This window comes from Scyliorhinus canicula, chromosome 3, assembly GCF_902713615.1.
Source record: "Scyliorhinus canicula chromosome 3, sScyCan1.1, whole genome shotgun sequence".
Taxonomy (NCBI): domain Eukaryota; kingdom Metazoa; phylum Chordata; class Chondrichthyes; order Carcharhiniformes; family Scyliorhinidae; genus Scyliorhinus; species Scyliorhinus canicula.
Window position 1 is genome coordinate 254,048,331 of NC_052148.1, and position 288,358 is coordinate 254,336,688.

At 45.8% G+C, this 288,358-nt stretch overlaps 3 protein-coding genes and 1 pseudogene across 4 annotated transcripts; 3 read left to right on the forward strand and 1 right to left on the reverse strand.

Annotated features, from left to right (window-relative positions):
* Positions 1-35,438: 35,438 nt before the first annotated feature.
* On the forward strand, positions 35,439-226,072 carry stx18 (syntaxin 18). Of its 2 annotated transcripts, XM_038792583.1 has the most exons (11): positions 35,439-35,637; positions 111,863-111,930; positions 178,081-178,196; positions 180,277-180,354; positions 187,585-187,651; positions 190,226-190,341; positions 198,167-198,252; positions 208,530-208,588; positions 217,266-217,335; positions 218,519-218,599; positions 225,484-226,072. In XM_038792583.1, exons 1-11 carry the CDS (start codon positions 35,485-35,487, stop codon positions 225,577-225,579), a joined length of 990 nt encoding a protein of 329 aa, XP_038648511.1. In that variant the 5' UTR covers positions 35,439-35,484; the 3' UTR covers positions 225,580-226,072. The 2 variants fall into 2 exon arrangements, with proteins under 2 accessions (XP_038648511.1, XP_038648512.1); XM_038792584.1 differs by lacking the exon at positions 217,266-217,335 and having other exon boundaries at positions 35,485-35,637.
* LOC119963448 (transmembrane protein 258-like) lies at positions 52,740-53,145 on the forward strand. The gene is given in 3 exon segments (XM_038792586.1): positions 52,740-52,839; positions 53,004-53,090; positions 53,093-53,145. Coding segments are annotated over 3 exon segments (240 nt in total).
* On the forward strand, positions 114,674-115,656 carry LOC119963447 (annotated as a pseudogene).
* A 1,730-nt stretch (positions 226,073-227,802) lies between the features above and the next one.
* Positions 227,803-282,668, reverse strand: LOC119963446 (neuronal vesicle trafficking-associated protein 1-like). The gene is made up of 5 exons (XM_038792585.1): positions 282,387-282,668; positions 280,925-281,140; positions 260,657-260,773; positions 243,423-243,533; positions 227,803-229,857 (listed from the first exon to the last, which is right to left on the reverse strand). The coding sequence occupies exons 2-5, from the start codon at positions 281,054-281,056 to the stop codon at positions 229,654-229,656; spliced, it is 564 nt and encodes a 187-aa protein (XP_038648513.1). The 5' UTR covers positions 281,057-281,140; positions 282,387-282,668; the 3' UTR covers positions 227,803-229,653.
* Between the last annotated feature and the right edge of the window lie 5,690 nt (positions 282,669-288,358).

Below are 288,358 nucleotides of genomic sequence, written 5' to 3' on the forward strand. Positions count from 1 at the left end.
CCTCAGAGGAAGCCCATAATGAGAAGTGGGTCCTGAAAAGATTGTCCCACGCTTGGGAGCAATCAGTTCAGGGCAGAGGCAAAGTGAAATCCCCAGAAGAAGCTCAGGCTGCAGCAGACATACAGGCAGTGAGAGCGCACCAAAACCCCGCGTGGGTGAATGAAGGAAAGAACAGCCCTCCACAGAAGTCGCAGGAATGCTACAACTGTGGACAGTTAGGACATTGGGCAAAAGAATGTAACGCACCCCAGAGATCACAGAGAGGCCAGCAGACAGGCACTCTGAACAGGAATAAAACAAAACCAATCCATAGTATAGGGATCCAGTCAGGACCCACCAATGTGGACGGAACGAACTGACGGTGTTCGGGCTCCCCCACTTGGGTCTGTGACACACTATGGGATCCATCCGGAAGACCGGTAGTCACGGCAAAGTTAAGAGGGAAGCCCATAGAGTTACTTTGGGACACAGGAGGGTCCCGCACCACAATTAACTCCACCACCACGGCACAGGCAGACACGTGGCTGACCACCTCCACCATCACACTTAGCGGGTTCACAGGACACTCGCAGCAGGGACATATCACAGCACCCGTAGCAATCCAGCTAGGGAACATTTCCACCAGACACCCAGTAGTATTAGTAAATCTTCCCCGGACAACAGAACACATCCTAGGGATAGATTTAATGAATGCACATAGCCTGTCGTTCAACCCAGTGAACCAGTGTGTCTGGCGAATGGCAAGATCGGACAGAGCACCCGCTACCCTCACAGTAGGAGACTACGCTAATAGGATTAGCGCAGTAGGAGACTACTCATTTGACTTGACTACACTAAACACGGACAGACAAGTTAAGGCAGTATTAAACAAACATAGGACAGCATTTGCCAGTCACCGGCACGACTGTGGCAGAATGACTGGACAAATTCACGTTACCGGACCTGACCCCAGGCCACAGAAACAGTACAGATTTCCCCTAGAAGCAGAGGGAGAAATAGAGAAAGTGATAGGTAGCTTATTGGAGCAAGGTGTGCTTAGAACAGTAGTCTCGACCAATAATGCCCCTATTTGGCCAGTGAGAAAGCCCGACGGATCATGGCGTCTGACCATTGATTATCGGGAAATCAATAAAGTAACCCCAGCAGTAGCCCCCACGGTAGCTACAAGTCCCGAGACCATGCTCAAGCAGGGACTCAACTCCAAATATTTCACGGTATTGGACATTAGCAATGGCTTCTGGTCAATACCATTGGCAAAAGCGTGCCAGTACAAATTTGCCTTCACTTTCAAATCACAACAGTATACGTGGACATGCCTTCCACAAGGATTCCACAATTCCCCCTCCATTTTCCACCGACAGCTGGCGAATGGTTTAGAAAAAGTTTCCCGCCCCGAATGTCTGGTACAGTATGTGGACGACCTACTACTGCAGACAGACACAAAGGCAGAGCACATTACGCTTCTGGCCGAACTCCTGGAACTTTTTTTTTTTTTTTTTATAAATTTAGAGTAGCCAATTATTTTTTTCCAATTAAGTGGCAATTTAGCATGGCCAATCCACCTAACCTGCACATCTTTGGGTTGTGGGGGTGAAACCCACGCAGACATGGGGAGAATGTGCAAACTCCACACGGACAGTGACCCAGGGCCGGGATTCGAACCCGGGTCCTCAGCGCCGCAGTCCCAGTGCTAACCACTGCGCCACATGCTGCCCTACTCCTGGAACTTTTAACCTCAATTGGCTGTAAAGTTAACCCAAGAAAGGCCCAGATTTTGGAAAATAAAGTGATGTATTTGGGAACAGTCATCACACACGGCAAACGCGAGATCGAATTCAAAAGAATTGATTCGATTGTCAAATTGCCCCTTCCCCAGAATGTTTCAGCCCTCCGGTCGTTCTTAGGACTGGTTGGTTATTGTCGGAACCACATCGACGGATTCGCGACAAAAGCCGCCCCACTCTCAGACCTCCTTAAGAAAGGAGCCCCCTGGGAATGGCTTCCGCAGCATACAGAGGCTGTGGAAGAGTTAAAGAAAGCCCTTAGCGCAGCACCCGCGCTACAAGTCCCAGACCAACTATCCCCCTATGCAATAGAGGTAGCGAGCACAGATCTGACCCTCTCGGCCGTGTTACTTCAGGAACGGCACGAGCAGCTAAGACCAGTGGCTTATGCCTCCCGACTGTTAGACCCAGTGGAACAAGGATTTTCAGCCTGCGAGAGGCACCTCCTTGCTGTCTTCTGGGCGGTACAATACTTTTCTTACATTACCGGACTCAACCCCATCACCATTTTGACCGAGCACACCCCCACACAGTTACTCCTAGACGGTCGACTGAAGGACGGTTCAGTTAGCCAGATTAGGGCAGCTAGGTGGACACTACTCTTACAAGGACGGGACATTACAGTAAAACGGACCCGCACACACACATTTTAGCCGACAACCTCCAATACCCAGGACAGCCCCATGATTGTGATATTGTAGCACCCCTACACAACACAGGACCCTTCATAGCGAAGACACCCCCCAGGAAGATAGGGAACCCCAGACAAAGCCCCCAACACACAGACACGTGTGGACCACTACGGATATACGTGGACGGTTCATCCACGGTTTAAATGGTGAGCGTATCACAGGATGCGGCATCTATGTCGAGGACGCGCAGGGGCGCGCTCTCGAAGAGATAGCATTAAAATTACCAGGACACTTAGGCGCGCAGGCAGCAGAGCTCGCGGCCATAGCATATATAGTGGACCACCCCGATTCTTTCCCCAGCCCAGCGGACATATATTCGGACAGTCTATATGTCTGCAATAGTTTAACCGATTTTCTGCCCCTGTGGAGGACACGAGGTTTTGTCTCCGCAGATGGGAAACCCCTTCCATCAGCCCCTTTACTCCAACACATTTTAGAGAAAGCGAAGGACAGGACCTTCGGCATTATCAAAGTGAGAAGCCACCATAGGTCATCCCCCCCTGGGAATGTAAAAGCTGACGCACTGGCTAAGGCAGGTTCCAGGCGAGGACACTTGTGGACACCCCCAGCTAGCGCACCAGCTAGCGCCCCTGTGAGCGCAGTTCAAGTCTCACAAACAGATATCAGGGATTTAGCTGAAGCACAGAAGCAGGATGAGGATCTCAGGGAGATTTTCAAAGGCAACTTTGTGCCTCAGTACGACAAGTTCAGACACGCACTGACCACACATGAGGGTGTGATCATAAAGGATCAGCTTTATGTGGTCCCGCAGCAGGACAGGAATGAAATGATTGCTTTGTTCCATGATGGGCACGGGCATCAAGGGATCGACGCAACCACGAGGCACCTCAGGCAGCTCTGTTGGTGGCCTAACCTAAGGACAGATGTAAGTCACTACATCGAGAATTGCCTTATTTGCGCCCAGAATAACCCGGAGAGATATTCTAAAAAGGCACAACTTCGGCATACTCGACCAGTTAATGGCCCCTGGACAAACCTCCAGATCGACTTTATAGGACCATTGCCCCCTTGTAGGAATGGCTATAAATACGTTCTGGTGGTAATCGATACCTTTACCAAATGGGTAGAGGCATTCCCCTCTAGAACGAATACAGCTAAGACAGCTGCAAAGATCCTGACCCACCACATCTCCACGAGATGGGGTTTACCCCTAAGTATTGATTCGGACTAGGGATCTCACTTCACAGGACGGGTCATGAAGAACATCCTGACAATATTTGGCATAAAACAAAACTTTCATATTGCGTATCACCCACAGTCCAGCGGGATTGTAGAGCGCATGAATCGGACCCTAAAATCCACACTTAGAAAAATGGTACAAGAAAACAACTCCACATGGGATTCAGTGCTCCCATTTGCACTCATGTTCATCAGAAATACGGTTTCAACTTCCACAGGATACACACCACACACACTCATGACCGGACGCCCTATGAAAGGTACAGAATTCCTTTTAGGACTGGACATGACTAGCCCCGAAGTGACGGCCCTCACACATGAAAAGGCAGTTAAAGACCTGGTTGAGACTGTGAGGTCTGCACAGATCGCAGCCGCAGTTCAACTAGGGAAACGGCGTAGACAACGCACAGCATGCTTTAACAAGACCGTACACCCCACAGAATTCCAGGTTGGGCAACAGGTAATGCTATCTGTATATAACCCCAGCAGTTTTTTGGCACCAAAATATTCCGGCCCATACTCAATTTCGGATAAAATTAGCCCATCAGTTTATAGGATAAAATATCCTAATGGTAAGACCGCGTGGTTCCATATCAACCAGTTAAAGGCATATGGAACACAGGCCAACCATGCACACCATGTCCTGCTAGACGCAGCAGAACACCTCACCCCACCCACTAGAGACACGTTTCCACCATCCCCCTCACAGACCAGTTCTTCCTCGGACTCGCCCACGACTCCGCCCACTGACCACGACAGACCACGCCCCGAAACGCCCACAAGCTGCTGCAGCAGAGACAGCGATACTGACACTGACTTTGAGGACAGCCACAACACACCACACTACAGCCCACATTGCAGCGACTATGACCCCGACTCCAGTGACCCCATGGAAGTCACTTACATTAAAAACCCAGACCCACCACCCGACCCCGACGACCCCGACAATACCCATTCACTTTTAGACCCAACACTCTGGCACAGGGACAATTCGTACCGACTTGTCCGCAACGACGAAAGTGACCCCCGGTCACATAATTCAAAGATTTCATGCCTGATCCACACAAGGGTGTGGGATCCGGGAGAGCAGGACGACACGGTGTCTGAATCCCGATACGGCAACCCCTTTGTGACCCTGTTCACAGAGACAGAGGAAAAGTGAGGTGTCCAGATGATGTAAAATAGGAACCGCTTGAGGGAAGCGATGTCCTTTCTGATGGAACCTGCACGTATGTTTTTGTTTGTCAGTTTATGTTGTTTGTATTGAATATTATTGGTTCAGTTGGAGGCTGGACACCTTCTTTTCAGCTGAAAAGATTGTGACCACCTCGCACGCACTTTAGTTTGTCCGCAGATACCTCTGAGAACTTTCTATGGTGAGCAGCTCACCTTATCGTCTAAAATGTCTGAAGCCCAGCTCATTTTTCAAAAGGAGCATCTTGGCTCCTCCCTTGGTTTTTAGGTGCCCCTCTATTCGGCGAATAGAGGCTGCAAATCCACGGTAAACACATTCTTGCCCGTTTACTCCAGGTTACTCAGGCAGTGGACAAACGGCACTGAGGACCCGCCCTGTCTGAGGACCCACTTTGGTCAGCCAAGCTCGGGTGTGGCACAGCACGCCCTACCCGGGGATCCCATTCAAATCATACCCGTAGCGGCCCATGCGCAACCCATTCGACCTTTTCTTTCAAATTTGTTTTCATTTTTCGTTCGGCAGCCCTTAGGCCGCCATCCCACATGCTATTTACATCCAGGAACATTCGGATGGTAAATGAGCAAAGCCTGCGAGATGGCTCGCAGGAGGAAAGTTGTTAGGTGTATTGTGTTCATTAAATTCGCTTTTGAAAAAAAAAAAATGAGGGGAGTCACAGGGTGTGACTTGGCCAGTCGTTTTAATGGGTCAATTGGAATTAAAGGACAGATACACTAACAAGTACGGATATTAAACTGTATTGACAGATACTGTGCTTGATCCCATAGCTTTCGAAGGACAAAAAAGGGTTCACAGCAAGGATCAGCCATACAGGAGGAAGAGAAAAAGAACGAAGAGAAGATGATGGAAGCCTACCTATTGCTCTTAAATGTTGTATTTGTTAATGTCAAAGCAAGACACGTTTCCCCCACAACCCCCGCCGTAAATGTTTCACTCACAGCAACTCCCCCGTGCTCAGCTCTGATCAGTGAGGTTCAGACCTGGTGCACAAAATTTATGACATGGTACTCCATGTCATATGTGATTGAATCACTGCTAGTGATTGCAATCCTCTGCATACTCGTACAGACCCTCAGGTTGAGGAAGTGGAAGAGGAGAGCCTCCCGTTCCTGCTCTGATCTGACTAACACTTTAGATCAAAAGTAAGGTATTTTTCTCACAGTAGGATAGTTAAAAAAGAGTAATAGTATTTAAAGCAGAGCAGTCTTGTCTGAGGACAAGAGGGAAGCTGAAACAAACCAATTGAAACTTTGATTATGAAGACATCCAGCCAGAGTCTACATGGGTTCAAACAGGAGCCAAATCTGTTCTGGAAAGCAAGTATTTCTCTGTGCCATTGGATGGATTGAGAGCTGTATGTTTTTCCTTTCTTGTTGTTTCATTGGGAATAGAGATAGCACTTAAGGGTATTGTATTTGTTGTATTGAGTAGTATTGCTTAAGGGGCAATTGTAAGCTATTTCCAGGTGTGTTGTTTAGAGTTTAATATTGTGTAAAGAATAAAGTTTTGCTTTACACTACCAAATCCCTATTTCTTCGTACAATCAATCCTGGAGTGATGTATTCTTTCCGCAGTCTTACAAAATAAAATAAAATAATGGGGTTTCGGTCCTATTATCCTAGCCACTGTTGAGGTCTGGTCTGGGCCCATAGTAAACAATAGATGCTCAACACCAAATACAGCACCACAGAAGGCCAATTTCCTACCTAATGTCCAGACCTTCCACTACACTCCTATTGCAAGTTTGGCATGAGTGCAATGAAAGGCTTGCATGGGCAGGGCAAGTGAGTTGGGTGCCTAAAATGGGTTGTCACTATTATTTTTGCTGAAGCTCATGTAAGTAGATTTGTAAGTGGTTCAACTTGACCATATTTATGCTATATTCACTGTGATAACTAACAAGGTCAAGAAAGCCATTTTAACACTAACATGTGGCTGATTAAGCTACTTTGTATCCTGCATTAACCGCATGTATTATTCAACTACATGTATTAAGCAAAGTGGCACAGTGGCAAAGTGGTTAGCACTGTTGTCTCACAGCGCCAGGGACCCGGGTTCAATTCCAGTCTGGTGTGGTGAACTCAGCCCAACGCATCACACAAGCTTGCCACCTGCACATTGATTCTGTACACACCTCCTACTGCCTCAGGAAGGCAGACAGCATTATCAGAGAGCCCTCCCACCCAGGCTTTGACTTCTCGCAGATCCTTCCATCAGGCAGAAGATACAGAAGTCTGAAGACCCGCACATTCAGAAACAGGAACTGCTTCTTCCCCACAGCTACTGGACTCCTCAACGACTCTCCCTCGGACTGATCTTTTCCCTGGCTCATGTATATGCTTTGTTTGGCCCCTTGTTCTGCACTGTAACCAATCACTGTTTGTCGATGTACCATTTGTCAATGTACTCTGTCGATTATTTTTTTGTCTACTATATACGTACTGTGTACGTTCCCTTGGCTGCAGAAAAATACTTTTCACTGTACTTCGGTACATGTGACAATAAATCAATTCAAATCTTGGGTGACTGTGTGGCATAAGCATATTCTCCCTGTGTCTGCGTGGGTTTCCTCTGAGTGCTCCAGTTTCCTCCCATAGATGTGAAGGTTAGGTGGATTGGCCATGTTAAAATTGCCCCCTAGTGATAAGGGATGTGCAGGTTAGGTGTATTGGTGTAGCCACCTAAGATGGACACTGGGCTAACAAGATGGAGAACTGCTAAGACTGCAGGGAAAAAGCAGTTTAGCCAAGACAAGCAGTCTGCAAAGACTGATTAGCATTTTGCAAGCAGCAAAACTAGTTTCTGACCAGGTGGAAGATCTCAAACCAAAGGTGTTAATAGCAAAACACTTTGCATATTAATGAGGCAATCCAGATCTGGGCACACACAATGGCAACATTTGGGTTTGAATCGATACTTTAAGTGGATGTCCAGACAGAGCGGCACCAGACGTATCCACCATAGAGACCGCCCCTCCATCGAGGAGAGACCCTCACATTGGGGGAATTCAAAAGATATCGATTGAGAATCGATCCAATCAATGCATGGAAGGTGGTGCTATGTCTTTTCGTCCGACGTCATTTCGTCCAACGACACTTCGTCCACGTCTTTTGGTCCAACGTCTTTTTGTCCGCCCGTCTTTTGGTCCAACGTCACTTCGTCCAATTATCCAATTACAAAAAGTTTAATTTAGTTTTTCAATGTTACTGCTCAAGGATCCTCTCCACCTATTTCGCCTCTTGATGTTGAGTTCTGCATTTGTGCTGCTTGATCTCCAGACATTATTAAGAAAAGCTGCAGGATATTCACCCATGTAAGCTCCAGCGTGATGAGAGCCATTGTATCTGATGGAATATTTGATCATTTCAGACCTGTAATGTCAGAACCCACTGCCAACCAGAGGTTTTAATCACTCGACGAAAATCGAGAAATAAATCTGCTTCTTTCAGAACTGCACTCATTGTCTAAATCCAATTAGACTCCCACTTATATCTGTGTCTGTCGGAATTGTAGAATATCAAATCATCTTGTCCTCTCCCCATTATTCTCTCTCGGGTACAGTTCTGGAAATCTAACTTTTAGGGAATTTCGGGAATTTACAATTTACATCAATTTTAAGTAATTTCGGGAATTTTATGTAATTAGTAAACTTTTAGATTTTTTAACTGCACTTTTAGATTTTTTAACTGCACTTTTAGATTTTTTAACTTTTTAACTGCATTTTTCAACTTGCATTTTACTTGCATTTTATCAATTACTTGCATTTTAACAATTAAATTCACTTGCTGTATTGTACTTGCATTTTATCAATTAAATGGTTTTATACGGAGTTAATTTGTAATTGGATAATTGGACGAAGTGACGTTGGACCAAAAGACGGGCGGACAAAAAGACGTTGGACCAAAAGACGTGGACGAAGTGTCGTTGGACGAAGTGACGTCGGACGAAAAGACGCGACACGATGGAAGGTAAAGCCCGCCCCGAAAAGGCACGGACATTGGGGCCCACTATAAAGATAGACCCCCACACATGGTCCGGTCTGTTGTTTTTGTGCTCCGGCTTTGACTTCGACCCAGAACTTCGACTTGTATCCTGACTCCAGCCGTTGAGCAACAGCCGCCGAACCGTAAATGACAATACGACGCTCGCTACGCGAACCAGCCCCACTAGACCCCCAGCGACCAGCACACCCTCTGAAGGTTACAGACCAAGATCGAAACGAAGGCCTCGCTCCCTGACCTTGCCTGTTCCTGTTTAGTTAAGTATTCTGATCGCTTAGTTTAGTTGTAGCTTAGTCCCTTAGCGTGTGCATGCGTATTTATTATATTTGTAATAATAAATACTAATCGTTTGGAACTTACTAATCGGTGTATCGTTTTATTACTTTGAACCTGACCTTGGAATATTTGTGAGGTGTCTAGATACGGCACCTGGCGACTCCTGAGCTGAAAATACATACATAGAGCCTAGCAGTGTTAAGCACACGGCCTTTAAACGGAGGCGTGTTAATACACTCCAATAAACGCGAATTACACTCAAGTAAAACGTGCAACTTTGGCCATGTTGAAATTGCCCCTTAGTGATAAGGGATGTGCAGGTTAGGTGCATTGGCCATGTTAAAATTGCCCCTTAGTGATAAGGGATGTGCAGGTTAGGTGGGGTTACAGGGTTAAGGTGGGGGAATGAGCCTAGGTTGAGTGCTCTTTCAGAGAGTCGATGCAGATCAAATGGCCTCCTTCTGCACTGTAGGGATTCTATGATAATGTACTGTATTAACTACAAGAACAGAAGACACTGGAAAAGCTCAGCATGTCTGCCAGCAACAATCAGGAGAGAAACAGAGTTAACAGCGATGGACCAAGTACTTGTAAATTGGATTAGGTAAGTATTTCTGGTGATTTTCATGTGTCGGTGCAGACTCAATAGTCCCCTTCTGCACCGTGTGATTCTGAGTCCATAGACTCTTCATCAAAACTTTGTCAGTGAGTCTAAGGACTCATGATGTTAACTCCATTTCTCTGCTGATAGATGTTGGCAGATCTGTTGGCAGAGTTTTCCGGCATCCTCTGTGCTTGTTCCATATTCCAGCATCTGCAGTATTTTGCTTATCTTAATGTGTTAACTCGTTAGCCAGTCATAGCAACCATAGAACCCTACAGTGCCGGAGGCCATTTGGCCCATCAAGGCTGCACCGACCCTCTGAAAAATCACTCTACCTAGGTACACAGCCCCACCCGATCCCTGAAACCCCACCTTACACATCCCTGGACACTAAGGGGCAATACAGCATTGGCAATTGACCTAATTGCAACATCTTTGGAATGTGGGAGGAAACTGGAGCACTCGGTGGAGACCCACACAGACATGGGTGTCATGATATGCAAACATGCAACCAATGAACACTCAGAATAGGACACAACCAATGAGCAGTCAGGACACTCAGAGGTGGCATCACCACAAGGGGGCATGACATAAACACTATGAAAGGGATGAGGTACTCACACCCTGCCTCTTTCCACAGACAGACATCTAGAGAATTAGACAGGGTTGATCAGCAGCATCACACCCCAGCACGTGGCTTAGAGCAAGCTGGTACAGTTAGACTGAGTTACTACAGTTAGATTAGCAGAGAGTCAAACTCATTTGAGAACTGTGTTAATAGTTCAATCAACGCGTTGAACTCATTTCAGAGTCTGGAGCATCCTTTAGTTAAGACTGCATCAAGTAGCAGCCTGTGTTATCCGAAGCAGCATAACACAACAATGGGGAGAAAGTGCAAACTCCACACAGACCGTCACCCAAGACCGGATTTAAACCCGGATCCCTGGTGCAGTGAGGCAGCTGTGCCACCATGCAACAGATGATTGTAAAAGTCATGAATTCTAATTATTGTAATGATGAGTCATAATTAATGAATCAATGTATTAAATAATCATAGTCGAAAGGCTGGGTTTTAATTTAGGTTGTATAAGTCCAAGTCTGCCTTTCCCTCTCCTGGGAAAGTGCCTAGAGGGCAATGGGACCAATCTTCTCGAACAAACCAAGGATTAAATATAGGACTTGCTGATCCCTGTGGAGTAGCTTCACATTGCCTTTGGCCAACTGAAGAGCTGACACTACTTTTTTTACATTAGGTATCAAAATTCTGTTTTAAAATTTATGCAGGTTGACCACCCTTTCTCCGAAAATCAAAAACTTCCAAAATCCTGACTTTTTTGAGCGCCGGTATGATGTTATGAGTGGGAAATTCCAGACGGCTCCCTGGTGATGTGCAGTTCCCAGCATGCGGCACACATGCACAGTTCCCAACTTACTCCACATATGCAAAGTATATTCCAGAATCTGAAAAATTCCGAAATCCGATACACACTCGGCCCCAAGCATTTTGGATAAGGGATTTTCAACCTGCATTCCCCTCCTCCTCTTATTCTGTCAATTTTTTATCCTTCCCTCTCTCCTCAATATATTAAGGAGACACAATCTCAGACTAAAAGGGCGATCCTTTACAACAGAGATGAGGAGGAATTTCTTCAACCAGAGGGTGGTGAATCTGTGGAACTCTTTGCCGCAGAAGGCTGTGGAGGCTAAATCACTGAGTGTCTTTAAGACAGCGATAGATAGGTTCTTGATTAATAAGGGGATCAGGGGTTATCGGGAGAAGGCAGGAGAATGTGAATGAGAAACGTATCAGCCATGATTGAATGGCGGAGCAGACTCGATGGGCTGAGTGGCCTAATTCTGCTCCTATGTCTTATGGCCTTATTGCTGGGGTTAGGAGCCACAGCTGCCCAAGTAGCCATTCTTCAAGGATGAGGTTAGTCAAAGTGTCATAAAAAATGATTGAACAATGAGGAGACAGCTCGTGCAAACCTCAGCCTTCCCTCAGCCAATGATCACACATGCACCATTTTAGCCTGGGGCAGGTATTGTATAGTAATCTGCAGCAAGAATATTGCTGACTTTGCTTTCGCTACCAGGAGCATTGGCACCAACTGAAGCAACCTAAATACTTCCCCAGCTGTGATCAGTGCACTCTGCACAATTCAGGGATTGAGTAAGGGACCTTTTTGGACAGTGTGACTCAACTACTCACCGTCTTAACCTACTAGGTCCCTGGGGAGTCCTAATGCTTATTTTCCACAGGAGTTAGTCAGTATATAATTTTTCAGATACTCAATATTCATTTTACATGTTAAAATGGGGGAGCTGACAATGGCAAACTGTCTTGTCTCAATTGCATCTTTCAGGGGATTAAGATGAAAGATTAAGGTAAGAACAATTGCCCTTTATACTTTAACAACTTATTGGCATGCTCAAAATTTGGCTCTTGGTCAAACTATTTTCAAGGTAATGATGTTCACTCCAGTATTAGGCTAATTTTGCCAGTTTAATGTGCTAGCTTGAAAATGTTCCATCATCAAAATTGTTTCCTACATATGAAAGGCATTGAACTGCGCAATGGAGTGGCTATGTTGCTTTTGGAGGCCAGCAGATCTTTCTACTGTTGTCATTGGCATTACTAGATTTATTATATTTGTTCATGTAATATAGAGTGGATGATATGCTCTGCCCACTGATACCGGCCAGAAAGTACTCAGATTATTTTTGGACTGTGCTGAATTAGGTAGTCACAGTCAAAGGCATGTGTTGTATTTGCTCTCAGCACCTCTAGGCTAAATAGAGGTACAAAAGCAGCTAGAATTTTAAAAGAAAGGGCAGCATGGTGGCCTAGTGGTTAGCACAACCGCCTCACGGCGCTGAGGTCCCAGGTTCGATCCCGGCTCTGGGTCACTGTCCGTGTGGAGTTTGCACATTCTCCCCGTGTCTGTGTGGGTTTCGCCCCCACAACCCAAAAATGTGCAGAGTAGGTGGATTGGCCACGCTAAATTGGCTCTTAATTGGAAAAAATAATTGGGTAATCTAAATTTATAAAAAAAAAAAGAATTTAAAAAGAATTCTCAGGATGCAAGCAATGCTGGCAAGGCTGCATTTATTCCAAAATGTTTAATGACTTAATCCAGGTCCGGGGGTTTAAAGAGTGAACAATGTGTGTAGCGCTGAATCAGGTGTAAACCAGAATGGGATTGCACATGATCCCTTGCCCAACCCATCCCATGCATGATATTCCGCCCCCCCCCCCCCCCCTTATTATACCAGCTGGGTTTTTAGAAAAAGGGAATTATTGTACTTCTGGTCAACCCAATTCCATCTTGTCACTCCTGCTATGAAGTACATGTGTAGACAGTATAAGGATTCTCCTGTTGATCCTTTTTTGTCCCTTGTTTTTTCCCTTTTAATTTCTGTAATTTTGGTATTTCAATTTTTGAACATGGACAATTAATATGCCTATGCTTTTATGATGGACTTCACCTTTATTTCGAGTGGCTGGCAAACTGAGGATTGACGTATTACCTAAGGCAATGCAGGTTGCAAGGGGCTGTTAAATTTCAGATGAGCAGATTCCAGGGAGATCAGTGCTCACACATCTTGATCGACTTGGCTGTCGGCCAATGGGCTGTTTCGAATTGCCGGGCCTTGTCAATGTGTCGAGTTGTTTGCTCGGGTTTTTCTCTGGAATGTCCCTTCCTCTGTGATACTGTGTTTTCACTTTCAGTTTTATTTCTGGGATTAGAGTTGGGAGCAGTTATTCTGATTTTCTCTCTAAGTTGTTTAAACCTCTTTGAAAATCTCGTGTGTGAGGAATTCTGTTCTTTCCTCAGTAAAGCTGGAGGACATTCAGGTGAGACTGGAAACTAAGGCTGAGACCTGAGTTTGAGGAGAGACAAAGAAAATCTTAAGAACAACAGGCATTAGGCTGATCCTTTGAATGAAGGCTCAGTTTAATAAAGTTAAAGTGCCTCTCCAGAGGAAATCCTATTGTCTGGGAGTATTGGCTAAATGCACCCGCCAGAAGATCATCTCTAACAGTACGCTGATGGCTTTGATCCCTATGCGTCCTGGGAGGAAAGTCTGCTGCAATGATTTAAACATCGGAAGAAAGGACAGTCATCTTTCTTTTCACCTTAAGTCCTCTTATTTTACCCCATCCCCCTGTGTTTGTCTGTCTTCGTTGTGTTTCGACCGAGGGTGGGACGATAGAAGGGGAGTAGTAGATTAGTTGGTAGTTATTCTGTTACAATTATTGCATATTTCAACATTGTTCCTGTTATTAAGTTATTGTGCTCAATTTACAAATCTGGTGGCTATAACTTATTAAGCAGTCAAAGGACCAAAGATTCCGGGAATTTTATACAAATTATTGGTTACACTTGTGTTGGAATGGCAGGATGGTGGCGTAGTGGTTAGCACGGGCTACTCTTCTTATTTCTTTCTGTTCTTGTTGGTAAAAATTTGTGAAACCTTGAATAAAAATTCTTTCTAAAGAAAAGAGGGACAAGGACCCGACCAACTGCGGTTCATACCGATCCAGCTCACTTTTAAACGCGGATGGTAAGCTGCTCGCTAAAGTTCTGGTGCTCTGGACAGAGCCTTGTCTTCCAAGTATAATTTTGGAAGATCAAACAGGTTTTACAAAGAGCCGTCAATTATCTGTGAATATAGGTAGTATTTTAAATGTTATTCTTTCCCCTGCCCCCGTATCTGAGCCAGAGGTGATAGCATCTCCCGATGCTGAGAAAGCATTCAACAGGGTGGAATTGGACTATTTATTTCAGATTCTCGGGAAATTTGGATTCACCATAAATTTGCCTCTTGGGTCTGCTTGTTATACAATGTCCCTGCGGCAGCGTTCACATGAACACCTTACACTCAGACCACTTTCCTTTGAATAGGGGCACTAGACAGGGCTGCCCACTTTCTCCATTTTTATTCGCCCTGGCAAAAGAGATGCTCTCTATAGCCTTGAGGGTTTAATAATAATATTAGTTTATTGTCACGAGTAGGCTTCAATGAAGTTACTCTGAAATGCCCCTAGTCGCCACATTCCATTGCCTGTTCGGGGAGGCCGGTACGGGACTTGAACCTGGAACCCGCGCTGCTCGCATTGTTCTGCATTACAAGCCAGCTATCTAGTCCACTGTGCTAAACCAGCCCCCGTTTCTGATCAATGGAGGGGTATTAATCGAGATGGGGTGGTACATTGTGTATGTATTAATGGGGATGATGTACTTTTATATATTACAGACCCAGGGCAGCATGGTGGAGCAGTGGGTTCGCCCTTCTGTCTCACGTCGCCAAGGTCCAGGTTCGATCCTGGCTCTGGGTCACTGCCCGTGTGGAGTTTGCACATTCTCCCCGTGTTTGCGTGGGTTTCGCCTCCACAACCCAAAAAAGATGCGCAGGGTAGGTGGATTGGACATGCTAAATTGCGCAATTATTGAAAAAAATGAATTGGGTACTCTAAATTTATTTTTTTAAAAATATAGATATTACAGACCCAATTCCCTCCATCGATGGCATAATGAGAATAATTAACACCTTTGGCTCCTTCTCTAGGTAAGAGTGAATATTTTCCAGTGAACCCCGCTGGAAGGTGAGCTGCTTTAGGCATATTCCGCCTCTCTAGTACAAGCTTTTGTTACTTGGGGGTCAGGATGGCCCACAATTGGGCCTCACTTCACAAGTGAATTATTCAGCCTGATCAATAGTACAAAAACGGACGCAGTGGGTTAGCACTGCGGCCTCACGGCGCCGAGGTCCCAGGTTCGATCCCAACTCTGGGTCCCTGTCCGTGTGGAGTTTGCACATTCTCCCCGTGTTTGCGTGGGTTTCACTCCCACAACCCAAAAAGATGTGCAGGGTAGGTGGATTGGCCATGCTAAATTGCCCCTTAATTGGAAAAAAATTAATTGAGTACACTAAATTTATTTTTTTTAAAGTACAAAAACGGACTTACAGAGCTGGAACAATCTTCCTCTACCTTTGGCGGGCAGGATTCAATCACCCCTGGTCACTGCCGGTGGGAACTCTGCGCGAACGGTCGGGGGCGGCCTGTGGGGGGGTGAAGGGGGGGCTCCGTCCCCGGGGGGGGGGGCCTCTGATGGGGTCTGGCCCGCGATCGGGGCCCACCAATCGGCAGGCCAGCCTCTCCTCCCCCGGGCCTACTTTCTGGCGCGGCCGGCCCCTGAACACCGACGCCATGTTGAGTCGGGGCCGGCGCACTAAAGAAGTCCCCCGCGTATGCGCAGGTTGGCGCAGCCCAACTGCGCATGCGCGGGGGCGGCGCCCATTTGGCGCCGGGAAGGCAGGCTGGAGCAGCGTGAAACACTCCAGCGCCGTTCTGGCGCCCTCTGGGGGACAGAATCGGTCGTCCCCGGGCCCGTTTTGCACCGTCGTGAAACGCGACCTCGCGAACACATGGTCTCCATTTGGGAGAATTGCCCCCCTTGTGTCTGCGTATGTTTCCTCCGGGTGCTCCGGTTTCATCCCATCGTCCAAAGATGTGCAGATTAGGTGGATTCGCCATGTTAAATTGTCCTCAGTGTCCAAAAAAAAGGTTAGATGGGGTTACTGGGATAGGGTGGAGGTGTGGGCTTAAGTGGGGTGCTCTTTCCAAAGGCTCGTGCAGACTCAATGGGACAAATGGCCTCCTTCTGCACTGTAAATTCTATAATTTTATGAGTGGATTTTTTATTAGTGTTGAGAATAGATGAGATTACTGTTCGCTTGCCAGCAACAGATTATTTGCATATGTTTTGGTCCTGCCCCAAACACATTACTTTCTGGGCTTCCCATTTTAGCACCATGTTGGAGATGCTCCAATTGGATTTACCCGTTGGTAGCCATATTTGTGCTTTCAGATTCACCGGTTATTCACCCTGGGGTAGAGGCGGATGTTGTTATGTTTGCCTCACCAATGGCTCAAAGGTGGATACTGCTCGGTTGGAGGTCTTCCGTTCTGCTCAGTGCCTCTGACTTAATGTCCTTCTTGTACATGGAGAAAATTAAATTCACCATCAGGGGTTCAGTGGAGAGATTCTACCCGAGATGGCAACTGTCCATTTCCTTTTTCAAATATCTAGACACTGCCAGCTGTTGGGGGTTTTAGGTATAGTGTTTAATGTTAGTCATTTTTCTTTGTTTGCAATATTTGCACTCTTGTGTTTTTGTTCATTGTTTGTCAATATGAAAAACTTTAATAAGCATACTTTTGAAAAAAAAATTTTTAAATGGAAAAAAAGATTAAATCAAAAGATTCATGTTAAAATTGAAAAGTCCCATGAGATTAAAAAATAAACTAGATTGTTACTGACAAAGCATTACATTTAAAAACTGCCCAAATCAAATTCTGCAAAATAAAGTCAACCAAACCTTAAGCTCATAGTGGCTGCAGAATAGATAACGGGGTGGACTTTAATCAATTGGCACCTTGCAGACGTGAAGGTTGGCTGCTCTGCAGTGATAGTATAATGGGGGCAGCCTTAAGTAGAGCAGATTCGGACTTCTGGCCCTCAGAAACAGGACGTCCGGCCTTAAAGAGCTGATCAGCCAGCAGCTCTGCAGTCCCAGCAGCGCCAAAAGGCAGTAGTGGCCACTGCTGGGACTACAATGGGTCCCCACGAAGATCCAAAGACGTTGGGCGCAATTCTCCGACCCCCACGCGGGTGGGAGAATCGCGGGAGTGCAGGACGATTCCCGCCACACCGCCCTGGCACCCGCACGCGATTCTCCCACCCTCCCCAAAACGGCTTGCCGCGTTTCACGACAGGCCGCTCGGAGAATTGCCGCTCGCCGTTTCTAACAGGCGAGCGGCGATTCTCCGGCCCGGATGGGCCGAGCGACCTGCCCAATCCGACGGGTTCACGCCGACGCCAACCACACCTGGTCGCTGCCGGCGTGAACAGCACGCGAACGCTGCATGTGCGGCCTGTGGGGGGGGGGGTGGATCGAGCACCAGGGGGGTGCTCAGTAGGGGTCTGGCCCGCGATCGGTACCCACCGATCGGCGAGCCGGCGTCTCTAAAGGACGCACTCTTTTCCTCCGCCGCCCCGCAAGATCAATCATCCATGTCTTGCGGGGCTCCCGCGGGGAGGACGGCAACCACACATGCGCGGGTGACGTCATTTAAGCGCCGCTGGCCGCGTCATTTACGCGGCGCCGCTTTGACGTGGCTCCAAGGCCCGGCGCGCGTAATTGAACCGGCGACGCTCCTAGCCCCCTGGGGGTGAGAGAATAGGGAGCGAGGAGCAGCCTCCGACACCGGAGTGAAACACTCCGGTTTTCACTCCGGCGTCGGCACTTAGTCTCCCGTTGGGAGAATTGCGCCCGTTGTCTCGACTTCCGATAAGTCTAGGATTTTTGGCAGGCAGAGCTGGGAGAATAGCGGGGAGGCAGAGTGGTGGGGGTAGGGTTAAAGAGGCCAGGAGGAGAGACAAAGCTAGAGCACCATCTTATTGGTGCATCCTCAATGGACACAGCGGACCCCCCCCCCCCCCTTAACTTTTGAAACTTAAAGCAGCTGCCAGGTTGGCTTACATGGTAATATTTTCATCCATGGTAAGAGGATTGTGAGCTCATGAAATTGCACTGAAATGTCAGATTATTAGCAGGAATTATGTTCTTTAGATTAAATGTTAACTCGGGATCTTTTTAGCCAATGCTTGTTGAAGATTTCATAGTGATATTCAATTAAGAGCTGTTGCTCGTTTTGCTAAGTGTGCTTTACACTTAATTGCCCTGTTTAATAACCTTTGCTCTAGAGTCACCAGGTATCTTTATGATACCACCACGAGGTTCAAGTTCAACTGCTGATCAAGAACTCAATACACCAGTTAGTAAGGTTCAAATCAAAACACATTTATTATATACACAGTCAATCGCTACTCATGCATAAAATACTATTCACTGGGCTATTTCTAACACTAACAGGCCAATACTTAGCTTTGGAAAAGGTACCCACTAGGTCAGGGGAACAATTGGCCTCTCGTTCGATCCTGAGTCTGCAGACTTCCAGCTGGTATGGACTAATGGTTAGGAGCGCCTATCTCGTAGCGTGCGTTGACTGGACACTTACTTGGTTGGTGCAGCTGCTAGGCAAGTCTCGCCGAGTTGAGAGTCACGGTCAAGTTCTTTGAGAGCTGCCAAGAAGGACGAATTGAACTTGGGGACTCTACTTTATAGTCCCCAGGGGCTTCGCGCCCTTTTGGGCGGACCCCGTACCTGGTTCCAAGTGATTGGACTGAGTTCTGATCACTTGGACCGATTTCTCCAATACTGGAGCTGTTCCCTGATCGCTGGGCGGTTCCTAAGTGTCCGTTGGCCTTCCTTTGTCTTGGCTCCTGCTGCCGAGGAGTCTGGTTTGGTCTTGATTACTCTTAATGTTACCAATTGTTCCCGGGGATTGCTCATTACTATGCAGATGGTTTTTGGTTTCGAGTCTGTCTGGGTTCTGCAAGTCCTAATATACAGGAAACTTTGCACCTGCTTGTTTTTCTGTCCTTGGCTGAATTTCCCTGCATTCTTAGCGAATCTCCATTTTAAAGTCGGGAAGTGGCCAACCCAGGTGGCTGCAGAGCAGAAATCATTCCTAACTTTGTAGCTAATGTTCCTTCGGATAAGGTATTTGCCATTTTGGTTTGGATCGAGGACAAATTTATTCACTCGGTTGTGAATCTAGAAATTCCCATTGGAGAGTATGGGAAGGATTATGGGCCTGTTGGGGAGGTTTGGAGGGTTCTCAGGATACAAGCTGAATGTAGGGAAAAGTGAGGTATTTCCGGTGAATGAGCTGCACAGTGGGCTAATTTAGAGGGGGGGGGGGGGTTGCCATTTACGGTAGCGAGGGTTGTATTTGCTTAAAAACCCTTCCAGTTCTTTTTTAAAAAATTTAGAGTGCCCAATTCATTTTTCCAATTAAGGGACAATTTAGCATGGCCAATCCACCTAGCCTGCACATCTTTGGGTTGTGGGGGCGAAACCCACACAAACACGTGGAGAATGTGCAAACTCCACACGGACAGTGACCCAGAGCCGGGTATCGAACCTGGGACCTCGGCGTCGTGAGGCAGCAGGGCTAACCCACTGCGCCACCGTTCTGCCCCAAACCCTTCCAGTTCTGATACAAGGTTACCAACTTTACCCAAATCTTTTATTTTTCCCAATTAAGGGGCAATTCAGCATGGCCAATCCAACCACCCTGCAGTGTTGTGGGGGTGAGTCCCACCCAGACACGGGGAGAATATGCAAACTCCACACGGACAGTGACCCCGGGCCAGGATCGAACTTGGGGCTTCAGCGCCGTGAGGCAACAGTGTTAACCACTGTGCTACCGTGAGGAAAAATTGTTCAATGTAAGAACAGGTGAGCCCATGGAGGAGGGTGGTGGTGCGTGTGGACTGGTCGAGCCTCTGTTTAAGGAAGGAAAGAAGAACCCTCAGACTGTCATAGTAATGGATGGTCTTGCAGTGAGATTGGATATCTATTGTGAAGGAGATGGTTAGTGCCACGAAACGCTTAAAATGATGGAGAGTATTGAATGAGTTGCAGGTGTAGGTGAGAAGAAACTGGAGATGGGAAGAGTCAAATGTGAAGAAATCAGTTCTTTGGGTCAAGAATGGGCTGAAAAGATATGTCTACCAGGGCAGTCGATTTGCTGATCTTGGGAAGGAGGTAGAAATCGGCAGTGTGTGTTTGGGGGACAATGAAGTTGGAGGTGGGAGAAGAGATATCCAAAGGCAACCTTGGACTGCTGCTTTGAGTAGTGGTGGGATCATTGTCCAGTGGGAGGTAGGAGGAAGTTTGCAAGTGTTGGCTTTCAGTCTCCACTAGGTTGAAGTCAGTTCATGGATCTGAGAGAACAGCGATGCTACAAATTCAATGAGAGGGTGAGCGAGGGGAGTCTGGAAATTGAAATGGCTGATGTCAAGCTGGCAGTTAATGAAAAGACCTGAAGGGAATAAGAAATGAAAGGGAGCGGTCCAGGTGTAATCCGAATTCTAAAGAAGGGAGAGAAAACCCACTATATTTGAGAGATGACTGGCCACGGAAGTGGGTACTTATGCGAAGGGGCAGAAGAAAAACTGAGTGGCATGGCGAGCTAAAAACCCATGAGGTGGGGGTATAAGGAGATGAAGCTGTGTCCTTTGCTGAAGACTGATCATTGGGGATCAGAGGGCATAGTAAAACCAAGGCAATAGTTGAGATTAGAAGATGGAATAGGATCAGTTGAAAGTGAAGAAGAAGACGAAGACAGTTCCAGAAGGGCATTGGCTTACATCAGTTGTTGAAGCTTGTGATCCTTGACACGTGAAAAGAAGCAGAAGTATTTTTGTTGAAATGTCAGACGAGGCAAGGTTTGAAACAGAACAGCAGAGCGGGAGAGCTTTAAGATAAAGTTGGTGCTGCTGAAGTGAGGGGTCGAGTGATTACATGTGATGGCGCATGGATCTCAGAATGCAGTGAGAGCAGCGGTGTGAGGAATGCTGAATATGTAGATCTCTGATTATGGGCTCTGAAAAGGTGAAAGATGAAATTACAGTTTGAATCCACGTATGATTTTAACTCTTCATCCCACTCCTACTAAGTCCTTGGCCAACTACACTAATCGAATGAAGCTAAACTTAAGCTTGAGGAACAGAATCTTGTGTTTTGGATAATCCAGGAAATTGTAGGTCGGTAGTAGGTAAATTATTGGAGAGAATTCTCAGGGATATTTGGAAACAAATGGACTCACTAGCGATAGACAGCATGGTTTTCTGAAGGGGAGGTCGTGACTCAGTAACTTGATTGAGTTTTTTTGAGGATGACACCAAGGTTGGTGGAGTGGCAGATAGTGTTGAGGATTGTCAGAGGATACAGCAGGATATAGATAGGTTGGAGACTTGGGCAGAGAAATGGCAAATGGAGTTTAATCCAGACAAATGAGCTGGTTTAGCTCACTGGGCTAAATCACTGGCTCTGAAAGAAGACCAAGCAGGCCAGCAGCACAGTTCGATTCCCGTACCAGCCTCCCCGGACAGGCACCGGAATGTGGCAACTAGGGGCTTTTCACAGTAACTTCATTGAAGCCTACTCGTGACAATAAGTGATTTTTATTTTTACTTAAAACTCTTCAGAATATAGACAGTTAGAGCGGTTTGGGCGTGCAAGTCCACAGATCTTTGAAAGTGGCAGCGCAAGTGGACAAGGTAGTCAAGAAAACATACAGAATGCTTGCCTTCATTGAATTGGACATCGAGTATAAAAACAGGCAAGTGATGCTACAGTTGTATAGAAGCAGCATGGTAGCACAGTGGCTTCATAGCGCCAGGGTACAGGTTCGATTCCCCGCTGGGTCACTATCTGTGCTGAGTCTGCACGTTCTCCCCATGTTTGCGTAGGTTTCCTCCGGGTGCTCTGGTTTCCTCCCACAGTCCAAAGATGTGCAAGTTAAGTGGATATGCTAGATTACCCTCAGTGTGCAAAAAGGTTAGGAGGGGTTATTGGGTTACAGGGATAGGGTGGAAGTGAGGGCTTAAGTGGGTTGGTGCAGACTCGATGGGCCAAATGGCCTCCTTCTGCACTGCTTGCTCTATGTTCTAACCTTGGTAAGGCCGCACTTGGAATATTGCGCACAATTCTGGTCACCACACTACCAGAAAGATGTGGAGGCTTTGGAGAGGGTGCCGAGGAGCTTTACCAGGATGTTGTCTGGTCTGGTCATTTGGCACTTGGAGCCAATTTATTATGGTGTTAGCTATGCGGAGAGGCTGAATAGACTCGGATTGTTTTCATTAGAACAACGGAGGCTGACGGGTGACCCAATAGAGGTCTATAGGATTATGAGGGGCATGGATAGAGTGGATGGGCAGGCACTCTTTCCCAGGGTGGAGGGGTCAGACACCAGGGGGATAGGTTTAAAGTCCATGGGCAAAGTTTAGAGGAGATGTGCGAGGCAGGTTTTTTTAAACAGAGGGTGGTGAGTGACAGAAAAACGTTGCCAGGGGAGGTTGTGGAAGCAGATACATTAACGGCGTTCAAAAGGCATCTCGAAAAATACATGGATAGGATGGCACAAGGAAATGCTGAGGGTTTTGGCCAAGGTTGGTATCATGACTGCTACAGGCTTGGAGGGCCGACGGTCCTGCTCCTGTGCTGTATTGTTCTTTTGATTTGGCACTTTACATAATTCTGGACACTAAATTGAGTTCAACAATTTCAGATAACAGTCAGTTGCACCCTTGTTCTGGATTGTAACTGTTGGTAATGATTCTACATTTCCTATTTGCCCCTCTCCTAGATTCATCTTTCATTACTTCACTTCTCTCACTACCTTTCACCATCATCCATTTAATTTCCCTTGCTCTCCACCTTATCACTGACCTATCCTTTGTTTTATTCCCCCCTCACCCACTTTCCCTGCCTCTATACTTCCTTTACACCTATTATCTTTACTTTTTTTTCCAGTCCTGACGAGAGGTCATCAGACTTATATGACATTTGCTGAGTATTTCCAGTTTTTATTCATATTCTGAATTTCATCTTACTTTATTATATTCAAGTTAAAATTTAAAATTAAAAAAAAATCATTCAAAACATAAATGTTATCAATATTTGTAGTAAAATTTTGTTTGCAACTAAAACCAGAAAATGCTGGTAACCCCAGACGATCAGCATCTGTGGAGAGAGTTAATCTTTAAAGTTGGTGACCGGGCGGCACGGTGGCGCAGTGGTTAGCACTGCCGCATCACCGGAGCAAGAGTAGATCAAAGAATGTGGGCAGCACGGTAGCATGGTGGTTAGCATAAATGCTTCACAGCTCCAGGGTCCCAGGTTCGATTCCCGGCTGGGTCACTGTCTGTGCGGAGTCTGCACGTCCTCCCCGTGTGTGCGTGGGTTTCCTCCGGGTGCTCCGGTTTCCTCCCACAGTCCAAAGATGTGCGGGTTAGGTGGATTGGCCATGCTAAATTGCCCGTAGTGTCCTAATAAAGTAAGGTTAAGGGGGGGTTATTGGGTTACGGGTATAGGGTGGTTACGTGGGTTTGAGTAGGGTGATCATGGCTCGGCACAACATCGAGGGCCGAAGGGCCTGTTCTGTGCTGTACTGTTCTATGTCTAATGTTCCACATATTCCATGAAAAGGCAGGCACAATCAGGGCCCATACAGGTTCATAGAAAATAGGAGCAGGAGATGCCCATTTGGCCCTTCGAGCCAATTAATTATGATCATGGCTGATCATCCAACTCGACAGCCTGATCCTGCCTCTTCCCCCTTCCCAATATCGTTTGTTCCCCTTCGCCCTAATTGCTGTATCTCAATGCAACACCATTTATAATAATAATAATCTTTAGTAGTGTCACAAGTAGGCTTACATTAACACTGCAATGAAGTTACTGTGAAAATCCCCTAGTTGCCATGCTCCGGCACCTGTTCAGGTACACTGAGGCAGAATTCAGAATGTCCAATTCACCTAACAAGCACGTCTTTCGGGACTTGTGGGAGGAAACCGGAGCACCTGGAGGAAACCCACGCAGAGACGGGGAGAACGTGCAGACTCCGCACAGACAGTGACCCAAGCCGGGAACCGAACCCGGGTCCCTGGCGCTGTGAAGCAACAGTGCTAACCACTGTGCCACCATCATCAGATCAGCCATGATCTTTTTGAATGGTGGAGCAGGCTCAAGGGACTGAAGGCCTGCTCCTGGTTATTATTATCTTATGTACGCGGAAATGCAGCTCAAAATATGCAGAGCAAATCAGGAAGAAAAAGGAATACCCAAAATTATATTAACTTTTTCACGAACAGGGAATTTCTATCCCAATCCATTTATATTAAAACTGGAAACATATTGAAAACTAAGAATCAATTGTAGAAATAGAAAAATTAAAATAATTGAAATATATTTAAAAAGCAAATCAAAGGTGATTGAATAGTGATATAGAAAATTCTCCTGAGGGTCACCTAGACAGCGCAACTGACCATGACAAAAAACCTACTTGTAGCTTCCAGAACCGCAGGTCCCAGTGGGAGGATTGGAGTTGCAGGCCTTTAAACGGAGCAGCAACTGCACTTTGGCGGTGATTCCCGGCGTGGCAAAGGCCGCTGGAGAGGTTCCCCTCAATGCTGCATGGAGGGAACCAGGAGCGGGGCCGTTAAAAGAGCAATTGCGGGGAAGCAAGCGGAACGGGTCGGGGAGGACAAAATGGCGGCTGGCGCGGACCAAGCAGCGTGGACCCAGTGGTTGAGAGAGCAGCAAGAGTTTTTGAGAAGCTGCTTCGCAGAGCTGAAGACGGAGATGCTGGCCCCTATGAAGGGCTCCATGGAAAACATGGTGGAGATTCAGAAGGTCCAGGAGAAGGCGATTAAAGAGGTGGAGAGGAAGGTATCTGATAATGAGGATGAGATCCTGGGTCTGGCGGTCAGAGTGGAGGCACACAAGGCCCTACACAAGAGATGGCAGGAGAGGCTGGATGACCTCGAGTATAGGTCCAGAAGTCACAACCTGCGGATTCTGGGCCTCCCTGAAGGTGTGGAGGGGGCGGACGTGAGCACGTATGTAACTACAATGCTGGGGATGCTGATGGGCGCGGGGGTCTTCCCGCCCCCATTGGAACTGGACGGGACGCGAGGAAGCCTAGGGTGAATGAACCGCCGAGGGCAATGGTGATAAGGTTCCATCACTTCACAGACAGGGAGCGTATCTTGCGTTGGGCAAAGAAGGAGCGGAGCAGTAAATGGGAGAACGGCGAGATTTGCATATAACAGGACTTGGGAGCTGAACTGGCTAAGAGGTGTGCGGGATTCAACCGGGCTAAGGCGGTCCTTCACAGCAAAGGGGTGAAGTTCGGGCTCCTGCATCCGGCGAGGCTTTGGGTAACGTACCAGGACAGGCACCATTAATTTGATACGCCGGACGAGGTGTGGACATTTATTAAACATGAAAAGCTGGACTCAAACTAAGGGGCAGCTGCACGTGGGTGAAACACTCTGGCGGGGATGTGTAATCGGTTGTTGGCCTGATGTAAGATTCACAGTAGAATTTAAGTTGTTCGCTTTTCTTTTTCTGGGTTTTTTCCCCTTTTTTCTTTATTCTGTGTTTCTCTTAGGGCGCAGGGTAACGCCCGGGTTGTGTTTTTCGTTGCACGGGAAGAATCTGGATGGCTCTTGCCCTCTTACCCTGTGGGGGAGGGGGGGTTGAGGGCCCGAAGGAGGAGACAATAGTAAGATTGGAGATAGAGGTGGGAGCGGCCGGGGTCAGCACAGGTCAGCTGATTTACGAAAGGGGGGGGGGGAAATCAGTGCTGAGCGGGTGCTTGGCACGTGGGATTGGGACTGGGGGGGGGGGGGGGGGGGATGCTGCTTTGCTGACTGACGGGGAGCCAACTGTTGGGGATGGATGGAGAGTCGGGTTGGGGGGCCTCCGGCGGGGGGGCTGGAGCGAGCGGGGCCGCGGGCACGTGGCTCACCAAAAAAGGAAGATGGCTAGTCGGCAGGGGGGGTTAACCCCCCCCGTCCAGGCTGATCACGTGGAATGTAAGGGGTCTGAACGGGCCGGTCGAAAGGGCCCGTGTGTTCTCGCATTTAAAGGGATTAAAGGCGGGCGTGGCCACGCTATAGGAGACGCACTTAAAACTCGCTGACCAAACGAGGTTAAGGAGGGGATGGGTGGGCCAGGTGTTCCACTCGGGGCTCGACTCTAAGACCAGAGGGGTGGCAATTCTGGTTAGTAAATGGGTGGCATTCGAAGCAGGGAGTATTGTGGCGGAGAAGGGGGGCAGGTACATAATGGTGAGTGGCAAGCTGCAGGGGGCCTGGGGTGGTGTTAGTGAACGTCTGTGCCCCGAACTGGGATGACGTGGAATTCATGAGGCGCATGTTGGGTAAAATCCCGGACTTGGAGTCAAGTAACTTGATCATGGTGGGGGATTTTAACACTGTCCTGGATCCGGCACTGGATCGGTCTAAGTTCAGGTCGGGAAAGAGACCGGCAGCGGCCAGGGCCCTGTGGGAGTTCATGGATCCGATGGGGGGGGGGCATGGACCCATGGAGATTCGCACGGCCAAGGGCGAAGAAGTTCTCTTTTTTCTCCCACATCCACAAAGTCTACTCGCGGATTGACTTTTTTGTGTTGAGCAGGGTGTTAATCCCGAGGGTGGAGGGGGCCGAGTATTCGGCCATTGCGGTCTCAGACCATGCCCCACACTGGGTGGACTTCCGACTGGGGGGGCGGAGCGGGGGCAGCGTCCTCTCTGGAGACTGGATGTGGGACTGCTCGCGGATGAGGAGGTGTGTGGGCGGATAAGAGGAGCATCCAGAACTACGTGACAACAAATGACACTGGGGAGGTAACAGCAACAACGGTCTGGGAGGCGATGAAGGCAGTTATTAGAGGGGAGTTAATTTCTATTAGGTCCCACAGAGAGAAGAGGGAGAGGCTGGTGGGAGAGATACTTAGAGGAAGTACGTGGAGACCCCTGAGGAAGGGCTGCTAAAGGAGCGCCGGAGATTGCAGGCGGAGTTCGATTTTCTGACCACTGGGAAGGCGGAGGCACAGCTGAGGATGGTGAAGGGGGCAGTCTACGAGTATGGGGAGAAAGCAAGTAGGATGCTGGCGCACCAACTTCGGAAGAGAGAGGCAGCCAGGGAGATCAGGGGAGTGAGGGATAAGGAAGGCAATACGGTATTGAGCCCAGTGAGGATCAATGAAGTCTTCAAGGAGTTTTATTGTAAACTGTACGAGTCAGAACCCCTGAGGGGAGGGGAAGGGATAAAGCAATTTATGGATCAATTGAGGTTCCCAAGGGTGGACGAAGCTCTGGTGGAGGGAGTGGAGGCCCCCGATTGAGTTGGAGGAGAGAGTTAAGGGCCTAGCAAGTATGCAGTCGGGCAAGGCCCCGGGTCCGGACAGATTCCCTGTAGAATTCTATAAGAAATTCTCGGAGCTACTGATCCTACTCCTGCTAAGAACCTTTAACGAGGGGAGTTGGAGGAGAAATTTGGGCTCCCCCGGGGAACATGTTCAGGTATCTGCAGGTAAAGGCATTTGCTAGGCGGCAGGTGGAGGGATTCCCTTCGCTTCCCGCGAGGGGGGTGAGCGACAGGGTGCTTTCGGGGGTCTGGGTCGGAGAGGGGAAGATATCTGATATCTACAAGGTTATGCAGGAGGCGGAGGAGGCGTCAGTAGAGGAGCTGAAAACGAAGTGGGAGGGGGAACTGGGGGAACAGATCGAAGACGGGACATGGGCTGATGCCCTGGAGAGGGTTAATTCTTCCTCCTCATGTGCGCGGCTTAGCCTCATCCAATTCAAGGTGCTGCACCGGGCCCACATGACTGGGACGAGGATGAGTAGGTTCTTTGGGGGTGAGGACAGGTGTGTCATGTGCTCGGGGAGTCCAGCGAACCATGCCCATATGTTCTGGGCATGCCCGGCACTGGAGGAGTTCTGGAAGGGGGTGGCGAGGACGGTGTCGAGGGTGGTGGGATCCAGGGTCAAGCCAGGATGGGGACTCGCGATTTTTGGGGTTGGGGTGGAGCCGGGAGTGCAGGAGGCGAAAGAGGCCGGTGTGCTGGCCTTTGCGTCCCTAGTAGCCCGGCGAAGGATCTGGCTACAATGGAAGGATGCGAGGCCCCCAAGCGTGGAGACATGGATCAATGACATGGCGGGTTTCATTAAGCTAGAGAAGGTCAAATTCGCCCTGAGAGGGTCGGTACAAGGGTTCTTTAGGCGGTGGCAGCCTTTTCTCGACTTTCTGGCTCAACGATAGGGTACGGGGACAGCAGCAGCAGCAACCCGGGGAGGGAAAAGGGGAGGGAAAAGGGGGGGGGCCGACAATGACTATGTTTGTTTATTTAATTTTAATATTTTTAAAGTTCTTTTGTTGTTCATTTTGAAGAGGGAGAAGGATTGGCTTCACTGTGGGTCCTACAGGCCGATATCGCTCCTGAATGTGGATGCCAAACTGCTGGCAAAAATTTTGGCTACCAGAATAGAGGACTGCGTCCCAGGAGTGATTGAGGAGGGCCAGACGGGTTTCGTCAAGGCAGCCAATTGAACACAAATGTGAGCAGGCTCCTGAATATCATTATGATGCCCTCAGAAGGAGGAGACGCTGAAGTAGTGGCTGCAAAGGATGCAGAGAATACCTTTGACAGGGTGGAAAGGGAGTACCTATGGGAAGCACTAGGTAGGTTTGGATTTGGTGAGGGATTCATAGGGTGGGTCAAGCTACTGTATCAGGCCCCCGTAGCAAGTGTATCCACGAACCGGCTGAGGTTGGAGTATTTTAGACTGCATCGAGGGACGAGGCAGGGGTGCCCCCTTTCCCCGCTACTATTTGCCCTGGCAATCGAGCCGTTGGCCATAGCGCTGAGGACTTCAAGGAACTGGAGGGGGCTGGTCGGGGGGGGGGGGGGACCGGGTTTTTCTCTACGCAGATTTTGGACCCGATAGAGGGGATGGGGGAGGTCATGCGGATCCTAAGGGACTTTGGGAGCTTTTCGGGATACAAGTTGAACGCGGGGAAAAGTGAGCTATTTGTAATCCACGCTAGGGGTCAGGAGGAGAGACTGGGGGAGCTCCTGCTCAAGATGGTGCAGAGAAGTTTTCGTCACCTAGGTATACAGGTGGCTAGGAACTGGGGTGCCCAACACAGGCTCAATCTATCGCGGCTTGTAGAGCAGATGGAGGGAGACTTTAAAAGGTGGGACATGGTCCCGCTTTCCCTGGCAGGAAGGGTGCAGACTGTAAAGATGACGGTTCTCCCCAGATTGCTGTTCGTTTTTCAGTGCCTTCCCATCTTCATCCCCAAATCCTTCTTCAAACGGGTGAACAGGATTATTACGGGATTTGTGTGGGCAAACAAGACCCCGCGAGTTAAAAGGCTGTTTTTAGAGCGTAGTCCGCCCGGGGGGGGGGGGGGGGGTTTGGCACTGCCGAACTTCAGTAGCTACTATTGGGCGGCTAATGTGGCCATAATTAGGAAATGGGTAATGGAGGAGAGGTCGGCGTGCGGGCCGCTAGAGGCGGCGTCATGTAAGGGCACCAGCCTAGGGGCACTAGTAACGGCACTGCTGCCGTTCTCGTCAGCACAGGAAGGAGGGGGCCTCAGTTTGGACCTTGATACGGAACAACCATAGACTTTTTTTTTATAAATTTAGATTAGCCAATTATTTTTTCCAATTAAGGGGCAATTTAACATGGTCAATCCACCTGCTCTGCACATTTTTGGGTTGTGGGGGCGAAACCCACGCAGACACGGGGAGAATGTGCAAACTCCACACGGACAGTGACCCAGAGCCTGGATCGAACCTGGGACCTCAGCGCCGTGAGGCGGATGTGCTAACCACTAGGCCACCGTGCTGCCCGAACAGCCATAGACTTGCTCCGGGCAGGATCGATGGGGGGTTTCAAGCCTGGCATAGGGCAGGCATTAGGATGGGAGACATGTTTATAGATGGGTATTTCCCTAGCTTGAAGGCGCTAGAGAAGTTCAGCCTGCCCCCTGGAAATGCCTTCAGATGCCTCCAAGTCCGTTACTTTCTCAAAAAACTGATGGGGACATTTCCGTTGCTATCCCTCGAAGGATACAAGGCAGGGTGGTGTCTGGCATCTGGGTAGGAGAGGGGAAGGTGTCGGACATCTACCAAGAGCTGCAGGAGGCGGAGGAAGCCTCAGTGGAGGAACTGAAGGGCAAGTGGGAGGAGGAGCTGGGTGAGGGCCTGTGGGCTGATGCACTGGGCAGGGTGAATTCTTCCTCATCATGTGCCAGGCTCAGCTTAATTCAGTTTAAGGTGGTACACCACGGTGGCTCTCATGACGACGGCGAGAATGAGCAAGTTATTTGGGGTGGATGATAGGTGTGCGAGGTGTTCAGCAAGCCTGACGAACCATGTCCATATGTTCTGGGCATGCCCGGCGCTTAAAGAATTCTGGCAGGGCTTTGCGAGGGCTATGTCCAAGATCTTGGGACACGTGGGTGAAGCCGAGTCCAACAATAGCGATCTTTGGGGTGTTAGAGGATCCGGGAGTGCAGGAAGCGAAAGAGGCCAAGGTGTTGGCCTTTGCCACCCTGGTAGCCCAGAGATGGATCTTGTTAATGTGGAGAGACTCGAAATCCTAGAGTGTGGAGGCCTGGATCAATGACATAGCTGGGTTCCTCAGCATGGAGCAAATAAAGTTTGCCTTGAGAGGGTCCTTGATGGGGTTCTCCCGGCGGTGGCAACCGTTCCTTGACTTTTTAGGGGAGCGGTAAAATGTCATCAGCAGCAGCAATGGGGGGGGGGGGGGGGGGGGGGGGGGGGGGGGTTTAAGGAGGGGGAACTGTCTATTTAATGTATATTTTCTTTTTGTATGACAACAGCCACCTAGTTTTGTTAAATATTTTTACGTTTATTTTTCTGTTATTAGTGATGTAAAAATTCTGTTTGAACAAGTTTTAATAAAAACATTAAAAAAAAAACATGATGACAGCCAGGCAGATAGGCTTGGTGGCCATTGCTCGTTTCCCTAAAGTGCAAGCGGGTAATTGACTGCACTCACGTTCATGTTGGAACAGCCAACTGCATGTATGAACTGGAAGCATTCCAATTATGGTTATATTCACATCCAACTGGCTTGCGGCTACAGCTGAAGAATTGTGCAGGTCTGCGCTCATTTCGTAGGGAGCTCACTTGAATCATATATCTTGCATAACTCTCAGCTCCTGAGCTTTTCAAGGCCCCTGTCCAGGCTAACAGCCGAGACTTGGATGACAAGAGCTATCCCATCCAGGCCTGATTAATGACACAAGTGAGACATCACCATCGTGCAGAGGAGCACTACAAAGCAGCCTACACTCGACTAAAGCCATCATAAAACAGACCACTGGCATGTTGAAAATGGGCTTCTACTCCTTTGATAGGTATAGAGGAGCTCTCAAGTATGCACCACACAGGATTTCACAGATAATCGTGCCATGCTGTGCACTGCACAATGTGGCCTTGCAATGTGGTGAACGCTTGCATCAGGATGACTAGTACTCCTCCTTAGATGAGGATAAATTCCGAACAACATGAATATGCATGAGTCTTTAATGGATGGCAGGGCCATGGAGAGCGTCCCAGGGAAACTATGGACAATCTCATATGCACAAGATTCACCCAAGATTAATGGATTTACATGACCATTGTCTCATTGCTGGTACAGGTTTTCCTGCTCTGGATGTTTATCAACTCCTGCTAGCCTGTCCTCAGGAACGGCACTGTGGTTAGTACTGCTGCCTCACAGAGCTAGGGACTCGGGTACAATTCTGGCTTTGGGTGACTGTCAGTGTGGAGTTTGCACATTCTCGCAGTGTCTGCATGGGTTTCCTCCAGGTGCTCCGGTTTTCTCCCACAGTCCAAAAATGTGCATGTTATAGAGTTATACAGTCCTACAGCACAGTAAAGGGCTTTTGGCCAATTGCATCTGCACTGGTCAAAAACAACCACCTAACTATTCTCATCCCATTTTCCAGTACTTGGCACATAGCACTGTAGGAAGGAAGATGTTTTGGGCGTTTTGAAAAACTTGAGGATAGACAAGTCCCCCAGGCCTGACGGGGTATATCCAAGGATTCTATGGGAAGCAAGAGATGAAATTGCAGAGCCATTGGCAATGATCTTTTCGTCCTCACGGTCAACAGGGGTGGTACCAGGGGATTGGAGAGTGGCGAATGTCGTGCCCCTGTTCAAAAAAGGGAATAGGGATAACCCTGGGAATTACAGGCCAGTTAGTCTTACTTCGGTGGTAGGCAAAGTAATGGAAAGGGGACTGAGGGATAGAATTTCTGAGCATCTGGAAAGACACTGCTTGATTAGGAATAGTCAGCACGGATTTGTGAGGGGTAGGTCTTGCCTCACAAGTCTTATTGAATTCTTTGAGGAGGTGACCAAGCACGTGGATAAAGGTAAAGCAGTGAATGTGGTGTACATGGATTTTAGTAAAGCATTTGATAAGGTTTCCCATGGTAGGCTTATGCAGAAAGTAAGGAGGCATGGGATAGTGGGAAATTTGGCCAGTTGGATAACGAACTGGCTAACCGATAGAAGTCAGAGAGTGGTGGTGGATGGCAAATATTCAGCCTGGAGCCAGTTACCAGTGGCGTACCACAGTGATCAGTTCTGGGTCCTCTGCTGTTTGTGATTTTCATTAATGACTTGGATGAGGGAGTTGAAGGGTGGGTCAGTAAATCTGCAGACGATACGAAGATTGGTGGAGTTGTGGATAATGAGGAGGGCTGTTGTCAGCTGCAAAGAGACATAGATAGGATGCAGAGCTGGGCTGAGAAGTGGCAGATGGAATTTAACCCTGAAAAGTGTGAGGTTATCCATTTTGGAAGGACAAATATGAATGCGGAATACAGGGTTAACAGTAGGGTTCTTGGCAATGTGGAGGAGCAGAGATCTTGGGCTCTACATTCATAGATCTTTGAAAGTTGCCACTCAAGTGGATAGAGCTGTGAAGAAGGCCGATGGTGTGCTAGCGTTCATTAGCAGAGGGATTGAATTTAAGAGCCGTGAAGTGATGATGCAGCTGTACAAAACTTTGGTAAGGCCACATTTGGAGTACTGTGTGCAGTTCTGGTCGCCTCATTTTAGGAAGGATGTGGAAGCTTTGGAAAAGGTGGAAAGGAGATTTACCAGGATGTTGCCTGGAATGGAGAGTAGGTCTTATGAAGAAAGGTTGAGGGTGCTAGGCCTTTTCTCATTAGAACGGAGAAGGATGAGGGGCGACTTGATAGAGGTTTATAAGATGATCAGGGGAATAGATAGACAGTCAGAGACTTTTTCCCCAGGTAGAACAAACCATTACAAGGGAACATAAATTTAAGGTGAATGGTGGAAGATATAGGGGGGAACGTCAGTTCTTTACCCAGAGAGTAGTGGGGGCATGGAATGCATTGCCTGTGGAAGTAGTTGAGTCGGAAACATTAGGAACCTTCAAGCGGCTATTGGATAGGTACATGGATTACGGTAGAATGATGGGGTGTAGATTAATTTGTTTTTAATCTAGGACAAAAGTTCGGCACAACATCGTGGGGTGAAGGGCCTGTTCTCCCACCAACCTCTGAGTGAAAAAGCTTTTCCTCACATCCCCTCTAAACATCCTGCCCTTATCTTAAATCTATACCCTCCTGCTCATTGATTCCTTCACCAAGGGGAAAAGTTTATTCCTGTCTACTTTATCTATGACCCTCGTAATTTTATACATATGAATCATATCCCCCCTCAGTCGCCTCTGCTCCAAGGAAAACAACTCAAATCTATCCGATCTTTCTTCATAGCCAAAACTCTTTCAGAGGGTTGGTGCGGACTCGACGGGCCAAATGACCTCCTTCTGCATTGTAGGGATTCTATTAAAAAAACGACTTTAAAACCTGGAACCTCCACCACCTAGAATACCAAGGGAAGTGGACCAATGTCATACACACACCCGTTACGGGACAGTTACCCAGCACAACTTTTGCGCCAGTCCGCATACGTCACGCAGCCTATCATGACCAAGATCTCAGAACCTGCTCCATCGTCACAAGTGCCAGGCTTCACAAACAGCAGTTCAATTGTTCCTTTGGAACATAATAAGCAATCTCTATGATGCTGCATATAATAGAGTATCTCCAAAGCTTGTAGGCTCCTCTATGTCCCATAGATTGGAAAACATCAAAATAGACAAACATGAACAATAAATACTGAATGCAACACAATGCCATAGTCTCTGACACATTAAAGGAGATATCTAACATTCCCCTGCAGGCATCAATGAGTGAAACCTTTGAGGCATGTCAGTGTAGTTAGGTATCTGACGGGTCAAGTCCAAAAAAATTATAATGATGCACACAAATAAAGTGAAGACCCATTATGATAGCACCAGGTTGGATCCATTCTCACTCTGCTGCCTTACCACTTCAGCCTCGCTGTCAGCCATGGATCAGCTCCCCTGCAATCTAGAGAGCTCCTTCCTCAGCAGGGAAGAGGATCCTGGGATTGAGCACATCTCTGCCCATTTTCACCATTGGTTCCTGATTATGGCCCTGGAGAGCAATTTACAAACTTAGAATTCAACTGATGAATTTACAGGCATTTACAATTGCCCGAATTTCAAGAGACAGAGCGAAAGAGGTATTCCACGTCCAATGAATTCACAGCAAGGTGGGAGATGCACAAATACAGGGAGGTAGTCGTGGAAACACAATAAACTACTCCAGAAGTAGAATACAACGTAGGTATAATATGATAGATGAGGAACTAGTCGTGGCGCGGTTTCGATGCGCTGAATGGCCTCCTCCTATGCTGTAGCTTCTCTGTCAGAAACAATGAAACCCAACTCATGTGGGGGGAGGGGAGGAAGGTTGTGTGTACTGGTCTCCATGGGAACCCCGGGCTTCTCCAGTAACATCTTGGGAATAAAGTTTCCTCAGAAACCATAACATGGGCCATCATGAGACGTATTCTTTTCCACCCGACCACACGCACAAATCCAGAGAAGCCCGACTGTATCTCCTGGTCTCGCCGCCAGTTTTCATTTCCAACTTCGTTCCCAAAACAGGAAACCTCCCGACGCACAATAAGGACGTCACCGACTAACTGCGTAGACTCGGGCCCATGATGATGACGTTTCGCCGTTCTCGGCGCGCGGCAGCTGAGGGAGGGTCGCGCTGTGATGATCTGTCGGCTGGTGACGTGTCACACCACGGGAAAATGGCGGCCGATATCACGCTGCTGTTCAGGGCGAGCGTGAAAACGGTCAAAACTCGGAACAGGGCGATCGGGGTCAATGGCGAACCGGTGAAAGAGGAGATCCTGAGGAAGGGGAGGAGCAGGGCCGAATTCACAGCCCGGGCTAGAGAAGTGGTGAGTGTTAAAGAGAGAAGAGAGAAATGTAAACACTGGAGGAGGATAGGAAGGCATTGTACAGAAAGCAGGAAAAAAGAATTTTCATCTTTGTAGAGCCATTGGATGCCCCAACTGTTTTACAGCTAATTAATCACTCTTGAAGTGTGTTCACTGTTGTAATGTAGAAAACTGCTGCCAATTTGCACATAGCAAGCACCCACAAACAGCAATATGATAAAATGGTAGCCTTCCATCGGGTTGTGCCATGGTGGTTGGGTTGTGCCATGGTGGTCAGCTCTGTGTTAAGCATTGCCCGGTGTGGTTCCAGCATCGCATTGTTGATGATGCTGATAGATGGCGGTATGGCACCATCCTGGATCCTGATGGTTCAATCAAGCTCCTTGCAGGTGTGAGAGAGTCTGTCCTTTTCCTACTGTTGGTGTTCCTCATTATGGAATGTGAGTGCGGCATCATAGTACATTGTCTTGGATCATAGGCGAGCAAGGCTGAATAGGTTTCATCAGTTGTGGAATGTAAATAGGTGCTGTTTGTAGGGACCCTGAAGATATATGACAGCAAGAAAGAGAAGAATATGCCAAAGTATACACAATCCTGTTTGATCCCACTGCAGATCTCAAAGGGTTCTGAAGTTGCTCCATTATAGCTGACCTTACCCAGCATGTTGTCATGGAAAAAGATCAAACTGAGGAATTTCGGTGGGCCATTATTCTCAAGCAGCTTAAATAGACTTGCTTTCACAACAAGACAGGAGCAGAATTAGACCATTCGGCCCATTGATTCTACTTCACCATTCAATCATGGTTGATATGTTTCTCATCCCCATTCTCCTGCCTTCTCCCCATAACCCCTATGTGAGATTGCTGAAGACAATATATAGCGGTCTCCTTTGTTAACTGGATTTCTCTTGCAGCTGCCGGATTTAGAAGATATGTCAATTAGAGATCTTCCGGTTCTGAAAACACGAAAGAATCTGGATTGGATACATTTAGCCAGGTTCTGCAGTTTGACAAGGGCAAAACAGGAAAATAGTTTTCCCACGATACTCAGCAGGGTGATGCCTCAATAGTTATTGCAATCACTATGGTCAGCTTTGTTTTTCTACAATCTCTGCATTACGCACATCCTGGGACACTGCCCTCTCCCACTAGCAGAGACAGAGGAGATGCTGCAAGAGTGCTGATTTCCCATGTTTGATGAGTTCAGGCACTATCATAGAACAGTACAGCATAAAACAGGCCCTTCGGCCCTCGATGTTGTGCCGAGCATTGTCCGAAACCAAGATCAAGCTATCTTGTTCCTCTTGACAAGACATTCAACCTCTTTTGTGAACCATGGTTCCCTCACACGGCCATTTCCTCCCTGCCTGACAGGGACATACCTATCAAGGGCATGCAGTATTTGTTCCTTGAACAAGCTCCACTTTTCATTTGTGCCTTTCCCTGACAGTTTCTGTTCCCATCTTATGCTCCCTAATTCTTGCCTAATTGCATCATAATTACCCCTCCCCCAATTATAAACCTTGCCCTGCTGTACGGCCCTATCCCTCTCCATTGCAATAGTGAAAGACACCGAATTGTGGTCACTAAGGTCATCCAGGAATAAATCTTCACCTTAAACAACTGTCAAATCATGTCCCTCTCCCACCAACTTCACAAGTGGAGGATGGATTTAAAAACAGTGGCTCTCTCTCCCTCCACCCTCTCTTTCTCTCTCTCTCTCTCTCTCTCTCTCTCTCTCTCTCTCTCTCTCTCTCTCCTCTCTCTCTCTCTCTCTCTCTCTCTCTCCTCTCTCTCTCTCTCCTCTCTCTCTCTCTCTCTCTCTCTCTCTCTCTCTCTCTCTCTCCACCCTCTCTCTTTGTGTGTGTGTGTCTCTCTCTCTCTCCAGTATACAGATTTAGGAACTTTTAATTCAAAAATTCTACAGTACATTACTGACCTTGAACCATTTCTTTGGTCACTGTTGCAATTACAGTTTGTTGCATGCACAGCAAGATTCCAGGAGGCTCTCTCTCTCTCTTCCCGTTTCCCTCATTCTCCCTCTTTTCCTACAGCTCTCCCTATTTCTCCCTACAACAGCCCAGCACCCCCAGCCTCCCAGTTACACAATCTCTTAGCAACATCCACGCACACAAATATCACCATTATAAACCAGACTAGAACAGATTGAGAGACTGACCCCTTCTCTTGAGTTTCTCTCTGTCTCTCTCTATCCCTCATTCTGTCTCTCGTCCCTACCTCATTCACATCTCCAAACCCATCCCTCCATCACTCATGCTCTCTTTGTCCGTCAGATATTGAAATCAAACCTTGATCTATGTCATCAGCACCAGGAGTTTTGCCCAGTGAGACAATAGCTATGCTAAGCTCCTCGTCTGTGGGTTCGTTACCCAGCTCTGCCATGACAGACAGGCTTTCTATGTGTCTAGAGCAGGGGTGGGCAAACTTTTCCGTGCAAGGGCCACATTCAGAAATTCACAATTTTAAAGGGCCGCATAGTATATTAAGTAAAATAATTACTTCACCCGGTTATGATTCTGGGCGCCTCATATAGAACATAGAACAGTACAGCACAGAACAGGCCCTTCGGCCCTCGACGTTGTGCCAAGCAATGATCACCCTACTCAAGTCAATGTATCCACCCTATACCAGTAAGTAACCCAACAGCCCCCCCCCCATTAACCTTAAAAAAAAATTTAAAATTTAAAAAAAAATTAAAAAAAATTTATTTTTTTATTTTTTTAATGACTTTTAATGACTCGAGGGTAACGAACCCTCGAGTACAGCTCATCCCAGGTTCGATTCCCGGCTGGGTCACTGTCTGTGTGGAGTCTGCACGTCCTCCCCCTGTGTGCGTGGGTTTCCTCCGGGTGCTCCGGTTTCCTCCCACACTCCAAAGATGTGCGGGTTAGGTGGATTGGCCATGCTAAATTGCCCGTAGTGTCCTAATAAAAGTAAGGTTAAGGGGGGGGGCTGTTGGGTTACAGGTATAGGGTGGATACGTGGGTTTGAGTAGGGTGATCATGGCTCGGCACAACATTGAGGGCCGAAGGGCCTGTTCTGTGCTGTACTGCTCTATGTTCTATGTTCTATGACTTGGTGGGCCGCATAAAGACCTATGCGGCCCGCGGGCCGTAGTTTGCCCACCCCTGGTCTAGAGCTTCCTCAGAACTGTGTGCTCCCTCGAGTACAGCTCAAGGTAGCATTCCACTCATCTCTCCAACTGTTCATTGCAGTCAGTGATGATCTCTCTTGTTTTTACTTTCAATGGAGCTGTTTTCTTTGCTGATTTCCGTGTTGTCTTTTTGATCCCTTCATACATAACCCTGACATTCCCTTCATCAACAGGCATCTGGGTATTGTGGTAGATTTGTAACCAGTAGTCATGGGCACACTTCTAACAACCTGTTGAAATTTATTGAGAATAGCTTTTATAGCTTATTCAGTGTTTTTTTGCTTGGACTCTCTTGTAATTAATGAGATAGTGGTAGTTGTGGTAAAGGCACCGTAATAAGAAAATCTTGCATTTATATAGTGCCTTATCATGCCTGACATTGCATCACAACCAGTGGTTTCTGTCGTTGACTTATTGTTAAAGTGCAGTCAGTTGTGTTGACAAACATGCCAGCCAGTGTGTGCACAACAAAGTCAAACAAGTGCAAACAACTGAATAACTATGTAATCTATTTTGGGTGGTATTGGGTGGGGGAGGAATGTTGACCAGGATGCTGAGAGCACCACTATACCATTAGTACCATGGGATTTTTGTGCTGAACTGCGTAGGCAGATGGGGCCTCAGAGTAACGCCTCATCGAAATTGACAAGTGCAACACACTTTCAGCACTGCACTTGAGTGTCAGGCTAATTTAAGTGTTTAAGTTGAGTCTGGCTTAAACCTACAGTATTCTGATTCGCATAAGAGTGCTACTAGCTGAGCTAAGTTTTTTTTAAATTTTAGAGTGCCCAATTCATTTTTTCCAATTCAGGGGCGATTTAGCGTGGCCAAACCACCTACCCTGCACATCTTTGGGTTGTGGGGGCGAAACCCACGCAAACACGGGGAGAATGTGCAAACTCCACACGGACAGTGACCCAGAGCCGGGATTGAACCTGGGACCTTGGCGCTGTGAGGCAGCAGTGCTAACCACTGCGCCACTGTGCTGCCCCTAGCTGAGCTAAGTTAAACGGTGTTGTACATATTGGTGGTTGGGATAAGGTGCAATAAAAATGAGAGTGAGTTGTAAAAAGCTCCTCTCTTCCTCTCTTTGCCTTTTAGCTTATTTTCACCAGAGCAAGAGATCTGTTCCTTTCTATTCTGATATAATTTGAATATTCTCAAACAATTAATGGATGAATAACTGAGTGGGAACAGGACTTTGTGATTTCAATCAGTACAGGAAGAGAAAGGCAAGTGATTAGCAGAACTTAACTTTGAGGGGATATAACAATGATTTTTGTAGATTGTTTGGATCAACGCCACTTGTCACATTAACATGCTTTACCTTAAAATGGTCTTTCATTTACCTTTTACCTGCAGTTTAATACCATGGATATTTCAGTAGGATTGTCTCTCAATTGTTTTCTTTAAACCCCAAAGAGACACGTTTATCCCATTTTTCCTTCCAATTAATTCCTCTAACAATAGGCATCAGTCACGTGTTGCACTGTACCAGGAGTTTAGTTCTCTTGTGCTTAGAGCGAAACTGGATACAGCAGTTAAGGTACCGGTTAGCCAATGAACAAAATTGTTTAACCATGACTTTCTCTGCCTTGTATTTTGTTGTTTTAGCAAATTTGTTCAGTTCTGTTGATTGTTGTCCCAAAATGATTGGGCAAGTTGAATTTTAAGGATACAAATAGCCCTATTTCTCTTTCATATCATAATATTTCATTATCATTGTTACATGGTCATGTTTCTTTAATTGTCAAACACTTTATAGCTTTTGGACAATACGGGCGCGATTCAGCAGATGTTCAGAGGGGTGTTTCTATCAGCTGCACCCCATTATTCAACGGCACTTTGCTGTTTTATTTGGCCTCAGTGAGTTTCTCTCTACTGAGGGCGCATTTAGAGGCCAGCAGCAGCGGCTGTTCGCATGTCAGGTTGCCATTTTGATCTGTAACCCTGATTTTCCCCCCACTCTTCACCTCTGATTGGCAAGGCCCCCTGGTGCTGACCTGCCACCTGGGTACCCTGGCACTACCCAGGTGGCACTGTCAGGGTGCCTGGGCTGGCAGTGCCAAGGTGCCTGGGTGCAGGGGAGTGCCAGTCAGCTGCACTGTCCACGTTTGTATGGACTAGTACTAAACGGGGCGGGGTGGAAGACCACCAAACGTGGACTGGGTGAATCTGGCATCCACATATTTAAATGAGCCATTAGCCAGTGAGGCCGAGATCCAGATCACGTTAGGCAGAACAAGTCGGGTGACCAGTGATCCTCCTGGAAAGGAGCCCGATTTGGGACTCTCGCAGGATTCACCCCTGTGCAGTGGGGTTGATGAATTATGCCCTAAATCTCCTTTTTAAAAAAAATAAAATATTTTTATTAAAACATTTTCATTTGTAACAAACAAGACATTAACATCAAACAGCCCAGAAAACGAAAATCAAATAGTACAATATCGTACAAAAGGGCACAAAAAAGAAAAACGCACCCAACTAAACTTATAAATCCCACCCAAAGAAAGATCAAAATAGCCCAGCCCAATAATAATAATAACTACCCCCCCCCCCCAGACAGCTGATGGTGATTAATTCTTTAATGTAGGAATGAATGGCTGCCACCTCAGGTAGAACCTTCCCCAGATATAACATTTCCATGAGGTCATCCAAACAGGCCGAGCTACTGGGCGGAGTGGAAGATTTCCATCCCAGCAGAACTCTCCTCTGGCAATCAACGAGGCAAAGCCAACAAGAACATCCGCCTTCACCCTGGATACGGGGAGAATGTGGAAACTCCACACGGACAGTGACCCGGGGCCGGGATTGATCCCGGGTCCTCGGTGCCGTGAGGCAGCAGTGCTAACCACTGCGCCACTGTGCTGCCCCAGATCAGTTTTAAGATTCGCTGATATGGTGCTAAAGAAGGAGACCCAATAGCTTACCATCCTTGGACCTGACCAGAACATATGGGTGTGGTTAGTGGGCCCACAAGAGCACCACTCACACTTGTCCTGCGAAGAACCCACTCATTCTAGTCTTAGTTTGCCAAGCCCTATGTACCACCTTAAGCTGAATCAGGCTGAACCGTGCACAGGAGTAAATGGAGTTCACCCTATGAAGAACATCACCGCACATGTCCTTATCAAAATTAGGTCCCAGCTCCCCCTCCCACTTCTCCCTCACCTGGTCCAGGAGGACAGCTTTCATTGACATATTCTTCCCATAAATGTTTGAAATGCTATTCCCCAGATCCAGCAAGCAATAGCATTTTCCTCAGCTTGGGAGGGTTGCAGCTAAGGGAAATGTAGGACAGGCCTTCCGGACAAAATTGGGTAACTGGAAGTAGTGGAACAAGTGCATCCTTGACAATTGAAATTTCACCTAAAGCTCCTCCCAACTAGCAAACCGTCCCTCCATGAACAAATCTCCAACATGCTCCAGGCCCTTTCCTTCCCACAGTTTAAATATTACATCCAGACCCGAACACAAACAACCAAATGGTTGCTGAAGATAGGGGCCAACAATGACATGGCACTCAGCTTGCAATGCTGCCTAACCTGCTTCCATATCTTTAAAGTAGAGATCCATCACCGGATTCGAGGAATACCTCACTGGGGAAAGCGGGAGCAAAGCTGTTACCAAAGTCCGTACACTCGATCTCCCTACACAAACTCGCTTCCATCTGACCCATATAGAATTTGACTCCCCCAACAGAATCTGACTCCCCCAACCACCCCAGCACCATCTCAATATTCGCCACCCAGTGCCAGGCAACCGACTGCCGGTCCCTCTGAAGAAATACCCTATGAATTCTCGGTGATTTACCCACCCAAAAAAAAAGAGGTGATTAACTTGTTAACCTTGGCTAAGAAAAATTTGGCAAGGAAAACAGGAAGACATTGAAACAAAAATAAAAACCTTGGGAGAATGCTCATCTCAACAGTCTGGACTCTGCCCGTCAAGCATATTGGGCGGTTATCCAACTCTGTAAGTTGGATATCACCCTACTCACCAAACGTATATAGTTTAACCTATGAAGCAGGGGCCAATCATGGGCTGCTCGGATATCCAGATACCAAAAGCTCCCTCTGGCAAGCCGAAAAGGCAATACCCTGGATTGGCTCCCCCCTGGAGGATTAACCAGAAAATATTCACTCTTCTCCAGGTTCAATTTATACCCCCGAAAAGGAGCCAATGCTCCTCAGTAGCTTCATTATTTTGTCCATAGAAGAGACTGGATCCGTAACATACAAGAGCAGGTCATGGCCAAAGGTCTCTAAATCTCACTCATAATATCATAGAATTTACAGTGCAGGAGTCAAGTTTGCACTGGCACTTGGAAAGAGCACCCTACCTAAGCCCACACCTCCACCATATCCCCACACCTCAGCCCTATCCCCGTAACCCCACCTAAACATTTTGGACACTAAGGGCAATTTAGCATTGTCAATCCACCTAACCTGCACATCTTTAGACTGTGAAAGGAAACCAGAGCTCCCGGAGGAAACCCACACAAACACAGGGAGAACGTTTAGACTCTGCACAGACAGTGACCCAAGCCGGGAATCAAACCTGGGATCCTGGAGCTGTGAAGTAACTGTGCTAACCACTGTGCTATCGTGCTGCCCTTGTTTCTTTTTTTAAAATATAGATTTAGAGTACCCAATTCATTTTTTACAATTAAGTGGCAATTTAGCATAACCAATCCTGGTCACCTACCCTGCACATCTTTGGGTTGTGGGGGTGAAACCCACTCTAAACACAAGGAGAATGTGCAAACTGCACACGGACAGTGTTCCAGAGCCGGGATCGAACCTGGGACCTTGGCGCCGTGAGGCAGCAATTCTTACCACTATGCCACCGTGCTGCCCTCGCGTTTCTTGTTCAAGTTCTTTCTACCTCATTTTGCACTTCCTTGGCTGGTTTTACAGATGCAACAGAAGAACATAAAAAATAAAGACTTCAATGTGTTTCTTGCAACCGCAGAACGTCCCAAAACACTTCACAGCTAATGAAGTAAGTTTAAAAAAAAAAATAACTTGAGTTTCCAATTAAGGGGCAATTTAGCGTGGCCAATCCACCTACCCTGCACATCTTTGGGTTGTGGGGGCGAAACTCACGCAAAAACGGGGTGAATATGCAAAGTGCACATAGACAGTGACCTATTGAAGTAACTTTGAAGTGTAGTCACAGAAATGTAACATGGGAGAGACAGCAGCAAATTTACACATAACCAGCTCCCAGGAATAGCAATGTAATAATGACCTATTTCTTTCTTCAAAAGCTTCACCAAAACATGTGTGCTTGACTATGCCCACCTCATCCTTCATTGAAGTATCTTCCCCTTTCAGTTTCTTTTAAAATTCGAGCTGTGATTTGGCCTTAAGTCTGAATGGTAGATTTCTTGTACGTTCCTGTTGACGTACTGCAGACTTCACTGAAGTTAGGGGCTTATGTAACTGAAGTGCAGAATCTGTTCTCTAAAAGCTACTGAGTAAATCATTGCACAGATGGAACCATTGACCTATTCGATCATTTTATCATAATTTTACCACAGTTACGTTCTCTCACAGCATTGCAATAGTTTACTCCGCAGTAAATAGTTACTTAGTTGCTTATTTCAACCCGTAAGGTTGACTTCAGCTTTTTCCACATACACTGCAGGTAAAAACTATGCTGATGTATGGGTCGATGAAGAATTCGTCGACAGATGATACTGTTGAAGCTGAACAAGACCGTTGAAACAAAAAAAAATTAAAAGCAGAGTGTCAGTTTTACCTACCCCCACAATGAACATTATTTTCAGGCAAGCAGCTTATATTTGTGTTGCATCTGCTAATCTTTAGCAGTGACATCGTGATGGAGTGTCTCACATTCATTTATCGTTCACTATTGTTTGATCTTGCAGCTTCAGAGCAAGCCCTGATATCAGAGACTTAGGCCAACAGTCTTGATGTGGTGGGAGTGGAAACCATCTGGAAATAATAGTACAAATATTGTAGGAGGGAAGAAGCAGTTGTGAGTCGATCAGTAGAGATGTTGATAAGGTGGCAGGCCAGACAATCAAGCAGTTACTTGTAAATGCTTCCAATACCCCTGATGGCAGGCGGTAAGAGTGGGAGAGTTTCCTGGTCACCCATCCTGCAGAAAGCAATGACAAACCACTGCAGTATTTGCCAAGTGTAATTGTGGACTCCTCTAATGGAAGCCCATGGTTTCTAACACCCTCTTGGGGCATGGTACTTGAAAGAGGAGGAATTTGTCAGGGAGCACTTATTTTTAGGGGCTGATAATCTTATGCACTGTACATTCTATGATTCTATGATAATGAGAGCAAAGAGCTTTGGGCAGGCTGACTAACATGGAAGAGGAGACATAACGGGAGCTCCACCAGCAAAAGACTTTGTGTGACCTGAAAACATGAGAAGATTGGATGGTTGGCCCTGTGTGCGTGCGTTTTGCAGGGTGAAATTGATGGAAGTTATACTACCTCTGTTGAGTCTGGAAGCTGGCAGGTTGGTGCCACTTTGAGATATTAGGCGCAATTCTTCGGAAACATTTCTAAGTGTGATAGCTAGTGGGAATTGCCGCGAGCTTCCCGCTGCTTGGCCCAGCGCGTGGCCAGCAACGCAGTTCACTTAACTGGGCCTCATGGGCTTCTCGCCGCAAGTGAAGGCTTGCCAGCTGATTCACCGGGATTGTACTCGCCGGCACCCCACTAACATAATCGGGCAACACTTGAGCTGTACTTGCTCAGCCAACCCCAGCCAGCTTGCAACAATGGCACCCAGGAGACCAGCCCCAACTCTCCAAGCAATCCCCAGCTGTCTCTCCACCCTCCCAACCCTACCTTCACACCTCCTCTCCCACCACTGTGAACCACACGTGTGGCTACCGATGCCGTCTTCCTAATTCCTCAGGAAAAGCTCTCCCATAATCATCGGGAGAGGGCCCAGACTGGTGGAGAGGTGTCAGACATAAGAATCCTCGGGCCCTGGAGGTGACCGGTGGGGCCGAGGACAGATCAGTCACTCACGTGGAGGCTGGTGGACGCCACAGAGGTGAGGAACCACTGGGCTCCACCCAGAGGTCCTGTCAAACAAGAGTAGTGATTGCCTTACTGACTGACCCAGCCCTCCCACTGACCACATGTCCATTCTCCTGCAAGTCCTCCAGCCGACGGTGCCAGGCGACACCCTCTCCTGACTCCGAGGAGAATACCTCAGAGGAGAGCTCCGAGGATGCAACCGTAGTCTGGGCACAGCTGTCATTCCCACTCCCCACCAGTGCAGATACACACACCTCGATGGGACATGCTACTGGCCAGGCTTTTGGGGCACAATTTGGTGATCACCACACCGCTGATGATGCACATCAGGTGGAGGCAGGAACCCACAGGCGAGACAGCAGCCGGAGCTCTGCTGGATCCTAGAACCTATCTGGGTCCCAGTCTGATGCTGAGCTTGTGGTACAGAGGTACCCAGACCTAATGGAGACGATGGGGCCCAGCCTGAGTGTTCGGAGGGAGATGTCAGCTTCACTCCAGCAGATCCATAGCCGCTTGGAGGAGTCCCAGAGGCTAGAGTAGCCGGGTATGTTGCCAGCAATGCGTGGCACCGAGGCCAACACTGCTAAAATGGTGACTGCATTGGAAAACCTGGTGAAGGTGTCCAAGGCGTTGCATAGTGGGTGACGGCCATGGCTGAGGGTCTTGGCAGAATGTCCGACGCTCTGGGGGTTGTCACCCAGTACCAGGCCTACCTTGAAGAAGATCTGTTGGACACGTTCCGCTCTCAGATGGCATGACTGAGGCTCAGCGGAGCTTGTCCAGTCACAGGTGGCCATGGCTGTGGGCACTGCAGAGCATGTCTCAGTCACTGAGGAACATCGCTGAGGGCGTCGACACCATGGTGCAGACCACGGGGAACCGTCAGGGCTTGCAGAGCCAGGTGATGCTGCGGCTCCAACCAGCTGCTCCTCCATCCCAAGGTGAACCCCAGGGCCCTAAGGGCACCGGCTGGGTGGAGGGGGTGCCGGGTGACAAGCCAGACCTGTCTCAAAGGTAAGGGATGGGACATCATCGAAAGTGGGGTTTGTAAAACATGTTAAACACCTTTTTGCAAAACCATTATGATGCCTCTGTCACTTCCTTCCTGCTGCAATATAGGCTGACTCCCTGACCCTTTGCCCATCTCACCAGGGCAGGTCCCACCCCTGTGGAGGGTCCGCCACCTCCAGCCGAAGGTCCCCGACCGAGCACTGGGGTGGCAAGCCCAGCACCCCTAGGCTCTTTGCCTGTGAAGAAAGATGGCTATTCACTTCCCTGTCTACCCACAGAAGCCCTTCCGCCAGGTTCATGGTTTTCAAAAGGAGTACTAACTGGTGCCAACATGACCACTTGCTGGGGAGGCCGCTGATTGACGGGAGGCCGTTGGATATGGAGTCACTCTCGTTAATTGTATAGAAATGATGCTTAAGTGGTGATGAATTGGTTTCTCGCCACACTGCGGCGAGAACCTGATATCGCCCGTGGGAGCGGGCAGGTTGCTTTGTGTGATTTTCGTTTTTGGCCGCGAGGGGGAAGGGATATAAAGTGCCTGAGATAGCTGCTCCCGTAGTTGCTCACTTCCCTTGCTGGAAATATTTGTGCCTATTCCTGGATCGAGTGACGAGGCAGGATTGAGAATTGCACTGATGCTCTCCAGAGATAAATAACCTGCCAGCACTCATGTTTTGGATCAGGCATGAATTATGTCTCTTGTTTGAGGTCCTAGAGGGCCGCCAGCCTCATGGACTGCGTGTCAGTTTGAATCTCTTGTTATCAGAAGCGGTGGAGCAAGAGAAGATTTAGGACAGAAGAAAAGATCGTCATTGCAGCACGACAGATGGATTTTATTTTTATATAAATATTTTTGTTGCAGTTTGAGTAACTAAATAGCCATTTTTCTTTTTTTTTCCCAACTCTAGAAAAAGGAGATTCCTATGGTAGTATAGTTTCCAAGGTACAGGACTTTTTTAGTGTTCCAATTTTTTTTGTGTGCAGGCTGTGGAACCATCACAACTTTAATTCTGCTCTTTTGCAGGTATTTGGCAAGTATCAGTATCAGGAGCAATCATTCAGACTCAAAATATTAACACCCTTCTCTCACAGATGCTGTCAGACCTGCTAAGATTGTCCAGTATTTTCTGTTTTTGTTTCAGTATCAGGTGCACAGGTTGTTTTTTTTTGCACCCTTCTCTCTGTTCTTCTCCCTTTCCTTGAGCTTAAAGGTACAGAGACTTAGGGCCAGATTCTCACAGAGTTGGGACTTTTAAAAATGGGGGGCAGAAGTCCCCATTTTTGACACATCTAATTTTTGCCATCAGAAAGGGGGCGGCACATGAATCACACAGGTGGGATATCTGAACTCAGTAGAACCATTTGAACTTAGGGACTCCATTTTGGCTTTTGCAAGGACTTTAACCTGCTGTATCGGGATCACAAATTGATGGAGTAGACATAAAACACTCTTGAAGGGTGAATAATGTCTGTATAACTGTATGATCTAAAGTTTGTTTGAATCTGCTACTCTTTAAATTTAAAATAAAAACAAACTACAAGTGTCCCCGGAAGTAAAAACAGTACCCTCTGCTGAACTAGTTTGAGAAACGGGCCATCTGTTGGAGATTAGAAAAAATAGCATCTGATTGAGCAGTTTCAAGAGAGTTCTTTGTTGATATTTCTCCATGGGCTTTTATTATCTCATTATGAATGTTGGCCTAGTTTCAAAAGCTACAATTATTTCAGCAGGGACTTCTGGGATCACAGTTTGATTGACAGCTTAAATAGGTTATTGAAGGATTAGCTGTCCTTGTGGGGTCAGATTAGAAGTTTGTTTTTATAAGAGATAACCACTTGACATTTACAAATTTGAATGGGTTTTGTGAATGGCAGTTCTTTTTTTCAAGTGTGCAGAGTGAGAGCTATATAACTTGGTAGCAGTTTATTTTGTTTCATCTCCACATTGCCCCTGAAGTCTGTCCATGATAGATACTGGTTGAATAGCTATGAAGTTGGCACAGCAGAGTATGTGACACCTCGTGGGGTAGGCGGCGATATGAAATTGGCATGGGCTGTGAGGGGCCATGGGAGACGGATGGGGGCATGAATTGGCATGTTGATGGCATGAGCATTATGAAGGGCCATAGGGAAGGGGGTGAGGTGGTGAAGGAGTGTGAGGGGTGAGGACTATAGGGGCAAACACCTTCTGAAACAACTGTGTCCTGGAAAAACGAGGCAGACCCTCTAACCAGCCTGCCTGGGCACCCCCCCCCCCCCCCCCCCCCCCCCGGGCCTATGCTTTTTCTTAGCTGTCAGCAGTGTGCTTACCGTGTTCCTGCCCCGCCCTCTCAGAGCAAAAATCACACAGCAGCATGCTTGACTCGTTCCTACCCTGCCCTCTCAGAGCAAAAATCACACAAAGTGGGACACTTTCTACTTGCCCATTTTGGAGCTGGGTCCAGCAATTCATAAAATTTCCAGACTCGACCTCTCCACCTCAGCAGCAAAAACGTGGCCACTATCCTGCTGCTGCCCCTAACAGCCCAGGCTGAGATCAGCTAAATTAGCCTGGCTTGAAATTTTCCTAGTCTATGCCCATGTCTAAAATTTCACATTAAATTTGCCTATGGGATGTTTAAACTTTACAGATTGCTTCAGCATATCTGAAATGACTGTAGGAAGTTTGTTTTCGGGTCTGGTTTCTTGAGAATCAGCTCTTTATGATTGTGTGAGGTTTGCCATAATTATTGTACGGATTGCTGTTTCACTGCCAAAACAGATGCTCCTTCACCGCATAACAATCCACATACATTTGTTGTAGCGCGCTGTATATTCTGGAAGCAACCTGAGATATTTTCCCTAGGTGTGCAACAGATACCCTTCAGAAATTCCCACTGTGATCCCTGGATACTGCCTACCAATTTGTGGTGCCAATGGGCTATTAAGATAGCTGGAGGAGTATGATTCCAATTAATTTTCATGACTCTTGATCCCTTGTATCCATTTGCTGCATGAAACTGAGCTGTATGTTTTCAGAATTGCACATCAGGTTTTAATGTTTTGTATAGTTTCCATCTTTGTATTTATTCAATAATGAATGCAGAGATGCCTGTTTAGCCGCAGTTTTGTTTTTGTACCACTAATTGCATTGGTAATGGTGGAAACATTTTAGAAGTGTTTATAACCCAATGTGGGCACATTCTATAGCTCACTTCTTTTAAACTTGTTTGTGTTTTGGTTTTGGAAGGCAATTGGATTTGCTCAGCAGCAGTCGTATACTGTGTACAACAGCAGTAAATAAGTGTTATCTTGCCTGTAATTTAATCAGCTCAACATTTTCACAATGTAGTTCAGATGGAAAGTTACCCCAGAAATTTTAACCAATCACTGTCTTTTCATTTGTTGTGCATTTCTAGCCTTTTCTTTGTTTATTTTTCTCTATTTAGTTTTTGCCCTGCTACTGGTAAAACTGACGTGGAGATGCCGGTTTGGACTGGGGTGGGCACAGTAAGAAGTCTTACAACACCAAGTTGAAGTCCAACAGGTTTGTTTGGAATCACGAGCTTTCAGAGCGTAGCTCCTTCATCAGGTGAGTGAAGAGATAGCGTGAGTGAAGAGGTAGATTACATGCTGTGTTTGTGTAACCTACCTGTTCACTCACCTGATGAAGGAATTATGCTCCGAAAGCTCGTCTTTCCAAATAAACCTGTTGGACTTTAACCTGGTGTAAAACTGTGGGTAATATGTGCCAATTCCTGAAAAGAAAGGAAGAAAGTCGTAACCAAAAAGCATTGCCATGATGGCTGACCCTATTCGTATAATAACATAAATTGTATTTATGTAGTACTTTTGGTGTGACAAAAAATATCCCAAGGCGCTTCACTGGATGCAACCCGTACCCCTTCATGACCTTTCTGTTCTAATTGTCTTAGTTTAAATATTGGGAAGTTTGGTGCCTCAAAAAAATGTCAGTATGTTTTTTATTTAAATGGACGCTGGGCCAGGCAGGAATAGAGGCATAGAAAGACATTGTAGCAGTTAGATTGTGTATGCATAATCTGCGAAATGACTGAGCTAAGTGGGGTAACTGCAGGAAGAGGGCAGAACTGAAATACTTAGCATCTGACAACAGATAGGCCTCTGGGGAAAATAATTATTGGTTAGATTTTAGACAGCTGACGGATAGTTTTGAGGGTAAATTGGAAAACGTTTATGCATTATTTCCAATTTTTCTGTCTGCATAAATGGTGATTCTTCGGTTTATAATGGCAGTTGGCCCAAGAAACAAAATGTTGCTGAAAGAGTTTGGATGGCGTTTGTGACATTTCTGTTTGTGAATTGTATCCTTTTTTAAAATTTAAAGTACCCAATCCATTTGTTTTTCAATTAAGGGGCAATTTAGCGTGCCCAATTCACCTACCCTGCACATCTCTGGGTTGTTGGGGTGAGATGCACGCAAACACTGGGAGGATGTGTAAACTCCACACGAACAGTGACCCGGGTCCAGGATTAAACCCGGGTTCTCGCGGTGTGAGGTAGCAATGCTAACCACTCCGCTACCTTGCCGCCCCTATGAGTTGAGAGCTGATTAGAAAATAGACTTTCAGAAAGCTAGAGAAACCAGAGATTGGAAAAAGAAACAATTCTAGTGCATTCTGGCATAAAAAGATGATTTAATCTGCTTCAAAGGACAGATGAGGGAGTTGGGGGTTATTGGGGACCAGGCAGGAAAGTGGGATTGAGACCACAACTAGATCAGCCATGGTCTTATCGAATGAGGGAGCAGGCTTAAAGGGTCAAATGGTCTATTCCTGCTCCTACGGATGGATTTTTAAAAGGTTTGGGATCTGCACCTCCGCCAAAGCAGTAGTTGCGATCTGGATCGGAGGTAGGCGCATGCACAATGTAGCACCATCGGCCTCCACGCTAGTGTGTCGCAATGCTCCTTCGCCACATGAATGAGAGCGACTCGGTGAGGGATCATCTGCCTGCCACTAATGATGCCAATTATTGCTAACTAAGAGACAATAAATGTGAGGTCAAGAAAAATGTGAGAAACAAGAAAATGTGAGGTCTTGCACTTTGGAAAAAAGAATCCAAGCATAGACTACTTTCTAAACGGTGAGAAAATTCATAAAGCCAAAGTACAAAGGGATCTGGGAGTGCTAGTCGAGGATTCCCTAAAGGTAAACATGCAGGTTGAATCTGTGATTAAGAAAGCGAATGCAATGTTGTCATTTATATCAAGAGGGTTGGAATATAAAAGCAGCGATGTGCTACTGAGCCTTTATAAGGCTCTGGTTAGGCCCCATTTGGAGTACTGTATCCAGTTTTGGGCCCCACATCTCAGGAAGGACATACTGGCACTGGAGCGTGTCCAGCGGAGATTCACACGGATGATCCCTGGAATGGCGGGTCTAACATATGATGAACGGCTGAGGATCCTGGGATTGTATTCATTGGAGTTTAGAAGGTTAAGGGGAGATCTAATAGAAACTTACAAGATAATACATGGCTTAGAAAGGGTGGACGCAAAGAAACTGTTTCCGTTAGGCGAGGAGACGAGGACCCGTGGGCACAGCCTTAGAATTAGATGGGGTAAATTCAGAACAGAAATGCGGAGACATTTCTTCAGCCAGAGAGTGGTGGGCCTGTGGAATTCATTGCCGCGGAGTGCAGTGGAGGCCGGGACGCTAAATGGCTTCAAGGCAGAGATAGATAAATTCTTGATGTCGCGAGGAATTAAGGGCTACGGGGAGAATGCCCATCAGCCATGATTGAATGGCGGAGTGGACTCGATGGGCTGAATGGCCTTACTTCCACTCCTATGTCTTATGGTCTTAATAAGACTCTGCCGTGGAAACATAGCCTGCAGCTCCATTTTTTCTCTTTTTAGGTCATGACCAGATATATAAGCCCAGTCAATCCTGCCATCTTCCCGCACTTCACAATGGTTGTTCTTGCAACTGGCATGTTCTTCATTGCACGATTCTTTGTATGCAAGGTAACATTTGGATTGGATTGGATTGGATTTGTTTATTGTCACGTGTACTGAGGTACAGTGAAGAGTATTTTTCTGCAAGCAGCTCAACAGATCATTCAGTACGTGGAAGAAAAGGGAATTAAACAAAATTCATGAGAATACATAATAGGGCAACACAAGATATACAAATATATACAAGATATACAAGGTTTGCCAAATACACAGGGGATATCTACAAAGAGCTGCTGATTTCCCTCGTGGCTTCTCTTTAGTATGATTTGAAGTACTTTTCCTCTTCCTATGGGTTCGAATCTACGTATGAGGGCAGCTGGGAGTGTGCGGAGAAGAAATACGAGGCATCATTCCATCAGGAAGTGCTGTTCCACACCGCTGTAATGTACATATATCACCAGCTCTTCGAGAAGCAGCAGCTCTTCAAAAGACGCTGAGCAGGACCTGGGCTTTGTACAGGATATGTTCTTATAAAAACCAAAGATAAAAACTTTTTTTTTTAAAAAAAGGATCTGTTCCCATGTTAACTGAATTCTAGTCGATAATGAGGTGGGGGAAAAAAGTTTTTTCTGACTTTTCCGGTGGCACTGCCCTCCTCGTTGTTGGAGGGGGTGCTGTCGGTGATGGGGCTGGAGGGGGAGGTTATCTCGGCAATCTATGGGAGGATTTTGGGGGAGGATATGGCATCTCTGGAGGAGGTTAAGGCCAAGTTGGAGGAGGAGTTGGGGATGGCGCTGGAGCAGGGGCTGTATTGTGATGTGTTGCGGAGGGCAAATGCGTCAATAACGCGCATGAGGCTGTGGTTGATACAGCTAAAGTTAGTGCATAGGGCGCATTTGCCGAAGTTGAGGTGGGGGGGGGGGGGGGGGGGGGGGGGGTTAGTTATTTAGTTATTTGTGTGGGAGTGACCCAGCTAATCACATACATATTATGTTATACGTGTTATGGGCCTGCCCGAAGTTGGAGACATTTTGGAGGTCGTTCTTCAGCACCATGTCAGCGATCCTGCATTTTGGATTTAGAGCCCAGTCCCCTAGGGGCCATAAGACATAGGAGCGGAAGTAAGGCCATTCGGCCCATCGAGTCCACTCCACCATTCAATCATGGTTGATTTCAACTCCATTTACCCGCTTTCTCCCCATAGCCCTTAATTCCTCGAGAAATCAAGAATTTATCAATTTCTGTCTTAAAGACACTCAACGTCCCGGCCTCCACCGCCCTCTGTGGCAATGAATTCCACAGACCTACCACTCTCTGGCTGAAGAAATTTCTCCTCATCTCTGTTCTAAAGTGACTCCCTTTTATTCTAAGGCTGTGCCCCCGCGTCCTAGTCTGCCCTGCTAATGGAAACAACTTCCCTACGTCCATCCTATCCAAGCCATTCATTATCTTGTAAGTTTCTATTAGATCTCCCCTCAACCTCCTAAACTCCAATGAATATAATCCCACGATCCTCAGACGTTCATCGTATGTTAGGCCTACCATTCCTGGGATCATCCGTGTGAATCTCTGCTGGACCCGCTCCAGTGCCAGTATGTCCTTCCTGAGGTGTGGGGCCCAAAATTGCTCACAGTATTCTAAATGGGGCCTAACTAGTGCTTTATAAAGCCTCAGAAGTACATCCCTGCTTTTATATTCCAAGCCTCTTGAGATAAATGACAACATTACATTTGCTTTCTTAATTACAGACTCAACCTGCAAGTTTACCTTTAGAGAATCCTGGACTAGGACTCCCAAGTCCCTTTGCACTTTAGCATTATGAATTTTGTCACCGTTTAGAAAATAGTCCATGCCTCTATTCTTTTTTCCAAAGTGCAAGACCTCGCACTTGCCCACGTTGAATTTCATCAGCCACTTCTTGGACCATTCTCCTAAACTGTCTAAATCTTTCTGCAGCCTCCCCACCTCCTCAATACTACCTGCCCCTCCACCTATCTTTGTATCATCGGCAAACTTGGCCAGAATGCCCCCAGTCCCGTCATCTAGATCGTTAATATATAAAGAGAACAGCTGTGGCCCCAACACTGAACCCTGTGGGACACCACTTGTCACCGGTTGCCATTCCGAAAAAGAACCTTTTCGGGGTGTCAGACTTGCTGGAGTTGCAGACGGGAGCGGGGCGGATGCTTTTTTAAGCGCGTCTCATTCATCGCTCGCAGGCAGGTCCAGTTGGGGTGGAGGTCAGTTTTTCCACCCGTAAAATGGTGTGACTGGGGGATTTAATGGCGTTCTTGCACTTGGAAAAGGTGAAATTTGCTCCGCGGGGGGGGGGGGGGGGGGGCGCGGCGGCGAGGGGCGAGTGAGGGGTTTCATAAGAGATAGGGTTTGTTTATACTACATTTCAAGGAGCTGGTTACCGTCAGCAGCTAGGAGGGAAGGTGGGGTGGTTGGTTTGGGTGGTGGGGGCAGGGTGCGAGTTGGGGGTTTTGTGTTGGTTTTACTTTGTAAAATGTTGACAAATTTTGAATAAAAATAGTTTTTAAAAAGAAAATGAGGGTGGGCTCAGGATGGGTCATGGAGAGTACATTGTTGTATTCCCTTTAAATGCAGTCTTGTGTCGTGCATGGTTAATTTTCTTTCGTGAGCCTTTCTTGTTACAGTTGGTTTGGCTCCCCATCCCTTTAAAGATGACAGTCTGAGGCTCCTTCTGACCTTGGGACAGAGAGTAACAAGCTAAATTTGATGAGTGGATCTAAAATCAAATGGTTGCCAAAGGCAGAGCTACTAATTTCATTGACATTGATATAAAAAGTCTGTAAATAATTTGGGATTTTGCAGTCTATTTGATTGTAAAATCTTCTTAGTGTGCACTTATATTCATAGAAGGAGGCCATTTGGCCCATCGAATCTGCATTGACCCTCTGAAAGAGCACTCCACCCAAGCCCACTTCCCCGCCCTATCCCTATAACTCCTTAATCTAACCTACACATCCCTGGACACTATGGGACACTTTAGCATAGCCAATCCACCAAACCTGCACATCTTTGGAGTGTGGGAGGAAAGCAGAGTACCGGAGGAAACCCACACAGACACGGGGAGAATGTGCAAACTCCACTCAGACAGTGACCCGAGGCCGGAATTGAACCCGGGGTCCCTGGCGCTGTGAGACAGCAGTGCTAACCAGTGTGCCACCGTGCCGCCCTGTGTATGCTTCTTAGCTTTTATGAATTCTAGGTGTTTTGTGCAAACAAGCTTAGATTTGGATTCTCAGGTTCTCCCAAAGAGATTTTGTACTCACTATATAGAAGCCCTTGCACTGTTCTTGAGCCTAACATTGTGTGAAGTTTGTGAGCTATTCTCCCTTTCATTCCCTCTGAGTAAATTCCTGGTTTCCACGTGCTTAATATATCCCAGCTAACACAAGGAAGCTCAATAATTCAATTGGGCATAGATTTACAGTGCAGAAGGAGGCCATTCGGCCCATCAAGTCTGCACCAGCTCTTGGAAAGAGCACCCTCCCCAAGCCCACACCACACTATCCCCATAACCCAGTCACCCCACGGGGGATAGGATCATAGAATCCTCCAGATGGAAGCCATTCAGCACAGCTTTCTTGTGCTGTCTCTTTGCAAGAGCTGCCCAATTGGTTTCACTCCCCTGCTGAACAGAAACATGAGCATATGTAGCTCATTGTTTTATACCAGCACCCTGTTTCCGAATTACTGATGGGATAATTTGAAGGTGGTTTGCAATCTTAAAAACAGAAATTTTGCATTAACACATTCTCAGTTTTTTCTGTGCGGATCTGACACACTTCAATCTGGTAAAATGTCCACATCACTAATTTTGTTAATACTCCTGTAGGATATTTGCAATGTTATTCTAGGTTTAAATTAACTTTCCGCCACAGTTTTTGCTTGCTTTAATTCATTGAAAAAATAACATCACGTTAATTTTTTAAGAAGAGATATTCTCCAGCTATATGGCAAATGATTGGGAAATAATGGAACTGCTCCAAAGTCAATAGCTAATTTTCTCTAACGGTGGCCGTTCACCAAGTTAAACAACTCTGACATATACCCAGAAATTTAGCACAACCACAGACTACGGAAATGTTTAAAAGGAGTGCTGCTGGAGTGCTGACAACTTCCTAGAAGTACTGTAATGCTACAAACAAAAAAAACATGATGCCATAGTGCCTGCAGATTACAGTACACTGGTAATAATAGTGGCTGTGTCAATTTGCTCACATGTTTATGGCCATTAATGAGCACCTCAGGACCAGCAATGGTTGTAAATGCTGGTCATAATGATGCAACTGGTAAATTTTAAATGCTCACATTTACAGAAAACTCACTTGCTTTTTGTTCTGCTGTACTGTTGATTAGCTTTCTGAAAATGTCTGCAAGTGTGCCTTCAAACTGTGAAGACAATAGGATAAAAAGAAATGAAGTTACTATTTGCTGTTTAACAGTTTTTCTCTTAATGTTGTTTAAAAAAAAGTGTTAACACACCATGGATGGTTTATTGTAAGAAGTTTTTGTTCAGTCATTCATCTTGCACAAAACGTCATTGCACTTGAAGAACTTTCATTTCAATGTAAACTTCTTTGTTCTGTATTGTAATCACAGAAGAAATTGGTATTTCATTGTATAGGCTGCCGTGCATGAACATACAATGTGCAGTGTGTTCCTGAACAGCAATATTTTAGCCCAGATCTCCCGTTCTCTTGAATGGTCGTACCCCAGTAGATGCGCTGGGGGCCCCTTCGGACGTCTCCATGCACTGACTACATGAGAACTGTCCAGGAAGTTTCAACTTCCATTGGGCAATTACCCTGAGTCTGAAACCCTCCAAAACTCTGATTTAGTTACTTAGCAGAATAGTTACCCAGAAAAAGTTAGAAGGATTAAAAATAGTTCCAACTCCTGAGCAACTATAGTAGTAATCCCCACGGGCGTCCTGACCATCCCGACTACACCCCTGACCTCCATGACCACATGGCTACCCTCATCTGGAGCTCCAATCAGGTAATTAAAAAAGAGCAGAATGGCAATGCAAAGGTGGTTGCTACACCATGGAAGATTCGGTCCATTAAGTTGAAAGGACATCATAAACTGCAAAAGTATAATTTGATTAATTTACCAAACTTTCAGCCTAAGGTTACCAAGCAAATTACACCTCAGCCTCTGATTTCGCTACAATAATACAAAAATCACTTTTATTTCTTTGTTTCTTGTAGCGTCATGGTAATACTTGGCTATTTCTATTTGTCATGTCTTTTGGCAAAACATGTTGTACCCTCTGATTGATTAGAAGTGATATTCAGGTTTGTTTTATTAGTTATTGGAGGAGATACTGCACTGTATCACAATAGAGTCACTATATGTATCATTATATATAGGAATCATGCACTTGGTTTTCACGTGTTCTGTCTTGGGAGAATGAAAAGTCAGGTGTATCTGCCAGGTGATGTTATATACCTTCAGGTTCTACTGTACTATCAAACTTATGATCTGTTGACTATATTGTTTCCCTTCACCCCTTCCTTTTCTGAAGGGGTTGACCATTTGTTGAGGCATGTACTGTGGGTGGTGGTCACCATCTACTGCTTTACTGGAGTGGTCATTCCTATCTGATCTAAAAGTATCAGCAGACTTTCAATTGTGATTGCCAACCCAGCATAGCCTGATACTGTCCATGCGCAATCAGAAATTAGCCCTAACCATCAGGCTTTTTCCCCTTCCCACCTCTAACTGAGGTACAATGAAGCTAACTGTTAGTACACACACTGCTGCCCTGGCTAACAAAGTACAGACCAGAAATGAAACCGCGGCTGTTCTGTGCCTTAGTAGCCGTGTGATTATGTATTTACTGACCAAATCTTTGCATAAGCTTAATTGTGTAAACTCCATTCATGATTTTAAAATTGTGCATTGAGTAAAAATTCAACACATAAAGTCAAGAAATAATTTAGAGTTAATGTTCAAGACTTTTTGTTCCCAAATTGACACTTCAAATAGCTAATGTGTATAGGATTGTACTGTTATCCTACAAAAACAGTACTGAAAGGATTATTAACTATGAACAGTGTAGTCACATTTTTATGCATGTTTATTAGAAGCTCTGAAATGAATAACTGTTGGCTGGTACCAAAAGTTTCAGAGTAATACTGAGGGTCTACTTACTTCAGAAATATTGCGAGAATCTTGGCAATGTTGCTGTGCCCTTTAAGTCTTTAGGTAACCTTTCCACTCTGACATACAATGTGCTATAATGGCGTGCAGTCTTTATTTCTTCCCACTAATGTCTAAAACGTGAATAAATAATAGATGAGTTGTATCTGCAAAAAAACAATGATGATCCAGACTCTCTTTTTGCAGTGAAGTCGCATGGTTTCAGTAGGATCGTCCTTTTACAATTTTCCCAAATTTGTCTGCATGTTGACATTGCACAGGCACTCGGCACTGGGCCAGCAGCACTAGCCCCTGCAATGCCTTGTAAGACCTGAAAATTAATGCGTTTTTAAATGATTTTTGTACAGTTTAAGGATAAAACTTTAAATGTGCCAAATTTGCTTGCTCAATTATAAACTACTTGCAACCTTCATAGTAGTTCACTAAGTCCAGCTGAGTCTTCCTGCAGAGGAAGGGGGGGGTGCTAAATCCAGCATTTTTCTTTCTAATTAAATCAATTCTTAAAAAAAAAATTAGTGTACCCAATTCATTTTTCCAATTAAAGGACAATTTAACGTGGTCAATCCACCTAGCCTGCACATCTTTGGGTTGTGGGAGCGAAACCCAAGCAAACACGGGGAGCATATGCAAACTCCATACGGACAGTGACCCAGGGCCGGAATCGAACGTGGGACCTCGGCACCATGAGGCAGCAGTGCTAACTAGTGCGCCACCGTGTTGCCCCTAATTATATTAATTCTAAACCAGTAATGTGTTATGCACCTATATTATAAATGTGAGTTTTATTACTGGCTTCTTGTTGCACTTCTAAGTTAACAAATGAAACACACATATATTACATGCAGAAAAATCTACATTATACTTCATCCTCAGTGACATTCAGGCAGTTTTCCTGTGTGTGTGTTTTTCCCCTATGTCCCTTGCCTCTGATACTATCACTCTAATCAATTAATATATGTTCCCATTTCATTTCCTGCATTTACTGAACACCATCCTCATACAATGCAGTCTTTCATCGTATCCACCATTCCAATTAAAATTATGTTTCCTTTAAACTTGTGATGCTTTCACAAATATTTGAAAGATTATGTAATACTTTTAATTAACAAGATCAACAGTCAGTTTCTCCACCTTCCCCTTCTCCCGTTCCTCATTTGTTAAAAATCCGATCCCATATTTTGGAAATGGTGACTGCAGTTTATGATTCTGTATGTTTGAAACACGACTCAATGTAGCATGGTGTAGAATTGGCAAGGAATGGCCTGCAATCAATTAAAATGTGGTCTGATTTTTACTCAAGTAAAATCTCCCTAGCTATGATTTTAGACACACTCAGCAATAACATTTTCTTAATATTTAACAGTTTCTGTTAGAAAACTGATACTCTCATGAGGCTGTGATTAAAAGAACCGCCCCAGAAGAAGTAAACATTAAATTAAAAGTGAAGTTATAATAGTTTGCTTATAATATTAAACAGATGTGCCCTTTTTTGAGATCGTATTTCTTATTCCATGCTCTGCCGTGCACTGTTTCAGGGACAGCTACAAATTTTTTGACAATTAAAAAGACTTAAAAGCCTCTATTCACAATTTCCTTGATTCTGAAGTTACTCTGTCAAAAACATTTTAGACAACTGTCCGGAAAATGGAAAAACATTGAAGTTTGGAACTAATAGCATCAGGGTCAAGCTCAACTCAACACTTCACTGCTTTGTGTAGGTTACACTGACACTCTGGCATTATAATGTACCTGTGATTTGCAGGCTACTCATTTTTTCCAGTTATCTTGAGTCCTGTTCTGTTTGACACTTAAGACAGGAAGGAAAATCTAAGGGGTGAACTTTAAAAGAAAATATATATAGACTATCAGCTCTTTTAACATCTGAAACAAGACCACATCCATTCCAAATTTGCACCCCCTTGCTTTCAGTATGGCTGTATCCAAACAACATCCTGTTTTTGCTTCTGTGGGGTTACCACACCATTGAAAAGTGTCAAATTAATGGTGACATTTTAGTGTCTTACTTTTAGGAATTGTATCTTTTTCCAGTGTAAAATAATTATGCAAACTCATCCTCACTAATATTCTCCCTTTCTCTTTTTGAAGTCCTGTTTCATGTTGGAATGCAGTTCAGTGGGCACTCGTGGCCCATCTTGTCCAGTGTTACGATCTCCGTAGATCAAGAAGAAAGTCATTCTTCTTACCAAAAGAAAGTAATTCCCCGATGCTACTGAAAAGAAAACTGCTGGACAAGATTTCACTTTTTAAACTATGACTGCAACAAACAAGCAAAGTCAACATAATTCAAACATTAATTTAACAGATTAAGAATATTGAAAAAGGGTAATTTTCATTTTTACTAGTCAATCCAACAGAGAAACACCGTATGTGATTACAAGCATTCACATTACTTGCGGCACACATGTCGGACTATCTCAATCTTTCCAGCTCAGCCTCAGTTTTATAGGATTTCTCAATTCTTATCTGATTGTTTTGGCTCTTGAGTCACATTCACCAGCAGCCTTATTCCATTTGATATCCCCAGACATGGTTAACACCAAAAAAGAATATGAACTCCCCTCCCTCCCGGGCTACAACAACGCTGATGGCAAAGAATCCTTAGGGATTCTCCTTCTCTGATTCCTTTAAATGGTCTGATGTTCACTGGCACTGCTTCAGTAATAGCAAAGTGTATTTTCCAATCCATAGCCCCTTGCTCTTCCTGTATTCAGTGTTCTGTCCTTTCAAACTGTATTAACAGACAGTAACACCGTCTCTGTTGTATTCTCAAAAACCCGCTTCAGGATCTGTTTTTTGAAGACTGCTAAACAGAAAACTGTTCAATTCCGTGATGGATATCTAGTTTGTGATTCAAGTTTAATACCTTAGATGTAATCTTTAATTCTGGGAAGATGAAAGTTCAACTGTAGAAAATAAGATAATTGCAACTAAAGTAGCTTGTAGTCTATTATCCTTAAAAGGTTGAGGCCATGTTGATTTAAGGGATTAACAATTGGAAAATAAGATCCTAAAGCAGCAGGTGGGCTTACTTGGCTGAAGTATGATGTTCATACTGTTTGCAATGATATGCAGTCCAGGGTTAAAGTAGTTTAAAAGCATTAAGTGAACCCCAAAAGGCTACATTGTCATGGAGATGGGTGGAGCTTAATTTTCAATTAGTCTGAGTGTTCGACAGCAGGAGAAAAGGATACCAAAAAGATCCTGCCATTTGCAATCTCCATGCAGCTAGGGGCTCAGGGAAATCCTGGGGAGCTGAGAAGCTGGTGGAAGGTTGCTGGTTCTGCACTGGAGGCAAGGCTTTGAGAAGCCATGTGAGCAATTTAAGCTTGGTGTAGCTGAGCAACTAGAATTTGGAGAAGCTTAGTGAAGTTAGCGTTTTGAGATAGAGTTGGAAGTGTGTCAATAATTAGAGGCAGGCGTGCAGCTTTGTGAATTATGTGGAATGCAGTTTCTGGAGAAGAGAATGAACCATCGGGAAGTGAGCAGTCATTGAGGCAGTCAGAATTGGAACAGCTTTGGAAGTAATGCAGAGGCTAGATCTTCAAAGGTGAAGAGTTTAACTCTTCTGAGAGAGAGAGACAGAGTTTTACTGAGATTTTGTGACTCTCCGTGGTCGGTGTGATCTGGGTGGGCTGCTAAGAAATCCATGGTATCTGTCTCAGTTGCATCTGCCATTTAATGTGCGGTTGCATCTGCCATTTAATGTTCAGTGTAGTTTGACCACAGTTTGCCTGCTAATTCATATTTATCTCCTGTTCATTCTGAATGTAAGAGCATAAGATTGCATATATTGTAGGTTGTTTAACTCTGCTGACTTTGTACATTAAAGTTTTGTTGTTTGTTTAAAAACTGTGGAATCTTGCAGCTTTATTCTCTTAGCCCTGTATTCTCTTATGTTTTTTAAAATTGCTTTCTCAACTTGTCCTGCCACTTTCAGTAATTTGTGCACGTATATGGCCAGATCTCTGTTCCTGCATTCTCTGTGGAATTGCACCCTTGGTCTATATCAACTCTCCAGTTCTAATGAAAAGTAGTCTTGCCCTTTATTATTTTAGAGAAGAAGGAGGGTGCTATAACTACCCTCTCTGTCAGTGACATCTCATTAATGAATAAATCAAGCTAATTGTATCACAAATTGTTGACTGTGTGAATGGCTAACTTTGTGCACATTGGGAATAAAACCTAGACTGTATAGCTTTGTACTATAATGTGGTGCCCCTACTCACCCAGACACAGGGGCACCATGGAGGAATATTTCCAACTGAAAATATTCTCCTTAACTTTCCTAAAGTTTTTAAGATCTTTTAGTTCCCTGGTTTTTCAACTGTGACATACTTCCACTTGAGTTTAATTGCTGGCACTGTCAATTGTAGATGCCCAATGCACTGATTTTATTTCCACTTAGTTGGTATGGTGATGGCACTCTCTCTCTTTGAGGTAATGGGGCATATGTTCAAGCTCTGCTTCAAGACTTTACTGGGCTAACAGAGCAATACTGAGGGAGTGTGTCATTGTCAGTACTGTCAGGGTTCCATGGCTGAAAAGTTTGGGAAACTACCCGATAGACCAAAACCATTGTCTTTGGTTGTTTGCTAGCCTGATTCCTTCCCTATCCCTAGCAACTGCCTTAGTCTGAATCAGACTGTTCACAACCTTAGATTTATATTTCCACCGTGTCAGGAAGACTCTGTGGATCTTTAAAAATGGGCAGGATCCAGATGTGGAAGTTCTGCTCCCATTTCTGACATCCCATTTTTGCCAGCAGCGGGAAGGAGAATTGAGAAAAAAGGATGTAGCTGTCAGTGTTTTTAAAAAAGTAATAATAATTATCAGCTGAAGTGCTTTGATTGACAAGGTATCGAGTGGGAGCATCTGGACAACAAGGATTCCCACACCTGACTCCTATTTATTGACTACAGCTCCGCTTTCAACACCATAATCCCAGCCAAGCTCGCATCAAAGCTCCAAAACCTAGGACTTGGCTCCTCATTCTCGACTTACTGACCCATAGACCACAATCAGTAAGAGTAAACAACAACACCTTCTCCACAATAGTCCTCAATACTGGGGCCCCGTAAGGATGCATACTTAGCCCCCTACTATACTCCCTGTACACACATGACTGCGTGGCAATATTTGGTTCCAACTCCATCTTCAAGTTTGCTGACGATACAACCATAGTGGGCCGAATCTCGAATAACGACGAATCAGAATACAGGAGGGAAATAGAGAATTTAGAATTTAGAACAGTACAGCACAGAACAGGCCCTTCGGCCCTCGATGTTGTGCCGAGCAATGATCACCCTACTCAAACTCACATATCCAACCTATACCCGCAACCCAACAACTTCCCCCTTAACCTTACTTTTTTTTAGGACACTACGGGCAATTTAGCATTGCCAATCCACCTAACCCGCACTGCTAACCACTATGCTACCGTGCTGCCCCGAATAGTACATAGTAGAGTGGTGCAGAGACAACAATCTCTCCCTCAATGCCAGCAAAACTAAAGGGCTGGTCATTGACTTCAGGAAGCAAAGTACTGTACACACTCCTGTCAGCATCAACGGGGCCGAGGTGGAGATGGATAGCCGCTTCAAATTCCCAGGGGTACACAACTCCAAAAATCTGTCCTGGTCCACCCACGCTACCACCAAGAAAGCAGAACAGCGCCTATACTTCCTTAGGAAACTAAGGACGTTTGACATGTCCACATTAACACTTAACAACTTTTTTTTTTAATATAACTTTTATTGGAATTTTTTACAAAAAATATAAAACATAACGACAAACAATGAAATGCAACAAAATAACCCATAATAACTGTAACACCCCCAGACCGTATCGACGCATGTATCACATCCCCCACCCCCCCAACCCCAATGAACAACAAAAGAACTTAAAAATAAATTTAAATTAAATAAACAAACATAGTCATCGTTCCCCCCCCCCCCCCCCCCCCCCCCCCCCACTTTTTCCCTCCCCCTCCCCCCCGGGTTGCTGCTGCTACTGTCCCCGTACCCTATCGTTGAGCCAGAAAGTCGAGAAAAGGTTGCCACTGCCTAAAGAACCCTTGTACCGACCTTCTCAGGGCGAATTTGACCTTCTCTAGCTTAATGAAACCCGCCATGTCATTGATCTAGGTCTCCACGCTTGGGGGCCTCGCATCCTTCCATTGTAGCAAGATCCTTCGCCGGGCTACTAGGGACGCAATGGCCAGCACACCGGCCTCTTTCGCCTCCTGCACTCCCGGCTCCACCCCAACCCCAAAAATCGTGAGTCCCCATCCTGGCTTGACCCTGGATCCCACCACCCTCGACACCGTCCTCGCCACCCCCTTCCAGAACTCCTCCAGTGCCGGGCATGCCCAGAACATATGGGAATGGTTCGCTGGACTCCCCGAGCACCTGTCACACCTGTCTTCACCCCCAAAGAACCTACTCATCCTCGTCCCAGTCATGTGGGCCCGGTGCAGCACCTTGAATTGGATGAGGCTAAGCCGCGCACATGAGGAGGAAGAATTAACCCTCTCCAGGGCATCAGCCCATGTCCCGTCTTCGATCTGTTCCCCCAGTTCCCCCTCCCACTTAGCTTTCAGCTCCTCTACTGACGACTCCTCCGCCTCCTGCATAACCTTGTAGATATCAGATATCTTCCCCTCTCCGACCCAGACCCCCGAAAGCACCCTGTCGCTCACCCCCCTCGCAGGAAGCGAAGGGAATCCCTCCACCTGCCGCCTAGCAAATGCCTTTACCTGCAGATACCTGAACATGTTCCCCGGGGGAGCCCAAATTTCTCCTCCAACTCCCCCAGGCTCGCAAACCTCCCATCAATAAACAGGTCCCTCAGCTGTCTGATGCCCACTCTGTGCCAACCCTGAAATCCCCTATCAATATTCCCCGGGACGAACCTATGGTTCCCCCTTAACGGAGCCTCCATCGAGCCCCCCACTTCTCCCCTATGTCGCCTCCACTGCCCCCAAATCTTGAGGGTAGCCGCCACCACCGGACTCGTGGTATACCTCGTAGGAGGGAGCGGCCACGGCGCCGTTACCAGGGCCCCCAGGCTTGTATCTCCACAGGATGCCCTCTCCATCCGTTTCCATGCTGCCCCCTCCCCCTCCATTACCCACCTGCGCACCATTGACACATTGGCCGCACAATAATACCCTGAGAGATTGGGTAACGCCAGCCCCCCCCCCCCCCCATCTCTACCCCGCTCCAAGAAGACTCTCTTCACCCTCGGGGTCCCATGCGCCCAAAAAAAGCTCATGATGCTGCTAGTTACCCTTCTAAAAAAGGCCCTAGGGATAAAGATGGGCAAACACTGAAAAAGGAACAAGAACCTCAGGAGAACTGTCATTTTGACGGACTGCACTCTACCCGCCAACGATAGCGGCACCATGTCCCACCTTTTAAATTCCTCCTCCACCTGCTCCACCAGCCTGGTAAAATTAAGCTTATGGAGAGTCCCCCAACTCCTGGCCACCTGCACCCCCAGGTATCTGAAACTCTTCACTGCCCTCTTAAATGGGAGTCTCCCAATTCCCTCCTCCTGATCACCCGGGTGTACTACAAATACCTCACTCTTGCCTAAATTTAACTTATAGCCCGAAAAGCCCCCAAATTCCGCTAACAGCTCCATCACCCCCGGCATTCCCCCTTCTGGATCCGCCACATACAACAGCAGGTCGTCCGCATACAGCGATACACGATGTTCCTCCCCACCCCGCACCAGACCTCTCCATCTCCCTGACTCCCTCAACGCCATAGACAAAGGTTCAATCGCCAGTGCAAAGAGCAAGGGGGACAGGGGGCACCCCTGCCTGGTCCCACGGTAGAGCCTAAAGTACTCCGATCTCCTTCCATTGGTAACTACACTTGCCATCGGAGCCGCGTAGAGCAGCCTCACCCATTTGATGAATCCCTCCCCAAATCCGAACCGCTCCAGCACCTCCCACAGGTACCCCCACTCAACTCTCAAACGCTTTCTCCGCATCCAGCGCCACCACTATCTCCGCCTCCCCCTCCACTGCCGGCATCATAATAACATTTAGCAGTCTCCGCACATTCGTGTTGAGCTGCCGTCCCTTGCAAATCCTGTCTGATCCTCGTGTATCACCCCTGACAAACAGTCCTCTATCCTGGTGGCCAGGATCTTCGCCAGCAACTTAGCGTCAACATTGAGGAGCGAGATAGGCCTGTATGATCCACACTGCAAGGTGTCCTTATCCCGCTTCAGGATCAGAGAGATCAGTGCCCGCGACATCGTCGGAGGCAAAGCCCCCCCCTCCCATGCCTCATTGAAGGCTCGCACCAACACGGGGCCCACCAGATCCGCATACTTTTTATAAAATTCCACCGGGAACCCGTCTGGCCCCGGCGCCTTACCTGACTGCATTTGTCCAATCCCCCTGACTAGCTCCTCCAACTCTATCGGCGCCCCCAGCCCCTCTACCAGCTCCTCTTGAACCCTTGGGAACCATAGCCTGTTCATGAAGCTCTCCATTTCCCCTCTCCCCATCGGAGGTTCTGACCGGTACAGTTCCTTGTAGAAGTCCCTAAATACCCCATTTACTTCTGTCCCCTTCTGCACTACATTCCCACCCCTATCCGTCACTCCACCAATTTCCCTAGCCGCATCTCGCCTGCGGAGCTGATGCGCCAACATCCTGCTCGCCTTCTCCCCATACTCGTATACCGCGCCCTGCGACCTCCTCCACTTTGTCTCCGCCTTTCTGGTGGTCAACAAGTCAAATTTGGCCTGCAAACTACGCCGTTCCCCCAGCAACCCCTCCTCCGGTGCCTCCGCGTATCTCCTGTCCACATCCAGGAGCTCCCCCACCAGTCTCTCCCTCTCCTTCCTCTCCCTCCTTTCCCTATGGGCCCGGATGGAGATCAGCTCCCCCCCGGATCACTGCTTTCAGAGCCTCCCAGACCATCCCCACCCGGACCTCCCCCATGTCGTTGGTATCAAGATACCCCTCAATACTTCCCCGGACCCTCCTACACACCTCCTCATCAGCCAGCATCCCCACATCCAGGCGCCAGAGCGGGCGCTGGTCCCGCGCCTCCCCCATCTCCAGATCAACCCAGTGCGGAGCATGGTCTGAAATCGCTATGGCCGAATACTCTGCATCCTGCACCTTCGGGATCAATCCCCTGCTTAGGATGAAAAAATCTATTCGGGAATAGACCCTATGGACATGGGAGAAAAAGGAATACTCCCGCGCTCTCGGCCTCCCAAACCTCCAGGGATCCACCCCTCCCATCTGGTCCATAAACCCCCTCAGCACTTTGGCCGCCACCGGTCTCCTACCCGTCCTTGAACTGGACCGGTCCAGTGGGGGATCCAGCACTGTGTTAAAGTCTCCCCCCATGATCAGGCCCCCTGCCTCCAGGTCCGGAATGCGGCCCAACAATCGCCTCATGAAGCCGGCATCATCCCAATTCGGGGCATATACATTAACCAGCACCACCTTCTCTCCCTGCAGCCTACCCTTCACCATAATATATCTGCCCTCCTTGTCCGACACCACCTCAGCCGCCTCGAACGCCACCCTCTTCCCCACCAGAATCGCCACCCCCCGGTTCATCGCGTCCAATCCTGAGTGAAAAACCTGCCCCACCCACCCCTTCCTCAGACGAACCTGGTCCGCCACCTTCAAGTGGGTCTCCTGGAGCATAGCCACGTCCGCCTTCAGCACCTTCAGATGAGAAAATACCCTAGTTCTCTTAACCGGCCCATTCAGCCCCCTCAAGTTCCAGGTAATCAGCCGGATCAGAGGGCAACCTGCCCCTCTCCCCCGCCGGCTAGCCATAGCTTATTGACTGCTCGCCCCAGGCCAGCTCGCCCCGCCTGACCCGTTCCCCATGGCGATAACGTCTCTCCTCTACCCCCCCGGCCCACACCAGCTCCTTCCTGGCCATTCCAGCAGCAACCCGGTATCCCCCCCCACTCCCCCAGGCTAGGACCCCTCCTAGCCGCGACGCACCCTCCATGGTACTTCGGTGAGTCAGCTGACTTCTGCTGACCCGGCAGCTCCTGCCAAAACCCATCTCCTCCCGGCATGGGGTCATCCCCCTCTTGCCACACCTCCTTGGCACAGCTTCAGCGCGGGAAAGAAAACCAGTAGAGGCCACGCCCCCACCTCTAGCTCCGCCCCCCCGTCCCGCAGCGCGGACAACCAGAGGAAAGCCCGCGCTTTCACACTGCCACACCCCACCCTTCTGACGCAGCTCCTCAAAATCCAGTTTCACCCCAACCCCCAGCCCCGTACAGAAGAGAACATATAAAGCACATACCCCCAACGTTCCCCACATACCCCACACCCATACCCAACAGACAAACCCACCCGGAAACAGAGCAAAAAGAAAACCAGCATAAAAATAACACGTGTCAAAATTGAAGAACAGCAACAGAGAAAACAGCAACGGCCGTAGTGTCTCCCCAGACCCTAGTTCGAGTCCAGCTTCTCCGCCTGTACAGAGGCCCACGCCTCCTCCGGGGTCTCGAAGTAGTGGTGCCGGTCCTTGTATGTTACCCACAGACGCGCAGGCTGCAGCATTCCAAATCTGACCTGCTTGGCATGCAGCACCGCCTTCGTCCGGTTGAACCCAGCCCGCCGCTTTGCCACCTCCGCACTCCAGTCCTGGTAGATTCGCACTACCGAATTCTCCCACTTGCTGCTCCTCTCTTTCTTGGCCCAGCGTAGCACACACTCCCGGTCACTAAATCGATGGAACCGCACCAGCACTGCCCGCGGGGGTTCATTTGCCTTAAGCCTCCTGGCCAGCACTCTGTGAGCTCCCTCAAGCTCCAGGGGCAAATGGAAGGACCCCGCTCCCATCAACGAGCTCAACATCGTGGTCACGTACGACGGGAGATCCGACCCCTCCAGCCTCTCCGCCAGGCCCAGGATCCTCAAATTCTTTCGCCTCGTGCGAACGTCCAGCTCCTCCAAGCGGTCTTGGCACTTTTTGTGAAGTGCCTCGTGCAACTCCACTTTCCCCATGAGGACCACGGCGTCCTTCTCCTGCTCAGCAGCCTGCTGCTGCAACTCCCGAATGGACACCGCCTGGGCCCCAAGCAGCTTGTTGGTAGTCGCATTCAGGGAGTCCAGCAACTCAGCCTTCAGCTCCGCAAAACAGCGCAGAAGAGAGGCCTGCTGCTCCTGCGCCCACTTCTACCAGTCCTCGGGTGTTCCACCGGCTGCCATTTTGTCCTTCTTCCCCCGCTTTTCTTGGGGAGCTGCTGCAGCTTTTTCCTTTGCCCCACCCCGGGTGAGCACCATAAATTATGGGGAATGCTCCTCTAGACACCTTCCCCCACCGGGATTCGTCGAGACAGCGCCGTTTGGGGCCCTCAAATCGGCCCAAAAGTCCTTAAGTAGCGGGAGCTGCAGTGCGGCTTAGCTCCGCATAGCCGCAACTGGAAGTCTCCAAAGCCGATTTTCTGAACGCTCCACTTCTAGTCCAGGCCATCCACCGGTGGAGAATCTGAGAAGGAGTGTTCCCACACGGGGAAAAGTCCAAACAGCACCACTACGAGCCCTTAAAAAAGCCCCAAAGTCCGAAAATAGTGGGAGCCACTGAACGTGTGGCTTAGCTCCGCATCACCGCTACCGGAAGTCCGTCTCCGCTTCTTCAATGGCCTTGGTGAGTTCTTTTCACAGTTCTTCCCTCTGCTGCTAGAATTCAGCTTTCATAAAGGCCCTCAAGTCAGCTTGAGACCTCTAAACTGGCCCTTCCCCCGCTTGCATGCTTGCAGAGGCTTTTGTTTGCTGCTGCTTCAGACAAATCTTGCACTGTTTCTGAGGGTCTGATAACCAAGAAACATACTATTCCTAGGGGAAAGTACTCCTCGAACATTCACCTACGCCTTTTCATCGAAATTCCAACCCGTGTTGCTTAAAAAAGAGCTCTTTTCTGTAACCTTAGGCAGGAGCTGCCTCTGGGTGATCACTCACTCCATGATGCACACCGGAAGTCCACACTTAACAACTTTTACAGATACACCATAGAAAGCATCCTATCTGGCTGCATCACCGTCTGGTGATGGCAACTGCTCGGCCCAAGACCGCAAGAAACTTCAGAAAGTCGTGAACACAGCCCAGTCCATCACACGAACCTGACTCTCATCCATTGACTCCACCTATACCTCCCGCTGCCTGGGAAAAGCGGGCAGCATAATCAAAGACCCCTCCCACCCGGCTTACTCACTCTTTCAACGTCTTCCGTCGGGCAAAAGTCTGAGAAAAGGCACGAACAGACTCAAAAGCGGCTTCTTACCCGCTGTTACCAGATTCCTAAACGACCCTCTTATGGGCTGACCTTATTAACACAACACCCCTGTATGCTTCACCCGATGCCGGTGTTTATGTAGTTACATTGTGTACCTGGTGTTGCCCTATTATGTATTTTCTTTTATTCCCTTTACTTCCCATGTGCTTAATGATCTGTTGAGCTGCTCGCAGAAAAATACTTTTCGCTGTACCTTGGTACATGTGATCATAAACAAATCCAAATCTGACGCTTGATCTTAGCCAAAAGGCTGAGAAGTGATGACATTGGTACGCTTAATGTATTTTGTGACAGTGTGACAAAAGTGTATTATATTTTTTTTAAATGACCATCGTTGCCTTTGGGGAAATAGAACATGCCACTTTGATCTGTGTATCTGTTGCTGCAGCCAGAAATGTTCAGAAGTTTGAAACCTCTAACCCAGATATTGCTGAGCCTTAGTGGATTTTTCTGTTGACAGTGTGTTTTTTGCCCATAAGGAGAACTCATATCACGTGAGACCATTATTAGTTGTTTTCCTGAGCTAGGAATTTAAGCCAAACCTTAGCAGAAAAACTCAGATTAAGGAGTTAATAAAAGATTCTGTTTTAGATTTTTTTTTAAATTGTGTGCGTTGACCTGGATTATTTCACAGATAAATACAAGCTAGAAATTACAAAGTATACAACCAACCGTTCACAAATTGATAGTTGTAAGATAAACAAAATGGAATAAAACAGAATAGTATGCCATGTTTTGTCATCAACCATTTGAGGAAGGGTCAAATTGCTTCCTCCTTTTCCTTCTCGTTTAAAAAAAAAAATGTTTTTATTGGTGTTTCAAGTAACAGTTACAGAACGGAAAAGAAAAAGAGTTGGGTTTCTCACGTAGTGTTATTGTACAACGACCAAAAAGAATACCGTACATAGGTCAGAACAACTAGCCTTGAGCCGCTCGCCCTCATGACTGGGGCTCTGATGCCGGATAATATTTCCATTTTTACATCCGTGTTTGATTTTTACACTGGTTTGTCGTGTTCCACTGGATCCCTGTGGCTAGGCGGTAGGGGTTGCCCCCAGTTTCCCCCTTCTGTGTCTTGGTGTAGTTGTGGGGTTCCTCGCCTTGCTTATCTGGAGTCTTCTTTCTGCTGGGGGAGTGGGGCAGAGGGTGGTGAGGCGGTCCACCTCCCCACCTTGGTCTTCAAGTCTTTGAGATAGGGTGGGTCTGCTTGTTATCCCGGTTTCTTCCCTTGCAGGGGAGCCCTGTGCTTCCTCCAGTAACTGGCCTTCCTGCTCATTCCTTCACTGTTCACCTCTCTGGGTGGCTATCCATATCCCCCCCCCCCATTCCCAGTTGCCTCCCTCCCTCCCCTTTCACCCTGCCCCACCCTCCACCTCCCGTAGACATTCAGAAGCAGAACGTCATATCTGCACGTCACAGTAGATCAATCTGTCATGCAACTACCTGCGCTACCTGTTGGAATGAGATTTGGAGCTCAACATTGGGGCAAGCGTTGCTGTGGAGGAGAGGGGGATACCTTGCAGTATGCTATTGTGCATAATCTTCGGCTATAGTTGGCAGCAACAAAAGTGTGCTTTCCCTTTAAGAGGGGCAAGCTGTTAGAATGTGCATTATTGATGCTCTCCATTGGGTGAACTGCCAATGAATATGCTGGAAGCCCACCTATTTTCATTCATTGGAGGACTGCTTTGAACCCTTCCTTGTAATGGTCTGCATGCCTGGAACATAGTGCCGATTCTGCACTCAAATGCGTTTATGCCAATATCTACCCCAATAATCCTTTGAGGAGAGCTCACTGTGTGTTGCTTTAAGAAAACTTTTCTTTTTGTTTCCCTCACCTTTTCTGATTCTTTGTCCCCTCTCCCAATCATTCCAGGACAAGCAGATTTCCTCTGACTTTATGCAAATATTACTTTGCTGCTGGTTGGCTTGTGAAAGCAGTGAAAATGGCATGGATTCACATGCTCTCTGGCCTTCTATGTACTCCCTTTGATTGCACTGTTGTGAAAGGCTCAGAATGGATAACGAGAAATTGGAGGAAGAGTTTAGCTTAGATTACTCTTCTGCAGCTAGTGGCATTTAGGATGAAATTGGTGCAGGCTGGATTGGGACATAGCCTTGAGAGACCACAGGAAAAAGAGAAAATCGCATCTTGGTCTTTTGGTTCAGATCAAGTATCAGATCAAGCCTAAAATGAGGTGCAATGCTTTTTCTTGCCAGCTTGTATCTTGTATGTCTCTCTTGTGAAGACCATGAACTGGATTCAATTTGAATTGATTTTTGGAGCAGGCAATGAGATGGATTAAAGACTTGCCCTGTGCACTCTGCGCATTGGCTTTGTAACTTTAAGAATGGAGTAAATGTTTTTCTAAATTGAGTGCTGTTGTATCCAGTTTAGGCGTGGTGTGAAGTTGTTTGCCCTGCAGAAATTCTGTACTGTGTATCATACTCTGATGCCATGACTGCGAGATTCTGTTAGTCTCTGCTGAACATTTTGTGACGAATTTCAGTGTGTGTATGCAGCAAACTGAAAGTTAAAATTTTAGCAGTACCATTAATTCAATGGGAAAATCTCTATGTAGATGCTGAGATATAACACCTTCCTGATCACTTCGGTATCGTCTGTCATCAGTTATACGAAACAAGACAAAACCACTTCAGGCACAACTTTTAAGACCATTTTTATTTCAAAATTGTTTTTGGACATTTGCAATCTTCATTTCTCATTGTTTGCTTTTTTCATTAAGTGTGCTGTCATGATACCTCTTTCAATTAGCAAAAATACAATGTTTACAGAAGAGCTCTGACAGATTATTCATTTGATGGCAAATTTTAAGACAGCAACAAAATGAAAAATGGGGGAAGGGGTTGCTGAGTATTCTATGTTGTTTATGTGAGAAAGCCTTTAATTGTAGTGTTTGACAACATAATTAAATCTGTACCTTTTTTGAGTTGAATGACTTAAGTTACGCAGAAACATTACACCGGCCAAATTCATGGTTTCAATGGGAAGAACTGCCTTAATTTAGCAGAGGTCCTGGTTCATAATGAGATAGGACGTAGCAGGTGCTACCCAAACTGTCCATTGGCTCTGGTGTTGTGGCTGGAAGGATAGGATACATAAAGCAAAACATCAATTTATGGCTTAAATTGAATGGGATGCAACACTTCAGAAGGTTTACAAAATGTAAACATCCATACAGATGCTTGGAAGGCAAGAAAATAAAGTATGCTAGGAATATTTTATACTGAATACCCACAAATGTTATTTTTGCAGTTTTTTTTTCTCCAAAATATTCTCGGTCACATGTGCACTTTTCATGTGCATATTTAAACTAAGGGAAGAAATAAAGCTATGGGTATAGAGTATTCAATAATTTCCTTGTGTATATATAAGCTGTCCCGCAGAGTACAGACAATGTATTTCCACAGGAATACCTGACTGAAGTGTGCACAAATGATCTGAGTTGGCTCCATTTATGGAACAAACTTTGCTCCACTGCACAGTATTTGGTTTCTGTTGGAATGCAGCCTCTTGTACTTTGCATGCAATCTAGTGCATAGGATATACATAGCCCACTAAAAGAGTAAGTAGAATTTTGAGCTTTAAGGATGTATATGATAAATCGTTGGGTTCACAGAGCTCCCTCACAACAGTGACTACATTAAAAAAAACTTCATTGAATATGAAGTACTTTGGAGCATCCCGAGGTCACAAGAAGTGCTGTACAGATGCAAGTCTTTTAACACATTGCCCAGTGCACCATGCATAATCAGCAAAAGAAACATCTGTCTGTGGACTTCTTAGAAGTATCCCAGATTTCCTTGTCTAGAATCCCTACTGTGCAGAAGGAGGCCATTCAGCCCATCAAGTCTGCACCGACCCTGTGAAAGACCGCCCTACCTAAGCCCAATCCCCCTCCCTTTCCCATAACCACACCTAACCTTTGGACACTTAGGGGCAATTTAGCATGGCCAGTCCACCTAACCTGCACATCTTTAGTCTGTTCTTAGTTAATTTACCTCGTGGGATTACCATTTGCTGCTCTATTGTTGGGAAATATGTGTGTACTGATGTTGGATGAGGACACGATTGGTCTTGGTTAAAATGTCCTGCACGTTCAATAGCTTGTCAGTAACCACTGACACGTACTTGAGGAACTGGGAGACAAGCTGGTTTCTTTGCCATTGAATGCCAGTGAGGAAGTCATAACTTTCAGGAGAGCGAGGGGGTAAAACTGAGGAGAAGGAAAAACTACCAGAATCCCAAGCAATATTTTAGCAGCAATATTAAACCATTGTGTAAACTTTGCAATTCATTGGTCTATGATATCTGGATTCAGGTAAGTCGCGTGTGTCATTTAGAATGCGAGAGATGCACCATCCATACCAGGTAAAAGAAACGTCAGTGTCTGGATTTCTCAGCAATTTGGATTGGACACTCTTATGCATGGTTTTCATGTAATACTACCATTCTTCTTTGTTTGTGATTGGAATATCACCAAATTTCAGACCTTCTCTACACCTCCAACTTCTCTCCACTGGCTGCCAGTCCCAATGGTACTGCACCCTGACATATAAGCCAGTGCTTTCAAGTGAAAATTGGGGTGATGGAGGAAGTGATGTTGATTCTTAATACAGCATGGCATACCCAAGGTTATGTTCACCGTTGATATTTAAGTACAATGCCATTTGCACCTAATCCTGTGGTGGTGGCATAGACTTTAGTAACTATTGGCTAGCCAGCTGTGGCTCTAGGGTAGAGCTGTTACTGGGATCTAGAAAATTTCCCAATCTTCCCTTGATAATCCTATAAACCAGTGCCCTCTGCATTCAGCTGATCAAATCTGGACAAGTAGTGAAAACTTGCCAGTTCCCTCTAGGTCAGCTGAATAATTGTACCTAGCTAAATTCCAACTGAACCCCTACACTCACTAAGGGTTTTATAAACTATTGTTCCTTATCTATTTAAGTTAGAACCATAAAATTCTTACAGTGCAGAAGGAGGCCATTTAGCCCATCGAGTCTGTACTGACCCTCTGAAAGAGCCTATCCCCGTTACCCCACCTAATCTGCACATCTTTGGACACTTGTGGCAATTTAGCATGGCCAATCCAGCTCACCTGCACATCGTTCGACTATGGGAGGAAACCGGAGCACCCAGAGGAACCCCATGTTGATACGGGGAGAACGTAAAAATGCCACACAGTCACCCAAGGCCAGAGTTGAACCCGGGTCCCCGATGCTGTGATGCAGCAGTGCTAACCACTGTGCCACCGTACCGCCCTTTCTGGATTTAAGTAAGCAAGATGTGCCCTTTATTTGGAGAGACTTCATTCCACACCAGGCAAGACTGCAGATTTCTCAGTAGCTTGGATTGGAAACTCTTAAGCACTGTTTTCATGTGCGTTTGACAGCTAACTGATCAAAAGAGAAAAGCTGCCATCGCCACAGTTTGTGGTGTTGGGAATTGCTAACTTTATTCAGTTTGAAATAACATTTTGTCCTGGTTACAATCTAAATTTCCCTAAACGTGCTGTAATAGAAGTGTGATAACACCAGATTTGAGCAGGATTAATTTTTAAAAAATAAAACTTTGATTTCCTTTGCAGGATTCTGATCCTCTGTTAAGAGTTGTTTCCAAAGGGGTGTACAGGTTGATGAAAAAACTGTTATTTTGGCCAGTGGCCCCTTTGGGCTCCAATTATTACAATAAAAATGCATTAAATCTGAGCCTGTGGTAAAGGAAAAGAGAGTTGACAGCCGACATTTCCTGATGTGAGTTATATTGCAGATAAAAATAATAAATGTATGAGGCATCAGAGCTACTAATCTCACATATTATCGGCGCTACTGCTTAGATGACCAACACTTTCTAGTTTAGCCTTGGAAGACCTTTGAAGTTGGCCTCCTTTTAAATGAAGTGGCATTTTTTCATGGCCTCTCCCTCCTCCCCCTCCTCCCCCCCGCCTTGTTTTTAGTGAATACAACTTGGAGGGGAATTTCATTACCATAGAACCGTGGCATATAAATTGACCCAGCATATAAGATCCTGATTTTTGTGGTGCCGAAAATCTTACTTATTAGGTCTATTCCTGGTGGATAAGTTGACCCCTCTCTCTCTGTCTCTTTCTCTCCACAACACCCCCCCCCCCCCCCCCCCTCCCCCACACACACACACACACCACACACACACACACATTTCTACTAGGAAATACTGTACTCACATGAAGAGTCGGTCTCAATTTTTCACCCCTCCTTTATCAGTTGGTGCACTCAATCAAACAGGTAATATAACCCATGTTGCCAAGAAAATACACCAGAATTTAATGCCTGCCCACACAGACATGGCGAATAACAAACCAAAATGAGTCCTCTGGCAAAAGAATGAAAGATTTCAGAGCAACAACTAATTAGTTTAGCCATTTTATGGAACAAAATGTCTAGTGTTGCAACAAGATCAGGTCGTTCAGACATCACCCAAAAACCTTGATGTCAAAATGGCAAATTTCCAATGATTAATTGTCAGACAGTAGCAAAAACATGAGTACATTATATCACATTGGCAATTAAATGCTCACGAATTTCAATATGCCTAGCAACCGAACTGTAGAGTGAAAAGGTTTGCAAACTGTTCTAATGAAAACCACACAAAAGACTTGAGAAGACCAAATTCATCATGGTACTAACTTGCATGACAGTGGGAAGAAAATTAAAGCTATGGTAATCTTCAAATATAAAAACGCACCAAAATCAAGTTCCCTGCAGGAGATTTTGTGCACATCCATCATATCAGTGACAATGGAATGAAACTATGGATCGATAATAGGTGGAATAAACTACCTGTTGTTCTATGCAAGAACACAATTTATTATTGGGGAACATATTCAGATCCCATATAACATAAGAACTAGGAGCAGAAGTAGACCGTCCTGCCCTTCGAGCCTGCTCCGCCATTCTATAAGATCATGGCTGATCTTTTCGTGGTCTCAGAACCACTTACCCGCATTCTCGCCATATCCTGTAATTCCTTTATTTTTCAAAAAAACATCTACCCTATCTTTAAATATATTCAACGAAGTAGCGTCTACTACTTCCGGTAGGGAATTCCATACTTTAACCACCCTCTGAGTGAAGAAGTTCCTCCTTGATTCAGTCCTAAATCTGCTCCCCCTAATCTTGAGGCTATGCCCTCTTGTCCTACTTTCACCTACCAGTGGAAACACCCTTTCTACTTCTATTTTATCCATTCCCTTCAAAATTTTATATGTTTCTATTAGATCCCCCCTCAACCTTCTGAATTCCAGTGAATATAATCCCAATCTACTCAGCCTCTCCTCATATGATAACCCCCTCAACTCCGGAATCAGCCTAGTGAACCTCCTCTGCACTCCCTCTAGTGCTAGCACATCCTTTCTCAAGTGTGGAGACCAAAACTGCACACAGTACTCCAGGTGTGGCCTCACCAGCACCTTGTACAACTGCAACATTACCTCTCTACTTTTAAACTCAATCCCCTTCGCAATGAAGGACAAAATTCCATTTGCCTTCCTAATTACTTGATGCACCTGCAGACCAACCTTCTGTGACTCATGCACAAGTACACCCAGGTCCCTCTGCATAGCAGCATGCTGCAGCTTTTTACCATTTAAGTAATAATCCGTTCTATTGTTACTCCTACCAAAATGCATGACTTCACACTTATTGACATTATACTCCATCTGCCAGACCTTCGCCCACTCACTCAATGTGTCAATGTTCCTCTGTAAGGTTTTTACAGTCCTCAGTGCACTTTGCTCTGCCACACACCTTTGTGTCATCTGCAAACTTGGATACCTTACACATAGTTCTCAACTCCAAATCGTCTATATAAATTGTAAATAATTGTGGTCCCAACACCGATCCCTGAGGCACACCACTCGTCACTGATTGCCAGCCAGAATAGCACTCATTTATTCCCACTCTCTGTTTCCTGTTAGACAACCAATCCTCTATCTACCAATGAAATCAAGAGATACTGCAGCTATACCAGAGGTTCTGATGTCCATTAATCAACCATTGGATATGTGCTTCAGCAGGTTATTCAGGTGTTCGTGTCAAATGGAATCAGTGGATGGTTGATGGAGAAAAGTTAATGTTTTCTGTGATTTCATCATCAAATGAACATCTTGTGATGTTGTTAATGCACAACTTGCCATAAAGTCATTCAAAAAAACTGTAGAATATCCAATTTACTAGATGGAGAGGAAAATGATTTATCGTGCAGGGATGATTCTGGAACTGAAAGTGCCAAATCAGATCCAGATGGATCCATACGATGATACCATAGCCACAGTGACTCAGCCAATTCAATGAACTCTGCATCAGGTGCCTAAGACAATGAATTTGAAGGTTATTAAAACATTTTGATTGTGGTTGAAGGTGTACTTGTATAATTAATTCATTCATTACTGATTTAATTTGAATTAGCAGTCTTATTTATTTTCAAATTTAAAAATGATGACCACCAACACCATCACTGGTAGTTAACATTTGATAGTCTGTGTGCGTAATTCGATCCCTGGTTTTGAAAGAATAATTTGAGACTTCAGAAGTTGATCTATGTATGTGATCTACCCTGTGATCTATGTATGTATTTCTTTCTGTCACTTGTTTCATATGTGGCTCTACATGGCGCACTGTCTGCCTATATTGGGTGGCAACCCTAAGGAAATTGCTTAAAGTGTTAATAGAATCCTTGGCTTAAGGGATGCAAGTCACTTGCTAACTTTGACTGATGTGCTGTCTCAATATCTGTCTTTGCATTCTGAAAGAGGTGGCACTGAACATATTGGACTAGATATACGGTGTGGCAACTCTGTCCAAATAACTGGGTTAATAATTGGATGTATATGATGCAAGCTAAAATGGTTCAAACTATCATTCAAGGTGTACCGCTAGGAGCTGCAAACCTATCTAGCAGATGAAAGTAAATTATGAAAAAGTCTGACCTTCCGTGCAATCTCCAAAATGAATCAAAACAGCTCCTTTTGTGAAGTGCACACAGCCCATCTGTGTCTAATCCAGTAATTACAGACCAAGTTCAATTACTTTTTCAGCATTAGAGTAGACCGGAGACTGGGCAGTACACGGAGTTAAGGTTTCGTCTAGACCGCAAATAGACCACAGTCTAAAGTTTTAATTTATTTCTAATTCTGTTTTTGTATCCAGTTCTTGGTTTGTTAGTTTTTCAAAGTATACAATTTTGCTTTTGTTGGAAACAATTTATAGTACAGCTGAATTCTGATAAAAGGAACAAACGGTTTGCCAGCTTTTTTATTGCTTGGATGGGAATTTAGATAAAACAATTGGTAGTTTACAAATTCCAATGTCACAGCCCACAAATTTATTAATTGGACCATTCAATCTACTGATAAACATAAAAATGTGCAACAGAAACACATTTTAGACACAGATGTTTACACTTTTAAAACATATTACTTGCTGATGCTCTTGAGTAAAGTCCAGTCGTAAATTGACTGTTCATTGTGCAGGCCCATTTTAGAAAAAGCTCCCCGGTCTGCGCTGGGTTAGTAGATCTCAGCTTGGGCAATTGTGTAGGGCAGTCTAAAAGTTTTCTGTATCCCTGGGCAATGGAGAGATGAAGTATAAGCCTAGGTCCGTGCTCCTGATTGAGTGATAGCTGCTGAAAATAGTCTTTGTGCAGTTATCAGATCAAATCAGGTTTGGCTGTGATATCCAACCATTTTCGAATATTCTGCCAATGTCTAGAGTCTCCTATACAGTAACCATTTGGGTCAAGTAACAGAGAACAAGTGCCTGTGAGGGAAAAGTAGTGACCTTGAGTCACTATCTAATGGCTGCAGAGATTTGAGGAAAAACTTGAGTATGGCTACAATATTCATAATTGCACAGTACATAACAGGTACTGGTTAAAGGTTGAGAGGGGAAGTACTGAGTGGAGTGCCCCAGGGCTAACCATGGGACTCCTGCTGTTTCTAATTTGTATCCATGACTTGGATTCCACAACTCATGGCAATGTGGTCAAGTTTTCAGGTGGTAACAAACTCAAGAGGGACAATGACATGAAATGAAAATCGCTTATTGTCACAAGTAGGTTTCAAATGAAGTAACTGTGAAAAGCCCCTAGCCGCCACATTCCGGCGCCTGTTCGGGGAGGCTGGTACGGGAATTGAACCGTGCTACTGGCCCGCCTTGGTCTGCTTTCAAAGCCAGTTATTTAGCAATTGTTTAAAATATTTAAAGGGAGGCAACTCATAAATGGGCAAAACAAAATACTGTATATGACTGGACCAAACAATGGCACAAAAAGGTGAGTCCCAGTAAACTCAGGACTCAACATGTCTAACCGTTGTGAAGCTGCAATCATCAAGGCCAAAAGAACCTTTTGACAAGGAGCCATTCAAACTCGAAACTTTAGCTTCCTTCTCTCTCCACAGATGCTGTCAGACCTGCTGCGATTATCCAGTATTTTCTGTTTTCGTTTCAGATTCCAGCATCCGCTTAATTTGCTTTTATTTATGTAGGCCAAAAGAATGTTGGGAAACAATAGCCAAAATAATAAAATGTGTCAGGTGTTTGTGGTCAGGTTGCACTATGATCCCTGGTCTCACTGCACCTTGAGTATTGTGTCCAGCCTGGTTGCCTAGAAACAACACAGACATTCAAGCATTGGAAGCAGTGCAGAGAAGAACCAAGAGGCTGATCCTCAGTGTCGGGGCTTGAATTACAAAAACAGATTGAAGAGACTTGGACTTTTCATCTTGAATAGGATATCTCTGAGTGCTGACCTTTTGTAGAAGTAAATAAAAGGCAAATATTATGGATATAGAGCCATATAATCACTGCCGCGCAGAAGGAGGCCATTCGGCCCATTGTGTCTGCACTGGCCCTCTGGGAGAACACCCTACCTCGGCCCACCAAAGAGTTCATCCCTTAACTTCCTTATGCTATATAGATGTGAGAGGACCATTGCACTCATGCTAAATTTGTTATCATTCAACATTAAAAAAGGTATGTCTTTGTCTGCTAAATTCATCAAGTGCAGAAACAATATGGAATGCTAAACAGTTCAAATTGCCTTCGGGCAATGAATTACTCAAAGCCACCTTAGACTGTGGTCTAAGTTGGAGAAGTCCAAAATATTAATTAGTGGAAGAATAGGTGGACCCTGCTCCCAGATACCATATTCCTGAAAGAGATAATTGACTCTTTCTGCCAACCGGTCCATTGGTCTCTTCCCCCCCCCCCCCCCCCCCCCGTTACATTGATCATTGCCTTGGACAGATTCAGAAAATTGTTAGTGCCTTTGTTTTTTTGAAATGTCATATTTTCCTTATTGCAGTTTATCAATAAGAACAAATTTGTTTCTAATAGATTTTACCTCTGCAGCAGAATATTCCAAAGCACTTTAGTATTATTAGTATAGTTATCCTGATATCAGTAATAGGGAAGAAGCTCTTATTAGGGACATGGTAACAGGGCACTTAGAAAATCGTAGCATAATTGAGAAGAGTGAACACCGATTTATGTAAGAGAAATCATGTTTGACATATCTGTTACAGTTTTTTGAGGATGTAACTAACATGGTAGAAAAGGGGGAACCGTTGTGGATTTGTTTTTTCAAAAAGCATTTGGTAACATGCAAACCTTTGGGCCTGAATTTTCAGGATGGTGGGCGCTTGGGTTCCGTCATCATGAGAATAAGCGGGAAATGCATCCCTGCCTGCTCCAACAGGCCAGCTGCTTTTTCACGCTCAATTGAGTGTTGATTGACAGCAGGTGGGAGTTCTGTCCGCGCTTGGACGGACGTCCTGACTCGGAAAGCTGTCAGCTGGAACAGAACCACAGCATGGTGCTGGAAGAGGAACTGCAGCATGGTGCCTGAGGCCTAAGCCCCAGAACCGCTCTTCAGGGAAATACCAAGAGGTCCTGGGGAGGGTAGGGGATGCCCTGAGGTACCGGGGTGTACAATCTCTGTTTTGGGGGATAGGTTGGGGGGTGGGGGGGGTGGAAATAAGGGGGGGGGGTGGAAATAGGGGGGGGGGGGGCGCGAGGGGGCCGGGGCCTGTCATTCGCTGTGGTCTGAAGGGACCTTTTGATAGAAACCCCCATCCACGATCGAGGATGAGAATCCTTTCACTTTCCCACCCTCAGTCACGGAGCCCACCAACTTAAAAATTGTGGCTGCGCTGGAACAGATTAAGGACCTTAATAGGATCAAGCACGAACCTCCAGTCCACTCCATTTAAAATCGCATCTTGGTTGGTGAGGGCGGGATTGCCAAGGAAATCCTGTCCATGCTATTTTACGCTCCTCTCCCTCCACCACTTTAGAGTCCATTAGGCGGGGAGTGTAAAATTCTGGCTCTGAATTAGGAACAGGAGAAGGACACTCGCACCCGTGAGCCTGCTCCACCATTCATTAAGGTCATGGCTGACCAGATTCTGACCTCAACTCCTCATTCCTGCCCATCCCCGATAACCCTTCACTCCCTTGCTTATCAAGAAGCAAAAGAGTTCGAATGACTCATGGCTCTGAGGGAAAAAAATTATTCTCACCTCTGTCTTAAATGAGTGATCCACTTATCTTTAAACAGTGACCCCCTAGTCCTAGATTTTCCCACAAGTGGAAACATCCTCTCCACTTCCACCCATAGGTCATTCAGGATCTTTTATGTTTCAATTGTGTTGCTTCTGACTGTTTTACATTCCAACGCATGTAAAGTTAACCTGCCCAATCTTTCGGCAGTGTGACCATTCCAGGTATTAGTCTAGAAAACCTTTCACTCAACTACTACCAACCTATTTGCATCTTTCTTTAAATAAGACCAGTACTGTATGTACACAGCACTTCAGATGTGGTTGCAGCAAGGGCCTATATAACTGAAGCATGACCTCTCTACTTTAGTATTCTATTACCCTTGAAATGAATGATAACATTCTATTAGCTTTCCTAATTACTTGCTATTCTTGCTTTGTAATAGTTTGAAATTCGTGCAATGGGACTACCCAGACCCCTCTGAATCTGAGTGCTGAAATCTCCCACCATTTAGATAATATGCTTTTTTATTCTTGCTGACAAAATGGACCATTTCATATTTGCCCACATTATAATCCATTTGCCAGAGCTTTGCCCACTCATTTAAACTGTCGGTGTCCTTGTGTAGCCTCCTTATGTCCTAACTATGCGTCATCAGAAAATTTAGCAGCCAAACATTCAGCCCTATTTATCTAAGTCATTCACATAAATTGTAAACAGCTGAGGCCCTAGCACTGACCCTGTGGCAAACCACCCGTTACATCTTGCCAACCAGAAAATAACCCATTTATGCATACACTCTGTTTCCTGTTAGCTTGCCAACTTCTATCTATGCCAACATGCTACCCTCCTACACGATGTGCTTTTATTTTCAATAAGCTCTGATGTGACACCTTATCAAATGCCATCTGTGTTACATCCTCTGACCTAATAAGTAATTAGGTCCTGAAGATGAAGAACTGAGGTCTTCTGAAAGTTTGGTCAGTGTGTCAGAATACCACAGAAAAAGAAAACCTCCTACCTTGTCATCAATCATACTTGTGTAAATCAATGATTACCAAATGACATCCTGTCTAATTTATAACATTGTTCAGGGAGTAAATATCGACGCCAGACAGGAAACTGTTCAGCGGGGGGGGGCGGGGGGAAGAAGAAATCATAGCTTTGTCCAGTTGTACATTTGCCAGACTCTCAACTGGACACCACTGTCACCTCCACTACCGGTCACTTTATAACCCTCCAGGTAAAGGAACCAAAGCAAATTTCCTCTCCAGCTTTGAGCCAATGTGGCCAATTATAACATTTCTCCATCACTCTGGATAAAATCCACTAGGTCAGATTTTCATTCTGTTCGGTCTGAGCTGAATTGAAACACATACCTCCAGAGTTAAAATGGTAGTGTACCAACCCACTCCATGATCTAGTCTTCCACAGCCAAAAACTTGGAAACAGATTTTTGCAAGTGCAGTACTCAGGAAGTGCACTTTGTGGGGCAACTTCCCTTCGGGAGCAGAAATTAATATCTGAACAGTAACTTGTGGTATGATACCTGCAGAGCGATCAACTAGCGGCTGGTATTCTCCGAAACAGCGCTAAGCGTTGACGCCAGCGTAAACACTGGAGCATTTCATGTTGGGTCAATGGGCCCATTGGCCCAGCGATTCACTTACCTGAAGGGGGCCAGCAGGTGTGCTCCGCGCAGCTTTGGTGCCGATACGGGGCCCTGCACTTCCGGCTGTGGGTCCGCGAATGTGCGCGGCAGCTGCCGCCGTGCAGCATGGCGGACCCACACTGCGGACCGGCCCCCACAAAATAGGCCACCCCCCCCAGAGATCGCGCGCCCCCGCCGATCGGGATCCCTGATCGGTACCGTGGCTGCCCTGGAGGACCCACCCCCGGTGACAGATCCCTCCGCCCCCCACCAGGGCAGCCGCCACTCCGCCGGGTGAAACCATTCTCCGCCCCCGCGCCGAGCTTGATTTCGGTGTGGAGGTTTGAAGAATCCCGGCCAACATGCCCCACAGAGTTTATTTTGTTGTGCCATCTAAGGGAGGCAGAAAGCAAATGGTCTCCTAAAGAGGAGGAAGAATATATCAGTACTCTGGATTTCTCTCCCAACCAGAATGAGACTGTGTATAGCACAAGTCTACAGACCTTTTTGTTTGCAACTGTGGAACTCCGCCTATGCCACAAGATGAATGGATGTACGGCTTCCTTCACTTACAACTGGTGTTAATCGGGAACAATTGGTTTTGGATCACATCCACAATTTCTAAACCACAGTCATGCATTCTAATCGATTGGAGAAAATCCAATGTTACTTTCGAATCAAATCATTTTCATTTATGAGATTAATTGGATAACTTTACCACAGATGCACAGTAGGCTGAATGACCTCCTGCTGTGCTGTCTAATTTCTCTGACTATAATTGACATCTACAAAAGGCATCTTTAATTGTCCCATCATGCTCTTAGCATTGTAGATTTCTAACGAGAAAAACAAAGGGTAGCATTTTGTGTAGCAATTAAAAGCAAAGAATTTATAGCATTATTTAGCTGACATAACTACTAAAAATTTATATTTTGATATTGTTCATTTGCTAACACCATCGTAGTGTGCCACAAAAATAAATAACTTCTCTGGCTGCAGTACATGGGGTAAGGCATTTGATGCCACATTGTAGTAATGTTTTGGGTAATCACAAGCCAGAAGAAGGACAGTTTATAAATGTGTATTGACGGCTGGTTGTGAAGAGTTAGAAGAACATTAATTACCATCTACCAATTGGCACAAGCATTTTCATGCCTGTCCCTGGGGTGTTTCTGTAATACAGTATACAGTAATTCTATTGTAATACTACAAAGGGCATAATCAAGACTACTGATGCAGAGGCAGCCTTAGCTGGGACTTTGGAAGGCAACAATACAGTTGGTTGTCTAAGCAATGGCACCAATTTAAGGGCACCTTGTACAGGCAAAACGATTGCCTTTTGAGCCCTTGTCTCAAGTTCCAAATATGGCAGCACAGTAGCGTGGTGGTTAGCACAATTGCTTCACAGCTCCAGGGTCCCAGGTTCGATTCCCGCTTGGTTCACTGTCTGTGCGGAGTCTGCACGTTCTCCTCGTGTGTGCGTGGGCTTCCTCCGGGTGGTCCGGTTTCCTCCCACAGTCCAATGATGTGCTGTTAGGTGGATTGACCAGGCTAAATTGCCCTTAGTGTTCAAAATTGCCCTTAGTGTTGGGTGAGGTTACTAGGTTATGGGGATAGGGCGGAGATGTGGGCTTGAGTAGGGTGCTATCTCGGGGAGTCGGTGCAAACTCGATGGGCTGAATACCCTCCTTCTGCGCTGTAAATTCTATGATGCTATGTCTACATTTCTCAACCGCCATGATGCTAGCTAGCTACTGAACTATAGTGGTAACACTAAACCAGGGTAAATTAGCACTGCAATTCAGTGTGTTTTTAAAAATTGGAGAGAACTGTGGTATGAGTATAGCACTCATTATAATTCGACGGAAAAGTGTTATAGCTTTAATTTGCACTTACAAAAAATAAATTTAGAGCACCCAATTCATTTTTCCTAATTAAGGGGCAATTTAGTGTGGCTAATCCACCTAGCCTGCTCATCTTTGGGTTGTGGGGGCGAAACGCACACAAACACGGGGAGAATGTGCAAACTCTACACGGACAGTGACCCAGAGCTGGGATTGAACCTGGGACCTCGGTGCCATGAAGCAGCAGTGCTAACTACTGCGCCACCGCACTGCCCATTAATTTATACTTATGAATGCTAGGAATAAGCCACTCAGTCCATTGACACTCCTTTGCCATTCAATAAGATCAGGGATGATCTTCCCGCACTTACTCTTAGCCATTGATTCCCATAGTAAACAAAAATTGAGCGATCTGTGTATTGAACACATATCCTGCGGCAAAAAATTATAAAGATTCACAGTACTTTTGAGTGAAGAAATTTCTAATTTTAGACTTAAGTGGAAAAATCTTTACTCTGAGATTGTCATGCCTACTTCCAGAGAGAAACATCCTCTTGACCTAGAAAGCCCTTTAATTAATTACATGTTGCTGCAATGAGATTGCCTCTCATTCTCCTAATTCTAGGGAATACAGGCCTGGTTTGCTCAATGTCTCTTCACAATCTCTCCGGTCAATCCCAGGAATCGATCTGCTGGAACTTTGTAGCAGTCCCTCCAAGGCAAGTCTGTTCTTTTTGAGGTAAGAAGACAGAAATTGTATACCATAAGAAATAAGGATGGTCCCTTGAGCCACCTCCGCCAATCAGTAGAATCATGGCTGATCCGACAATCCATAGAACCATAGAATTCCTACAGTGCAGAAGGGGGCCATTCGGCCCATTGATTCTGCACCGACCCTCTGAAAGAACACCCTACCCAGGCTCACACCCCCGTCCCATCCCCGCAATCTCACCTAACCTGCACATCTTTGGATACTAAGGGGTGCTTTAGCAAGGCCAATCAACCTAACCTTCACATCTTTGGACTGTGGGAAGAAACCGGAGCACCTAGAGGAAACCCTTGCAGACACTGAGAGAAAGTGCAAACTCTACACAGATGGTCACTGAAGGCTGGAATTGTACCCGGGTCCCTGGTGCTGTGAGGCAGAGTGCTAACCACTGTGCCAATGTTCCTCAATGCACTTTCTTGTCCTTTCCCCATAACTTTTATTCCCTTACTGATCCAAGAATCTATCAATCGCAGCCTTAAACATACACAAGGACTCTGCCCCCACAGCTGTCTGTGTGCAAGGAGTTCCAAAGACATACAACCCTCAGAGAGAAGCAACTTCTCTTCATCTCAGTCTTAAATTAGCACGCCATTATTCTGAGACTAGGCCCTCTGGTCCTAGACTCTCCCATGAAGGGAAATATCCTCTCAGCATTTACCCTGTCAAGCCCCTTAATAATCCTACAAGTTTCAATGAGATCACCTTTTTAAAATTCATTTATGGGATGTGGACATTGCTGGTTCCGCCAGCATTTCTTGCCCATCCTTAATTGCCCTTCAGAAGGTAGTGGTGAGTTGCCTTCTTGAACCACTGCAGTCCTTAAGGTGTAAGATTGCTGTTAGGGAGGGTGTTCTGGAATGTTGCCCCAGCGACAGTGAAGGAGTGGTGATTTATTTCCAAGTCACGGTGGTGAGTGACTTGGAGGGGAACCCCCAGGTGGTGGGGTTCCCGGGTATCTGCTACTCTTGTGCTTTTCAATGGTAGTGATCGTGGGTTTGGAAGGTGTTGTTTAAGGAACCTTAGTGAGGTACTGCAGTGTATCTTGTAGATATACATATGGCTGCCACTGTTTGTCGGTGGTGGAGGGTTTGAATGTTTGTGGAAGGGGTATTAATCAAGCGGGCTGCTTTGTCCTGGATGGTGTTGCGTTGAGTATTGTTGGAGCTGCACTCATCCAGGCAAGTGGATTACACTCCTGACTTGTGCCTTGTAGATGGTGGACAAGCTTTGGGGGGTCAGGAGGTGAGTAACTTGCCGTAGGGTTCCTAGTCTTTGACCTGTCCTGGTAGCCACAGTATTAATGTGGCTAGTCCAGTTCGGTTTCTGATCAATGGTAACCCGCTGGATGTTGATTGAGGGGGATTCAACAATGGTAATGCCATTGAATGTCAAGGGGTGGTGGTTAGATCCTCTCTTGTAAGAGCTGGTCATTGCTTGGCACTTGTGTGGCACAAATATAACTTGCCAGATCTTGCTGCATTTGGATGTGATCTGCTTCATTATCTGAGGAGTCATGAATGGTGCTGAATATTGTGTAGTCATCCACAAACATCCCCACTTCTGACTTTATGATGGAAGGAAGGTCATTGATGAAGTAGCTGAAGATAGTTGGGTCTAGTTGACTCTATCCTGAGAAACTCCTGCAGTGATTGGCCTCAAACCACCACACCATCTTCCTTTGTGCCAGTTATGACTCTAAACAGCGGAGAGTTTTCCATGATTCCCATTGACTCCAATTTTACTTAGGCTCCTTGATGCCATACTCTGTCAGGTGCTATCTTGATGTCAAGGGCAGTCACTCTAACCTCACCTTTGGCATTCAGATCTTTTGTCCATGTTTGAACCAAGGCTATAATGAGGTCAGGGGCTGGTGGAACCCAAACTAAACGTCCGTGAGCAGGTTATTGCTGAGTAAGTGCTGCCTGATAGCACTGTGAATGACTCCTTCCATCACTTTGATGATGGAGAGTAGACTGATCTGGCAGTAATTGACTGGGTTGGATTTGTCCTGTTTCTTGTGTACAGGACACACCTGGGCAACTTTCCAAATTGCCAGGTAGATGCCAGTGCTGTTCTTTTTTAAAAATTAATTTAGAGTACCCAATTCATTTTTTCCAATTAAGGGGCAATTTAGCGTGGCCAATCCACCTACCCTGCACATCTTTGGGTTGTGGGGGCGAAACCCACGCAAACAAAGGGAGAATGTGCAAACTCCACACGGACAGTGACCCAGAGCCGAAATCGAACCTGGGACCTCAGCGCTGTGAGGCATCAGGGCTAACCCACTGCGCCACCGTGCTGCCCTCGATGCCAGTCATGTAGCTGTACCGTTCTTCTAAATTCCAATGTGTATAGTTCTAACCTGTTTAACCTTTGCTGATAAGACAATCCCTCCGTATCGGGTTTATCCAAATGAACCTTCTCTGAACCACCTCCAATGTAATAATATATTTCCTTCGATAAGGGGACCAAAACTGCTCTCAGTATTCCAGATGTGTTCTCCCCAGTATCTTCTACATTTGCAGCAAGACTTCCCTACTCTTATACTCCAACCCCCTTGAAATAAGGGCCAACGCAGCCTGCTACCCTGTGTGCTAGCTTTGTGTTTTGTGCACAAGTACCTCCAAGTCCCTTTGCGCTGCAGCTTTCTTCAGTTTTTTCCCCATTTAAATGACACTTTTCTTCCAAAATGAACAATTTCACATTTTCCCATATTATATCCATTTTGCCATCTTTTGCCCACTTACTTAACCTATCAATATAATCTTGCAAACTGTTTGTATCCCTGCCGCAAATTGGGCTACAGCAAATTCGCTTCCTTCCTTCCTCCAAGTCATTAATATATATTGTAAACAGTTGCGCTCCCAGCACTGATTCCTGTAGAACCCCACCGGTTGCGGGTTGGCCAACCTGAAAAAGAACCCCTTATCCTCTCTCTCTCTCTCTCTCTCTCTCTCCTCTCTCTCTCTCTCTCTCTCTCTCTCCTCTCTCTCTCTCTCTCTCTCTCTCTCTCTCCTCTCTCTCTCTCTCTCTCTCTCTCTCTCTCTTCCCCCCCCCCCCCCCCCCCCCCCCCCCCGTTTCGTGTCCATTAGCTAATTCTCTATCCGTACCAATATGCTCTAATCTTCAACGTTTTGTGAGGTACCTTGTCAAATGTCTTGTCGAAAACATCTACTGCTTTCCCTCTATCCACTACATGGGACTTCCTTCAAAAACTCTTAATAAATTATGATTTCCTTTTCATGAAGCCATGCTGACTCTGCTTGATTAGATTATGATTTTCTAAATGTGCTGCTATTACTTTTTCAACAATAGATGTTCGGCTAATCAGCCTATAGTTACCCACTTTTTGCCTCCCTTCCTTTTTGAATAGAGTTGTCACATTGGCATTTTCGATCCTTCAATACTTCTTCAGAATAAAAGGATTTTTGGAAGATTATAACCAATGCATCCACTATCTCTGTAGCTTTTATTTTGGATCCTAATATGCAAGCCATCAGGGCCAGAGGACTTATCTGCCTTCCGCCCTTCGGTATCCCAGATGTTGCCTTCCAAGGCCCAGTGTAATTTCAGTAAGACTTATTTATTCCTATACTCTAATTCCTTTATAATGAACCCGCAGCCGGGTGCCATCATTGGGATCATAAGATCCCGCAGGCATGAGCAGCCGGAAGATCTCACCCAAGATTACAAAAACAATAAAAGGACATAAGTAAAATGATCTGTATCTGAATGTATGTGGCAATGAAAACAAAACCAATGAAGTGATAGTGCAAATAGAAATAAATGCGCACAATCTGATACATATTAGAGACATGGCTGCAGGATGACATAGACTGGGACCTGAATATTGAAGGGTACATGACATTTAAAAAGGAGAGGAAGTTAGGAAAAGGTGGAGGGGTGGCTCTGTTATTTAATGATGGTATGAGCACAATAGAGAGGGATGACCTAAGATCAGGAAACCAGGATGTGGAAGCAGTTTGGGTGGAGATGAGAAATGATAAGTCACTTGTGGAAGTGGTGTACATGCCTCCGAATATTAACAACGCGGTAGGTTGGGGTATAAAGGCAAAAACTAATGGGAGCTTGTTAGAAAGGGGTGACTATAGTCAGGGGATTTTAATCTACATATAGATTGGAAAAATCAGGTGGAAAAAGATGGCGTACTCAATCTTTGCAGGACTGTTTATTAGAACAGCATGTTCTGGCGAACCAAATGACAGGCTATATTAGATCTGGTATTGTGTAACAGGATAGGATTAATTAATGCCCTCATAGCGAAGGCATAACTTCCACCCAGCAGCGGAAAATCATGGCCTGCTGGAATTACAATAGTGCAAAGCGCATTTACTTGCTCCGAAAAACTTGGGTGAAATTTCCGCTTGGTGCCTGCAGCGAAAGCGTCTCCAGCGGCCATAGCATGATGTAACACCAGAAAACTTGGAGAGATCGGCAGCACGGTGGCACAGTGGTTAGCATTGCTGCCTACAGCGCTGAGGACCTGGGTTCGAATCCCGGCCCTGGGTCACTGTCCGTGTGGAGTTTACACATTCTCCCCGTGTTTCCATGGGTTTCACCCCCACAACCCAAAGATGTGCAGGATAGGTGGATTGGCCACGCTAAATTGCCCCTTAATTGGAAAAACGAATTAGGCACTCTAAAATTTTTTAAAAAAGGGAAAAAAAACTTGGAGAGATCACACCCTCTTTTTACTACACTGGCTGCTGGAAAGTAGGTTGGTTTAAAGGGCCCAGTGAACCTGATAGGGGTCAGGGAATGGGGAAGAAGGCTCAAAGGACCAAGTGTGCTACTCCTCTTAATTTGTATGTTCACATAATTTTATAAATAAACAGATCCCTCCACTATTAGTGGAATCATTTTTAAAAGTATGGTTCCTTCTGTCCCATGGTACTATTTTCATGTCTGTTTGCAGCTTTTTCCAAAACCTGTTACAGCAACATCTTTCTGCTTGGATTGCTTGCATTGCTAGTGTTATATCATTTGAATTTTTAGGTGAATAATCTGCAAATGTATGTAGTTCAAGATAATGAAAATCAGAGTAAGTGTGCAGCTTTTTAATCCAGGATGTTTTAAACCGAGTTGATAGCAGTAGCGCACAATGTCTGCAAAATACATTGTAGTTAGCTCATTTAAAAAAAACTGCAGAAAGATTTTTATTCATTCTGGGCATGTGGGCTTTGCTGGCTAGACCAGAATTCATTGCCCATTTCTAATTGCCCGTGAGAAGGCGAGTTGCCTTGACAGCTGCAGTCCACATGGTGTAGGTACACCTAGTGCTGTTAGAGAAGGAGTTCCGGGATTTTGACCCAGTGACAGTGAAGGAGTAACAATATATTTCCAAGTGAAATCAAAATGGTGAATAGCTTGGGGGGACCTTCCCTGTGTCTGTTGCACAAGTCCTTCTAGATGACAGCGGTTGTGGGTTTGGAAAGTGCTGTCTAAGGAGCCTTGCTGAGTTCCTGCTGTGCATTTTGTAGATGGTACACTGCTACCACTGTGCGTCAGTGGTAGAGGGACTGAATGTTTGTGGAAGGGGGAGCAATCAAGCCGGCTACTTTGCCCTGGGTGGTGTCTTGCTTTTTGAGTGTTGTTGGAGCTGTACTCGTCCAGGCAATTATTCTATCACACTCCTGACATGTTGTGCTATCTAGATTGTGGACAGGATTTGGGGAGTTAGGAGATGAGTTACTCACTGCCTAGCCTTTGACCTCCACTTGTAGCAACAGTATTTGGCTAGTCCTGTTGAGTTTCTGGTCTATGGTAACCCCTGGATATTGACAGTGGGGAATTCAGTGATGGCAATGACAATGAATGTCATGGGGCAATGTAAAGGTTCCCTTTTATTGGAGATAGTCCTCCCCTGAGACGTCCCTGCAGTGATGTCCTGGAAATCAGATGACTGACTCCCTACAACCGTAGAGGAAAGGATTGCAAAGATGATTCTGGATAGGAGTGAAAGTAACAGGGTAGTTGTTATGGAGGACTCTAACTTTCTAAGTATTGACTGGAAACGCTCTAGTTTGAGTACTTTAGATGGGTCAGTTTTTGTCCAATGTGTGCAGAAGGGTTTCCTAACACAGTATGTAGATATACCAATAAGAGGCGAGGCCCCATTGGATTTGGTACTGGGTAATGAACCAGACACGTGTTAGATTTGGCCCAAGAGTTTGCGCTGTCGTGAACGCCATTGCGTTTTATAATGGCACTAACCGGGCCCGGTTACGTATGATTCTGGCCCCCTGCACATGCGCAGGGGACTTCTTTTGCGCGCTGGCCCCGACCAAAATGTGTTCAGGGGCCGGCCGCGCCAGGAGGTAGGCCCAGAGGAGGAGAGGCCGGCCTGCCGATCGGTGGGCCCCGATCACGGGCCAGACACCATCGGAGGACCCCTCCCCCGACCGTTCCCGCCGGCAGCAACCAGGGATGAACGGCGCCGGCGGAACTCTGTCGTATCGGAGTGGCGGCTAGGCCCATCCGGGCCGGAGAACCAGCAGCCCCACCGATTCCGGCGGCCCGCGGCCGGCACCGCGCCAAATTGTGCCGCTTCTCCGCACCTCAAAGAATCGCACGCCGGCATCGTGGCGCGGTTGCCCGATATTCCGGTCCGGCGCGGGGCTTGGAGAATCGCCCCCTGTGTCTTCATGATACGTTGCAATCTGAAAAAGCTATTTTGCTATTGGAATTGAAAGACTAAGAAGGAAACACATGGTGAACATACCTGTGCTTCCCCAAATCAAAGCAAGGTGGAGCAGGGGGCAGATGGTGAATAGGGATAGGGTGCTCCCCTTTGCATCCAGCAGGAATTGTAGCTACTGGCCTCTAGTGATTGTCCTATTGCGTTGCACCACAATTTATACTGTTTACTTCAGTCTAAACTCTGACTTCCAAAATGATTGTGTAATCAGCACACATTAAATATATTGTTGCAACTGTAACTATTTTTTCAGCTCTGAAGGAAAGTTGGTGAATGTGTGGAGAAATTCTTTAAACTAACATAAAATGTAAAATGCCTTTTTGTTGGAGTTGTTTTTATGTCGAACAGATACTTGATATGAAAGTAATTCAGTATTTTCACTTGTATTAGTCAGCTCTTGCTGTTCAAATAGTTGGTGTTATGCAGATAACAGTCCAGTTGTCACGTCACAGCATCGGCACATCTGCAAGTATTTAAGCAGGAAAGAGTACCGAAAGGTGGTGTTGGTCTTCCAGAGAGTCTGGGAATTAATAATAGAAAGCACCTTGCCCGAGAGTGGCAGTCTTCGGGGTATCGGACCAGCCAGAACTGCATATGGGGAAGAGCCCTTTCTTTTGCTTCTTTAATCGCCCACCGGAGAATCCTGCTCGGCTGGCGATCAGCAGCACTGCCCACGGCCGTGGACTGGCTGGCAGAGCTGTCGGAATTTCTCCACCTGGGGAAGGTCAAATACCATCCAAGGGTCGCACGAGGGCTTCCACAAAGCACGGGAGCTATTCATTAGCCAGTTCCAAGACCTGTTCGAGGCCAATAGCAGATAGAAAGAAAGGGGAGCAAAGGGGCCAATGAAGCCACACAGAAGCAGATAGGAGCAATGGGGATTGGGGGGGGGGGGGGGGGGGGGGGGGGGGGGGGGGGGGCGGGGGGGGGGGGGGCGGCAGCAAGGAAGGAACCCAGGGAAACATCAGGAAGGAACGTGGGAAAAGACCGAAGAGGGGGCCAGAGGGCTCCCCTTGCCAACAAAGCCATTGGGGGCAACAGTAGCAAATTGTACCTACGAACTGTCTCGCTCAGCTATTGTACCGTGTACAGTTATAAAAATTCAACAAAAATATTTTAAAGTAAAATAAAAAGGACGGGGAAGGGGGAGGGGGAACTCGGAGGTTACCTCCAATGTTTAGCTTTCTAAAATTGTATTTGATCTTCAGAGACGTGTTTATTTTGTATTGTATAAAATGAAAACCTGAAAAACATTATCAAAAAATGAATAGAAAACAAGGAAATGGTGGAAACGTTGAACAAGTATTTTGTGTCTCTTTACTTTGAGTCTGTCTTCACTGTGGAACATTTGGAAAACTTCTCAAGGGGGGAAAATCAGGAGGTGAAAGGAATGGAGGAATTTATAACAATCACCATCCCCACGGGAAAATGGCTGACATGTCCTCATAACCCGGTGGTCTTCAAAGAAGCGGCTGCAGAGACAGTGGATGCAGTAATTATAATCTTCCAAAATTTGTTAGATTCTGGAACGGTCCGAACAGTTGGAAAATAACAAATGTAATATTTTTATTCAAGAAAAGAGGCAGGCAGAAAGCCGGAAACTATAGCCCAATAAGCCTAACATCTGTCATAGGAAAATTGCTAGAATCCAGGGATACGTAGATACTTAGAAAATAATAATGGGATCAGACAGATTCAGTATGATTTTGTGAAAGGGAAAATATGTTTAACTAACTTATTAACATTCTTTGAGGACGTGGCGAACAACATGGATGAAGGAGAACCTTTAGATGTGGTGTACTTGGATTTCCAAAAGACATTTGATAGGCTACCATACAAAATAAGTCCTCCATAGTGTAGGGGGTAACAGCATAGCATAGTTAGAAGACAGGTAACTAACAGATAGCAGAAATTAGGGGTAAATAGGTCACTTTTGGGTTGGCAAGCTGCAACTACATCAATGTGTACAGTTGTTGGTCTCCATATTTGAAAAAAACATATCATTACATTTGAAGCAGTTCAGAGAAAGTTTGTTCAACTCGTTCCTGGGATGAAGGACTTATCATAAAGAAAGGTTGAATAGGTTGGGCCTATACTCATTGGAATTCAGAAGAATGAACAGTGATCTATTGAATCACATAAGATCCTGAAGGGACTTGATAAGCTGGGTAGTAGGAGGGTGTTTTCTCTTGTTGGTAAGACAAGAACCAGAGGTCACAGTTTAAGATGAAGAAGTCTCTCCAGACGGAGATCAGGAGAATTATTTTTCTTTCAGAGGGTGGTTAGTCTGTGGAATTCTCGTTGCCAGAGAGCAGAAGAGACTGCATCATTGAATTTATTCAAGACGGAGTTAGATTTCTGATAGACAAGGGAGTGCATGGTTAGGGGGCACACCGGAAAATGGATTTGAGAGCCACAGTCAGACCAGTCACAATCCTATTGAATGACAGGGCAGGCCGGAATGGTCCACTCTGCTTCTAAATTCCCATGCATGCTATAAACATGTGCATTCTTGTTTGGCTTGTGTTCCTGCGTATGATTTGTGGAATTATGTAACATATATCCATATGGACTTTAGTGAATTAAAGTAATTTAAACTAATTTAATTTTCACTGTATATCTCTTCAAGGTTTAGGAGACTAAAAGGGGAAACTTGAGTTTCTGGGATCAGTAAAGTAGTACTGTGTAGAAAAACAAAATAGTTTGACATCACAACAGTATGGCTCCATTGATATCCTAAGAGCTCTCATGTCAGCATACTCATGCAGATAGTGCTAACGTTGATCCACAATAATAAGGGCCTGTCATGAAACCCGTAATAGAGCCCCACACCATCAAATATTGATGACCGGGCAGCATCAGAACAGTCAGGACTTGTGTTCTTGATGATTAGGCCACTGCAGATCAAACCGGAGTGCAACAGATCTTTTCTTAAATCTGTGGATATTATTTCAGCTTGGATTTTCTAAATTAGAGCCAGCTTTCATGCAGTTCTCGGAGAGACTAGTTTAAGCATCAAAATACTTGGAAGAAGTTGTAAAAGTGTAGGATGGCCAGCATCGCACAGCTCCAGGAGCTGTAGTTTGTGCTGATGCAAGAGAATGCAGCTGAAGTGACAGGATTTAGAACGGGTTTAAAAATATAGGTAAAATCTTCACTTTTCCCCTTTTTTTCATGATCCGCTTCAATGTAAGCCATGTTTCCCGCCTGTACTGATGTAAAGCAGAAACAGAGTATAGTTTCAGTGATGAGATTAGATGCAGCCAGGCTGACTGTCTACTGGGTCTCCATTTCCCTAAAGCTTGGGCCACCCCTACTTCATTGTTTGGGTATTAGTTGCTCTTTAGGGTCTTGAATTACAAGAGCAATTGATCCCTGTGACCTAGTGTAAAGCCTTCATCATAGCAGTGGGAATCTGAGCTTAAACGTATACATGCAGAAGACCAATCAACCACAAAGGCAGCAGTTGTCCTATGAGAGGCTAGTCTTGGAATGTAAGATTAAATGCCCTCTAGCAGGGTACATAAGTACTGCAGCAGTTTCTTTTTGAATTGAAGGAACTCTCAGAAGATAACTAACTAAAATCATAAATTGTCAATGCTGTAAGTTCTGTAGCAATTATAAGGTTAATCTATTGAATTAAAAAGGTATCATCAACTGTAGTAAATCAGTAATTGATTTTCAGTGAGTCAAAAGAGTTACTTCAGACGATTGTAGCAAACTCTCCTGTGAAATGACCTTGTGGTTAGAATATACTACGCACGCGGGCAGCACGGGTGGTGCAGTGATTAGCACTGCTGCCTCACGGCGCCGAGTTCCCGGGTTCAACCCCGACTCTGGGTCACTGTCCGTGTGGAGTTTGCACATTTTCCCCGTGTTGGCGTGGGTTTCGCCTCCACAATCCAAAAGATGTGCAGGGTAGGTGGATTGGACACGCTAAATTGCCCCTTAATTGGAAAAAATTAATTAGGTACTCTAATTTTTTTTTTAAAGAATGTATTACGCACAGCGCTTATTATTTCTTTGCTTATTTCTTTATCTTGGGAAACTGTTCATCCTCAAAGTTAATATTTCTATTTAAAGCCTTCTAGGCATTAAATATTTTTGAACAAAGGTCAATAAGCAGAAAATTAAGCATTTTTTATAATGATTTTTGAATGATGTCTTCCAAGTGAACAAATATTTGCCTCGTCTACCTAAACACACAGTCCTAATGCAATCCAATATCTTACTTTAAGATTATTTAGTGACTTAAATCAATTGACGCAGCCTTGCTGTGTATACATTTGTGTTATTGTATCCTGGGTAACTTCTGTTTCTATTTTATTCCAATTAATTGGAAATTAAGCATGGCTAGTCCACCTGCCCTGCACCTCTGGGTTGTGGGGGTGAGGCCTATGCAGACACAGAGGGAATGTGCAAACCTAATAAGGAGAGTGACCAGGGGCTGGGATCGAACCCGGGTCCTCAGCATCATGAAGCAGCAGTGCTAACCACTGTGCCACGTGTCGCCCCTACTTCTTTTTCAACTATTTGATTAACTTGTTATTTTTACTATCTAAAAGACATGCTTTTAAAGGATATTTTTCTTTGCATTGCTAACTACCTGTTAAAGGCCCCTGTGCAGTTTGCAGCATTGCAAATAGTTATGCACTGCATGGCGTGAGGGAGATTTTCTTTAACGCAGACTTTGTTTGGATGCAGGAGTATACTTCTGACGAAAGAGCTGCTTGTTGGTAAGTTAATGTAGATGTCAAATGATTTAAGTGTTTTTGTTCTTTCTAAGATCACTCTACTGTGTAATATAGCCATTTGGTTAATGATTATATTAATTTAATTAACCAAATGGATATATTACACAGTAGAACGATCTTAACAAGAAATAGAATGGGAGCATTTGATGGAATGCAGACCTCCTGCAGGGCTAGGATTTGTGTTCCTAACTCTTGCATCATGCCAAAAAAGCCAGTTATCTCAACAGTTTCCAAAGTGAAAATACTTGTATTCAAACAAATTGATCGATTTAAATAGTTCATCTTCTTGCATGGTTCTCTTTTTCTGGGTCACTTTTTTTGTTTCCTGTTTTAGTTTGCTATTGAGTTAGCGCTCTCATTAATTTTTTCATTGAGTTGACCGTCTTCCTGTTTCGCCTCTCCTCCACTTCACTCTGTATCTAACCTCTCTCTTCTTGCACATTTCTTGTTTATCTATTAATAGGGTTGGTGGGGTGTTGATTTCTGACAACCAAGGGATAGAACTGGTTCAAACGGTTGCAACACTGAGGGAGCAGGCTGGGTCTATAAGCAGCGAGATAGACGTGGCCACGCCTGTTATCATTGACCTGGAACGAGCTGGGTCTGTTTGCAGTGAGATGGAGCAGTTTGGATCTGTCTACAATGCGATAACGTGGGTTGGGTGCACAGTAGCTGTGGTGTTAAATGAATTGGGTCCATTGTGGCAGTAGGAAGGTGTGGGCCATGTATGGCACCATTGAAGAGCATTTGGGAGTGAGCTTGGACCACTGGCACAAAAGAGCATACCCTGGCTATTGTGTTCAAATAATTTGGGAGGAATTTGAGAAGAGGGACTTGTCATGACTTGCGTGATATGGGGTTGATGAGAGAGCAAACTATCACTTTTTAAAAATAAATTTAGAGTACCAAATTATTTGTGGGGGTGAAACCCACGCAGACACGGGGAGAATGTGCAAACTGCACACGGACAGTGACCCAGGGCCGGGATCGAACCCGGGTCCTCAGCACCGTGAGGCTAACCATTGCGCCTCTGTGCCGCCCTTAGAGCAAACTATCCCTAATTCCCAGGTCAGAGACATTTGCATGGCTTCCTCAGATTGGAATTGTAATCACCACTATGCAAATTTAAAGTTGCAAATTAGCCACAGGATGCAACAACCTTGATACAGCACTCAATTAGTACTATTGGAGCTGGAGCCCACACTCTTCTGACTCCCAGAGCTGAATGCTACCACTGGATTCACACTGGCACTGGATTACTGCACTAGGAATGTACCAGGCTTAATTCAGTCTTTGCTGAGTTAGTTACAGTTACCGAGGAGCAGTGGAACACCGATGAATCATGATTCAAGCACCTGATTGCTATCTAAGTGACCTTTGCTACAAAGTGGTGTTTTCCCATCCCCTTGCGGAATGTGACTTGGCAAAGAAGATCTGTCTAGCGATGCTGTGATTTTTGTCAAGAGGTTCATTCTTGTGGAGTCTGTGATCTGTGGGATGTCCCCAGGAACACACACCGAGATAAACATGAACTGCGGTTAGAGGACCTTCAATCGGTGGGAGACGCTCTTTGGTCTGCTCGAAACCTGCAGGTCTTCCAGTGCAAAGAGTTGTCCTTGACCGAGTGTTGCAGACTGGTGCATTCCAAGGTTCAGAATTACATTGCACTTTCTGTAATTTTAAATTTGGAATGTTTTGCCCTTGGGCTGTATTCCCAATATGGAATGTATGTTGTAAATATCAAGAGTGCCACAATTGTATTGAGGCACCTAAGAGTGGAATATGCTGTATGGAGACAAGTTCAATTTTATTCCATTTTCTGAAGCTGAAATGTTTTGTTAAGTCTCTTTTTGGGTGGGAGAAGTTGGCTTTTGACCAGTCCTGGGTGGACTGTAAACAGATTTGCAGTTGAGATTCACTGGGTGTACTGTAGATGCAATGTCAGTGTTGCACGGTAGCCACCTGAAAAGTTGAATGACCGCCACCAGTTGGAGCAGGTACACCACCGTCAACAGTGATAGTCACTGTTTAGGTTCACATGTGCGGAGTGGACACGTGAAAGAGAAAACATAAATCAGGAATAATAAATCAGGAATAAATAAGCCAATTTGAATTATTTATGAAACTTTATTGATTCTGGCCTTGGGTGACTGTGTGGAGTTTGCACGTTCTCCCCATTCTGCGTGGGGTTACCTCCCACAGTCCAAAGATATGCAGGTAAGTTTGATTGGCCATGATCAATGCGCAAGGTTACGGGATAGAGCGGGTGGTGGCCCGGGTAGAATGCTCTTTCAGAGAGTTGGTGCAGACTCGATGGGCCGAATACCTCCTTCGCAATTCTATGGATTTAGTTTCAGCGGGAGAGATGGGGAAGGGGAAGGGTGGGTCCTATTCTTGTTTTGGAGCAGAGTTGAAAATCAAATCCAGATGAAAGGTAACACATGGCATGTGCCACATGCTTTAAAATTGGTCTTCTAAAATTCATAAACATGGCAAGACGAATTTTAGATTTAATATACCTGCCCATGGTTTTTATATCGGCAGTAATTAACACATCAACTTCAGAGAATGCACAGAAAAATTACTAAGAATTGCTGCTGCCATTGCAAAGTTTTTACAAGCCGTGTATCTTTTGGTGCCTTCTGATGCGACATTGCTGCCGCCGTTTTAATTAATTTGAAATTGAGAACATTTTTCAAGACTTTCTCTTGCAAAAAGATAAAAAGATATGTATATTTAAGAATAGAGTCAAAGCCCTCTACCCTTAAACACCAATGTTGCCACGAATGTACCGTATCAGTGTTGCTTCAATGGAAATGCGCGTTCTACAAGCAGACATTGGAACTATACTGTACGATAGCTTTAGGGGATTTAGCGAGAATGTATGCATTATGTAACAGGATTATTTAACAGGATTTAGCCCATGACCTACCTTGGAGCAGTTTTACTTTGTGTTCTGTAGTCTGTGCTAATGTGCTGTGGTTTAAAAAGTCCTCTTGTCTACATTCTTCCTGGAAGACTCACTGTTTCTCCTTCAGCCAGTGGAACGTGTTATTTGGGTGCCGTAACTATGGTTTCAAATAGTCTGGTTACTGCTTCCATGGGAAATTCAAGTTATGTAACTGAGTAATTTTAAAGCTCCAGTATACGTCTCCACCAGTTGAGCAGCATCTTTGTTTTTTCAACGGTGCTTTGCGAGGCTTTCATTTTTTTTGCACTGCGAATGTTTAAGAAATTATGATTAGCTCCTTCTCCTTCATCAACCTCCCAGCCATCCAATCAATAAGATTTTGGCATGGGGCAATGATGTCTGTGGTCAAACGATGATATTGAAGTACATCAACATTTTGACCCAAGTGTTCCCTTTAATTTCCATCCAGGATATAAAATGTCTGTTTTAATCAAAGTGGATTTACAGATTTTTCTCTTTCGTGTCCTCTCTGCTGAAGTATTTCTCCAAAATTTCAGGTGGCTACCGTGCAGCACTGACATTGAATCTACAGTACACCCAGCGAATCTCAACTACAAATCTGTTTATAGTCCACCTGTGACTGGTCAAAAAAATTCTAGCCAAGTTTAACATGTCCCCAGTTTGACATAATGAGCCCACAGTAAGAAATAGAATAAATTTTCTTGAAATGGAGGATGCCAATCCTACCAAGTTCATTAGGATAATGTGAAATGACTGATTTTGTACTTGGGTGTTAATGTAATTAAATTTATTTTGCAAAATATTTTTCAATGATTAGGACCCTGATGTCTGTCTGTCTACGTAGGGAATTCAGATTTGGTCATTTTATGGAGAATGATGTGCAAATCCCCAACTTCATTACCGCATAACTGTTTAAAACATTCAAACTGACTGGCAATGTAAGAAATGTTGTACAGTGCTGAGTGTTAAATACTGTCCGTAGTATACATAAACTTTGCAAATCTAATTTGAGTACTCATTTTTAAAAATTCCTCCAAAGCGACTTCTTTAATGCTCCACATTATTTTGCTTGGACAGTACACTTCATGAATAAGCGCGATGACCATTTGGAGCACTGACTCAGGTTTCTTGTTCATTCTGTATTGAACCATTTGTATGACAAAGTTTTGGTATGTTGAGGTTTATTATGTGCACAGAACTCCAAAATGTGTGTCTGGAATAAAAATAGCAAGCCATCTCCTGTTAAATGTTTATCTGTTTTATTATGTCTTTAATTAATGTTGCGGTAATTGCAAACCCCTAATGTTTGACTCTTCATCCAAAAGGGATTGATGCATAGAACATAGAACAGTACAGCACAGAACAGGCCCTTCGGCCCTCAATGTTGTGCCGAGCCATGATCACCCTACTCAACCCACGTATCCACCCTATACCCGTAACCCAACAACCCCCCCCTTAACCTTACTTTTATTAGGACACTACGGGCAATTTAGCATGGCCAATCCACCTAACCCGCACATCTTTGGACTGTGGGAGGAAACCGGAGCACCCGGAGGAAACCCACGCACACAGGGGGAGGACGTGCAGACTCCACACAGACAGTGACCCAGCCGGGAATCGAACCTGGGACCCTGGAGCTGTGAAGCATTTATGCTAACCACCATGCTACCCTGCTGCCCCTTTTTTTTCATAGAATTCATAGAATGCAGACCCTGAATGTTAAGTTGTGTAATGTTTACAGAGGTTAGGTTTGTGATCTTAGCAAGAAATGAATGTAGGAAGATCATAAATATGGCACGAATTGTGATAGGGTTGTTTCAAGGTCAACAGTTAGAGGTTGGGGCTGAATGTAATGACCATTTGTGACGGGTGGTACCCCATTCTGATTACTGCTGGGGGGGCGGGGGGGGATGAGTGTGAGGCAGGAGAAGTGGGATGTAGGTAAAGCGGTAGTAGAAACATTGGGATAATCATATTGTTACTTTGCTTTAACAGCGCATTGTGTATATAGCTCCAGAGGTAAGTGTTAGCATTTTGAATAGTGCTGGAGCCGAGAGTTGGGCTGGGAATGTTTGCGATTGGCTGATGGCTAAAACTGTTCCTCTTGTTTAAAGATATGTGTGTTTTAAGGGGGGGGGGGGGGGGGGGCAGTGGAGTGTGAAGAAGATGTTTCCCAGGACTTTGTTTTGCGGATTGCGAACTTGTAGACACAATATTATGAGACTAAATAAAACGAAAAATTACATTCTCAACTCCACAGACATATTTAATTGTAGGGAATGGGGCAGAAATGCCACCCTGTGAGCTGCCACCAATCGGAGGCTGGTGTCACTAACATTACTGGAAGCTGTGGCTGCTGCCAGTTATTTACTGGCATCTTCGCAGGAATGATCTCGAGGTGTTTGGAGAAAGATAAGTAAGGGCAGGAGATGGGTCACGGGAAGTTGGAGGAGGGGAGGGTGGTTAATGGGAGAGGTGAGGCTGGTCAGAGGAAAGGGGCTCTCAGCGGACCCCACTTTCCTAATGACAGGTCTCTCCATCATGTAAGTGTCTTTGAACAAGGGAACTTCCTTTCCCCTACCCCAACAGTAGGCCAAAAGCAAAAGTGAGTCCCTCCCATCACTGGTTGAAAATCCGTGTTGGCAGGTCAAGGTGGGATTAAGCGGGTACTTATTGTGAGGCTGCCCACAAGCCTTCCTGCCCAGGATTTAATCGGGTTGGGGGGGGGGGGGGGGGGGGGGGGGGGGGAGGAGAGGAGAGGAGAGAGAGAAAGAGAGAGAGGAAGAGAGAGAACGAAAGGAGATGGCGGGATCCCCACCCTGCATCCTTCTGCCAATAAAACACCTTCCCCCATCTCAGAATTCACCTCCGGGGCAGCACATTCAATGATACCCATTGTATCTGGTCATTAAAGGAGCTAATGTATCATAACGTTGATCCACTTGCCGTGAAGAACAGGATAAATGAACTGCTTTTATTAAATGAGGCACCAAGTGATTAATTACTATTCAGATTTCTTTTAAATCATAGCCGAAGTATGCTTTTATATTTCCAGTCATGACCCGTTTTGAAATGCTAATCATTGTAGTGTTGTTAAGTACAACATGATTGACCCAATCTTGTCCCTCAAGTTTCTTACCAAACATTATGCACGCAGATTTGTCGGTGTGGACTGGTCTGTGTCCCAGTGCTGTCTTTTCAGAAGTTCTTGACATTGGCAAGCTCAGTGCGCCACCAGGTGTTAGTAAATGGAAATACACAGGAGGGCTGGATCTCAAAGTATATTTATTAACTTTCCTGTAAATAAAAATGTGTGGATTCAGTAATCACTCCTTATAGAACCCTTTCGCTTTCTGCTTGTCCATGATGGAGAATTATTCTTTTATATTATTTCTCAAAAATTTGACTTGATTTTCACGCCAGTAATTTTGTATAATACAAATATTCACGACTTGGTGCGGGAACAGTGGCCTGGGCTTTTCAGTAAGAATTGGGGGGGGGGGTTGACTGTCAGCGCGCACTCACTATAAATGAGGCGAATATCTGACCGTAACTTCCAGCATTTTGGCACGTGCAACTCAATGCAGGAAATTGGGAATTTGCTCTCTGTGTTACCGAGCTCTTCCAAAAACCTTGCTCGTAACAATTTCTTGTTGAGGCATTCATCATTCAAACACACACAAGATGTGAAGTTGAAGTGATTACCAATAGCAATCCATTAAATATGCCCGAAAAAACAGGGTTTCTCCATTTAAATGTGTGAATTTTCAGTGATGTTTTAATTACTGACGAACAACCTCTTTGACATTGAAAATTAACTTTTGCAAGTGTGAATTTGCATTCCTTCAGATTGTAGCTGCAGTTTGAGATTTAAATAAGTTATTTTTCTTTTACTTTTTCTTTCTCTCTCGACTCTCTCTTTTGTTCCCTTTTGTTTCTCTTTCTGCGCATGGTTTTACATTGATTGAATTATTCAAACTTTCACTTTCTGCTTTAGATTCTGCATGTCTCTGGATTCTTCATCTTTGTATTTCTCCAATTTATAGCCTATTAGTGAGATTTCAGAAGATGTGGTTACCCAACTCTTGTATGTATGGGGAAAGTGGCTGATGTCGATCTCTTTGCAAAAACTTCACCTCATTTGAATAATATTATCTAAGGCAAAGAACTTCTGTCACTTTAATAAAGGTATACCCATGACTCCAGAAACTCTTTCACTCTGGATTAGGTAATCCAAACAAAAGATTCAAAATAGACTGTTTTTCTGAAAACAAAGACTTTTCTGGCTCAATGTGGAGATGCCGGTGTTGGACTGGGGTGAGCACAGTAAGAAGTCTTACAACACCAGGTTAAAGTCCAACAGGTTTGTTTCAAATCACTAGCTTTCGGAGCACTGCTCCTTCCTCGGGTGAATGGAGAGATATGTTGCTTCCCCATTCCTCTCCACATACCTCTCCATTCACCTGAGGAAGGAGCAGTGCTCCGAAAGCTCGTGTTTGAAACAAACCTGTTGGACTTTAACCTGGTGTTGTAAGACTTATTTCTGACTCGACTGGACGGGTCACATTCGCAACTTTCACAAATTTTCCCAGCACAGATCTGTTCTCAGCACATTCACCCTGCACAACTAACTCACATAGGCAATCTAGAGTAAGAATAATTAACTGGGGGAGATCTGACTTCAAAGGAGGAAGAATGTCGCTGGGCCAGATAGACTGGAATGAAAAATTGGCGGTAAAACTAGCTGAACAATGGGATACCTTCAAAGACTAAATGGTTCCAGCACAGTCAAGGGTATATTCCCTCAAAAGGGAATGAAAAAGAAGATAGAAATTAAGATAAAGAAGAAAACATGTGCTTATGACAGATGTCAGTTAGAAAATGCAGTTGAGAATCAAGTGGAATACAGACGGTTCAGAGGGGAGGTGAAAAAGCACGTTGGGTAAGCGAAGAAGGATTATGAGAAATGTTAAGAATTAGGGAAAATTAAGATCAAAAAATTAAATTGGGATAAAAGAAAATAAAACGGGGTGATGGGGAATTAGCATATCAGTGAGAAAAGCAAGTGTTTACCTAGGTGGCTAGCGGAAAACAGTTGGGCTGCAGGCTACAGAAAAGGTATCGTCAAAGTGGAGAGATAGGAAATTGACGTGTGTGCCAAAAGCCGACTCCACAGGATGGATAACATCAAAGAAAAATAATGGTATATCCATAACGCAATGACTGGGGTAAAAGGGAGACAACATCAAATGCCAACCGAGCAGATTTTGCTTTTGCTGAAACTCAAGATAGTGTTCCCAAACATGGCCCATAGCCTGTGCATAGTAATTATTTGCTGGATTTAGCTCATAGAGTTATGTAATATTGCATGTTGTTTGGGAATAAGGGGGTGGCTCAGAGTTCAGGAAACGTAGGTAGTTGGAACCAAGGGGTAATTTCTTGTAGTACTGTGGGAGTGCAGCCATCAGTACATAAGTGCTTTCTTGTCTTGCCATGCTCTTATATCTTTAGTGATTGGTCACACTGCAGGTGGTCTCTTCGTCCCTGGTTCACATATTTTTCTCACAGTAAACCAAATTGAAAATATACACCACTAAGAACTCGTGTTCCAAGTTGCCCTTCTGGGTTTTGGAATATTCTCACATTTAACATCAACCGGGTTCTTAACAAAATAGACTAGCAGCCAGCATAACGGGGAACCCAAAGTCTTCTATAGGCATATAAATACTAAAAGGGTGGTAAAAGGAGGAGCCACATGAATTAGGGACCTAAACATTATTTACATATGGAGATGAGGGGCATAGCTGAGGTAGTAAAGGAATATTTTGCCTCTGTCTTTACTGAAGAGGTAGATGCCATCCAGGCTATGGTGTCAGAGAAGGAAGCTCTGTCACTGGAAGGGTTCAAAATTGCTAAGGAGTGTTGGTACTTAAAGTTATGAAGGCACCTGGACTTGATGAGATGCATCCAAGGATCTTGAAATAAGTGAGAGTGGAAATTATAGGGGTAGCGCCAGAGGACTGGAAATTACGAACATTATGGCCTTGTTCAAAAAAGGTTGTAAGGTTAAACCCATTAATTAAAAACTAGTCGGTTTAACTTCAGTGGTGGGTGGGGAAGCTCAAAATTCAAAATGTTTATCAAAAATACATTCCATTGAAAAATAAAAGATCAGGAAGAAAAACCCATCCATAGATCACTCAGGAAGTTAAGGATAATACTGTATTAGATGAAAAGAAGAAACGTTTTAAAGTTGCCAAAAACAGTAACAAACCTGAGGATTGGGAGTGTTTTAGAAAGCAGCAAATGGCCACCAAAAAAGTTGATTAAAAAGGGAAAAAATAGAACAGAAGAGTCTTTATTGTGACTTAGAGATTGGGGCACCCTTTACAAACATCGCCTCAATCTTGGAATTCTGGCTTTGCTGACATGTGTAAACTGGGTAACTATTCTGCAAAAAGAATTGGAACTATCCAAAGTCTCTGACATTTAAGTTGGAGTTTCAGAAGGTTCTAGACAGGGTAATTGCCCGAAGAAAGTTGAAGCTTCAGAGACAATACAAATGCCGTCCTTGTCTGGGGACTTCTGAGTGTATGTCTGTGGTGTGACTCTCCAGGAGACAAAAGATTTGGGCCATTCAATTTGGTCATAAGAATAGAAAATCAGAATGTTAAAAAAAAGGTGAACCTTGAGTTCATGTTGTGGGTTGCTCTTAGAAGGAACAAAGAAAGTTAGCAAGCAGGACAGCAGGCAATTAGGAAGGCAAATGGCATGTTGGCCTTTATTGAAAGGGGATTGAAGTATAGGAATAAAGGCGCCTTGCTACAATTGTACAAAGTGTTAGTGAGATCACATCTGGAGTACCATGTGCCGTTTTGGCCTCCACATTTAAGATAGGATATACTCCCAGTGAGCAGTAAGCTCACTAAATTAATTCCTGGGATGAGGGAGTTGTCCAATGATGAAAAGTTAAGTAAATTGGGCTCATATTCTCTGGAGTTTAGAGGAATGAGAGGTGATCTCATTGAAACCTATAAAATTCTGAAAGGTTCTCCATAGGGTAGATGCTGCGCGATTCTTTTCACTGGTTGGGTAAAACAAGGGGTTACAGTCTTGGGTTTAGGGGCCGATCATTGAAGACTGAGATGAGGCGAAATTAATAATCTTTATTGTCACAAGGAGGCTTACATTAACACTGCAATTAAATTACTGCGAAAAGGCCCTAGTTGCCATACTCCGACGCCTGTTCGGGTACACAGAGGGAGAATTCAGAATGTCCAATTCACCAACAGGCACGTCTTTCGGGACTTGTGGGAGGAAACCGGAGCACCCGGATTAAACGCAGACACAGGGAGAGCGTGCAGACTCCACACAGACAAGCCGGGAATCGAACCTGGGACCCTTGTGCTGTGAAGTAACAATGCTACCCACTGTGCTACCGTGCTGCCCTCAAAGGACTGGAGAGCTTTGGAGTTCTCTGCCCCAGAGAGATGTGGATGTTCCATTGCTGAATACATTCAAGACTGGGAAGGACAGATCTTTGGTTTCTCAAGGGACCAAGGGATATGGGGAGCGGGCAGGGAAATGGAATTGAAGCCCCAAGATTAGCAGGAATGCACTAAATTACAGAGCAGTCTCAACCGCCAGTGGTCTGCTCATGCTCTTATTTCTTGTGTTCTTTTATTGCCAATAGATAAAATGACTCCCGATGGTATTCCCTTGATGAGGATTGAGACATCATTGTTAATAATCAATGTACTTTTCCACAAGATGTACATGGGTGGCCCAGTTGTATTTTACAAGTTAAGTACGTGGGGGGAATAAAAAAGAACACCTATATTTTAATTAAACTTTGCTGTTTTCTAAATCATGTTTGAAAGATGTGCACTTGGTATGATGTTGAGGAATATTTGAGTATCCATGTCGCAGTAGAAATAAAATTCTCCTTCCTTCCCTTTTCTCTACAGAATAGTCATGTGAGAATGCATGTAAACTATATCGGGCTTAGAAAGGGTGCAGAGAATGCTTACTGGAGTGATACCAGTGATGAAGGACTTTAGTTACGTAGAGAAACTGGGGTTGTTCTTTTTAGAACAGGGAAGGTTAAGAGATTTGATAAAGCTGCTCAAAATCATGAAGGATCTGAATACATAAAACAATGATGCACTGTTTACAGTGGCAGAAGGTAGCCAGAGAACACAGATTTAAAGTACTTTGGAAAAGAATCAGAGGCACTATGAGGGTTTTTCTTTTGCGTGGGACTTATGGTCTGGAATTCACTGCCTGAAAAAGTGGTGGAAGCAGACTCGGCAATAACTTTGAAAAGACGCCGCAGAGCACCAGGGACCCAGGATCAATTCCGGCCTTGGGTGACTGTGTGGAGTTTGCACTTTCTCCCCGTGTCTACGGCGGTCTCCTCCGGGTATTCCGGTTTCCTCCCACAGTCGAAAGATGTGCAGGTTAGGTGGGTTTATGGGGTAGGGCGGGATTGTGGGCCTAGGTTACGGTGCTCTTTCAGAGAGTCAGTGCAGACCCAATGGGCTGAATGGTCTCCTTCTGCACAATACTTGAAGGCAAGGCATTTCAGGGCTAAGGCAGAAGAATGGGACTAATTGGATTTCTCTTTCAAATTCCCAGCACAGGTAGAATGGGCCAAATGGCCTCCTTCTGTGCTGTATCACTTTATGATTCTATTGCTAAGAATCTGCGCCATCTGCCATCAATTGTCACAACCTGAATTTTGCCATATATGATTTGCGTCAGTTTATTGTCTTCAGATGAAGCTGCTAGATAAAAGCTGTTACTGTATTACAGTATCATGCAGATTACACTTTTAATGCTGCACTGTGTAGTAAATACCATAAAGATGTGCACGTTTCTGAAGCTGAAGCTTGACTTTGAAAATTGTGCTAAAATGACCATAAGAAAGGTAGTCGAACGTGTTGTAAAAGGTAAAACTTCTTTATTTCAGAAAACATTTGAGGCAATAATATAGTTTGGCTTCAGGCACCAGCAGCGGCTGATACACAACTATTACACAAACTCCTCGAGGAGCTTCAGTAAACTGCAAACCCATGCAAGTCTGCGCTCCCGATGGCATCACACATGCATGTGCATTTTTGTTCAAGACATCCATCTCCATTCATGTAATCAAATAGGAAGATGTTTATTAAAATACTCTATAATAATGGAACTAAATTGGTCATTTGGATTATATGATCATGAAGAGTACTACATAATATTACAATAGTCGCTTGTTGAAAATTCCATGTTTAGGAGAGAGAGCGCTTAAGTTGTCAATCCATCAGTGTTTTTATTGTTTGTTTTTATTTTTCAGCTCACCAATATCAGCAAGTTGAAAGATTTTCTTCTGGAGCACAGAAAAGATTACATCAATGCCAGCAGGTATTGCAGTAGGCTTCTGTTCAATTCTGCCTCTCCTCAAATTGTTCAACAATATGTTTCATCAAACATTTTATTGCTGTGACTCAGCTCTGTAACTCTTCATGTAGGCTATCAGTCAGTGATTTACATTGAGATTGCCTGAGCAGAGCAATTACAGATTTGTATCCGGTCCATTGACTTGCCATGATGAAAGTGTTGTTATGGTTACCGACTCATTGACCCCTGTGAACATGTTTTGGAGATAAATGTTTGTATATATAGAGGCGCCAACTTAAAAAATTGGCATCTATCACATGGCATCAGCATTGTAACACCATATTGGTGATTTCTACTGAATGCATGATCTGGGGTATCTAAGCAATGGGTCTTGCCTGCTATTTGGACAGCCGGTGACATTCCTGCATCACCTCCTTTAGGGAATGGTGCCGTATTAAATGCCAATAGACCATTTGCAGACCTTCCCCAAGGCGAAACAACTTTTTCCCACCCCCTAACTGAGAGCTGCCAGCCAATTAGAAGCCATCACCTGTCCATTGCAGGCAGCACCAATGGGAGCAGTGGCGGCAGCTGTCAGTGCATCCAACAGAGGCCCAGGATCAGCAAGGGACACAGGCAATGGGTGAGAGAGGATGGGGTGGAGGTCGTGCGGTGGGGGGGGGGGGGGGGGGGGGGGGGGGGGTCACAGAATGGGGGTGGAAAGGGAGGGGCATTAGCAGCAAAGTGGGGGTGGCGACTTTCTATGAACGCTCCACTTCCCAATGCCGGATTTATTGATCAGGCACTCAGTGCCTTTGAATGAGAAGTCCCACCCCAGGAACCTATAAGCAAGCCCAAAAGGGTTTTCATTTTAGGCTCCCCACATTTCAAGTCCACCTGCTGCTGCTATTCAATCAGAGGCAGCAGGAGAGAGGCCCTTAAATTGAGCATTAATTGCCCTCCCGCCACGGACTTAATTGGAGCAGAGAGGAGAAGGTGACCGGGACTCCACTCTGCACCCCTGCCCAAATAAATCCTCCTGCCTCCAAACGCGCCTCAAGGAAGGACATTAAATTCTGCCCATGGACTGAACCTTTGAGAACTATATATCCTGACTTTGCTAACTTAGAAGCAGTAGCCTCCCTACTCCAGATAATTGGTTGTGAAGGCTGCTAAAACAATAACCTGGAGAAGTCATTGCATCACAGAGAGAGGTTAGAGAAAATTGGAAGTAAAAACAGCCACTAATGAAATATTTGCCATTTGGGTGCACCTAAAGCACCGGTTGTATTACTTTACCCATAATTGTCAACAAGGAAATCAAATTACCACCCACAGAAGACTCAAATGAATGGTGAATGGAGTACTGTGGTGCACAACACAAACTTACAGACAAATGGTTTGAAGGAAGTAAACATAAATATAATGAGCCAGCCCACTTAAGTCCATTTCCACCAAACCTTTTTCTGAGGAGAGAGCAAATCAACACATATCCCCATTTTTGATAACAGTGAATGTGAGCAAATAATAAAGATAAGTGCAGCACAGGAACAGGGCATTCGGCCCTCCAAGCCTGCATTGGCCATGCTGCCCATCTAACCTAAAGCTTTCTACACGTCCGGGGTCCGTAACCCTCTATCCCATCCTAATCGTGTAACCCCTTATTGTATTGCTTCCACCACCTCCGGCAGTGAGTTCCAGGCACCCACTATCCTGTGTGTAAAAAAAAAACTTCCCTTGCACATCTCTTCGAAACTTTACCTCTCGCGCCGTAAACCTGTGTCCCGTAGTAAATGACTCTTCTACCCCTGGGAAAAGGCTTCTGACTATTCACTCTGTCTATGCCCCTCATAATTTTGTCGACTTCTATCAGGTCAATGAGAACAAACCGAGTTTATCCAACCTCTCCTCATAGCTAATGCCCTCCATACCAGGCAACACCCTGGTAAACCTATTCTGAACCTCTTCAAAGCCTCCACATCCTTCTGGTAGTGTGGTGACCAGAATTAAACACTATATTCCATGTGTGGCCTAACTAAGATTCTATACAGCTGCAGCATGACCTGCCAATTTTTATACTCAATGCCCCAGCCGATGAAGGCAAGCATGCCGTCTGTATGCCTTCTTGACTACCTTCTCCACCTGCGTTGCCACTCTGTGATCTGTGGACCTGTGCACCCAGATTCCTCTGCCTGTAAATACTCTTAAGAGTTCTGCCATTTACTGTATATTTCCCACATGCATTAGACCTTCCAAAATGCATTTCCTCACATTTGTCTGGATTAAACTCCATCTGTCATCTCTCCGCCAAAATCTCCAACTGATCTAAATCCTGCTGTGTCCTCTGACAGTCCTCATTGCTGTCCACAATTCTACCAACCTTTGTGTCGTCTGCAAACTTACTAATCAGACCGGTTACATTTTCCTCCAAATTTTTTATATATACTACAAACAGCAATAGTCCCAGCTCTGATCCCTGCAGAACACCACTAGTCACAGCCCTCCATTCAGAAAGGCACCCTTCCACTGCTACCCTCTATCTTCCATGACCGAGCTAGTTCTGTATCCATCTTGCCAGCTCACCTCTGATCCCATGTGACTTCGCCTTCTGTACCAGTCTGCCACTAGGGACCTTGTAAAAGGCCTTACTGAAGTCCTTGTAGACCACATCCACTGCCCTACCGTCATCAATTATCTTCGTCGGTAGTTTTTCCAAGATGGCGGCTGTGAATAGGTCCTATGGGCGGCGGGGAGACGGGAGACGGTCATGGCTGCCGAGCCAGCGAGACAGTGGACCAAGGAGTAGCTGAAGAGCGAGGACGTGGCTAAAAAGGACAACTTCCAGTTCTTGCAGCAGAGCGCCTCGGAGCCGTTTCTTGGTGAACACAAGTTAAAGTTGCCAAGACTGCAAGAAAGGAGGAACTAATAGTTATCTACAACCAGTTTTTTGAAACAAAGAGGTTTAGAGGCACTGAAAGTGTGGAAAAAGTCGCTCAGCAACTGAAAGATGTAAAGTTAGGGGCTGGTCAGGATAAAGCAAAAGCCAAGAAACCTGAAGTGACTTCAAATGAGGAACCACCAAAGTATACCAAATCCGTATTGCAGAAAGGAGACAAAACCAACTTTCCCAAGAAGGGTGACACTGTCCACTGGTGATACAGAGGAACATTAGACGATGGGACCGAGTTTGACACACATGTTGCTTCAATTTAAAAAAATAAAAAGGCAATAAAGCCTCTGAGCTTTAAAGTAGAAATTGGAAAAATTATCTGAGGGTGGGATGAAGCACATCTGACTAAGACTAAAGGAGAAAAAGCCCGGCTACAGTTTGAATCTGATTGGGGATATGGTAAGAAAGGGGAGCCAGAAGCCAAGATGCCACCGAACGCTCAGCCCATTTTTGAAGTGGAGCTTGTGGATATTGAGTAACTAAATGCACCATCTTCAAGTTTATGCTTCAAAATACTGTCTTTGAATTGTCCGATATTGTTCAGAAAGACCTTTCAGTAAAATAATCTTGTTTAATGTAAAAACATGCAGCTAATGAACAAAATTGTGCATTTGTATAGAACCTTGCTGAATTTTGGTGCTGAACATGATTACATACCATGCTGGAGAGTGTGAAATACAGTGGATCATTATCTTTGCTGATTACTTTAATTCTTGCACTTCAGAACATGGTGATGCTTATGACAAGGTGAAAATTGCTCATGTTCTGAGCAAAATAAGTTTCGGAACCACTTTAAAAAACAAAAAAAAAATCAATCATCTTCATCACTTCCTTGAAAAACTTGATCAAGTTAATGAGATGTGCGCTCCCCTTCACAAAAGCATGCTGCCTCTCACTAATACACCCACTTGCTTCCAAATGGGAGTAAATCCTGCCTTGAAGAATCCTCTCCAATAATTTCCCGACCACTGATGTGGTCACCGGCCAGTAATTTCCTGGATTATCCTTGCTACCCTTCTTAAACAACGGAACAACATTAGCTATTCTCCAGTCATAGAATCATAGAATCTACCGTGCAGAAAGACCTCTGGGACCTCAACTATAGCCAGTGAGGATAGAAAGATTTCTGTCAAGGCCCCAGAAATTTCCTCCCTTGCCCCGCTCAGTATTCTGGGATAGATTCCATCAGGACCTGGGAACTTATCTACCTTAATGTTTTGCAAGATGCCAAACACCACCTCTTTGATCTCAATGTGACCCAGGCTTTCTCCACATTTTCCCCCAGACTCATCATCCACCAAGTCCTTCTCTTTTGATACTGGTGCAAAGTACTCATTTAGTACCTTGCCCATTTCCGTGACTCCACTCATAGATTCCCTCCTCTGTCCTTGAGTGGGCCAACCCTTTCCCTGGCTACCCTCTTGCTCTTTGTATATGTATAAAAAGCCTTGGAATTTTCCTTAATCCTGTTTGCCAATGATTTCTCGTGAATCCATTTAGCCCACCTGACTCCTTGCTCAAGTTCCTTCCTACTTTCCTTATATTACTCAAGGGCTTTGTCTGTTCCCAGCCTTCTCGCCCTTACAAATGCTTCATTTTTCTTTTGGACTAGGCCCACAATATTCCTCATTATCCAAGGTTCCTGAAACTTGCCACAGGTATCCTTCTTCCTCAGGGACATGCTGGTCCTGAATTCCTATCAACTGATATGTAAAAGCCTCCCAGATGCCAAATGTTGATTTACTCTCAAACATCCGTCCCCAATCTAGATTCTTCAGTTCCTGCCTAATATTGTTATAATGAGCCTTCTCCCAATTTAGCACCTTCACTAGAGGACTACTCTTATCTTTATCCAATAATACCGTAAAACTTACTAAATTACGGTCACTGTTCCCCGACTCAAACTTCGACCAGCTGGCCGGGCTCAATCCCCAATGCCAGGTCGAGGAAGGCCCTTTACCTAGTTGAACTATCCACATATTGTTTCAAGAAGCCCTCCGTAATGCTCCTTACAAACTCTGCCACATCTAAGCCCTAACACTAAGTGAGTCCCAGTCAATATAAGGAAGTTAAAATCATCCACAACAACAACCCTGTTGCTTTTACACCTTTCCAAAATCTGCCCATCTATCTGCTCCTCTATCTCCCCGTGGCTGTTGGGAGGCCTGTAGTAAACCCCCAACATTGTGACTGTACACTTCCTATTCCTGAGCTCTACCCATATTGCTTCGCGGAATGAGCCCTCTGAAGTGTCCTCCCGCAGTCTAGCTGTGACATTCTCCTAAACCAGTAGTACAACTCCCCCACCCCTTTTACGCCCCTTCTATCACGCCTGAAACATCTAAACCCTGGAATGTTTAGCTGCCAATCCCTCCCTCAACCAAGTCCCTGTAATGGCAGCAACATCATAGTTCCAAATACTAAATTAATCCAAGCTCTTAAGTACATCTGCCTTACCTGTTACACTTCTCGCATTGAAACAAATGCACTCCAGACCACCAGTCCCACTGTGTTCAGCAGCATCTCCCTGCTTGCTCGTCCTCTGAGTCTTACTGGCCCTCTTCTCTCGTTCCCCCTCAGTTATTTCACCTTCTGACCTATTGCTCCAGTTCCCACACCCTGCCACAGAGTATAAACTCTCCCGTGTGACAGCAGCAAATCTCGCGGCCAGGATTTTTATGCCCCTCCAGTTTAGATGCAACCCGTCCTTTTTGTACAGGTCCCACCCGTCCGGATGAGATCCCAATGGTCCAGATATCTGAAACCCTCCCTTCTACACCAGCTTTTTATCCACTTGTTTAGCTGTATTATCCCTTCCTACTTAACAACAGAGCCAGCCATGGTGCCACATGTCTGGCTGCTGCTGCTGTTTTCCCCTGATTGGCCATCCCCCCCCCAAACAGTATCCAAAACGGTATACCCGTTAGAGAGGGGGGGACAGTCACAGGGGATTCCTGCACTGATTCCTGCATCTGTACTCTATTCTGAAATATATTTAACCTAGTATTTAAGATAATAGTCTGTAGTTGTAGCTTCAGCTCAAGAAGGAAAACTCTAATGTTGTGTACTGTAAATATATTTTTCAAAGGAGGGAAATGTTGTGATACATATAATCTACAGCAGCTGTTGTGAGTCAACAGTGCTAAAATATTGTTTAGAGCCAGAGCCGCTTAAAACTAGACCTTTATACATGCTGAATATCACTGAGTCTTTCTGATTTCTTTTACAAAAAAGTTTCTTATCACCAGAAGTATATTGCAAAGACGAATAGGCAATCATGCATTGAGTAATGTCAGACTATTCCAATGTAAAAAGCCATCATTGCCAAGCCTGATTCTGTATTCAGCACAAGTCATGAATAGTGATTGAGAGTTTAGGCTAATTTTCCTCTACCTTGTCCAGGCTCGCTGAGCCCTATTATAGCACCTTACCTCAGCTGCAGCCAGCACAGAGCAGAAATTGAAGTTGGACCTAGTCTGTCAGGCTCCGTCACGTGCTGCCTTTCTGAACTGTGTCTTTGGAGGACCTCACTTAAAAAAAAAATCACTGGAACATTTGACAAAACAATTTCACTGCCTCTTCTGGCCGAATTGAGGCTTTCATTCTGGGCCAATTAAGAGCGCTCAATCATGGCAGTCTCGAAATAAAAGTTATGGGAGGGAAACCTTTCTAGAGATGTGCAAAATGGTAATTCAAGATTGGTTGTCAATATTTTAATTCAAATCTTGACTGCAGTATAAGGGGATATGGAAACAACCTGACAAATGGTTGTTCAGGGTAGCACAGGTGGATAGCACTGTGGCTTCACAGCGCCAAAGTCCCTGGTTCGATTCTCTGCTGGGTCACTGTCTGTGCGGTGTCTGCACGTTCTCCCGTGTCTGTGTGGGTTTCCTCCAGGTGCTCCGGTTTCCTCCCACAGTCCAAAGATGTGGATTGGCCATGATAAATTGCCCTTAGTGAGCAAAAAGGTTAGGTGGGATTATTTGGTTACGGGGTTAGGGTGGAAGTGAGGGCTTTAGTGGGTCGGTGCAGACTCGATGGGCCGAATGGCCTCCTTCTGCACTGTATGTTCTGTATGTATCTGACGTCAGCAAGCTCGTTACATAGAACATCTCAGATCAGGTAGGGGTAATAGTGATAAAATTACCAAAAGTGAATTCTTGTTGGTATTTTCTTCCTTTGGGGGTCGTTTGGTAAATTTGTTTTACGGCGAGGGGAATCTCAACTGTGACTTTTCACGATATTTGCGACCCCCCCCCCCCCCCCCCAAAAGATTGCGATAGATTAGAATCAAGCATGGAAAGATTATGATGAACTCACAATTGAGATGTCTTGTTGAATGACTAGCAATTGAATGCTGGGAAGGGGGATCGTAGCTTTCTGTGGAAGACTAACTTTGATGGTATGAATGGACTCCCCATCACTTTTGGTAATTTTTACTTTAACTTGACTGAACAGGCAAATTATATTTTGGCTAATAAGGTAAATTTCACTTCAATACTCAATGCAACAAAGATGTGTCTTATACAAACACAAACCTTTAGTGTACAAGGCACTGCGTAGCTGCACAGTTCTACAATTTACTGCCTTTATTCAAGCCAGGTTGGTCAGGAGTCCTCTCTGACAGCAGCTTCACTTCCAGGTTTAAAGGGTATGATTATTATCTACTTACCTGAACCCTCACCCCCTCGGGTTGCGACAGTCTTGATGATGTGGTTTTCCAAAATTCCTTTTCAATGCAACAATCAATAACACCCCAATTCATTGTTTGGCCACTTCTGGGAAAACCCCCAGTGTTTCCAAGCTATTCACATAGACCTCTGTAGCCAGTGCCAGGGTGGTGCTGCCACCTGGAAAGATACCATCACTAGGCCACTTGTACCACATTGGATGCTCCTGCACTGTGACCTTGATCTGCAGCCCTGTTCATCAGATTGATGGTTTGCACAATGGTAGCCATCAGGTCCCAAAAGCCTCAGTAAGAGACTATAAACCTCTCCTCGTCCTGCATTTCCTCTCTCAAAGTTCAAGAGTAAAAGCCTTAGCTTTCATTACACGGTCCCAGCTTATGTTACTGCTGGATAGTCTCGTCCCAGAATGGAACCTTGGCTCGATAGACCATAACTTTTTTTTTGTTCAGCAACGTAGATGAACAGAGTCACAGGACTGCCAATTAACTTTTAACAAAAGAATAAAGCATGTATTAAACATGAAAAGATTGACTATAACACAATATACTCCTTCATTGAACCTAGTTATTCGCAGATGTGCACAGACTTTTAAGGATAACACAAGTTACAAAATGTACCTTATACTATAATGTTCTCGGTAAGTACACAGTCCATGTAAACGAACTGTGGTCAGACACTCCAAAACTAATTGACAGATGCTACCCAATACAACTTCTATGGATTTTTCATCAAATCCCCTCCCCAGATGTTTATCACACTGTAAGCCAATTAGTTTCACTGGGACTCTGACTTCAACATGAGTGTTTCCAAACTCCACTCACGGTAAAACACACCGTAGAATCTTCCCCAAAGCAATGCTTTCTTTCAGATTCCTTCACCAAGAATCTCCTTCCATGATTTTAATTTCTCCTTTCAGTATTCCTCTGCCTTGGATTGCCGTGTGAATTCAAGCTTCCACACAATCTCTCAGGTACTCAGCCACTCCAATAGAATACCACTGATTCACAGGCTGTACAAAGGTGTCAACAACCTGAGTTTTACTTCAGAAGTCTGGATTCTTGCTAGCCGACCTGACCAAGTCTGCACCTCAGAGCTCTGTCTTTAACGTGGAGCTTCTATCTGCCTTTCTTTAACTTCAGTGAACAGTACCTTATTCAGATTCCAGATCTTTGTCACTTTGACTTCAGTCTTCTGGGGACGTCTCTTTCATTCCCAGGTTTCTAGAACATCCGTTCTTTAGCTTCTACATCTTGCTTTCTGCTTCTTACTCCAATGTCCTGCCTCTCTCCTGGCAGTTTCTGTGAGAACTATTTTCTTCTCAGGTACCCGGTTCCAGCTGAACCACACGTGCATATGCTTTTCAGTGTGGGCCCCGGATTGCTAAGCAACAACCTAGTCTTTAAACCCTGTTTGGTTTCATGTTGTTAAACTCTTTAATTACAATGCGGGCATAGTTTGAAATGAAACCAAAACCCACACACATGCAGGTACTTGTGTTTAACATGAAGCTAACTAATATTTTAACCCTTTTATAGAAACACAAAATTAAACTTATTAAAGGTTTACCTTGTTTCCAATACCCACAAATACAAATATAGATTATTTAAAACTACCTAATTCCTGATACCATCACGATGGAACATTTGTCTCCTCTCTCAGTCCTCTACAAGGCATGAAAAGAGAAAATGCTGAAAAAACGCAGACGGTCTGGTAGCATCTGTGGAGAGACAAACAGAGTTAACATTGGGTCTGTACGGCTCTTCTTCAGATTTAAAGAGAGGGAGGAATGTGATCAATTTTATACTATAAAGAGGGGATGGAGCAAAGCAGGTTAAGGAAAGTGAGAGCTAGGAGCTTTGGCTAAGATGTCATGGACACAAAATTAAGGGAGTGTTATTGGTAGGGTTAAAGATTAAAAGGTAGCACAGTGGTTAGCACTGCTGCCTCACAGCGCCAAGGACCCAGGTTCAATTTTGGCTTTGAACGACTGCCTGTGCGGAGTTTGCACGTTCTTCCCATGTCTGTGTGGTTTTCCCCTCACATTCCAAAGATGTGCAGGCTAGGTGGATTGGCCATTCTAAAATTGTCCTGATGGTGGGGGAGTCCAGAAGTAGGGATCGTAGTTTGAGCATAAGGGGTAAAACTTTTAGGATTGCGGTGAGGAGAAATTCCTTCACCGAGAGAGTGGTGAATCTATGGAATTCACTACCACAAAAACTAAGGCGGGATCAGGGTATTATAGAATCCCTGGAGTGCAGAAGGAGGCCATTCAGCACATCCAGTCTGCACCGACTCTGAAAGAACACCCTAACCTAGGCCCAATCTCCCACCCTATCCTTGTAACCCCTTCTAGGGACAATGTAGCATTCCAATCCACCTAACCTGCACATCTTTGGATTGTGGGAGGAAACCAGAGCACCCGGAGGAACCACACAGACAAGGGAAGAAAGTGCAAACTCCACACAGATAGTCGCCAGAGGTCGGAATCAAACCCGGGTATTGAACTTGATGATCAGCCATGATCATAATGAATGGCGGAGCAGGCTCGAAGAGTCGAATAGCCTCCTCCTGCTTCTATTTTCTATGTTTCTATGTGTCTAAAGATGTGGGGTTACGGGGATAGGGTGGCGATTGGGCCTAGGTAGATGGTTGGTGCAGACTCGATGGGCCAAATGGCCTCCTGCACTGCAGGGATTTTATGGGTTAAAGAAGGTGTTGATAGTGGCATAAAGGCACTTGTGTCCATAGCACAAATTCCCTACAAAGGACTTATTCATCACCTGTGCAAAGTTGGTGGTGAGCATTCAGGCAAAAATGGTCACTGAGAAGAGGAACTTGGCTTGCGGCATGTTGGTGCTCAATCTGTGCTGGAATGGCATTGTATATCATGTTGGATAGAATGCTCTGTATTCATAAATATTTTGGCAGTAGCACCAGCTTTGCCAGGTGAATGTGATGTTTGCACTGCTAATTTCCATTATAAATCAAAATATTGTAGTTTTTAATGGAAATCTAAAAGCAAGGACAAAATGTATGGGTCCAATTCTAACTCTTGAGTGAATGGGTTTTGAGTGAGTTAAAACCAGCTTTTAAGAGTTCAAAATAGAGATTGAATTACATTTGCATCTTGGTCCAATTAGCTTTGTAGACATGAAGATTACACTTGGGTTACATCATGGGAGATTGCATATAGTTTCAAACATTTGCCTAATTCCTTATTCTCATGCCGTTGTTTCCAACAAGAATTTTGCCTGGGAATCAAACATTCAACATTTTCAAAGGGCGATGCGATGGCACGGTGATTAGCAATGCTGCCTCACAGTGCCAGAAACCTGGGTTCAATTCCAGCCTTGAGTGATCGTCCGTGTGGGGTTTGCACATCTTTCTGTGTCTGCATGGGTTTCCTCCGAGTACTCCAGTTTCCTCCCACAGTACAAAGGTGTGCAAGTTAGGTGGATTCGCCATGATCAATGCACGAAGTTACAGGGATAGGAGTGGGGCTAGGTGGAATGCTCTTTCGGAGGTTCGGTGCAGACTCAATGGGCCGAATGGATTCTGGATTCAATAATTCTAGTTTTTTAAAAAACTGAAGTAAATAATTCAGGGTGATAATCGACCTGTTTGGTGAGCTCTAGCGGGCTGTTCAAAGGATACTTGGGCTGCCACCTTTAAGAGGAAAACACTGTATTGTTAAATACTGGTAGTTACCCATTATTATTTATGAATCTTATAAAATGAAAATTAATGGAAGTGAAGTGCATTGGTGTTCATTTGCACATTTACCCCATAACACTCCATATTGACTGCCTGATATAATGCAGTGAATCTGATACTAGAAGCCGTATATTATGAGATTCAGTTTTGAAGACACCATAGTCTCTAACAATTGACCATGTGTTACTTTTTTGTATGACGGCAATGAATTGTGGTTAGCAACAACACCAGCACAGTAAAATTTTATTGGTTGTAAAATTATGCCCCACAGGGCATGCTTCCCATTTGAATTTGTATGCTTTTAACTTCCTTTCCTGTGTTTTCTTTCTAGATTAACATTTTTGGTCCTCTGCCCATTTTCCTCATTGCGCCAAAGATTACGAAGATAAAATTTAAATCCTCTTGCTCCATGCACACCCAAAATCTCTATGTCAACATGGACATGGCCGTGAATAACTAGCCCATGCGCGTGTGGCACTTGCTTTGCTCCTATCTGTCCCATCGAAAGTATTGATGTCATAGGACTCTCGTTTTATTAATGGAAATTTATTCATGGAATCAACTACTAAATTTAGCTGGCGCAATCATAAGATTCATTCTTTTCCTCACAGTGCCTGCCTCTGGATATGAATTATTCAGATCTTTTGTTTAATTCTCACAAACTTAAACTTTACTTCTGTAAGTCCCAAGTTATTTATTATTTTGATGTTAATTCGCCAATTTGTAAAAAGATGTATTTTATTCCAAACATGTTCAAAAGTGCAAAAGCATAAATAAATCAAAGAACATTCTCCACATCTCACAGTTCACAGTGTGTACAAGTCCCCCCCCCCCCCCCCCCCGGCCCAACACATCTTCAATTTCTCACAGCCCCAGAACATATGCGTATGGCCTGCCGACCTTCCCCCCCCCCCCCCCCCCCCCCGAAAAAAACAACCACCCAATCTCGCTCAAGTCACACGTGCACCGTGTTCCATCCTAAATCGAATCAAACCCATCCCCCCACACGAGGATGTTGAATCCACCCCGAACATCGCGCCCCCCCCCCCCCCCCCCCCCCCCCCCCCCCCCCCCACCACTCCCCATTAATCCTCACCACCCCCATCCCACCCGCTCCCTCCACGTCTGGGAGCAGCAATAAGGAACACTCCGGCCAGCCACGAAGCCCTGTCCATTCGTTCCACGCAAAGTCCCTCATTTGCATACACCCACATTCGTCCCACCGAGAAGTCCCCACTCCCCCTGCAGCTCTGTTTTATAGAACTGTACAGCACAGAACAGGCCCTTCGGTCCTCGATGTTGTGCCGAGCAATGATAACCCTACTCAAACCCACGTATCCACCCTATACCCGTAACCCAACAACCCCCCCCCCCCCCCCCCCCTTAACCTTACTTCCTAGGACACTACGGGCAATTTAGCATGGCCAATCCACCTAACCCGCACATCTTTGGACTGTGGGAGGAAACCGGAGCACCCGGAGGAAACCCACGCACACATGGGGAGGACGTGCAGACTCCGCACAGACAGTGACCCAGCCGGGAACCGAACTAAATCTAGCTCCTCTAGACTTGCAAACCTCTCCTCCAGGCATAAGTCCCCCACCCTCACCATAAGACATAGGAGTAGATTTAGGCCACTTGGCCCATTGAGTCTGCTCCGTCATTCAATCATTTTTTTGTTTTTTTTTATAAATTTAGATTACCCAATTATTTTTTTCCAATTAAGGGGCAATTTAGTGTGGCCAATCCACCTACTCTGCACATTTTTGGGTTGTGGGGGCGAAACCCATGCAGACACGGGGAGAATGTGCAAACTCCACACGGACAGTGACCCAGAGCCGGGATCGAACCTGGGACCTCAGCGCCGTGAGGCGGTTGTGCTAACCACTAGGCCACCGTGCTGCCCTCCGTCATTCAATCATGGTTGATATTTTTTCATCCCCATTCTCCTGCCTTCTCCCCATAACCCCTGACCCCTTATTAATCAAGAACCTATCTATGTCTGTCTTAAAGACACTCATTGAATTGGCCTCCACAGCCTTCTGCGGTAAAAGTTCCACAGATTCACCACCCTCTGGCTGAAGAAATTCCTCCTCATCTCTGTTTTAAATGAATCGTCCCTTTAGTCTGAGATGGTGTCCTCTGGTTCTAGTTTTTCCTCCAAGTGGAAACATCGTCTCCACGTCCATTCTATCCAGGCCTCGCAGTATCTTGTAAGTTTCAATGAGATCCCCTCTCATCCTTCTAAACTCCAAGTACAGACCCAGAGTCTTCAAACGTTCCTCATACAACAAGTTCTTCATTCCAGGGATCATTCTTGTGAACCTCCTCTGGACCCTTTCCAAGGCCAGTACATCCTTCCTTAGATAAGGGGCCCAAAACTGCTCACAATACTCCAAATGGGGCCTGACCAGAGCCTTATACAGCCTCAGAAGTACATCCCTGGTCTTGTATTCTAGCCCTCTTGACATAGATGCTGACATTGCATTTGTCTTCTTAACTGCTGACTGAACCTGCACATTAACCTTAAGAGAATTGTGAACAAGGACTCCCAAGTCCCTTTGTGCTTCTGCTTTCCAAGCATTTCCCCATTTAGAAAGTAGTCTATGTCTAAATTCCTCCTTCCAAAGTGCATAACCTCACACTTTTCCCATTGTATTTCGTTTGCCACTTCATTGCCCACTCTCCTAGCTTGTCCAAGTCCTTCTGCAGCCCCCTTGCTTCGTCAATACTACCTGTCCCTCTACATATCTTTGTATCATCTGCAAACTTAGCAACAGTGCCTTCAGTACCTTCTTCCAGATCATTAATGTATATTGTAAAAAGTTGTGGTCCCAGCACAGACCTTTGAGGCACACCACTAGTCATCGGCCGCCATCCTGAAAAAGACCCCTTTATCCCCCCTCTCTGCCTTCTGCCAGTCAGCCAATTTTCTGTCCATGTCAGGATCTTACCCGGAACACCCTGAGCTCTTAACTTATTTAACAGTCTCCTCTGCGGCACTTTGCCAAAGGCCTTCTGGAAATCTAAATAAATCACGTCCACTGGTTCTCCTTTGTCTAACTTGCTTGTTATCTCCTCAAAGAACTCTAACAGATTTGACAGACACAACCTCCCTTTGACAAAGCTGTGCTGACTCAGTCCTATTTTACCATGCACTTCCAAGTGCTTCGCGATCTCATCTTTAATAACAGACTCTAAAATCTTACCAATGACCGAAGTCAGGCTAACCGGCCTATAATTTCCCGTCTTCTGCCTCCCTCCCTTCTTAAACAGTGGTGTTACATTCGCCATCTTTCAGTCCTCTGGGACCCTTCCTGCCTCCAGTGATTCCTGAAAGATCATCACAAATGCCTCCACAATTTCCTCAGCTATCTCTTTTAGGACCCTGGGATGTAGTCCATCCGGTCCAGATGACTTATCCACCTTCAGACCTTTCAGTTTCCCCAGAACCTTCTCCTTAGTAATGGTCACTGCACTCACCTCTGCCCCCTGGTTCTCCTGGAGCTCTGGCTTCCCACTGGTGTCTGCCACCGTGAAGGTTGATGCAAAGTAACTATTCAGTTCGTCTGCCATTTCTTTGTTTCCTATTATTACTTCTCCAACCACATTTTCTAGTGGTCCAAGGTCTATTTTTGCTTCTCTCTTACCTTTTATATATTGAAAAAATCTCTTCCTATCTTCCTTTATATTACTACCTAGCTTGCTCTCATACTTCATCTTCTCCCCCCCGTATTGCTTTTTTAGTAGTCCTCTGCTCGCTTTTAAAGGCTTCCCAATCCTCTGGTTTCCCGCTATTCCTCGCCACTTTGTATGCTTTTTCTTTAGCCTTTATGCTGTCCTTGACATCCCTCGTCAGCCATGGATGCCTTGTTTAGCATGTTTCCCATCCTTGGGATGAATTTCTGTTGTGCCTCTCCACTAACCCCCAAAAACTCCTGCTATTGCTGTTCCACTGTCTTCCCTGCTAGGCTCCTTTTCTAATCAGCTCTGGCCAGCTCCTCCTTCATGTCTTTGTAGTTACCTTTATTTAATTGTAATAATGCTACATCTGATTGCAGCTTCTCCCTCTCAAACTGCAGAGTAAATTCTATCATATTGTGGTCACTGCTCCCAAAGGTTTCCTTCACCTTAAATTCCTTAATCAAGTCTGCCTCATTACACATCACCAAATCCAGAATTGCCTGTTCCCTCGTAGGCTCTGTCACAAACTGCTCCAAAAAACCATCTCTTGTACATTCCACAAATTCCATTTCTTAGTATCCACTGCCAACCTGATTTTCCCAGTCCACCTGCATATTGAAGTCCCCCATGATTATTGTAATATTGCCTTTTTTACATGCCTTTTCTACCTCCTGATTTATTTTCTGCCCCACATCCTGAATACTGCTAGGGGGCCTGTACATAACCTCCATTAGGGTCTTTTTACCGTTGTGATTCCTCAACTCTACTCCCAGAGATTCTATGTCTGATCCTCTATCGCTCCTTGCTATCGATTTACCTTCATTCCTTACTAACAATGCAACCCCGCCCCCTTTGCCCATCTGCCTGTCCTTTTGATAGGACATATATCCGTGGATATTTAGATCCCAGCCCTGAACCCCTTGCAGCCACGTCTCTGTGATGCCAACAACATCGTACCGGCCAATTTCAATGTGCGCAACAAGCTCATTTACCTTGTTCCATATACTGCGCGCATTTGGGTACAACACCCTCAATCCTGCATTGGCCACCTCCCTTTTCACACTCCTCAGTCCCTGTACTGTGGCCCTTTTTGATTTTTGACTATGGCTTCTCTGCCTTCCACTTTCCCCCTTACTGCTTTTTGTTTCGGTTCCAGTCCTGCCCAGGTGCGGACTGTCCGGTTAGTACTGACCCACCTCTCCCAGAACCAGTTCCAGTGCCCCAGGAATTTGAATCCCTCCCTCTTGCACCATCTCTCGAGCCACACATTCATCCTATCTATCCTGACATTCCTACTCTGACTAGCTCGTGGCACTCGTAGCAATCCTGAGATCACTACCTTTTGAGGTCCTACCTTTTAGTTTAACTCCTAGCTCCCTGAATTCAGCTTGTAGGACCTCATCCCGTTTTTTACCTATATCGTTGGTGTCTGTGTGCACCACGACAGCTGGCTGTTCACACCCCCCAAGAATGTCCTGCAGCCGCTCCGAGATATCATTGACCCTTGCATCAGGGAGGCAACATACTATCCTGGAGTCTCAATTGTGTCCGCAGTACTGCCTGTCTAGTCCCCTTACAATCGAGTCCCCTAACACTATAGCCCTGCCATTCTTCTTCCTGCACTCCTGCGCAGCAGAACCAGCCACGGTGCCATGAACCTGGCTGCTGCTGCTTTCCCCTGGTGAGCCATCTCCCTCAACAGTATCCAAAGCGGTATATCTGTTTTGCAGGGAGATGACCGCAGGGGACACCTGCACTGCCTTCCTACTCTTGCTCTGTCTTTTGGTCACCCATTTTCTATCTCCCTCAGTAATTTTCACCTGCGGTGTGACCAACTCGCTAAACGTGCCACCGGCCAAAGGCAAATTTATAATTGTGACCATAAACATAGAGCCCCAACTTACTATAGCTGGCCAACAAACAGTGAGTGCCACCCGTGAGCCCCATTCTTGCCCATTTAATTTCTGTGTCCTTTTGTACTCGCCCTTGCTGTAAGTTAGAGATCCATATGGTAAGGTGGGCTCGACAAGGCATCAGGGACATATGTGAACAGCAACTTGTATCTCCTTAACCATTCAGATTGAACTTTTGTTAATGAAGAGTCTGACTCTGCAAGTTAGAATAGTGAATTCAATGTCAAATCCAGTTCAGAGGGCAAAATACATAGAGGAAAATAAAGAAATGTTTGTGAGAAAGAAAAAGACTGAACAAAGATGGTTAATTTGAAAACAATCTCCAACAATTAATATCGGAGGAATGAGACTCCACACTGGTGAAAGTTAGCTTTCAGTGCCAGAAAGATTGTTGGACACAATCTGGTTCGATTCCGGACTTGGGTGAGTCTGTGTGGAGTTTGCATATTCACCCTATGTCTGCGTGGTTTCCCCCGGTTGCTCCAGTTTCCTCCCAAAGTCCAAAGGTATGTAGAGTAGGTGGATGGACCATGCTAACTTGCCCCTTTTCGTCCAAGGATGTGCAGGTAAGGTTTTGGGGTTACAGGGAAAGGGCATTGTGGACGGGGGTGTGGACCTGTGTAGAGTCCTCTTTCAGAGAGCTAGTGCAGACCTGATGGGCCAAATGGCCTGCTGCACTGTAGGGATTTTATGATTTATAATTATGATGAATAAAAGTACTTTGTATTTTAAGTACTTAGACTGAAATAGACCATTCCTCAATTTTTGTGGTGAGATAGACTGAAATGGACTAGGCTTAAATTTCATTGGCGAGATAAACTGTCCCTTCTCATCCTTCTCCACCTGTCTTTAGATTTCAACACAGTTGACCAGATCATTTTCCTCCAACTCCTTTAATCTGCACCTGCAATGACTTATTTTCCCACTGCTTGTTTATGTAGTTACATCCTCAAAAAATGTTCTTGACAGATTCGCCAAGCATAATTTCCTTTTTATAAATTCATGTTGCCTCTACGTCACCATATTATGATTTTTGAAATACCCTATTCCCATGGGCGGAACCTTTGGAGGCAATGGGGGTCTTGGATCCGAGCTGGCAGGAGACCTGCTTTGCCTGCTATGGGGGAGATCTGCTGAACCACGACCCAGTCAGGCAATTGAGAGACCACTGGCTGGCCTTTTCCCTGGTATCAGGACCCTGGGGCGGTGGTCAAGCCTACCAAAAGCTGCCAGCCTATCAGAAGCAGGCAACTCTTTTGCTCAGGAGGCAGTGGCTGCTGCCGGAACGTCAATCGCCAGAGGATCACAGAGCGACCCAGTCCAGAGAGAGTTAATGGCGGGAGTAGTTGCATAGCATGGGGATCACAGCAGTTGTGGAGGGTTTGGCAGCAAGGACAGAAAGTAGTTCTCAGTGGGCCCTCCAAACCCAACCCCCACCACCAAGACCCCCTTCTCAATGCAGGATCCATCGATCGGAAACGTGCCTTCAGTAATGATTGTCTCCTGATAAGCCACTGAATTCCCCACCCCACCACTTCAAAACCAAGCATGCCATGTACTGTACACAGGCTGTGATTGATCAACTCAGCATAGATCATTTAATAAATGAGGGACCTTTGTGATAGTGCGATACCATACAAGGTATTTACTCATTTAAGCATTAGTGGAGAGACTCAGTGCAGTTGATATTCAGAGTTCTAAGTGAAAGCTGGGGTATTGATTGTGATGAGGAAAATCATTTTCAGATTACTGGATTATTGGGTGAGATTCTCTGGCCTCCCTGCGGCGTGTTTCTCGGCAGCGGGAGCAGGCCCGCTGTTGGCCAGTGGCAGGACTTTCTGCTCTCGCCGCTGTCAACGGGAATTCCTACTTTATCCACCCACGCTGCCGGGAAACCCGCAGTGGGAGCGTACCGTCGACAGGACCGGAAGATCCCGCCGGCGTGAACAGAAGATCTCGCCCAATGACTTTGAGGTTGCTGTTGATTCTGCCACATTTTTAAATGACCTAATGAACAATCAGATACTGAAGGAACATCAGTGGCCATTAAAAAGAAATATCTACACTTAACGGTCTTTCTGTACCACTTTATAGTGTCTAGCTGGAATGCTACAGGAATCAGTTGAGAATTACGTAATTTAGTGTTTTAATCAGAACTGACTCCTTAATATTACCTATCTTAGATACTGTACCAGTCTTCACTGAGACTGTTTACAGTATGATAGGTGATGGGGTAAATAGTATTGTTGCTCAGCAGATCCCTGCTGCATGTCTTGCATGTCTCTATTGTTAAAATATTGCTTTGCGTTTATGTGCGTTTGATGAGTAACGTTCAGATGGCCGAAGACTGCTTTCCTGATGGAATAAAAATGTGTGGCAGTTGAAATGTGCATCATTTTAGACATGTCTTAGCTAATGTGTCCAATCATTTGTTTAAAGCCAAGGTTAAGCTCCCTTAAAATTAGAGCCTGAGAATCAGATTATATTGCCATCTGATCTTGGTCACCCTCAGGCATGCAATACAGTGGATGGCATCCCCCCTCAGATCAAAGTATATGCTGAGACTGTGGAAAGACCCGTGTAGTTAATTGTTTGGCCCGGATCCTCTGAACAAAGTCAAGAAGTATTTAGCCACTTACTCATTAGACTTTGTTTTTCTTCGTCATTCTTCAAAGTTACTCATATACAGTAGTATAATTCCTGAGAGCAACTGAAACGTTATAAATGAAGTTAGAATAAAAGAGGCTTCTCTGCCTTTCAGGACGTAGCCATGTTCTAATTTGCAGATAATTAAACAATTGTTTTTCCGAAATAAACTCTTCTGAAGAGCAATATTGACACAACTATTTTGCTATGCATTTTAAAATGAGCTGGAATCGGGAACAGTGGAGCCTATATCTGTAGACCTCAATAATTGAAACCTTGGATTATCTATCATAATGAGAATTCGAATGGAACAAGGATCACAATGTTCAGTTGTCAGGGAAGCGCAAAATCGTCAGTTATTTCTGCATTAATGAAAATAGTCGATGATTTGTCAATTTTGTTTGCTGGCTGAGGTATCCTTTTGTTGCTGATGCATCCATTTCCCTTTTCACATTTTTATCATTACTTTCTTTCACTTTTCATGTTTTAATTTACTTCAGAGCAACTCTAAATAGAGATTTGACAAAGAGTACTACCTCAGCAGAGCCACATACAGGCGGCTCTCATACTCCCTATTGCAGCTGGTCAGTGCACTCCTCTAAGTTATTAGTTCCTCCAAATCTTTGCAGATAACGGCTGAAATTTAAGAATGGCATTGGCCCAGCCATTCAGCATGTGTTCCCGTCTCCTTACACCTATCCTGGAAGCGAGCTCTCGGCATCAATAGCTACTCACCCAGTAATCTTTTAAAAGATTTTTAAAAGTTCAATTAGCAACTGTTTTGACACTTCAGTGATATTTTCAGAATGTCACACGAGACCCCACTGTGTCTGCAGCTCATTTCTTCACAGGAGGTACGAGCAGCAGGGGAGGCAGATGCTGAGTTGACTTTAGTACATCTTCTGGGAAATGCTTTCAATTTGGAGTTTACCCTGCAGGCAGATCGAATCTGGAGGTGGCTGCTAGTTCCAGTACTTCCCCTCTATCGTGCACCACTCTCTCCTTGTCCATAAACCTCAAGCCCACACACCATTCTCAGTGTGGCACCTGGCCATCCTTCCTTTTGGATGCGCTAATTGGCCCTCCCGAATCGGCACCCTGCCTGTCGTCCCATGTGGGCCTGTGAATTGGTTGCCTTCTGTAAGATCACTGTGGGAATATGCACCCACATGAGTGGAGGAGGGGCCTGGAAATGGTCCTAAGGAATGAGCATTTTTCAAGTGGAGAACTTTCTGGCCAATGAGAGCAAAATAATGTATGTAATATTTCTCTGTAATCTTATACCATTGTATTTCTTCCTCCCTCCAATTTTTAAATATATTACTTTGTTTATTGCCGTCTGTTTTGCTCACTGGGCCTCCATTCTGCAACTTTGTTCCCCTCAATCATTTCGACTGCGGATCAATTTGTCTTATTATCATTCTTGAGATGTCACAAAAGCAGCCTTGCCAATTGCGCACTGCTGCAAACTTGTGTTACCTAACAAACCTGAAATTTAAATTTTAAAACATTTGAAAATTGCAGCCTTGTGGCGTAAAGGTGTTGAGCAGTACAAATACTGCAGTAAGTTACTTTTTAACCCAGTAAAGTTATTGAAATTGTTACAGAGGTCAACAGCTGTATTCATCAGGCTCAGTGAATTTTTTTTTAAGTTAGTCTATTTTAATGTTATATTGAGGTGGTCATTTTCAGATTTATGAGTATTTTCTGAATGATCAGCCAGGGCAGCAGGGTAGCACAGTGATTAGCACTGCCGCTTCACAGCAGCAGGGTCCCGGGTTCAATTCCTGGCTTCGGTCTGCACGTTCTCCCTGTGTCTACGTGGGTTTCCTCCTGGCACTCCGATTTCCTCCTACAGGTCCCGAAAGATATGCTTGTTAGGTGAATTGGACACTGTGAATTCTCCCTCTGTGTACCCGAACAGGCGCCGGAATGTGGCAACTTGGGGATTTTCATAATAACCTCATTGCAGTGTTAATGTAAGCCTACTTGTGACACCAATAAAGAGTATTATTATAAAAATATGACAGGGATTCATGTTGCATTATTCATCTGTTTGTTAATTTCATTTTAAAAATATTTTGTTTATTTGATATCATTGTTTTGCTTCCATGGAATATGGAGCACAACCAGAATTCAGTTCAGATTGTTTCACTTTATGGGCAATTGGGGTTGTTTTTGCTCTACGCCACATTTTTAAAAAAGTATTATTGCAGGCCTTGCCAAACATGCATATAGTTTTGTGTCATACAATACCCATCATCGTGGTGTCATTGATTAGAATAACCAAGATAAACATAATCCAATCCTTTGTGTCAACTTGGCTCAGTTGGTAACATTCCATGCTCCAAGTCAGAAGGTTTTGGCAAGGCCGACTATCGTTTCAACACATCAAGGCTAACTTTCAGTACACTATTGAAGGAGTGTTGTCAGAAGTTCAGTCTTCAAATGAGACATTAAATGTCTGCCTGCTCAAGTGGAATTAAGAGATCGCATGGAATTATTTGAAGAGCAGGGAACTCTTTTCTTCCCTGACCAACATTTCTTCCTTAACCAGTAATACCATAAACTGATTAATTGGTTGTTCACTCATTCACCGTTTGTGAGAACTTATTTTCTGCAAACGCACAGCTGTGTTTGTCTACATAGTAAGTGACTGCATTTCAAAAATAATTGATTGGTTGTAAAGCATTTAGCAAAATTCTGAAAACACAGTATAATAATATATTAATGTAGGTTCTGTCTTAATCTACATACAATAAACAATGAGTTTAATCTTGTGCTCTCCGTGATGGCAGGGGGCATTTAATCGGTGGCAGGCGGGTGGCCCTTGCCACCTTCCTGCGTCCTTCCTGCCTCCACCCTATCTAAGTTCATGGTCAGAAGGCCTGTGGATGGCCTTCCTGCACCACCGTAAGTGGAGACCCTTAAGTGGGCAATTAATGCTGCTAATAACCCAGCATCAGGTAAGGGCCCACCGTACATGAAGCATGACAAGCAAACACATGCTGGGTTTCTTGTGGGCCCATGGGGGTTCCATCGTTCAAAGCATTCAGTGCCTGATCAAGGGACCCGGCTTCAGAAAGAGGGAGGCCCATTGAGAGCGCCCCCCCCCCCCCCCCCCCCCCCCCCCCCCCCCCCCATGGTCCACACCTCGTGATTCCCCTTCTGTCGGCACTTTCCTCTGGCCTGGGATCCAACACAATCCTGGGCTTCAAGCCGGTGTCGCACTGAAGGGTCGAAGATGCAAGGCTGACCAGGAATGCATGAGAATAATCAAGTCTGGAGGTAGCAAAGACAGCAATGAGGGCTTAAGCAGCAGATCAGCTGAGGTAGGGGCATAGATGATTGATGTTAAAAGAGGTAAAATAGGGGTTCTTGATTAAGCAGCAGATATGTGGTCTCAGGGTCAAATAGGATGCCCAAGATTGCAAACGGTCCGAGCCAGCCTTAGACACTGGCCAGGAAGAGGAATAAAGAGGATGATTAAGTAACGGATATTGTGGCAGGTACACAAAAAGAGAAATTAGAACATAGAACATAGAACAGTACAGCACAGAACAGGCCCTTCGGCCCTCGATGTTGTGCCGAGCCATGATCACCCTACTTAAACCCACGTAACCCGTATACCCGTAACCCAACAATCCCCCCATTAACCTTACACTACGGGCAATTTAGCATGGCCAATCCACCTAACCCGCACATCTTTGGACTGTGGGAGGAAACCGGAGCACCCGGAGGAAACCCACGCACACACGGGGAGGACGTGCAGACTCCACACAGACAGTGACCCAGCCGGGAATCGAACCTGGGACCCTGGAGCTGTGAAGCATTGATGCTAACCACCATGCTACCGTGAGGCCCCATTAGAGTTAAAATGTTATTTGATTTCTCATCCTTCTTTGTTCCTGTTGAATTAAAAGTGTGGTTTCCTGGCATCAGAATAATATATTGAGGAGCTTCAGGATTGAGGAGATGTATGCGGATAGAGCAGTGTTTTTCAAACTTTTTTTTCTAGGGATCCATTTTTACCAACCGGCCGACCTTCGTGACCCACACTGGCCGACCTTCGAGACCCACACCGGCTGACCTGAGCGACCCACCATTTACTCTTACCTTGTTTGTTGCTGACAAAAATGGAGGAAATGGTTTTGGGTCCCTTTGGTCCAATTGGTCCCTTTGGCCCCCCCTGAACTTGGAAAAAAAAAGGCTGGTCGCACCGCGTATGCGTGCCCGATCTATGTGCATGCGCACCGATGATAGTGCTCGCATGCGCAGTGCGGCCGAATTTTTTAAATCTGTTCCTGACCATTTTGAAAGCCGCTCGCAGCCGGCACTGTTAAAAACTGTCTGTTGCGCAGAGATTTGCGCAATTGGGAGTGCCGTGACGGATGGCTCTGCAACCCTCCCGACACCATTGGCCGTCGCGCCCCTGAGTTTGACAATGCCTGAGGTAGAGTACATTGGCATGTCGGTGTTTTTTTGCAATTACTTCCTTTTTTGATAATTGTGTTCCTTATGCGATGGAATCTGTGATCAAAGCTTTTGTTTTTCGAGACAGAACCTAATTGAAGAGGGGTTCTATGAAAGGACCTTTCCAATTGTGAAGGAAAATGAGGCTGACAATGAGATTGAGAACCAAAACTTCTGGTGGAAATGATATAAAAGGGGTCAGGGCCATCGGAGCTCAATTGTGGATGATGAGTCCCACATAAGCTGAAGAAGACAAGAGGCTAGATCCGGAAGCTGAAAAGGAGCAAATACACATCTGCTGCAGCTGTGACGGTTACTTTAAGATAACATTGAATCACAGAACTGTTGTAGTGCTGAAGGAGGCTGTTCGGCCCATCATTTCCGCACCAATCTCCAAATGAGCAATTCATGTAGTGCTGTTCCCCACCATCTCCTTGTAACCTTGCACTCCAGTGCATTCTAGACCTTGATCACCCACTCCATGAAAAACTTTTCCTCATGTCACCATTGATTCCTTTGCCAATTGCTTGAAATTTGTGCCCTCTGATTCTCAATCCTTTCACAAGTGCGAATAGTTTCTTTGTATCTACTCTGTTCAGACCCCTCATGATTTTAAATACCTCTATCAAATCTCATCTCAGCCTTCCCTTAACAAGGAAAACACCCCCAACTTCTCCATTTAACCTACATAATTGAAGTTCCTGATCCCTGGAACCATTCTCGTGAATCTTTTCTGCGCTCTCTCAACGTCTTCACATCTTTAGTGGATCCACATTATCCAGACCAAATTGAGGTTGGATAGAACTGTGCCATTTTTGGTGAAGACCTTGCTCATAGAACTCAATTTGGTTGTGTGCTGCTGTCGGATGGGGGGATCAGACGAGCTCCCAGAAGAGGAAGTGCTGAAATTCCTCGTAAGGAAGACAGTTTTAACATAGAACATAGAACAGTACAGCACAGAACAGGCCCTTCGGCCCTCGATGTTGTGCCGAACAATGATCACCCTACTTAAACCCACGTAACCCGTATACCCATAACCCAACAATCCCCCCATTAACCTTACACTACGGGCAATTTAGCATGGCCAATCCACCTAACCCGCACATCTTTGGACTGTGGGAGGAAACCGGAGCACCCGGAGGAAACCCACGCACACACGGGGAGGACGTGCAGACTCCACACAGACAGTGACCCAGCCGGGAATCGAACCTGGGACCCTGGAGCTGTGAAGCATTGATGCTAACCACCATGCTACCGTGAGGCCCACAGTTTTGAAGGACTTTGTGATTGAATTTGATGACCTAAATGCTGAGTAGACTGCTGAGCCATATCATAAGATCTACCTTCGTGTTATCTGTCATTTAATGCATAATGTATTGTTTAAAATCGTCTGAAATTTGCCTGGTAATTCATGTTTAACTAATGTTGACTGAAGGTTTTAGTGTATCGGTGGTTAACTAAAATAATGTTTGCATTGTTTGACTCTTGTATAGTAAACATTCTTTTTTTAAACTGTGGAATCTTATGGCTTCATAATTTCAGTAAATGATTGTTATTTCTTTTTTAACAACAAAATTTTACTGGCCTCTACCAAGATCATAACACTTAGAATATCAGCCACAGAAGCTCATCTAATTCATAGAGGGAGGGACGGAAAATTCACAATGTTGAAATTACTCTAAATTTGTTCAACTGAATGGATACTGATGATTATTAAAGATCAACAATAATGGGGAGATATGGTGGCTCCATGGTTAGGGTTGCTGCCTCACGGCGCCGAGGACCCAGGTTCAATCCCGGCCTCAGGTCACTGTCCTTGTGGATCATAGTATCATTGAATTTACAGTGCAGAAGGAGGCCATTCGGGCCATTGAGTCTCCAGCGGCCCTTGTTAAGCGCACCCTACTTAAGCCCACACCTCCACCCCATACCTGTGACCCAGCAACCCCACCTAACCTTTTTTTGGACACTGAGGGCAATTTAGCATGGCCAATCCACCTAACCTGTACATCTTTGGACTTGGAAGTTTGCACATTCTCCCTGTATCTGCGTGGGTCTCACCCCCACAACCCAAAGATGTGCAGGGTAGGTGGATTGGCCACGCTAAATTGCCCCTTAATTGGAAAGATCAACAGCACACCAACTTAGATTTATTTAGTCACCTTAGTGTAGTAAAATGTCACAAGGCTCGACAGAGGACTGTTATCAAGCAAAATGTTGCAATGAGCTTCATTAGGGCGGGTGACCTAAAGCCTGGCCAAAGATGTAGGTTTAAGAAACATCTTAAAGTAGCAAAGAGAGGAGGGCAGCATGGTGGCCTAGTGGTTAGCACAACCGCCTCACGGCGCTGAGGTCCCAGGTTCGATCCCGGCTCTGGGTCACTGTCCGTGTGGAGTTTGCACATTCTCCCCGTGTCTGCGTGGGTTTCGCCCCCACAACCCAAAAACGTGCAGGGTAGGTGGATTGGCCACGCTAAATTGCCCCTTAATTGGAAAAATGATTGGGTACACTAAAATTTTTTTTTTTTAAAGTAGCAAAGAGAGGTAGAAGGCTTGCGAGGTTTAGAAAATGAATTTGGAGCTTAGGCAGTTGACAGCTGAAGGCAAGATGGCCAATGATGGAGCGATTAAAATGCCAGGGTTGGGGTAGAGCTGAGATATCGGAGAGTTGCACATTTGAAGGAAGTTACAAAAGTAGGGTGGGAGGAGGCCATGCTGCGATTTGAAAACACAGGCGAGCATTTTAAAATGGAGCTTATGTGTTAGTTGGCATGATTGGTGATTTATGTTACCACCAACAATTTGCAAATGTTATTTTTAAAGCAAAATGTTGAGTCGAGTCATCTCGCTGCTACCCTGCCGACTTTTGAAATCTATCAGCTATTCACACTGCAGGCGTGCACTCACTCACGTTTTCAACCTCATCCCCATTTCCCACAAAGCACATGCTACATTGACAGGCTTAATGGGATTGCTGCTTGCTGTTGTTACAACTAGTTTGGCAACAACAGAGACTTAGTGGTGAGCTGGACTCTTTCTTTTACAAAGTGGAACCTGCGGAAGAGTGAGGGCATATCAGTGCCTTGTTATAATTTTTGTTTGAAGGTGTGCGCCAACTGTGTCTTTGGTTTTAGATGAAATTCTATTCCAGCTCAAAATTTTTCACATGCTGAGTTGTAAATGAAATGTAGAAATTCAAAATTGAAAAGGAAAAGGCGGCTCTTTTGTCAGCAGGTTTCAATTGCAAAGTTTCATTCCATTTTATGCTGCATTGCAAACTTTTAACAAGTAACATTTCAAGGGTGTCGCTATAAACCCGGGAGCAGATTTTTCACATGACCTTGCATTACCTAGTTTGAGACCATTTCCTAGTAATCCAATATGGTTTCAGAACATACTTTGGAGGCATGAATGTCGCTGTCCATTAGAAGTCAAGAATGCAGAAGTTGTGTGCCCATGCTGAAAGTTATTCATCCCCTTTAACAGCCGATATTTATCAGCAAATCAAATTAGGGCCAAGATAATAGCCTGTCATTTTTGGCAATCCTATCTAAATTTTGAAGAGAAAACAAAGCTGCTGAAAAGTCTGCCAACTTCTCAGCTGTCCAGTTATAAGATGTAGCTCAGGAGTAACCGATAAGCAAGACTTAATGTCAAGGTCACATTAATAGGTTAGCATTAGCAGAAAAGAACTGAGAGATTGTGGGCCTCCGTAAATTGGACCACACAGTAGGAGGTAGCTAGAATTATATATACTGACCCACATAGACAGCATGGACTGATTCAATCTCAAGGGCATCAACTGTACAGTTACCAGATGGTGCTGATTAGTGGATGAAGAAACTAGAGCTGGTACTAGTTTATTTAATAAGTAACCTTTTGCTCATCATATACTTGCAGCAGACAGTAGAATGTTTAGTCTGTTCTGGTATGGGAATATGAATTGAATATAATTTTTTTTGTTTTCAGTAATTTTCTCATTTATACATTAAAACCAGTTGTTGGCGTGTTCAAGCTCTATTATTCAAGAACTAGAAAATAGTTTATGAACCTAGTTGGATTGAGTGTGGGTACAGCTATATATGTTGTTTTACAACTGCCGTTTGTATGACACCATTTCTTAAGAAGTCATACTTTCAGTTCAGGCAAGACCATTAGGAATGATGTATTAGACAATAACCGGAAGCTGTTTTATGTACCATTCAATCTTTGCACCATTAAGTGACAAATGTTGGAAGAAAGTTTTACATTGTTGGTTTAACTGACTGCAGTTAGAAACTTCAGTGGAGAAAAATGTTATCCCGCCTCTTGGAGTTTGATCACTAACTTGATATTCTCTAATTACAATAAAAATACAGGACTGTTTTTGTCCCAAATAAATGGCAGAATTCTCAGCAGGTCATCAGACTCTGAATGAGGAAGTCGGGTGACATTTTAAGTGGGACGCCTCATTAGAATTGACAATTTTTGTACTTCTGGCCTGATATTATTTTAATTCCATTAGCCTTGGAATCAGTTACTGAGAGATGAACCATAAACTTGCGGCTAATTCCGCTCTCGGATCACTGACTACATGGAGTTTGCACTTTCTCCCAGTGTCTGCGTGGGTGCTCCGGTTTCCTCCCACAGTCCAAAGATGTGCAGGTTAGGTGGATTGGCCATGCTAAATTGCCCCGAGTGTCAAAAAAGGTTAGGTGGGGTTACTGGGTTATGGGGATATGTTGGAGGCCTGGGCTTAAGTAAGGTGCTCCTTCCAGGGGCTAGTGCAGACTTGATGGGCAGAATGGCCTCCTTCTGCATTGTAAATACTATGATTCTATTACAATACCTTTTGCCTACAGTGTCCAGTGTGTGGCAACAGCAAAACATTCTTTCTCTGCTCATGATCAAGGTTGCTTTGAAATTTTCATGGAAAGTTGAACTGTATGGTGCAATATGATCCTAAAAACATCAGTAAAAATCATGGAAAATGCCGTAATCCTATATAATAAGATCAATCACCATTGGAATAATTGGAGGTGTACAGACTTGCATTTTGATTCCCGCAGCACTGCTTAAAAACACTCGAATCCAATTTAACAAAAATCGAATCCGCGCTCATTCACCATAAGTAAGGAAATCTGCTCACCATTATTTAAAAAAATAAATTCAGTTATTTTTTCAGATGTAGGTAATTTACGGAAATACATTTAGCACAAGTACAAATTTGCTTCACTGCTTATTAGTACTGTGCAGTTCATAACTTGCTGGTGTTCACTTTCTTTACAGGATGCACTCACTCAGTCACAAATGGCATCCACTCCATCCTCCTCCAACACCTCTCTTCTGTTCAGCTGAGTGGAAAGCCATTGCCTGGTTCTCCTCTCAACTATCCAGTTGTATCCTGAGAATCTCTTATAACACCCACTCCTCCTTCATTGCCCAATATGTTTGTATATATGCTGGGGACGACTCCAACTAGTGGATAGTTTTCCCCGATTCCCATTGATCCCAGTTCTGCTGGGGCTCCTTGATGCTATGCTTTAATGTCAAGGGCAGTCACTCTCACCTCACCACTTGAGTTGACCTCTTTTGTGCATGTTTGGACCGAGGTTCTAATGAGGTCAGGAGCTGAGTGGACTTGGTGGAGTTAAAACTGAATGTCAGTGAGCAGTTTGTTGCTGCTTAGGTGTCAATTGATGACACTTTGCTAATGATCAAGAGTAGACTGATATGGTAGTAATTGGTCAGGTTGGATTTATCCTGCTTTTGCGGACAGGATATACCTGGGCAGCTTTCCACATTGCTGGGTAGATGGCAGTGTCGTAGCTGTACTGAACAGCTTGGTTAAGAGCATGACAGGTTCTGGAGCGCAAGTCTTTAGTATTTTCGCTGAAATGTTGTCAGGGCCTTGGCATTCCAGCCGTTTCTTGACATCGGGTGGAGTAAATCGAAATGGCTGCGGAGGAGGCCAAGATTGACTATCCACTCAGCACTTCTTGCTGAAGGTGGTTGCTAATTTTTCTTAAATAAAATGAATGCATTTTGCATGGATTCTGGTCCCCTGGTGGTGAATAGTGAGGCAGAATTGCAGGGAACCGGGTTAGACCGGCTGGCTGATGCTACCCCATTAATGCAGCATTTTATCAGCGTCAGGACCAGAAGTGGACAGGCACAGGCTGCCCGCTCCAAGGAAGCGAGCAGCCAACTTCCATAATCAAAGCCCTGTTAAGAGCTGTTTTATGTGCTCTCAATTATTTAATCAAATGACTCAATCAAGCATACCCGAGACGTTTTTCCTTTAACAGATCTTTATTGGCCATCATTTAATTAGCCCATCTTCTTAATTTTGACCCAAGGAGCATTTCCCTACTCCCACTGATCAGCCAATGGGCTTGTAGTTATCAGGGTTATCGCTATTCTTTCGCTATACTTCCAACCCTTCAGTCCCCTGACTCCATTCTCATATGTTGCACTATTTGCTGTTATTTAGGTAAATTCTTGGGAGACCCAGGGATTTCAACAGAAAACTCTCTCTTGATTCACCACATACTGGAATGTGTTGTGCAGCTGCATGATTACCCTCTCTTCAAAGATGTATACTGTAGGAGGTCATGATTGGGACTCTGAACTAGATTGTTTATTTACAATAAACATTGAACAGTGGAGAGTATTGTAAAGGTCCTTCCTGACGATTCCCTTGTTTCCCCTTTCTTTATTTTTGCTGTTATCATCCAAGGGACATATATCTTTAAGTCAAGCATAGGGAAATGAGGAGTTCAAAGTTACAGAAGAGATCACTCTGCTAGTTTTGGACAGCAAAACTCACTGTAGCACCCGAGAGTTGGGGTGGAACTCTGTTCAGTTGGTTGTTGGCCAATGAGTTGCCTGAAAGGCCGTATTCTGACCGGTAACAGGTGGTGATTGAATTCGCTCTCGCTTGCTCGTGTTTTCTCCAGAAAAGCTGCTGTAGTTCTGAAGCTTTAGAGACTGGAATGAGTACACAATGAAAACGCTTAACTTATTTTCACACACACCCCCTGGTGTGTGGCGAGGGGTGGGGGCGGCGCGGGTTAGGAATTAGATCATAGTTAACCAGTTGTATTTGCTGCATAGTTCATTATAGTTCTTGTTACAAATAAAAAGTAATTGTCTTTAAATTTACAAACCTGGTGACTGTAGTAATTGGGCAGTTAAGGGCAAAAACCTTTGCGTATTTTTCGAAGAATTATTGGTTAATTCAATTGTGTTGTGACTGTCGGTCAAGGGGGCTGGAATTGACCGTGCACTAACCCAGGGTGTCGTTACAGTATAAATCAATGAATCATACACTTCACTATCTTGGTCTTGAAGGGACTTCCTTTACAGAACAGATTCTGAAGCTGTTTCAGCATGGGAATTAGTTTTGTTGTCCATATTTCTTTGGAAGTATTTTTATTAAAAGTTTATATTTTTACACTGTGCATAAAGATAGAGGAGACGGTTGCAGTTTGTGTTTTTTCGCGCCCCCCCCCCCCCCCCCCCCCCCCCCCCCCCCTTGAACATGGATTCTTCATGTGTGACTCAGTACTCCTACCACCAAATGATGGGAACAGCTTTGAATGAGATGTTTAGTTTGGCTATCCATTCGATGGCCTCCAGCCAGGTTGATTGGAGAAATGAGGTGCCTTCTGAAGCAGATTTTAGTGTGGAAGTTGATGTGGTGTGTTCCATGGTCTGAGACTCATGGCCACATTTACACTTCAGGGTGTTCTCCCCCCAACTTCCACTTTTCCACTCAGTCATCAGATCAGTTTGCTGAATTGTCAAAGAAACCGCGCTTCTTTAAAATTAAAAAATCCCTAGATACCCTTCTGCAACGTCACTGCAGTGTGTATGTAGTTAGTAGAATGTCGTGTTGGAAGATGCTGTAATGCCAGATTTATTGTGCTGAGGGAGGTCCCTTAATTCCCACTGCTTACGTTGCGTGTACATTTTAATTGAAATTCAGTAATATACTACGGATGTACTGTTCTCTAATGTAAAACAAATCCAATTTTGATGACTTTCTGAAATTAGGCCAAGAAATGCTTCGTAGTTTAGTAATGATTTGTAAATGTGGCCTGTAAACAGCGGGCAGTGTGTTGTTGCAAATTACCAGCAAAAACTGCTGGAAATGTATAATCAAAAAGAACAGGCAAGAAGGAAAGAGCAAGAGCCCATCTTAACTTTTTTTTTAAATTTAGATTACCCAATTATTTTTTCCAATTAAGGGGCAATTTAGCGTGGCCAATCCACCTACTCTGCACATCTTTGGGTTGTGGGGGCAAAACCCACGCAGACACAGGGAGAATGTGCAAACTCCACACGGACAGTGACCCAGAGCCGGGACGGACCTGGGACCTCAGCGCTGTGAGGCGGTTGTGCTAACCACTAGGCCACCGTGCTGCCCAGAGCCCATCTTAACTGATGCCCACATAATATTGTAGCACCCAGAGGAGTGCCTCTGCTCTTCCTGACCCTACAAGTTTAATTATAGACATTTGGAGGGTAGGGGGAGCGGAGATGCGCGGGGGTGGCTGGGGGGTGGGACCGGGACCTCTTCATCTTAAACACCTGGTTTTACAGAGTGAACTGCCACAGAGTGCACCTGTTAAAATTGCGTTGCAATCCTGTGTAAGTCATAGGACCCCGATTTACACAGATTAAAGAGATACTCACCTGTATTGTCTTCACAGTGGGAGATCCCAGGAAAAATTATAGTGGAGCGGGAATAGAGCAGCAAGTCCACCATCTCAATTTTAACTCGGCTCCTGTTCCATTTTCAAAAGGTGGAGGGAGTTAAAATCCCTTCTCTAACCTGATGAGGTTTGTAAGTATAGCAGTGCCCCAGTCTCTGACTAATTCATCAGTCTATATTGTATGCTCAAGATGCGGAATGAGGTCTGAATGCGCAACGTTTTGGTTCTTGCGAAAGGAGTCGGCCAACTTGCAAAGCAGGCAGCGTGAAGCAAGATGTGTATCAAGGGTAGAAAAAGACTAACCAATCGAAAAGGCCTCTTCCAACTGCAGCCACACAGTCTCCTGGGAGAACAGTTTGAATTATATGCTGATGCCTAAAGAGAGAAGTCTTAATTTTTCGTAATTTAAACAAAACAAGTGCCATGCCATGCACAGTTGAAATCACGAGCCTGTTTCAAGGTGTTTGCCAATGTCACTCTTGAGCACCCAGCAAGAGTTGCAGAAAGGATGCTAGATAGCAGCAGCTTTAATTTTACCCCGTATACGAGAAGTGCTTCTTCCCCAATTTGATTTTTAAAAATGGAAATAAACTCATCTGTGTTTGGTTTTTGAGAACAAGGCAAAGTGGGGAAAAAAATCCAGAGATCCTATACGTCTGAGGCCACTCTGAATCATTGTTGTATTAATAAATTGCGGAAACCTCTTTTGAAGGAGAACCTTCTGCAATTAATTACTTACTGGACTTGTAAGTTAATCAGTATAGCAATGGCTTGCTTATTTATTGCTGTAGCTGATTAGTTGTAGCATTCATCTAAATTCTTCAGCAACATAAGAAGCTTCAGAAATGACACAAGTCGTATGCACTAATCTTTATTTCAAGAAAATCAATATAATACCTAAACCGGGTTTATCTGTTTCATAATTTAATTTTGTTATGCAGTAGTAAATGGTAAAACTGTAATCATATCAAGGCACCAGGACAATTTGACACGGTTAGAACAATTATTTTAAAGGGATTATTTACAAATCAGATCGCTTGTTAAATTTTGGATTTTAGCATCTGCAGCAGTCAAGCCCTGAATTAAAACTGTTGTGACAATAGCACAGCCATTAATTTTATTTCAAATTTTCTGCCTTGTTGAGTTCAAAATCAAGTGTAATCATTCAGTTGGTGGTAATTACTGGTGGCAGAATGGTTACAATGACTGAAGCATGCAACAGTATGAAATCATTCAGGGACCAAGTTCAACTTTAAGTACCTTCTTATGCAGGAAAAATGGGGAGTTCACGTTGATTTTTAATAACCCAGGGGACAAGCAGTAGAACTGTGCTGTTGAAGAAGCAGTTGTTCATAAAGCATTGGCCTCCAAAAGCTTCCATAATTGAGTGAGTGCTCCAGTATTGTGAGAATGTTAGAGCGTAGGAGTGCAAAGAAATGGAAATAAGAATAAGGACAGAACAATTCAGGAAGAAGAACTCAGCCATTGGGTAGAATCATAGAATCATATCTTAGAATTTGCGGCGCACAAGGAGGCCATTCGGCCCATCGAGTCTGCACCGGCCCTTGGAAAGAGCACCCCACCCTAGGCCACGCCACCACCCTATCCCCGTAACCCGATAACCCCACCCAACCTTTTTGGACTCTAAGGGCAATTTAGCATGGTGAATCCACCTAACCATCTTTGAGCTGTGGGAGGAAACCGAAGCACCCGGAGGAAACACACGCAGACATGGGGGGGGAACGTGCAGACTCCTCGCAGACAGTGACCCAAGCCAGGAATCGAACCTGGGACCCTGGAGCTGTGAAGCAACTGATAACCAATGTGCTACCGTGCCCTCCACCAGGGTGGAATTATTTTCCCCCTAGGTGTTACCTTGGGTGAGAAAAGCAGAGGACAGCCCTCCAACTGCTTTGCCTGGTTTCACCGCTGTATTATTAAACACTTTGGAAAAAAAATGGAAGGGACCAGTGTCACAAGGTCATGCCTGTCCTGCTTGAAACCTCTGCTCCCAACAGATCGGCCGATCAAAAAAAACCAAAACCTCCCGTAGACACAACCAGAAGCCTCCCCAATGGATGCCAGGATACTTCCCAGGCATAACCCGCTCCCCACTTGTGCCCCTAGCGGATTCTGTTGCCAAGTCCCTGTTTGTCAAGAGCTGTTGTAAATCGAGTTGATGTGACAGCAATCGGAGGTTTGCTGGATCCCAGGAGCTGATGGCAGACAATAGGGTACAGTCGTGAGATTCAGAGGGAGATGTCAGTGACACTCCAGGCCCATAGACAATCGCAGGAACCCCAAAGGCCATGGGCGTAGGAGATGGTGACGGCAATGCATGGCACCGAGGCTAACACTGCTCGGGTGACCACCAGGAGAGCCTGGTGCTGTACGTCGGCAGCATGAATGGAGGTGTCCCAAGGCATGGCTCAGTCAGACAGCTATGGCTGAGCACCTCAACAGCATGTCCCAGTCACTGGGGAATGTCACAGTCGCAATCGGGGCTTGACCCAGCTACCCTTCTATACCGAGGTGAACCCCAGGGCCCTATGGGCATCGACCGGGAGGAGGGTAGCGTTGGTGTCATCCTGGAGCCATTCTATGGAGTGGCAACAGCGGCCACCAGCTCCCCCGAGTTCCACCCTCCATGACAAAGGCACGTCTCAAAGACAGCACCCGGTACCATGCGGCACAGAGGGACAAGTACTGCCAACAAGTGCGCCGGGGCCTTCCGGGCCCAGAGCCCCCAGATAACGGCTTGCCCCGGCATCGAAGGCCAGAGGAAGCGGTAAGCAGCAGGCTGCCTCCACCTCTGATTTATGTCCTCGGGACACAGTACTTGTGCAGCAGTACTGCACAAGAACGTTCAGCACATCGAGGAAGGCACTGGGGAGGGAGGCAGAGTAGGGGGTGAGGGTCTAAAGGGGGGAGGGATGGTCTGAAAGAGATAGGGAGAATGGGGCAGTTGGGAACACTTCTGTACACCCTTAAAATCTATTGATCTCAACCAGTATTACACCTCTAGCACTTTCTTCCGCAATGCGGGCAGAGCACCAATCCCATGCCGCATCTCCCCAGACATGGAGATGGAGGGGGAATGATGAACGAGGCCACATCCTATGTTATGTGGGCGAGGATGAGGGCCTCTCTGGCCCTCTGGGCTTGCCCGACCCTCCCCGCTCCTGCCTGTACTCCATCCTCTGGCTGGTCCTGCGGGCCCTCCCTGGGCTTGTCCTCCAGCCTCACCTGATCCGTTGCCTCCTCGGAGTTAGCCATATATTCTAGCCCTTCACTTCCAGCATGTCGTCCCGCTGCTGCGCCAGGTTGTGGAGGACACAGCAGACCACAAAGCAAGCGACCCTCTCGGAGATGTACTGCAGTACACCACCGGACACAGTCGAGGCATCAGAACCGCATTTTGTGGAGTCTGATGCACCGCTCAATGACAGACCGGGTGGCCACATGGGCATCATTGTATTGGGTCTCCTTGTATTGGATCTCCACATTGTATTCGGCCTCCATACTGGCGTCATTAGCCTGATCCTCAGCAGCTACCCCTGATCTCCCAAGTGCCAACCAGTCATCCTGGGATGGGCCTCGAAGAGGGCGTGGATGTCTGACTGCCCCAGGTGTAGCTGTTTTGCACACTCCCTGGGAAGCATGCACACATGTGCATGATCTTCATATGATGGTCACACATGTGCTGGATGTTCAGGGAGTGGAACCCCTTCTTGTTGATGTAAGGCACTCCCAGATGACCCGGTGCACGCAAGGCGACATGTGTGCCATCTATTACCCCCTGGACCTGGGCATTCCATCGATGGCAGAGAATCCTGCTGCCCGGGCATCTTGTTGGGTCTGGTCCATGTCAAAGTTTATATAGTTTTCTGCCCGGGTAAACAGGGCATCCGTGACTTCATGGATGCACTTGTGGGCTGTAGCTTGTTGGATGCTGCACAAGTTCATGCTCGAGCCTGGAATTATCCTGAAGCTCAGGGCTGCGGTGACCATCACGGCCACTGGGAGCGGGTATCCTCCTCCTCGTGGTGCCAGGTCCGTAAGGATATGGCACAGGTGCCGCACTGTCCCCTTATTGAGGTGGAGCCTTCTGCGGCACACACTGTCCATCAAGACCACAAGACCAGCGACGCCTGTACATCTTGGCCTGTCACGGGTCTCCCTCTCTGGGTCCCTCACTGGCGTGATGGGCAGCTGGGTCCTCAGGGTGTGGGGCGGGCCCCTTCACGTGGCCTGCCAGCAGCATCACTAGGGCATGTTTTGCGGGGTTCACGATATTATCCATCACATGCAATATTTGTAAGGAAGTGTTGAGGGTGTGAGGCTGACGACCAGTGGTGTATTCCACCCCGGGACCCTCCAGCGCCCCCATTGCAGTATTCAGGCACAGTGTCCAGGCATCACGGTCTGATTGGGATGCTAGGCAATAACTCCCCCATGCTACATGGCCCGCCCACCCAAATTGGGACGGGTGGAGTGCTCACTTAACTATGATTGCCAATTCCAAATTAGCTATAACCTTCCAGACATGCGGCCAGAGGTCTCTGCGGTTAGTGGGAGTTATGGGTGGTCGGTGGAAAGGCGGGGTGGAGTCTCCCCTGGAACGGGGTCGCGCGATCCAGGGGTTGGCATGGTGGACTCACGAGTGCTGAGACACCAATCTCTTCTTCCCCGCCCGCCCCCCCTGATGGCGGCCCACCCCAACCAAGGTTGGCCCCAAGATTGCTCCCCTAACCTCCTCCGAGCACCGGAGCAGCAATCCATGTGCCCCCAGGCTCTTTGCCTGGGAACAAAGATGGCTCCTCACCTGCTCGGGTCCCCGTGGCAACCCTTCCGTCAGCTTCACATTTTTAATCGGCGCCTGCATGACCTCTTGCTGGGGAGGTCGTTAGATCACGTTAGGATAGGTGGTATCTTCCGTTAATTGTATGGAGACTTGGCGTAAGTGGTGATTATTCATTTCTCACCACGCTATGGCGGGATCCTGATTTCGCAAACGGGAATGGGCCAGTTAGACAGCAAACAGATCAGTGCCCAGCGTGGTTCCTGATTTTTGGCCTCTCCTGTGAATTAGCGGCTTAATCACGCTCTCACTTAAGCACAATGCGGCCATTAAATAGTGCCCGTGGACTCTGCTGTTCTTTAACGTGCTTCCTTTTGCTCTCCAGCACAGATCCTCACAGCCCCTCGCCCAGCGCACAGCAGTAGCCTGAAGACTCCAGCTCTGGACACAATGACGCCACTGACCCAGAGGTCGCACTATCATCTTCCACAACCTTCGCCAGCGTAGTCACACATACAGAGGTCACTGAGGGTTTGTGTTTGAATTTGGGCTGTATGTTTGGTCAGCATGTTACACATACGTCCCGGCAGCTGAGGGAAACTGTGTCACCCAATTCCCCACACACTCTTAAGGGTTGCAGACAAGTACCAACATGAAATTCAAATTAAATAACTTTAAATTCGGAGGAGACGCGTCACTTTTTGGCTTTGGTGAAGGATTGTTGGGTATCCCTACGGCTTACCATAACAGCCCATAAGCCACAGCACTTTTAGAATAATTGTTTGTCATAGACTTTTTAAAAATAAATTTAGAGGACCCAATTCATTTTTTTCAATTAAGGTGCATTTTAGCATGGCCAATCCACCTACCCTGCACATTTTGGGTTGTGGGGGCGAAACCCACGCAAACACGGGGAGAATGTGCACACTCCACACGGACAGTGACCCAGAGCCGGGATCAAACCTGGGACCCTGGCACCGTGAGGCAACAGTGCTGACCACTGTGTCGCCCTTGTCATAGACTTATAATTGTTGACCTTTTTAAAGTAATTGATCAGTTTATGCGAGTTTTCTCGATTGACCTGTATGAAGTAGGACCAAGCTTTTCCAATTAAGCTGATCACTGCTGCCTCACGGTGCTGAGGTCCAGGTTCGATCCTGGCCCCGGGTCACTGACTGTGTGGAGTTTGCACATTCTCACCATGTCTGTGTGGGTCTCACCCCCACAACCCAAGGTTGTGCAGGGTTGGCGGATTGACCATGCTAAATTGCCCCTTAATTGGGAAAAAAAAATGTTGGGCACTTTAAATTTTTTAAAAATAAGCAGATTACCGAGAAGTTTATAATCAAGAACATGTGAAAGTCTCACTCAAATTAGGAAATGTTACCTCAGCGGTGACATAAAGCGAATGTTAGGCAAAAGGAATGGAAAACTGTAAAAAGAAAATGATTGCGAATAATATGTGCTGTACATTCGGAACCATTTCTCTCAGAGAAACTGATTGACTCTCAGCGGTGGAGGTGAATAAGTTGTTCGTCAAAAAGCTTTAGTGTTAAATTTGTTGCTGCAGGGCTCAGCATTGGAGCTTCAGAACAACGAAACAACAAGCTTGCTGGTTAACTTGAGATTTCTGATTGCAAACGGGTTGAAACAGGGTTAATACCAAGCCAAAACCAGAACACTGCGAGCGATGGAATTCTGAACTAACAGTGCTGATGGCATGACCTGCTGATCATTTCAGAATTTTCTGGTTTTATTTCAGGGGTCGCAATCAAGTTTAGAAAAGTTAACCCTGCCCTGTGCTCATGTAGCAGTTAGAGAGAGCTATCTGAATTTTTGGTTATTTGCAAAGTTAGATTGAGTTTCGATGTCAACAGTAGAGGTTAGAGTCATAGAATTCCTACAGTGCAGAAGGAGGCCACTCGGCCTATCGAGTCGGGACTGACCCCCTGAAAGAGCACCCTACCTAGGCCCACTCCCCCGCCCTATCCCCATAACTGCACCTGAACTGCACATCTTTGGACACTAAGTTAATTAATGGGAGTACATCACCAAAAGCAGCAAAAAGTTCGAGAACTTCACTAAACACTGTCTTATCTATTTCATCTTTGAATATATTCAGTAGGCGGCTGGCTATAGCACGTGGGGAGAATGGGATCAAAGGCTATGGGGAGAAAGCAGGATTAAGCTATTGAGTTGGATGATCAGCCATGACCATGATGAATGGCGGAGCAGGCTCAAAGGGCCAAAAGTCGTCCTCCTGCTCCTATCTTCTATGTATCTATGTAATCTGATATTTTATTTTATTTTTGTTCATGAAATGTGGGCTTTACTGGCATGCGATCATTTATTGCCCATCCTTAGTTGCCCTTGAAGTAAGTCTATGTCTTAAGGCCTGCCCCATATGTCAATGGAATGTAACATTTTGTATCTATATTTATCTTTTTTATAAAAATATTTTTATTCTCCTTTTTCACAATTTTTCTCCCGAATTTACACCCAACAACAATCAATAACCAACAACAAATATCTCAAACCCCATAACAGTAACAACGATCCCATCCTCCCACCATGCCCAGTCATCAGCCCGCATGTTAGCATAAACAAATGACAAAGAAAAAAAGGAATCAGGGATTACCCATAGCCATCTTTAATATACATAGACCCCCTCCCCCCCACCCCCCAACGCCACCCACCCATCCCCCCCCAACTAATGTTCGATGTTATCCAGTTCTTGAAAGTGCATAAAAAATAGTGCCCATGACTTGTAGAATCCCTCTGAGCTTCCCCTCAGTTCGAACGTAACTTTCTCAAGGGTCAAGTATTCCAACAGGTCCCCTCGCCAGGGCACAGGGTGGCGAGGCCGCTCTCCATCCCAGCAGGATCCGCCTTCGGGCGATCAACAAGGCGAAGGCTATGACATCTGCCTCCGCCACACATCTTCTACCCCTTCAAAGAACCGGCTCATCCTCGCCCTCGTGAGGTGCGCCCTGTACACCACCTTCAGCTGTATCAGCCCCAACCTCGCACACGAGGTGGAGGCATTCACTCTCCGGAGCACCTCACACCAGACCCCCTCCTCTATAACCTCTCCCAACTCTTCCTCCCACTTTGCTTTGATCCCCTCCAGTGGTGCCTTATTCTTTTCCAACATAGCTCCATATACCGCTGACACTGTCCCCTTGCCGCCAGCACCTCCTCCAACAACGTGGAGGCCGGTTCCTCCGGGAAGCTCTGTATCTCCTTCCTGGCAAAGTCCCGAACCTGCATATACCTAAACACTTCTCCCTACTCCAGCCCATACTTCGCTTCCAGCTCCCTCAATCCTGCAAATCGACCCTGAAGAAACAAATCTTTTAGTGTCTTAATCCCCTTCTCTTCCCATTTCCGAAAGCTTCCGTCCCACCTCCTTGGCTCAAATCTGTGGTTCTCCCGGATCAGCATTTCCCTCGACCAGCCCCCAACCCGAAGTGTTGGCGAAACTGCCTGCAGATTTTCAATGAAGCTATTACTACCGGACTCCCTGAGTATTTCCCCGGAGCTATCAGGAGCGGGGCCATTGCTAGTGCCTTCAGCCCCGACCCCCTGATCTATATTTATCTTTATTTGTATCTATATTTTGGGGGCTGGTTTAGCTCACCAGACTAGACAGCTGGTTCATGTTGCAGAGCGAGACCAGCAGCGCAGGTTCAATTCCCGTACCGGCTGAGGTTATTCATGAAGGCTCTGCCTTCTCAACCTTACCCCTCGCATGAGGTGTGGTGATCTTCAGGTCAAATCGCCACCAGTAAGCTCTCCCCCTCACAGGGAAAAGCAACCTATGGTCATCTGGAATCATGGCAAATTTACCTTTCTCTGGATTTAATCTATTTATCCCTGTCCCCCTTTCTCTTTGGGTATCTCTCTTCCGCATGTATCTATTTGAATGCAGTCATAATATGTATTGTTATAAAATGGTTCACCCTGTATGCATATCCATTCAGTCATGCTTCAAATATTATGCTCACATCTTTGTCACGTAGAAACAGAGACGTGTCACAAGGTTTTGTAACCTCTAAGTGGTCTAACCAGTCAGAATTTAAAACAAAGACAGCCATTCAACCCAACAGCTACAAACTACAACCTCTGACTGATCTTGTCAATCACGCTTTAAAAATAGGGAGAAAGAAGGTAGGTTTGTGACCTACAGTGAGAAAACCAATTAAACTCTGATCTCGCCCAGTGTTTACATAATGGGAGTTAGCCTCTGTGGCCTTGAAAGGATATGAAATGAAAATGAAAATCGCTTATTGTCACGAGTAGGCTTCAATGAAGTTACTGTGAAAAGCCCCTAGTCACCACATTCCGGCGCCTGTCCGGGGAGGCTGGTACGGGAATCGAACCGTGCTGCTGGCCTGCTTGGTCTGCTTTAAAAGCCAGCGATTTAGCTCAGTGAGCAACATGGGCCCACCTTAGCAGTAAAATAGTACCGTCTACACTAGGTAATATAGCTTGTTCACTATAAAACATCATGACCTACTGTGCACGGTGCAACAGGAAGTGTGCCAGCCCTGGTTCACCTGGTAACGCTATTACCTCTGAGTCACAAGGATGTGGTTTCAACACTGACTCCAGAGACTCGAGCACAAAAAGCTTGGTTAGCGTTCCAATGCAGTTGACGTCTGCTGGCACAATGTGAGGGGAAGATGTGCACGAGGTGGCTTCCGCTGGAAACCAGACCTTTTAACCCTTTTTCCCGGTGCCATAGGTCTTTAACTTAGCAGAACAAATCCTGGAAAGTAATTGGGTAGAGTTCCCTCACCTCTATGATGCCCAGGGGAAGCAACTCCAGAGAAGAATCGGCCTGAATTTCGATGGCAGTCTCTGAAACCTCCCACAAATTAACTGGAGTTAAGATGCCGATGGCAGCTTCTTCTCCAGCCACACCACTAATGGCTGAATTACTCAGCAAAGTTTTGGCTCTTGAGCGCGAGAAATATCGACAATGCTTGACCTCGGATCTTAAAGATCAATCGAGGAGGCCTTGGCCCCCATTCATTCAGTTCTCGAGATCACCAACCAGTCTGTCAAAGCACATGGGTGCCAAAATCAAATAGACTGCATTGTCTGACCGTAAACATAGGATCACTTCCATGGAGTCCGAACATGCTGCTGTGATCAAGGATGACAAGGCATTAACATCCAAGCTGAATGACCTGAAGAACAGATCCAGAAGGCAAAATGTTTGTGTTGTGGCAATACTGGAGGGGATCGAAGGCCACATCCCTATTCAGACCTCTTCCACAAAATGTTGGTTGAGAACATACTTCCACCCTCCCAGAATTAGAATGGGCCCACAGTTTACTTCCACCCAAGCCTCGCACTGGAGATCCTCCTTGTGCATTAATTACAAAGTTTCACAGCTTTTTTTTTAGAAAATATTTTATTGAAGCATTTGTAATTTTCACAGTTTAACACATCCGATACACCAAATATTGCCTTGCCAGTACTGAACTCGGGGTTACCCTCCCTTCCAGGACTTTTGACATAACGTCCGCAAATCCCTGCCAGAATCCGCACAACTTCGTACATGCCCAGAACATATGTACATGGTTAGCCGGGCTACCGGGTTTGGAGAGAGGCCCTATACAGGGTCAACTCCATGTCCTCATGTGCCCCGTTGAGCCTAATTCAGTTCAAAGTGCTACACAGGATGCACTGGACCAAGGCAAGGCTGAATGGGTTTTTCCCGAATGGTGAGAACAGATATGACCGCTGTTTGCTTGTCCCCGCAGATCACAAGCATATGTTTTGGTCCTGCCCTAGGTTCGCCAGCTTCTGGGCGACCTTTTTTCACACTATGTCTAATATTCTTCAAGTAGATTTGCAGCCATGCCCGCTAGTGCCCATATTTGGGGTTTCGGACCCTCCGGTAGTTCATTCTGGGGTAGAGGCGTATGTTATTGCCTTTGACTCATTGATAGCCCAGAGGCGGATACTGCTTGGTGAGAGGTCTCCCGCTCCGCCTAGTGCCCCTGACTGGTATGGGGACTTAATGTCCTTCTTTCATTTGGAGAAAATTAAATTTACCATCAGGGGTTCTGTTGAGAGATTCCACCTGAGATGGCAACCGATTATCTCCTTTTTCAAAGATCTGGACAACGTCACCTATTAGGGCTGTTGGAGATTTTGGGTATAGGGTATAAGTTATTTGCTTTTACTTTGTTTTCTTTGTATTATTGGAAATAAATTATTTTTGTTCTTATATTTGCAATAATTCTTCGATACTGTACCTGTTTTGCATTGAAAATGTTGTTTGTTGTTATAAAAAATGTAAAAACCTAATATAATATATATTTTTAAAAAACACTCCAGTGCAGTGCTGAGAAAGTGCAGCACTGTCGGAGGTGCCATCTTTCAGATGAGGTGTTGAACTGAGGCCCCATCTGTTCTCTAAGATGGATGTAAATGATCGCAGGGCACTATTACGAGGGAGAATAGGGGAGTTATCCCTAATATTTGTGCCTCAAACAATACCACAATAACAAATTATCTGGTCATTTTACACATTGTTCTTTATGGGAGCTTGTGGGAATAAATTGACTGACATGTTTCCTACATTACAACTGTTGACAATACTTCAAAAGTACTTCATTAGCTGTGAAGCACTTTGGGGTGACCTAAGGTCATGGAACGTCCTATATAAATACAGGTCTTTTTTCATCGTAATACATTAAAAGGAATACCTCAGCTTGTGCCGATGTCACACTTCATTACTGGTGAAAATCAATCTAAGTATGTTAGGTGCCCTGTGTTGCAACCTGAAACTGACCACTTTGCAATCTGGGAAGTTCCCTAACCAAGCTATGGTTCCTCACTAAACAGCATATGTTTCTCACTAAGCTGGAAATTGAATGCTCTCATTCTCCCAGCCACTTACCTTACTCTTCTCAGGGATACTATTTTAGCTTTTTAAAATCTTTTCTAATGTATAAGCCTACTTGTGCTCTTATTAAATCTACAATTGAACACATTAGCACTTTGTTTCATTCCTACGCCATTTACAGGACACAGTTGTCTACCCTCATAACTCTGATACAGTTGAAGCAAAATAAATCACAATGCCAGAAATTGAACTTGGGATACTTGTTTGAGTGCTGTCCAGCCTGCTGGCTCAGTTGCTCTACCTCTTGTCTTAACTTCCTGGCCCTCCTGCCCAGCTCAATTGTTCCTCGAATCTCCAATACACAGGGCATGGCCCTGGGGAGATTCCCTGCTCTGCTTTTAACTCCCTTTGCCAACATCAGTGGTCTTGATCACCATCAACACCATTCTGCATCTTCCCTCTCTGTGTTTTCTCTTGTCTCAGTGTTCCTCTAACCCCCACTCTTCTTCCTTTGGACCTAACCCTCACCCATCTCCCACAAGCAAGTCCCCAGTAATTGAATTATCTCGCCGACTGCTTCCAATTCTCCCATGGACGCACCAAGGTTTTATTGCCCACCTACAAGGTGTTTTCAGACCCCCAAGCATTCTTGCAGTCAATCTCTATTGCTCCCACTTTCAGTTCTCCTCACTTGCCCCCTAAGCCTAAGTATCTCTGCCTGCTAGTTCTAATGCAACAGCTTGGAGGACTGAACTGTGGGGAGGTCAACTTCCATTTAGCATTTTAACTGCATTTTAGCATGTTAACTCCTTCATCCAAACCCTTTTCAATAAATAAAATGAGCGTAACTGAGAGACTGAGGCTATCGGCCCACAAAACATTCTGACAACAGCAAAGAATATTTGTTGTGTGCCAGAATTAGCCGTATTCCTAGCCAAACTGTTCCAGTTGCAAAACTGCAAAACTGGCAAATGCCCAGCAATGTGAAAGATTGCCCAGGTACATCCTGTCCACAAAAACAAAGCAGGACAAATCTGACCCTGTCCCATCAGTCCATTCTCGATCATCAGCAAACTGATGGAAGGTGTCATCAATAGTATTATCAAATGGCACTTACTCAACAATAACCGACTGGCGGCACGATAGCGCAGTGGTTAGCACTGTTTCTTCACGGGTCCTGGGTTCGATTCCTGCTTGGGTCACTGTCGGTGTGGAGTCTGCACGTTCTCCCCGTATCTGCGTGGGTTTCCTCCGGGTGCTCCGATTTCCTCCCACAAGTCCCAAAAGACGTGCTGTTAGGTGAATTGGACATACTGAATTCTCCCTGTGTACCCGAATAGGCGCCCGAGTGTGGCGACTAGGAGATTTTCACAGTAACTTCATTGCAGTGTTAATGTAAGCCTACTTGTGACAGTAATAAAGATTATTTACTTATTTATTCACTGACACTCAGGTTCAGTTCCACCAGGGCCATCCAGCTCGTGACCTCATTACAGCCCAAACATGGACAAACGAGCTGAACTCTAGGTGAGTTGAGTAACTGCCCTTGACATCAAGCCAACTTTTGACCGAGTATGGCATGAAGGAGCCTTAGCAAGATTGAAGCCAATGGGAATCAGTGGGAAAATGTTCCATGTTTGGCATCATACCTAGCAGAAAAGAAGAGGGTTGTGGTTGTTGGAAGTCAATCATCTCAGTCCTGGGACGTCACTACAGGAGTTCCTCAGGGGAGTGTCTTAGGCCCCACCATCTTCAGCTGTTTCATCAATGACCTTCCCTCCATCATAAGGTCAGAGGTCTGGTGTTCGCTGATGATTGCACTATATTCAGCACCACTTGGAAGTCCTCAGATTCTGAAGCAGTCTTTGTCCATGTGCAGCAAGACCTGGACAACATTCAGACTTGGGCTAATAAGTGGCAAGTAACAGTTGCACAACGCAATTGCCAGGCAATGACCATCTGCAACAAAAGAGAATCTAACCATCTCCCCATGACATTCAGTGGCATTATGATTGCCGAATCCACCACTGTCAACATCCTGTGGGTTTACCATTGACCAGAAACTGAACTGGACCAGCCATATAAATACAATGGCTACAAGAGCAGTTCAGAGACTTGGAATCCTGCAGCAAGTAACTCACTTCCTGACTCCCCAAAGCTTGTCCACCATCCACAAGGCACAGATCAGGAGTGTGATGGAATACTCTCCATTTGCCTGAATGAGAGCAGCTCCCCGAACACTCAAGAACCTCAACACCATCTAGGATGAAACAATCCACTTCCTGGACACAGCATTCGTCACCTTAAACAGTCACTCCCTCCATCACTAATGCACAGTGGCAGCAGTGTCTACAAGATGCACTGCAGAGACTCATCAAGGCTCTTTCAACAGATCCTCCCAAACCCAAGACCTCTACCACCTAAAAAGACAAGGGCAGCAGACACATGGAAACTCCACCACCTGCAAGTTGCCCTCCAAACCAGACACCATCCTGACTTGGGGGCGGCATAGTGATTGGCACTGCTGCCTCACAGTGCCAGGGACTCGGGTTCAATTCCGGCCTCGGGTGACTCTCCTGAGTAGAGTTTGCACTTGCTCCCCATGTCTGTGTGGGTTTCCTCCCACAGTCCAAGGATGTGAAGGTTAGGTGGATTGGCCATGTTAAATTACCCCTCAGTGTCCAAAAGGTTAGGTGGGGTTACTGGGTTACGGGGATAGGGTGGAGACCTGGACTTAAGTAGCGTGCTCTTTCCAAGGGCCGGTGCAGACTCGAGAGGCTGAATGGCCTCCTTCTGCACTGTAAATTCTATGATTCAATGAACAAATTGGAACCCAAAATCTATAATATTTGAGTTAACATACAGTTACATAGAAAAATTTATGAATTTAAACGAAATGGAAACCAAGGACATTTTAAAAGTGAAAAGTAAATTAAACCAAATTTATAATTCAACAGTGATAATGAAAACTCTTATGAAATTGTTTCCTGAATAACGGTGTCAAAAATAAGGGGTGTCGGGAACAAAGGCTTATTTTTACATGTGGAGATTTACCAGATTTAATTCTCCTTTTTTTATTGTTGCTCTGCTTGCAACCTCACAATTTCTCAAACTTCAGTGGTTACACAAAATATATAACACTGCTGGGCGGATAAAGACCAGTCATTCCATTGTCAGCCCCATACAGCCAGGTTTCAGCTGTGCATCATCATTGATCCACAGTTCTCACCCACCAGCATAACACTTCATCTGGCAGGTATGGGCCATTTCTTAACATTGCATTTTCTTTCCTAAAGCGAGTCAGAATCTTAGTGCCACCCGCAAACGTTCAGATAGTTTCCCCAATGCCTTCATCCAGATTAATGTGGCTCCGTAATAGCACTGTTTCATTTGAGTTAGAAGGTCATGGGTCAAAACCCAGGATCCTGAATGCGCACAGACCGAAGATGCTCAGCAAAGCGATCACGCAGTCTGCGTTTGGTCTCTCCGATATAGGTAAGAGAAGGGCCGAGGATTTAAAACGGATTTAGGGAGCTCGGGTGGAAGCCCATCTACCAATTGGCACAAGCATTTTCATACCTGTCCCTGGGGTATTTCTGTAATTCAGTATACAGTAATGCTATTGTAATACTACAAAGGGCATAATCAAGACTACTGATGCAGAGGCAGCCTTAGCTGGGACTTTGGAAGGCAACAATACAGCTGGTTGTCTAAGCAATGGCACCAATTTAATGGCATCTTGTACAGGCAAAACGATTGCCTTTTGAGCCCTTGTCTCAAGTTCCAAATATGGTAGCATGGTGGTTAGCACAATTGCTTCACAGATCCAGGGTCCCAGATTCGATTCCCGGCTTGGTTCACTGTCTGTGCGGAGTCTGCACGTTCTCCCCGTGTGTGCGTGGGTTTCCTCCGGGTGCTCCGGTTTCCTCCCACAGTCCAAAGATGTGCAGGTTAGGTGGATTGGCCAGCCTAAATTGCCCTTAGTGTTCTAAATTGCCCATAGTGTTGGGTGAGGTTACTGGGTTATGGGGATAGGGCGGAGATGTGTGCTTGGGTAGGGTGCTATCTCGGGGAGCCTGTGCAGACCCGATGGGCCGAATGGCCTCCTTCTGCACTGTAAATTCTATGATTCTATCCACTACAAGCCCGTTGACTCCCACAACTATCTGGACGACAGCTCTTTGCACCCTGCACCCTGTAAGGACTCCATCCCTTTCTCTCAACTCCTTTGCCTCCATCACATTTGTTCCAATGATGCCACTTTCCAAAATAACGTTTCAGAAATGTGTTCCTTCTTCCTCGACCGTGATTTCCCACCTACAGTTGTGGACAGGGCCCTCAACAGTGTGCGGTACATCTCTCGCGCCACTACCCACTCCCCCTCCACTCCCTCCCAGAACAAGGATAGAGTCCCCCCTGTTTTCACATTTCATCCCACCAGCCTCCGTATGCAAAGCACAATCCTCCGCCATTTTCGCCAACTCCAGCGTGATGCAGCTTTCCAAATGGTCATAAATCCTATCCTTCAGGACCTTTTCCATTAACTTAGCGACCACCGAAGTAAGACTAACCGGACGATAATGAGTAGGGTCATTCCTATTCCCTTTCTTGAACAGAGGAACAACATTCGCCACTCTCCAGTCCTCTGGCACTATCCCCGTGGACAGTGAGGACCCAAAGATCAAAGCAAAAGGCTCTGCAATCTCATCCCTTGCCTCCCACAGAATCCTTGGATATATCCCATCTGGCCCAGGGGACTTGTCGACTCTAAGGGTTTTCAAAATTGCTAATACATCCTTCCTCTGAACATCTACCTCCTCCAGCCTACCTGCCTGTATCACACTCTCATCCTCAAAAACATGGCCCCTCTCCTTGGTGAACACTGAAGAAAAGTATTCATTCAACGCACCTCCTATTTTTTCTGACTCCATGCACAAGTTCCCACTACTGTCCTTGACCGGCCCTAACCTCACCCTGGTCACTCTTTTATTTCTCACATAAGAATAAGAAGCCTTGGGGTTTTCCTTGATCCGACCCGCCAAGGACGTCTCATGCCAACTCCTAGCTCTCCTAAGCCCTTTTTTTTAAGCTCATTCCGTGCTACCTTGTAACCCTCAAGGGACCCAACTGAACCTTGTTTTCTCATCCTTACATACGCTTCCGTTTTCCTCTTGACAAGACATTCAACCTCTTTTGTGAATCATGGTTCCCTCACACGGCCATTTCCTCCCTGCCTGACGGGGACATACCTATCAAGGACACGCAGTGTTTGTTCCTTGAACAAGTTCCACTTTTCATTTGTGCCTTTCCCTGACAGTTTCTGTTCCCACCTTATGCTCCCTAATTCTTGCCTAATTGCATCATAATTACCCCTCCCCCAATTATAAACCTTGCCCTGCCGTATGGCCCTATCCCTCTCCATTGCAATAGTGAAAGACACCGAATTGTGGTCACTATCTCCAAAATGCTCTCCCACAAGCAAATCTAACACTTGGCCCGGTTCATTACCCAGTACCAAATCCAATGTGCGCCCCCCCCCCCCCCCCCCCCCCCCCCCCCTTGTTGGCCTATCCACATATTGTGTCAGGAAACCCTCCTACACACACTGTACAAAAACTGCCCCATCCGAACTGTTCGACCTATAGAGGTTCCAGTCAATATTTGGAAAGTTAAAGTCACCCATGACAACTACCCTGAGACCTCCACACCTATCCATAATCTGTTTTGCAATTTCTTCCTCCACATCTCTATTTCTATTTGGGGGCCTATAGAAAACTCCTAACAACGTGACCGCTCCTTTCCTATTTCTAACTTCGGCCCATATTACCTCAGTAGGCAGATCCCCTTCGAACTGCCTTTCTGCAGCCGTTAAACTATTCTTGATTAACAGTGCTACTCCTCCACCTCTTTTACCACCTTCCCTACTCTTACTGAAGCATCTATACCCCGGAACTTCCAACAACCATTCCTGTCCCTGTTCTTACCATGTCTCCGTAATGGCCACAACATCATAGTCCCAAGTACCAATCCATGCTCCAAGTTCACCTACCTTATTCCGGATGCTCCTTGCATTGAAGTTGACACACTTCAACCCACCTTTCTGTCTGCCAGTACACTCATGTGACCTTGATACCCTCCTCAGTACCTCACTACTCTCAACACTGGCTTCTGGACTACAGCTTGTTTTCCCATCCCCCTGACAAATTAGTTTAAACCCCCCCCCCCCCCCCCCCCCCCCCCCAGAAGAGCCGTAGCAAATTTCCCTCCCAGAATATTGGTGCCCCTCTGGTTCAGGTGCAAACCGTCCTGTCTGTACAGGTCCCACCTTCCCCATAATGTGCTCCAATTATCCACGTAACTGAAACCCTCCCTCCAACACCATCCCTGCAGCCACGTGTTTATCTGCACTCTCTCCCTGTTCCTTACCTCGCTAGCTGTGGCACCAGCAACAAACCAGAGATGACAACATGGTTTGTCCTGGCTCTCAGCTTCCACCCTAGCTCCCTAAATTCCTGTTTTAAATCCCTTCTCTTACCTATATCAGAGAGACCAAACGCAGACTGGGTGATCGCTTTGCTGAGCATCTTCGGTCTTTGCGCATTCAGGACCCTGACCTTCCTGTTGCTTGCCATTTTAACAAAAGACCCTGCTCCCATGCCCACATGTCTGTTCTTGGCCTGCTGCAATGTTCCAGTGAAGCACAACGCAAACTGGAGGAACAACATCTCATCTTCCGGTTAGGCAAGCTACAGCCTTCCGGCCTGAACATCGAATTCAACAACTTCAGATGATCAGCCCCACCTCAACCCATTTGTTTTCATTTCATTTTATCTGTCTTTTACCATTTCTTTCTTTCTTAATATACATTTAATCCCCCCCCCCCCCCCCCCCCCCCCACCACCCCCATCTTATCCACCTTTCCTGCACTTTTCTCCTCTTTGCTTCCCCTCCCCCCACACCTACAGTTCATCCTCTGATGTTAGTTTCTCTGCTGTTTGGCTTTTCACATCTTTTGTTCTCTCTGGGGACTGCCATTAACACTCTTTCCCCTTGGTATCTGTGGCCATTAGTACCCGGTTTCCCTGGGTTCCTGTGGCTATGACTCATCTTTCATTCTCAGTTCACAGTATAAATATTTCCCACTTTCTCTTTCTGTTAGCTTTGACAAAGAGTTATCGGACTCTAAGCGTTAGCTCTTTTTTCTCCCTACAGATGCTGCCAGACTTCCTGAGATTTTCCAGCATTTTCTCTTTCGCTTCAGGCTACAACAATATGTGTGATAACAGTCATATTAACTATTATTTCTCTGTGGCGAGGAGCCGGGTCCAATCATGGGTCACCGTCCGTGTGGAGTTTGCACATTCTCCCGTATCTACATGGGTCTCACCCCCACAACCCTAAGATGTGCAGGGTAGGTGGATTTGCCACGCTAAATTGCCTCTTAATTGGAAAACATTTTTTTAACAACTATTATTTCTCATGTCAACTGATATTGTCAACAGTTCTCCACAGGTACTATCCTTTTGCAAATCTGCTGTCATCATCCCTCGCATCGAAAAAAAATAGTCCTTGACTCTCTCCATCCTTGCAAACTACCACCCCATCACCAACATTTCTTTCCTTTACAAAGTTTTTAAATGTGTTGTCGCCTTCCAAATCCAATCCCATCTTTCCTGGAACTTCAGGTTTTAATCCCTTCAATCATGTTTCCAGCCCTGCCACAGACATGGCTCTGATCAAAATCACAAATGACATCCTGCAAGACTGGCCAGCACGTTAGAACAGTGGTTAGCACAATTGCTTCACAGCTCCAGGGACCCAAGTTCGATTCCCGGCTTGGGTCACTGTCTGTGCAGAGTCTGCACGTTCTCCCCGTGTGTGCGTGGGTTTCCTCCGGGTGCTCCGGTTTCTTCCCACAGTCCAAAGCCGTGCAGGTTAGGTGGATTGGCCATTCTAAATTGCCCTTTGTGCCCAAAATTGCCCTTAGTGTTGGGTGGGGTTACTGGGTTATGGGGATAGGGTGGAGGTGTGGGCTTGGGTAGGGTGCTCTTTCCAGGAGCTGGTGCGAACTCGATGGACCGATTGTTCTCCTTCTGCACTGTAAATTCTATGATTCTATGATGACTGTGACAAAGATAATCTATCCCTCCTCATCCTTCCCAAACTGTCTAAAGCCTTTGACATGGTTTAACTACGCCATCCTCCTCAAACATGTCTGCTCCATCATCCAGTTGGGTGGGACTGCTCTTACCTGCTTCCACTCGTATTCATCCAGTCATTGCCAGGGATTTGTCTGCAATCTCTTCTTGCTGCCATGCCATTTCCTCTGATGTCCCCAAGGATCTATCCTTGACACCCCTCCTATTTCTCATGTACATGCTACCCGTCAACAACATTATCAGAAGACACATTGCAGGTTCAACATGGACTATACCAGATCTCCCTCACCACCATCTTTCTTGATCCCTCCACTGTCTCTAAATTGTCACACTGCTTGCCTGCCATCCCGTTCTGAATGAACAGAAATTTCCTCCGGTTAAATATTGAGACTTTTTTCAATCCCTGCCACAAACTATTCCCTCTCCACTGATTGCATCCCGAGGCAGAACCAGTCTGCTTACAATCTGGGTGTCTTATTTGACACCAAGGTGAGTTACCGGCATATCTGTGCCACGATTGAAACTGCTCATTTCCACTTCCGTAACATCCCTGGCTTCTGCTGCTGAAACTCTTCCATGCTTTTGTTACCTTTAGTCTTGACTATTCCAACACCATCCTGATTGACTAATCTGGTTTAGGGGCTGGTTTAGCACACTGGGCAAAATCGCTGGCTTTTAAAGCAGACCTAGGCAGGCCAGCAGCACGGTTCAATTCCCGTACCAGCCTCCCCGAACAGGCGCCGGAATGTGGTGACTAGGGGCTTTTCACAGTAACTTCATTGAAGCCTACTCGTGACAATAAGCGATTTTGATTTTGATTTTGATTTAATCTCTCATGTTCTACCCCCGAAAGCTGAGATTATCTAAAACTCTGCTGCCCATATCATAGAATCATAGAATTTACGATGCAGAAGGAGGCCATTTGGCCCTTCAAGTCTGCACCGGCCCATGAAAAGAGCACCCTACTAAAGCCCACACCCCCACCCTATCCCAGTAACCCCACCTGTCCTTTTGGACACTAATGCGTGACCAAACTCACACAAAGGTTCATTCGCCCACCGCCCCCTCCTCAACATTATTGGCTTCTCATGAAACAATGTCTCGATTTTAAAATTCTCCCTCCATGGCCTCTCTCCTCCCAATCTCTCTCCTCCCAATCTCTCTCTTCCCAATCTCTCTCTAATCTTCTTTGGGCTAACAATTCTCTGAGATATTTAAGCTCCTCCAATTCTGGATGTTTAAGCTATCCTGATTTTTGATTGCTCCCTTTTCTCCTTTTAAAATGCTACCTCGACCAGCGAATTGGTATTCTGCCCTCATCATGTCCGTCTCTTGTTCAATGTCACATTTTGTTTGATAACACTCCATAGAGTGTACACTTTACCATGTTAAAGGCACAATAAATGCCTGTTGTTGTAATCAAACCTTTCTCGTCTGGCTACAATTGGATAGGTTGGGGTTGTTTTCCTTGGAACAAAGAAGGCTGAGGGGCGATGTAATGAGGTGTTCAAAAGGAAGAGATGGGGTGGAAAGGATAAAATTGTTTCCCTTGATGAAAAATTCTAGAACCACGGGAGATAGATTCAAGATAATTGGCAGAGGTGTAGAGTGGACATTAGGAAAAACGTTTTTACGCAGAGAGTAGTGGGAGTCTGGAATTCGCTGCCCGAGTTCATGGTGGAGGCAGAGACCGGATCGGATGCAGGAAGGTGGGATTAGAAAGGGTATGTGTGTGTTCTACGGCTGGTATGGACAAGATGGGCCGAATGGTCTCCTGTGCTGTATTTTTTCTACGATTCATGTACAGTAAAGAATTACATAACATCAAAGATATAATTCAAAGAGGATGCTTTAGCTTCAGAAATGGTATGAAATACTTTACCAGGGTATAAAAGGGTACATAGAAAAATGTGGAGATGCTGGCGATGGACTGGGGTGGGCACAGTAAGACGTCTTGCAACACCAGGTTAAAGTCCCAACAGGTTTATTTGGAATCACTAGCTTTCAGAGCTGAGAAAGCTAGTGATTCCAAATTTAACCTGGGCTTTAACCTGGTGTTGTAAGACTTCTTACTGTACATAGAAAGAGGTCATCGTGGCACAGGACATTGGCTTCCAAGTTCTGTTGGAGAATGGTGTGTGATGACGGACTGAGAATATAATGCAACAAAAAGTATTTTTTGTTCTGTTGGAATTAATACAAAGCCTTTAAGAGTTTATTAAGCCCCTCAAAAGATCTCCTAAATTCCATTGCTAAATGTAACTGGCTCCTTTGTGAATATTTTTAGAAGTTCGTGAATAAAATAACTAGTGAAGGACACCGTGTGACTGAGATGCTGATGAGAATCTCAAAGTTGTCAACAGCCTGTCAACACTTTGATAGCTCTACAATATGTTGTAAAAGTAAAGTTGCCATAGTCCCAAGTGACCAAAGGCTGCTTTCCCCTTTGAGGGGGAGAGCTGACTGGTGGTGATTTAACCTGAGGATCACCACACCTCAGGTGAGGGACGAGGTTGAGAAGGCGGGGCCTTCATGATTAACCTCAACCTGCACTGTTGGCCTCGCTCTGCATCACAAACCAGCTGTGCAGCCAACTGAGCTAAACCAGGCCCGAATATGTTGTACCTTTTGTATTGTAAAACAAGTTTTCAGCTGTTTCCAGTTTATTCTCTGTAATATTGTATTTTAAATTCGATGGAGCATAGGGTGTGTACGATTAATCGTGTAATATTATGGCCTGTGATCGAGTATATGTATTATAGTCAATTTTCCTGCTGTGAATGAAGACATCCAAAATTATGTTTGCTTTGCATCTATTAAAGATATTACCTTTATGTCAATAAAGTAAGACATGTAAAAGACGTGAGTCTTTTAGTCCATAGTGACACTGTTGTGATGGATATGCTGCTGGGTTGCTGTACTCTCCCAGTGCCTTCTGTCAATCTCTTGGGGGCAGCACAAGTGGATAGCACTGTGGCTTCACAGCGCCAGGGTCCCAGGTTCGATTCCCCGCTGGGTCACTGTCTGTGCGGAGTCTGCACGTTCTCCCCGTGTCTGCGTGGGTTTCCTCCGGGTGCTCCAGTTTCCTACCACAATCTAAAGACGTGCAGGTTAGGTGGATTGGCCACGATAAATTGCCCTTCGTGACAGAAAAGGTTAGATGGGGTTATTGGGTTACTGGGATAGGATGGAAGTGAGGGCTTAAGTGGGTTGGTGCAGACTTGATGGGCCGAATGGCCTCCTTCTGCACTGTATTTTCTATGTTCTATGTTCTTGAAATGATGGGGACTGTCAAATTAGGAGCTTGGCAAAAAGCAGTTGATCCTTCCAAACATGAGAATTATCCTATTTGTATGTATAATATACAACACGATAATTACATCTGATATTTTCCCATGTATATCACCAAATTTTAAACAAATTTAATCAGAAATGTTTACCTGTATGACAGCTTCAATCTTCTGGATTTACCAGGCATGCATTTAAAATTCGACAAAAAATCCAATGCACATAATTACAGTTAAAAAGGACAATTCGTAAACCTGGGGCAGGATTCTTCATTTGAGAGACTATGTTCTCCTGCCAGAGAGAGTGAACGCAAATCAGGAAGTGATTCCCAATCCTTAGCCATTCGCATTGCGAGGGACTCCCATAAGAATCGCCTATTGTGCCGGCATTTTTAGCAGACGGCCTGATAGTGATCCGGCGGCTGACCACTACCACCCCCCAACCCAACGCAAGTCAACTCCCTTCCTCCCTGCCCGGATTCCAGCGCAATTCAGCATCCCCACTCCTGGATTTTCTGCCCCCCCCCCCAGTATATTGTTCCATTCATCTCCCTCCACGCTTTAGTAACTTTGAAGTAGTCAGCAGTGAAACTGATGTAGTCAGCAGTGAAACTTACGTAGTCATCAGTGAAACTAACAGAAAGCACTAAAGCTTTATGCCCCAATGTAGTATTATAACGAAGGATAAAACAATGAAGTAATTCGGCTAAGATCAAGTGTAGTATCTGATCAGTCTTTTGGCTAAGATCTGGTATGTCTCTCTTGTGGGGACCATGAATTGGATTCAATTTGAATTTGAATTGGTTTTTGGAGCAAGCAAGGAGCTGGATTAGAGGTTTGCACCTGTCCACACTCTGAGCTCTGACTTTGTAACTTTGAAAAAGTAATATAAAAAAATCATTCGGTATATTCTTTTAGAAACTATATTACATTTTCTTCAGCTATAGCAGTGTTCTTCAAATGTCTCTGTGGCACAACCCTTAAACACATCAAGATTTCCACAAAGGAAATCTTTTTCTCTGTGCTCTGTTTCTCAGGCAAACCGAGAGCCCAAAATATTTACAATGAAAATCAAACATTGGTTTCATCACTTCACTTCCTCAAGGGCGGGAGGTTAAAATGCAGCTACGTAACAGCATCATAATAAGGCCATTGGCTGTGTATGTGGAGCGTTGTTGATTACTGTGACTTACTCAAAAGGTAGAATTAATGGATTGCGACTTTGAAATTGCTTCAATGACTTCAGTGCGAGTTTGTGCTAAAATCAATACATACTCATACATTTTTTTACATTTCCAAATGATTATTGTGCTACAATAGCTTGCTCACTCAAGTGTGTTATAGGACTAAGTACGTCTAGATGGTTATCACAAATCTGGCAATCTAACTGGTAAATCTCTGTGAAGTCTATGTTCTTAAAAATGTCTAAACCTCAAACCGTATATTGGCTATTCAGACTATAACCTAATAAATATTGTGTGCAATCACAATGGCTGTACTAAAGTAATAGGTCTTTAAATGATTAAACATTTGACTTGTTATTTTCTACTTGACCTGCTGTATCATTTTTCCAAGTATTGTGTATTTTGAGATGGTTTGTGGGAAATGCATTAGGACAGGCCAATTGGGGGAGCAGGAGGAGGAAACGAAGAGAGAGCACGCCACGGTTGAACTCACAACGGAAATTATTTTTGGACTAAGATGGTCTTGTGGACAGTGGGTGAGACAGAAACTGGCCATGGTATTCAAACCAGGAGCTCTGAACATGAAGTTGGCAACTTAAAGGGCCTTGAAGAGGAAAGGCAAGCTGCAGAGTGGTCATTTAAGAAACAAATTAGATTGAGGGGTTATTTTTGAATGAGTGTAGATTGTGGGGAAAGAGAACCAGTAAGGATATCTCCACACACCAAGTGAAGGTACTTGTATGGAGCAAAGCTGGTTGAGAAGGATAAAAGGCGTAAGAGACTACCGGTGATGGTGGTATGCTGAGCAGACGCGCATCAGGTGGCTCTCCTCCTAACCAGAACCAAATAGGCACTTTTAGATGAATTGTGCCCAAAAATCTGAAGGCAAATTAACCTCAATGGAGAACAGCAAACAACCACAAAGAAAATGCCAGCAAACAGGAACTTGATGGGTCGAAGGAATGGCAGAAGTGGCGGGAAGGGCCACGAGCAGCAGGCAGACGAACCGGCGGCCAAACGAGGCGAGGGGGTCCTGGTCACCCTGGAGAGGGGAAGGTCATAGACCCAAGTATCAGCCCCCCCCCACCATCAGCACCACCTGGAGACGATGGAAGACCTTCCTTGTAAAGGTGCAGACCGCCATGAAAGAGTCAATCAGGATCGAAATCCAGGTGGCGGTCAAGATGGCAGTGACGGAGGCGATGGTCAGCATGCAAAAGACAATCGACGGTTTGGGGAAGAAAGTGGAGGCGCAGGTGAGGACGATCCACGATCTAGAGAGAGCCTCGACCGACCAGAGCTACAGGACCGTCACCCTGGAAACAGAAATTCAAAGGTTGGCGGCCCAAGGGAGCTTAAAGGGGAATGTCGAGGACCAATGGGAACAGGTCCCGGCGACAGAATATTCAGATTGTGGGCCTGCCAGAAGACATCGAGGGTAGAGACCCGACAGGCTACGTCGCCCAAATGATGTGCATCCTAGTCGGGAGAGACAGCTTCCACAACCACCAGAGTTCGACAGGGCACACAGGTGGCTCAGGCCGAAACCCAAGGCGGGGTAGCAGCTGAGAGCAATCATCTGAAGCTGCACCGATATCAGGATCGGGAGAGGATCCTGCGGTGGGAAAGAACACATGGAAAGGGCAGAAAATCCAGTTTACCAAGACATTGCGGCAGATCTGGCAAAACGCAGGGCTGAGTTTAACTAGGCAAAGTTGGCCCTATACAAAGACATGGTGCAATTTGGTATACTGTTCCCAGCCAGGCCCTGGGACACGTACCAGAACAAAGAGCACTACTTCAATACCCCGGCGGAGACCAACAAATTTGTGCAGATCAACGGGCTGGACAAGGGACAGGCGAGGCAGCAATGAAGGCTGATCAGAGAAGGATCGCTGAAGGAATACAGACTCATTAGACATGTTTGCGTGGGACTGTACTGCCTCGTTCTGATCAAAAAGACCAGGTCACAGAAGAGAGTGAGGACAGTGAAATGCACAGTAAGAAGTCTTACAACACCAGGTTAAAGTCCAACAGGTTTGTTTCAATCACTAGCTTTCTGAGCACTGCTCCTTCCTCAGGTCAATGTGAATGTGAGCAGTGCTCCGAAAGCTTGTGATTTGAAACAAACCTGTTGGACTTTAACCTGGTGTTATAAGACTTCTTACTGTGCTCAACCCAGTCCAACGCCGGCATCGCCGCATCAGTGAAATGCAGGTGAGGCTATAGGCAGGAAAAGCGGACAGTCAGCGGGCATAAGCCAGGGGCTAGACCAACCCTGGGAGGGGAGCCACCACGCTAGCAGAGATAGCGAGCACGGGAAGACAGACTGCAAGGGGTGCGCACCTCTTGGCAGAGAGGAAGCGCCTGGCCCCGGGGGGGGGGGGGGGGGGGGGGGGTGAGGAGGGGGAATGCATGGGGGAGGGGGATGTGGAGGAACACGTAGGGAACAAGAGGGGGGGGAATAATTGGTTCCCAGATTGGCTTCGGCAGGTAGGGAGCAGGCTGAGGAAACTAGATGTTGCCGCAAGCAGCCACCTTGGAGGGTCTCTGGGCTAAGGGAGACCCCGGAGAGAAAAGGCACACCCACTTGGCGTTCACATAGTTGACGGCCACGTTGGGTGCCCCCTGGTCAAAGGGAGAGGACGGAGCGCAGGGGCCCGGCTTCATGGTGAGAATGGTGACAGTGGTCATTTTGGACAGCCCCTTAATAAAGGGGAACCCCGGAGTGCAGTTGAGTACGATTGATCTCACATGAACAAGGGGACAGAAACCTGCTATCTGGATTATCACCTGGAATGTCAGTGGACTTAAAGGCCCAGTGAAAAGATCCAGAGTCTTCCCCCACTTGAAGTCTGAAAGCCGACATAATCTTCCTGCAGGAAACACACCTGAGGGACAAGGACCGACTGTGGGTAAGAAAGAGCTGGGTGGGACAGGCGTTCCATTCATGCTACGTGACGAGGGCTAGGGGATTAGTCATACTGATCAGCAAGAGGGCGAGGTTTACGATGACGAGGACGGTTACAGACCAAGGGGGACGGTATGTCACGGTCAGTGGTGTCCTGGATGGGGCACTAGTAGTTCTGGTAAATGTGTCCGCGTCCAACTGGGACGACACTGACTTTATAAAGAAGACCATGGCGGAAATCCCCAGCATTGACACACACCAACTGATCATGGGGGCAACTTCAACTGTGTACAGGGCTCACTGATGGACTGATCAAACCCCAGAACGGGAAAAAAGACAGGCATTGCTAGGGAACTGGGAGCATTCATGGAGCAGATGGGCGCGGTGGGAAAATGGCGGTTTCTACACCCAGTGAAAGGGAATTCTCATTCTTTTCGCCAGTGCACAAAGCATATTCATGGAAGGACTTCTTTGCAAAGGAGAAATTGGTGCTTCCAGGAATAGCAAGGGCAGAATATTCCACCATAGTCATCTCTGACCAGGCTCCACACTACATGATTGTGAGACTGGAGCCCCACATGGAGGTTGGACATGGACCTGTTGGCCGACAAGGCCTTCTGCAAGAAAACATCACATGCCGTAGGCAAGTACGTTACTAATAATCAGAACGGGGAAGTCTCACCTTCCACATTCTGGGAAGCACTGATGGCTGTGATTGTGGAGAAATTATAGTCTACAAGGCACGTTGAGACGGGGAAAAGAGTGAGGCCAGGCAACAACTGATCGACTCCATTCTGGAGGTCAACAAGTACTCAGAGGCCCTGACTGAAGAGCTTTTGGCGGAGTAAAAGCTACAAATGGACTTTAACCTGCTATCCACCAGGAAAGCAGTGCACCAATTCCACCAGACATGGGGGACCTTCTATAAGCACTGAGAAAAGGCTGGCCGCCTACTGGCTCACCAGCTGAGAAAGGAGGCTGCCATGAGGGAGATAGCCCAGATGAAGAATAGCAGTGGTCGACAGGTAACAGAGCAAAAAGAGGTCAACCGAGCGTTCAAGACCCTACCTAGAGCTGTACACCTCCGATCCCCTGACGAGGGCATGTGCATGAAACAGTTCCTCGATGGACTGGACATGCCAGTCATAGGGGATGATAGGGGGGGAAACTGGAAACATCAATAGGTCTGGGAGATATCATGGAGAACATCAGCTCCATGCAAGCGGGGAAGGCGCCGGGAACCAGTGGGTTCCCGGCAGACTTTTATAAAAAATTTGCACCAGCCATGGCCCCACACCGAAGGGATATGTTCGCAAACTCGCTAGTGAGGGGCATCCTGCCTACTACGCTACCACAGGCCACGATATAGCTGGTACCCAAAAAAGATAAAGACCCAATGGAATACGGATCATACAGACCCACTTTGCTGCTCAATGTAGACACGAAGATACTCGCAAAAGTTCTGGCCGTGAGACTGGAGAACTGCGTACTGGAGGTGGTCGCAGAGGACCAGACGGCCTTTGTCAAGGGTAGGCAGCTAACTGCGAACATCAGGAGGCTGCTTATTGTAATAATGACCCCATCAGGGTGATCGTCTCCCTGGACGCAGAAAAGGCCTTTGGCAGAGTCGATTGGAAGTACATCTTTTTGAGGTACTAGAGAGGTTTGGGCTAGGAGTGGGGTTCACCTTGTGGGTGAAACTTCTGTACAAAGCCCCCGAGGCGAACATTCAGACCAACACTACCAGCTCTGAATACTTCCAGCTGCACAGAGGCACAAGGCAGGGATGCCCACTGTCCCCGCTCCTCTTCGCCCTGGCAATTGAACCCCTGGCGATAGCTCTGCGAGACGCGAAAAGCTGGAAGGGCATTCTAAAGACGAGGCAGAGAGCACAGAGTCTCACTCTGTGCGGATGACCTGCTCCTCTACGTCTTGGACCCATAGAACAGCCTGAAAGCAATCATGCAGTTCCTGGAAGAGTATGGAGCATTCTCGGGCTACAAACTCAACCTGGGCAAGAGTGAGGCATTCCCAATGAACCCAAACAGAGGAGGGTCAGAGCTGGAGGGACTCTCATTCAAACTAGCCCAAAACAAATTCCGCTACCTAGGGATCCAGATAGCCCATGACTGGACACAGATTTACAAGTGGAATCTGACCAGTATGGCGGAGGAAGTGAAAAAGGACCTACAAGGGGTGGCATGTGACCCAGTGGTTAGCACTGGGACTGCACGCTGAGGACCTGGCTTCGAATCCCAGCCCTAGGTCACTGTCCGAGTTTGCACATTCTCCCCGTGTCTGCGTGGGTTTCACCCCCACAACCCAAACGATGTGCAAGTTACGTGGATTGGCTACGCTAAATTGCCCCTAAAATTGGGGAAAAAAATAATTAGGTAGTCTAAATTTATTTTTTAATAAAGGACCTACAGGAGATGGGATGCGCTTCCACTTTCCAGGCGGGAATGGAGCAGACGATCAAGATGAACGTACTGCCGAGGTTCCTCTTCCTGTTTAGATCCATACCGATATTCATCCCCAAGGCTTTTCCATAACATAGTCAAAATGATCATGGCGTTTGAATGTGGGCGGGTAAGAACCCAAGGATCCCTAAATCGACACTGCAAAGGAGGAAAACTATTGGTGGTCTGGCCCTGCAGAATTTACATTACAACCACTGGGCAGCTATGGCAGAGAGGGTGAGGGGATGGATACGTGAACCCAACATGTAATGGGTGAGGTTGAAGGAGTCCTGCAAGTGAATGACCCTCCGCGCCCTCGCCACGGCAGCGTTCCCATCCCTGCCCCCGACGAAATCTTGCCCAGTGGTGGTAGCCACACTAAAGACATCGAACCAGATGAGGCAGCATTTTGGTCTAACCGAGATGTCCCCCATGGCCCCAATCTGCGGAAACCACAAATTCCCACCAGCCATGCTCAACTCCACCTTTAAAAAATGGAGACAGGACGGGGGCACGGTCGCAGTCAGGGTCATTTACATACGTCTGGTGACTTTTGGCGAACTGATGGAAGACCAGGAACTACCAACGGACAGGAACTCGGACACCTCCAAATTAAACACATTCTCCCAAGGAGACGACAAGATACCTCTAGGCATTGAGAGGCACGCTACTAGAGGAACTGATAAACAAAGACAGTAAGGGGGGGGGGCGCTGTGGGAACATCTATGGGCGGTTACTGGATAGGCAAGACTACTGCTGGATGAAGCCAGACGAAAATGGGAAGACAAACTGGGGTCAGAGGTGGGGTGGAGACTCTGGAGCGAAGCACTAAGCAGGGCCAACTCCACCTCCTCCTGCGCAAGGCTCAGCCTCATGCAGTTCAAAGTGATTCACAGAGCACACCTGACCAGAACCTGAATGAGCAGGTTCTTCCTGGAGGGAGAGGACAAATGTGAACGGTGCCAGAGGGGCCTGGCCAACCCACATGTTCTGGCCCCAGACTTGTCGGGTTCTGGACGGCTTTCTTCAAAGCGATGTCCAAGGTTGTGGGGGTGAAGGTGGAGCCGTGCCCAAGAGTGGCAGTCCTCGGGGTATCGAGCCAGCCAGAAGAGGACCGATGCCCTAGCCGTTTAGCTCAGTGGGCTAGACAGCTGGTTTGTGATGCAGAACAAGGCCAGCAGCGCGGGTTCAATTCCCGTACCAGCTGAGAATCCTGAATTCTCCCTCTGTGTACCCGAACAGGCACCGGAATGTGGCGACTCGGGACATTTCACAGTAAGTTCATTGTGGTGTTAATGTAAGCCTACTTGTGACAATAAAAGTTTATTTATTTATTATTTATTATTTTACATCCTTAATCGCATGCTGGAGAAACCTGCTCGGCTGGCAATCAGCAGCACCACCCACAGCTGCAGACTGGCTGGCTGACTTTTCAGAATCTCTCCACGTGGAGAAAATAAAGTACACTATCTGGGTGCCAGACGAGGGCTTCCACAAAGTGTGGGGGCTATTCGTTAGCCTGTTCCAGGACCTGTTTGAGGCCAACAGCGATGAGGGGAAGACGGGGGGGAGCAGACAAGAACGCATACACCGAGGAGGAGCGAAGGGGGGAGGAGATGAGGAGAGAAACATGGGGAAAAAAGGAAGGAGGGAAGAGGGCATGATGAAGTCCCTTCCTGAACTCACAAGATCACCAACAAAAACCAGAAGAGAGGAGCGGAGCTCGGTAGTATGACACCCAGGGCGGAAGAGGGGGCTACCAGCGTGGGGGTCAGGGCAGGGGTGGGGGGAGAATCTATGCTCAAAAGTATGTAAATAAGAAACTGTACAACATGTTAATATTAGGTGCACTATTTGTTAACTTGTTATTCTGTAAAAATTGCAAAATGCCAATAAAAATATTTTTTTTAAAAGGCTTTCACGGAAGAGAAATTGATGACCAGAAAATTGAAGCAATGGACCTGTGAAATACAACAGAAATAAGTGGAATCACAGAACAATTATGTGTAATGTTTTGGAAAGACATTTAGTTTTGACCTTTTTCTAAACTTAAGATTATATCTAATAACTTTGAAGTAATCAAATCATGTATTTAGTGTGCTTGATTTCCACACCAATTCATCCAGTGTTGCTAGACAATATGTAAAATGCAAAGTGCTGCATTCAGAATGAAGTTGCAAATGTGGAACAACTCCCCACAGGCAAAATCAAATTACTTTTATTTCTGGACTCAAAATGAGCAATGTCTCTTGTGGAAGGTTGTTAACTGTTAGATTGATGACTAAATGTTGGTATTAATTATAATGAGCCATCGTTTGAACAGTTGGGTTGTGCAAAAGGTTTGTTTAGTTATGCATGTCATTGCACTTATGTCAACGGGATGTTCCAAAATGCAGTCAATTATGTGTCTTTTTAAAATGTTCTCAATTAACTTACAGTAAGCTCCCAAACTACAAAGTAATAATAATCAGAAAGTCTTTTTTAAAAAATACTGATTGAGGAATAAATGTTGGCCAGGACACCAAGGATATCCCACCTGCTTCTCTTCCAAAATAATTCTATTGTATCTTTTAAATCCACCCGAGAGGGGAGCCACTTAATGTCTCCTCTGAAAGACAGCACCTCCAACAGTACAACATACCCTCAGTAGGTCTTCTAAGCCTACATTATGTGCTCAACTCTTCTGACTCAAAGGCAAGGGTGCTACCAACTGAACCACAGCTGAGACCTGCAATATCGACAGAATAAAGTCCCATATGTAATCTCCGGTTTTAGTTCCTTGTACATTTCAGTATTAGAGCACAAAAGCAATCACAGTTTAACATTAAGAAAAACCACTACAGAGTCTGGAAATCTGAAATCAAAGCACAAAGAGTGCTGGATACACTCAACAAGGCGCCGACAGAGAGGGGGATATTAATCTTCCCTTCCTGTCTCCTTGGATGGTACCTGACGTGCTGAGGAATTTCCAATATTTTCTGTTTTCTTTCACTTCCACTTTTTAAAAAAAAATAGTTTTATTCAAGACTTTTTACATATGCACACAAAAATATCGGAAGAACAAAATATCAACGTTGACACACAGCCATAAATTCCCAACCTACCCCGATGCCAACACCCCACCACATCCCGCCTTCCCAATTCTTACCCCCTTATTCTCCCCCCCCCCCCCCCCCCCCCCCCTCCCCCCCCCCCCCCCCCCCCAATCCTCCTTGAAGAAATGAATGAACTGGTTCCAACTCCAGGTGAACCCCTCTGCCTATCCCCTTGAAGTGAACTTGACCGTCTCCAACCGCAGGTCACCCACTCATACATCCGTTTTCGACAGCTCCAAGTCCCGTCAACGCAACAAAATCCATCTCTGGGCTATCAGGGAGGCAACGGCCAGCACATCGGCCCCTCTCCACAGCTGGTCTCCAGGATCTTCCGACACACCGAATATCGCCACCTCCGGACTCAGGGCCACCCCCACACCCAGAACCTCGGACATAACATCCGAGAACCCCGGCCAGAACACCCTGAGTTCTGTATGCACCCAAAACACGTGGACGTGATTCTCTTCCACCCCCGCAAAGAACCGGCTCATCCTCACCACCGTTATGTGGGCCCTGAGAACCACCTTAAACTGGATGAGGCTTAACCTTGAACACAACGAGAACGCATTTACCCTCTGCAAGGCCTCTACCCATGTCCCTGCACTTATACTTTTTAAACTTGTCTTGCTTTCTTCTTTTTCCAGCTTTGTAATGTCAGAATATTCGAATATGACGGACATGGAACGTGATCAGATCGATCAAGATGCCCAGATTTTTATGCGAACGTGCTCTGACGCCATCCATCAGCTGAGGGCCGAAGGTAAACGCTCAAAAATGTGCACCTAAGATTTTTACAAAGCCTTTTGAAAAATTGGCCAAGTAGCCCACTCTTGAAAATGGGCAGCTGGGATTTAGAACTTTTTTCAGAAATGTTAAAACTAAGTTAACTGATTATGAGCTTATTACAGGTTATTAATCTTAGCGGATGGCCTAAAATGTTTTTTTGGCAGGTGTGGGAAGGGGTGAAGAAACATTGCAGGACTTGTCCACAGATGGTTAAATATCTGAGCTAGAATGCATGACAGAACAGTGTCATTGTGGATAGCACGGTAGCATTGTGGATAGCACAATCGCTTCACAGCTCCAGGGTCCCAGGTTCGATTCCGGCTTGGGTCACTGTCTGTGCGGAGTCTGCACATCCTCCCTGTGTGTGCGTGGGTTTCCTCCGGGTGCTCCGGTTTCCTCCCACAGTCCAAAGGTGTGCAGGTTAGGTGGATTGGCCATGATAAATTGCCCTTAGTGTTGGGTGGGGTTACTGGGTTATGGGGATAGGGTGGAGGTGTTAACCTTGGGTAGGGTGCTCTTTCCAGGAGCCGGTGCAGACTTGATGGGCCGAATGGCCTCCTTCTGCACTGTAAATTCTATGAAACTAAGTGTTGGCGGTTTGTGAAAGAAGCATCTTAAGGGCAAACAGTCTTATTTTACAACAGACTTATGGCCTGAAGTCTCTCTCAGCTGCTGTTTCTAGAGACAGAAATCAAGAATTCCCAATACCATCAAATTAATAGTTTAATATGGGAAGAGTTAAGGGGTTTAGGGGGAAATCAGAATTAAAATTGAAAGCAAGAAGAACCTGAAATATGAGAAAAGCCCCAAACGGCATTAATAAATTCAAACTTGACTCTTCTAAGAATTTCCTAGTCTTTGTTCTCTTCAGGGGAAGCGGCGGTGTAGTGGTATTGTTGTTGAACTAGTAATTCATCATCATAAAAACTCACCTGGTTCATAATGTCCTTTATGGAAAAAGTCTGCTGTTCATACCTGGTCTGGCCTATATGTGATTCCTACGTAGTGTCCAGCATTGTGCTGTTATCCACCTTCAAGACAGTATAACTTTTCTTTTTGTCACACTAGCCGCCTTTGAATCTACTTAGCCATCATGCTCCTGTGGAGTTTTTTTTTGAGGGTCAGGGCCCATTTTCAATCTGGCGGGCATGTATTAGGTATGTCTCATTGAGTTTGACTGAACCAACTCCTATAATCCTAAAATAAAACATTAACAGTCGTCATTTCATCAGTACTGAGATCTCCCCGATCGAACTCGCTGCCCTTTCTGACCACAACAGTAGCGATTGAAACTGTCCTAGTTCTCCTCATCCTCACAATAATAATAATAATAACCTGTTCCTCGCCCAGTCACACAACCGTTGACAAATGTTGGTTTTCACTCCCTCATCTGTAATTTGAACTGACTGCCTTTATAGCTGACACCAGATGCTGAATCCATGGAAAAAGCTCAACAGTAGAAAAAATGTATTAAGGGACTCTGTATTGGATTTCTGTCAGAACATCTATGTATGGGCAGCACGGTAGCACAGTGGTTATCACTGTTGCTTCGCAACGCCAGGGTTCCAGGTTTGATTCCCGGCTCGGGTCACTCTGTGCGGAGTCTGCACGTTCTCCCCGTATCTGCTTGGGTTTCCTCCGGATGCTCCGGTTTCCTCCCACAAGTCTCGAAAGATGTGCTGTTAGGTGAATTAGACATTCTGAATTCTTCCTCAGTGTATCTGAACAGGTGCCGGAATGTGGCGACTGGGGGATTTTCACAGTAACTTCATTGCAGTGTTAAATAAAGCCTACTTGTGACAATTATTATAAAATGAAGGCCTTGGTAGTTCCTGAAGAATGGTTCTAGTTAACTGCCTCATGAAATGTGTCCCAGTTCTTTCAATGAGATAGTTAGGGGAGTGGGCCTAGGTAGGGTGCTCTTTCAGGGGGTCGGTGCAGACTCAATGGCCTCCTTCTGCACTGTAGCAATTCTGTTCTAGATTATTCTTTACTTAATATGACAGAAGGTTGTGGATAGTATTTGCATTAAAGACTTGTTATTTCTATTACAGCATCCAAGAATGTGATTTCTCCCCAAGTGAAGGAACACAGGAAACATGTGTTGGATTTGCTTGACGTTTATCTGAAAAGTAATTTTTATTTATATTTTGATTAGAAATATGAGAAAGCTTCATGACTTTTAAGAAACATTTCAAAAATGAGTATCTAATCTATTACCCTGTTAAAATGCTTACAAAGGATAATAATTGTACATTTCACTTAACTGCATTTGTACAGGCATCACGGTGGCGCTGTGGTTAGAACTGCTGCCTCAAGGTGCTGAGGACGGGGGTTCAATCCTGGCCCCAGGTTACTGTCCCAATGGAGTTTCCACATTCTCCCCGTGGCTGCGTGGGTCTCACCCCCACAACCCAAACATGTGCTGGGTAGGTGGATCAGTCATGCTAAATTGCCCCTTAATTGGTTAAAAAAATGAATTGGGTACTTTAAATTTATTTTTAAAAACTACATTTTTACAATGAAATTATAGAATCCCTACAGTGCAGAAGGTGGCCGTTGGGCCCATCAAGTCTGCAACGACCCTTACAACGAGCACTCTGCCCATGCCCACCCAGCCCTACCCCCATAACCCCATAACCAAACCCGCACATCCCTGGACACTAAGGAGCAATTTAGCATGGCCAATCCATCTAACCCATACAGCTTTGGACTGTGGTAGGAAACCGGAGCACCCGGAGGAAACCCACACAGACACAGGCAGAATATACAAACTCCACACAGACAGTGACCCAAGGCCGGATTTGAAAACCAACCTAGGCCCCTGACGCCGTGTGGCCACAGTTCCACCATGCCACCCTAATCAAGAGTGTAGTCAGTAACAGAGGGTGGGATTTTCCACGTCGGCCCAAAAAGCGGGATTGGCACCGGGCGGCAGACCCGTCCCCAGTGTCTGGTCCCTCCCCACCGGCCATAGCGGGCTTCCTATCCTGCGTCGGCAGAAGCAGCTCGTACACTTTCATTTGAATGTGATTAATAAACCTCGTTATGTTCCACCCTGCCCAGATGGGAATCACGCGGGCTTGATTTAGTGCAAATGTTTACACACAGGATCCTGTCATCATGGACTTAGAGGGAAGTAAGGAGGTAAGTACTTTTTTCATTGTCTGCAGAATTGCTGCGGGGTGTATGCCTGGAGCTCTGGGACTAGTGGCGACCGTCTTGCGGCAAGGATGTGGACTCAGGGTATCCCCCTCGGGATTAGGGTGCTATAGCTGTACCTCCCATTACTGCTGTAAGACGAGCAACTCAACCCCACCCACCCCCTTCCATCCCACCCTATCCTCTTATCTTAACCTGCACATCCCTGGACACTTAAGGGGCGATTTAACGTGGCCTAACCACCTAACCCGTACATCTTTGGAATGTGGGAGGAAACCAGAGCATCCGGAGGAATTCCATGTAGTCATGGAGAGAAAGTGCAAACTCCACACAGACAGTCACCCAAGGCCAGAATTGAACTGGGATCCCTGGCGCTGTTAGGCAGCAGTGCTAACCATTGTGCCACTGTGAGTATATGGATCCCAGACCCGCCCAGGAAACCTGAACAGCTCCCTGTCACAATCTCTGTGACCAACACAGACTCCACATCACACTGAGCCAAGTTCCCAGCAAAGGCACACAACCCCCATCTGTGGGACATGACCTCACACCAGTCTCTTAGCATAGAGCCGCATGCCTGCACAGATGAATGTCTCCACCACACAACCAGCTGCCACTGTTCTGGCAACAGGGCACCAGATTCGCTCAATGAGGACACCCACAGTAGACCCCACTGAGAGAAATAGGACAGGGGCCTCCCAGAGTCCATCGCTAGCACCTGATACGGCAGACACCTGTAGGAATGGGTGGTGAGGATAGAGGATTTGCACATCAACGACCAGGTGTAAGTCACTGGTGGGGGCAGGGCTGCTGTGTCAAGTACATCGGCTGGATTCTCTGTTTTGGGGACTATGACCCCACGCCCTCGTCAAAACTGTTTGAAGGGGACTAGCAGGGACTCGGCGTAAATCTAGCAGCTTTTGCTGCAGATACAGGCCCCGCACTTCCGGGTCAGAGGCCACACAAGCGCACGGTGGCAGACTCCAGCGGCAGCGCTGTGCTCCATGGCGGACTCGGACCCCGGAGCTGGACATTAAAAATAGACCACCCCAATCGGCCGCACGCCTGGCCCTGACCGCCACCCAAACATTTCCTGGCCGCGTATAAGGTCCCCTGACTGAGTCCGCATCCGCCACGCTAGTATTCCGACCGGCAGGACCATATTAGATCCACGCCGTCGGGATTTCGGCTGGTCGGGGGTGGAGAATGGTGGGGCGGGCCTCCAACAATGGCCGCAGGTAGGTGCGGTGTACTCTCCAAGTATGCCGCTTTTCGGGGCCCGGGGAATCGACTCTGGTCCCTATTTCATGCGCCGAATTGGATTCTCTGCCCCCGGCGCCGGCCGTGATTTCGGCATCGGGGTGCGGAAAATCCTGGTCATGATCTAGAAGGGGCCGGGCGAGGGTGGAGTGGGAACTGGATGTTGGGGGGGCGGGGGGGAAGGTGAGGGCAGCTGAACAGTCAAACTCCGGATGACCATATAATTTGGGGGGTTTGGATGGCCAAGGGAAGCATCACCTTGCTGATGGCCTGTCTGTCCCCTGTCTCTCCCCCCACCTACCCCCACACGGAAATGGAATTTGGAACTCAACCTGCCGTACTAGCTATAGCTGGTTGCTGCCACTGTCCCGGATGCTCGGTGGCAAGAGTACCAGGGCCAGCCCAGGGAAGATCCTGCACGACAGCTTGCCCCAGACAGCATGGGCCAGCTGGTGAAGCTTAAGTGCCGGCCGACCATCAAACCACTTCCCCTTTAGCCTTTCACCCCTAACCACGACCACAGCTCCCCTTCCGAGCGTCATCTCCGCATCACTTTTTTAAAAATTAACTTAGAGTACCCAAATATTTTTTTCCAATTAAGGGGCAATTTTGCATGGCCAATCCATCTACCCTGCACATCTTTGGGTTGTGGGGGTGAGACCCACGCAGACACGCGGAGAATGTGCAAATTCTACATGGGCAGCGATCCTGGGCCGGGATTCGAACAAGTGTCCTCGGCGTAGTGATGCTGCCGTGCTAACCACTGCTCCACCGTGCCGCCACTCATCTCAGCATCACACCAGGGTTTTGGGCCTCGGTTGGCAGTATCAGCAGGTCTTGTCTGCAGGATGGGGGATGATAACTACTCACTGTGAGTTGAGCTCTGGTGCTCCCCATTGTGTTATGAAGTCTGACCCCTGTCTTTTATATAACATACCACTGTCTGCCCCAATATTCCCCGGTTGTATGATGGAGACTCCTTCTCATGGGCCACACTATTTTGGGGGAGGTGGGGCTGGGCGAGATGGAGCAATGCGCTGCAATGAGAATCTGGGGTGAGTGAAGGAGTTAAAAGCTGCTCCAATCAGGCTCACAATTGGAATCCCAACCCTAGCGAATCACACACCTGGGGAACTGGGACTAAGCAGGATGCACATGGGCAAGAGTGGTGGCCAATTTGTATGGATGGAATCTTGCCTTCCTGGCGCTCCTAGCAACAGCGCAAAAATGTTACGATTCTCCACTGGCGGGAGAACTTCATCTCTGAAATGGAGAATCCTACCCAGGTGGCTGGAAACCAACGCAGAGAGTACTGAACACAGACTAATGCAAGCCAAAGTACAGGCAGTCCTCGATTTTACGACATGCGAGTTATGACAAAATCATTATTCGAGTTACAATGTTTATGAATTGGCATCCTGTTCGAGTTTGCAATGTAAGTTTTGACTTTATGATGCCATGCCAATGAACAAGTTCAAACCTTGATATGCGTGCATCGACGTTCTGCGCTGCCCACCTGATTCAAGGCCCTCCGTTGCTGCTCTGACATGTTCTTACTTGGTGAATCTGTTTCCAAACTTTTTCTTCAAATTTTTATAATTGATTGAGTACAAAATTATGTGTTATTTTGGTGAAAAGAAGTTGTCAGCCCTTGGTTCAGGAACTAATCCCTGATTTATAGCACTGTCCTTGTGAGAAAATCAGTTCTGACTTGCAATCTTTTGACTTAAGATGCATTTTTCTGGAAACAATAGTGTCTCAAGTGCAAGGACTGCCTGTAGATGCAAAATTGCAGGCTGAATGTGTGGAAAAGATGATCATCGTGGGTTAAATCACTAAAAGAAAGATGTGACATTTTTCATTTTTTAACTCCGATCTTTTCTTCATTCTCAGCATCAAAGGCCACTCCTATAAAGTGAGCTTTTTCTTCTTGCAAACTGGAATCTAACTTTATGCATGCAATATCTACTGATGTAGTGAGGCCAGAGGCCAAACTTGAATCCACGTCATTGTCTTTCAGTTACTGGATATGTTAAGAGCCCTCTTGTGATTTCTTAGACCTTCAAGAATGTTAGAACAGGCAGCTACTGCTTAGTTAATTACCTAAAAACAAATTTATTAATAAATAGATTAAGCAAAGACAAATTGCAATTTTACCATTATATGCAGAACATGCTAACATCAGAAACAAATTAACACTCCCAAAATAAAACTGGGCTTCTCTTTTGGCCAAAACTTTATATAGGATTTGGATTCTTACTTGCAAGGAGCTTCCAGATATTCCTTAGTCCTGTTATTTTAGAAATATACTCCCTTAGATCTAACCCAGGTACCCTTTGAAGTTAAACCAGAACAAAGAATTTTGATACATGTAACCCCTAATAATTGCATCATCTCTAATTTCCTCAAGAGGACATTGCCTGCTTCTAGCTTTGGGAAGGACTGAAATGTTTGCCTTTGAATGCAAATCTTCTTTTGCATATCCTCAAATGAAAGATCAGAGCAGAACTGTTGCAAACTTACTTTCAGCTCTACTGAAATCCATAAAAAACTGGCAATCTCGCAGTGCACCCTCGGAATTCTAAGGTGTTCAGCAGAAGGTTGAACACTTTTCAGTGACTCATTTACTACCTTTACCAAAATCTGTAGAATAGCAACATTAACTGCATCACTCTGCTACTGCCCTGCCACTTTTGCCAACTCTGTAACCTTGTCACCAAGTAAATATACTGCAGTGCAGGAAAGTCCCAGGATCCAGAAAATGCCTTGCTGGGTTCCATAATGCTTGGATTCATGAACTGCTGCCATTGTTGCTGAAGCTACTCCCTTGTTTATAGGAGGCTAGTGCTCTTCCAGACACTTTAAAAATGTTTAAAATCAAATCACTGCACAAAGGCATCTGCTCACATGTGCACTGCAAACCCATTGTTAATGCCTTGTCAATTACATTATTGTGGTCAAGGGAAACAAGTGATGAATGTTAATTGTCCTTGAGCACATATAAATAGGGGATAGGTGGGACACTGGGTTGAGAGGGAAGATAACTGTGAGACTGAACAAGTCAACAAACACACTCAATTTTTAAGAAACGCTATGTCTTGGTTTCGGCTTCACCAACTGTCTTTGATCCTAGTAGCTCCCATATCCGTCCTCGGCAGTTGTTATGAAATATTATCCAAAATTCTTATCTTTAAATGAATTGACAGAGATGGCCTCCAGATTGGAATGCCATGTAAGGGATAATGCCAGATGCAGTGTGGGATATTGAACATACTTCATTTGCAGCAAAGGATTAGAGTTATTTCCTTACACGACTGAAGCAATTTGCCCTTTGGACTCCCTGAATCATGAGAATAGCTTTTTAGGAATAAACTCCTGTTCACCACCCCCACCCAACAATTCACAATGTACAGTAATGCCTTTAACTTTATTTTTACCCTAGACTGGCATAACCATTGAGCCCTAATCAATGATTAGGAATTAAATTTAGAAATCATTGACCCCAGGTTGTAGAAGCAGAATGCCTCCGTTTGAATGGAGACATAATATTTTCCAAACTCGAAACCCATTTGAATACACAATAGGTCCCCCACAGCCATGTGCTAGATTGATCAGACAGAAGAGTCAATCGATACTTTGTTGGGCAAGATCAAACTCTGTGATGAATACAAACGCTAATTTCCTTTACTTATCTAAAGCCCTGTCACTTTACATTTGTCTTGCAGTGTAAACATTGGGGGCGAAATTCTCCGACCCCCACGACGGGTGGGAGAATAGCGGGAGGGCCTTCCCGACATTTTTCCCGCCCTCCCGCTATTCTCCCCCACCCCCCGCCCAACTCCCGACCCGAATCGCTGCCGCCGGTTTTTTACGGCCGGCAGCGATTCACAGCTGTTCGATGGGCCGAAGTACCAGCCTTTTACGCCGTTTTTACGAACGGCAAACACACCTGGTCTGGCCGTTCGTAAAAACGGCGTCACAAACTCGCTTTTCATAACTATGGCACCGATTGGCACGGCAGTACCACGGCCGTGCCAAGGGTGCCATGGGCCCGATCGCGGGCAGCGGGCCCGATGCCCGCGCACTCTTTCTCCTTCTGCCGCTCCGCAGTATCCATTCGCGGGGCGGCTGAGGGGCAACCCGGCCCGCGCATGCGCGGGTTTCGTGCAAATACGCGATGACGTCATCCGCGCATGCGCGGGTTGGAGTCTTCCAATCCGCGCATGCGCGGCTGACGTCATATGACGCGTCAGCCGGCGCTAACTCCGGCAAGCGGGCTTAACGATATTCGTTAAGCCCGTCATGCCGGAGCCTACGGCGTCGGGCTGCTAGCCCCGACCGGGGACCAGAATCGGTTCCCGGTCGGGAAGGGGCGCGCTGGCGTCAAACCCGCCCGGGTTTGACGCCAGCTTTACGATTTCTCCCGTTTTGGGAGAATCGCGCCCTGGATTTTTCATAGTTTGATAGAAGAATAAATGGACACAACTTAGGGGAAATATAGTTTTATTTCCCATTTTGTGAATCTTAGTTTCGATTGTCGAAATTATAGAAGGAAACCGTACATCTCCCACAAAGGGGTAAAATTTAGGGGTCCAGCAGTCTTCCTGGGCTACGTCCACAAACAATACATCCTGGTGGTTTACTGCAGAGGAGTGCCAGTGGCCACCTGTTTGCCTGTCAAGCCCATCCTCTCAACCTGACAAAACATTGCTGCATAGGATCGGGAAACAGTTTTTAAATCCACAACAAATGAAATCTCATTCCCCAATTTTAATATCCATTCTTTGAACTTCTGTATACTTGCAGTATACAGCAGTACAATCGGAATCCTTGGTTAACAAAATGCTTGTGTTGCTGGGTGTTACACATTTACCCCATGAGCTTGTTACTTACAATAATTACCTTTTTGTCTTATGTATCTTATCTTTGTAATTTGACAGATGTGTGTAAAGTGTACTCTGAACAAAGGGCAATTCGAGTCAAACGGGTAGTGGATAAGAAAAGATTGTGAGTACGTTAAAATACTAATGCTAATAATACTAATGCTAATAATAAAATTAATACTAATTTAAAGGACAGCTTGCAATTTGGACAGCTATATATTGACTGAAATTGACCCTCATGAGAGTACTGTAATGTCATTGTCACTGTTCAATTGTTATTTTTGGTTTTCCATTAAAATGTGGTTGTCATCAGTTGTAATGCCATGAACATAATGTTCTCCAAACGCTCGGTATTTGAGTTAAACTTTCAATTTAACAAAGAAAAATAGCTTCTGGCAAGGAATTCATTTTTGACAATTTTTTCCTGTCAATTTGTTGCCTGAACATTGAACGGGGACCCAGGCCAGAATTAACCGGCCCTTCCCGCCAGCTAGGATCCTCTAGTCCCGCTTAAGTCAATGGACGCTTGAATGGCTCACCGCATCTGCCGTTGGGAGATCCGCTACAGCAGGGCCGGAAAACTCTGGCCCAAACTAAATGTTACTCCACACAGAGTGAGTGAGAGGGAGGGAGAGAGGGAAAATTTGGAGAGCAAGTCACCACTGACTATTCCTCGCATTCTTGACCAGCAAAACATCATCTGCAGAGGGCACCTAATTAGCACTAAAACTTCATGCTGAGGTTGTCCCCCCCCACCTTGGTCCAAAATCATGGTTGAATTTGCGTCGCGTGAGATGTGAACATTAAAAAAATCTCATTCAACCTCACCCGGCCTCCAAAACGGCCCACTTCTACCTCTAACAGAACTGGGGAAGTGGATGAGCCACCAGCCCATTCCCAGGGCTGGTTAGTTCAGTTGGTTAATCAACTAGCCTGTGGATCAGATTAATGCAAGCAGCATGGGGTTCAATTCTCATCCCGGCTGATGTAGATTTGTGGCCCTGCCTCCTTACCCTATCCATGGCAAAAACAAAAACCACAGCACTTTGCTGTGGTTCGACAAAGAACTGGAGAAAGAGAATCAAAATTACAAAATTTAAGGCTAACTTGTCCATGATACCTCTGTTACAAGTTCACCACTTATTTATCTTAGTCTTATTAGAAATTGTGCTGCATTTGAAGAGATAGCAGCTCGATTGGGTCAATTTCAATAGAGATAGAATTGTAATTGGGGTGGCACGGTGGCGCAGTGGTTAGCACTGCTGCCTCCCGGCGCCGAAAACCAGGGTTCGATCCTGGGCCACTGTCCGAGTGGAGTTTGCACATTCTCCCCTTGGATCTCACGCAGAGGTGTGCAGGGTAGGCGATGCGAAGTTGCCCCTTAATTGGAAAAAAAAAATAATTGGGTACTTTAAATTTATTTTAAGAAAAGGAATTGTTGTAATTGTGTCCCTGGGTGTTCAGTGCATTTGCGACCAAATGCAAAATTCATACAAAATACCATTATATGGTCATATTAATGCCTTCTGGGTGAATAGTTGTGGTGATTTGCTGCTCTCTGAGATTTTGTAATTATTGTAAAGGTGGGTAGCACTGTTGCTTCACAGCTCCAGGGACCTAGGTTCAATCCTCGGCTTGGGTCACTGTCTGTGGAGTCTGCACGTTCTCCCCGTGTCTGCATGGATTTCCACTAGGTGCTCCGGTTTCCTCCCACAAGTCCTGAAAGACGTGCTAGTAGGCGAATTGGACATTCTGAATTCTCCATCCATGTTCCCGAACAGGCGCCGGGACGTGGCAACTAGGGGCTTTTCACAGTAACTTCATTGCAGTGTTAATGTAAGCCTACTTGTGACAATAAAGATTATTATTATTATTATTACAGTAATTCTCTGTTTTTCGTCTGTGTCTATTTTCTTTCTTTTTCACATGATTTTTAAAAAATGTTTAAAAACAGAAGGTATGTTAAACTGTTCCAGATACTTCTATTTTATATCTTTGCCTGAATTTGGTTTACAGGTGAGATGGTCCATTTGAGGCCATAGCCGGTGTTTCTGAAGTATTCCCGTGATTTCCACAACATGCTTATTAAGTTTTGAAGCGGTTGCTGTGGTTAAGATCTAGTTTCAGCTGAATATTTAGCTGCACACAGCAACATTTGTTTGTTATTTCTTTGTTACAAACTGCATCAGGATAGATAAACAAGAGGATAGTGTGGCCATTAGAAATCCAGAGAATGAGTATTTTATATGTAACGGAGGGAACAAATGAAAGTGACATGCTGAAAAATAAGTCAAGAAATCTCTTGAAGCAAGACATGGATTTGCAAGTGCCTAAAAAGTGTAATAAAGAAATAGAATGTGAACAGCAGAAACAAATTAAATGAAATAATAAATCAAGTTAAAATGTACACAACTGCACAAATGGCTCATTTGCTCCAGTAGTTTGAAGCAGAGCCACACTAATAATTGCTTTTCAGTTATCACTTATTTTATAACATAAGAAGGGAAGATAGCCTCTGAGGTACAGGAAAATTAAAGCTGTCGTGATTAAATGAGATAAATTCTGTATATTTATGGGAATATTAATACTATTTTAGCTTTGACCCTCCAAAGAAAGTTATGATCTTGTAAATCAGGAAATTTAAGGTTGCGTAAATCTAATCTGTTGCACACGGTTCTGACGGACTTATTTTTCATAGGTCAAGACTTGAACCTGAACAGCGTAGCAACAAGACGTTAGTATCATCTTCTGGGAGTATTCCTTCCATCAAGCCTGAAAATTCAGAGGAGCTAGTCGTAAAAGATGAAAGCAATGGTTTGTAACAGTAAATGTAGTGAACAGCATGCAATTGTTTGTGATGAAAGAAAGGCCTTGTTATTTTCCAAAGCAATTTTTTCCTCTGTTCCCATAGTTTTTTCCTGGAACAGGTTACTAGCTTGTCATCAGAGGCATACAGCTTGAGGGGCGCCACTCAGTCAAGCATGGCTGACCACAGTGTCTCGTGCTCTTACCACATGTTGGAAGGATTTTCAGGTTGCGCCATGTTATAAATGCACCTTCTTTTGCCAACAAGTCCTGGGGTGGCACTGACGCTACTCACTGTGCCACAATACACCATGTTTTAATAGTTACTGGTAGAAAATGGACACAAGCAACGTTGAAAGCTTGAAGTACCAGAGGACGGACTTTAATAATTATTAATAATGAAAAAAATAATCTTTTATTGTCACAAGAAGCCTTACATTTACACTGCAATGAAGGTACTGTGAAAATCCCCTAGTCGCCACATTCCAGCGCCTGTTTGGGTAATGAGCCGGTACGGGAATCGAACCCATGCTGCTGGCCTTCTTCTGCATTACAAACCAGCTGTCTAGTCCACTAAGCTAAACCAGCTCTATTTTATAATTACCAAATAGAACGTAGCTAAAACTAATAGAATTGTAAACTTTATCTTTATTATTTGCATGGTGTATGGCATTTAAAGATGTTGTAAAATACTATGCAGCACAAAGAGAAATTAGAGAAAAGAAGTGCTATAATTACTAATTGTCCACTTTTCCATGAATAAGTGAAGGAGCGTCACGATCTACACAAAATGTGAGTTCAGTTTTACACTCCTAGCTAATGTCCATTTAGTGTTTAGCCGGGGGGTTGGTTTAGGTCAGTTTGATGGACAGCTGGTTTATTATGCAGAGTGAGGCCAACAGCATGGGTTTCATTCCCATACCAGCTGAGGTATTCATGAAGGCTCCGCCTTCTCAACCTTGCCCATCGCCTGAGGTGTGGTGATCCTCAGGTTAAATCACCACCAATCAGATCTCCCCCCTCAAAGGGAAAGCAGCCTATCTGTCCCTCTGGTGACTTTACTTACTACTTTAGTAGTTAGCTGTCATTTAAATTGTGCAATTAATTTGAGAATTTTAATCATTTTAATTCAGCTCTGAGATATTTAGGGTGGGGGGACATTAACCTGAAACAGAGACCATGCGGGTGAATTGAACTGATTTGTCTGTTTGGATGAGGCTCATTTTCCTTCGAGAATCTTTGATCTTTTTTGATGTGTTGGTTTGACGTTGACTGCAACTGGATGCAGGGAAGCTAGAAACAAACACCGGAGATGATCCAACACGGTTTTATTTAAACTACGAACGGCTGTACATGTTCAGCTGTGGGTTGACACTCTACTAATCCTACTGATGACCTCTTACTGGTTCAACCGTACTTACTAGCTACCACATGGCAATAATGTCCACTAACTTGTGCACTCTGACTGTCTCAGTGTCTGGGTCCTGAAAAAGAGCGGGTGTCTTAAGGCCCTGTGAGCTTTATAGTGGTGGTGTCTTTTCTGGTGATTGGTTGTTCTGTGTTGTGTGTTCATTGGTCATCCTATGTGTCAATCACTGCCTGTCAGCATCTCATTATATACATGAGTGGATATTATGACATCTCCCCCTTTTTTTCCAAATAAGTTATGAAACATGGAGGTATATACATGCCTGACTATGTACAAATGGTGAGTTAACGAACATATATACATGGAACGGTGTCGATCATGCAGATACAGGGCAAACTGAATGAAATTTACAAAAATAAAGTCTATAGATTCAGTCTTTGAGGCGGGCGGCGAATTCTGGTCGGTCGCCGCAGAGGTGGAGCAGGAGACGCCGGCACTTGGACAGGCTGGATTGCTGGCATTGCGGCGGTGTCTTGGACAGGCGGAATCGATGGCAGATTGGTGTCCTCGTGGCAGGAGACGTCCGGAGGAGGCATGTTAGGCGGCGGGCAGGGAACTCTCCGCAGCACCCTCCTGTTGCGCCGGAGAATGGAGCCATCGGCCAATTGGACAATGAAAGACCTTGGGGCGGCCTTCCTGATAACAACCGTTGGGTCCGACCAACCTCCCTCAGGCAACTGGACGCAAACAACATCTGCGGGAGCCAGCGCAGGCAGATCCACGGCATGAGCATCATACGTGATCTTCTGCTGGTCCCTGGACCGATGCACAGTCGTCTTCAAGTTGCGGTTCGTGAGCATCTGCGCCAGAGACAAACCAGTCGGCAGAGGGGCCGCCCTGTAGGCCAGCAGAGCCAAGGTGAAATTGGATGCTAAGTTTGCAGCCTTGCACAACAACTGCTTGACGATATGGACTCCTTTTTCAGCCTTCCCGTTTGATTGTGGGTAATGGGGACTGGAAGTGATGTGTCTGAAGTTGTAGGATCATGCAAAATCAGACCACTCCTGGCTGCAAAAACACAAACCGTTGTCACTCATTACCGTGAGTGGTATCCCGTGTCTGGCAAACGTCTCTTTGCAGGCTTTGATGACGGACCTAGACGTGAGGTCCGACAATTTCACCACCTCCGGGTAGCTGGAGAAGTAGTCGACCAGGAGCACGTAATCACGGCCATTGGCATGAAAGAGGTCTACCCCCACTTTAGACCAAGGAGGAGTCACAAGCTCGTGCTGTTGCAGTGTTTCTTTGGGCTGAGCCGGTTGAAACTTCTGGCTGGTCGGGCAGTTGAGGACCGTGTTAGCAATGTCCTGGTTGATAACCGGCCAATAAACTGCCTCCCGAGCTCTGCGTCGGCATTTTTGAACCCCAAGGTGACCCTCCTGGATCTGCCCGAGCACCATAGCTCGCATGCTTTGAGGAATGACGATCCTGTCCAGTTTGAGAAGGACTCCCTCAATGACCGTTAACTTGCCCTTTACGTTAAAGAACTGGGGACACTGCCCCTTTTGCCAGCCATGGGTGAGGTGTTGAATCACGCGCTGCAGTAGCGGATCCTTGACAGTTTCTTCACGTATTTGGACCACACGTTCATCAGTGGCTGGTAAGTTGCTGGCACACAACTGCACCTGTGCCTCTGTGTGGCAGGTGAAGTCGCCCTGTTCACACGGCATGGTGATGGACCTGGATAGGGCATCTGCGATGATCAGCTCCTTGCCCGGTGTGTAGACGAGTTCGAAGTCATAACGGCGTAGACGAAGAAGAATGCGCTGTAGCTGAGGTGTCATGTCATTTAGATCCTTCTGGATTATGTGGAATAACGACCTATGGTGTGTTTCCACCGTGAACTTCGGCAGGCCATATACGTAGTCATGAAACTTGACTATTCCTGTCAGGAGACCCAAGCACTCCTTCTCGATCTGGGCATACCGTTGCTCGGTCAGCGCCATGGCCCTGGAGGCATATGCCACTGGAGCCCAGGACGAGGAGTCGTCTTGCTGGAGGAGCACTGCCCAAATCCCGTCCTGGCTAGCGTCAGTAGATATCTTGGTGTCCCTGGTTGGGTCAAAGAACGCCAGTACTAGGGCTGTGGTGAGCTTCACCTTTAGCTCGAGCCACTCCTTATCATGTGCAGGCAGCCACTGGAACACTGTTAACTTCTTTACGAGATGCCGGAGGGCCGTGGTGTGGGCTGCCAAGTTGGGAATTAATTTCCCCAGAACATTCACCATCCCGAGGAAGCGGAGGACCACCTTCTTGTCCTCCGGGGTCTTCACGGCGTTGATCGCCAACACCTTGTCGGCGTCAGGTTGCACCCCGTGTTGTGAAATGTGGTCACCCAGGAACTTGATAGCGGATTGACCAAACGAGCATTTGGCCCTGTTGAGCTGGAGGCCATTTTCGTAAATCCGCTGAAAGACCTGTCAGAGGCGGGCAATGTGTTCCTCGGGCGTTGTGGAACAGACGATGACGTCGTCCACATATACTCGCACCCCCTCAATGCCCTCCATCATTTGCTCCATGATGCGATGAAATACTTCGGAAGCTGATATGATACCAAAGGGCATGCGGTTGCAGCAATAGCGGCCAAATGGGGTGTTGAACGTGCACAGCTTCCGACTGGACGCGTCCAGCTGTATTTGCCAGAAATCCCGGGAGTCGTCCAGCTTGATGAAGAATCTGGCATGAGCCATCTCACTGGTCAACTCTTCACGCTTCGGGATCAGGTAGTGCTCCTGCATGATATTGCGGTTCAGGTCTTTGGGATCAATGCAAATGCGGAGTTCACCAGAGGGTTTTTTGACACATACCATGGAGCTAACCCAGTCTGTTGGTTCCGTGACCCTTGAGATGATGCCCTGCTCTTGGAGGTCTTGCAACTGCTTTTTTAGGCTATCCTTGAGAGGAGCCAGCACCCGGCGTGGTGCATGGATCACTGGGGTGGTGTTCAGCTTTAGCAGAATTTTGTAGCGATATGGGAGCGTGCCCATTCCATCAAACACGTTGTGGTATTGCGTGCGGATGTCGTCTACCTCAGCCTGGAGGTTCACATCGGTCGAGGTGGTTGCCGGTGTCGAGGACATGGTGTGGACTCGCTGGACCAGATTCAGGAGCTTGCAGGCGTGAGCACCGAGCAGGGACGCCCTGTCAGGCCGAACGATCTTGAATCGTAAGGTTGCCTTTAATTTCTTGTGAGTTACCCCTAGCCGATACGATCCACTGGTAGCTATGGCATTGCCATTGTAGTCGAGTTGGCATGCTGGTGGAAGAATGCTTGGTCGGTCACGGATGCTGTCGAGATCTGACTGCGATATGAGGTTCGCATGCTCGCCGGTGTCCAGTTTAAACAGATGCGAGCCTGGTTGACTGTGAGGATAGCACACCACTCATCGTCGGGATCCACACTGAGGATCGAAAGGCGGGTTGTTGGTGCAGTGGGGACCAGCTCGCTTGTGGTTATGATGCCCACCCGATATGGAGATTCGAGGCAATCAGCATCGGGATCCGTTGGGCTGTCTGGATCTGTATCCTGCATGTCTTGTTGTACCGAACGGATACTTCTGCACCGTATCTGGGACCGCTGGCTGATCATCGGTGGAGCGGACCTGCAGCAGGCCGTGAAATGGCCAGGCTTTCCACACTGTAGGCATCGCCGTCCTTTGGCTGGACATTGCCGCTTTAAATGGGCGGAACCACATATCGGACACGTCATAACGCTGATGCCAGCGCGTTCCGTGCGCCAACGTGCATGCGCAGTGCGGTCGGCCGACATACGCACCTGCGCATTAGGGTTGTCAGCCTCGTCGTCCATCTGGCTGTGGCGCACATGGGTCGGGACCCAGGAAAAGCGCGCGAAACGGCCACTCTCCTCGATGCTCAGGCCTAGCATTTTTTCGATAGCCTGCACCTGTTCTGCCTCGTGGGAGGCCAGTTTTGCATTTTCTGCCGCCCTGATGTGGGAGTAACGATTCTTGGCATGCTCCTGGACCACGCATGTCTCAATAGCGATGGAGGGAGTTAGCTGTTTTATTTTAAGGAGTTGCTGCCGAAGGGAATCGGAGTGGACCCCGAAAACGATCTGATCCCGGATCATTGAATCAGCCGCTGAGCCGTAATTGCATGACTGAGCCAGGATGCGGTGCTGGGTCAGGAAGGACTGAAAAGGTTAATCCTTACCCTGAAGTCTCTGTTGGAAGATGTCCCGTTCAAAGCTCTCCTTCACTTCAATGTCGCAGTGGCTGTCGAATTTCAGCAGGACTGTTTTAAACTTCGTCTTGTCTTCGCCATCGGCAAACGTAAGCGAGTTGTAGATATGGATGGCGTGACCCCCCACGGTCGAGAGAAATAGCGCGATCTTCCTTGCATCTGATGCTGCCTCGAGTTCGATATACAGGAGGAACCTTTGTTTGAAGATCTTTCAATTGGCAGCGAGGTTGCCGGAGCTGTGGAGGAGGCTGGATGTTTTCCATGTCGCTGGATGGCCGCTTTCTGGTCGTTGCAGATTTACTCGAGGTAGGTTTGGCAGGATTAATAGCACTCTGGTACCATGATGTGCTGGGCGGGTCGGTTTGACGTTGACTGCAACTGGATGCAGGGAAGCTAGAAACAAACGTCTAACGCCGGAGATGATCCAACACGGTTTTATTTAAACTACGAACGGCTGTACATGTTCAGCTGTGGGTTGAAACTCTACTAATCCTACTGACGACCTCTTACTGGTTCGACCATACTTACAAGCTACCACATGGCAATAATGTCCACTGACTTATGCACTCTGACTGTCTCAGTGTCTGGGTCCCGAAAAAGAGCGGGAGTTTTAATGCCCAGTGAGCTTTATAGTAGTGGTGTCTTGTCTGGTGATTGGTTGTTCTGTGTTGTGTGTTCATTGGTCATCCTATGTGTCAATCACTGCCAGTCTGCATCTCATTCTATACATGAGTGGATATTATGACTTCCTTGAAGCTAGCAAGGTAATGCTGGAAGTACACAAATTTATGTTGGCTAATGTAGATAGGTCTGGCAAAATAAACTTCCTCCAGCAATTCAGTTGCTTGATAGGCAGGTTTATGTCATCTTCATGGAATTTCATTCAGTTTATCCAATTAAATTGGTGTAGCATTGTGGAATCTAAAACTGTCTGACATGAGATCAATCTGAAAATGTATCAGGGAGAACTGGTTTCAGGTGTACTTGCTGTTTAATAGCAGAGATACAGGGTCAATCTTATAGACCAACTCCATGACCATTGGTGCCAGCAGCTGCTAATTCTAGTTAGATCAGAAAACAGAATATTCAATGCCAGCATCTTGCCTTCTGTCAAAATAACACTTTATTGGACCCCTGTTTAAGTAAACTAAACCGGTCTTAGGATGGACTGATTCAGGTGGGAAAGCAAAACAATCAGTAGGACAAGATGCTCAGATAGTATCCATTTTATTACGCAGTAAAGACTAACCACTGGATTGATTGAAGAGAGAATGAGGGGAGCAAGGTAAAACAACTTTGGTTTTCAATGGATATATCTAATTGAAGGAATGCAGGTGACAAGGTTCACAGATTTGGAGGAATGAGAGTGGCCATTCGATGAAACTTTATTTCAGCACAAGGATGGCTTAGGAAGTAGAAGCGGCTTTTGGGATGGTGCATTTGACTCTCAAAAGGAAATATTACGGTGACCAGGACTTTGCGGTCCTGACGAAATCAAGGGTTCGGAAGCTAGAAGAGAGGGAAAATCAATCCACCAGTTCAAGAGCTATCCACAAGTTCAAGATCTTAGAAGAGTCTCTCGAAATAGGGAACAATAATTGAGTCCTGGGTTTTGTAGAGATTGGGGAGTTGTTGAGTGAATAGAAATGTTTGCCATCTAAAAGGAATTGGAGTTGCTTGAAGGCAACATTAACAAAGGAAATTTGGAAGTTATTTTGAGTTCCGAGGGAATAATTCGACCCAAAGTGTCAGTAATTAAAGTAATTAAAGAGGAGGACAGATTGAAGAAACAGCAGCAATTTGCTGGGAAACTTGTATGTCCTGATTGATGAGAACACTTGAGACTATCCTCCAGTTTAGCAATCATTTTAATGGAGATAAAAAGATTTATATTAGTTATCATAATAATGTGAACAACTAAAGTGTGGACAAGGTTTGCGAAAGTGAACTTTGAACTTGAATATTCAGGAAACACTGGTTAGAAATGCTTATTAAGTAGAATGCCCGTTACATGCCATTCAGACAACAGGTTAATAATGATGTTTATGCTTGACATAAACTTACTTCTTCTCAACCTGACGCCATTCTGTTTGTTTTTCCCCTCATTTGCTCATCCAAGTTCCCCTTCAATTCCTTAACGGTTTATTAAAGTGCATTTCTGAAAAGATTGTATAATGTCAGTTTTAAAATTACTGTTCACAGATAAAACTTTTCCAGAGCTACAGGATAACATGGGTCTTTGGGAGGATTCAAAAGAAGATGAGCTTTCACCAGAAGAAATTCAAGTGGTAAATTCCATTCTTAAAGCGCAATTAAGTACTAATATATTTGAACTAAGTCCTTAACATGTTCATCAGATATTTGTTTTAGAATTATTTCAGCTGTGGGGTGCAGTTCTCCCAAAAGGTTTCTAAGTGTGGTCTCCGGTGGGAAACGCGGTGCGATTCCTGTTGGGTGAATCGGCACGATCCAGATTGCAAACCGCCCACACTTTCTTTTGGATGGGGGTGAGTTTTGCACAGGCTCCGAGGTGGGAGCCTAAACAGGTCGGCAAACCTGGCTTCACAGAGACTGTTTTTAAAGGGCGCCCCAATCTCAAAAGCAGCTTAACGACCACCCCCCCCCATGGACATCGCAACATCCTGCAGATAAGGGGAACACCCCCAACCCTCACCCCTGGAAGGGCTACCCTCCCCCAACACTGTTGCCATTAGGGTGACCATCCCTCTCCCCACCCCCAAGGATCACGGGCATTATTCTCTTTCTCTCTCTCTCCTCTTTCCCCCCCCCCCCCCCCCCCCCCCCCCCCCCCCCCCCCCCCCCCCCCAAGGATCGCTGGAATCATATCACCCACCCCAAGGATCGCTGGTATCATTCCTCTCGCCCCAAGGGTTAATAAATCCTGTGAGTACAATTAAACGTATAATATAAAATTAAATTAAATAATGGAGAAAACATGATAGTTGCAAAGAAATGTAGCTTTATTTAAATGAGCTAAAATAATAGTTATCAATTTTGTCTTTACCGAGCTTGGCCGCTGTTAAGTAGCCACAAGCTATTAATTCTGTGCTCTTGGACTTCCGGTGGCTGTGATGGATCAGTAAGCCACACATTTGGGAGCTCCCGTTTTAAAGAGATTTTTCGGCTCTTTTGAGAGCCCAAAACGGAAATTTTTCGACGTCTCCCGGTGGGGGAAGGTGTGCTGAACGACTTTCCCTGCAGTCCATGACTCGAACTCGGAGTGGAAACGGGGAAAAAACAGCAGCAGCTCCTCAGAAAAAACAGGGGAAGGGATCCAAGATGGCCACCGACAGAGCTCCAGAGGAATGGAGACTCTGGGCCCAGGAACAACAAACTGATCTCCTGCGCTGCTTTAAAGAATTCAAGGATGAAGTACTGAGCTCTCTGCAGGAAACGAACAGAAGGCTGTCAGAGATTCAGTCCACCCAGGGTGCTGCCATCAAGAAGTTGCAGACGCAGGCCATTGAACGAGAGGAGGAGGCCGTGGTCCTCGTGAGTAAGGTGGAGGGGCACGAAGCACTCCACAAGAAGTGGCAGGAACGCTTTGAGGAGCTGGATCACCGCATGAGGCGGAAAAACCTGCGGATCTTGGGCCTTGCAGAGGGGCTGGAGGGATCGGACCTGACAGCCTATGTGGCTGTAATGCTGAATTCGCTAGTGGGGGCCGGATCTCTCCATCTGCCCTTGGAGCTGGAGGGAGCGCACAGGGTGCTGGCCAGGAGGCCCAAGGAAGATGAACCCCCGCGTGCGGTGCTGGTGAGGTTCCACCGGTTCAGTGATCGGGAGTGCGTGCTGCGCTGGGCCAAGAAGGTGAAGAGCAGCAATTGGGAGAATGGGGTAGTGCGGATCTACCAGGACTGGAGTGCGGAGGTGGCTAAGCGGCGGTCCGGATTTAATCGGACGAAAGAGGTGCTTTATAGAAAAAAGTTAAAGTTCGGAATGTTGCCGCCCGCGCGCCTGTGGGTAACTTATTTGGACCGGCACGATTATTTCGATTCCCCGGGTGCGGACGGAGACACTGGACTTGAACTAGGGGTTGGGGGTTGCGAGGTCGGCTGTAAGATATTAGTGCTGGATTCTGCTGTTGCTGTGTTCTCTTTTTCTTCTGTTGTTTTCTTCTTGTTTTAGTACTTTTGCAATTTTGATATGGTTATTTACGGAGGGGTTGTTCTGCTATGTTTTTGTTTTTGTGCTGTGGGACATTGTCTGGGCTGTGTATCTTGAGGGGAGGGTCGGGGGGGTATGTTGTATTCTATGCCGGAGTGGGGGTATGGAGTGGGGCTGATATTTAGGAGCTGCGTCAGAAGGGTGTGGTGGGGCAGTGCAAAAGCGTGGGCTTTCCTCTGGTTTCCCGTGCTGCGGGGCTGGGGGGTGGAGATGGTGACGGGGAGGCGGGGCCTTAACTGGTTCTTCCCCGCGCTGGAGCGGTGCCAGGAGGAGGGATAGATTGGGGGATGATCCCACTTCGGGAGGGGTCGGGCTATTGGCGGGAGTTTCCGGGGTCAGCAGAAGTTAGCTGACCCACGGAAGTACAATGGAGGACGGTTCGCGGCTGGGAGGGTTCCTAGCCTGGGGGGGAAGGGAGGGGGGGGAAAGGGGAATACCGGGTTGCTGCTGGTAGGGTCAAGAAGGAGTTGGTGGGGGCTGGGGGGACAGAGGTGAGGGGTTGTCGCTATGGGGACGGGGTCGAGCAGGGGGCGCTGGCCTGGGGCGGGCAGTCAACGGGCTATGGCTAGCCGACGGGGAGGGGGGCGGGACGCCCTCTGATCCGGTTGGTCACCTGGAATGTGAGAGGGTTGAATGGGCCGGTGAAGCGGTCGAGGGTACTGGCTCACCTGAAGGGGCTAAAGGCGGATGTGGCAATGCTTCAGGAGACCCACCTGAGGGTGGCGGACCAGGTCCGCCTGAGGAAGGGATGGGTGGGGCAGGTTTTCCACTCGGGGTTGGATGTGTGGAACCGGGAAGTGGCGATTCTGGTGGGGAAAAATGTGTTGTTTGAGGCATCGGAGGTGGTGGCGGATAAGGGGGGTAGGTATGTGATGGTTAGGGGCAGGCTACAAGGAGAGAAGGTGGTACTGGCTAGTGTGTATGCCCCAAATTGGGACGATGCGGGCTTTATGAGGCGTATGTTGGGACGGATCCCGGATCTGGAGGCGGGAGGTCTGATCATAGGGGGGGACTTTAATACGGTGTTGGATCCTTCACTGGATCGGTCCAGCTCTAGGACGGGTAGGAGGCCGGCGGCGGCCAAGGTACTGAGAGGGTTTATGGACCAGATGGGTGGGGTGGATCCATGGAGGTTTGTAAGGCCGAGGGCACGCGAGTACTCTTTCTTCTCCCACGTACATAGGGTCTACTCTCGGATAGATTTCTTCGTGGTGAGTAGGGGACTGATTCCGAGAGTGGAGGAGGCCGAGTATTCGGCCATTGCAATCTCCGACCACGCTCCGCATTGGATAGAGTTGGAGATGGGAGAGGTGCGAGACCAACGTCCGTTGTGGCGGTTGGATGTGGGGTTGTTGGCGGAGGAGGAGGTGTGTAGGAGGGTCCGGGCAAGTATTGAGGGGTACCTTGAGGTGAATGATACGGGGGAGGATCAGGTGGGGATGGTCTGGGAAGCCCTGAAGGCAGTAATTCGTGGGGAGCTGATATCCATCCGGGCACACAGGGAGAGGAGCGAAAGGAGTGAGAGGGATAGACTGGTGGGAAAGATGCTGGAGGTGGACAGGAGGTATGCAGAGGCACCAGAGGAGGGACTGTTGGGGGAGAGGCGCAACCTGCAGGCTAAATTTGATTTGCTGACCACTAGAAAGGCGGAGGCACAGTGGAGGAAGGCACAAGGGGCAGTGTACGAACATGGTGAAAAGGCGAGTAGGATGCTGGCTCATCAGCTGCGTAAGCGAGATGCGGCTAGGGAAATTGCTGGAGTGAGAGATAAGAGTGGGAATGTGGTGCGGAAGGGGGTAGAGGTGAATGAGGTCTTCAAGGATTTTTACGGGGAACTGTACCGGTCGGAGCCAACGGGGGAGAGGAGGGGAATGGAGAGGTTCCTTGACGGGCTTTCTTTCCCGAAGGTGCAGGAGGAGAAGGTGGAGGGGTTGGGTGCGCCGATTGAGCTGGAGGAGCTAGTTAAGGGGATCGGGCAGATGCAGTCAGGGAAGGCACCGGGGCCGGTTGGGTTCCCGGTGGAATTTTATAAAAAGTTTGTGGATCTAGTGGGCCCCTTGCTGGTGCGAACACTCAATGAAGCGTGGGAGGGGGGGACTTTGCCCCCGACGATGTCACGGGCGCTGATCTCGTTAATTTTAAAGAAGGACAAGGACCCCCAGCAGTGTGGTTCATACAGGCCCATATCTCTCCTCAACGTGGACGCTAAGGTGCTGGCAAAAATCCTGGCCACCAGGATAGAGGACTGTGTGCCAGGGGTTGTGCACGAGGACCAGACAGGTTTTGTGAAGGGAAGGCAGCTGAACACGAATGTGCGGAGATTGCTGAATGTCATTATGATGCCGGCGATTGAGGGGGAGGCAGAGATAGTGGTGGCACTGGATGCGGAGAAGGCCTTCGATAGAGTGGAGTGGGGGTACCTATGGGAGGTGTTGGGGAGGTTTGGATTTGGTGAAGGGTTCATTAGATGGGTACGGCTGTTATATGAGGCCCCGATGGCGTGCGTGGCTACGAATAGGAGGAGGTCGGAGTACTTCCGGCTTTACCGAGGGACCAGGCAGGGTTGCCCCTTGTCCCCCTTGTTGTTTGCACTGGCAATCGAGCCGCTGGCGATGGCATTGAGAGATTCAGAGAGGTGGAGAGGCTTGGTGCGAGGTGGAGAGGAACATAGGGTGTCGTTGTATGCCGACGACCTGTTACTGTATGTGGCGGACCCGGTGGGAGGGATGCCGGGAGTGATGGAGTTACTAGCCGAGTTTGGGACCTTCTCAGGTTATAAATTAAACTTGGGCAAGAGCGAGGTGTTTGTGGTGCACCCTGGAGACCAGGAGGAAGGAATTGGTAGGCTCCCGCTTAGGCGGGCAGGGAAGAGCTTTAGGTACCTGGGGGTGCAAGTGGCCAGGGACTGGGGGACTCTCCACAAGCATAACTTTACCAGGCTGGTAGATCAGATGGAGGAGGAGTTCAGGAGGTGGGACATGCTGCCATTGTCGTTGGCGGGGAGGGTGCAGTCCGTCAAAATGACAGTGCTTCCGGGGTTCTTGTTCCTTTTTCAGTGCCTGCCCATATTTATCCCCAGGGCCTTCTTTAGGAGAGTGACTAGCAGTATTCTGAGTTTTGTGTGGGCACGTGGGACTCCGAGAGTGAGGAGGGTGTTCCTGGAGCGAGGAAGGGATGGAGGTGGGCTGGCACTGCCCAACCTTCTGGGGTACTATTGGGCAGCCAATGTGTCAATGGTGCGTAAATGGGTGATGGAGGGGGGAGGGGCGGTGTGGAAAAGAATGGAGATGGCGTCATGTAGAGGTACGAGCCTGGGTGCCATGGTAACGGCACCGTTGCCGCTCTCCCCTAAGAGGTTTACCACGAGCCCGGTGGTGGCGGCGACCCTAAGAATCTGGGAACAATGGAGACGGCATCGGGGGGAAACAGGGGGCTCGATGGAAGCTCCACTGGGCGGCAACCATCGGTTCATCCCGGGGAACACGGATGGGGGATTCAGGGGGTGGCAAAGGGCGGGCATCAGCAAATTGAGGGACCTGTTTATTGGCGGGAGGTTTGCGGGCCTGGGGGAACTGGAAGATAAATTTGGCCTTCCCCAGGGGAACATGTTCAGATACCTGCAGGTAAAGGCGTTTGCTAGGCGACAGGTAGAGGGATTCCCTTTGCTGCCCTCGCAGGGGGCGATGGACAGAGTGCTTTCGGGGGTGTGGGTAGGAGAGGGGAAGGTGTCTGACATCTATAAGGTAATGCAGGAGGTGGAGGAGTCGTCAGTGGAGGAGCTGAAGGCTAAATGGGAGGAGGAACTCGGGGAGCAGATAGAGGACGGGACTTGGGCGGATGCCTTGGAGAGAGTCAACTCTTCCTCCTCATGTGCGAGGCTTAGTCTCATCCAATTTAAAGTGCTGCACCGGGCCCACATGTCCGGGACTAGGATGAGTAGGTTCTTCGGGGGTGAGGACAGGTGCACCAGATGTTCGGGGAGTCCTGCGAACCACGCCCATATGTTCTGGGCATGCCCAGCACTGGAAGAATTCTGGAAGGGGGTGGCAGGGACGGTGTCGAGGGTGGTTGGATCCAGGGTCAAACCAGGGTGGGGACTCGCGATTTTTGGAGTTGCGGTAGAGCCGGGAGTGCAGGAGGCGAAAGAGGCCGGTGTCCTGGCCTTTGCGTCCCTAGTAGCCCGTCGAAGGATTCTGTTACAATGGAAGGATGCAAGGCCCCCAAGTGTGGAGACCTGGATCAGTGACATGGCGGGATTTATAAAATTGGAAAAGGTCAAATTTGCCCTGAGAGGATCAATACAAGGGTTCTATAAACGATGGCAGCCTTTTTTGGACTTCCTGGCTCAGAGATAGGTAACTGGGTCAATAGCAGCAGCAACCCGGGGGGGGGCATTATTGTAGTGTTTATTCTGTAACTTTATAGTGTGTTAATATGCGTTGTTGTTAAAATGCTGGGTTGTTCATGGGGATGGGGCGAATGTATATGATTGTTAATATTATTGTTATTTTCGGTATTTTACTAAGGTGCGTCAATGTTGTATAAAATCAAAATTTCTCAATAAAAATTATTAAAAAAAAAAAAAAATTCTGTGCTCTTATTCCAAAGTTATGAGATTTCACCCTGATTTTATTTGGATGGTGTAAGATGTTCAGGCAAGCAGCTTCCTTGCTGTACTGAATGCAGCAGGATCTGCCAACCCTCCAGGCCTCCGCTAACATTTCCAGGAGTCAAAGGGCGCAGCGCAATTAACCAGGGAAGACAAAAAAGAGGGGCGTTTTTAAAAAATGTTAAATTTGTTTTCTTTAAATACTTTCATTTATTAGTTATGAAATGTGTTGAAAGTTAGAGAAAAGGACGATATGATTCATAGTCAAGAACCATCCAGTCAAATATATTCCAAGCCCCTGTTCACTTTGGAATTGGTGTGGGGAGACCATGGGCACGAGGGTCGGGCCATGTGACAGCCAGTGTCAGGAGCGAGGGGGTAGAGTGGTTGGAGGTGAGAGGTCACGTAATACAGCTTCCAGGAATGTGCCAAACATTGTTGGAGACTGCAATTGCAACTGTGGGTATGACTTTATTTAGAAATAAGCAGATCTTTTTCAAACCCCTTGTACGTAATTTTGAAACTAATTCACGCATATCATGTACCTTGAAGGAAGAAGCCAAAATATTCCATAGCAGTAAGCTGGAATGATTTTTAATGGTGACATAATAACCTTGAATTTGATTTAGTTACGTTGTTTGTTATTCTCTCTCATCCCAGGATTGTAATCGAGTTGTATTAATCAGTGTTCCATGTTAAGGTCTTCTAAGAATTTGGCCTTTGAGAAAATGCAGCATAAATTTTGCATTTTGTTATGACCACAGCAGATATTAATTGCTGAACAAACCAAATCTCAGAGAGAAATTTGGTTTTTGAGCCATACCTTTTTTTAGTATTCTGAGATTGAGAAGAAAATTCACTGATCTCAGCAGAAAGAAGTCAAATAAAACTTTTGGGATTTTAAAAAGTAAAAGGTTTATTAACAAGGGGAAAATAATACTTAAGGAAGCACACAAGATTACAGTTACACAGTTAAAAGCAGTCTTACAACACATTCCCCTCAAAAGACTCCCTATTTGGTCGGACCCATAAGTAAACACCTTCCAGGCAATACTCCCTTGTTGTAGTAGGGCATGGAATGCCCTGCCTGCAACAGTAGTGGACTCTCCAACATTAAGGGAATTTAAATGGTCATTTGATAAACATGTGGATGATAATGGAATAGTGTAGATGGGCTTTAGATTGGTTTCACAGGTCGGCGCAACAATGAGGGCCTGTACTGCGCTGTAATGTTCTATGTTCTAGATAGAACCACAGAATCCACACACTGCAGAAGGAGGCTATTCAGCCCATCAAGTCTGTGCCAACTCTCAAAGAGCACTCTATCTAGGCCCACTCTCCCACCCTATCCCTGTAACCTAAGGGGAAACTTAGCATGGCCAATCTACCTAACCTGCACATCTTTGGACTCTGGAAGGAAAGCGGAGCCCAGAGGAAACCCATGCAGACGCAGGGAGAACATGCAAACTCCACACAGACAGTCATCCAGGGCTAGAATTGAACCCGGTTCCTGGCGCTGTGAGGCAGCAGTGCTAACCACTGTGCTACCATGCCGCCCATGTTCAACTTGAAAAATCCAGTACGAGCTTTAATAAAGTCATACCATACGATCTCTCAAACACATTTCCACTCTGCTGTGGGAATCCAGGACTTCAGAAGAAGACTGCTTTTTTCAGCTCAAGACTTTTCTCGGTTGACTGGGTGGCTGATTCAAATTTCATATCTTCCCCTAGTCCACACGCAGCCAACATCTATGCTCTCTGCTAAAATACCCCTTTCCCCCTTTCATCTCGGGTTCCATTGTTCGGGCACCTCTTTGAAACTCAAATCCTTCCAAATATAAAGGGCGCAATTCTCCGCTCCCACGCTGGGTGGGATAATGGCGGGAGGGCCGCTCTGGCCCCCCCCCGCCATTCTCCCACCCCCCCACCCCTAAAATGGCGTGTCGCGTGTCCCACACCTGGTCGCTGCCGGCGTGAACATGGCGCCAGCAGCTGTTTTGTGGCTTGTCGGGTGCGGAGAGGGGAGTGAGCACCACGACCGTGCTCGGGAGGGGACTGGCCCGCGATCGGTTCCCACCGATCATCGGGCCGGCGGCTCAACGGGGCAAACTCTTTCCTCTCCGCCGCCCCGCAAGATCAAGCCGCCACGTCTTGCGGGGCAGCGGAGGGGAAGACGGCAACCGCGCATGCGGGGGTTTGAGCCGTCATCCGTCATGACGTCAGCCGCGCATGCGCGGGTTGGAGCCGGCCAACCCGCGCATACGCAGCTGACGTCATTAGGCACGCCGGCCGGTCATTCTCGGCGCGCCAGACCTTGACGCCAGCGACAAGGCCCGTCGGCCGAGATTTACGGCACAGCCCTCCTAGCCCCCCGGAGAATTGGGGGCCAGGAGCGGCCTCCGACACCGTTGTGAACCTCTCCGGGTTTCACGACGGCGTCAGGCCTTGCGGAGAATTCCGCCCAAAATCTTTAATGTCTCTGCTTTTGGATCAGCAAAATATAATACAACCTCTTCTGTTTACCCATAGAACTCCTGTAAGATGCAAAAATGTTTCTTGCCACCTCTGACTTCCGTTTGATGTTCAATCAAACTCTCAACTTATCTAAAGATCCAACATATTTACCTCAAACCCACCATAATATCTTGTTACAAAAGCAAAAACCTAACATCCTTTCATGTCTTAAACCGCCCAGACAACCTGACTCTAGTAACCTTTTACCTGATTAATTTAATTGTTTACACTCACACACACACCTTCTTCATAGAATAGCACAATATTCCTAAAAAATATTTTTTAAAGTAACTCGGATTCTCACAATTTCCAATTTTAGTTTTTTTGCAGCAACACCTAGGGAATTCACTATATAAGTCTTTAGGTAATAAACAAGAACAGAACCTGGTTTCATTCTGTTGCAACTGGGCATTAAATAGCATTGCATTAACTTTATTGGTTTTTTACGCAACGTGTAGCTATCCTAATAAGTGCACTTTTCTATCTGCACTTTTCTATCTCCATACACAGAATCTTTCCTGCCCCTTTTCAGTTTTGTGGGCAGCATATTATATCTTTTGTTTCAATTATTTATTGAATATAAAATATTCCTGTGCTTTAGCGAGATTTGTTTTCCTCCAATGATGAGAAATTGGGGTTAAAGCTATGAATTGAACTGGGTACACTGATAAAAGATGTAATATTCTGCTGAAAGGTGGAGATCACGCTAGTTGTTTGAGAGCACTCCAACGTGCCAATAGAGAAATCCATTCATTTTTCTTCACACTGAATGACATTTGACTATCAATTGATTTGAACTTTGTAATTTATGCATTCTGAATGTGCCCTAGGTTTTACGATATTCAATTTTCTCCAAGCGTGCATAACTTTATTCATAGATAAATATTAATACATGAACTATTTGGAAGGGGTGGGAGATCAGTGATTGGGAGGGCATTTGGATTTATCCTGGCTCTTCAAGTGCTTGTACATCTCCAGTCTCAGTTTCCGAATAATGCTGTAGATGCTGAATGCTTACTGCCACCAATGGAAGAGGCTGGAAGATTCAAACATCATTCTACAATGAACATTGGCAACAACAAAAAAAAATCCATTTGTCAGTGGAAGCTCTCTGCTCACAACTCGATTTGTTTGTTTTCTTTTTTATTTGAATTTGAAAGGGATTATAAAGGAACTTGAAATGGCTCACATTGAGGGCATTTGTTTGCTTTAATTTTGTATGATAATTAATACTGTCCTTTATTCCTGGCAGTTTGAACAGGAAAATCAGCGCCTTGTCAGTGAGATGAATAGCCTGGTGGATGAAGTGAGGTAATTTTGTACTAATGTGGCACTCTTGACAGGAAAGCATAAAAAGGAAACAATTTCAATCCAATACAGACTTTAATATAACTAATGCTTCTGTCAACTGTTTTTGAAAATCATTGTAAGTGGACTAAAATGCTACGTTCTCCAATATTTACAGACACAGACGTTTTTTTCCCCAGATTTATGAATCGCCTTCATTCTGAGATTGAGTAATTGCACAAGTAAATACACACTCTTCCCTGTTTTAGCTTTTTGCATGTCAAAATTTCCTCAGCAATGTATTTGTTACGATTCACGACTTGTAATAATGTCACCACCTGCTCTAGTTTAGTAACTTTGCAGATGGACATCCAGTTAACATCCCTCCACTATTGTTTTCACTCCTTTCCTAAAAGCAGTGACAATGAAATTTAATACAATGAAGGGTGATTGAACAATTTTGCCCTCGATAGAGGGCAAGGGTTGTAGTCACAGGAGGAAGTTAAGGAGGAACAGAATGAAGGTTGAGATTGCAGAGGATGAGCAAGCAGCGCGAACGTTCCCACCTCACAAACGCATCAATGGCCCCAATGTCCACCTAATCCAATCTTCACAACTGCCAACTGTCCTCATACAATTTGATGGGGTTGTCCTTCTCTAACTAAAAAAAAAAATGGAAAGACAAAAGAAATTTAAGAAAAAAGCTCACTATACTGAGATGCTTCATCACTCTTCATTTAACAGTTGCTTCTACTGAATATCGGTAACAAAAATCACCTTTGTCCAAAGTCCCAGTGACTGTGTTGTGTTCTCACTATAAGATACACCGCAGTGGCTATGGCAAGGGCACTGGAAGGCTGCTGACGCTTCACTGAGGACTCCTGAGGTGGCTGTGCTAGGCAACCTTGGAGCCAAAATAAAAACAAATGTATTTTATAGCCAAGAACTGAAAGTATTCAAAGAAAATACTTGGAACAAATAGTTTTAATGCAAAGGGTTCAACTGCAGAATAGAATGTCTCAGCTTTAATAAAACAGAAAATGCTGGACAAAGCTCAGCAGGCCCAGCAGCATCTATGGAGAGAGAAACTGAGTTATCATATTGAGTCCAATATGACTCTTGGAACATGCAGTGTTCATTAAACTGGCCAGTCACTCCATGGTTGACTGTATAATCTGCATAATGTGCATTTAAACCCCGCATGGTTTAGCACAGGGTAAAGAGCTGGCTTTTAAAGCAGACCAAGGCAGGCCAGCAGCACAGTTCAATTCCTGTGCCAGCCTCCCCGAACAGGTGCCGGAATGTGGCGACTAGGGGCTTTTCACAGTAACTTCATTTGAAGTCTACTTGTGACAATAAGCGATTTTCTTTTCATTTCACATAAATCGGAGGCGGACTTCTCAATGCTGTCTACCATTACCATTATGCAGATGATGGCGGGCTCTTGGAAATTTGTGGTTTATAGCCAGCAGTTCTCTTCATAGGCTAGGCCCCAGAAGTCTTCATCTCTCTCTAAACCAAAGATAGGATGTGAGGTTACCCTCTGTTGACATGGTTCCCGGGTGTTGGACAGGTTTATAATTTAAGCACTAGAATACACATACACACAAGTCCATGTGTAATGATGCAGGGTCACGCCTTCATGAAAGCAGCAGATTTCACAATTCCAGCTGCTATAAAGTGAATCATGAGCATTTGGGCACCATTTCTACCCTTGATCTCTACATCCCATGAATACCACCAACAAATCATAGTAAAACAAGATACATATAAGTGACAGCAGATTAATGTAGCCCCAGCAAAGTGCACTTAGCCCTCCTCAGTCTCTTCCAACCATTCTATTACCATGGTTATATTGCCCTCACAAACCCCTCCCATTCCCTTTATACACAAGTGACCAAGCTGACACCAGACCATTACAGGCATGGCTGAGTGACTTTCACATTTTTCTACACTCTCCTTTTCTGTGGAGATATTCTTGCCTCTGGCTCCCTTGCCATAATATATGCCAAGCTTAGCAGAAAGCTGTTTTAATTCATCGTGGGCTGGTCCCACAAAGTGTCCAGGGAATTTAGGTATTCAAGTAGTATGGACTCTCAACCCACATTAAATAGTCCTATCCACCTCAGTTGTGCTCATGAATTTCCTAGCTTTCCAATGCAGCTGTCATTCTCTGAACTTGGCTGAGTGAGTGGTACCGGAGCTTCTGCAGAGATGTCTTCCTCTTCCTGATTCCCCCTCCTTCTGTTTGGCAACTGTCTGAGACTGTTCATAAACTTGGTTTCATATTTGACCCTGACATGAGCTTCCGACCACACACCCACGCCATCAATAGAACTGCCTATTCACACCTTTGCACATCACCTGACTTTGCTCCAGCCTCTTCTCATCTGCAGCTGAATCCCTCATTCCACTCTCCATAGACTTGAGGTAATCCAAAACTCTGTTACCGATGTCTTAACTTGCACCAGGTCCCACTTGCCTAGCACCCATGTGCTTTGTGATCTACATAGGCTTCCAATCAAGCAATACCTTGATTTTAAAATTCTTGTCTATGTTTTTAATATCCTCTTGGCTTCACCCTCCCTATCTCGGTCATATTTTTAATTTGCGCTCATCAAATTCTTGCATCTCCAATTTTAATTGCATAACGCATTGATGGTTCTGCTTTCAGCTGCCTAGTCGTAAGGCCTGGAATTTTCTCCCTAAATTTCTCTGCTTCTGTCCCATCCCCAAAACCTCTTTGACAGAATCTTCCCTAATATTGCCTTATGTGACTTCCTTTATAATGCTTCTCTGAGGCATCCTTAGAACATTTGTGTTTTTACGTTAAAGGTGATTTTTCAGTTGTGGGTGCAGTTTTTCTCTGCCTTCTAGAGTTTCAAAATCTGAAAGTGAAGAGAGGACCAACGTGTAGCATTTAGTTGTAATGGTGCTGAAAGAGATGTGTCTGCCGAAAGCTGCAGTCTTTGTCGTGCACACTATGTTGGATGAATTTTCAGTGAGAAGATGGTGAGATAGCTCAGATTCCTGCAGGAAGAAGCCATGCTCCTGATGCACCCCCGCTCCTCCTGACAGTTTCTTACAGAGCGGACATGGTGTGTATGGATGACTGATCTTCCGTTGTGGCTATCTGTTCCCTGTCATTCAGTGCCAACTTGTCCTTCAAGAAAAAAAGGAAATAAGTTAGTATTTGTCTGCCGGGATATTGGGAGGATGTGCATGTCAAGGTAGATTAGTGTTGCTGGCGTGTGGAAAGGTGACACTGGCATAAGAAGGCAAGAAAAGTGACATCGAGGAGAGTAGCAGGTACAGAGTGAGGTACTAGCTGCAGAATGAGATGGGGTGAAAGTGTGCTTCAGAGATTGGAGGAAAGTAGTGAGGAGCAGAGGAGAAAGACTTATGAGTGCTACGGTTACAGGCTGACCGTGGTACTGTGTATTCAGAGGTTAGGAGCCACACCTTAACTAACTTACAGATCCTCCTGGAAGTTTTTCCGCTTGTCATTTTGGTGTTTAAAATAAAGCTGATGGCAGTCACAGTGCATCTCCTGCTCCACCCCCAATTACAAAGCGCTGATTTCTTTTAACTGGTGCCAGTGACATCCCGAGTCTCGCCACATTGTTGGATAAGCTGCCAATGAAAAACATGAGTGGTGCTGCTTGTTCACTTATTTCGGGTTATGCAGCCAGGCGGACCAGTTGAGTGTGGTTTCGGAGTCCATGTGCATGGGCCCACCATTGGACCACACTAATTATTTTACCCTGTTTTCAATGAATTGTGAATTTTGGCCCAACTGAAGAACTAGAGAACATAATTAGACAAATTAACAAGTTTCAAATGAGACCAGAGATGAGATGAATCTCTCCCCTGAGTTGTGGGTCTTGGAAGTATACTCCTAGTTAAGACAATGACACTTGTGTTTTACAGTTCCATTAACAAGCACCTAAATCTGTTATCTGCTGAAGACTTAAGATTAACAGTCAGAAAGACATGTATAGAATTAGAAGATCAAATGCTGCCCTAAACGAAATGAAACCTGCACTGCAGAAACTATAGATGAGCCTGCGGGCTGAAACTGGTCAGGGTCAAATAGCGTATATTTTAATATTGGCGTAATAACTGGGAGTTTGCATTATTTCCTTGAGTTCTAGAAGAAATTTCACAGAACGTCCAACAGCTCATGCATATTCTCAGTTACCTCCCCCAGGAGAATAAATAAGTGGTTATGGAATTCTTGATATTGTAGATGAGGCAAAATTTGTGGGCTTGCAGATCTTTGACCTTTTTCATTCCATATTCATGTGTGTTCAAGGCAGCCAGTATCGCTTCAGACCATTTCCAATCTTCTTTGTCTCTTGTGCCTCTTGCAGAGAGCTATTTTAGTTATTTACTTTATATTCTTCTGTCTACCTAAAAAGAAAACCAGCTGTTTTAAATTTAGGCGCTCTTAAGGGGTCAGAGGCAGCATAATATAATCTAGGATAAAAGGCTTTTGGGCCGTGTGTCGGGCTGGGAGTCTCAGTGTGAATGCACTGGCAGCATTTCTGTGCAGCTTGCAAGTCATTATTTTTGAGACCAGGCCTTTAGATTTGACCTGAAACATTGTTTGTGATGTTTTCTCAGTTCTCGAGTATTACTGGCAGTGTGTTAAATGTGAGCAGAACGAGGGCGGCACTGTGGCACAGTGGTTAGCACTGCTGCCTACGGCACTGAGGACCCGGGTTCGATCCGCTCCCGGGTCACTGGCTGTGTGGAGTTTGCAGATTACATAGATACGTAGGAGATAGGAGCAGGAGGAGGCCTTTTGCCTTCGATTTTGGCTGATCATCCAACTCAATAGCCGAAGCATGCTTTCTCCCCATAACCTTTGATCCCATTCTGCCCAAGTGCTATATCTAGCCGCCCCTTGAATATATTCAATGTTTTAGCATCAACTACTTCCTGTGGTAATGAATTCCACTGGCTCACCACTCTTTGTATGAAGAAATGTCTCCTTATATCTGTCCGAAATGGTTTACCCTGAATCCGCAGACTATGACCCCTGGTTCTGGACACACCCATCATTGGTAACATCCTCCCTGCATCTACCCTGTCTACTCCTGTTAAAATTTTATAAGTCTCTATGAGATCCCCCCTCATTCTTCTGAACTCCAGCGAGAACAATCCCAATCTAGTCAATCTCTCCTCATATGACAGTTCCGCCATTCCTGGAATCAGTCTGGTGAACCTTCATTGCACTCCCTCGGAAGCAAGAACATCCTTCCTCAGAGAAGGAGACCAAAACTGCACACAATACTCCAGGTGTGGCCTCGCCAAGGCCCTGTATAATTGCAGCAACACATTTCTGCTTCTATACTCAAAACCTCTCACAATGAAGGCTAACATACTATATTAGCCTTCTTTACCGCCTGTTGCACCTCATGCAACAGCACAAGGACACCCAGGTCCTGCTGCACGCTCCCCTCTCCCAATTTACAACCATGAAGGTAGTAATCTGCCTTCCTGATTTTGCTTCCAAAGTGAATAACCTCGCACTTACCCAAATTGTACTGCATCTGCCATTGATTTACCCACTCGCCCAACCTGTCTAGATCATGCTGTAGGATCCCTGCATCCTTGTCACAATTCACTCTCCCACCTAACTTGGTATAATCTGCAAACTTTGAGATGTTATATTTTGTTCCCTCATCCAAATCATTAATATGTGAATAGCTGGGGCCAGCACCGATCCCTGTGGCACCCCACTAGTTACTGCCTGCCGATTTGAAAAGGACCCATTAATCCCTACTCTTTGTTTCCTCTCTGCCAATCAGTTTGCTATCCACCTCAATGCATTTCCCCCAATCCCACGCGATTTAATTTTGCACCATAATCCCTTATGCGGGACTTTGTCAAACGCCTTCTGAAAGTCCAAATATACCACATCGACTGGCTCCTCCTTGTCAACTGTACTGGTTACATCTTCAATGAATTCCAACAGATTTGTCAAGCATGATTTTTCCTTCATAAATCCATGCTGACTCTGACTGATCCTGCCACTGCTTTCTAAATGTTCCATTAGAAAGTCCTTGATAATGGATTCAAGCATTTTCCCCACTACCGATGTTAGGCTTACTGGTCTATAATTCCCTGCTTTCTCTCTACCTCCCTTTTTGAATATTGGAGTGATGTGAGCTACCCTCCAATCTGCAGGAGCAGTTCCAGAGTCTGTAGAATCCCGGATGAGTCCACTATTTCTAGAGCCAGCTCCTTAAACACTCTGGGATGCAGATTCTCAGGCCCTGGAGATTAATCCACCTTCAGTTCCATCAATTTTCCCAGCACCATTTATCTACTAATGTTGATCTCCTTCAGTTCTTCCCTCTCGCTAAACCTTTCATTCTCCAGCATTTCTGGGATCTGATTTGTGTCCTCTTTTGTGAAGACAGAACCAAAATATGTATTCAATTGCTCAGCCATTTCTTTGTCCCTTATAATGCATTCCCCTGTTTCTGTCTATAGGGGTCTATAGGGTTTCTGTCTACATTTCTCTTTACCAATCTCTTTCTCTTCACATATCAAAAGAAACACTTAGTGTCAGTCTTTATGTTCCCTGCAAGCTTCCTTTCGTACTGTACTTTCCCCTTCTTAATCAATCCCTTCATCCTTCTTTAATGAATTCTAAACTGCTCCCAATCCTCAGACCTATTATTTTTCTTGGCCAATCTGTATGCTTCTTCCTTGGATCGAATACTATTTCTAATTTCCTTTGTAAACATGGATTCGCCCTCTTACCCCCTTTGCTTTTCTGCCAGGCAGGAATGAACAGTTGCTGTTGTTCCCCCATGTGTTCCTTGAATGTTTGCCATTGTCTATCCACTGTCATCCCTTTAAGTAACTCTCCCCAGTCTATCAAGGCCAGTCACGGCTCATATCTTCATAGTTCCCTTTATTAAGATTCAGCACCCTGCTCTCCGAGTCAACTACTTCACTCTCCATCTTGATAAAAAATTCTATCATGTTATGGTCGCTCATCCCCAAGGGGTCTCGTACAGCCAGATTGGCAATGATTCCCTTCTCATGACACTGTATCCAGTCTAAGATGGCCTGCTCTCTAGTTGGTTCCTCCACATATTGGTCAGGAGCACCATCCCATATACACTCCAGGAATCCCTCCTCTACGGCATTGTGGCTGATTTGATTTGCCCAACCTATGTGAAGATTAGAATCATCCATGATCACCTTATTACATGCATCTCTAATTTCGTGTTTGATGCTATTCACAACCTGACCACTGCAGTTTGGGGATCTATATATGACACTCACTAATGTTTTTTGCCCCTTGGTATTTCTGAACTCTACCCATCAGATTCCACATTGTCAGAGCTAATATCCTTTCTCACTATTGCGTTAATGTCCTCTTTAACCAGCAGTGCAACGCCATTCTCCCCATGCCTGCGTGGGCTTCACCCCCACAGCCCAAAGATGTGCAGTGTAGGTGGATTGGCCATACTAAATTGCCCCTTAATTTGAAAAAAAAATTAGAAAAAAATGTGAGCAGAATGTAAAAGTTATTTGTTGGGCTACTTATTGCTGTGCTGTCTCTGAATAGTTCATGCAGGACTATAGGTAATAGATTAGTAAAAAATTTGAATTATTAACATCCATAAAACAGACCTCACAAAGATGCAAAATGACAACTGGAACTAGAGGCCTGGGAATGTGATATGAAAGACTTGTGGCATCATTTGGTCTTGGTACAATGGGAAAGTACCTGGTGTATCCCTGGGAACATGGATTTGATATTAGCCAAGACAGACATGATGCAGATCTTTTCTATATGAAACGAGTTTGTGCAATCTTAATCCATTCTGGAGTTCCTATCTAAAGAAAGAGCTTACATTTTTATTTAGCACCTTCTGGATCTCCATAAAATTTAAAACAAATGAAGTGCGTCTGAGATGCAACAGGTGTTGTAGTAGGAAAACCATCATGACCAGGATTGCCGCAGTCGAGGAGAGTCATCACGACTAATTGAGGGCAACTAGACATTGTCAACACTTGTGGCTTAACCAGCATTACCCAGAAACAAATAATTACAAGGAAATCGTGGTAGTGTATATATGGGCTCAAAGTAAAGAAATTCCTTAATGTGGACCTTAGAAAACCCATATGATGGTTTGAATGGGAAACGGAAGTGAAAACCTGCTGCAGGCTTTGAAGTTGGGGGCTGAGGCATATTGCTGTATAGATTAGAACATTTATTCTGCATGTAATCCCCACGCTATGTCAGTGTTTAAAAGTAACTTGAATGGAAAAATTGCTCAATCTCCAACTTCCATTGTTTGAAGATCTGAAAGGAATCCAACACATTCTGGAAATCAGAAATAAAAGCAGAAAATGTAGAGCAGGCTGGCCTCCATTTAAAAGAGGAAGACTGGTAAAAGTTTCAGTTCTGACACTTAAAGGGAATCCAGTCAGCATCCTTCACCTTGATAAGTATCGAGAACATTAAAAAAAGAGTTGGTGCAATATGATCGGCAATCTTGGTGACGAGGAAGTATGTCTTTTTTAAAGATGTCAAATTGTCATGTTCTGATTGTTACATTTGAAACGATTAACAACCCAAATCCTTAAGCTATATCAAACAAAACAAAAATAGCTTTCCCGTTACTGTCTAAGGAGAAAAAAACATGAACTTTTTTTTATATACAAACAGGCAAATTGAAGGAAAGGTAGTTGAAATCTCCAGACTTCAAGAAATTTTTACTGACAAAGTGCTGCAACAGGTGAGTAGAATTTCATATTGTTGTGCAATATTAATACCCAACTCATTAATTCTGCACAACACAGTTGAATTTGCTCATTTGAATGTGCTGATCAAATTAAAACATGCTTTTTCATTCCATTGCATTACTAAAAGCCTATCAGAACTGATTTAAATGTGCTCAAAACTAAAAAATACTGTTCGTACAACACATTGTTCCTGTTAGGAATGTTCATTTCCCAGGTACTCAGCGTAACTGAAATTGGAGGGTCTTCAGATTAACTTTCTCACTTGGAAATGATGGCTGTTGCACCTCCCAAATTTTAAATACAGTAACACATTTTACCAGGAATGAAAAGTCTGGCAACCAACGATCTGCAGTGGAGCAATGCTTACTAAGTCAGGCTTGTGAGTGATGGAGACCGGTATCAGGAGTAAATTGCTACTTTTTTCAAGGATGTATTGTATTCTGGTGTCGATGCCATATTTGTAAAGTCATCAACCTAACATTGATCAAATTCGCTTTACATTTGTTGTCACCTTAAAATGTTGCTTCAATGGCTTGTGGTCTAAAAGGCCTAAAGCAATTTGAGGAATCTTTGCAATTGATTTTGTTTTGCAACAGTTTTGTTCAGTTTCAAGTTGTGTCAAATCCATAAAAGCAGCTAGTTCTTGAATATTTTCTAAATGTCACTTTTTTATGTTTAGAAATACATCTGAAAAATAGTACAATCAATATTTAGTAATAATAGTAGTATTTCCACACCACGGTAACTTGTAATACCAGATGCATCATCTTTAATGTTCTGTTCGAGGGCAGCACAGTGACGCAGTGGTTAGCACTGCAATCTCACGGCGCCGAGGTCCCAGGTTCGATCCCGGCTCTGGGTCACTGTCCGCGTGGAGTTTGCACATTCTCCCCGTGTTTGTGTGGGTTTCGCCCCCACAAGCCAAAGATGTGCAGGGTACGTGGATTGACCACGCTAAATTGCCCCTTAATTGGAAAAAATGAATTGGGTACTCTTTTTTAAAAAAAAATAAAAAAAAATTTTTTAAATCAACATTCTGTTCGTCACGTTCTTTCCCAGCAGTTTGAGGGTTTATTTGTTACAGGCTGCTGTAATATATCATGTTGGTGAAATGGAAATAAAAGCTACCTTATTTTGTCATTCAATAATTGCAAATGGTGATTTCTCTCTTGGCAGGAAAAAGAGATTGATAGTATTCACGAACTTGTTGTGGGCACAACCGAGAATGTTAAGGAAGGGAACGAAGACATTAGAGAGGTAAGGGGTACTGCTTTTCAGCAAATGTCATTTCCATAGTTTTCTCTGCAAGATGAATCACTCATTTTCTGAAAATCGAGGTAGGAGAACAGGGAATAAGAAATAGGAGCAGGATTAGACCATGCCGAAGATTGAGCCTGTTCCATCACTCAACATGATCATGACTGATCTTGGGGTTCAGCTCCATTTTCTCGCCTGCTCCCCATATCCTTTAACTTCCTGAAAGACCAAAAATCTGTCTCTCTCGGCTTTGAATGTATTCAACGATGCAGCATCCACAGCCCTCTGATTCACAATGATAAAATGATAAAGAAGAGAATCATCAGTACAAATGAATGTTATTAATTAGGGCTGAAATGTTTTGGGAAGAGGCTTTACCTGCCCATTAAATTCTGTTTGTTTCCAATAATTTTTTGACCACAAATGCTGACTTCCAATATCCCTTAGTTTAACTATCCTTCATCAACGTCAGTGTAGCAGACATCCAGTAGAGAATTTTGCTTTCAGTCCTTCGTGTGTTCTGCCTGATTTAGGAAACGCAATAATTATAATCAGTGAAGTATAATTAACATTTTATAGGAAGGATGTCAAGGTCTTAGAGGGTGCAGAGGAGATTTACCAGATCAGTACCAGAGATGCGTGACTTCTGTTGCGTGGACAGACTAGAATTGCTGTGATAAAAAACGAAAGTGTTACAAATACTCAGCAGGTCAGGCAGCATCTGTAGAGAGAGAAATAGATTTAACAGCGTTCAGGTCAGTGACCTTTTATCAGAACTGGGAAAAGTTAGAGGTGTAATAGGTTTTGAGCAAGGGTGGATGAGACATGGAAAAAAGGAAGATTTTTAATGGGTGGAAGATGAGAGAGATTAAATAGTATAGCGGTTAGTCTTAGAGAGCCGGAGGGAATAGTGATGGGGCAGGAAAAGAAACAAAAGGTGTGCCTAGAGCAGGTGTGCTGCTAACTGCAATGAAATTAAAACAAAATGGGGGTAAGACATTATGGTCTGAAGTTTTTGAACTCAGTATAGATTTCAGAAGGCTGTAATGTACCTAATGAAAAGATGAGGTGATGTTCCTCAAACTTACTTTGAGCTTCAGTGGAAGACTGCAGCTGGCCAAGTACAGAGATGCTAGCACGAGAGCAAGGTGAGAATTAAAATGGCAGACCACAGAAAACTCAGGGTCATGCTTGGAGACTGAGCAGAGGTATTCTGCAAAGCACTCACCCAATCTGCATTTGGCCTCCCCAGTGTGGAGGAGACCACATTGTGAGCAGCGAATACAGTAGATTAAATTGAAAGAAGTACAAGTAAATCGCAGATTAACCTGGAAGGAGTGCTTTGGGCCTTGAACGGTGAGGAGAGAGGAGATGATGGGGCAAGTAGTTTGCGTGGGAAGGAACCCTGGAGATGACTGAGGAGTAGAGTAGAGTATCACAGTGGGACTGCCCTTTGGAATACAGAAAGGGGAGGGGTAGGTAAGATGCCTTTTATGGTGGCATCATACTGGAGGTGGTGGAAATGGCAGCAAATGATCTGTTTAATATAGAGGCTGGTGGGGTGGAAAGTGAAGCCGGGGAACTCTGTCAGAATCCTGGAAGAGATGGAAATGTGGTGGGAACGATCGAGGACCCTGTCAATCACATTGGGGTGGCATTCTTAGTTGAGTAAAAAAGACATCCCAGAATCGCTATTGTGGAAGGTTGCAACGTCAGAACTGATGCAATAGAGATGGAAGAACTGAGAGAATTGAATGGAATCTTTTGCAGGCATAGGATGTGAGGAAACATAGTCGACGTAACTATGGGTGTCAGTAAGCTGAGAGTGAACATTATTTGATAACCTATCACCAGAAATCAAGCCCAAAGTCAAGGAAGGGAAGAATTGGAGATGGGCCATGTGAAACTGAGAAATTAGAAGCAAAGTTGATGAAATTTTCCAGTTCATCTATGAAGTTATCAATGTACTGGAAAAAGGGTGGCACAGTGGTTAGCATTGCTACCTCACGGCGCTGAGGACTCGGGTTTGATTCCGGCCCTGGGTCACTGTCCGTGCAGAGTTAGCACATTCTCCCCATGTCTACGTGGGTCTCACCCCCACCCCAAAGATGAGCAAACTAGGTGGATTGGCCACACTAAATTGCCCCTTAATTGGGAAAAAAATAATTGGGGACTCTAAATTTATTTTTTAAAATGTACTGGAAAAATAGTTGAGGGAGGGCACCAGAGTAGAATTGGAGCAAGGAATGTTCCACATATCCCATAAAATGACAGGCAACACTTGAACCCATACAGCTACCCATAGCAACACTTTATATTTGAAGGAATTGAAATGAGTTAAAGGTGAAATTGTTCAATGAGAGAAACTATTTGGGCCTCCATTCAAGCAAGAAGCAGAGAGCCCTCAAACCATCCTGGTGATGGATGGAGGTGTAGAGAGATTTGGCATCAATGGTGAAAAAGAGGTGGTTAGGGCTAAGAAATTGGAAATGTTTAAAGAGATGGAGGGCATCAGAAAAGTCGCAGACTTATGTCAATAGAGACTGAGCTGGAAGAGAAAAAAATAGATTCATGATGGGAATCAATCAATTCAGTGGGGCAGAAACAGGCTGAAATGAAAGGTCTACCAAGGAAGTCCTTGTTTATGGAAGGAGGGAGAAGCAAACTGTATGCAAACATACGAAATAGGAAATGAAGTAGGCCATTCGGCCTATCATGGCTGGATGGGGTTGGCGAACTTTGAGGTGGGAAGCTGTGGAGGAATTGAGGTCAGTGACCTCTGGAAACACCGCCTTGATATTTAGTGGAGGGGCCATGGCCTGGGGGAGGTTGGAGGAAGTATCTACGATTTGACATTCCGCCTCTGCATGTCAGGGTTAGTCATGCGAAAGCAAAGTGCAGCAAGTTCAGAGGGGGAAAATTAAGATTAAGGGAGATGGGATATTGAGACAGCCAATGTCATGCTGATAGTTCTCAATGAAAAGATTGAGAGGGTAAAAGGCCAGAGGGAGGGGTCCAGGTGGAGCGAGAACCCTGGAGTGGCGGGAGCCTGGTTAGGGTGCTCTTTCAGAGGGTCGATGCAGACTCAATGGCTCAATAGGCCTCTTGAAACTTAGGAATTCCATAATTAAGTAGCTGCTTCAAAGCAATGGCAGAGGCAATGGAGGCACATATGACTACATTCTGCAGCTTAGTTTATTATTTTAAATTCTAATATATTTTGAAAGGATCATGTTTTCTAAACAGCAAATCCCCAGACGTGGTGATCCAATTATTGGTTCTGGCTAGTTACCTTGGTAGCAGTTGACTTGTTTTATCTTTTTAAGGCCACAGCTTTAAAAGGGCAAATCCAGTAAACTAGTTGTAAATGGCTGAGAGTAGTTACAGGGCACGAGTAATTGTAAATTTGAGATTTACAGTCCAGCTTTTGTTATTTAAGGATTGTTTTGCATGGGTGGCTCTTTGAGGTTAGAGTGTGGCAGATGAGCATTTGACTTTTTCATGTGTGTATTGTAAAGGGGGTGATTTTTCACCCACAAAGGGGCGGGGTGGTGGCACAGTGGTTAGCACTGCTGCCTCACAGCCTCAGGGACCCTGGTTCAATTCTGGCCCCGGGTGACTGTGTGGAGTATGCACTTACTCCCCGTGTCTGCGTGGGTTTCCTCCCACCATCCAAAGATGTGCAGGTTAGGTGGATTGGCCATGCTAAATTGCCCCTTAGTGTCCAGAAAAGGTTAGGTGGGGTTACTGGGATAGAGTGGAGGAGTGGGCCTAGCGAGGGTGTTCTTTCGGAGGGTCAGTGCAGAATCGATGGGCGGAATGGCCGCCTCCTGCACTGTAGGGATGCTATGGTTTGTCATCAGCGAGAACGGTGACTGGGCGCAAAATCTGGAGAATCGGGAAGCAAAATTCTCGCTGGCAAGATCTTGTTTCCTGATTTTCCACGACCCTCGCCGGTGACATGACAAGGCTCACACCTACGAAGGGCAAGAACCTAATTTTAATAGATTTATATACATTTTAATATAATTACCGAGCTTCCTCGCCACCTGTTGCCTCCTCAAACCTTGTCGACATGATGACAGATTGGCGAGCTTTGCAACAGGTTTGGAAGAACAGGATCAGTTGAGGTGATTCCCACCACCACCCCGTGGGTGCATAGGTAAGTATAGCCCTTGGGAGAGGGGGGGAATATGCCTGGGCAGTGATCTGGCACTGCCCTGACACAAGTTGGCACAGGCCAACCTGGCAGTGCTGACCTGTGTCAGGGAAAGACCCTCTGGACAGCCCCATTGGGGGCGGTGTTTACGCTATTTTGTTGGGAGGTGGAGCCCCCAATGTTATTGCTTGTATTAGGGGAAAGCAGAGGCTCTCTGCTGATGGTAGTGGGGTGGATGGGGAGAGAGAGCCCCTGATCTTTGTGGGGAGTGGTCCTCCCTGGGCGGGGGGGATATTTTCTGTGCTTGTTGGCCGATCTCTGTGGAGCCAGAGAGGCCTAAGATCTGGCCTAAACACTCGGCTGTGCAGCTGAAAAGCTACATGCCAGATTTCAGTCAGAGCCTGACACTCTGGAAAATAAATATGGGAAAATTCCGCCAGAAGTCATGAACTTCAGGCCGACGATGGCCGTGCTGTTCCACATGCACCACTGTTCCTTCGCTGTCACTGGGTCAAAATCCTGGAGCTCCCCTCCAAACAGCAGTGGGTGCACTTACACTCCATGGACTGCAGTGTTTCAAGAAGACAGATCACCCCCACCTTCTGAAGGGCAATTAGGAACGGCAGCAAAAATGTTGACCTGGCTAACAACGCCCATGTCCTGTGAAAGAATAAATTAAAAAATCACTACTTGACCTGAGCCCCAGCCCAACATTCAAATTCTTCTTTTATGATTTTCCTATTTTTCCTCTAAGTATTTCAGCTTAATATCCCAAAAGAACGTATTTGGGCTTTAAACCTCTGCTTTGCTTCCACATATCATGCATATTGAATTGCTGAGTGAATTGTAACAAATCATTTCAAAATGAATTTTAAATTCGAGGGTACGGCAGCCTAAATGGAAACGTGCTTGATTGTCTCAACATTAACCTGCGATGCCAGTCGTACCTGTAGGAAGCGCTACTTCAAGGTTTCTTTCCCAGTATTAGTTATCACAATTGCAGCTGCTACAGCAATGGCTACTCGATTAGTAGCACACCAGCATGCAATTACAGGCTGCAGCCATTGAGTGTCACTGTTTAGCAGCATTATTCACCTTCCATGACCTTATCCAGTAGCCACGTTGGTATGTGTAAAGGAGTTACGAATTGAAGCATTAAAATTAATCTTAAATAAATGGGTGTCATGGTGGCACAGTAGTTAGCACTGCTGCCTCATAGCACCAAGGACCCAGGTTCAATTCTGGCCTTGGGTGACTGTGTGGAGTTTGCACGTTCTCCCCGTGTCTGTATGGGTTTCCTCTCAGGCTAAAGATGTGCAAGTTAGGTGGATTGGCCATACTAAATTGCCCCAAAGTTTAGGTGGGGTTGCGGGGAAAGGGCAGGGGATTGGGCCTAGGTAGGGAGCTCTTTCAGAGGGTCAGTGCAGACTCGATGGGCGAATGGCCTCCTTCTGCACTGTAGGAATTCTATGATGATTCTATATAGCAACTAGGTAGGCTCATACAATTCTCTTGGAATTCTTTGCCCTCATCTTTTATGGGTATCAGCCATTTAAGGCCGTGATGGTACCATCATCCACACCTTTTATTGAATGAAGCCTAGGGCCCAAGTTGTTGCTTTGCTGCCTGGGATCTCCCTTTTTCCGCTGCCCCACAACCTCTGCGCTCACCCTGAGTTAGACTGCTATCTGCATGGAGCCATGCTCCCCTTGCACAAGATGATTCTCCTGCCAACTACAAAAGAGAACCCACATTGGGCCCCTGGGCCTCCTGCTCCCACACTCCTCACTGGTTGAAAAATCATTCTTCCAGTGCTGAGGCCAGGGAAAGAGAAATGGTTGCTCGAATTGTTCAAATCTGCAATGGGGCTGAGAGGGGGTAAGTGCCTTGAACTCATGGAGAGCATAATTAGGATTTGGATGGAAGGTAGATAAAACAATTGATTTTCCTGTTCCCTCAGTGACAAAAATTAGAGGGCGAGGACAAGTGGTGGTAACATAACGGGCTCCCCCTACCCCCTCCCCACACACACACACACACACACACACACAGCCTACTAGGAGGAAATCTGTGGTTGACGAAGGAATGAACAGGTCCCTGTCCCTCCCAGGCTGCCCATGCTCTTCTGCCCCTACTCATTTTGCAATCTACCCCACCCTCCTCACCTTGGCGTCCCCCATCTCCCCACAGGAATTAATCTGTTTGTCACTGCCTCACTGATAAAATCAGTTCCGGGGTGGACTGATGGAGAATGTGCTGCTGACTCCCCTCAGTTCCATGTACCGCTCGAAACTCCAGCCACCACTTGCTGCCTTGTTTCTCCCGTTCTGCTCTTCTTACCCCAGTCTCCCTTCCTCTCTTGTCAAGAGTGCTTGGTGAAAAGGCATTTGAATTGTAACAATGAATGAGTTGATCCCTATGTCTGAACCTTTCTGCTGGAAACATTTACCAAAAGTGGGATTGGCATGTATAATATGAAGGTTAAAAAAGGAGGTCTTGTGGTACAGTGGTAGTGCCCCTACGACTGGGCCAAAAGCTCCGGGTTTGAGTCTAACACAAGGACTTGCTGGCCACGAAAGGAGCATTCAACGGGCTGATAATCAGCTTGGAAATCCTTCCACCACTTCTCCCACTATTCCCCAAAGGGTAAACAGCAGTATATGGGTGTGAAGATACACTAACAACAATATTAAAAAAGCAATGCCACGTTTTATTCATCCAACAGGCAATCAAAAATAATGCTGGATTTCGTGTGTGGATCCTCTTCTTCCTGGTGATGTGTTCATTCTCTCTGCTCTTCCTGGACTGGTATGACAGCTAACAGATGGAGAAAGCCAAAGATCTTCATTGTGTTGCATTCAATGTGACCTGACAGGACTTTATTGATGTTAATGACATACGACTTGTTCACAGGATACTGGCTCACACTTAAAAAGACATCTGAAATCAGAACTTACAGCGTATTCATTATTACTTAATCAGACGTGTATGTCAGCTTAGTGACAACCTTAAAGTGATCCGTTAGAAAAAAACATTTTATAGTGGAAAACTGGTGTATGATGTTTATTTCTTTCCTCACAAGCAGCCATATCAGACACAATCTGTGTCCGATAAAGTGGATTTATAATTATAGTCTTGAAGTGAACAGAAACAACTTCGGGAGGCTCTCATTTTGCAATTTTCACCTTCACCTATTTCTAGCTCCAAGACTTCAGGGCCGTGCACATTGCTGTCACCATGTAAACTGTTGGCTTATTAATTAAGCCAAGTATATTTATCATTTGCAATTGTTAATAAAAATCATTAATCTGAGAGTGAAAATTCCTTCATTACCACTTTGTTTGAACTGTAGGAAACATAGGAACAAGGAGCAGAAGCAGGCATTTCAGCCCTTTGAGCCTGCGCCACCATTCAATCAGAATAAGGTGTGATCTATCTCTTCCTGTAGGAAACATATTTAGCAGCCCTGTTTGCCATGGGTGCAAATCCCGTAATGGCCACTAAATCCGTGAGCAGCCATAGCAGGATTTACGCAGGAGAGATCTGTTTGTAATCTTCTCTTCTCACCCCCTACCTACCAGTGACGCAATCCTGATTTCAATACATTATCATATTTCAGCATGTTATTAAAGGGCTTGAAGCTCCGGCATCCGACCACTGTTCATCCTCACCCCCCACCCTGCGGCGTGACGCCATGCCGGCACAAATCACTATTCGATTTTAAAGGTGAAAACCAGTCACGATGATCACGCTGGGGTGTGGAGATGCTTGTACACCAAGGGTTGAGGGACATTGCCCCCTGGCAGTGGCAAGGTGGCACATGCAAGGGGCTCTGCTGGGGATTTACCCTCCATTGGGGGGGGGGGGGATTCCCCTTCTGTGTGTGGGAGTTGGGGGTGATCCTCTTGTCTGCGGGGAGGTCCCCGAAGTCCGTGGTGGCGGGTCCCATCTAATGGGGGGAGGGGGCCTAATATCCATGGGACAGGGAGCATGTCTTGGTGGTGGGAGTAGACTATGTCCTAGGGGGGGGGGGGGGGTCCATAGCAAGGCTTGCTTAAATTTCAGGGAGCCCTTCAGAAGAGCGGCCTGGTCCCAGAATCTCAGCATTATTGAGGTGGTTGAGTCCCGCCCCTCCAGCTGGCTGTCTGATCCTCGCCAGCATTCTGAAATTGCACAGAGTGCTTTTAAATCAAGCGAGAAAAGGTGTTTATGAAGCCGCTGAGTTTCAAACAGCTTTTCTCACCTGATACAACACTGCAATTTCAGGAAAAATGCACCCATATAATTTTATCCCTATGTGAGGGATGAAATCTCCAAATGGTGTCATAAAGACCACGAAAGCACACAGTTTGACCCCTATAAGTTAACTAGCCTGCAGTCCAAAAATATTACCATGAGCATCCTTCTATTAGGGAGGGGGGAGGTAGAGTTCCTACTCCTGATTGCTAGCCAGGGTCCCCTGGTGGGTAGTGCACAAGTCTGATTCCTGGTGGACAGCAGATCATCTTGATCATCATCGCCTTTATGGTCAATTAGCTGACTCACACAAAGAATAAATGTTGTGACTGGTATCCTAATAAGACCATCATTTGGCCAGTAAACACCGGAGGGGTTGCCCACGCCTGTTACAGAGCCCATATTGTTTTCATTCCAATTGACTTGAAAGTTAATGAAAACCAGTGGGTTCAAGAATGGTTGAGCGACACGCTTCACCAATTTACTGTATAGGTGGTGAAGGTGAAAACTGCTCCTGGTGGTTGTGGTCGAGGAGAAGTGAAAACAAGCCGTGTTCTGGGGGGGGGTTGCATTTAAATGATTGACAAACAAATAGATGCATTGGGCCTTTCAGAGTGGATGAACAAGATGGGCTAAATGGCTTTCCTGATGTGTAATGATCTTGTAATAATATATTCCGATCTAAACTTGTATTAATTACATTGACAATTATTCTGTATTACCGCCTACTGGGATTTGTAAACGGAGGAAATGTTTTAAACTGAGACAACATTTTGCTCGATTAGGAAAAAAAAACACAATCTAAGGATGTCATTATTACTTGACTTTATTTGTTTTAAATAGTGAATCGGTTATACCCTCATTGCTTCATTTTACATCTAATACAAGTATAATTTTTGTTCAGATGTATAAAACACATGGAGTTCTGTACAAACAGGACTTAAATAACACCATAAACACTAAATGACAAGTATGGCACACGTTTTACAAAGCATGATGTTTTGGCACTCATTTTAATTTGTTGTATCTCTGCATCTTTTTCCCGTCCCTTTTCCTTTCATGTCCCCTCAACAGCCAATGAGATTCCAGAGAAATTGGTCTCAAGCATCCACATCTGGCTTTTTTTGTCTTGATTTTGGCACCTCTTCATTCTAAGGGCAAATTTGACCAATTGGCTTTTACATAGTTATTTAGAGTAATGTGCCATTGGCAGTAACAAAGTGAGGTGCTTATTTCCTCCTGAATTTGAGGGGGCGGGGGGGGGTGTGGAGGAGGGAATGAAGAGATGTCAAGCCAAGGAAATGTCACTGAAATAGAGCCACCATTAATTCTAAAACATATTATGCACCAGTACTGCTGAAAAATAAACTTTTTATAATACCTGGAGATGACATTGTGTTTCATTATCAGTAAAAGATTTCATTTTTAAAAATTGACATGGTTTGAAATAATTCTCATACACTATGTTTTTGATTTTTTTTTCTGCGCAAATTCGGCTTCTGAAGAATCTGCTCCTATCCTTTCTCGTCAATGACTGCAGAAGTTCTAACGCCTGGATGTCTTCCTGGGGGAGGCAAAAGTATCCCAAGCACCACTCAAATCCCGAGCAGTCAAGGCATGTGCACCTTTCAGAAAATAGCCCCTCAGGATATGCCCTGGAATGGCAGGAACCACCAGTCTTAATACAAAAATGTGTTTTCTTCAGAATTTGTGACTGGCATAATATCTCACTGTGTCATAAGAAATGAGACAAAATGATTGTTCCTGCAAAAGTAATATTTTTGGCTCAGGCTTCAGAATGTGGTCTTGACAAATTCTGGGGAGGTGGGGGGGAGGGAGCTCTGCTTTGCTGGCCATTGCCAATATGTGACAATAGTACCACATCATCACCTAATTGAGCATTGCTTGCCACTCAAGGGTGGTGAAAGTGACTTGCTATACAGAAGACCAGAGCGTAGAACGTCATGACCCACCTGCCAAATTTGCTACTCCATAAGTGACCCCAATTATAAGTTTCCCTCGATCCGGTTTCAGCTCGTATCAACACCGCTGCATCAGAGAGAATGAAGTATTTTATCCTAAATAGTTTATTTTATAAAATCTCTCACTGTTTTCATGTTCTAAGAAAAACAATTCACATTATAGTTTATCACAGAACCAGAGTAATATTCTTTGTTGCATGTGCTAATTTGAAAACACAAGAGAAATTTGCTAATCTAACATACCATATGATCAGTTATCCATTACTCACTACACAGGACTGGTTTGGAGGTGACTTTGCCCATTTTTAAAAGAAGACAGCATAATTAATATAAGGGTGTTTGGTTGCATTTTTAGAAGATCTAGCCAGAGAATTGGTATGTGGAGCAGGTCTTTTCTACTTACTTATTTTCACATCCACAACCTGAGATTAATAAAAGTACGGCATTCCTAGCTGGATGTCCTAATAAAATGAGACAAGCATGCCATCTTGCAAAGAATTTCATTAACACTTACAAATAACATGAATAGAATGAAGAGGAGTGGAAGAAAAACTGAGCTGGACCCAATTAACAAGTTCTCTTCCATACCTTACTAATGTCAGTGCCTTGCACATTAAGCAGCTAATGTTGGTTCCTGTGGTGGTTTTGGCAAGGAACCACTAGTTGGACCTGGTAACCTACTCGGCTGTTTTGCCAGCACCTTCACTTCCCTTCTCCGACACCTTCTCCTCGGAGAGTGCAGCCAGCCAGGGTGATACCGAGCGTGAAATGGTCTGTTTAGCCAAGTTGTAGTGGTTGATGACGGTGTAAAATCTTCCCCGAGAAACAGAATCCTGCTCCGAGTAGTAGGTCTCCAAACCAGCTGGAATGCAGCGGTTATGCTGAAGAGAAAGAAGCGACAAACAAACAGGAGATAATGCTTAATCCACAGGTTGGTATCAGAGGGAATAACCTGTGCTGATTTGTAATGCAGGAAACCGCCAATTGACGTTCAGTGAAGTCCACAAACCTCAGCATGATAATGACCGGCTAATCTGTTTTAACCTGCTGGTTGGGAACTCTCCTGCTCTTCAAATAATGCCATGGAATATTTTACGTCCAGCTCTGGAGCCAGGCAGGGTGCTGGTTTGAGGTCTTATCTGACAGACAGCAGCTCTGACAGTGATTTACAGCCAAGGTTATGTGCTCACATTTGTGGAACGGGACTGCAACCAATAAGCCAAGCTCAAAAGGTACTACCACTGTTCTCAGTTTTGAAAGCACGTGAACTGTCTTGAAGCTATCGGTCAGATTTGCCAGCAGCTCTGCAGTCATTCCAAGAACAGTGCTGCAGTGGCCAGAGGAGGCCTGAAAGCAAAGGAACGAGGTAGGGTCAAGGGAGGAGGAGGGCACGAGGAGGGGAGATTTGGGTCTCAGGGGATAGGTGGGGGGGAGGGAGGTCCAAAGGTCACTGGGCCCTAAGGGGGAGTCTATCAAAACTTTTCATAATTTTAAAGACAAGTTACCCCACAGATCTTCTGACCCAAGAGAAGAGACCCAAACCGTTCACATTTTCTTGATCAAAAACAAAAAAAGTGCTGGAAAAACTTCAGCAGGTCTGGCCACATCTTGGAGAAAGAGAAACAAGGAGTTAACGTCACACGTCCATCTGATTGTTCTTCGTGGAACAGTGATACTGGACTCGAAACGTGAGCTCTGTTTCTATCTCCACAGATGCTGCCAAACCTGCTGGGTTTTTAGGGCAATTTTTATTTCAGATCTCCAGCAACACAGTCGTTTGTTTTCATCTTTTCTTAAAGCTTCTTCACCTTTCAGTTCTAGTATCATCCTCATGAATCATTTCTGCAGCGTTTCCAGTATTTCTATATTCTCCATGGCTACCAGAACTGTACACAATACTCCAAATGTGGTTTAAGTAAGGCTCCATTTAACATCTCTACCAGAACGGTATACAATACTTCAAATGTGGTTTAAGTAAGGTTCCATATAACATCTCTACTTTTTAGTTCTATCTATCTAGACATAAAACTACCCGTGTGCTTTTTCTTTTTAAATGGCTTCATTTGGTGCTCCTTCCAAGGGCCGGTGCAGTCTCGATGGGCTGAATGGCCTCCTTCTGCACTGTAAATTCTATGATTATCCTGAGTCGTCACGTTTAGTGATTTGTGTACTTGTGCTTCCAAATCTATTTGCACCTCTGCCCCATTTAGATTCTTAAGTTCCTAAAATGTAACGACCTTTTATTTTTCTTGTCAGGCAATGAGCCAGGATTCAATTTTGACCATCTACCATGGCGCAATTCGAGCCTGGGCACCCCACAGACCATTGCTCTTGGTCCGTAGATTACACGTTCACTGACCTATACTACGAGGCCACAGGAGGAACCCTAAATTTAAATTCCACCAGCTGCTGTGGTGGAATTTGAACCCATGTCCTCGGGGCCTGAGCCTGGATTTCCAGATTACCAGCTCTGTGACATTACCACAATGCTACTGTCACTCCAAAGCGGGGGAATGGCACCAAGTCATGATGCTCATTTGGAGAACCAGTGCAGACACGTTAGGCCAAATGGTCTCCTGTGTCGTAACAATTCTGTGGTTCTTATCAAAATGTGGGCAGCACGGTAGCATAGTGGTTAGCACAATTGCTTTACAGCTCCAGGGTCCCAGATTCGATTCCCAGCTTGGGTCACTGTCTGTGCGGAGTCTGCACATCCGTGTGTGCGTGGGTTTCCTCCGGGTGCTCCGGTTTCCTCCCACAGTCCAAAGATGTGCAGCTTAGGTGGATTGGCCATGATAAATTGCCCTTCGTGTCCAAAATTGCCCTTGGGTAGGGTGCTCTTTCCAAGAGCCGGTGCAGACTCGAGGGGCCGAATGGCCTCCTGCACTGTAAATTCTATGAATTCTACACACTTACGTCGCAGTTCATTTTTGCCCAATGACTTAAAGCTGCAAATTAGTGTCTTGAGCATTTTTTAAAAAAAAATAACGATTTTAAGAACAATAGAGATACTTTAAATTAGTTAATTTTACAAAATGGCTGGGGGAGGGGCGGTGATGGTCACAAAGAAAAACTGCTGAAGTGTACTTTGGCAGCAGAAATCCAATGTCAGTTCGCTCCTCAGTCTGGCTGCTCGTCCTTTCTCGTGCCAATATATAGACCAGTGTCACAAAAATGAAGTGGATTATGGCTGAGTCTCGCAGCATCTTTCTGGCACCGACTGAATTTAGAAAATCGCAGCCCATTTCACAAAAGCGAATTTGCTGAATCATGGAATGTGGCAATCCTAATTAGGTGGTTGTGATGGTAACTGAATTGCTCAGTGGGCTTTTAATGACACATAAATGTAATGAAAATGTGAACGTTTTTCATTAAGTGCACTGAGGCAGTAAAAATACATTTCACTAAGAATAATAACTGCTATAAATTTTATAAAAAATACAGTATAACCATACTGCACATCAACACAGGCATTAGGGCCATTCAATATTGTAATTCTCCCTATCCCTGCATTGCATTGCCCAAGTGGAAATATAATTATGCTCCTAAACTTCCATGTGGAGTCTTCTCTTTCCATGTCATGCTCCCAAACACTAGATGATTCACACAAACACACAAAATTGGAGCAGGACATTTAGCCCCTCGAGCCTGCTCCACCAGTCATTAAGATCATGGTTGATCTGTTTGTGTTTCTAATTCATTCCTATCTACCCCCGATAAGCTTTGATTTCCTTGCCCAACAAGAATCTACCTACCTCCATCTTACAAATATTGGGCTAGATTCTCCGTTATTGGGACTATGCCCCATGCCGGCGTCAGAACTGTGGAGTTTTAGTCCTGAAAATCCTGGATCAAAGGGACATGAATTCACAGCCCTGCAGGGGGCTAGCAGGGATCCAGCCCTGGGGGGGGGGGGGGGGGGGGCACGGTGGCCTGGCCCACAATCGGGGCCCACCGATCTGCGGTAGGACCTGTGACGTGGGGGCGCCAACCACTTCAGCGCTGGCCTGGCCCTCGGAAGTGTGGAAGATTACGCAACTTCCGGGCGGGCCGACGCCGGAATGGTTCAAGCTGCTCTTTGGCGCCGGTACAGCCAGCCCGCCCGCCGGTTGGGGGAGAATCCCAGCCTACATTCCTCTCCCTCCTTTAACAGTTTTTAAACAATCTTCAAATCAATTTACTTAAACCCGCATTCTAAATAAACATTATACACACCAGTTAGACATTTGGAAATCAATGTCGTGATTGTTTTAGATGAGATCCTGAGGATCATGACACTTCTACCAGTACGATTCCACTCTGCACAGTTCCAAATATAGGCTTGCATGGGATTGCTTTCTGAGTCCTGTTCTAAAGTGACGACATACTTACCTCTGCGGACGGTTCACTCCAATCCTTCGTTGATCATTTTCTGTCACCACACCTTCCTCTACAACGCATGCAGGGACCATGATCACAATACAACGCAGTCTTATGCCTTGACAGCTCATTCACAAACTCGGTCTGTCACATGTGAAGGAATGGTTATGGTACTCTGTTTCTGGTACTTAGGTCACGTAATAAAGTTATTTCTCTTCCTTGCATTTCTATTCAGCATCCGGAGTTCCATTATTTTGACCCAGCAACAGTGAAGGAACAGCAATATATTTCCAAGTCGGGGTGGTGAGTGACTTGGAGCGGAGCCTCCACGTAATGGGGTTCCCAGGTATCTGCTGCTCTTGTGCTTCTAGATGGTACTGGCCGTGATTTTGGAATGTGCTGCCTGAGGAACCGTGGCAAGTTCCTGCTGTGAAGTTACTGTGAAAATCCCATAGATAGTACACACGGCTGCCATGTTCATCAGTGGTGGAGGGTTTGAATGTTTGTGGAAGGGGGAGCAATCAAGCGGGCTGATTTGTCCTGGATGGTGTCGAGCTTCTTGAGTGTTGTTGGAGCTGCACTCAGCCAGGCAAGTGGAGAGAATTCCATGACACTCCTGACTTGTGCCTTGTAGGTGGCGGACAGGTTTTGGGGAGGGTTCAGGAGGTGAGTTACTCGCCATAGGATTCTTAGCCTTTGACCTGCTCTGATAGCCACAGTATTAATATGGCTAGTTTAGTTCAGTTTCTGATTAATGGTAACTCCCAGGATGGTTTTTTAAAAATAAATTTGTAGCCCCCAATTCTTTTTTCCCAATTAAGGGGCAATTCAGCGTGGCCAATTCACCTACTTTGGGTTATGTGGGTGCAACCCATGCAGACACGGGGAGAATGTGCAAAATCCACACGGACAGTGACCTAGGGCCGGGATCAAACCCAGCGCCTCGCCGCTATGAGGCAGCAATGCTAACCACTGCGCCACAGTGCCGCCAACACCCAGGATGTTGATTGTGGAGGTTCAGCGATGGTTATGCCATTGAATGTCAACGGGAGATGGTTAGATCCTCTCTTGTAATAATAATAATAATCTTTATTAGTGTCAATGAAGTTACTGGGGAAATCCCCTAGTCGCCACACTCCGGCACCTGTTCGGGTACACTGAGGGAGAAGTCAAAATGTCCAATTCACCTAATAAGCATATCTTTCGTGGGAAGAAACCAGAGCACCTGGAGGAAGCCCACGCAGACACAGCACAGACAGTGACCCAAGCCGAGAATTGAACCCGGGTCACTGGTGCTGTGAAGCAAGAGTACTAACCACTGTGCTACCGTGCCATCCCAAAAGAGATGGGCCTTGCACTTGTGTAGCACGAATGTAACTTGTCACTTTTCAGTCCAAGCCTGGATACTGTCCAGGTTGCTGCATTTGGACATGAACTGCTTCATTGAAAAGTGGTGCTGAACATTGTGCAGTCATCTGCGAACATCACCACTTCTGACATAATGATGAATCCAGTTTTGCTCGAGCTCCTTGATGCCATACTTGGTCAAATGCTGCCTTGATACCAAGGGCCGTCACTCTCACCTCACCTCTGGCATTCAGTTCTTTTGTCCATGTTTGAACCAAGGCTGTAATGAGGTCAGGAGCTGAGTGACCCTGGCAGAATGTAAACGTAGCGTCCTTGAGCAGGTTATTGCTGAGTAAATGCTGTTTGATAGCACTGTTGATGATTCCTTCCATCACTTTAGTGATGATGGAGAATAGACTTAAAGGGCAGTAATTGGCTGGGTTGGATTTGTCCTGTTTCGTGTGTGAGTTGTTTGAATAGTTGAATTATTGGTTCTTATACTTTTCTACTAGTGTGGCCATTTCAGCCAAGTTGTATGGGCAGCTCGGTATCACAAGTGGATAGCACTGTGGCTTCACAGCGCCAGGGTCCCAGGTTCGATTCCCGGCTGGGTCACTGTCTGTGCGGAGTCTACACGTTCTCCCCATGTCAGCGTGGGTTTCCTCTGGGTGCACTGGTTTCCTCCCACAGTCCAAAGACGTACAGGTTAGGTGGATTGACCATGATAAATTGCCCTTAGTGACCAAAAAAAGGTTAGATTGGGTTAGTGGGTTACCGGGATAGCATGGGTGAGGGCTTAAGTGTGTCAGTGCAGACTCGATGGGTCGAATGGCCTCCTTCTGCACTATATGTTCTTTGTTCTATGTTCTATAAGTTAAATCACTCTGGCTTGAGTGATTTTGAAGAGCTGAGCTGGAAATTGAGAGCACGCAACTCCTTGAAGTGGTTGATGTTTGTAAACATTGGGTTACTGCACTTCAGAAGGGAGATGAATGAAGTAAGCTGTGTTTGTGGAATCTGCCAATCACAGCCCACAATCACAGAGAAATGAACGAATGACTTGCAGCTAAAGGATTGGAGGGGATTAAACACAGGTCACTGCTTTTCTCTTTCCAGGAATGGACATATGGTGCTGTCTGAGTCAGCAGGTGTATGCCTCGGTGGCGGTTACAGTAATTCTTTTCACTGCCCCTGTCTAGTCTGCTCTCTAGCTTCCAGATCGGAGTCTCCTTTCTGGAGTGTCTGTTGGGGGGAGGGGGGGGGGGGGGAGAGATGTTCCTTTTGTTAGGGGTCTCTGTGGGGATCCCCCTATCCTGGGGGGGGGGGGGGGGGGGGGGGGTTCCCCTAAATAGCGGGTCTCTAGAGGAAAAGCATCCAGTTAGGGGGTCTAAGGTATCTGTGAGGGGGGTACCCCTGTCCAGGCGGGTCCCCCCATTCAGGGGTCTCTGTAGGAGGGGACGCTTATTAAAAGAGTCTCTGTGGGGGGGCTCCCTATCCAGGGGGTCTCAGGACAGTTCTGCTATTCAGGGGATCTCGAGGGGGTCCCCCTATTTAGGGGGTCTTTGGGGACAGGTGGGACACTCCTGTAATTGGGGCAAAGAGAGGGGGACCCAGAAAATCCAGGGTGTGGGGGCTGCATGACGATATTGGGGGGGGGGGGGGGGGGTGCTAATCCACGATGCGGGGGGGGGGGGGGGGGGTGATGCTGGGGGGTGGCCAGCGGCAGGACTTCGCTATCAGACCGCCCGTTCAAAATTATGACCCAATAGCGGGATTCCCTCGTAATCCTCGGCATGCAAATTTGCTTCCTGGGAGCGCAAATCAGTTCCAATTCCGCTCCCTTGAGTCCATTCGCCAAATGGAGAATCCCGGCCCTGGTCTTCCAACGACATTAGAAATTGGTGCGTTCTCTCTTTGATTGTGCTGGTGGTAGCTCTAAACTTTCAAATTAAGTTTCCACCTGCACACTTTCATTTCCTAAGCACGTTTGGTTACGTTAGCTAATAAACGTTGTTGGGCGGGTTCTCCGTTCCCGCAGCCGGCCAATGGGGTTTCCCACTGTGCCACCCCATGCCGTCGGGAAATCCGTGGGCAACGGACCGGAGGATTCCACCGATGGAGAATTCCGCTGGTTATCTGTCTATTGGAGAGTCCAATGGTGGAATATAGATACTGAGGAGCTTCCTCCTCTCACTCAAGTTATAAAGGATAAACTGGTCTATGATACACATCTATTTGCAGCTCATAACAGCAAAGCCACCATTCCCAGATGTAGACCAGTTGGTTTGAGCAATAGGATGGATAGATTCGGAATTTGGAGGCGAGCGGGTGGTGAAGATCAAGGTGAAATGGGAAGCAGAGTTCGGAGGGGAGATCAATTGGGGAGTATGGAGTGAGGCACTGCGAAGGGTAAACGGGACCTCCTCTTGTGCAAGGATGAGCCTGATACAGTTTAAGGTGATGCACAGGGTGCATATGACTCGGGCGAGAATGAGTCGGTTCTTTCAGGGGGTAGCAGATGAGTGTGAGCGGGGGCCAGCGAATCATGCGCACATGTTTTGGAGTTGCGAACAATTGGGAAGATTCTGGGCGGGAGTGTTCGCGGTCTTAGCCAGGATAGTGGAGGGGGAGGTGGACCCTTTCGTGCCGATATTTGGTATCTCAGAGAAGCCAGAGCTCATGGAGAGGAGGAAGGCCGATGCCTTCACCTCTCTGATTGCACACCAGCGAATTTTGCTGGAGTGGCGGTCGGCATCGCCACTGGGGGTAGCGGCTTGGTTGGGTGACCTGTACGACTTCCTGCAAATAGAGAACATAAAGTATGAGTTAAGGGGCGCTCCAAGGAGGTTTGAGGAAAGGTGGGGGATGGTTGTGACCGTTTCTGAGGGGCTGTTCATCGCTGGGGGGGGGGGGGGGTGAAAAAAGGGAAACATTTGTACAGACTGTATAGTTGGCTGTTGGGAAGTATGTTTCCTGGGGGTGTTTATTCGCTGTAACCTGTTTGGATAAATGTTTGTAATAAAATACTTTTTTTTTTTATTCGGAATTTGTGATGGACAGGCCAAACATTAAAAATAATTTGTTGCCTGGTGCCTGTCAGGAAGTTGAAGCTAACTCATACTCAACCATCCATGTACACGTCACATCAGCAATATTATCCGACCCGGTGAACTGAACTGAACTTGAAACTAAGCAAGCTGTTGAGCAAATAATTTCATCAAAATGCAGATAACACTGAAGGTGGACGTGGCAATGTTACAAGAGACACACCTAAAGGCGATAGACCATACTAGATTGAGAAAGGGGTGGGTTGGCCAAGTATTCCGCTCAGGGCTGGACTCAAAGACCAGGGGGATAGCGATCTTGATCAATTAACGAGTGCCATTTGAGGCAGGGAGAATAGTGTCAGACACGGAGGGGTAGGTACATAATGGTGAGTGGGAAGCTGGAGGGGGTGCGGGTGGTACTCATGAACGTATATGCTCCGAATTTATGTGGAATTTATGAGGCGGGTATTAGGTAAGATCCCAGTCACATAACTTGATCATGGGGGGAGATTTTAGTACAGTCATTGATCCGGAATTGGACCAGTCAAAATCCAGGACAGGGAGGTGCCAGCCGCAGCAAAGGAATTGAAGGGGTTTATGGAACAGGTGGGGGGGGGAGTAGACCCATGGAGGTTTGCACGGCCAAGGGCGAAGGAGTTTTCTTTTTTCTCCCATTCCACAAGGTATACTCTCGCATTGACGTTTTTATTCTGAGCAGGGCTCGAATACCGAGGGTGGTGGATACTGAGTACTCGGCAATCGCAGTGTCGAATCACACCCACATTGGGTGGATCTACGGGTTAGTTTGGTAAGAGGACAACGCCCGCTATGAAGGCTGGATGTGGGGTTGTTAGTGGACGAAGGGATCTGTGGGCGGGTGAACAAGTCCATCCAAAACTACCTGGAAAAAAAATGATCCGGGGTAGGTCTCTGCAGCAACAGTCTGGGAAGCTTTGAAGGCAGTGGTCAGAGGGGAATTAATCTCGATACGGGCCCACAGAGAAAATATAGAATGGGCTGAAAGTGATACGTTAGTGGAGGAGGTACTCCAGGTGGACAGGAGATACTCGGAGGCCCTGGACGCGGGGCTACTGAGGGAGCGGCAGAGGTTACAGGCGGAGTTTGGGCTGTTGACTACAGGGAAAGCGGTGGAACAGCTGAGGAAGGCAAGGGGGCGATTTATGAGTATGGGGAAAAGGCTGGTAGAATGTTAGCGCACCAGCTCAGAAAAAGGAAGGCGGCCAGAGAGATAGGGAGAGTAGAGGTGGGATTACTGTCCTGGACCCAGTGGGGGTGAATAAGGTGTTGAAGGACTTTTACAGCAAATTATATGAGTCGGAACCCCCGGCTGGGGTGGAGGGGATGAGGCAGTTTTGGGAGAGTTGAGGTTCCCGAGGGTGGATGAAGATCTGCTGGGAGGGCTGGGAGCCCCAATTGAAATTGAAATAATTGAGGGCTGGAGGGCATGCAGCTGGGCTAGGCCCCAGGGCCGGATGGCTACCCAGTGGAATTCTATAAGAAGTTTTCAGAGATATTGAGCCCACTGCTGGTGAGGACATTTAATTAAGCAAGAGAGAAGGGAGTCCTCCCGACAACAATGTTGCAGACCTCGATTTCACTGATCCTGAAACGGGAGAACGATTCGGAGGAATGCAGACCATAACAGGCCAATTTCTCTATTGAATGTGGTCGCCAAACTGCTGACACAAGGATAGAGGATTGTGTCCCGGGGCTGATAGGAGAAGACCAGACGGGATTTGTAAAGGGCAGGCAACTCAAGGCCAATGTTCAAAGGCTTTTCAATGTTATTATGATGCCCTCAGAAGGAGGGGAGATGGAGGTGGTGGTAGCGATGGATGCGGAGAAGGCTTTTGATCGGGTGGAGTGGGATTACCTGTGGGAAGCACTGGGAAGGTTTGGATTTGGTGAGGGCTTCCTTGACTGGGTGCCGTTGCTCTATCAGGCAACAGTAGCGAGTGTGCATATGAACTGGCTGAAGTAGGGGTATTTTAAACTACGCCGAGGGATGAGGCAAGGGTGCCCCCTCTCCCCTCTACGGTTTGCTCTGGCCATAGAGCCATTGGCCATGGCGTTAAGAGCCTCTAGGAACTGGAAAGGGCTGGTTGGGGGGGGGGGGGGGCTGGAGCGCTGGCCTTGCTTTACGCAATGACCTGCTCTTGTATGTTTCAGACACGTTGGAGGGATGGGGGAAGTTATGCAGATCCTCGGGGAATTTGGTAATTTTCCGGGGTATAAATTGAACATGGGGAACAGCGAGATGTTCGCGATCCAGGCAAGAGGGCAGGAGAAGAGACTGGGGGAGCTGCCGTTTAGAATGGTAGGAAAGAGCTTTCGGTATCTGGGAATCCAGGTGGCCCGGGAATGGGAGGCACTGCACAAGTTAAACCTATCCCGGCTCGTAGAACAAATGAAAGAGGACTTTAAGAGATGGGACATGCTCCCGCTATCACTGGCAGGGAGGGTACAGACCGTGAAAATGACGGTCCTCCCCAGATTTATGCTTGTCTTTCAGTTCCTCCCCATCTGCATCCCAAGGGCCTTTTTCAAGCGGGTGAATAAGATTATTTTGCGCTTTGTGTGAGCGGGTAAAACCCCGCGAGTGATGAAAGTGTTGCTGGAATGCAGTCGGGGAGAGGGTGGGTTGGCGCTGCTGAACTTCTGCAATTACTACTGGGCGGCTAATATAGCCATGATTAGGAAATGGGTAGTGGGGGAGGGGTCGGTGTGGGAGCGGATGGAGGCGGCGTCATGTAACGACACAAGTTTGGGAACACTGATAACGGCACCTCTTCCGTTCCCGCCGGCCCGACACTCCACAAGCCCGGTGGTGGTGGCAGCTCTGAGAATCTGGGGGCAGTGGAGGAGATATAAGAGAGTGGAGGGAGCATCAGTTTGGACCCCGATTTATAATAATCATCGGTTTGTACCGGGTAGGCTGGATGGTGGGTTCCAGAGATGGCAAAGGGCAGGAATTAGGAGGATGGTGGATCTATTTATAGACGGAAGCTTCCCCAGCTTAAAAGCCTTGGAGGATAAATTTGAATTGCCAGGAGGGAATGGGTTTAGGTATCTGCAGGTGCAAGACTTCTTGAGAAGGCAGGTTCCGGCCTTCCCGCTGCTGCTGCCACAGGGGATACAGGACAGAGTAGTCTCCATTTTTTGGATGTGAGAGGGGAAGGTTTCAGATATTTACCAGGAACTTTTGGAATCGGAGGAAACTTGAGTGCAAGTGGGAAGACGAGCTAGGAGGAGAGATAGAGGCGGGTCCATGGGCAGATGCCCTAAGCAGGGTTAATACATCCTCATCATATGCCAGGCTTAACCTGATTCAAGGTAGTCGACTGGGCACACATCACGGTGGCTCGGATGAGCAAGTTTTTTGGGGTAGAGAACAGGTGTGCGAGGTGCGCGGGAAGCCCAGCAAAACATGTCCACTTAGAGGGTTTTGCTAAGGCAATGTCCACGGTACTCAAAACACAGGTGGTGCAGAGTCCAGAGGTGGCGATCTTTGGAGTGTCGGAAGAGCTGGGAGTTCAGGGGGCGAAAGAGGCCGACGTCTTGGCTTTTGCCTCCCTGGCAGCCCGGAGACTGATATTATTCATGTGGAGGGACTCAAAGCCCCAAGTGTTGAGACCTGGGTTAGTGACATGGCTGGGTTTCTCAGTCTCGAGAAGCCGTTCGTCAACTTTCTCGGGGAAAATTAAAATGTCAGCAGAAGCAGAATTCCAGGGGTGGGTGGGGGGGCGGATTGTTGTTTTATGGTTGGGGTGTGTGAAGATTGGGATGGGGGTAGAAATTTTGATGGTACCATGTTTATGTCGCTGTTATTATTATTATAAAAACTTGCAAATACCCTAATAAAAATATATATTTTTTAAAATGCAGATAACACATGGTAAAGATTTAGTTTGAGTACAACAGCCTTGGAGGGACATGGCTAAGGCTTGCTTTATATGCTCAGGGTTTCTGTCCATGCTGTTACATTACTCACAGCAACTCTAAACATATGGCCATTTGGCTGATGGGTTTAAAAGATATACATGGGCACCATGCTGACTCCATCCAAAGCCTATTTAAAATTAACAGAAGGAAAAAGCCACACTGCAAGAATCACTAAAACAGACCACCTGTATGTTAAATCCAACAGTCAGTTCTTTCCAATGATCTTTTGGTTGCTTGTAGAGGTGAACAATGCAAAGAAAGTGAAGTATAAAATGAGACACTCCCCAGAGGCACTGTCACTCAGATGAAATGTTAAACCAAGGCCCTGTCTGCTCAGCTGAGTATAAAACATCCCATGTCACTATTAACAGAGGAACTCAAGTGTGTTCCGGCCAATGTTTCTTCCTCAACCAATATATTACCACAACAGGTTAACGACACATTTATCTTATTGCTATTTTAAAACTATGTAGACCTACATTTTGAAAACAGAAGGGGCACCTATTCAGGCAGTCTCCGGGGGGGGGGGGGGGGGGGGGGGGTTGCGGGGTGGTAGCCGCGCAAAAGGCACAACAATGTTTTCCTGGCCTCTCTGGAGCACAGCATGTGTTCAAATCTCCCTAAATATGGCAATGTTGAAAATTAATCAGTCTGTACATACCATTTAATTATTGGACCTCTTGAATGCAATGTCACACACTCGAACCAAGAAAAAGACAACAAATCTTTCAACACTGACAAATATAGAACACGCAAGAGCAGAAGATGGGCAGAATGCAAAAACCTTTGCAAATATATAGCCAGATCGTTCAAAATGATCACCTTTCCAAGTTCGACTTCCGGCTCGTTCTGAACCTGTTGAACGTGGCTAGGATGAGACTAGGCACAGAGGATAATTCCCCAGCATTTCTTGGTTAAGGAAAGGGAAAATTACCCAGGGTTGCGCTCCTGATCAATATCTTCCAATAGACTTGTACGTTCGTGGATACTGGGGCAAAGACGGGATCAGCTTACATGTCCCTACCTCTCCCAAATTGCAAATCTGCTGACTCGCACTTCTATTGTGACCACATAAGTGAGTTACTGGGCGATCACTGGCACCCCTGAAACCATATTCCATCAATTATTTAAAAATTTCACAAGGTAAGATAGAGGGGAAAGAATTATTGAGAAAATGACAAGCATTACTATTGCCGTCATGTATACCACCGATTATTTAGCACATTTCACACAAATCTTCCCAACGTCCTTCTCAGGAGTGTGAGGCACATAAGCAGATATTAGAACAGGCGACTGAAAGAGATAGCCTTCAAGGAACATCATAAATGGAGGAGTGGGAGAGGTCTGCAGTCGGATTTCAGAATTTACGGCCTGAACAGCCAATAGCATGGCTGACAATGGTGCAGCAAAGGAAATTGGAGATGTACGAAAAGCCAGACCTGGTGTGGAACGCAGAGATCTCGGAGGGTAGTTAGGTTGGGTGTGGTTTGCAGAGATAGGGTGAGATGGGGCCATGGAGGAATTTGAAGATAACTATAAGAATTTTAAAACTGAGGCCCTGCTGGACTTGTAGTCAATTTAAGTCTGAGAGATCTGGGGCAAACGGGACTTGGCACAAGCTAAATGCAGCATGTGTTCAAATTCACACTGATCATGGTATTATCAATGGGCTTTTTACAGAATACTTGCGAATTGCCTCATCACTTTATTTGTCAAAGGGCAGTTCTCACCTTGAACACAAATCCATCTGGGCAGCTGTGCTCATACTTGTAAGCTTTGTACACCACCAGGAACACTATGCAGGTAAGAAATGCCAGTGCAAAGAGAATGAGTACTGTGACCTGCAAAAGAAAAAGGTGCAGCATTATTTTTAAGGATTATACGCGGCCTCAAATTTACCTCAGGAAAATTATACTTTTGTAATTTACAAGATAGCGGCATTGTTTATCCCCTCCCTTACGGGCTATTATGAAAAGGATAACATTGTGATCATTGGATCATCAGTTCAGCATGGAATAGTAAAGAAAAAAATAGGAGGAAAATTAGAGCTGGTGATTCTCTTCACATCATCCCCATCCAGATGCTACAATGAGTCATGAACCAATATCGATTGACTGATACATCGGCTCCTTGGGAGACTACACGGCAACCTAACCAATATGTTGTGCAGTGCATTTATAGTGTAGACTGAGCATGCTGTACACCATATTAGTCTCCGCAGCGCATGCTTTTTTTTCCATCTGAATAACACAATGCTTTGAAAACAAATGTTTTTGAGCAACATCAAGCGTCTAACAGACCAAAAGTTAATTTCTACACTTACTGAAGGTCATGCGGCATAGGTTATAACTGAAATGAGACGGCAATGTAGAGAACATCAAGCGGCAACAAATTAATACAAGTGGTCAATTTTTGCAACCGCGAAGCATTACTCTTCCATGCTTTAGATGAACTAGGGTAACTGACTGTGAAATGTCTTTGTACAGGGAGGATCTATGAAAGTGTGACGTGTATCTGCGCAGAACACTAAACAATGCTCCAACATCTGTGTTCCAGCTCTCCAGGGATCACATAGTTAACAAACCAGAATGAAACCAAAATGCTGGAAAATCTCAGCAGGTCTGGCAGCATCTGTAGGGAGATAAAAGAGCGAACGTTTCGAGTCCAGGTGACCCTTTGTCAAAGCTGGTTAACAAAGCCTGTTATAAACAATTAGGAAGATAAATGTATTAAATATAAATAGATCCTGTAAAACAAGACCATCAAACTACGGAAAAGAACACTACACAGTACAAAATGCACAGTACAAAAATGCTGACAAACACACACACTTCTATACTGGTGTTAGAAAATGAACTGAATGATTATTAAATGTTTTTGTGTTGCACCTGGATGAGAATTGATTGCAAAAGCTTCTCAATTCCTAATTTAATTATGATCATTCCATCGAGTCATTATAAATTTGTGGTTATGCCCATTTTTTTATTGGTGATCTTAATTAGCAGTGGCTCACTTAAAAACTGAAACATCAATCAAAGTGATTCAAAGCTGTGCAGTGCAACTATTCAGATCTTGGCTAGAAATTGAATATGCAGGGGTAGAAATCGGTGTGGTCCCCTTTTGGGGCCTCAACTCAGCACTACGCAGGCAGTGCACAGCTTGTCGAAGAGGCTCAAGGATTGATGGAAATTGCCCCTGGAGCCTCATCGACGTTCTCGGGTGAGATGCTGACTCTAGGCACATCTCCACAGGCTGGTCATGTTGGTTTCACTAGTGTTCTTTAGGGAAGGAAATCTGCCACCCTTACCTGGTCTGGCCTACATGTGACTCCAGAACCACAGCAATGTGGTTGACTCTTAACTGCCCTCTGAAAGCCATTTGGTTTAAGGGCAATCTGTATGGGCAGCAAATGCTGGCATTGCCAGCGATGCCCAGATCCTGTGAAATAATTTTTTAAAAATTTAAATGGTCAGGCCGACCTGACGCTGTGAAGTCCTCTGGGGTTGCTGGAGCAGGCGCTAATAAGCCATCCGATTATAAAATCGGACTATTGCTTGGGCAAATGGTGGTGAGAAAAAAATAAGGGACCAAGCAGAAATCCTTGGGTGATCTCCAGAGGTGACAGTGCAGGATTGGAAACAGAAGCCATTGTGGACGATTCCTGTTACGATTGGATGGATAACAATGGAATCAGACCGACAGAAGACAGAGATAGTTGCATAATTTGCTGAAAAGGTCGGGTAGACTCAATTTCAGCAGAGAGAGAACACGTGAAGGTGCAAGAACGGCCAAGGCCTGGAGGAGGTGTACATCAAATTGTACCAAATTTAATCTTTGACTGAGCATGGCTGTTGTTTTATGGAATAGCATGATAATTAAATGAGCCAGAATTAAGAAACCTCACATTTATTTAAATCAGTTTCCACAGAAGAAAAGGAAGGAAAATTGGTCTTCAGCAGAGACGTTACCTCAGAGAAGATGTTAATCACCAATGTCGTGGAATTTCGAACAGATGATTTGTGCTTTTGTAATGTAATGATGGAAGGCAGGATCATGATACAACCATATCCTACTCAATGGGCAGATGAACCAAGCAGTTAACACAATGTGACATACAATGTTAAACTGACAAAACGGATAGCTGTAGTTCAATGTTATAGCTCGACGGAAAAAGAGGATTTTACTCTTGCCAAACTTCCCTTATTTCTGCAAATTGCTAGCATTTAAAATCTAATCCATCGCTTTTTTTGATTCATCTCGTTTTTTTCTCCCACTTTATAGCCTGCACTGTCACCCTTAAGCTTTCTTTAGGCTTCTATAAAAAGAAAGCTATTTGGGTGTAGGTGTGGGCAACGTGATGCTTCATGCTGATCATAACACAATTTCTGTAAATTGTTTTAATTGTTGGAAGCCCTCAAATTATTTTGCCTAATTGATGTATTTGCCAGTGCTAGTTAACCCTGATTATGTGTGACATTGCCAGGACAGATGGACAACAGGCGGGAAATGTTTCAGACGCAGAGAAATATTGTGCCCTTGCCTAGTTATTAGTCTATATTATTGGCTCTCTGGTGCATTATTCAGATATATGCCAAGGACTGCTCATCATCCAAGACCTATTGACAGCTTGTATCAAAAATGAGCCCTGCGATTGAAGAGACAGTTGTAAAACATGTCCATGGTCTGACCCCGGATAGAACAAGTAGTCACTGGGAGGCATAGAGCAACAATGCCAGCTTGATGTCATGTGATTGATGCCATATGCATGCTCTGATGCTTAGCTACAGGGCCTGCCACAGCTGTACTTCTATCCGTGTTGAAATCATCCCGATGAATCCAGCAGTGTCACACAGCCTGCCTGACTGCGGCGTATTCCAGATGGCATGCAAGAGTCACTCACTGAAAATCCATTATGGAAAATTATATTTTCCTACCAGTGAGCTCACTGATCCGGTTACTATTGGATTCATCATTGCATTTCAGTTTGCCTTGTGCATATAAATCTTCCTCTTTCTGATTGCATTTCTGGTTATTCCTGGATGCTGATCAGGACAACCACTTAATTGTCCAAGACGGCAATCAAAGTTGACTTAACATCTCAGCATTTATTCAACTGAGCCACTCATCATTAAAAGTGCCATAATAAGGACCCATAATTAATTTCCTATCACCGAGAAAGATGTAAGTATACTTCAATTTAATTCTTTAAACTTCATTTATGGGATGTGGGCGTCGCTGGCTAGGCCAGCATCATTGCCCTCGAGAAGGTGGTAGTGAGCTGCCTTCTCGAACCGCTGCTGTCCCTGTGGTGTAGGTACACCCAGAGAGCTGTCAGGGAGAGAGTTCCAGGATTTTGACCCAGTGGCAGTGAAGCAGTGGCAACATATTTCCAAGTCAGGATAATGAGCGGCTTGGAGGGGGACTTACAAATGGTGTTCTCAGGTACCTGCTGTCCTTGTCCTATATGGTAGTGGTCATGGGTTTGGTAGGTGCTGCCGAAGGAGCCTTGATGCATCTTAAAGATGGTACACACTGATGCCACTGTTCATCGGTGGTGGAGGGAGTGAATTTTTGTGGAAGGGGTGCCAATCTAACAGGCTGCTTTGTCCTGAATGGTGTCAAGCGCCTTTAGTGTTTTTGGAGCTGCACACATCCAGACAAGTGAGGAGTATTACATCACACTCCTGACTTTTGCTCTGTAGTTGGCGGACAGGCTTTGGGACTCAGGAAGTGAGTTACTTGCCGCAGGATTCCTAGCCTCTGACCTGTTCTTGAAGCCACAGTATTAAATGGCTAGTCTAGTTCAGTTTGTGGTCAATGGTAACCCCCACATGATGTTGATAGTGGGAGATTCAACATTGGTAATGCCATTGAATGTCAAGGTAAAGGACAGAGTTGCAAAAAATGTGTGTGTCTGAGTTCACTATTCAACTATGGAATGCTCTAAACACTTTACACAAAATGTAATTATGTGACAGTGTATCGGCACACACAAAACTCACTTCTGCTGGCTTACTTTGCTCCAAATGCCATATCTGGTACAGATTGAATGAGGCAAACTAAATCCACAACTTGAGTATTCACTGATCACATGACATATTGAGCTGTATTTAGATTGCATATTTTATTTAATAAATTCATGCTTCGTATCGTCAAATCACAAAATTCTTAAAGGATATTAATGAAACCCCTGACTGTGGTAATTACATTTCAACTTCATTTTGAAAACATAATCCTATGCAAAAATTAGACACTTTACTATGTTGCTACAAACAACATTTTTTCTGCGCATTTAACAACACCATTTTATGACATTTTTACACTCTCATCAGCTGAGATTTGAACCGAATCGACATCCTCGAGTAGAATGGTTTCCATGGCAGATCTCGGATCAAATGTTAAGCACCGAGATTCGGAAAATGATTTCCCCTGTCTACTGATAATTTAAAGTTTCTCTTTGTGTTAACACAATTGGAATTATCCGAAATAGATAATACCGCAAAATGGGAATATTAGCTTCAAAGATTTGTACGATTAAACTGATTGTACCTTCGAATCAAGAGGAGACTGCATTTTATTTCTCAATTTCATGGGGAAATGGTGAGGTACATCCACACATGCCAAAATTTGTACACATTTGTTTCACGGAAAGAATTCACTCACAGGTTATAATGATTCACATAGAAATTCACCCCCATGGTCTCAGCACTCACTAGACTTGCTTGTCTGTTCCTTCACAGCTGAACAGGAAGAGCTCTCAAGAAGGTGTTTTTCACCTTGGGGGTAAAGATTGTGGTAGAGACATTTCCAAAGGCATGCTATAGTGTGCCTTGGCCAACTGTCGAAGCACAGTTGGACTTCCCCTGCTCTCATACAGTGCGACAGTAAACATCAGACTACCAGCAACTTGCCCAGGATTCATTATAAAATTTACAATCATTTTCCCGCCGAGTTTATTTATCAGAGCGGATAACAAGGTCTCCTTATCAATGGGTGGGTACATTGCAGCATCTGATCCAATCGAGACATGAAAAAACCTGCACACAAGCATTGAGAGAATCTTTGTCTTAAGATTCTTCTTGTCTTATTCAGAAAGCAACCACCATCTTCCTGGTTTTCTCACTAGCTTAACAGTGTGTGCTTTAAATACAAGACAATGCGGTCATAATTGTGTTGGGTGTGAGTGGCACCAAATATATTGTCCCTGGCTGTAAAGTCCTGAGGAAATGGTAAACTAGTCAAAGTATAAATCAGTTCCCTCTTCGGGTTAAGATGTTTCCATAGGACTCCATTGTTGGGTCAACTGTTCTCTACAGCTTATCCAAAGATCAAATATTGCTCCCATTTTGCTAACACGTCTCTCCAGCTCTGAGAGTATACAAATAAAGCACATTGTTAATTCTCTGTCACTAACCCCCAACATTTCTGTGTCTCTATTTTATTAATATCAGGACTTGGGGTGTAATGGGTAGCATCCCAGCCTCTGGGCTAGAGGCTTTGGGTTCATGTCCCATGCCAGGATTTGTTGGCCATGGTGACGTGGCTCAAGGGTTGGTAATCCTTCCACCCACAATTCCCCAAAGAGAAAAAAAGAAAGTGTGAAGCTGAAAAAATTATGGTTAACCCTACTGTGAATTTCCCCTTCTGTTTCTTCCATGCTCCAAATACACCAGCCTACCCCACAATACACCAGTCTACAACAACCTCCACGAGACTACCCCACTATACACCAGGCTACACCAACCTACTTCACAATACACCAGCCCACACCAGACTACCCCACTATACACCAGGCTACACCAACCTACTTCACAATACACCAGCCCACACCAGACTACCCCACAATACACCAGCCTACCCCATAATACACCAGCCTACACCACTATACACCAAGCTACACCGAACTATCTCACAATAATAAGAGACCCAGGGTGATGATCTGGGGGCCCAGGTTTGAATCCCACCACGGCAGGTAATGGAATTTAAACTCAATAAAATATCTGAAATCAGAAGTCTAATGATGACCGTGATACCATTGTTGATTGTCGTAAAAAACATCTGGTTCACTAATGTCCTTTGGAGAAGAAAATCTGCCGCCCTGACCTGGTCTGGCCTACATGTGACTCCAGATCCACAGCAATGTGGTTGACTGATTTGCCCTCTGAAATGGCCTAGCAAGCCACTCAATTGTATTCAACCACTAGAAAAACACAAATAGGAATGAAACCAGACGGATCAGGCATCGAACCAGGCACTGGAAACAACAACGGCAAACCCAGCCCTGCCGACCCTGCAAAGTCCTCCTTACTAACATCTGGGGGCTTGTGCCTAAGTTGGGAGAGCTGTCACACAGACTAGTCAAGCAACAGCTTGACATAGTCATACTCACAGAATCATACCTTACAGACAATGTCCCAGACATCACTAACACCATTCCTGGGCCTTTACAATATTATGGGGAGGCGGGGGCATAGTGATGTTGTTGCTGGACAAGTAATCCCTTTCACCAGCAAGACAGACTCAGCAGAGGAGGCGGCACATGGTATACAGTCGGGAGGGAGTTGCTCCGGGAGTCCTCAACATCCACTCTGGACCTCATGATGTCTCATGGCTTCCGGTCAAACATGGGCAAGAAAACCTCCTGCTGAATACCACATTCCGGCCACATTCAGCTGATGAATCAGCATTCCTCATGTTGAATACCACTTGGAGGAAGCAGTGAGGTTGGTAAGATCACAGAATATACTCTGGGTGGGGGGCTTCAATGTCCATCACCTAGAGTGGTTTGGTACGACCACCGCAAACCTAGCTGGTCAGGTCCTAAATGACATTGTTGCTAGATTGGGACTGCAGCAGGTGGTGCGGAAACCAGCAAGAGGGGAGAAACACACTTGACCTTATCCTCACCAACCTGCCAATTGCATCTGTCCAAGAGATCGGTAGGAGTGACCACCTCACAGTCCTTGTGGAGAAAAAACCCCGTCTTCACATTGAGGATACCCTCCACCATGTTGTGTGGCGCTACCACCGTACTCAATAGGATAGACTTCAAACAGATCTAACAACTCAAGACTGGGCATCCATGAGGCGCTGTGGGCCTTCAGCAGCAGCAGAATTGTACTCTGCTACCTCATGATCTGGCAAATCACCCACTCTACCATTACTACCAAGCCAGGGGATCAACCCTGGTTCAATGAAAAGTGCAGAAGAGCATGCCAGGAGTAACACCAGGCATACCCAAAAATGAGGTGTCAACCTGGTGAAGCTACAACACAGGACTACTTGTGTGCCAAACAGCATAAGCAGCAAGTAGTAGACAGAGCTAAGCAATTCCACAAAGAACACATCAGATCTAAGCTCTGCAGTCTTGCTACATCCAGCTGTGAGTGGTGGTGGACAATTAAACAACTCACTGGAGGAGAAGGCTCCACAAATATCACCATCCTCAATGATGGAGGAGCCCAGCACATTCTGTGCAAAAGACCAGGCTGAGGCATTCGCAATAATCTTCAGCCAGAAGTGCCGAGTGGATGATCCATCGTGGTCTCCTCTGGAGGTCCCCAGCATCCAGCCTCCCCCAGACTACACTAGCCTCCATCAGACCACACCACCCTCCCCCAGACAACACCACCCTCCACAAGATTATGTCACCCTACACCAGCCTCCACCCCCTACACACGTCTCCACCAATTTACACCAGCCTAAACTCATGCACCAGCCAACCAGCACACTACTCCAGCTGACACCAGACTACACCAGCCAACAGCCTCCACCATCCCACACCTCCTCCACCACCCTACACCAGCCAACATCACACGACACCAGGCGACACCACACTACACCAGGCAACACCACTCTACACCAGCCGACACCACCCTACACCAGCCAACCACGACCCTTCAACACTCTACACCAGCCTCCACCATCATATACCAGCCTCCAACAGCTTCCACCAGCCTGCACTACCGTACAGCAGCCTCCAACAGCCACCACCAGCCCAGTATCAGCAACTTTTTGCTTCTCGGGTTTTCTTGTTTTCAATATTACAGAAGCAATAGTGGGAGCACTCTATTCACCTCAGTTACTTGAGCTAAAGGCAAAACGATTATCAGACAGGGTCACCACATCTTATTGCTGTTTAGATGGTGTCTGAACATGGAATGGTACAATTTCCGCTTGGAATTCCCGCCCTAAGTCTCTGCTTTTCTACCTCCTTTTCTCAGTGGGTTCTCCCACGGTAACATCAGTAGAAGTCCCAGTATAAATTCCTCTGTGTTCGTATGCCTTTTAGTGCTGCAGCTACTTCAGGTTACACCCAGAACTCCCAGGGAGAGGAATATTCAGAGCAAAGAAGTGATGTTTAATTTTAATAAGGCAATTGAATTACTGCAGGAAATTCATTATAGGAACAATAGCTTGCATTTATACACCTTAAATGCAATAAAGATGTTCAAAGGTACTTCATAGAAGCTTTAATCAGGCAAAATTTCACACCAAGCCACATAATGAGATATTTGGACAAGTGACTCAAAGCTTGCTGGAAGGAATAGTTTATGAGGAGTTTCTTGAGAGGAGAGAGAAAGGCAGAGATTTAGTGAAGGGTTTCAAGCTTAGGACTTAGGTCTCAGGACTGAAGGGAAGGTCACCAATGGTGAAGTGGTGTGCTGGAGACCAGAATAGGAGGAGCGCAGAGGTCTCATGTAGTTGTAGAGCCGGAGGAGGTTACTGATAGGGAGGCTCAAATCCATGGAGGGATTTAAAAATAAGGAAGAGAATTTTTAAATCGAGGCATTGCCAGACCGGAAGCCAATGTAGGTCAGCGAGCATAGGAGGGTGAATGTGACTTGACTTGGTATTAGAAAGAAAGATGTGCGGCTGGAGAGATTCATTCTTATCTTATCTTGCTGCCACAGTGTCCACTTGTACAGATAGGAATCACACGCTCGAACACTAGAGCTCACACATGTTAAAGCAGAACAGAATAGTGCTGGAGGCATTAAAAGATTCACTAGAATGACTCCAGTAGTGACTGAAACAGGACCAATTTTAACCCCCCACACCCAATAAGAGTAGAGTATGAGAGGGTAATATCATGACTGCACCTTCCCTCTGGTTTAATGCTGTATTCATACCAGATAATATTTTAACTCATGGGTTTTGGGGGGGCGCGTGACACCCTTATCAGGAGCTTCTTTAACTCCAAATCCTAGGACTTGTCTCCTCCCTCTGCATCTGGATCCATGACTTCCTGACCCATAGACCACAATCAGTAAGGGTAAACAACAACACCCTCTCCACGATAGTCCTCAATACCAGGGCCTGACAAGGCTGTGTACATAGGCCCCTACTATACTCCCTATACACACAAAACTGTGTGGCAAAATTTGGCTCCAACCTCCAACTACAAGTTTGCTGATGACGTGACCGTAGTGGGTCGGACCTCGAACAACGACGAGTCAGAATACAGGACGGAGCTAGAGAACCTAGTGACATGATGCAAGGACAGCAATCGCTCCCTCAACGTCAATGAAACTAAGGAGCTGGTCATTGACTTCAAGAAGCTAAGTATCATACACACCTCAGTCTACATCAATGGTGCCGAGGTGGAGATGGATGACAGCTTCAAATTCCTCAATGTGCACATGACCAACAAAATGTCCTGGTCTACCCATGTCAACGCTACGACCAAGGAAGCAAGACAGCATCTATACTTCCTCAGGAACTAAGGAAATTTGGCATGACCACATTGACTCGTACCAATTTTTTACAGATGCACCATAGAAGGCATCCTATCTGGTTGCATCACAGCCACATATGGCAACTGCTCGGCCTAAGACCGTAAAAAACTACAGAGAGCCGTGAACACAGCCCAGTCAATCACATGAACCCACCTTCCATTCATTGTCTATGCCCCCTGCTGCCTTGGGAAGGCTAGCAGCATAATCAAAGACTCGTCCCACCTGGGTTATTCTCTCTTCCAGCCTCTTCCATTGGGCAGGAGATACAAAAGTCTGAGATCACCCACTAACAGATTCAAAAACAGCTTTACCAGACTCCTGAATGACCCTCATATGGACTGAACTGATCTCTCCACGCATCTTCTCGACTGAGTAGTACTACATTCCGTATGCTTCACCCATGTCTGTGTCTATTTATTTACATTATGTATCGATCGTATGTCTTATGTTTTTTCGTGTATGGAACGATCTGTGTCCGGGCTGTACGCAGAACAATACTTTACAGTGTACCTCGGTACATGCGACAATAAACCCAAATCCAAATTCTAAAAATCAGTATCTGGTGTTGTCGATCAGACCCCGGTGCATAATAACTGTTGTGTGAAGTTGGTGCCTTATCTCAAACTCATGAGGGAAGGTTAGCATTCGGGAGCAGCAGGCCCTGAAGAGGACCAAAAAGAGAAGTAAATTTTGATCCACAGAGAACATTGGAAATAAAAATCCTGAAATCATTTAAGAAACAGTTGGATGCTGTACTGTGTGGATTATCGAGTCTTTCCGAATAGACGTTCCAAGATTAGTCGAAAGGTTCTCCTGACCTAGTGAATGTTAACCAATAAAACAACTGTGTCTCGTTGCATAATTTACAATACATTCAAGGAACAAAATCATTGAAATGGCGGGCAATGAAAATAAATTGAGAAATGGGCTAGAATTTTTTAACTGCAGAAAATGGAACATTTGAAGACTATCTTAGGGAGTGTGAAATAAATTCTATAAGTTCAAGGAGAAGAATAATAAGATCTGGAATAGGAAGGTCATGCCTAACCTTTTAAGTAAAAAAAAAATGATACTTAAAAATAAAGAAAAGCAAAGAAACTGAGCTGGGAGTCATATAAAATGTCAACTGAGGAATGAATGGAATATTAAAATAGACACAAGACTAGTAGAAACTCATGGATTGCGGATTGTCGAATATTTCTTTGGTTCCTGCTGATTAGTTATAGAAATAAATTTGGTGGTTTTGGTAGCTATGGAAAATGTTCAAATCATTTTTCAACAGGCTCGCAAGGTTCAAATTAAAAGTGCAGAAGCTGTAAAAGGTTGACATTATGGGCTGAATTTTGACATGGGGGCTGGGTAGGTGGAAGGGCGGGTTTCCGTCGGGAAGCCTGGACATTTATGTTTACCTGCATGGTTTGGAATTTTGACTCCACAGCATTCCCACTTACGCTTTGACAGGCATCCCACCCACAAATCGGCCTGACTGACAGACTTGACTTCCAATCGGGCGGGCATCCCAGAGCACTTCACAGTCAATGGCATGTAGTCAATGTCATGTAGGCAAATACAACAGCCAGCTTATGCACAACAAGCTCCGATAAATAGTATTGAGACAGTTGCTCAATTTAGTGATGTTGATTGAGGGAGGAATATTGACCAAGATAATTTCCTTCTTCCTGGGATATTTCATGTCCAGTTCAACAATCAGATGGGGATTTCAAATCGAAGACAGCATTCCCTCACTCTGAAATATAGTACTGAAGTGTTAGTGTAGATAATGTAACTGAGGCTCTGGAATGGGGCTTGATCCCTTCCGCTGAGGATCGGGGAGCTCATGGGAAGAGTAATAGAATTTGATATAAAAGTTGGCCAGACTTGGAACTGACACCTCAGACCTGGCTGGGATCTGAAGAGAATTATATTTATTATTACTTTGCAATAAAACTAGATTCTCTTTATCCACTCGCCTTAGACTTGTCTGTGGTCACTAAACCTCAGATGCCTTAAAGGCAAGAAGCTGGCGATGAGGATAGGATGTTGTAACCTGCACGAGACCTACAGGGTTGGAGCAATTAGTCTCCCCATGAGCCCCGTTGAGTACGAGCTCACTTGCTGAGGTGCAGTGAGCCCATGGACAGTGTAATAGACTTTGATCCAAGTCGGCCAGACTTTGAACGGGAATCTTATACCCAGCTAGGATCTGAAGAGTATTGTACATATTATTGCTTTGCAAAAAAACTAGATTCTCTTTATCCACTCGCCTGGACATGCCTGTGTTCACTAAACCTTAAAGGCAAGAAGGGTAGTGGGTGCCTGGAACTCGCTGCCGCAGGAGGTGGTGAAAACAGGTACAATAGTGATGTTTAAGGGGCATCTTGACAAATACATGAATAGGATGGGAATAGAGGGATACGGACCCCGGAAGTGTATAAGATTTTAGTTTAGACGGGCAGCATGGTCGGCGCAGGCTTGGAGGGCCGAAGGGCCTGTTCCTGTGCTGTACTTTTCTTTGTTCTTTGTTATCCTGAACCAAAGCTTTCACTTACGAGGAATGTCAGCTTTATGTACAGTGGGCCTTTGTAGCACAGAACTTGTAAGAAAATTCACCTCCAAACTCTGGAAATGGTGACATTCATCTGCAAATGTTTCTGGACACTGAGCCCGATCGACAATTTCCTATAAATTATCTATTCAGTGGGAACCACCTTTCTCGATCCAGGCATGACTAAGACAAGAGAACTGTTGAAAAAAGTAACAGCAAGACATTGAATAGAAATCTCAATTACGACAATCATTCAGGAATTCACAAAACTTACAAAACACTGATGTGCCTTTCCTGTCATATGAGCCAGTGAGACATTGGCATATAGCCCGGGGACCTGAAAGGTGGCGTTTCATGCTGGGTTCACACAAGTATCACGTTGGCACAGACTACACCAGCAGTGGCCTCCATTTTTCACATTCATGCCAATATCAAAATTATAATGGAAGTGGGAACAGATGGAAACAAATTGGCTCGAGCTGAGTAGTTAAAAATCAGGCCTTTCAAACACAGGATGGAAGAAGTTTTTAATTGGCTTCTTCATTAAAGTAATTGTAGTTCCAAATAAACAGTCTTTAAGATAAGATCATCAATGTGAATCATTCGCAGGGTAACAATTGCAGAGCACATTAAGGGCCGTATACTGTATCTAACAGATACCAATTAACATTATAGTCCAAACAAGCACACAAATTAAATTTCAACCAAACAGATATATTGAGTTTCATATCCCTATAGAATCCCAGGAGATTCTCATTTGGTATTTAGGTCATTCTGATATGCAGCAGGCTTACTATTCAGACAGAAAAATCTTTTTCTCCAATGCACTGACAGCAACCCAGAAGGCAGTATGTGAATCTAAGGGGACGGAGTGGACTCGTATCGGACTGCGTTTTAACAGCTTTCCTGCCAAGCTGGTTTCAATTGCATTGAAATACCTCAGCCTGCAACTTGATCTATGGAGACAACTTAAATACCTTTGCACCATTTGTAACGACCATTTTGAAATGGCTGTAATGTTTCTTTGACTGTACTGAAGCACTCAAGAGTTCAACATGAAGTATGTCGAGAACCTGCATATTATTGTACTTTGTGTGAAGGCCATTTTGAAATTTTGCAATGTTCTTTCAGGCATTTTATGAATAAAGTATATTTTTGCAACAAAACAAATGGTGGTTTCAGCTGTCGGGACCCAATAGAGTATTTTCATAGAATTCTTACAGTGCAGAAGGAGGCTATTCGGCCCATCGAGTCTGCATCAGCCCTTGGAAAGAGCACCCCACTTAAGCACACACCTCCACCCTATCCCTATAACCCAGTGACTCCACCCAACCTTTGTGGACACCCAAGGGCAACTTATCATGGCCAATCCACCTAATCTGCACATATTTGGACTGTAGGAGGAAACCAGAGCACCTGGAGGAAACTCACCAGGCACGGAGAGAACGTACAGACTCCGCACAGACTATGACCCAAACCGGGAATCGAACCTGGGACCCTGAATCTGTGAAGCAACTATGCTAACCACTGTGCTACTGTGTTGCCAGAAATAGGCAGGCCACTGGCCTCCAGGGAGTTGGCTACCTGTTGGCACTCAGTTAAGTGTGGGGAAGTGGGAGGCCACTGAATAAAAGGGATACACTTTTCTCAGGGAAAGTAAAAGCGTGAAGTGAGAATGCACTGTCTGCGGAAGAAGTTGAGTCGGAAACATTAGGGACCTTCAAGCAGCTATTGGATAGGTACATGGATTACGGCAGAATGATGGGGTGTAGATTAATTTGTTCTTAATCCAGGACAAAAGTTCTGTGCTGTATTTTTCTAAGGGCCTCTTTAGCTCTATGATTGTTTACATTTACATCTGGCAGAATAGGTTCCCTGCTCAGCATAGACTTAAAATTTCTGTCCGAGCCCAAGTGACATGCAAGTTGCTGTCAGAAGGAAAAAAACAAAGCCTTTCAATCTTCATCATAAGACTTCCCACACGGATGCAGTGCACGCCCCCGACACTGGAATAAGGGCCCTGCTAGCTATGGGCAGGCAATTTACCACATTCCGTCAAGATCAAAAGGGCAGGCCCTGCGTGGTTTTCTAGCATGTAAATTTCCAGGACAGTAAAATGCCCACCTATCTGGTTTTGTAAGGCGAGTACGGTTAAAATCTTCCTGCCGAGTTTTCTCATTGACCATGTGTTGCTTGCAAATTTGGGAAAAGTAGATGCATGTGATAAAAATGTGACTTGCAGAACGTAGAACACTTTAGCGCAAAGATTTGCACAGAGCTCCCAAGCGCTGCACAAACAAACATTTCATACACAATGTAGAGCCCTAACAATGACGAACACTAATCAGATTAGACCAAGCCATCTTTCACCATACCAATTATCGTAACCCATTATTGTTACCACTGTAAATATAAAGGTTGATTCACAGGTGAAGAGCCATCTGGCAGGAAGTTATGGTCAGAAAATTACATGCTGCAGTCCTTGGTCTACTGTCCATTTATTTAAACAAAGACTATTTGGAGCCTCCTGATTTCAACCCCAGGGTTTTAAAGAAAGCATTGCAGATGATTTAACAATAATCTTCCAAAGTTCTCTCTATACAGGAATTTTTGCTTCAGATTGAAAAATTGCACATGTCACTCTGCAATTCAGACAGAAACTAAAGAATTAAGAGCCAAATATCTCTTGTCAGGAAATTGCTAACGTCAATAAATAAATATAGATAGAGTAACTGAACACCATCAACATTTTCAGCTGATCAGAGCCTGAAAGGAATAATAACGGGATGAACTTGGTAACTTTTTTAAATAGACAGGGGAATGTTTATCTTATTTATATTGACTGCCAGAAGGCATCTGATAAAGTTCCTCATGAGAGACTGTTGGCTAAAGCTGAAGCTCCTGAAATTGAAGGTAAACTATTCATCTGATTCGGAAATTGACCAGATGGCAGGCAACAGCAAGGGAAATAATGCGTAGGTGCTGTATTGGCAGATATGATTCTCCCACATGGATCTATGTTGGGGCCCCCAACTATTCACTGCATGTATTATCGACTTAGATGATAGGAGAGAAAGCGGCATCTAGAGGTTTGCTAGTGACACACAAAGAGGTTGATATGTAAACAGTGTAAATGTAGACATATCACAAAGAGGTATGAATAGATTAAGTGAATAGGCAAAACTACGCCAAAGGATTTCAATGTAGACACTATGAAGCCATCCACTTGGTGCCTAAAAAGACTGAACCGGCTACTTTCTAAACGGTGAAAAGTCAAAAATAGTGGAGGCCCAAAGAGGCTTTGAGATCCAGACACACAGTTTATGTTAAAACTTTTAATAACAGGTGCATAAAATAATGAAAAAGGCAAATAGAATGCTGGCTTTCATATTTAGAGAACTAGAACACAAGACTTATACTACAAAATCCTAGTTATGCCACGCATGGGGCTGAGTTGTATATGCCCCTGGCGGGTATTCTTCATATAGGGGGGCATAGAAAATAGGTCAGGAACCCACCCCACCAGCTTCCTGGCCACCCCCGAGTTCACCCTCCAATATACCACAAGTGGGCGGGTACGTAAATCGGCACACCACCCACCAAACTTAAATAGGTACTTAAGGGTCAATCAGGTTAGTTATCACGACAATTGACCCTGATTACCATGCCTATATTGTAAAATGGTTGGCGCGGGCAACCAGATGGGAGCGGGCAGCCTGACATTTTCCTGGAGATTGTAAAGGGCGGGCTGGAAATGGGGTGTGACACTTTGGGGGCTGCCTTTTACCGATCATGGGGCACCCCCCCCCCCCCTTTACCGATCATGGGGCACCCCCCCCCTCCCCCCCCCAAGGTCCAATGCCCCTTTCTTCCTGCGTTTTCCCTTTCTTAATCAACCGGATGGCCAACAGTTTCAAGGGACAGGATTGCCGTCTGCCCCCTCCCTGTATTATTCCAGCTCTGGAGTGAGCAGTTCTGGGCGCCACACCTGGACGGAGTGCAGTACAGGTTTACCAGAATGATAAGTGGTGTCCACGGGTTACGTGTGAGCCAAGATTGCAATGCTCAATATTGTATTCACTGGAATTTAGTAGGTTAAGGGGTGACTTGATCAAAGTTTTCAACATATGAAAGAGAACTGATAAGTTTCTCTCTCCACCTTGTTTTTGTTGGTTGGACAAGGACGGAGGACATAGCCTAAAAATTGGAGCCAGGGGGTTCAGAAATGATATTAGGAAACACCTCAGGCCATTTGAAATTAGGCCAGTTCTGCGCCATATTAATCTGCCCTTAATACCCAATGCTTACAAATTTAAGTTCTAGTTCTGGGAGCTACATCGGTGTAGAGCTCGGGAACTTCAGGTTTCAATCAGTCCACCATGAGATCGATTGGCTAACGTACACATTAAATTATTGCATGTAAAGGTCAGCAGATCATAATAAAATCAAGAGCTAGGATGTGGTAGAAACATCTGGAGGAACAGAGAACAGGAATGGTCACCCCAATTCTTCCCACGTGCCTTTCTGTAGCCTGTCTGAGCCTTTGGGTTATTCTTTGAAATTCACTCATTTTCATACATTTAACAGACCATCTCAATGTAATGCCCGTGAAGTGCACTGTGGAGTAGGTGATCAGGTTGCTGTGAAAACTAGGACCATCCTTTCAGTCAAAGACAATTACCTTGAACCGCTCCGAAACCCCGTCGGTGAAGCTGATGGTAAATTCAGCAATTTTCGGTGCTTGAAACTTGCCTTTCTTTTGACTTGGCTGGTATTCTGCCCTTGTTTTAACTATAACCTAGAAGGAAGAGAAATAAATCAGCTTGGCACAGTTATGTGCCCTACTCAGTACATATCAGCTAAAATACCACATGCACTTACATTCTCCCAGAGGACATAGCTGTTCAGTAACAGCCTGATTACATACAATGTCAATTCCACTATATTGTGCCTACTGTTTGCAAAATAAACCATTCCAAGGTGCAACTTTCAGACAAGAATTCATAAAAAGCCAAAAGGTTTGTACTTGTCTTAGACACATCACCAGTAATCACAAGGTCCATTTGGTATACTTGTGCCAATATGCCATGGGAACAATTACTCTGAAACAATATGGTTCTTCTATTTTACTTCAATACCTTAAATTGCACCTCGCTATCAGCACAAGTGGTAGATCTGTAACAAACAGAACATCCTACTCGAGATATAGAGCTCAGAATGGCATCCCGAAAGGCAGGACAAAAGCTGTTGTCTGTATTCTGTTCAAGTAGGCGTAATATGAAATCTTCACCCAATCACATTTGCGCATCACTGAGATCGAGGGACATCTTGAACATTGCTCAAAAAAACCACTTTGTCACCAGCCTTAAACCAACTTGTGTGTTGAGTCTTGTAAATCAAACCTCCACTCCAGACTCTTGTTTTGTGCAGTATCTGCAATGCTGTGGTCAATAATTAACAAAATCTCAGGTTCGCACACATGTTAATTAGCTTAATTAAAATTGATTTTATAAACACGAGAAATTACACCTTCAGGGGTGCACCCATCGTCCTCATCTCCCACGACCCCCCCCCCCCCCCCCCCCCCCCCCCCCTTTCCATTCACAGCGCCCCACAGCCCCGGTCTCGAGGCAAAACAGAAAATGCTGGACAGGTACTCAGCAATTCTGGAAGAATCTGCAATGAGAGAATCAGAGGTAACATTTTAGGTCAAGGACATTTCTGCAGAACCAAAAATCCTTTCAGTACAATTGTCTCACTATGGTAGTGGTAGTGACTATAGTGTTTTATGATAACAAAGCCACCTTTCACCCTGGCCTGCTCTGTGGACCTCCGTCCCACTTTTCTGCCCCTTTACAAACCTTCTCAAAGCGTACCTTTAAGCCAAGATTGCAGACTACTAATTTCCACGCCCTCTGTTTTATTCATCTCTCTACTTTTTCTACCTCGTCCATAAAGTGTTTTAGAATGGTTTCTACATTAAAAGGCACTGTAGAAATCACAAGTCACATTGTTGACGCCAGCTGAACGGTTTATGAACATTGGTTGAAGTCAAAATCAGACAAAACTGAATAGCTAATTGCCAGTATGGTCTCGCACATGCAGAACTGCACACGCACTGGAGGTCATCCAGCATTTGTTCAACCATGCCCCAACATGTCAGAACCTTAAAGGAGAAATAAATTAGGCAGGACAACTTCGAGTCTCCGGCTTCAACAAAGTTAAATTCAAATCTATTGGAAAATAAAATCAGGGAGAAGAAATATTGCAGGAACTGAATGGTGACAAAATGAAAGCTCCACTTCTCGCTCCTCATTAACTATTCTTTTGATAACCTGTATAAAACGATCATTCACAAGTCGAGCAAATGTGAAAAACTTTAGCAGACCACTGTTACACAAATTGCAGCTAGTGAGAGCCTAATGATGAAAGAAATTTGAACAGTGCAGATTCTTGCTGGTGTTCATATTCTGCCTCAATGTATTCTCAATCCACAGGGCAAGTAAAGAGTTGTAGCTTGGACTACTTATGCACTGAGTTGGTAAAAACGCACCGAAGATCACAGATGTTCCTGTACAACCTTCGGTCCCAGATGATCATAACTGAGATTTACGGCTGAATCTTCCATGCCCACTGGCGATAGGCTGGAAGGTGATGGGGCTCGGAGGCGAAGGGGCTGGGAGGGGCGAGGGGGCTGGGAGAGGCCACGGGGCTGGGAGGCTGGGAGAGGCCAAGGGGCTGGGAGGGGCGAGGGGGCTGGGAGAGGCAAAGGGGCTGGGAGGCGAGGGGGCTGGGAGGCGAGGGGGCCGGGAGGCGAGGGAGCCGGGAGGCGAGGGGGCCGGGAGGCGAGGGGGCCGGGAGGCGAGGGGGCCGGGAGGTGAGGGGGCAGACCAATTAAGCCTTTAAGTGGTGAAACCATCGGCTGAAAGCTGACGGCCTCTCAACAGGGCGGAGAGTCGCGTTAATGTTTACTCCATGGCCCACACATGGATTTTTGGAGGCAAAGGCACCACCAATGCTCAACGAAGTAGAAAGATTTAGGATCAGGAGTAGGCCATTCAGCCCATCGAGTCTGCTCTGCCATACAATTCGATCATGTCTGATCCTCGATCTCAACATCCTTGCTCCTGTTCTCTCCCCATACCCCTTGACACTTTTAGTGACTAGAATTCTATCTATTAGTTTCTTAAATACATTCAGTGACTGTACCCTCCACATGCACAGACGGGACACCTCCTATTTTCTGCCGCAGCTAGAAATACATCAAGCTCTTAGTACATTTTCTATAGATCTTTGTTGGGATTCAGGGACACCACTTATACATGACAATAAAAATCAACAATGGATATCAAGTGACAATCTTCCTCTGTGTGTGTTGCCATTAAACTAGTGTCTGGCTTACTTCACTCATTTATAGTTGGAGGTTTTCCATCTTATCAGCCCATCTGGATAAAGTGGAAACAGCGAATTTTCTCATCCAGTCACTTTATTCAATGGCTGTTCGATGGTTTGATGAATTAGCGATTGAGTCTGTCACTTGCATTTTACCAATTTTCTGATGCACCATCAAAATATAAAACCTGTTAGAATATGTCCTGACAGTTTGATTGAAAATCCTCATCCACTGCATCTAAGGACGCTGGTGAATCATTTGAGCCTTCTCAATCTTAAGCAACTTGCCGATTTCCCAGAAGGCAGTCTTCCTAAAACGTTTCTCCCTTGCCTGATTGAAAACTTATTTCCCCACAGTAGCAGATGCCATCATTCTGGCCACCAGTTCCATAATGGATGTACGTTAGGGTTAGTGAAATAGTCTGGGTATATTGCTATGTATAGAATCTTACTGTGCACTTCGATGCCACTCACCCGCCATGTCTGTACCCATTATCAATGGTAGAGGACATCATTAGCCATAGTCTTTCTTTCACAGCAATCATCTTTGAAAAAATTTTTCACATATTCTGCCCTCATCTTCACCATTATGTACTTTGCCTATGCACACACTAGTAATAGCAATCCTTATCTGTTTCAGGAGTTTCTCTGGGCAGTTGAATGCATGGCCTCCAATTGCAGTGCAATCAAAATTAAATGTGTGCAAGTAGCCAGAATTAGAATGGGCACAGATATCTCTGGGGTTTGCAGGACTAGAGAAGGCTGCAGAAAAAGGCAGAGGTGAGGTAATGGAGGCATTTGAAAACAAGGGACTGAATAATATGGGGCACGGTGGAAGTGTGGGGGTGGCACCGCCCCCCACTGCCTTCTGCCCAAAGTTCCTTTGTCCTCAAATAGTCCTCAATACCGGTGCCCCGCAAGGCTGCGTACTTAGCCCCCTACTCTACTCCCTGTACACACACGACTGCATGGCAAAACTTGGTTCCAACTCCATCTACAAGTTTGCTGACGATACGACCATAGTGGGCCGGATCTCGAATAACGACGAGTCCAAATACAGGAGGGAGATAGAGAACCTAGTGGAGTGGTGTAACGACAACAATCTCTCCCTCAATGCCAGCAAAACTAAAGAGCTGGTCATCGACTTCAGGAAGCAAAGTACTGTACACACCCCTGTCAGCATCAATGGAGCCGAGGTGGAGATGGTGAGCAGTTTCAAATTCGTTGGGGTGCACATCACCAAAAATCTATCCTGGTCCACTCACGTCGATGCTATCACCAAGAAAGCACAACAGCGCCTATACTTCCTCAGGAAACTAAGGAAATTCGGCATGTCCACATTAACCCTTACCAACTTTTACAGATGCTCTATAGAGAGCATCTTATCGGGCTGCATCACAGCCTGGTATGGCAACTGCTCGGCCCAGGACCGCAAGGAACTTCAGAGAGTCGTGAATACTGCCCAGTCCATCACACAAACCTGCCTCCCATCCATTGATTCCATCTACACCTCCCGCTGCCGGGGGATGCGGGCAGCATAATCAAGGATCCCTCCCACCCGGCTTACTCACTTTTCCAACTTCTTCCATCGGGCAGGAGATTCAGAAGTCTGAGAACACGCACGAAAAGACTCAAAAACAGCTTCTTCCCCACTGTCACCAGACTCCTAAATGACCCTCTTATGGACTGACCTCATTAACACTACACCCTGTATGTTTCAACCGATGCCAATGCTTATGTAGTTACATTGTATATCTTGTGTTGCCCTATCATGTATTCTCATGTATTTTCTTGAATTCTGTTTAATTCCCTTTTCTTCCCATGTACTGAATGATCTGTTGAGCTGCTTGCAGAAAAATACTTTTCACTGTACCTCGGTACACGTGACAATAAACAAATCCAATCCAATCCAGTTCCTCTGGGAAAAATACCTGGATGGAACCTAGATGCTCCATGCCGAACCACCCTGCAGCCATAAACCTCTGTGGGGACAACGGAGGGCCAAGTGAGACTTCTGCTCCTCGACTGGGGAGGAGGTTCCTCACCCTCGAGCTGCAGGCCAGTCTGATTGCCCGGCAGTTCCATCAGACCCAGCAGCACCAGAAAGGTGCCAGTGTCCGCTGCCAGGATTGTAGAACAGCAAAAAGTCTTACAACACCAGGTTAAAGTCCAACAGGTTTGTTTCAAACACGAGCTTTCGGAGCACTGCTCCTTCCTCAGGTGAATGGAGAGGATGGCTGAGGAAGGAGCTGCGCTCCGAAAGCTCGTGTTTGAAACAAACCTGTTGGACTTTAACCTGGTGTTGTAAGACTTCTTACTGTGCTCACCCCAATCCAACGCCGGCATCTCCACATCAGGATTGCAGAAGACAGCCAATGCCACATGGATCATCAGAACAGGCAAGTCGGAGGTCCTGGGCCAAGTGGCTTTAAATAGAGGGAGCTGGTAGAATGGTGGGTGGGGGGAGGGGGGGGGGGGGGGGGGGGGGTGGCATCTGACCTAATTGGGGGGAGGGGGTAATCCAGTGATTGGCAAATGACAGCCCCGAAAGAGTGATCACCACCCTTTCACCGATGAGTGAAAAAAATCAGACTTCCTGCTTCTGCCCAGCTGTTCATGCCAGAAGTGATTTTCACAGTAACTTCATTGCAATGTTAATGTAAGCCTACTTGTGACACTAATAAAGATTATTATTATTTTATGGTGCGGGCAGCATATTATTATCAGGGTCAATTGGTTTGAACATGAGTCATCTTGATCCTCGATTATTCATTTAAATATGGCAGTTGGGCTGCCAAAAGCAATGTACGTCTGCCCACATTCATAGGGCTGGTTTAGCACACTGGGCTAAATCGCAGGCTTTTAAAGCAGACCCAGGCAGGCCAGCAGCATGGTTCAATTCCTGTACAGCCTCCCGAACAGGTGCCGAAATGTGGTGACTAGGGGCTTTTCACAGTAACTTCATTGAAGCCTACTTGTGACATTAAGCAATTTTCATTTCACTTCATTTACCGTATTATGGGGGTGAACTCGGGGGTGAAGCGGGGAAGGTGCTGGGATGGTTGCCCATCCTATTTTACATGCCCCATCCCCATGGGAAACACACCTGCCGGGGGTATGTAAAATACAGCCTCAGGTGCTGCTTACCAGGAACCAAAGTAGGTCATCGAGCACAGTGGTGATGGCTGAACGGGATTTGTTAAGAGTTAAGGTATAGGCAACAGAGTTTTGGTTGCGGTTAAGTTTATGCAGAGTGGAAGATGCGAGGCCGACCGGGAGTACATTAGAATAGTCAATCCTAAAGGTAACAAAGGCATGGGTGAGGATTTCAGCAGGTGTGCTGAGACAAGGGATGGAGATTGGCAATGTTTCACAGGTGGAATAGGAGCTCTTAGTGATAGTGTGGACGTGGTTAGATGCTCAGTTGGAATCAGACATGACACCAAGATTTTGCAGGGTTAAATTTCTCTTTGTGCTCAGCTACAGTGGCTAAAACAATAGATGTTTCACTGAAGTAGTGTGGTCAGCACAGTGCCATTTCTATAAGATCATTCAGATGCTCTTTTTCATGGGTCACAATTCATTGTCTTTCAATTTGATCCCCAAATTGTTACGACTTTGGATTCTCACCACCACTGATCTGTTATTCAAAGGCTTCTCAAGATTTAAAGTGTTGGTTGTGATTCATTTCATGACATTTCTTTTTCCAAATAATCTCATTAACAGTGATATATTTTTGTACCAACCTTTGGTTTCATGTATGTATTGTGTGGAAATATCATTTGCAATTTCAACAATAAAGAGACAAATTATTCATCCATTTTGCCTGTCAGGATATTATTGCTGAGTGAAGTGTCTATTTCCTCCTTTATAGATATTTAGGTTACAGATGTAACTGTCATTGACACCAAGCACAAGGTGCTTGAGTAGATAAGTGAGATCCATTTAAAGGATGCTAAGCCTAACTGATTCTGTGAAAGAAGCAGAATTCCAAAATGTCAGATACCCTTTCCATATTCTTGAGTAAAAGACCTAATTATCTATAATTTGTTGTAATCCTTATCCACTGTATGGACAATTTGCACAAAGTACCAGATACATAAATGCCCCCAGAAGAATCCAGTTTGGCTTTAGTCAACTCATTTTGAGGCAACTTGCACCATTTTGACCAATGGTGCATTTTGAGATTTTTGATCAATTATTTTTGGCTTTGCAAAAAAGTTTTGGGATCGAGTTATGTTTAATTTTGTTTTACAACAAATACGAACGCTGTCAGGGAGGTTTGGCTAACCACACCCACATGTGCTGGGCATGCCCCAGGCTTGTCAAATTCCGGACAGCCTTCTTCGAGGCAATGTCCAAGGTTGTGGGGGTGAGGGTGGAGCCGTGACCGAGAGTGGCAGTCTTCGGGGTATCGGACCAGCCAGAACTTCATATGGGGTAAAGGGCCGACTTGCCTTTGCTTCCTTAATCGCCCGCTGGAGAATCCTGCTCGGTTGGCGATCAGCAGCACCACCCACAGCTGCAGACTGGCTAGCATACCTATTGGAATATCTCCACCTGGAGAAGATCAAATATACCATCCAAGGGTCGGATGAGGGCTTCCACAAAGGGTGGGGGCCATACATCACCCTGTTCCAGGACATGTTTGAACCCAACAATAGATGAACAGTGGGGGGAGGAGGTTGGGGGACTCTTGGGAACCAGCAGGGCTACAAAAAGCAAACATGAACGGGACGGGGCAATGGGAGAGAGACCCAAGGAAACACCAGGAGGAAACCCTGGGAAAGACCGGCACGGGGGTCAGATGGCCCTCCACGCAAAGTTTAAGAGCAAAACCAACGACAAATAAACCAACTACAGCGGAGGAAAGGGCCTAAGACAGGGCCATTAGTAGAAATTAGTAAAAAAAAATGGCAGGGGAAAGGGTGCCAAAAAGGAACAGCATCTAAATTGTAAATAATAACCATTTCAGTCATACCCTGTACATTGTAAAAATGTAAACTTCAATAAAAAATAATATTTTTTTAAATTTTGTTTTACAGAGCACAATGATTTTCCATGAAAAGAAACCTTGACAAAGACTTTTTTTTGGGTACTTAGCCAGACTCTGAAGTTGTGTATTAAAGCTAGATGCGGCAGCTTGTTAAACGGCAAACTCAATCTCCGTTGACAATGAGTCGATTGTCCCATTCTGTCAGAAAAAGGGCCCAATTCATTGAGAATAAGATGCTTGGCGTGATTCTCTGGCCTTGTTATGGTCTCGTTCAAGCAAAACGAGGCCGGTGAGTAGCGGGGAGGCCAAAAACGAAAACCGTACCAGGTGCCAAACAGTTTACAATGCAACTGCTCCTGGAGGCGAAATCAGGATCTCGCCGTAGGGTGGCGAGAAACTAATTTTCACCACTGAAGCACTTAAGCTATACAATTAACGAGAGCCACTCCATATCCAACGGCCTCCCATCGTTCATTGGCTTCCCCATGAAATGGTCACGCAGGCGGCGATTAGTACTCTTTTTGAAAAACGTGAACCTGGCGGAATGGCTTCTGTGGGGAGCCGAGGAGGGGAGTAGCCATCTTTGCTCAAAGGCAAAGAGCCCAGGGATGCTGGGCCTTCCACCCCAATGACACACTGAGGTAAATGAGAGCGATGCCGGTTTTGTGTCTAAGGGGATGGTCACCCCATTTTCCTCAACTGATGTAGCCAAAGCCGTAAAAAGTTTAAGGGACACAGAGGTTACCAAACTCTCGGGCTGCACAAGGATTTGGTTGCCCCTCTAGAGAGCTCAGTAAAAGATGAGCTATTCAGAAATGGGATTGGTGAAAGTTGTATCCCAGTTCTATTTTATAAGGTAAAAGTAAAGTCGCCATAGTCCCAGATGACCATAGGCTGCTTTCGCCTTTTGAGGGGGAGGGCTGACTGGTGCTGAATTAACCTGAGGAACACTGGCCGCAATTCTCTGGTCCGGCGCCAGAGTGCCGCCACCGGCGCCAAAATGGGAGTACTTTACTCCGGCGCCGGTTCCGAGACCCGATTCTCGGGTCCTGGGGGGGGCCAGCATGGTGCTGGAGCTGCCCACGGCGTGCCGGCTGCCAGTCCCGGCGTCAACCCGGCGCCGCGGGGTCCACACATGCGCAGTTGGGCCGGCGCCAACTAGCGCATGTACACTGGCCGTCATCCCCACGCCGGCCCCGACGCCAAATGGCGCAGGGATCCAGGAGCCGGCGCGGAAGAAAAGTGGTCCGCAGCCACAGAGGCCAGCCCGCCAAACGGCGGGCCCCAATCGAGGGCCAGGCCACTATGGAGGCCCTCCCCAGGGTTGGACCTGCCCTCCCCCACCACAGGCCGGCCCCGGACCCTTCAACGCCGAGGTCCCGCCAGCCCAGAGCATGTTAGAACGGCGCCGGCGGGACTCGGATTTTTTCGAACAGCTGCTCGGCCCATCCGGGCCAGAGAATCGCAGTGCCGCCGGGGGATTGCCGCTACGGTCGTTTGCGGCGATTCTCCGTGCGGCCCGATGCCATGCACGCCCGCCATACCTGGGAGAATCGCGCCCACCATACCTCAAGTGAGGGGGAATGTTAAGAAGGCAGGGCCTTCATGAATAACCTCAACTGGCATGGAAATTGAACCCGCGCTGCTGTCTTGCTCTGCATCACAAACCAACTGTCTAGCCAACTGTGCTACTCGGTAGGGCATGTGGGAGTTAGGAAAACTCATTGGGCAGTAGATGACTCAAAGAAAGAATGATAGTAGCAATGGACCAGATTCTCAGCACTGTCAGGCTGAAGTGACCATAAGGATGAAGAGTCAGATGAAAGTCTTGACTTCAATTTCGATTCTGATTATGAGGTAAAGGTAAACAGTTGTTACTGAACAGACCCATCACAAATTGATTGTGAACAATTGGCAAGTAATTCTTCCAAAGCTAGTATAGGAGATTGCAAACTGGAAGGAGAAAGTGAATTGGACTTTTCGAAAAGTAACTTGTTGCACCCTCTTTCAGTAAACCCTTTGCCATTCCCTTCAGGTGAAAGAATTTCCCAGAGCATGCTTGCTTTGAAGGAAAGTATGCATGACCTCAGTTATCCAAGACGAGGATAGTACGGACTGTGAAGCGATACCAAGCGAGCGGCACGTTAACCCACATCCTTTTGAAGGTCGACTGTGCGACTTCGAACTAGAAGGAACCGAAAGCAAGGGATGTGAAGTAATTAGCAATCGATCACTTTCGAGAGTTAAGGAGGTGGATGGAGAACCCTGTTGTGGTTCCGCAACCCCAGATGTTAGCAAAAACCAAAAAGTTCATAGAGGCAATAATGTGCCAACCGCTGATTCTGAAATTAGAAAAGCAAAATTGAAATCTGAAAAACACAAATCATGTCAGTCCCCATTACTGATTGGAGATAAAGGTCGTGCTTATGAAAAATGTGATGAGGTGGTAAACGTTGTCACCTGAGGAATAGTACATATGAAGTCAACGAAACCTGAGAGGATACCTTGGGTGGGATTCTGTGATCCTGAGGCTAAGCGTTGACGTCGTCGGAAACGCCATTGTGTTTCTCGACGGTGTCAACACGGCCTCAGGATCAGCAATTCTGGCCCCTTCAGGGGGCCTGCACGGCACTGGAGCGGTTCATGCCGACCCCCATGCAACATGGCGCAGGACTACAGGGGCCAGCGCGGAAGGGGGCGCCCAACCAGAGAGGCCGATCGGTGGGACCCAATCACGGGCCAGGCCACATCGGAGGGCCCTCCTCGGGGTCAGACCCCCCCCCCCCCCCCCCCCCCCCTTTCCACCCCCCCTGCCCACCACACAGACTGCCTTCCGACCCTTCCACGCCGAGTTCCCGGCAGCTGAGAGCAGGTGTGGACGGCGCCAGCGGGACTCTGCTATTTTACGATGGCCGCTCAGCCCATCCCGGGCTGAGAATCGGTGGGCTGGCCGCATAGAGCGGCCCCGACCTGCGCCGCGCCAATGGCGCCGATTCTCAGTGTGCCACTATCAGGGCAGCATGATGTGATTCACGCCTGTCGCGGTGATTATCCAACCCGACCCCGGGCTGAGAGAATCCCGCCCCGTGAGCGTATTCTTGCAGTGTTAATGTCAGCATACTTGTGACAATAATAAAGCTTATTAGATTATTCATCACTGCTGTGTTTCGTACAGTAGTTGTTACACTTCAAAAGCACTTAATTGGCTGAAAAGCACTTGGAGAGCTCGCCCTCATGAAAAGAGTCATAAGTGCAAGTTTTTCTTTCTTTAAGACAACGTCAGAACTCACACTTAATTTCGCTAGTGTTTCAGACTGCTTTCAGAAGATTGGAGAAGCACACATGCCAGCTGAACCACATGGCATTCAGCCGAGTACACCAAGGGCTTCTACATTGACACACGAGGCACTCGGGACCACTTACAGGAATGACCACCACCACTGTATCTGAGAGGCTATCTGAGCAAACACTAAACATGTAACAACCATGATGCTGACGCTGCATTTAATGAAAGCGAGCCTGTGGGAATCACACCATATCAAATCTTTAACTTGCTTATGGAAAAGAGCTAGTGACACTTTCTGCCATCTGGCTTACCTCCTCATTTTTGTAACATTTTGAATTAGTAAGCCAAATTAGTCAGCACACACCATGAACAATTCTTCTGTGTCATCCTTGTTACTGTAACATAAAGATGAACTGTTTTGGTTCATGCAATTCTCCCAGTGTTGTGATTTTTCATTTTAGCATGTTCTACTTGTTAGTGATAGTTTTCCGTTGATGCCACAAACATTTTTCTGCTCAATGCTCCATCTGTATTCTCCTACTGGTCATGGCACAAGTTAAGACTTTTAAAGTTTACACTTTCAGTTGCCATTTCCAATTACCTCTGCCATCAGCATTATCATGTGCTAGCTTCTAAGGGTTACAGGCTTCTTGTCCATCTCTTTCAAGCGCTCAGGTGTGATTACTGCCGGCATGCAACGATTGAATGGTTTAACCTATCTCCAATGGCAAGAGATCCAGTAGTTCTCAATATTCCACATTAGTATCTCAAATGGTATCACCCAATTCCTTATAGTCTAGAGACAAAATATACAGTTCAACAATCAACAGGAATTATGGTGTAAACCATGGCTCCCTCATGATCCCAGCCAATCTTTCCCCTTCGGGGGTCCATTTTGGGGTTGAAGAGAAAATGGCTGAGAAGTCTTTAAGCATCAACCAAAGCACGCTCAAGCGAGAAATCTTTGCAGTTGATGAATTGATTTTCTTTTTAAATCTTGCCTTAACCAATGCAACTAAACTTTATTCCTCGTGCCTGATATTGGAATGGGTGCAAGTGGCAGAGAAAAATAGAAGCAAATTACACGCTTGTATCATTTTCAGTTTTTTCAATATGCCCACTCATGCTGGGAGAAGTATTTCAGGAACATTGGAACAGGACTGGGCCATTCACCCCCTCAAGTTTGTTCTGCCATTCAATTAGATCATGACTGACCAGTGTTCCAATTCCATTCATGCCTTGGTTCTATATTTCCTAATGACTTGGCTCACAAAAAATGTATCACTCTCTGATTTAAATCTATTAATTGAGCTAGCAACTGCTGGTTTTGTGAATGAGCGATCCACACTTCTACCACTCTTTGCATGAAGAAGGTAGCCATGATATGGAGATGCCGGCGTTGGGCTGGGGTGAGCACAGTAAGAAATCTTACAACACTTTGTAAGGAATTGGGTGAGACCATTTGAGATACTAATGTGGAATATTGAGAACTACTGGATCTCTTGCCATTGGAAATAGGTTAAACCATTCAATCGTTGCATGCCGGCAGTAATCACACCTGAGCGCTCGAAAGAGATGGACAAGAAGCCTGTAACCCTTAGAAGCTAGCACATGATAATGCTGATGGCAGAGGTTAAAGTCCAACAGGTTTGTTTTGAATCACTAGCTTTCAGAGCACTGCTCCTTCCTCAGGAAAGCTAGTGATTTGAAACAAACTTGTTGCACTTTAACCTGGTGTTGCAAGACTTCTTACTGTGCATGAAGAAGAACCTCCTAACTTCTCTCCTGAATGGCCTGTCTCCGATTTTACTCTACACCCCAGCAGAACAGCTCACAAGTGACAGGCGACTGGGCGCCCAAATGTTACATCTCTCACTGTCTTCTGGGGCTATGCTGGGCTGCTGGTATTAAGACCAGCAGAAAATCCACCCTGTCTAATACCTTAAAGCTTACAGCACCGAATAATTTCAATAACTGCATAAATAGAAAAACTGCAGAATCACACTGAAGTGGTTTGTACTTTGAACTAATTGTTAAAAATAAACTATTTTTGATAACAGGTGAATTTTATGATACACAGATATTGGACAGGTTTCAAACCTAATATAGACAGCTAGTGCCAATCAAAGTAACCAAGCCTGGAAATGACATGTGAAAACGCAGGCCTTTGTTTCCTTTCTGGTTACGATTTTCAGATTCGACACCAAGTGGGATTTGCGATGAGGGGAAAAAAGGGCAAACTGGTAAAGTCCAGTCCGACTTTTGAATCTTCCGTAGCTCCTGACGAAGTCATAGACCTGGAGAAATTTCAGCTACATTTAAAGTTTACGGGTGTCAATAAGGATAAAAGAAAACATGTAACGGGCAAGGCCATTTCCTACTGCTCAGCAATTTCACTGGGTCGAGCCAGGTTTTTAAAGATTCGTGGTTCAGAATCCCTTAGGGGAGGGCACCCTTTGAAAAGGTAAGTTCAAAAGGTTCGTGTCATGCCCCATATCAAGTTATACCTCCCTATCTGCCCCCCATGGCCTCTCATGCTCCTCAAGTCCCTCTACCTACCCTCTGTGGCCTCTCATGCCAAGCTCTGCCCTTCCATGCACCGACATGACCTTTCATCCCTCTACCTTCATGGGTTGTGGTTATCACTGACAAGGTCAGCATTTGCCCTTGATCGGAGTGACCATTTCAGAGGATGATTAAGAGTCAACCACATGACTGTGGGTCTGGAATCACATGTGGGCCAGAACAAGTAAAATGACAGATTACCTTCCTAAAATACATTACTGAAGCAAAAGGGTTCTACAACAACTGATGATAGTGTTGTGGTCACTGCCAGTGTGACTAGCTTTCAATTCCAGATTTTTTAATTTATTATTAATTGAATTTAAATTCCACCAGCTCCAATGGTGGTATTTGAACCCACATCCCCACAGAATTAGACGGGGCCTCTGGTTTATTAGTACAGTGACATTACCGCTACTCCACTATATCCCCTTAAATATAGATATATTGCAATGTACTTCAAAAATATTGCAAATCACCCATTGTGAGCTTTCCCATATGTTTGAAAAGTCTGAAGTACAAACTAATAAAAGTGTTAATCATTCAGGCCCTTAGAAGTCTCAAAAATGACAAATCCTTGAAACCAACCCGTGAACAAACATTGTGAAATTGACTACACAGAGCAGAGAGGCTGAGCTGTCAATCAAGCAATGTTCCTCTGGGGAGCAGGTGTTCTATTATGATAATAGCTGTCTTGGCTCTCAGCCAATAGATTTAACAGGGGAAATATCTGTTTCATTTCCTAAATACACACAAGTTATATACATGGTCCTATTACTATAGGAATACAAACTATAACATACTCCAAATCAACTATACTTAACAAATGTAAGTGTCTAATATTTCATTATAAGAGCTTATACCTGCTCTGATTTTCTACCCAATGAAGATACTTTCACTAGTTATACATATATATATACACTAATGGCCCTTCTGTAAATAATTACAAATAGTGAAGTATTTATTTCTTAAACTTTTTAACCTTTCACCATAGCACAGTCTTGTTTAAAGGGAACAAGGTGATCTGGCCGTGAACTATTCCATAATCATGATTGTCCCTGCGAGGGAGCAAGACGGTCTTGAAACCATGTCTTGGAGCTGAAACCCACTATTGTTCAGAAAGTTGGTGGCCTATCATTTATGCTAATGACCGTGTGGAGTTTGCACATTCTCTCCACGTCTGCATGGGTCCCACCCTCACAGCCTAAAAGATGTGTAGGGTAGTTGAATTGGCCAGGCTAAATTGCCCCTCAATTGTCAAAATGCAAAAATTATACTAATGGGAAATCAATATGTTACTTTCAATGAGAGGATCTGGGCAAAATCATTGCATTTCCTCTGTGTTGGTTTACTGCAGTGGTTAGTACATTTACATTAAATTCCTATCAGAGTTAATTTCACAGTCAACAACAGTTTATTTTAAATGACTAAAGGAGTCCCAAAAGGAATTTAAGGCAAATGTGTTTAAGTGATGCACTAAAAGTCACATAGAGGCAGTAACTGTCCCCAATCTAGAACTGAATCTAGAATAGACAACTGACAAGATTGGAAGAAAAGCTCAGTCATAAATCAAGCTTCATCATTCACAAAGAGCTAGACATCACCCTTCTGGATATTGAAACACACTCCCCATCTGTGTACCATCTCTGTAGTATAAGAGTCTGGCGCATAGAGGGTTAATGTGGGACTGAGTACAGTACCACCCATACATTGATGAAGAGAAGCACATGCCCCTCACCCTGGATCAGTTGAGTGTTGGACAGAGCTGTGTGACAGCTTCTAGCTTGCACCCTTTTACAGTATTCTGTAAATAGTACTGAATCAATAAAGACTTAGTTAACATAGAACATACAGTGCAGAAGGAGGCCATTCGGCCCATCGAGTCTGCACCGACCCACTTTAAGCCCTCACTTCCATCCTATCCCCGTAACTCAATAATCCCTCCTAAACGTTTTGGTCACTAAGGGCAATTTATCATGACCAATCCACCTAACCTGCACGTCTTTGGACTGTGGAAGGAAGCCGGAGCACCCGGAGGAAAACCAAGCAGACACAGGGAGAACGTGCAGAATCCATACAGATAGTGACCCAGCAGGAAATCAAACCTGGGACCCTGGCGCTGTGAAGCCACAGCGCTAGCCACTTGTTCTACAGTGCTGCCCTATGCATAACTACGAAGACTTTTTCAGACCTAACAAATTCTCGCCAACAGCCTACAACAAGCCCTAATTTCCCATCCAAATAGCTGATTTAAGTTCGAGAAACGGATTCCTCTTCAATGAGACTTAAGTATATCCTAGTTCTCTGGCCTTGGATTGTCAGGTTAAAATAAAAACTCCCAGTCAAAATAATGGTCAAAGACTGATAATATATCTTGGTCAGATGATAAAAATACTGAAACAAAAACTGAAAAAACTGCACACACTCAACAGACCTGACAACATCTGTAGCGAGAGAAGGGAGCTAATGTTTCGAGTCTGGATGACACTTTTATCACAGTTAGAGAGAACTGGAAATAGGGTCAGATTTATACTGTTGGAGAGGGGGCTGGGTGGAGCAGTGGGGCTGGATAGGGGGCCAGTGATAGATGGAGATTAACAAAGATATCGCGGACAAAAAAGACAAAGGGAATTTAAATGGTGGTGATAATGACTAAGAAGGGTGCTGATAGTGGCACATTAAGAGATCCGAATGTGTTCATGGCAGAACCGAGGTAAACAGTGTGTCAAAGGGCAACTAGGAACAGGGAACAGAGGGCCCAAGTGGGTTTGGGGAGTGAAGTGAGGGGGAAACTGATTGATGGAGCAAATGAAAATAAACTGATAGAAATAAAAATGGGGTAAAGGTGGATGAGAGAGTTTGCAGTCTGAAATTGTTGAACTCAATGTTAAGTCCGAAGGATGTAAAGTGCCTAATTGGAAGACGAGGTGCTGTTCCTCCAGTTTGCGCTGGGCTGCACTGGAACATTACAGCAGGCCAAGGATGGACATGTGGGCATGAGAGCAGGACAGTGAGTTGAAAGGCGAGCGACAGGAGGTCTGGGTCCTGCTTGCGACCGGACCAAAGCTGTTCTGCAAAGCAGTCACCCAGTCTGAAGTTAGTCTCTCCAATGTAGAGTAGACCGCATTAGGAGCAGCAAATGCAATCGACCAGATTGAAGGAGGTGCACGTGAAGCGCTGCCTCACCTGAAATTAGTGTTTAGGCTCTTTGGCGGTGAGGAGGGAGGAGGTAAAGGGGCAGGTATTGCACCTTCTGCGACTGCATGGGTAGGTGACGTGGGAAGAGGGTAAGGTGCTGGAGGTGATGGATGATTGGACCAGGTTATCCCAGAGGGAACATTCCCTGCAGAATGCTGACAGAGGTAGTGAGGGGAAGATGTGCTTGGTGGTCGCATCATGCCGGAGTTGGCAGAACTGGCAGAGAATTATCCTTGAGATGCGGAGGTTGGTGGGATGAAAAGTGAGGACAAGGGAGACCCTATTCTGATTCTGGGAGGGGTGAGAGCAGATGTGCGGGAGATAGGTCAGGCATGATTTAGAGCCCTGTCACCACAGTATGCGAGAACCTACAATCATGGAGAAGGAAGACATGTCAGCAGCACCATTTTGGAAAATGGCATCATTGGAACAGATGCGAAGGAGGCGAGGGAACTGGGAGAATGGGATGGAGTCGTTACAGGGTGTGGGGTGTAAAGAGCTGTATTCCAGGTGGTTGTAGGAGTCAGTGGGCTTGTAATGGATGGACAGTCTGTCCCCAGAAATGGAGATAGAGAGGTCAAGGAAGGGAAGGGAAATATCAGAGATGAACAATGTGAAGGTGATAGAAGGGTGTAAATTAAAGCAAAATTGATACATTTTTCCAGGTCCAGGTGGGAACATGAAGCGGCACCGAAAGAATCGTCAATGTACCGATAAAAGAGTCGTGGGAGGGGGAGGAGTTGGACTGGAACAAGGAATGTTCCACATACCCTTGAAAACAGGCAAAACCGGGAATCAGACAGGTACCCTTAGCCACGCTTTTGGTTTGGAGGAAGTGAGATAAGTTAAAGGAGAAATTATTCAGTGAGAGGACAAGTTCAGAAGCCAGACTGAATTGGATTGGAAAACATTGTTCCCTCACCTGCTTTGTGAATAACAACACGTTATCAAAGGCCATAATGTAAAGCTTGCCTTAGTAACTGTACTAATCTTATTGCCTATTAAGCTGCAGTCACAATTAGACTGCGACACATTTGGAACATGCTGTCAATATTTTTCAACAACCAAGCACACCCACCTTTTCTGGGTGTGCCCCAGGTTTGTCGGGTACTGGTCGTCCTTCTTTGAGGCCATGTCCAGGGTTGTGGGAGTGAATGTAGAGCCCCACTAGTGGCGGTCTTTGGGGTACAACCCTTAGGTAAGTGACCTAAACTGGTAAATTTTAAGCTTAATGAGCAGCTACATCCAGTTGGAAGTTCTGGATTGGCAGTTGCTTGCCTCATTTCTTTCAGGAAAGGCCAGGTTACCTCAAGGTTAGAAAAATAACAGCAGAAAATGACTTTCTTTCTGTTTTTAAAAAATTGTTTAGTTGTGATTTGTCAATGTTTATATCGCAAAGTCTGGTGAGTTTTGCCTGAAGTGCATCAGGAATTTAAAATACGACAAATATAGACATGTTGTACTGTTGAATGCCCCATGGCATAGCTTGTGGTTAGTCAGATAATAACTTTTATAAGCATGGCAGTGTTATACCATATAATGCAGAATGTAATATGGTCATGTTTCAGGATTTTGGGGGGCTATTGAGGGTAAATCTGTGTTACTTTTCAGGTCAGAAGGAACCAACTGCTGTTAAGTAAACGTGGGGGTGAGTCATCTAAGTATCACATTTGAGGCCCTGGACATACAGACGACAGCAATTTGTATTCCTGGAACATTCTTGTGATTTGCAAGTGTAATATAAATGTTTAGAGTGATACATTTGAACTGTGATTGGTGTCCCATTTTTATTATACTCTCGTTGTATGATTCAAAAGAGGATTCAGCTGATTTATTTCCCTCTTGGCACTGCTATTTTTCTGCCTTAATAGTGGAGCAGCTGAAGATAAGAGCAGAGGCAGATGGCATGATCCAAGTTCTGTGCCAATGCCACTCTGCAATAGTCATAAAGTGACAGCCTTTGAATCTGGAGCTGCCTGGTCTGACATTTTGTGGGGGGGGGGGGGGGGGTTTCCAAATCTGGGACTCCCACTCTATGGCCGCAGAGATATCTACAGCAACTCCAGTGAACGCAAACATTACAGCCATCATAGTTTGAACAACGCAGGAGCTTGAAAATCAGTTGGGGGAATAAATATGCAATATAATAACAAAGGTACTTGTATCTGTTCCATCAGCTGTAGGCTTTCATTTAAGCTAGTTATCTATCACTTTCACGTATTTGGTTTGAATTTACACAATATTCTCTCAAATTCGCAGGATAATCCCTGTGCGATATGCCCGCTGTGCAAACCACTTCATCCGATTCTGTGCACGAGTTAGAAAATGTATCACAGCCAGCTGATCTCCCATAACTTTGTTCATGAAGAGTCTGAAGTTGTTGTGGTTACACCCTCTAAATTGGCTGTCTCTTTCAGAGCACTGCTGAAGTACTCCGTGTAATGAATTGGTCCAACTAGGCCAATTAGCAGCTAATTGATTTTTGACGGTTCCGTAAATTGCCAGGCGCTTGGCTTCTCTTCTTGGGAACAGACCAGTTTATCTCAAGGTCAGAAAGATCAGAAAGAGATAATCGGCTTCTTTTTCACTATATGTATATATCTTACATACAAGCTCAGTTTTGATGTTGTTGTAATTCACTATGAATTGTGAAGGAACTTCTCAAAGCTGATGATCATCTACAATGTAAACTGTCATACAACCAGCAGGCATTGTGCTGAAACCCACATCTGTGGCATCAATACTCCGAACACAGTCCACCCAGCTTATAAAATCTCATATATTTTCAACTGCTTTCAGCCACGAAAAGTAATGCCCGCTTGTTAGGGAAAATTCATGAACGGCTGACTTATTTTTGTATTGACATTCGTTTAATAGAGAATAACATATGGTTACTTCACCTCTTATGATTCAGTGCTGTTTGACATCTTACAGGCGTTAATGGAGAAGGAGAATGATCTGAGACTTCAGGTTGGTGGCCAATGGTATTGGCGAAAGATAAAAGCGCAATCCTCTCTATATTTAGAAGTGAACGCTGACCTACCCCAGAGCTAACCTGAAACGTTAACTCTTGTGGCTCCCTCGCAGTAGCTGCGTGGACCTGCTGAGCACTTCCAGCATTTTCTGTTTTTATTGCAGATTTCCAGCGTCTGCTGTATTGCGCTTTTGCTTCCAGAAACCTGGTTCCCTTCCTTGTCCTTCTGTGAAGGGGGACCCGGGTGCTACCGTTTCCTACCACAAGTCCTGAAAAACGTGCTGTTAGGTGAATTGGACATTCTGATTTCTCCCTCCGTGTACCCAAACAGGCGCCGGAGTGCGGCGACTAGGGACTTTTCACAGCAACTTCATTGCAGTGTTAATGTAAGCCTACTTGTGACAATAAAGATATTTACATTATTATCTAGTGCACCAACCATTTTACAGCCCCAAAGCCCCAACCCCCTCTGACCATCCCCCAAGCTACTGAACACTGTATTTTCCAGGGTCTCCGCTGCCTTTTATTCTTTAATGCTTACCTTGTCTGGGGCTGGGAACTGGAGCTGGTTGACGTCCAGTGGCGTGATGAGTGGGATGGTGTCAAAACCATCTTCGGTGGCCGTAGCCTTCCCGTTGTTCTTGTCGGTCAGATTGTTTCCTAACTTCACCATGGTGGCAGAGCAGGGACGACGATCACTGCCGGGGCGGGGAGGAGGGGGCGGGGTGGGGTGGGGGGGGATGTCTTTATTCAGAAACTGGAGGGTGGAGGGAGGAAGAGGAGGGAGGGAGGAGGAGGCAAGGCGAAGAAAAAACAAACGATGAAGCTTTTTTTTTAAAGAGACACAAGCCTGGAAATCAGCAACCCTCTGTCAGAATTCAGCACCACCGCCTCAATACTCATAGAGGACGATCCTGGTGAAAATGTGCAGATTGATGCTTCATGACCTCTTTCATTATTTTTTTCCCCTCCAGCTGCAGCGTTTTGGGATCATTTGATGGAAATGTGCACTATCAAATCATATTATTAAATCGTATTATCTTCAAACCTGTAACCAGGGAACCAAGCACACACACATATACACACACACACATACATACATACAAACACACACATAGACATTCATAGACACACACACAGACACACATATATAGGCATACATAGACACACACACACATACATACAGGCACATACATATAGACATACATACAGACACACATATAGACATACATACAGACACACACATATAGATACATACAGACACACACATATACAGACATACATACAGACACACACATATAGACATACATACAGACACACACATATAGACATACATAGACACACACATATAGACATACATACAGACACACACATATATACAGACATACATACTGACACACACATATATAAACACACACATATAGACATACATACAGACACACATATAGACATACATACAGACACACATAGCAGTCTTTTTTTCCCACGAAACCCCCACACCAGCAATTCCTACATTGAGGGGGAAAAAATATTTTGACGCACTGTTATTAACCGCGCACGGATAAGAAAATCCCTCCGGATCTGAGGGGCATTTATTTAAATTATATTTCCCCCCCCCCCCCACCCCCCCTTAAAAAAAATCAAACGGTGTGGAGAATCTTCCCGTCGTGGTTTTTAGACACTCGCGAGTGAGAAAAACGCACCGACAGTCCCAACAATAATCCAAATGAATGAGAACAATGATGTTTTTGTTCGCTGCAAGTGGCTGCGGATAGAATGCGATTCTCCACACAGCCCAATGCCGTCTCCTGCGCCACAAAGGGGGGGAATGGAGGGGGTACGGAGGGGCCGGGGGGGGGGGGGCATCTTCTCCGGATTCAACACCCCCTAGAAAGCCAGAGGTTTGCAAACTCTCTGCCGGAATGATGCTGATCAGCAAGGTGTTGGGGAGTGAGGGAGGCAGGAGGGATGTTGGATAAACCGCAGTAAAAGAACCGCCTTACCTGATGGATCTTTTATTTTTCAAATGGCACATGTGTATTATATTTTTCTGGTTGTTTTAAATTGCCGTCTTCCAGAAAACGTCGCCCTCCTCGGATCTGGAAAAATGGCGGAAAACAATAAGAAGCCAGCCCAAGAAGCGCGACACGGGATGCAGTAAAGTCATTGATCGAGTTTGCGAGAATGTTTTCATTGACAAGCCTCGTCTGTGGTGACGCAGCCGCGGCGCCGGCTCTGGGCAGGCAGCGGGGGATGGATGTCTCCTTTAAAGGCACAGCAGCGGAGCCCCCTTCCTGGTGCAATCTCCACACTGCATCTAAATGGGGGGGGGGGGGGGGCGGAGCAGTTTTTTATTTTCGTAGAGTCTCTTCATCCCCCCCTCTCCCCACGCCCATTTCTTTTTTAGGATCTTTCATTTCAAGGTATTGTCCCCCAGCCCACCTCGCCAAACCATTACCCCCACCTCCCCAAACCATTACCCCCACCCACCTCCCCAAACCATCACCCCCACCTCCCCAAACCATTACCCCCTTCCCATCTCCCCAAACCATTACCACCACCTCCCCAAACCATTACCCCCTTCCCATCTCTCCAAACCATTACCCCACCTCCCCAAACATTTACACCCACCCACCTCCCCAAACCATTACCACCACATCCCCAAACCATTACCTCCCTCAGCTCCCCAAACCATTACCCCCCCCCCACCTCCCCAAACCATTACTCCAATCCCCACCTCCCCAAACCATTACCCCCATCCCCACCTCCCCAAACCATTAGCCCTAACCCCACCTCCCCAAACCATTACCTCAACCTCACCTCCCCAAACCATCATCCCCACCCCACTTCCCCAAAGCAGCATTGTGACTTACTTAGTGCCACTCTTGACTGTTACTATCTCCATACAGATTGTGCCAGACCTGCTGAGGTTTTTTCCAGCACTCCCTGCCTGTGTTACCATTTCCACCCAAATAGTAAGAAGTCTTACAATACCAGATTAAAGTCCAACTAGTTTTTTTCGAATCACTAGCTTTCGGAACGCAGCTCCTTCACCTTATGAAAGAGCTGCGCTCTGAAAGCTACTGATTTGAAACAAACCTGTTGGACTTTATCCTGGTGTTGTAAGACTTCTTACTGTGCTCACCCCAGTCCAACTTCGGCATCTCCACATCATGTCCACCCGAATAGTCATCTCTTGAACGCCTCCATCGAAACTGCCTCTACCACGCGCTCGGGCAGTGCATTCTAGAACCATGTATGCGTGAAAAAGTTCTTCCTCGCTTCCTGCACATTTGCCTCTCAAATTGCTTTAAGTCTGTGCCCTCTCATTCTCCATCCTTTCACAAGCGGGAGCAGTTTCTCCCTGTCCACCCTGCCCAGCAGCCTCGTGATTTTGAATATCTCTATCAAATCTCCTCTTAGACTTCTGCTCTCAAAGGCAACCAGTCCAAATCAGCTCAATCAATCAATTGACCCTCGTGTGCAAGTGCTAAAATAATAGTGACAGGTGATAGGGCAATCTTAACGTTAAAAAATAGCCCAAGTCACTTCACCCACATCCCATGAAAGAATAGAGGAACAAAATGACCAAAAGCCTGGTTAAAGAGGTAGGTTTTATAGTGCGCCTTAAAGCCACGGGTTGGGGGTAGAGAGATGGAGAGGTTTAGGAACAGAATTCCAGAGCTTAGTGCCTTAGCAGCTGAAAGCACAGTCGCCAATGGACAATCAGTTAAAACCGGTGCACAAGCAGAATTAGCGGAATGCAGATATTGGGGGGGATTCTGAGGCTGACTGAAGGAGATTACGAAGATGGAGAGGGGCAAGGCCATGGAGGGGTTTGAAAACAAGAGTCGGAATTTGAAAGCCAGGCATGGCTTAACCAGCCAGCTTAGTCAGCGAGCACCGGGGTGATGGGAGAACAAGACTTGGAAAGTTAGGATAAGGGCAGCAGAGTTTTAAATTACCTCAAGTTTACAGAGGTTAGAATGTGGGAAGTGTTGGAATAGTCAGAACTAGAGGTATGAATGAAGGCTTCAATAGCAGATGATCTGAGGCAAAGGTGCATTATAAGGCCATAAGAAATAGGAATAAGAGTAGGCCGTTCGACCCCTTGAGCCTGCTCCGCCATTCAACAGAATCACGGCTGAATCTAATCAATTATTTCCTGGTTTCAAAAGTGAAGGTTGGATTGGATTTGGATTTGTTTATTGTCACGTGTACCAAGGTACAGTGGAAAGTATTTTTCTGCATGCAGTTCAAACAAATCATTTAGTACATGAAAAGAAAATATGTGATAGGGCAGCACAGGGTACACAATGGACATACATAGGGTGAAGCATAGAGGAGTACAGTATTAATCAGATCAGTCCACAAGAGGGTCTTTAGGAGTCCGGGAACAGCGGGGAAGAAGCTGTCTTTGAGTCTGGTTGTGCCTGTTCTCAGACTTTTGTATCTGCTGCCCAATGGAAGAAGTGGATGAAAGAAGTTCAAACAGACAATATCTTGCAATTATTTAGTGCCTTTGACATAGTGAAATGTCCCAAGGCAATTTAAAAAAAGAACATCCAGACACATAAGATGGTAGTAGAAAAGATTATTTTGATCAAGTGACCACAATCTTGGCAATGTGATAGGGTTTAAGAAGTATCTTAGAGGAGGAGGAGAGATACAAAAAAGGATTAGTGAGTGAATTCCAGAGCTCAGGAACTAGCCTAGGCTATTGTGGGATTATTTAATTAATCTTTTCCATTTTTGTTCATGATTCTCTGTAATTATTGAATTCTAAATTGACTGCCAGAGGAATCTCCATCTATCCAGTGACGGAACTGCACTAAGAAGAGGGGATGTAAAGTGGAGACTTGAGCACATAATCCAGGCTATCACTTTAGTAAATTCCATGCTAGTTTTTGGATTAGTTATTAAATGACTGCCCTTTTAGCTGTGTATAAAAGATCCCAATAGCACTATTTGAAGAAGAGCAGATCTTTCCCAATGTCCTGCCAGTATTCATCCGTTAACCATCACAGAAATAATTGGTTGAGGTGCCTGTCCAGAGTATCCTCCTCCTTAACTTACCATTCCCTAAGAGGGCATCGGCAACCTTGGACTTCCATGGGATCGATTCATGACTATGCTTTGCTGTTGCCTTTTGTAGTACAGCTAACCAGGAAAGTCTCCTGCTCACCATCACATGTATTGGAAGGATTTGCAGGCTGCTTATCAACTTGTTTGACCATGTTATGAACCCAAGTCGGACTTGAACCTAGAGCTTCTGGCCCAGAAATAGAGGAGCCTCAGGGGTTAGCTCCACTAGCACCCCATCCCATGGAGTGGTCTGGGGACCATTGGCCCCCCCAAGGGAGCAGGAGGTGATGGGGCCCGTGCCAGTGACTCCCACTGGAACACTGCAGCACCTCGGACTCCAACCGCCCCCCTCCTGTCCCTGGTGCACCTGGTGAGCAGCAGACAGAATAGGGCAGTACAACGCCACTCGGGACACCCTGGCAGCAGCCATCTGCCATAGGGGACCCAGGTCACAGGGCGGGATTCACAGCAGGCCGCCTCCACACCTGATGTACCATCTGGGGATCCACCTAAGCATATCATTAGGGACCCTAAGGCCAGAAAAGTAGACAGCAGTTAAATTGGCACAGGTGCAAGGCACAGTTTAGTGATAGGGGCTAGGGCATAAATCCATATATATGTGTTCACATTAAATACCTGTGCACAATGTTACAACCTGCCTTGGTGTTCTGTCAGGTAGGTGTGAGGGGTTGGCTGGGCTGGCCGCAGACGGGGCGTGGGGCATCTCGGTGATTGCGGTGAAACCCGCTGACCGGGCATCCTGGTGGGCATGTGTTGTGCTGGCAGAGTAGAGATGACCTCCGTGGTGGGATGGATATACCTGTGCTCTGTGAGATCCTGGACAGGTCCCCACTCAGAGCCTGGAAGGAGCCCGTGGCGTAAAAGTTCAGGACAACCGTCACCTTGAAAAACACGAGGAGAAGGTGTCCTCCCCATTCCCCCGCAGCGCCAGGTGTGCCATGATCTGGCAGATATGTCGCACTGTCCCCCTGCTGAGCCGGAGTCTTCGGCAGCATGCCCAGTCCTGCAGGTCCTCGAATAACAGGCGCTGCCGGGACACACAAGGCCTCATGCGGCACCTCCTTTGCTCCCCCTCCTCGGCCTTTGGGCGGCCGGCTGTTTCCTGTTCCTCTGGGGCACTCTCTTCTGCGACAGCTTCCTCCTCCTCGAGCAGCTCCAGCTTGTACAGCCGCAGGGCATTCCCCAGGGCTGCAGAGACTATCAGGAAGGCCACCATTGCTGGTTGTACTCCAATATCCATTGTCTGCAGGGGATGAAAGGCCGATATGTTAGCATGGTACGTACCCCCATGCCCAACCAAGTCTAACACGGCGGTCCCAGTTGGCACTGCAGACACTGCCCCTGCATGTTCCCCTCCCCCATCTCCATGCCCCATCAGTATTTGTCAGCTGACAAGGCCCTTGCCAGCTGCACGCTCCTCTTCCCCATCTGCGCCCCCCCCCTATCGGGGCTACTGTGGGCATTGCCCTTGGGTGGGCCTTGTGATGCCCCACCAGCGATTGGCGGCCGTTTGGGAGGGTAATATGGCTGAAGGTGGTGTACAGAAGTGGGGGCTGAGATGCGGAGGTGGTGGGGTGGGTACCTATACGGCCGGTGCCACTCTGCAGAACTAGGGGCCATGGTGGGTGGTCAGTGCAGTGCGCAGCAAGATGGCTAGCTTGCAGGCTGTGGCAATGGCATTCCGTGCCTGGACACTGCCAGCAGTCCCATGGGAACCCCCACAGCCAGCCCCCCACCTCTCCCGCTAACCACTTTCTTAACCAGTCCTGCCATCCTCAGTGATTTATGTACACATACACTCAGGTCTCTCTGCTGCTACACTGCTTTTAGAATTGTACCCTTTATTTTATATTGTCTCTCTGCGTTCTTCCTACTACAATGAATCACTTCACACTTCTATATCCAATGGTAACCCCCAGGATATTGATGGTGTGGGATGCAGTGAGAGCAATGCCATTGAATATCATGGGCAGATGGATAGAAGGCAGTTGGATAGATTTTCTCTTGTTGAAATGGCAATTGCCTGGTATGTGTGTGATGTGAATGTTACTTACCACTTATCGGCCCGAGTCTGGATGTTGTCCAGGTCTTGTTGCATGCGGGCATGAACTGCTTCAGTATTGAGAAGTTAGGAATGATTGTACAGTGTGCAATCATTAGGGACAGGAAACATCCCTATTTCTGCTCTTATGATGGAGATAAAGTTATTGATGAAACAGCAGAAGATGGTTGGTCCGAGGACACGGCCATGATTCGCTCCTGCCGCAATGTCCTGGGGCTGAGATTATTGACCTCCAAAAACTACAACCATTTTCCCTTTTGCGAGGTAAGACCTCAGCCAGACGTCTCCCTAATTCCCATTGACTTCCCATTTACCCGGGCTCCTTGATGGCACACTTTATCCCAAAGTCAGAAAGGTGACTCCCGATACAAATGACTACTTGCTTCATTTCATAGTAAAACAAATGTATTAAAACCACCATGATTGGTCTTTTCTCATTCAATCAATCATATATTCTTGCAATAGTAGAAAATAAAGAACAAGCTGGGCTTCCCTACATCAATGGACCATCTAATTTGACGTATGTAAGGTGACTTCTAACTATCTTTGGCCATTTCCATTCTCCTAACCATGGCAATAGCTCTTAAAGTTCTCCCTTTAAAAATGTGAATGACCTTGCAACCTTTGCTGGGACTAACTGCCTGTGCGTATGCCTCTGTGTTTTACTTTTACCTAACCCATTTCATGGAAAGGAAGGTCTGCCAAGTGGCTAGAACCAGAGATTATGCAAAGTGTTTACTGACCACTAAAACAAGCAAATTAATTGCTTATAGTTTACGATATTGGATTGGACATCCACTAATTCAT

Coding starts and splice junctions, on each gene's coding strand:
- stx18 (XM_038792583.1), top strand. CDS start 35,485: ATGGCGGCCGATATCACGCTGCTGTTCAGGGCGAGCGTGAAAACGGTC. Junction 217,336..218,518: donor CTGACAAAGTGCTGCAACAG/GTGAGTAGAATT, acceptor CTCTCTTGGCAG/GAAAAAGAGATTGATAGTAT. Junction 218,600..225,483: donor GGAACGAAGACATTAGAGAG/GTAAGGGGTACT, acceptor TTCATCCAACAG/GCAATCAAAAATAATGCTGG.
- LOC119963446 (XM_038792585.1), bottom strand. CDS start 281,056: ATGGTGAAGTTAGGAAACAATCTGACCGACAAGAACAACGGGAAGGCT. Junction 260,774..280,924: donor AGTTCCCAGCCCCAGACAAG/GTAAGCATTAAA, acceptor TCTTCCTTCTAG/GTTATAGTTAAAACAAGGGC. Junction 229,858..243,422: donor CAGATGGATTTGTGTTCAAG/GTGAGAACTGCC, acceptor CTTTCTCTTCAG/CATAACCGCTGCATTCCAGC.